Genomic DNA, 286,686 nt, shown 5'->3' with positions numbered 1-286,686 from the left:
AACTGTTTCAATTCTTCCCTTCAGGAAGCACAATAAGACATTGCATGCCAAAATAACTAGACACAGAGACAGTTTTTTTCCCTTGTGCCATCACTGGGCTGAACACCTAATTGTCACAGTTCTGTCTAATGTCTATGTATATTTATGTAGGTAGTGTGACTGCAGTATTATTATTATCCTTCTCACCTTCTCTGTTACCCCCTCTTATTGGTTTCATTACTCTGTTGCTTTGCATGTACACTGAGACCTTCTGCCCAGGAGACAAATTCCCTGTGTGTGTAATCATACTTGACCAAATAAAGTATTCCATTCCATTCAATATTATGTGCAATTCTGGCCCTCTGCACTTAAAAAATGATACAATAGAGTTAGAAAAGATTCAGAGGAGGAAGGCTAAGGTGATCAGAGGGCTGGAGCTGCTTCCCTATCAGGAATGGTTGCCACACTTGGAGGTGGGTTGTTGGGTTGTTGTTGTTGTTGTTTGCATAGAAATGTGATGTATGAAAGAGATCATTACTGAGGTTTACAAAATTATGTATGGTATTGATAAAATGGACAAAGAAAAGCTACTTTCCCCACCTCAAAGCATAAAAAAACGAGGGTCAGCCGATGACATTGAATCCTGAAAGAATCAGAATAGATAAAAGGAAGCATTTTTTCACACAGCATGTAATTAAATTTTGTACTTTGCTCCCAGAAGATGTGGTGCTTTGGCTGGCTTCAAAAAAAGATGTACAGTAAGCCAATTTAATCAAAGGTAAAATCAGGACCAAAAAGCATCATTTAGCAAACATTCTGTGACACAAGAGAATGATTGATGTCAAATATTTTTGCTATTTTTGCTATCTTCACCTGCAGCTATTTTAGTTCTTCTGATTAGATTCAGCAGGTTAAAATTTGGGCCAGCAGTTTCACTGGGGCTTGCTATCTTAGGACTAATTTCATAGGAACATCAGTTCCACCTATTTCATGGAATGCTCCTTTTCTTTAACTTTAGCCCCTGCCAAGGTCTCGGTGTGTGGATAGTTGCTTGCCTGGGTTTGTCAAGCTGGTTGATGAAGATAAACCAGTTTGCTGCTACAGTTGTATTCCTTGTGCAGAAGGGACCATCTCCACCCAGGAAGGTGGGTGATTCCAGAGAGAAAAGCTGTCCGTGTTTTACTAGTTTTGAATAACCACAATTAATTCTAATATTTCAATTTGTTTTATATCTATCCTGCATTTTTATTTCATTTCACAATCACAGAAATTTGGGGCTCAGTTGTGGTAAAAAGTCAAGGACTACCTATATTCTGGCAAGATTATGAAGACTGACTTGTGTTCTGTAGTAGAGATTGGGAACACAATCCAATAGATTGTCTTTTAAATTTATCATTTTCCTAATTATGCAATAGAATTTTCCAGTATTATTAAAAATGTACCATGTTTCCCCAAAAATAAGACCGGGTCTTAGGTTTTTTTTCCCCTCCAAAAGAGGCACCAGGTCTTATTTTGGGTGGACGTCTTTTATACTCTTTTATATACCGACAGCCCCACCCAGCCGAACCTTCTGTGGCCAAAGGAATAGCTGCATTATGCAGCTGCATTCTGGCCTGCATTTTGCAGTCAGGCCTTTCTGGAAGGCCTTGCAGCCGAGTACCGAGCAATGGATTCAATCCATAGCTCAGTTCTCGGCTGCAGAGGCCTTCCGGAAAGGCCTGTGGTTGAGAAATGCGAGTCTGGCTGCAGAAGACGCTGCAGAAGAAGTGGGTGGGTGAGGAGAGGCCTGGCTATGAGGTAAGTGGGTACAGGGCTGTGGGACAGATCCACAACCCCACCCCCACACTAGCTTGATTTTTAAATGGGGATTATTTTTGAGGCAGGGTTTATATTAAGCCCACCCCCAAAAATCAAGCTAGGGCTTATTTTCAGGGTAGGTCTTACTTTCGAGGAAACACGGTATATAGGGGAGTATCTGTATATATTGACTTAATGCATTCCCATATGCAAAATTACTTCTAAAATGTGCTTATTGACAATCTTGTGAACAAAAATCCTATAAACAGAAGAGAACATCAAGAGATTTTCAAACCACTGAAGTACATGAGTGTTGCATTTGTTCTTTGCAGATGCCAAACATTGTCTGAGATGCCCCAAGGACCGGCACCCCAACAAGGAACGGGATCAGTGTGTTCCTAAGGTGATCACTTTCCTATCCTATTCAGAAGATCTGGGAGTCATCCTTACTTCCTTCGCTTTACTTTTCTCTTTGAGCTCCGGCTTTGTTTTAAACATATTCATTAAGCACCTGGAAACCCCAGTAGTCAAAGCCAACAACCGGGACCTGTCCTACCTGCTCCTCATTGCCCTCCTGCTTTCCTTCCTGTCTTCCTTCCTCTTCATTGGCCAGCCAAGGAGAGCTACCTGCCTTCTGCGACAAGCTACCTTCAGCATCATATTCTCCATAGCCGTGTCTTCTCTTTTGGCCAAAACCATCACAGTGGTGCTGGCCTTTCTAGCCACCAAACCAGGAAATAGCATGAGAAAATGGCTGGGGAAGCCTTTGGGCAACTCCATTGTCCTTTGCTGCTCTTTTATCCAAGTTATAATCAGCACTATCTGGTTAGGTACTACTCCCCCATTCCCAGACTCAGATATGACTTCCCAGACCAGAGAGATTGTCCTGCAATGCAATGAAGGCTCTGTTGCAATGTTCTACACTGCTCTCTGCTACATGGGCTTCCTTGCAGCCATCTGCTTCACAGTAGCTTTCCTGGCCCGGAGGTTGCCTGGCGCCTTCAATGAAGCCAAGCTAATCACCTTCAGCATGCTGGTCTTCTGTAGTGTTTGGATCTCCTTTGTGCCTACCTACCTGAGCACCAAGGGGAAATACATGGTGGCTGTGCAGGTCTTTTCCATCTTGGCTTCCAGTGCTGGGCTGCTGGGTTGCATCTTTTTCCCCAAGTGCTACATTATTCTTTTTCGACCTGATTTGAATACAAAAGAGCAGCTTATTCTGAAAAGCAAAACAGAAATGTGATTTTAAACCTGCACAATTTAGCAAGCAGCATAGGACCAATTTGCTTATTAGTGTTCCCCAAGACAAATGTTTAGATCAATCATGATAATTAGGGAAGTTCATTTCATCTGTTTTATACTTTTACTCTAACATCCATTTGTTTAAAAAAGTTCTCTTCTTTTAAAGGTATGGTAGAATCATAGCTTCAATCTTTTTACCAAAAAAAGAGACTTCAAAATTAAGAAAGAATGAATGAAAGAAAAAAGATTACTGCTGATATCAAAGTCTCAATGTTTTGTGAGACATTGGCTGTTGTCATCTGTCTGGGTGTAGATCTGTGAAGTATCTGAAATTATCTGTGCTGTTACATTAGATCTTTTAGATTCTTCTGCACACAATACTTAATCCAATCAAGTAGCAAGATTTAACAATTCAAAGGGGGATTACAAAGGATTACAAGGGATTGTGTTTATTAAAAATAATCAACAAACTAAATTGATATTTATTGAACAGATCTATTAGTAGCAATTTCTTGGTGAATTCTCCCACTATGTTAACTCAAATCTGATTGATTACTTTAATTATATGGAATTAAATTACTATATACAAAAGTTTTATCTAGGCAATCAATCTGATAGTTACCATGTTTCAAGCATCACAGTTATAAAAGTATACAACAATTGTTTTCTCAAAGAGACCCTACTCCAATTGTGGAACCAGTTAGAGCTGAAGATGATCCCTGACGATTGGACTCAGCATTTCAATAAGCAAACATCTCAGCTGCTTCTGTCTGATGAAGCATTGCAATTTCACTCTACTACACTTAAAAGGACAGATTTTCTGCAAACTTCCACAGAATTTCACCAAACTGATTGTGTTACTCCAGTCTATGCTCTCCATTTAGATACTGAGGAAGAGAGAAAAATACAGGAGTAGGACCTATCCCTCTCAAGCCCTGCTTTGACATGGAAAATTTTTGAAGCCAAGAGTAAATTGATTAGGAAATTCAAATTATAAAAAGAGAACTCAGCTGAACATTCTATTCAGGACTCTATGTTCTTGAATAAAAAATATATAAAAACATCTATCACAAAACAAGAACAGAGAATTCAATAGGTCTTGTCTTCTTGGCAGTAGTTGATAATAAAAAGCCAGAAATCCCATTTTATTCTGGTGCCAGCTGACTTCCCACCCAATTGATAGGACCTTTTCACTTTCCCATCTGTTACTTGCATCTGTATGGGTGGACCACTTCAGAGCATTATATGTATAAGAAGAACATGACTTAATGTAACCTACTCCCTAATTGCACCCCAGTCTCAAGTGCTGAAATAGTTTGAAGCTTAGAAGACTAAACTTCTGGTCTCCATGATTGACTCAGATTGGAGCCTGAAATAAAGATTCTTCTACAGCAGGGATGTCAAACTGCCAGCCCATGGGCCGCATGCATCATAACGAAACTGCTCCTACCCCATCGCCAGCAATGGCAAAAAGTCGCAATACATTGCAAAACATCACGTGATGTTGCGAGTTTGACACCCCTGTTCTACAGCCTACACCAGAACATGGAATGGCAAACCCCAATTCTTGGGGGATGCTAGATACTTATAAAACAAATTAGTTCACTGGGTCAACCCAGAGTATATATTGGCACATGAACACACAGACTTCAGAGCTGGATGTTCTACTTATGGACATGCTGTAATACTCCAATGTTCGGACCAATTACTGATCTGAGAAAGATTTGAAATCAACTACAAGTAGTCCTTACTTACTGACAACCGCTGTATAAATTGATCTTTTTATGTTGTTTATTTTGTTTTTTTCTTTTCTTCAATCATTTCTTTAACTCTAAATATTCATTTCTGTAAGTTTTTTCTTTCTTTATGAAAATCCTTCAACAGTCTCCCACAGCAAGCTTTATTCAAAGCTTATTATGTTATATGAAAAGTCACATTAAATTACATAAAGCAATTTTTCCAATATCTCAAGTCTTATTCACTCACAAATTCAAAATCACTAACATTTATGTCCTGTATCAACAAAATTGCATGAAGTGTTCCTAGCACTTTATAAAAGTATTTCTTGTTTTAACTCTGATCAAACCGGTCAGTTTTAGATTCCTTTCTTTTGTTTCTAATATTCTTAATCTTTGCTTCATTAAGATATAACCTCTAACCCAAACTTCTTTCTTGGGAGTTTCTTCGTGGTTTTAACAGTCCCCTTTTGTAAAAGGGGTAAGTAGTAAGTCATTATCTGGTCATTTTTCATCTCATGGCTTATTGTTTGTATATTTCCACTTAGTTTTCATCTCTGTCATAATCCACAATTCTATTATATTTTCCTGTATTTCTACTTAGGATGGGGCTTGCTTTATGTTTTCATCATGTGGATCTGTAAATTTTTCCAAATTATTCTCCTTCTCATCTTTCATTTGTTCTATTAAATCTCTTTTAAATCATGCTGAGTTAGGATTACAATGGAATTGTAATGGAATTCATAGATGACTTTGAGGCGGGTGAAGAAAAAGTGCTGCCTGGAACATGATCAGAGAAGAGAGGGGGAACCTTCAGTGGCTTAATAGGCAGAGAGAAATACTTACAAAGGATCCACCTTTATGGATCAGTTAAAATGGCAGCAGGTAGTTAGTACTTTCAAACTTGCAAGGTTCTTTTAATAATAATAATAATAATAATAATAATAATAATAATAAGCCTTTGATTGTGTGGATCACAACAAATTGTGGCAAGTTCTTAAAGAGATGGGAATACCAGACCATCTTATTTGTCTGTTGAGAAACCTATATGCGGGTCAAGAAGCAACAGTGAGAACTGGACACGGAACCACTGATTGGTTCAAAATTGGAAAAGGAGTCCGGCAAGGCTGTATATTGTCTATTTAACTTATATGCAGAACACATCATGAGAAAGGCAGGGCTAGATGAATCAAAAGTTGGAATTAAGATTACCGGGAGAAATATCAACAACCTAAGATATGCAGATGATACCACTCTAATGTCAGAAAGTGAAGAGGAACTAAAGAGCCTCTTGATGCGGGTGAAGAAGGAGAGTGCAAAAGTTGGCTTGAAACTCAACATTAAGAAAACCAAAATCATGGCATCCGGCCCTCTCAATTCCTGGCAAATAGATGGGGAAGAAATGGAGGTAGTGACAGATTTTATTTTTCTGGGCTCCAAAATCACCTCAGGTGGGGACTGCAGCCAAAAATTAAAGACGCTTGCTCTCTGGGGAGGAAGCTATGGCAATCTAGAACATGCTACTAAAAGCAGAGACATCACCCTGCCAACAAAAGTGCGTATAGTCCAGGCCATGGTTTTCCCCGTTGCAATGTATGGCTGTGAAAGTTGGACCATAAGAAAGGCTGAGCGCAAAAGAATTGAGGCCTTTGAACTATGGTGCTGGAGAAGACTCCTGCGAGTCCCTTGGACTGCAAGGCGTTCAAACCGGTCAGTCCTAGAAGAGATCAACCCCGACTGCTCTTTAGAAGGCCAGATCCTGAAGTTGAAACTCAAGTACTTTGGCCACCTATGAGAAGGAAGCTCCTGGAAGGGCCTATGCTGGGAAAGATTGATGCATGAAGAAGGGGACGACAGAGAATGAGATGGCTGGATGGAGTCACTGAAGCAGTAGGTGTGAATTTAAATGGACTCCAGAAGATGGTAGAGGACAGGAAGATCTGGAGGAACGTTGTCCATGGGGTCGCGATGGGTCGGACACGACTTTGCAATTAACAACAACAAGCTTAATGAAGACTTCTTGCAGAGACAGACCAGAGACAAAACATGAGACTGGAAATCCAGCTCCTAACTCAATACTCTTTTTGCACAGACTCAGTAGCACTTTCTTCACATTGGCTGACTGAGTTACCACATGACTCTTCCTGTTCATGAATATTCCAACACTCCTCCCTTCATGACAGGAAGAGACATCAGACCTATTGACTTAACACATTCTCCATAGTGTAACACTACCCAATGGTTTAGTCATCATGTCTGCCAAATTATCCTCAGAAGAACAATGATGTAAACTAATCAATTTTCCTTTTACAGCTTCCCTGACATTACATTACTTAATGTCTACATGTTTACTTCTGTTCTTCATCCTGTCACCAGTTGCCATTTTTATACAGGCAGCATTGTCTTCAAATACCTTTACAGATTCTTTTACATTAATATTTAAATCTTGCAACAACTGTACATATCCATGTTACTTCAGAACACAATTCAGATAAAGCAATAAACTCTGCTTCCGCTGTTGAAATAGCAACAGTTGTTTGTTTTCTGGACTTCCATCCAATCAGAGTCCCTCCAAACAATATTATAATCCCAGAATTTGATTTCCTTGTGTTTATGTCATTTGCATAGTCACTATCGACGTAACACTTTAATTTCAATTCCTCAGTAATCTGTATTTGAAGACCCAAATTTATAGTTCTCCTTTAAATATCTGAGAACCCTTTTTACACCCATCCAATGTAACTTTGTAGGTGCAGCAGTAAAACGACTCAAAATGCTTACTGCGCAAGCTATGTCTGGTCTGGACCACTGTGATAGATATAACAAACTCCCTATTGCTGAGTGATACATCTCTTGATCACAGGTTTCACCTTTGTCCGCACTTAAACTATTATAAAAGTCTGCACTCATGGGTGTGGGAGCAGTATTGCAATCCTTCATATTATATTTCTCCAATAACTGCTCAATTTTTCTCCTTTGACTGAGAATATAACCACCTTTTTCATTTTTCTGTATCTCTACACCAAGATAATTTTTTATTTCTCCCAATTCTTTAATTCAAATTTCTTTCCTAATTTATCAGCAAATTCTTTGACTTGTGATGCATCCTTTGCGATGAAGCAAAGATCATCCACAAATGATAACAGTAGACAATTCCCTCCTTGTCAACTGTCCAGTATATATACAATTATCAGCTTTGCAACTTTTAAATCCAAGATCCTTTAAAGCAGTATCTAAACAGATATTCCAGTTTCTGGCTGACTGCTTCAGCCCATAAATAGCCTTGTTTAATTTATATACCATGTTAGGTTTTGCAATTTCATATCCTGGTGCTTGGATCATATAAATTTCTTCCTCTAACTCAGCATTGAGGAATGCAGTTGTGATATCAAAGTGCCAGATTTTATGCTTATATGCCGCTGCCAATGCCAGTGCTAATCTTATACTCTCACTTTTCACAGTTGGCGCAAATACTTCATCATCGTGCACATTCTTTAATTGTGAAAAACCTTGTGCCACTAACCTGGCCTTGTACTGTATATCATTATTTGGCAATACCTTTTTCTTATATACCCATTTACAACCCACAGCTTTGGTTCCCTGTGGCAAAGTCACTGATTTAAATACTTCATGGTCTCTCATGGATTTCATCTCTTTATCCATGGCCTCCTTCCATTTTTCTTGTTCAGCTTTTGGTAATGCCAACACCTCTTTATAACTTCTTGGCTCATACCACACATTGCAAACCTTTACCTTGCTGGCAGAATACCTGTCAGGCGGAATTCCTTTATTACATCGCTCTGACCTACGTGGTATTAACTGCTCCTGTGTCTCAATTCTTTCTGGCTTCATGTCTTGTTCAGCCTCTCCTCCCTGAACATTGACATCTTCTATAATCATTTTTTCATCATTAGATGAGTTATTGTCACTAAACAGATCGCCGTCATTAAGTGAGACATACCCAGAATTTGCCTTAATTCTGTCCCAATTTTGTTCTGCAAAATTAGCAGACCTTGAAATTATAATTCATTTACTTCCATCGCTAAAGCGATATCCTTTTGACCCTGGCTCATAGCCCACAAACCTAAGCTTTCTTTCCTTTTGCTGTCCCTTTCTTCTGATTGCTTTTGGAATATGTACCCATGCAGTACTTCCAAAAATTCTCAAATGTGCCAGTGATGGCTTTCTCCCATATAGAATGGCATATGGGGTATTATTAATAGAGGAACTCCACAGCCTGTTAACTATATAATTGGCAGTCAGTATGGCTTCTCCCCAATATGACCTGCTCATACCAGAATCCTCCAATAATGAATCTTTCATTGTTTGCAAAACACCATTCCTTCTTTCAGCTACACCGTTCTCTGCTGCTGTGTAAGGATTTGTACGTCTGTGTCTTATCCCCAACTGCTCCAACCATTGTTGGAATTTAGTTGACATAAATTCAGTACCTCTGTCAGTTTGCAACTGACACACTTGTTGTCTGTACCTTCTCTCTACAAAACTACCCACTGTTTGAATTGTTGTAGCACCTCTGTCTTTGCTCTAAGCAAATAGCAAAATGAATACCTGCTATAATCATCAACAATTACCAGTGCATATTTTGCTCCTCCCAAACTGGCTTGCATAGGTCCCACCAGATCTGCATGGACCAGCTCTAGAACTCTTTTTGTTTGTCTTGTGCTACATTTACTAACTGGGAATGCCTTTGACTTTGATGCTTTGCATACTGCACAGTCCAAATATGTTTTGCATCCCTTCAAATTTAGCCCTTCTGCAAAATCTTGCATTTGCTGCAAAACTTTAAAGCTTGCATGGCCAAGTCTTCTATGTAGAAGATGAACACATGAATCATGCTCTGCAACATTCTTAAATATATTGAACCTTTTGTCCCTGCAATACATATAGATTATCTTCCTTTATGCCATCTGCACAAATATTCCCATTTATTTTGATAAGACATTTCCCATTTACAAAAATGACCTCAAAACCTTGTTTGTCTAAATTAGACACACTTAACAAATTATGTTCCATCTCAGGTACACAAAGCACACTGGTAAACTTTGATTCCAAATATGGAATTTTTACATCGCCTTTTCCAATGACTTTTGCTTTCTGGCCACAGCTTCTTGTGCTATTGGAACAAACCTGCAAAATAATTCAGAGTCATTAACAATTGTTTGACTTGCCCCACTATCAATTAACCATTTGTCTCTGTTGTTGCTATTGCAAAACTTTGCAACACCAAAATGTTCCTTTTGCAAATTGTTCTTCTGCAAACAGTTCCTTTGCAAATGTGTGCTCGCTCCACAAATGTAGCAAGTCTTTACTGGTAAAACTCTCTTGCAAAATCTCTCCTTTGTTGCAATTTGGTCCGGTCTGATCTGCTTGTTTCTTCTCCTCTGGAGACTTGCAGTCTGGACTCCCTCCTCAGGAATTTCTCCTCCTCGTGGCTGCTTCTAAAATGGTGTTTTTCTTCTTCATTAAGCAAACATGCCTTTAAAGCTTCAAACTCTAAGTCTTGCTCTTCTTTGCACTCAAATATTGCAGAAACTGTGTCCCAGGTTTTATCTAAACTGTTCAACACCAATAAAACCTTCTGGGACTCAGGGAATTTAATCCCACGTTGTTCTAAGTCCAAAAATAAACTTTGCATTTTATTTAAATGCTGTTCCACAGATTCTCCTGGTTGCAAACAGGCTCTGTAAAGTTTTCTTGATAATTGAACTATGTTGCAAGCAGAAACATTCAGGTGCACAGCTCTCAACTTCAACCAAATCTCCTTTGCAGTCTTTAAATTTGCAACATTTAGAAATTGGTCATCGTCTAAATTCAAGATAAGATAAGCTAGGGCTCTATCATGGCTTTTCTGATCTGCAGCTGCAAATACTTGTGGATTTTCAATAATATACCACAGCTCTTTTGCTTTCAGCAAACATTCCATTTTTGCAGCCCACACAATGTAATTCTTCTGGCCCAAACGAGGCACACAGCTGTCTTTAAATTCCATTGCAGCCATTCTGCTAATTCTGCCTTGTTCTTATACTTTCTAAACACAGGCAATTTCTTCCAGCTTTAAATTACAATGCAGTCCTTAGTAAGCTCTGGGCCCATAACCTGTTAGAGGATTTTAATTTCTCTAATTGGTGAAAAATAAATCAGAAGCTCTCACAGTTGACTGCATTTAGCTGATTCAAATTAACTTCTTTATATCAAAATATTTACATTACCATACATTCTTCTTTACATCAACATAGCTTAATGAAGACTTCTTGCAGAGACAGACCAGAGACAAACATGAGACTGGAAATCCAGCTCCTAACTCAATACTCTTTTTGCACAGACTCAGTAGCACTTTCTTCCCATTGGCTGACTGAGTTACCACATGACTCTTCCTGTTCATGAATATTCCAACATATTTTAAAGAAAGAGGTAAATTTAGAAGAATGGCAGAAAGGTATTAATAAATTTATTTGGGCGGGGAAAAAACCAAGAGTAAAGCTTAAAATTATACAAGATGTTCGAGAGAGAGGCGGACTCAAGGTACCGAATTTGAAACTGTATTATGATGCGGTGGTTTTAACATTGATTAGTGATTGGATTAATTTAACAAATGTAAATATACTCCTTTTGGAGGGGTGGGATTTACTATATGGATGGCATGCCTATTTAATATATAATAAAAAGGTGGATAGGGTCTTTAAGTCTCATATTTTAAGAATTTCCTTATTGCGAGTTTGGAAGAAATATTACAAAATAGATTCCAGAATCCCATTGTGGGCAATTCCAGGGCATGCGATAGAAGGAATAAGAAAAGGAGTGAAGATGGATAGCATTTCTTATAAACAATTACTTAATTGGGATGGGAAAAATTGGCAATTAAAATCTATGAATGAATTATTACAAGAAAATATTAATTATTCTTGGTTTCAGTACAGACAATTATTAGAAAGGTGGAGGATAGATCAAAAAGTGGGTTTGATTAGGGAGGATGTGATTTTGTTGAAACAAATTAAAGACCAAAGTCAACTCATATAAAAAGAATTTATGGTGTTTTAGTGGAATTGGATTCAGAAACAGAATTAGTTAAAGAATGTATGGTTAAATTGGCTCAAAATTTTGATGAGCCGATCTTATTAGATACATGGGAGATAATTTACAAAATGTTTTATAGGTGGCACCTTAATCCACAGAAGATGTCTTGTATGTATCCAAATCTGCAGCCTAAATGTTGGAGATGTGGTTGTTTGGATGCAACGTATTATCATATTTGGTGGTCATGTAAAAATATAAAAGCTTTTTGGATTAAGATTTGGTGGAATATTCAAAAATTTTTTAATAGAAGGATAAAATTTACACCACAACTGTTTTTATTAGGCATTATTGTTGATTGTGATGATAAAGAAATTATTTTAATGTTGAATTTAATTACAGTGGCAAGGCTGCTGATAGGGCAATACTGGAAGAAGGAGTTTTTGCCTACTTTAGAGGAATGGTTTCTTAAAGTTTCTTATTTATCTGAAATGGCAAAAATTTCGGCTTATTTGAAAGATCAATCGCAAGAGAAATATTTTTTGGTGTGGAAAAGATGGGTGAATTTTATACAGCACAAATATGAGATTAAAAAGTATTATCTAGCTTTTGAATAATTTATGTTTAAGGAAACAATTAGAACTATTGTTTTGTTTTGTTTTTATATATTGGAGTTAAAGTATTTAAAATTTTGTTGTTTTTTTGAACGTATTTATAATTGTTTGATGTTTATTTAAGTTGTAAGGTTTTTTTTAGTTTTTATTAACCCTGTATTCAGCTCTGGGAAGAAGGGGGGAGGATGATGGGTGGGAGGGGGTGGGTGGGAGAGGGGGATTATTTTATTGTAAAACTGCAAAAATTTTCAATTAAAAAAAAAGTTGGATTCATAGCAGTCTAATTTCAGGGAGTTCTGTTTCATTCTAGATTGTTGGAGCATTACTCTTAACATCTTGGGTCAATAAAGTTCAACGCAGGGCTTTAATCCAGACAAATATGTAGTGTAGATTTCAATCACAATTAAACAACTTGTAAAACAGCATTGTATTTCAAACATAATTGTTAAAATAGACGTTTTAAAAAGTACAATTACAATTAATCCCCTAGATACAAGCATTTATTTAGCGATATTTCACAAAATGAGGTTATTCAGAAAGGGTACTTACATTAAAAATTCAAAATTGCGATCAAAAACAGGCCTGTGAAGCTATGTGACTTGGATTCAGTCTTAGCTGCTGTGGTGGCCATTTTAACTCTGTGACTTGCCTGGCCAGTTCGGGCCTATGAGAAGTCGGAAGTGAGCTTGCCTTCCTCTTCATGCACAAGAAGTTGGCGAAGGAGGAAGGCAAGCAGCAGCCCCAGTGGCAAGGGCCACTGAAAACAGCAGCATCTGTACCCACGCTTGGTATGTGCTTACTTGTCAGCTGTGCTCTCCGCACCTTGGATCAGCTGCAGCGCACCGTGGACAGCATAGCTGACTTGGGCAAGAAAGGCACACACACAAACTCCACTGTTTTTGCTGGCCCTTCTTGCTGCTGGGGCTGCCACTTGCCTTCCTCCTTTGCCAACTTCTCATGCTCAGGGAATCTGCACCACCCGCCTCCCCCCATGCCTTTGCTAAATCAATCAGCTGGCTAGAAATAAGGTTTAGCAGGCCGAGCATGCAGGCAGAGGCACAGGGGGAAGTGGGTGGCTAGGCACCAGGCTGGCTTTGGTGGTGCCAGTCGTGTCTAGGCTGCTGCTGCGGCGCTTGCGGCTTGGCTTTTTGTTGACTGGCAGAGGCCCTGAGTCACCCCAATTCCAAGTCCTCCGGGTCAAGGAATGTGCAGGCAAGCTGCTGCCAGGCTCCTCCTGGATTCAGGTTCCTGCAGAGCTGTGGTATGGGTGGAAGTGCCTCCTGTTGGTTGCCGCTTGCGCCAGTGCCGCCGCTTGCTGCAGGATGCCTTGAGGCTCATCATGCTGATGCCACCACTTGCTGCAGGAGGCTGCGAGGCTTGGTGCGTGATCGGTGCGATGATCCTCGCAGCCTCCTGCTGCGAGTGGTGGAACCAGCAACAATCCTCACAGTGTGACAGGTGAGCGCGTAGCAGGCGCGCACAGATTCTGCTGTTTTCGGTGGCACTTCTGTGCCTGGCCAGCTGCCTCAGATCAACTGAAGTGCGCCATGGAGAGCACGGCGGACACAGGGCAAGCATGAGGCACACAGACTCCGCTTTTTTCAAGTGCCATTTTAACAACCGGTTTGCTGAACTTGTGGGATTTAAAAACCCCAAATTTGATGCTCACAATTCGGAGACAAGTCTAGTTAACAAAAAAAAAGTTTATTAGAGAAAAACATGAAAATAACGAAAAGAAAAGCGGTTGCAAGCGTGGCCTCTCAGACCCTTCCCAAATGGATTGAATTCAAAGAGCGCAAAAAGCAGGTTTCAAGCTATACATTTTATACCCTTTTACAATGCATGTCATGCCTAAGAAGCCCTCCCAACTCCCAACTCCCCTTCCTCATCCTCTTTAGTTATTCTTTGAAGTTGTTTTACACTTAAAAGGGTCAATTTCCATCCATCTGCTGTTATCTTATCTTGTTTATTTGTAATTTTCACCTTGGGCCGATGTTCTCCTCATCCTGATAGTGATTTCTGCTCAAGGCGTAAGTTCCTGTCTCCTGAGGAACTTTTAGTAGGTCATAATTCATTGTCTTTGCTGATTACCATTTGTGGTCACTCTTGCACAGGAAGGAAACAGTAAACAGACAAGCTCATACATTGGCATTACATTGCTACATTCACACTACATTGATACATTTGTGCTTCATTGTTACATTGGAGCTTCATTGCCACATTGGGGCTTCACTGTTACATTTATAAAAGAATAACTTTTATTTATTTCCTTCAATTCCACCCTTTTTCTCTTCTACCTGAATTATTCTTTTATACTTTTAATAGTTCATAATTTCCTATATTCTCTTTAGGTTCCTGTGGAAGCAAGTTTTTATATTCTGAATCTTCTTCCCCTAACCTTTGTTTTCTTACCTTCATTATCAGCACTGTTTTTTTCCTCGCACTCTCTATCGAAGTTATTAAAGTCATGCTCTTCATTGTTCATTTTATTAACATTTGTATGAGGGGAATCAAACATGGTAAGAACATAATAGCCAAGAATCCTAATATTGCAAATTTTGCTAGTTCTTTCCAATTTGTAAACCATCCTCTGAACCAGTTATTTACCCATCTAAAGTCAATCCCTTCCAGGTTTGGACTGGGACATGAGCTATTTTTATCATCTTGTCTGTAATTTCCTTTACCTTACAACTCTCATCCACTTCAATGCAGTAATTACTCAAATTAAATTTTCCACACACACCTCCTTCTTGGGCTAATAAGTAGTCTAAGGATAAGCGATTTTGCATGATGTAGGTTCGAGACTTTATGCTTTCCTTAGCTAAATGTGTCAGGGTATTTACAGTGTCATTGGTAATTATTTCAAGCACTGCTTGCAGCCGAATTACCCTGTTTAAAATATAGATGGGCTCCCTGGCACCTAAGGTGCCATCTTCTGCCCAAGTAGCAGGTCCATAATATTTGATGATCTTCTCTGGAGTCCAATCATCATCCTTCCAAGTTCCAATTTTTATATCACTTGGTTGTATGGCTCTTTTTACTCGGACTTTATCTGATAAATCATCATATACAGTTAGTCCCAGCAATTGTTTCTGTTTGATGGGGAGGAGGAAAAAACTTGGCTTTATTATTCCTAAGATACAAGATCCAAACCACCCCTTGGGGCATATTTTCCACATATCGAATACATACCTTCCGGGGCTATCCAGACCAGGGTGTCGTTTTCAGGATCTTTTAAATAAGCCATCTCAGTTATTTCACTTAATGTCTCTTTCTTTGGTATTCCACTTCCTCCCCATTGTCATTGTTCCATACAGTCAAGCAAATCATGTCTCCTACCGCTACTCTATTCTTCCTTTTTCTTTCGTAACATACTTTCCCTACTAAATGTGTGGTTAGTGCCCAAGTTTCCTCTTTTCCCTTTGTGAATTTGTGAATTTTATTTTTCCACGTTTTCACCACAATGTCATGTTTCAATTCTTGAGCTTCCCATGGCCACTGTTCCCCCACATTTGTTCCTCTACACACAAAACAATTTCTTACTGTTAGAGTCTTAGCAATTTCTTCAGCCAATTGCACAAAGATATTTACTGCTTTCTTAGGAAATTCAGGTAATTCTAATTTCTCAAATTCCTGGTAATATGACCAAAATATACTTTTGCATATTGGTTTTACTTTAGTTGTTTCTAATTTCAATACTAGCCACCCCCACGGGTCTTTTCCGGTTCCATCTATTTCTATTCCAAATTCTTTATATTGGGTTCCTTTTTCCAGTGACTGATTTGTGTATATTCAAATGGGGTTACATTTTCCTTGAATGCAATCAGTCCTGGTATTACCCATACTGATGTTCATTTCCTTTGGTCCTATACTCCTTTCATTTGGGACTGTAGTAGTGTACCAGTAATCATAGCTTGGAGCAAAGGCAACATGCCCTGTACTTAATGTAGATGTTTTCTGAAATAAGTATTTCCTTTCCTTCATATAACTTCTTTCCCACTCTAAATTTTCACATTTCACCCCCAACGAGTTGTCAATCCTTGTCCGGTATTAATAGCTTGGCAGGCATCAAAACACACATCCATACTAGTTTCAACCCTAGTTTCATTATGAGCTATATAACCTTGTCTGATTTGGCTTAATGAGAACATTTGAAATGCATTTCCCCCTCCTTTATAAGCATATACCCACATTCTTGCGGTTACTGATCCTATTGCTTTTGGGTCATAACATTCTACCCCTATGCTGGTGTTGCAGCACTTGTATTGCGTTTCATTCTGAATGCAGTCTGTCAAACCAGTCTATAAACATTCAGGAATCATAGAGTGGTATATCATTGTGTTCTCGACCTTTCCCTCTCTGTCACTTTCATGCATTGCATACACGGATCTAGTGGTAGGGCAAGTTTTAATATAATAAGAATGCCCCCGCACACAAACCACCTCATAACGTTCCAATACATCTTCTACCTATCTCACACCCTGTGCATTGAACACAATCAATACAGTGAGAGCAGCAGCAACACCCACAAAGACACCCACAAAACCAGCACATCCGGGAGGTATTGGATTTGCTCAATCTTGGTTTTCTTTGGTGCTAGATAGAAAAAGAAATGCAAAGTTTAGTCCTTTTGCCTCTATTACCCCTCCTTCTGTCAGGAAGATTGACTATTAGTCTGTTAAGTCCTTCGGAACTTTAACTTTGGTGGATCTCCTTGGTGAGATTCCACCTTCCACTCTTCTGGGGCTGGCATGGGCCCTTTTACTCGAGAATAATGGGTCCAACCTTTTTCAGCCATCCAGATAGTGGTCTCAGTGGTTAACAGGACGATGTAAGGTCCTTCCCAAGTTGGAGTTAGTTTTTCGTCTCTCCAGGCTTTTATCAACACCCACTGTCCTGCTTTGTATTAGTGTACTACAAATTCCAAGGGTGGAGTTTGAGCAAAAATGCCTTTCTGTCACAAGAGAGAAAAACATCTGGACAGTTCGAGCACATATTTTCTAATTATTTTATCCTTTAATTCAATTCTTGATAATCCCTCCTTCTCCATATAAGGTATTCCAAACATGAGTTCAAATGATGACAATCCAATATCTTTACGTGGTTGTGTTCATATCCTTAATAAGGCCAAGGGGAGGCATTTATTCCAGGGTAAATTTGTTTCCTCCATTAATTTAATAAAAGTTTAATTTTTGATTTGAGAGTTCAACAATCCCAGAATTACTGGGGTGCCAAGTGGTGTGATAATCCTACTTAATTCCCACGGCCTCATTAATTTGACTACCCTTGCCATAAAATGCATCCCTGGTCACTATCTATTACTTTAGGAAGACCATACCTGGGTATTATGTTTTCTAGCAATATTCTGCCCGTGGTGCTAGCATTTGCATTCACACATGGAAATCTTCCACTTAAATGATCCAAAATGACCAACAAAAAATTCATTCTTCCTGCTTTTGGTAATTCAGTATAGTCAATTTAAATTCTTTGAAAAGGTCATATTGCCAACTCTCTTCCCCCCATTGGCTGTTTTCTTGTGCTGCTTTGTTTGTTTTCAGGCAGACCATGCATTTTCTAACCATTTGTAAGGCCAAACTATATATTCCTTTACATACATATTTTCTTTGTATCAAATCTATTAAAGCCTGTGCCCCCCAGTGTGTCCCTTCATGTAGCCTCTTGATCAAATTTCTCATGATTGGTTTATTTAACATCTTTCTCCCATCTGGCAATATCTATTCCCCATCTGTATTCTGAACTATCCCCTCCTTCATTGCTTCTTCCTCTTCCTTGGAGAACTTTGGTTTCCCTTGTTCTTCTATTTCAGGTATCATTATAAAAACTTTTTCTGTCTCCTTTCCATGAGTCCTGCTTCTTTAGCTTTTTCATCTGCTAAATTGTTGCCACAGATTTCAAATTTCTCTCCCTTTTGGTGTGCTTCTACGTGTATTATGGCTAATGCCTGAGATATAGTTATTAAATTTAAATTTTCAATGACCAGTTCTTCTTTTGCTAATCCTTTCCCTTTACTGTTCACCAACCCTTTCTTTCCATATTTTTCCAAAAGTGTGCGTTATTCCAAAGGCATACATAGAAGGGGCGTTGTCTTACCTGAACGCCTTTTCTCAGCATGATGATGTAGAATCCACCTGATGGGTTATTTCAGCCTTCCTGCTCAGAGAGACTAGGTCAGAACTTTGGCCACGCCTCCCTAAGGGTGTGTCTTCCCAGTTTTGATGAGGCGAAGCATCTCTGACGAAGTCCGGTGCAATGGCTCCAATTATCAGGACACCTACCTAGATTGCCTTATGGGAGGGTGTGGATTCTACACCATCATGCTGAGAAAAGGCGTTCAGGTAAGACAACACCCCTTCTCCAGCATGATGAGTGTAGAATCCAGCCGCTCATGTCCCTACGGGGGGGGAGTCTAGACGTGTCCCCTATGAAGAAACAACCTGTTGTAGGACCCGTCTGCCAAACGCGGCGTCCGCCGCTGCAAATCTATCTATCCTATAATGCCTGACAAATACTGAAGGGAAGGACCACGTAGCTGCCCTACAAATCTCCTCGACCGAAGGTTCAAACGGAGGAGAGATCAGAGCCTGCAACACCTTAGATAGGTCCCAAGTTGGATACCGATGTACCATGGGCGGTCTAGTGCTAACCGCCCCTTTAAGGAAAGCACTAACTGCCGGATGTTGCGACAAAGGAACCAAGTTGTCACAGGTAAGGACCGTTGACAGGGCCGCTACCTGCCTGCGGATGGTACTGGGTAATAAACCCTTGTTCATACCTTCCAGCAGATAATCCAAAATATTGGGAATTGTGATCGAAAGTGGCCTTAGATTTTGTTTATTGCACCATGTGCAGAAGTTTCTCCACATGGCGTCATAAATCCTATTAGTCGAGGGACACCTGGAGGCTTGAATCATCGAGATCATGCCGGACGAATAGAATTGCCTAGCTAAACTTTCCTGCTCAAGTGCCAGGCGGCTAACTGGAGCCACTGTGGGTCTGGATGTTGAAGGTTCCCTTGGCTGAGAGCCACTCGATCCAGAGGAATCCTCCACGGTGGTGAGAGTGAAAGATCCACAAGGTCGGCAAACCAAGGACGTCTTGGCCAATGTGGAGCAATCAAGATTACCTCCGCCCTTTCCTGAATCAGTTTGCGGATGGTTGCCTGTAACAACGGAAGGGGGGGGAATGCATACAGTAGTTCCCTCGGCCACTGGCACCAGACGGCGTCCGTTCCCTCCGCTCCCCATGTCGGGAACCTGGAGAAGAACCTGGGAAGTTGAGTGTTCGACGGGGAGGCAAAGAGATCCAGATGTGGATGACCGAACCTTATCAAGATGTCTCTGAACAATGCCGGGTCCAGTCGCCACTCTGAGTGGTCCACTGTGACCCTACTCAGGGAATCTGCTTGTCGATTCGCTTCCCCTGAAATGTGTTCCGTCCTGATGGACCCCAGGTTGGACTCTGCCCACAGACTTAGATCTAAGGCCTCCTGCATGAGCGACCAGGACTGGGTCCCTCCCTGCTTGTTGACGTGAACTTTGACTGCCAGGTTGTCCGTCAGGACCAGGACGTGCTGTCCCATCACTAGGTGGGAAAACTGTTGGAGTGCTAAGTATATGGCCCTGAGTTCGAGCCAATTTATATTGTGAGCTAGGTCCGACTGGGATCACTGTCCCTGGGCCAGGTGAGTTTGAATATGGGCACCCCAACTGAACAGACTGGCATCTGTGGTCAAGGTGAGCCTGAGGGGCTCTTTGAAAATGGTCCCCTTGCTCATTGCGGATGAAGCCCACCATAGGAGGGATACCAAGATGTGGTGGGGAACTCTGACTCTTTTGTTGGAGGAACTGAGGTTCTGTTTCTGAAAGGGAAGGAGGAACCATTGAAGACATCTTGAGTGAAACCTGGCCCACAGAACAATCCCCATGCAAGAAACCATCTTTCCTAAGAGTTGGGACAGCTGTACCAGGGGCACTACTTTGTCCCTCTGAACCAGTTTTTGTATGCTGACCTGACGTTCTGGTGAAAGATAGACCTTGCAAAGGTCCGAATCTATGATCGCCCCCAGATGTAGGAGGCGCTTTGTGGGGATCGTATGACTCTTCTTGAAGTTCACTGACAACCCGTGAGCCTGAAGTGTATGTATCATGACCTCGAGGTCTGACTGGGCCGACTGGAAGGAAATGGACTGAACCAGGATGTTGTCTAGATAGCATTGCACATGCACCGGCCTCAGCCTGAGGTGAGCCGCCAAGACTGCCAAAATTTTTGTGAAAACCCTTGGAGCTGAAGATAGACCAAAGGGAAGAGCTCTGTATTGGTAATGGCAGTGTGCATAATAAAACCAGAGGAACCCAACCAACAGAAGAAGGAGGTTAAGGAAGCTTCACAGCTATTGGTTCCTGAGCTTGTGGGAGAACCAGGACTCACAAATTTTTTGCAGCTACCTTTAAGGACAGATTTTAAAGCATTTTTTTCGAGGTTTATGGACAAGAGAGACTGATAAGGATTGTGTTTATAGTGGATGGAACTGGCTATTGGAGAGAAGATTATGGAGATCGAATGAATTTTAGATAACAAGTTTAAGTTTAAGTACTTAGTTTAAGTACTCAGAAGACTATTGAATTGTGGGAGAAGTAAGATTTACAAACTTTTTGGAATTACCTTTAAGAGATTTATGGATAAGAGAAGGAATGTGTTTATTGTGGAGGAATTTGTTATTGGTAAAGATTTAAACAGGTATAAGGGAATTTTAATGTCTTAAGTAATGTTTAAAGATGTGTTTTGGGGTAATAATATAAGTATGATATGAAAAGGTTTAGAGTATATTATAAAATGATGGATAATAATATAAGTATGATATGAAAAGGTTTAGAGTATACTATAGTTTGTTTAAAGATTGGTTTTTTTTTCTATTATTATTATTATTTTTAAGAGAAGTTAATTTGTTTAATTAAACGTATTTAGATTTGTTTAGGATTTATATGTTTTTTAAGTCCTTTTTTTGATAGGAGAGAAGATCATGGAGATTGAATGAAAATTTTAGATAAGAAGTTTAAATATAAGTATTTAGTTTAATTATTTAAATGGGTATCCAGTTTTGATGGTATAATGAATGTTTATATGCTTATTTTTGTGTTCTAGAGTAAAGAAAGAGGGAGATTAGATTTTATATTGTAGGTATAGATATTTAAAGAAAGTAATGTTTAAATTTGTGTTTCGGGGATTCTTTATAGAATGATGGATAATAATATAAGTACAATATTAGAAAAGGTTTAGAGTATATTATAATGTGTGTTTAATGTTTGCAATTATTATCTTTTAGAGAAGATATTTTGTTTAATTTAATGTATTTAGATTTGTTTAGGATTTATATGTGTTTTAAGTTTTTTTTATTTTTTATTTTCTTTGAAAAATTTTAATTAAGCCTGTACTCAGCTCTGGGAAGGTTGAGGGAGGGTATGGGAGGTTTGGGGAGATGGGGGAGGGTATGGGAGGGTGGGGAGTTTGGGGAAGGGATTTGCTTTGTAAAATTCAAAAACTTTCAATAAAAAAAAAAAACCAGAGGAACCTGCGGTGTTCTGGGAGTATCGGGATATGTAAGTACACCTCTGTTAGATCTATGGATGAGAGGAAATCCCCTTTCCTGATACTGGCGAGGATGGGACCTTAGGATCTGCATCTTGAACCTCCTGTAGGTTAAGAAGTAATTTAGACTCTTTAAGTCCAGTATCGCCCTCCATCCTCCTGAGGCTTTGGGGACCACAAACAGGATGGAGTAAAACCCCTTTCCTTTCTGATCCCATGGTACTGGTTCTATGGCCTTGATGTCTAATAGATGGAAGGTGGCCGTGGCTACCAATTTTGCTTTGGTTGCATTTCTTGACACTGGACACTGAATGAAGCGGTCTGGAGGAGGCAAGTAGAACTCTAGGGTGAGACCGTACTTGACGGTTTCCCTTACCCAAGAGTCTGTGGTGGTCATCTCCCAAATGTCGCTAAACACTGCCAGACAACCCCCGATGGGAGAGTCCTCCTTGGCGTCACTTGGACTGCCTATACGGGTGACCGCCTGATACCTGGAAGGGGCGTTTAGATTGGAATTGGCCCTTGGCTCCCATGTTCTGGCAGTTCTGCGGATGATCCTGTCTGGGGGGAAAGGATTGTGAGCCTCTTGACCAATCCCAGGACTGCCCTGCCCGAAAAGACTGTCTCCACTCCCAGGAACCGCTGGGACGGAAGGCCTGCCTACGGAACTCCTGTTGGGGCCACCTATCAGACCATTTGGAGGGGTGTGTCAGAATCTTACGTTTATCCTTGCCCTCAATAATATGCGGTTCAAGGATTGGCCCGAACAACTGTGTACCGCTATACTTGGACGTGGACAAGCGCCACTTTGACTTCAAATCCATTCTCCACTGTTTCAGCCATAGTAGCCTACGAGAGGCAACCGTAGCTGCAATGGATCTGGCAGAGTATTGGTCGAATGAAGAGAAGCGTCTGCCACGTACTCTGAAGCGGCCACTGGTTTCCCTAGAGTCTGATGTGTTTGAACCTGACCCGGTGGAACAAGTGTCTGAAGCTCGTGAAGCCACATGATCGATGCCCTGGCGAAGAAAGAGGATGAATCGGGGCCTTTATTGCCCATGCCGAAGCCTGGTGCACTCAGCGAAGAGAGAGTTCAAACTTCTTTTCCTCCCCTTTCAGGGCCTCAGCCATATCCCCTGGAATAGCAGATGTGGAAAACAAAGAAGTCATAGGAATATCAACTGAAGGTACCTCCAAGAGGGAAGCAAATGAAGAAGACACATTGAATAGTTTCTTCTCTGTACTATTAGGAGAAGGCAGAGTGGCCAGGGATGACCACTGTTTCTCCACTGTAGTACGGAAAACCTGTGGACAGGGAACCTGTTTATCCTCCACCACCTGTTCCACAAACAAATGGTTAGATTCCTGACTGGCGGAGGTAGAAGGTTTCTCCTCCTGTACCGAAGTGAGGTTAATGGTGGTAATGGCCTTTAACAGTAGAGACCTGAAAAGAGAATGGTCAAAAAGTTTTTGAATAATTTATATTTAAAGTTTAAGATTTTTTTTTCTTTTTTTTTCTCCTTTTTCTTGTTTCTTTTCTTTTTCTCTTTTTGTTTTCTAAATACGGGTGTTAAAGTATTTTATAATTTGTTTAATTATTGTAATCAAATTTGTATATGATTTATTTGTGTTTAAAACTTTTTCTTTTAAATTTTAATTAAGCCTGTATTCAGCTCTGGGAAGGTTGGGGGAGGGCTGGGGTGGGTTGGGAGGGTCTGGGGAAGGGAAATTTTTTTTTTGTAAAATTTTAAAAATTTTCAATTAAAAAAAAAAGAGAGAATGGTCAAAAAGCCCCAAAGTTGACACCTGTTCGGGCGCTGCCTCCTCATCCTCTGACATGGGCATGTCAGCTATCTCCAGGTCAACAGACCCCTCTTCCCCTAGCTGGAAAGAAGTCTCGGAAACCCCTGAACCGAGGACAGTGGTACACGCTGCCTGAGAAGGAGGTATAGAAGGAGATGGTGGTGGTTGAAAAGGCCGTTGTCCCATAGAAAACATGAATTGCATAAATGCATTGTGCATGAAGGACTGAAACTCAGCTGACCACCTATCTCGTTCCACATAACTAACACCACCCTCAGCTGGAATAAACGTGGCCTCAGGGCCATGATGAAAAGATGATGATGAGGAGCGAGGGGGACCAGCCTGCACAGTTTCCCCCTGAGGAGACCAAGCCCTTGGAACATCATGAGAAGGTGCAAATGGAGGCTCAGATGTAGGAATGTCCAATGGAGCGGGGGGAACCACTTCAGCTTCACTGGACCTGAGCCTTTGGGCTTTGGAGAATTCCCTTTTCAGTGCCAAATGTCTCCTCGAGCCTCTCGCTCGGCTGACTTTGAGGGCTCTTTGGTAGAGAGGTGTTTTGTTTCGGCCTTTTTCTTTCCCCACGTGTCCAAATCAGTAGATCTGCGCTTTGCTTATGCAGGAGGAATACCAGAGCCCTGTGATGCCTGGGGCGAGAAATTGTCTGCCATTGCAGTCTAGATAATCCGAGTAGGAGATATCCAGAAGTGGGGGGAACTCAAACACGCAGATCTAGTTGACAGAGATGGAAAACCGATCCTCTGCACAACAGCAATGGCAAGGACAGCCAGACAGCTCTCTAAAACTGCCTGTCTAGGCCTGTGACAAATGCCACACACTACTTGTAACAGGTGGATTTAAATAAATTCCCCTTCGCTCAACTCACCCCAGAAGATGAGGACATGTGCTAGAGCACAATGAGTAGTTAGAATAATAATACCCGATATAGCTCAGGAATCAACTCTGTGTCTGATGAACACTGAAAACCTGCCCCCCCCCAGTGAAAAGACTGACTGTGGCAATAAAAAAGCAGGCCTCAGTACTCTTGTGAGGAACACGAGGTCCCACAAAATGGCTACTGTGCTCAGAGACACACTCAAAATGGCGACTGTCTAAGAGACACACTCAAAATGGCAGCTGCCTAAGAGACACACTCAAAATAGTGACTGCCTAAGAGACACACTCAAAATGGCGGCCGTTGTTGATGGCCCATTCAATATGGCGACCGCCTGCAGAACACACGGTTAAAATGGCGGCTGCACCCGTATAGTGCCTCCCAAGGAAAAACAAGCACACAAAAGAGGGGAATAGAAGGGAATCGAAACCCCCTGCCAGAAACAGACTTTAAGCCAGTCAATCTAATCAAAAGCAATTTCCCCCTGAAAGCACTTGCTGTTAGGTGCGCTGCCTCCGCTGCAATGCAAATTCTGAAGCCCAGGAAAGCCTCGTGCCGACGAAGCCGAGAGGGAAGCCTCTGAATTGTCTGAGTCTCTGAAGACTCCGATCGCCGCAAGTCAGCTGGCCGGCTGGTCCGCTGGTCCACTGATTGCCGATTGGGAGCTGAAAAGCCCCTATTTGATAAATGGCCTGCAGCCTTCTCCACAGGAGCCTGTTGGGCTCGAGGCCAGAAGGCCTGATTCAAATTTCGACTTCAATTTTGTGAATTTAGTTCCGAATGAAAAACAACACAATTTAAATATAGCCTAATAATTTTAAAGTCAATTAAGTTCAATTAGAAAGCAAATTAACCTAGCCTAGCTAAGGAGCCGAAAAAACTGTGCCTGTCTGAGTCTGAGACTAAGTCAAAACTGGGAAGACACACCCTGAGGGAGGCATGGCCAAAGTTCTGACCTAGTCTCTCTGAGCAGGAAGGCTGAAATAACCCATCTGGTGGATTCTACACTCATCATGCTGGAGAATCTGTGTATATGTTACCACCTTCCTTTTCCAATTCCTTCAAAGCCATTTTTAATGCATATAGTTCACAAGTCTGAGCAGACCATTGACTTTGTAATCTTTCAGCTAGTAGAGTTTTTCATGATTCCCCTTCTATTATGGCACAGTCACTTCTTCACTCCCCCTCTATCACCCTTGAGCTCCCATCTATAAACAGAGTCCTTAGTCCTCCTATTCGAGTTTCTTTCAGATCATCCCTCACCTTGGTCTGATAGTCAATCGCTTCTAAGCCATCATGTTCTATTTCTTGTGAATCTCTTTCTCCACTTAGAAACTGAACTGGGTTTACATTAGCTTCAGTCACAATCACTAGGCTTGGATCTTCTAGTAAAATGCTTTCATATTTCATTAGTCTAGAGTTTGTCATCCACTTTTGAGCTTGCTGATTTAAAATACTCCTTACTTGGTATGGACTACTCACTACAATTGCCCCTCCAAAACTTATCTTCCGGCTTTCTTGAACCAGAAAAGCAGTGGCTGCAATGGCTTGTATACAGACCGGCCACCCTTTTATTACCGGATCCATTCATTTTGATAAAAATGCTACTGGTTTCTTCAATCCTCCCCATTTCTGGGCTAGAACCCCTTTGGCTACTCCATTTTCTACAGCGACAAAAAGATGAAATGCTTTTTCTAAGTCTGGTAATGATAGAACGGGGGTGCCTTTTCTAATTTTTCTTTTAGTTCCTGGAATTTCCCCTTTTCTTCCTCAGACCACTCGATTACCCATGGTTCGGAGTCTATCAGTTTTGAGTACAATGTTTTAGTTGTTTCTGCATAATTTACAATCCATTGTCTACAATATCCCACCAATCTTAAAAATTTTCTAAGGGCTTTTTCATCTTTTTGCAGCGGTTGTGTTATTATGCCCTCTATTCTGGAGGGAGTAATTCTTCTGCTGCCTTTACTTATCAAATGCCCTAGATATTTTACTTCCCTTTCTACATACTGGAGTTTATTCTTAGATATTCTCAGTCCTTGGGATGCTAAATAATTTAGCAAGTCATTAGTTCCTTTCACTACATCTTGTTTCTTTTCCCCCGAGAGTAACAAATCATCCACATATTGTATTAAAGATAATTTTGGATCTTTTTCAAATTTTTCCAGGATTTGTTCTAGGATTTGACCGAATAAGTTAGGACTTTCAGTATACCCTTGGGGCAATACTGTCCATCTGAATTGACTTTTTCTTCCTGTATCTGGGTCTTCCCACTCGAATGCAAACGCATCCCAAGATTCAGGATCGAGTGGACATGCCCCAAAAGCATCCTTTAAATCAATTACACTAAACAATTAATGCTCTGGTGGGATTCTACTCAATAATGTGTAGGGATTGGTGACTACAGGATGCCGAGATACAATTATCCTTTTGATTCTCCTCAAATCCTCTACTAGGCAGTAATTTCCATCAGGTTTTCGGACCACTAAGATAGGAGAATTATATGGGGACATGGCTGGTTCCAACAGTCCGTCTTGTATTAATTCTTCTATTACTGGTTTTAACCCTCTTCTACCTTCTAAACTAATCTCATGTTGCTTCTGCCTTATGGGCTCTGTGTCTTTGAGACTAATCTTTATAGGAGTTACTTGCAATCCTCCCCGGTTTCCTCTTGTGCCCCAAACTATCGGAGTTATTTCTTCCTCATTCTGTTCAGTTAATATTAACATGTTCTTTAAGTATTTGTATTCCCCACTCCCAGTGTTGGAGCACGTTTCTCCCTAACACATTTACTCCAGCCGCTGGGACATATAATGGTTGGATCTTAGTATCATAGTTTTTCCATTTAAGAGTTATTTCTTCTATTTGAGGGACTCCAAACGATTGTCTGGCTACCCCCGAAATTCTTTTTGTTATTATTGAGAAACTTTTATTGACAATTAACAAAAAAAATTTTTTTTAAACCCACAAGCCCACCCCCCACCCCCCACTTCCCAGAGCCGAGTACAGGGTTATTACAAACATATTAAACAAAATCTAATTAAATTTAACAAATTATACAATAACTAAATTCATACTTAACCCTTAACTCCCTTTAAACCTTAATATCATAATATTATAAACAAATTCATTTTAAACCAATTATTATAAAGAACCATAATAACAGTAAATAAACTAAATAATTTCCATTATAAAATGCTTACTAATAATTATTATTTAAAATTTAATCATAGAATAAATGGAACTTTTTAGTTCCATATTTAATCTGAATATAATCTATCCATCTTCTCCATACCATAATATATCTTTCTTGTGTATGATCCTTTAAATAAGCAGAAATTTTAGCCATTTCTGCTAAATTAGAAACCTTAAGTGTCCATTCTTCTAATGTAAGCAACGAATATTTCTTCCAATATTGACCTATCAATAACCTTGCTGCTGTAATTAAATTCAACATTAAAATAGTTTCTTTAACATCAAAATCCTCAAAACTCCCTAGTAAGAATAGTTGAGGAGTAAACTTTATCTTCCTTTTAAAAATCTTTTGAATGTTCCACCAAATCATAATCCAAAAAGCCTTAATATTTTTACAAGTCCACCAAACATGAAAATAAGTTGCGTCAGAACTACCGCATCTCCAACATTTAGGCTGTAAATTAGGATACATACAAAACAACTTTTTAGGATCCAAATGCCACCTATAAAACATTTTGTAAAAATTTTCCCTTAAATTTTGAGCCTGTGTAAATTTAACATTTCTAATCCAAATTATCTCCCATAAATCCAATGGAATCGGTTCCTGGATATTCTGAGCCCATTTAACCATACAATCTTTAACCAATTCCGTTTCCGAATCCAATTCTATTAACACATTGTAAATTCTTTTTATGTGAGCCTGACTCTAATCTTTAATCTGAATTACCAAATTTTCATCTCCTAATGTTATTCCTACTTTTTTATCTAAGATCCACCTATCCACTATTTGTAAATACTGAAACCATGACTGTAAAATATTTTCTTGCCTTAATATGTCTAAAGATTTTAATTGCCAGTCAGTACCCGACCAAATAAGTAATTCTTTATACGGAATTTTGTTCAAAATTCATCCCCTTAGAAATCCCCTCAATTGCATGTCCAGGAATCCCCCAAATAGGTATTTTGTAATTTAACCTGTAATAATACTTCTTCCAAACTCGAAGTAAGGCATCTCTTAAAATATGTGATTTAAAAGCTCGATCTACTTTCTTACTGAAAATTAAATATGCATGCCAACCATATAATAAATCCCATCCTTCAAGAAAAAGAATATTTTTATTTGTTAGATTAAGCCAATCGCTTAGCAAAGTTAATGTGGCTGCATCATAATATAATTTCAAATTAGGTGCCTTAAGCCCTCCTCTTTCTCGAACATCTTGCAAAATCTTAAACTTCACCCTTGGTTTCTTCCCAGCCCATATAAATTTATTAATACCCTTCTGCCACTCATCCAAATTAGCATCTTTTTTTAAAATGGGTATCATTTGAAACAAAAAAAGAAACGTTGGTAGAACATTCATTTTAACCGCTGAAATTCTCCCCAACAAAGACAATTGCAATTTTTTCCAATCGTTTAAATCCTTTTGTACTTTTGTCCATAATACTCCATAATTATTCTTATATAATTTTCCATTAGAAGCAGTTATAAACACTCCCAAATATTTAACCTTCTTCACTATCTGAAAACCTGTAAGTCTAACTAAAGTTTCATTATCCTTCTCAGTCATATTCTTAGATAATATCTTAGTGTTATTGTTATTAACTTTAAAACCAGAAACTTTTCCATATTGAGTTATAAGTTCCAATAGATAACTAACCGATTGAATCGGTTGTTGTAAAGTTAAAACCAAATCATCTGCAAAAGCTCTCAATCTATAATCATTATTATTTATTTTTATTCCCTCTCAGTCATTATTGTATTGTTTCAGATAGTGAAATACTTTTTTCTTTTCTGTGGTGAATTCAGGCCATTAATATTCCATGTCAGAAGCTTTGCCATTTCTGGCAGGTTGAAGCCTTTGAAGCATAACTTGAAGATCAGCTGTTGAAGATCTTTTTGGTCTTGCTCCTCCTACAGGCTCCGTAGCAATAGTTCCTTCTGTTATTTCACTAGCCTTCTGCTTCTGATCTTTCTCTCTATGTTTGTGCACAGCACGAGTCATCCTTTGTTCTTTTATCTCCAGAATCTGTGCAGCAGGTTCCACTTGTGATTCTCTAGCAATCAATGAAGTCACACCTCCAATTGATTGCTCTTCTACAGTTTTTCCAGCTTGTGGAGATAAGGGCAAACCTGCCTTCAGAACGGAAGAATAAAAATCTTTTGCCTTTGAAACTGTATTTAATCTATAACACATTCCTAGGTAATTCACCACAATCCCAGCTGGAATCTCCCATCTGAACTGAATTTGACGACGTTTAAGCTCCTCAGATAAAAAAGTAAATTCTTTTCTTTTTCTTAAAATTTTTGGAGGTATTTCTTTTAAAATTATGACGTCTTGATCTGCAATTTGAAACCTCTGTTTGTAGAAAGCTTGTACAATTTCATTACGGATTAATCTTCTGGAGAAATAAATTACCACATCTCTAGGCAGATTTCTTTGTCTGGCAATCCATGAGTTAACCCTAAAAATTTTTTCGATCCCATCCCAAATTTCCTCCGGTTTCCATCCCAAATTAAGAGCAATATCTTTAATCACTACCTCTTTTAAATCTTCTTGTGGATTTTCTTTCAAACCTCTGATACGCAGTGCAAATTCCATGTCCCTATACTGTGAAATAATTAATTCATCCTGTGTCATGTCTATCTTATTCTCAACCTCATCAACTCTGCTTTCCAATTTCGCTGCGTTTTCCATCACTTCATCCAATCTATCGTCCAGCCTCTCAATATGCACTGCAAGACTTTGAAATGCAAACATTATATCCTCTCTCATTTCTCTATTTTTTTCTTCCAATAATTCTGCCATTACAGCCCTCTCTGAAGTCAATTTATTATCCAAAAGATCAGCTACCTCCTCTTTAATATCTAAAGCAGTTTTTTTAAAGCTTCCTGTAAGTCTTTAAGTGAAAATGCAGGTGGAGGAGGAGAAGGAGGGGGTGTCTTTGGCTTAGGCTGAGAAACAGTCTGCATTATCGGAGAGGAAATAGAATCTTTAGGAACCGAAAAAAAAAACCTTTTGAAGCCATTTTTATAAATTCACAGTCTTATTTTATAAAATCAAAGAAAAAGAAAAAACAATTTCCCAACAACAAAGAAGAAAGTTCTTGCCTTGTATAAAGAACAGTCTGCTAACTTTGTTGCAAAACTTCAAACAAGAAAGCCGAGCGCCATCTTTAACTTCTGTCACTTTCCCTTTCTCTTCAAACAAAAAGAGGAAAAAAAATTGAAGAAGACACTTTTCAGGAGTTAAAGTCCCAGATGATCACAAATCTAATTTCTCCTGGTCAGCTCCGTCTGCTTTCACATACTCACAAGCTCACTTTAAGAGGCAGATGTGGAAGCAACGTCCAGCTTTGTTCCTAAATTTCGGAACAAAGACGACCTGGAATGCAGAATTAAACTCGGGCTCCAAGGGAACTCTTACCCTCCGACCTCCCTGAAGTTATGGGGGGTCCAGGGGAGCTCTACCTTTACCCAAGAAGCTCTCCTCTTCCTCTTCTCCCAAGGAAAGAGGTTTTAAGCTGTAGAACAGCTGGTTTTCGCTGTCTCTGCAGGCTTTTACGCGATCCCAGGGCAGGTGGCTAGAAAAAAGCTGCCATCGGCGCGGCAAACGCCACCGGAAGTCCCCCCCCCCCGAAATTCTTATTGTACTTTTAATTAAATGGCAGCATTGGGGTATATTTGTCAGAGACGTCCTAGAAGCTCCGGTGTCTATTAGAAACACTAATTCCTGTTTTTCAGGTCCCACTTGAATGTTTATCAAGGGCTGTTGGTGGAATCTTAATATCAAGGGCCCCTGACTCCCCTATTCTTCATCTTCATCTATTAGTCTATACACTTTCTATTCTCTCCCCCTTCCTCTCGCTAGCTGTGGACAATTCCTGCAAAATGCCCTTCCTTCCCACAATTAAAACACTGGTTCCTGCTACCTTGTCCCCTGCCTCTGCCTCTTCCTCTCCATTGCCCTTGATTTCCAAATTCTTTTCTCTGTCCCTTCTTATCTCCTAACTTTTTGTCTATCATTTCTCCCACTGCTGACAATAATACTTTCTTATCCTCTCTCCTTTCTTGTACATCACGATTCACAAATACTTTCTGAGCCTCTGTTAACAAATCCATTATACTCTTTTCTCCCCATCCCTCCATTTTCTGTATTTTTCTTTGTGTATCTCCATATGCTCCTATCACAAACTGACTCTTCAATAATTGTCTAAAACCTTCACTTTCTTCCTTCATTCCTCTGTATTTCCTCATCTGGTCTCTAAGTCTCTCTAAGTATTCCTCTGGTGACTCTTCCTTTTTCTGTTTTACATTAAAAGCCTTAGTGCAGACATGTGAAACACAAGGCCTCGGGGCCGGATGCGGCCCGCGAAGTGGTTTCATGTGGCCCGCAAAGCCATCCTGGAAACAGTGAGGGAATGGCCCCCGCTACCTTGGCCCTGGCCCAGGCCAGCCGGGAGCCAATATACAATTTTGTGGTGACCATCTATGCTGAAACACATTCAGTCATAGCTCCACAAGGAACCAGCCCCTGCTGTGTCACCCCCGCCCCCTGGGTGCATGCTGGGGAGGTGTCATCCTTTGTGAGGAATGAAGAAATGGACCATGCCTTGGGGCTTGCCCCAGTCCCATCATCTTCTGCCAGAGACCTCCGATCTGTCCCACTCCTGCCCAGGCCCCACAGGCAACCTTGATGCCAACAATGTAGCCTGGCCATGCTCACCCAGTAGGCCACACCCACTCCATCTACACCCACCCAGTAGGCCACACCCACCTGGCCCAAGGGCAACCGCAATGCTGATGCGGCCCTCAATGAAATTGAGTTTGACACCCCTCCTTAGTGATATTTTTACTTTGGGGCACAGAGTTCCGAATGCCCTCCATAATTATTTGTTTTAAATCATCCATTTGCTGTCTATGGGCAGGATCGTTATTGTCCCAATCTGGTCTTTGCAATGGATACTTTACCTCTGGAGCTGGATCATTTGCCCCTCAATGATGATCTTTCCAATATGCCATAGCAGCTTTTCGAATTAGATCCCTCTCTTCCAGGGTAAATAGAAAACCCAGAGAGTACTGGAGTTCATCCCAAGTGTATGTATTGGGCCCCAAAAAGGCAGAAAACTCCTCAGCTACTGCTTGGGGTTCCTCTTGAACCTTTTTCATTCTTTGTTTAAATTCCCTCAGTTCAGTAGCTGTGATATTTACTGCTACATACCCCATCACTGGTTGTCCATTTGCATTTATGCCTTGAGGGACTTGCTGCAATGGATATAATTTTTCCTCTTTTTCATCCTCTCTCTCTTTCTCTTTCCCTTTCTCTTCTTTGGGTTCTTTCGGCTATAGGTTGTTCTTCTATTCCCCCTATTGCTCCATAATCATCTTCTAAGACTGGAGTATTTGATATTAGTTGTGGAGGGGGAATAGGAGGAGGAGATGGGTGAGGGAGGCATTCTAAAGGATCCCATCCCAGTTTTTCCTCCTTCATTTTAAACATCCTATATTCCTCTGGTGGTACTGATCCTTCCCAATTCATAAAATACCATGGCTTTACATACGGTATTTCACTGCTTAGGGTAGGTCTTTTAAGAATATATTGCTCTAATTTCCCTATCCAATATTTATTTGGCTCTCCCAACCAGTCCCAATGATAATTGGGTGGACTAATTACATAATGAGGCCATTTCTTTAAACACAAAGTTATCATTCTGCTTTTTGTTATCTTACAAGTCCATGCTTCTAGATTCTCATCATTCCACTGACTTAACAATTGTCCTAACGGACTATCGGAAGGTATTTCTACCTCCCTGTTAGTTAGTTTTACAGTTATTCTTTTTTCTTTAGATTTACCACAACAACTACAACAACTGCCCATCTTTTTGAGAGTTTCCCTGATTATGGTTCCCTGAGGTTCTCAATTTGACAGCCACTCAAAATTCTTAACACCTTCAGGCTGGCCTTCCCCCTCGTGGGTTAAGGGATCGCAATCTTTCAGGTCCGCTCTCGCTCTGGACTTACCAGTGTTCCTAGAACACAGCCCATCATACACACACACAGACAGCCGTTATCGCAGAAACCTCCCACAATCGCTCTCCTGACCACCCAGGTATAATATTTGCGTGTTTCCCTTCTTTGGGGCAAACATTTCTTACCTGGGCCAGTGCACTGGGTTACCTGGTCCTGGGCCTCAGTTGTTGACTTTCTTCCTTTTTCCTGTTCGATTTTGTAGACCAGAGTTGTTAATTTAGTTTGGCTCGGAGCCTGCAAGGGGAAGCTAAATCTCACATAACTCCAGGCAGTTGAAATCAACAGGCATGCCCCTGGATTTCGCTGAGAAACTGCGCCCCCTAGAGGCCCTTGTGCCCCACATTGGGCACCAAGATTGTGAGATTTAAAACTCCCAAATGTGATGCTCACAATTCAGAGACAAATCTGGTTAACAAAAAAAAGTTTATTGGACAAAACATGAAAATAACAAAAAGAAAAGCGGTTGCAAGCGCGGCCTCTCAGACTCTTCCCAAATGGTTTGAGTTCAAAGAGCGCAAAAAGCAGATTTCAAGCTATACATTTTATACCCTTTTACAATGCACATGATGCCTAAGAAGCCTTCCCAACTCCCCTTCCTCATCCTCTTCAGTCATTCTTTGAAGTTGTTTTACACTTAAAAGGTCATCCTGACAATTTCCATCCATCCGCTGTTATCTTATCTTGTTTATTTATAATTTTCACCTTGGGCCGATGTTCCCCTCATCCTGATAGTGATTTCTGCTCAAGGCGTAAGTTCCTGTCTCCTGAGGAACTTTTAGTAGGTCATAATTCATTATCTTTGCTGATTACTTTTTGTGGTCACTCTTACATAGGCAGGAAACAGTAAACAGTCTCATACATTGGCATTACATTGCTACATTCATACTACATTTGATACATTTGCACTTCATTGTTACATTGGAGCTTCATTGCCACATTGGGGCTTCACTGTTACATTTATAAAAGAATAACTTTTATTTCCTTCAAACTGAAGATACAATAGATATCAGTTCTCCCGAACTGGTGCAAACCGGGATAGGTATCAGTTCTCCTTAACCAGTGCAAACTGGCTGAATCCCAACACTACATACAAGCACTCAAAGATTAGTACTCACAGCTCACTACTTCAGTCTTTCCCACTTCTACTACACCTCCTACTGCTCCTCCAACTACTTCTTATGAATGCTACTTCTGCCTCCTTTACAATTACACACGAACACCACAACACCCAGCTGTCTCTCTGCTCAGCTTTTATAACCATCAACTGCTGTGCTGATTAGGGCAAGGACTTAAAGGGACAGGACAACAGCAGCACAGGTGCTGGCTATTTTGTAGGCCATCTGTCCTCTCACATATTTTTAATTTTATGCAAAACTAATAGTGAAGGCTTCCTCCAATAAGGAAGTATGACTTTCTTAATAGGACCACAGAAGTATTTTTTTAAAAAATCTTGCCATAACTTGATAAATTTGCTTCTTCTAATTAGATATACATTTTATAGTCTCCATCAGTGGAGTATGTTCATTAGAGCTCACAATTAGCTAATTGTACAAAAGGATGCATCCTTACCTTAACTATGAAAAAATTTCATGTTACTTTCCTAGGTTGAGTTCTATGCAAGGAACCAATACTTGGAGTCATATGGCACATGAGTACAATGGAACTTTCTTTTCAGTAAATATATACATTGAACAGTAACTAAATCAAAAACAGGTAGTACTCAACTTATTACCACAATTGGGACTAGAAGTTCCATCATTAAGTGAGTCACTCTTAATTTTATGGCCTTTTTGCCAGAAATAAGTGAATCACTGAGGTCGTTAAGCAAATACATGATTGTTAAGTGAATCTGGCTTTCTCTATTGACTTTGCTTGTCAGAAACCGCCTAGAAGATTGCAAATGGTGATCATGTGACATTGGAATGCTGCACCATTGTAAAAACATGCAGATTCCTAAATGCCACAATTTTAATCATATAACTATGAGTTGAATATGCAATGTCTGGCTGTAAAATCACTTTCTTGAGCCCTGTCATAACTTTGAATGGTTGCTAAATGAATGGTCATAAATTGAGGACTATCTGTAAATTCATGGGGGCGTAGTGGTGGTGAAAAACCTAAGCATCAGCAGGGTAATGGAAATTGATGCTCTCTCTTCAGTATGATACTATGGATGGACTGTGATATTTCTTGCTTGTCAAGCCTAATCTGCAAGTAGTAGTGTGGGGGAAAAAGCACACGCAGCAAACTGCCATGCTTCCCCCCCCCAAACCTCATAACCTTTTGATACCCTTTGTCCCAAGGAAGCAGCCAAAAGGTCATCCCCTTTTGACTTAATACCTTACCTATCTAAATAAATAATATGCTTAAGTTCCCTCTTATCTCTTCCTGTCTTTCATCTCCCTGTATTTGTCTTTACCTGATCTCTGAACAGGTAATATGTTACTAGAAAATAGTTGCTTATATGAAGGAATTTTCCAATAAAGAAACTTTATGTCAGCATCTAAAGGTTAAACTTATGAATGTAAAATGTCAGCATTTAAAGTAAAAGCCTATGTATGTAAAAAGTATATAAGAAGCAATAAACTCAGAGTTTGTCCTGTGTCCTGCAGCTTCAAACCTCTACTCAAGAAATGCCTAAGTCTTTTTCTTAGCATCTTTACACAGTAGGTCTGTGACAAGCCATCTCAGTTCAAGAAGTTATAATTGCATATCTTTATACCTTCCAGTTATACAACTCTAAGCACACTTCCAAAAAGCCAGAACTCTGGACCCAATTATCTGATGCAAATTTTGCTCTGCTTTTAGTAATATAAGGTGAATACAGAATAAATCAATTTTCATTTTGACACATAATTAAAAGAATTTTAAAAACATCTACTGATAACTATCACAATATTACTTGTATTGTCTAGAATTCTTCCTTGGCAACTGTTATGGATTTTACAATAAAAAATGAAAACAAATGATCACTAAGGCAGGATTCTCTGTAATCAATATAGTTCGTAACATGTCCAGTGAATTCCTTCCAGATTGAAATGCTGATTATGTTAAAAACTATGGATACAATAAAAAACCAGCAACAATATTCTTTGAAGGAATTCATACATATTCTTCTGTAAGTCACCAGGAGACATCATGAGTGAGTTGGGTGGCCATGTAAATTTTCTTTAAAAATAAATAAATATAAAAGGAAGAAAGGCAGTGATTCTCAAAAAAACCTAAGATGGGCTCCAAAGTGTCTTGAAAATGTTGGAAGTCCAGTCTTTGGTCAAGGGTATTACAAATTTTTAAAAATGTTTTATCATAAATTTTCACTCTTGTTATAATATGTAACATATGTACATTATGTAATCACATAATTATGTACACTGTGTAATCACAGAATTAGTCTTTTAGTACTGTATTGTTTAGAACAGTGTTTTTTAAACTTGGAAACTTTAAGATGTGTGGACTTCAACTCTCAGATTCCCCTTGTCATCTGGTTTAGTAGTACTGTAATTTAATTGGATTTGTTAATTTTTGCTTGTCAGTTAAGTAAGGTATATAGGAAGCACATCACAATAGTAATGGGGGACTTTAATTACCCTGACATCAACTGGGAGACAAACTCTGTACCAAATGGAAGATCAAACAGATACTTGACAAACCTAGCAGACAACTTTGTCTCCCAAAAGGTAGAAAAGGGAACTAGGGGATTAGCTGTATTGGATCTAATTCTCACTAACAAAGACAAAATGATAGAAGGTGTTGAAGTCACAGGAACCTTGGGGGGGGGGTGATCATGAATATTGGAATTCAACATTATGGAAGCACAAGCAATAAAACACAGTCAAACTACAGTCTTGGACTTTAAGAGAGCTAATTTCAATAAATTTAGAGAGGGCTTGGGAAGGATTCCATGGATGAGAATCCTCAAGGGGAAAACAACTCAAGAAGCTTGGGAAATTTGAAAAGTGAGATAATAAAAGTCCAGTCTAGCACAATACCAACAAAAAAGAAAAATAACGGCTCTCAAAAGAAACCAGCATGGCTGCATAAAGAACTCTCTGATAAATTGAAAGATAAAAAAGACAAGTGTAAAAAGTGGAAAGAGAGGCACCTAACTAAAGCAGAATATCAGCAAATAGTCCGAGCCTGCAAAGATGAGGTGAGGAAAGCTAAGGCTCAAACTGAACTAAGGCTTGTGACCAAAGTCAAAAATAACAAAAAAAGCTTCCTTCAACATGTAGAAAGCAAGAAAAAGGTTAAGGAAATGATTAGTGGGAGAAAGTGGCAAGAAGGTGACAAGCAACAGGGAAAAAGCAAAACTATTTAACTCATTTTTTGCTTCTATCTTTTCACAAAGAGAAAAAACAATCCAATCTATCAAAAACAGTACTGTAAAAAACAGATTAGAAAGACAAGTTAAGATAGGCAAGAAAATGGTAAGTGAGCACCTGTCCAGCCTAGATGAGTTCAAATCAACAGGACCAGATGGATTACACCCCAAGGTTCTCAAGGAAGTGGCAGATGTGATCTCACAACCACTGAACTATATCTTTCAAAGATCCTGGAGCACTGGGGAACTACCAGAGGATTGGTAAAGAGCTGATGTAGTTCCCATCTTCAAAAAAGGGGGAAAAAATGGATCCAGGAAATTACAGACCTATCAGCCTGACCTCAATACCTGGGAAGATTCTAGAAAAGATAATCAAACAACGAATCAGCAAACACATAGAGGCAAACAAAGCCAACATGGGTTTGTCAAAAACAGATCATGCCAGACAAATCTTATTGCATTCTTTGACCAAGTGACAAAATTGATGGAATGCTGTGGATATAATTTCCTTGGACTTCAGTAAAGCATTTGATAAAGTAGACCACAACCTATTACTTGGCAAGATAGAAAAATGTGGGCTAGACAGCATCACCACCAGATGGATTCATAGCTGGCTAACTGGCCATACTCAGCATGTGGTCCTCAATGGAACTGCATCTACATGGGCCCAGTGCTCTTCAACATCTTCATCAATGATTTGGATGAGGGGATAGATAGGGAACTCATCAAATTTGCAGATGACACCAAGCTGGCAGGAATAGCCAACACTCCAGAAGATAGGCTTAAGATACAGAAGGATCTTGATAGACTCTAACATTGGGCGCTATCTAATAAAATGAAATAAATGGTGAAAAAAATAAGGTTCTACATTTAGGCAAGAAAAACCAAATGCACAGGTACAGTATAGGTGGTACCTTGCTCAATAGTAGTAATTGTGAAAGGGATCTCGGAGTCCTAGTGGACAATCACTAAATATGAGCCAGCAGTGTGCTGCAGCTGCCAAAAATGCCAACATAGTGCTAGGCTGCATTAACAGAGGGATAGAATCAAGATCACATGAAGTGTTAATACCACTTTATAACACCTTGGTAAGGCCACACTTGGAATACTGCATCCAGTTTTGGTCACCACGATGTAAAATAGATGTTGAGACTCTGGAAAGATTGCAGACAACAGCAACAAAGATGATTAGGGAACTGGAGGCTAAAACATATAAAGAACGGCTGCTGGAATTGGATATGTCTAGTTTAATGAAAAGAAGGACCAGGGGTGGCATGATAGCAGTGTTCCAATACCTCAGGGATTGCCACAAAGAAGTCAACCTATTCTCCAAAGCACTGAAGGCAGGACAAGAAGCAATGGATGGAAACTAATCAAAGAGAGAAGCAACCTAGAACTAAGGAGAAATTTCCTGACAGTTAGAACAATTAATCAGTGGAACAACCTGCCTCCAGAAGTTGTGAATGCTCCAACACTGGAAGTTTTAAAGAAGAGACTGGACAACCATTTGGTTTCCTGCCTGAGCAGAGGTGGGCAGTGGTGGGCAAGCCCGTGCAAATACATGCAGTTTCACTTGCATGCACAGCAGACAGGGAGCGCAGCTCCATTTGTGTGAGTGGCGTGCATGCCCGCTACTTTCACAAATGCATGCATGTGCTTGTTTACTCATACACAGAACCATCCCCTCTCCCCTCCCCCACGCCAGTCCGCAAAGCTGGAAATAATGAGCATGCTGTAGTAGTCCAGTCAAGAGGTAACTAGCACATGAATAATAATGAGCAGGACTTCTGGTCTAAGAACAGCTGCAACCAAATGCACAATTAGAAGTTGTGTATCCAAGGATACCCCCAGATTGTGCACTTTTTGTCAGAGGCAATGCAACCCCATTGGACAGCATTAGGAAACACTGACCTTAATTAGGAGCTTTACATTCTCATTAGATAAAACGTTATTTGCCAAGAAGCAGTTACTATGATCTACACAAAGGAAGAACTGTTGTACCTTTTAGCAATAGAAAACACTGCTGGCCACTGTTACTTCATTTTTATTAGCCTTTAGCTCTCCTATACTATTCATTATTTAATAGCTCACACTGCATGAAGTTTATCAATATTATGTCTACCACCAAAATGGCATTTGAGAACTTCTCTAATAGCACACATTTATTCTGTGAAACTGATGGGAATAAATGACCAGATAACAATAATTGGGTTGCAGCAGCTTTTTCTGCTCACAGTTGCTCTTTGAGGTAGAATAGCTCTTAAGTATGACTGGAGATAGAAATGGCAAATTTACAACATGGTTGAAAAATACCTTGCAATTGTATCTTATGGCAAACAGAATGAGTGAGCAGTAATAGTAATATTGCTGCTAAATAAAAAATAGGCATCAAAACAAACATAATATCCAAATCATGAGAAGTATGATCGGTGTTGACTATATTCTGTGTTGGTTATATTCTACCTCAGGGGTGTCAAACTCAATTTCATTGAGGGCCGCATCAGCATTGTGGTTGCCCTCAGGGGGCTGGGTGGGTGTGGCCAGGGTAGGTGTGGCCTACTGGGTGGGCATGCATTGAGTGGGTGTGGCCTACCAGGTGGGCATGGCCAGCTCTACATCGTTCGTGTCAAGGGTGCCTGTGGGGGCCAGGGCAGAAGTGGGATAGATCTGAGGGTCTCTGGCAGAAGGGGGTGGGACCAGGGCAAGTGCCGAGGCATGGTCCACTGGAGGAGCCTCACTGTTCCTCTCAGGCCATGCGGGGGGGCGGGGTGCTTTATGGAGCTAAGACTGAATGCGTTTCAGCATAGATGGCCACCACAAAATTGGCTCCCAGCTGGCCTGGGCCAGGGCCAAGGAAGAGGGGGCCGTTCCTTCACTGTTTCCAGGATGGCTTTGCAGGCCACATGAAACCACTTCGCGGGCCGCATCCAGCCCCTGGGCCTTGTGTTTGACATGTCTGTTTTACCTCAACATTGTGTCTACTTCTAAGCATAACAGAAAAATTTAGACAATAGATTAAGATATTGAATAGATTTAAGAGATGAGCAATAAGTGGATCTGAAAACCAGGTTCCATGAAAAGAGATTGAAGTAAGTAGAAATGTCTAGTCTTAATAGATAAAGCACTTTTCTAGTTTATGATAGGCTTTAACACAGAACACACCTGTTTTTGATTTTCCAAAAGAGAGATGAGAAATAATGGATTTAATCTATTAGAAGGTAGGTTATGATAAAACATTTGAAAAAAGCTTCCTTGTATTAGGAGCAATCTGGTAATGGAATTACTGGCAGATTTCTGTTTACTGGATGCATTCAAGCAGAAGCCATCAGTTACCAGTTAAGGCACTATTTAATTTGGGTGCTTGCACTGAACAGAAGACCAAACCCCATGAATACATGGCTTCTTCAACTTTATGATTCTCAGTCTACGAAGATGAGGCCTTAGTGATCAGAACAGGTATCCAGTGTGTAATGCTTGTTACATACTCTTTTCTTTTCCTAAAGCTTTAGTAATTTAAAAACTGGAACAATTCTTACCTAGCTTGTACAGCATTTACAATTCACACTTCCTTTCTCTCATCACCTAGTCCTCATTATCAGCTACTAAAGATTCTGATGTGTTCATGATTAATTTTCTGTTTAAATTTTTATAATAAAACCATATTTTGCATTTCCCTGCATCCAAAGCATGATTTTCTCTTTCCTTTACAATCCTAAAATAAAGGCTTGGTAGAGCTTCTCTTTGCAGACTTCTCAAAATTTTCCTTCTTTGTCAAGCTTTGTGTTGACCTTTTGGGCAGGTGCATCTTTCATTGGACTAAGGACAGGCGCTTGGTTCTGTGTGGGCTGTCAAAGACGGCACTCTAGGAATGAGCCCAAACTTGGGTATGGAGCTTTTATGGGTAAAATAGATGCTTTATGCATTTGCAGTAGTACTGTCTTTTTACATGCAAACTAACTTGAGATTCATATATGGTGAGGTCAACCGGTTAATAAATATAATAAAAGGGATAGCACAGGACCTAACATAAGAAAAACAAACAGATCAGATGTTCTGTATGCATCCCTTCCCTCCCCCAATCTTGAAGCACTGTAAGGACCCACCCCACTTTGCATCTTAAGAAGACAGAACTCTTGGAATAATTCTTCCAACAGGCATCCTTTATTAAGAGAAAATGGTTGCAGGTGTTCTAGACAGGACTTGGGGTCCAAGCACTCCCATTCAAGGTTTTAAGGGGTTCCCCAGTAGTCCCACCCAATCACCCCCCTCTTCCAACGACGGTTTCAGGCATTACAATTCCACCCCCTTTTCCTTTCTGCCGGCTGGATGGAGACTTCAAAGAAAAGTACTCCGTCCAGACAACAGTATTCCCATTGCTTTCTGGCAATTCCACTATAAAATCCATGGCTATTTCCCTCCAGGGGGCTGAGGGATTTGCCACTGGTTGTAATAGTCCTGGCAATTTCCCTTGCAACCTCTTTGCAGATGCACATTTTGGGCAGCTGGCAACATAACTTTCTATGTCCTTTTTTATTGATGGCCACCAAAATTGCCGTTTAATTAAGTGTAAAGTTTTTACAAATCCAAAATGCCCTGCTGATTTTGTGTCATGGCAAAGCTGCATGAAAGTGACTCTTTGCGTTGTTGGTATATATAACTTTTCCCCTACCCAAGGCAACCCATCTCTCATTGTGCACACATTTTTGTTTTTCTGGAACCATTCGTCTGTTTCCAAACTTTTCTGGAATTCAATTCCAGTTTGGCTGTCCAGTTGTGATTTTAATTTAGCTTGGGTTCTTGTAGTTACTGGTGCTGCCAGTTGTGACTCTGCCATTATTGGTTTAGAGTCTGTGGTTTGTGCGCTGTTATATTGGGCCATGCGAGACAGTGCATCTGCCAGGAAGTTCTTTCTCCCTGGTAAATGTTTGAGCTTATATTGGAACTGGCGAAAATGCTGGGACCAGCAGGCTTGTTTGGGATTGAGTTTCCTGGGCGTTTTCAGCGCTTCCAAATTTTTGTGATCAGTCCACACCTGGAGGGGGGTTTTGTTGCCTTCCAGGAACTGTCACCACGTGAGTAATGCCCAACGTATCCCGTATGCCTCCTTCTCCCATACGGGCCAGTGCTGTTCTGTTTCCGTGAGTTTTTTGGATGTATATGCACAGGGTTGCAATACTCCATCATCATTTTCTTGTAATAGAACAGCCCCCACTGCCACATCACTTGCATTTGCCTGTATTACGAAGGGCTTGTCCATGTCGGGGTGCCTTAGCACTGGTTCGGCAGAAAAAAGTCTCTTTAGTCTCTCAAACGCTGCTTGGCACTCCATTGTCCATGTTAGTGGCTGGCTAGGTTTTACTGAGGATGTTCCCTTCGTTTTTAGTAAGTTAGTGAGGGGCAAGGCTATCTGTGCAAATGAGGGGATGAATTGGCGGTAAAAATTTGCAAAGCCCAGGAAACTTTGTAGTTGCTTTCTTGTGCGGGGTGGTGCCCAATCTAATACTGCTCTGACCTTCTCTGGGTCCATTTCAATGCCCTGTGGGGATATGCGATAACCTAGGTAGTCTATCCTTTCCTGGTGGAATTCGCATTTTGAGAGTTTGGCATATAGGTGGGCGGCTCGCAGTTTCTTTAAAACCGCTCTGACTAGGTTGACATGTTCCTCTTTTGTTTCGGTGAAGATAAGAATGTCGTCCAAGTAAACAAGGACCCCCTTAAATAGGTGCTCCCTTAGAACGTCATTGATTAATTGCATAAAGACTGCAGGGCCCCCTTGTACTCCAAATGGCAAGACTTTGAATTGATAGCATCCCATGGGGCAGTTAAATGCGGTCTTCCATTCGTCCCCTTGCTTAATTCTCACGCGATAGTACGCTTCCCTTAGGTCTAGTTTAGAAAAAATTTTCCCTTTCAAGAGGTGTGACAGCATGTCTTTCATGAGGGGCAGAGGGTATAGGTTGCTTTCACTGATTGTATTCAGGGCTCTATAATCCACGCATAAGCGTAAAGAGCCATCCTTCTTCTCGCTAAAAAGGACCGGGGCAGCCACTTTAGGCTTGGCTGGCTCAATGAAACCCCTCTCTAGGTTTTTTTTAATGAATCTTTCCTTCTCCTTTGGGCTCATGGAGTATAATCTGGGCTTCGGGAGTTTTGCCCCAGGCTTGAATTCAATGGCACAGTCTGTGGGTCGGGGGGGGGGGGAGCTCATTCGGCCTCTCCTCACTGAAAACTTCAGCAAGGTCTCTGTATTCCTCTGGTATTTCTGTTAGTCCCTTTTCCTCTCCCATGGATGCTTTTTCTATTCTTGATTCTGGTAGCCCCCCCTTGGGGTTTTAAGTCCATAGGGTCCCCCTTCGGGAATTTGATTTCTGTTGTCCTCCAATTTACCCAGGGGTTCCATTTTTTCAACCATTCCATCCCTAAAATCATTGGGCAATCCATGCCTGGGGTCACCACAAACGTTATGCCCTCCTCATGTTTGCCCAGGGAGAGGTGTATTGGTAGAGTGTCTAGGGTAGCTGGCACCCCCCCTACTATGGATCCATCTAACTGGCCAAATAAGATTGATTGTTCCAGTCTACTCGATGGAATGCCCAGATTCCCCACTAGGGTCGGGCTAATGAGGCAGCGGGTGCAGCCAGAGTCTATTAAGGCTTTCACCTTCACGGCTTCGGGCATGGGGGGAATTAATATAGTCACTGTCTTGAGGATCGGTGTGATGTGTCCATTTACCAGGGGTTCGCTCTCCGAGCTGTCATCTGAGGCGTCCACCAGCCCTGCGGTGTAGGCTGGAGTTCTTTCCCCCTGATGAGCAGAAGTGGGGGGTTCCTCAATTTCCATCATTCTCATGGCAGTTTCTTTTGGCTTAGCTGAAGACTTTCCGGATTTGCTGATTGGGGATCTGTCTAGGTTGTGCTGGGGGGCTTTGGAGCGGCATTCTACAGCTCGATGTCCTTCTCTTTCGCACTTGAAACACCCCGTTTGCTTCTTGGCTGTAGCCGATGATTTCACCGGTTCGTGTGTCAACTCAGGCGGGGAGCGGCTCCATTGTTTTCCTCGGTGGTGTCTCTTCAATATGTCGATCTCTGCTTCCTCTGCCAAGATGTACCATTCCTCAAGTTGGTGTGGGTCCCCTCGGGGCAGGCAAGCATCATATAGGTCATAATTTAGTCCGTCTTTGAAATGGCTAAGGAGGATGTCTTCTGGCCAGTTCAGTTTGCTGGCAATGGCCTGGAATTCTTGTGTATATTCAGCCACCGGGCGTTTGCCTTGCCTCATAGTTTTTATCCTTTCGCTGGCTTTGCGATCAGCCAGGGGGCCTTCAAATCGTCTTCTCAGAGAGGACATGAAATGGTTGAAGTTGCTGAGTTCTGGGGCATTGGAGTCGTGCAAGTTCACCACCCAATCTGCAGCCGGTCCGTCCAGGGCAGATTGCACGATCCGGATGCGGGCTTTGTCACTGGGGATGTCCCGCCCGTATTCCTCCATGTAGCTGAGGACTTGGGTTAGGAAAAACCCCAAGCGTGTTGGCTCCCTTTTGAATTTCACCTCCAACGGTAGACGTCTTGGAATGGATCGGTGCCTCCGTTGTTGGTGGTAGTGTCTTCCGTCGAGATCACCATCTGTGGCTCGGTAAGGGGTGCGGACTACTGGATCAGCAGATGTCCCTGGGGTTGCAGGTTCCACTTCCCCCTCTGTGTCTTTCCCTTTGCAGCTCCAGGAGCTGAGGCGGCCGTAGGGCTCAGGATTCTCCTCTCCTAGGGAGCTGAGAGTTCTCTTCATCAGGTCAATAGCTTTCTCTAGGATCCAGTCTGAGTACGGTGCCCAGCTTTCCCCCTCTTCACTTGCGTGCAGGGATTTCTCCATCTACTGCTTCCATTCTGGTTGCTTGCCCCCCCCCCGTCTCAGGGTCACCTTTCTTGATTCCTTTCCCCACTCACTTTTCTTTCCAACGCCCATTGACCAGCGAGGCTTGTGGTCCTGTGTTTCCACCACTTCTTCTCCTGAGGAATCTGACCTCTCAGATCCCAACATCTGGCAAGTTTCCAGTTGGGGCAGCGGTTCTCTTTCCGGGGAGTTTTCCCCCTTTCTTGCTCCATTGTCTGACATGGTAATTTTTTGCAAAATCCCCCGGCAAGGGTCTCTTTTCCAGGTGGATTAATTTTTCAAGTCCTGTCAAATGTAAGGACCCACCCCACTTTGCATCTTAAGAAGATAGAACTCTTGGAATAATTCTTCCAACAGGCATCCTTTATTAAGAGAAAATGGTTGCAGGCGTCCTAGACAGGACTTGGGGTCCAAGTTCTCCCATTCAAGGTTTTAAGAGGTTCCCCAGTAGTCCCATCCAATCACCCCCCTCTTCCAGCGACGGTTTCAGGCATTACAATTCCACCCCCTTTTCCTTCTGCCAGCTGGATGGAGACTTCAAAGAAAACTACATGAAAGGTAACAGCTCCATTCTTATGGTTAGCTCTTTTGGCAATACACACAACCAGTTGCTTTGAAGTATACTGAAGGAAGTGAGGGCCATAAAGCCCCTTTGTTCACCCCCCTTCCCTTCATCGTATAACAGAATCCATAGAAGGCAGAAATGGGGTTTTTTTATAATTGATAACTAGAGATGAAATATAATAGGATTCTGACAAGCACTTTGCAATGAATGGATCAGGTCCCAGTAGGTGTAACCTGGGAGAACCACGCTGCCTGTAAAAGAAACCCTGCAAAACTAAATTCTTTAATCATAAAATCCGTTGTTTTTTTTTAAAAAAAAACTCATAAAGAATTCATCAAGGGACAGACGACACACAGAGTAAAAAGAGCACCAGTTACAAAAGTTTTTTTAAAAAAAATACTCCCAACTTGAAAATTGCCGTGCTCCTTAAAATATTTAAGCCTGAGGCTGCAACCTACACTCATCTCCAGGGAGTGATTCAATTTAAGCGGGCTACTTCCAAGCTGAGGTAGAAATGCGTGGCAACTTTCTACTCGGGGAAGACTAATATGGAGCCGCCGTTTGCCCTTAAGCCAATTCCCTTCTGCCTCCCCGCCCCCTCGGCTTTCCCTATTCGGACGAGAGGCGACGCTCCCTACCCACAATCAGGCCCATCACCGCCACAAGATTTCCGGGACTGCATCGCACTGGCGCCGAGCGCGCTGCCGCAGCTCAAGGAGCAGGAAGTTCCCGTGGCCGACCGAGCCGGGCAGGCTGTCGTCACGTGACGCAGCGCGTGGAGCCGCGCAAGCCACTCGGCTTGGGTCGACTTCGGGGATCGGTGACCGCCGCTGGTGTCATGGTAGCGCCACGGTGGCTGGCCGCCTCTCCTCCTCCCCGGCTGGGCGGTTTTCGCGGGTGATTTCCTTGCCATCCGTTCCATGCAGCCCTTCCGCGGTGGAAGCGTTTCTGCTTCAGGGACGACGGTAGCAGTGTGAGACCTGCCGTGCCGTAGCCTTGCGCGCTTGCCCGCTTTGGATGGCCCTGTGGATGCCGCGGACGGCGAGACTACTGTAATATGCTCACTCGGATGAAGTCTGCCATGGCCAATTTGGTGGGAGGCATCATGTCTGGTAGCTCGGGTTCGGAGCCCAGCGGGGGCTTGGATTTGCCTCCCCGTTTTCCTTACGGCAGACCCGAGTTCCTGGGGCTCTCTCAGGACGAGGTCGAGTGCTCCGCCGATCACATAGCCCGACCCATCCTCATTCTCAAAAAGGAGACCGAATGCTTGCCCTGGACCACGGGATACGCCGAGTGAGTAGCCGCTGGGGGTAGGCTAGGCTGGGGTTGTCTTGAAGGTAGAGACGCTCCCCTGGGCCCTCGGTTTGCTTAAGGGAGGCGCCCCGTGCACGCCGTCTTCCTGGAAGCAAGGACGCTGCAGCAGAAGAAGGGGGAAGAGGCGACGGGCCTGTCACCGGCTTGGTGGGAAGAGGGCTGGAAGAAAAGGGGGCGGGGCGCTACTTTTCTGAACTAAAGGCAATGCTTAACTTTTCAAATGAGAAGCGCTCAGGCCGGTTTGGGAAAAAAAAATCTTGCAAAAGATATTGCAAAAGATCTAGGAAAACATGCTTAACACCAAATCCATTTATCAGGTCCAGTTGAAACTTCCTCCCCCAACAAGTCATGGAGTAGCTGTTATATCTTTGTTTTTCTTCCATTTTTTTTTCCTTCAGTGAGTGTGAAGCATAGTTGTTAGATCAATCGCTGCAGTGCTCTGGCTTTGATTCATCTTTAGTTTGAGAAGCAAGTCCTTTACCTGCGTGTAGTTTTGCAACCTTGACAGCCAGTTCTGTATACTTGCATGGAAGCAAGCCTCATTCTTAAATTCTTAAGAAGCATATGTAATACATCAAAGTGCTTACTTTTGGAATGCGGTGGGTGGGTAATTGTTTTTGTACATGTGTCAAGCAAATGTACAATTTATAGTAATATTACTGGACTCTTTAAAGTCCAATAAAGTACAATAAAGGAAAAAAAATGAATCAAAAATAAAAAATCTTGCCATTAGACATTCATTTCTATAAAAGTCCATCATAGAGCTGTGCCCCCTCCCACCACTGTTTTGCCTTTGCTTATGTAGAATACTATTTAGTCCAGCAGTTGGTGTTTGTGCAAGCTCCTGAATTGTTATGGGTGGATAAGATGTCCTGAAAGTATGTGTGTGTTTGTACGATGATTTAGTATAGTTTTGTGATGACAAAATGGCATTTAGCTAAAACAAGCCTCCAATCCCTTTTTCAGGCCTGTGCTGTAGGATGATGTCTAGAATGTTTGCCATTGATCCCTTTAATTCTCAAAATTTTCCATCTTCCCTGCACTTGATCCATGTCACTGTGAAAGCTGTCCTCCAAAGGTGGAATGAAGGAGGCTACAGTCCTTTGCTGGTTTTCTTTTTCCCCATTCTTCACCTTTCTACTTACATGTGTTTTAAAATTATTGCTTCAACTGATTATAACATTTTCTTAAAATTCAAGTTGTAAGTTATTGCCAGTTTAATTGTTTTAATATAAGAAAGAGATGCAGCTTTTCAACTTGTAGCAAATGCCTTGAAAGTCCATATATTAGTTACATTTCTGGGGCTTTAGAGATTTCTGAAAGTTCAGTCAAGGAAAGATGATAAGGAAGAGACAGACTGTCTTGAATTTCATGGTTACCAAATCTGATCCATTTGGTATATTGTATGTGCGTGGTGTTTTTTGTTGAAAATTTGGAGTGCTACATTTCTCAGTGGCTGATATGAGTAACATAATTTGTTATAAAATATAATAACCAAATTTTCTCTAAATATAATAGTGCAGAATGAAAAGTTCAAGAACTTTTCAAGCACATTCTTTTAAACATGATTTCTTACATGTTGATATAGTTTTAGAGGCTTACCTTCAAAGATCACCAATGATAGATTAACTTGAGGCAGAGAGCTTCCTCTTATCACAGACAAAGCTGTTTAAGATGTTTGACAGAGAAAAAAAGTATTGGCTGATGTGAGGGTATTTTTATGAGGGGATCTAATTGTCCATTCAGTGGGAAAATTCCTTCATCCATATTATTGACATATATGCAAGGAATGGCTTTATATTACCCAGTGAATGAATAGAATAGAATAGAACAGAACAGAATAGAATAGAATATTTTTATTGTCATGTGTAACTCACAACGAAATTAAGTACCGGTAACTCTTGAAATTGTATGAATGTGGGTATTGGTCTTCTGAGTGATTTCTTCAGATATTTGCCTAAACAATTAGAACTAAGGAATAGGCATACTAATTTTGCCCTTTGCTCTTTCTTACTTGCATATTCAGGCATCAGAAAGCGTTCTGTACTTGTTGAGAATTTGAGGACAGAACTCCTTGTAATTATGTTTTATTAGAATCCCATATTGTGCAGGTTTATGTTCAGTGTGTGTTCCTTTGAACTTACAATTTCTTTGTATATTATGTTAGAGAATTTTAATTTCTCTATTGGTGAAAAAATAAATCAGAAGCTCTCACAGTTGACTGCATTTAGCTGATTCAAAATAACTTCTTTATATTCATATAAAAATATTTACAATACCATACATTCTTCTTTACAGCAACATAGCTCAATTGAAGACTTCTTACAGAGAGATACAGAGACAAACCCAAGACTGGAAATCCAGCTCCTAACTCAATACCTTTTTGCACAGACTCAGTAGCACTTTCTTCACATTGGCTGACTGAGTTACCACATGACTCTTCCTGCTCATGAATATTCCAACACTCCTCCCTTCATGACAGGAAGAGACATCAGACCTATTGACTTAATACATTTTCCATAGTGAACACCACCCAATGGTTTAGTCATCATGTCTGCCAAATTATTCTCAGAAGAACAATGATGTAAACTAATCAATTTTCCTTTTACAGCTTCCCTGACATTACAATACTTAATGTTTACATGTTTACTTCTGTTCTTCACCCTGTCACCAGTTGCCATTTTTATACAGGCAGCATTGTCTTCAAATACCTTTACAGATTCTTTTACATTAATATTTAAATCTTGCAACAATTGTGCATCATTATTTGGCCATACCTTTTTCTTATATACCCACTTACAACCCACAGCTTTGGTTCCCTGTGGCAAAGTCACTGATTTAAATACTTCATGGTCTCCCATGGATTTCATCTCTTTATCCGTGGTCTCCTTCCATCTTTCTTGTTCAGCTTTTGGTAATGCCAACACTTCTTTATAATTTCTTGGCTCATACCACACATTGCAAACCTTTACCTTGCTGGCAGAATACCTGTCAGGCGGAATTCCTGTATTACATCGCTCTGACCTATGTGGTATTAACTGCTCCTATGTCTCAAGTCTATCTGGCTTCATGTCTTGTTCAGCCTCTCCTCCCTGAACATTGACATCTTCAATAATGATTTTTCCATCATTAGATGAGTTACTGTCATTAAATAGATCACCATCATTAAGTGAGACATACCCAGAATTTGCCTTAATTCTTTCCCAATTTTGTTCTGCAAAATTAGCAGACCTTGAAATTATAATTCATTTACTTCCATCGCTAAAGCGATATCCTTTTGACCCTGGCTCATAGCCCACAAACCTGAGCTTTCTTTCCTTTTGCTATCCCTTTCTTCTGATTGCTTTTGGAATATGTACCCATGCAGTACTTCCAAAAATTCTCAAATGTGCCAGTGATGGCTTTCTCCCATATAGAATGGCATATGGGGTATTATTAATAGAGGAACTCCACAGCCTGTTAACTATATAATTGGCAGTCAGTATGGCTTCTCCCCAATATGACCTGCTCATACCAGAATCCTCCAATAATGAATCTTTCATTGTTTGCAAAACACCATTCCTTCTTTCAGCTATACGGTTCTCTGCTGCTTTGTAAGGATTTGTACATCTGTGTCTTATCCCTAACTGCTCCAACCATTGTTGGAATTTAGTTGACATAAATTCAGTACCTCTGTCAGTTTGCAACTGACACACTTGTTGTCTGTACCTTCTCTCTACAAAACTTAACCACTGTTTGAATTGTTGTAGCACTCTCTGTCTTTGCTCTAAGCAAGTAGCAAAAACTATACCTGCTATAATCATCAACAATTACCAGTGCATATTTTGCTCCTCCCAAACTGGCTTGCATAGGTCCCACCAGATCTGCATGGACCAGCTCTAGAACTCTTTTTGTTTGTCTTGTGCTACATTTACTAACTGGGAATGCCTTTGACTTCGATGCTTTGCATACTGCACAGTCCATATATGTTTTGCATCCCTTCAAATTTAGCCCTTCTGCAAAATTTTGCATTTGCTGTAAAACCTTAAAGCTTGCATGGCCAGGTCTTCTATGTAGAAGATGAACACACGAACCATGCTCTGCAACATTCTTAAATATATGGGAACATTGAACCTTTTGTCCCTGCAATACATATAGATTATCTTCCTTTATGCCTTCTGCACAAATATTCCCATTCCTTTTGATGAGACACTTCCCATTTACAAAAATGATCTCAAAACCTTGTTTGTCTAAATTAGACACACTTAACAAATTATGACTATGTGCTCTGCAGCCAAAGATGGAGAAGCTCTATACAGTCAGTAAAAACAAGACCAGGAGCTGACTGTGGCTCAGATCATGAGCTTCTCGTTGCAAAATTTAGGCTTAAATTGAAAAAAGTAGGGAAAAGCACTAGGCCACTCAGGTATGAACTAAATCATATTCCTGATGAATATACAGTAGAGGTGACAAATAGATTTAAGGAACTGGATCTGATAGACAGAGTGCCTGAAGAACTATGGATGGAAGTTCACAACATTGTACAAGAGGTAGCAACTAAAACCATCCCAAAGAAAAAGAAATGCAAGAAAGCAAAATGGCTGTCTGAGGAAGCTTTGCAAATAGCTGAGGAAAGAAGGGAAGCGAAAGGCAAAGGAGAAAGAGAAAGATACACCCAATTGAATGCAGAATTCCAGAGAGTAGCTAGAAGAGATAAGAATGCCTTCTTAAATGAACAGTGCAAAGAAATAGAAGAAAACAACAGAATAGGGAGGACCAGAGATCTCTTCAAGAAAATTGGAGATATGAAGGGAACATTTCATGCAAAGATGGGCATGATAAAGGACCAAAATGGCAGAGACCTAACAGAGGCAGAAGAGATTAAGAAGAGATGGCAAAACTACACAGAAGAACTATACAAGAATGAGCTTAACATCCCAGATAACCACAATGAGATGGTCACTGACCTCGAACCAGACATCCTAGAATGTGAAGTGAAATGGGCCTTAGAAAATCTGAGCAACAACAAAGCTAGTGGAGGTGACAGTATTCCAGCTGAGCTATTCAAAATCTTAAAAGACGATGCAGTAAAAGTGCTACACTCAATTTGCCAGCAAATTTGGAAAACTCAACAGTGGCCACAGGATTGGAAAAGGTCAGTTTACATTCCAATTCCAAAGAAAGGCAATGCCAAAGAATGTTCAAACTATCGCACCATTGCACTCATTTCACATGCTAGTAAAGTTATGCTTAAAATCCTACAAGCTAGACTCCAGCAGTATGTGGATCGAGAACTACCAGAAGTACAGGCAGGATTTCGAAGAGGCAGAGGAACTAGAGATCAAATTGCCAACATACGCTGGATCATGGAGAAAGCTAGGGAGTTCCAGAAAAACATCTACTTCTGCTTCATTGACTATGCAAAAGCCTTTGATTGTGTGGATCACAACAAATTGTGGCAAGTTCTTAAAGAGATGGGAGTACCAGACCATCTCATTTGTCTCTTTAGAAACCTATATGCGGGTCAAGAAGCAACAGTGAGAACCGAACACGGAACCACTGATTGGTTCAAAATTGGAAAAGGAGTCCGGCAAGGCTGTATACTGTCGCCCTGCCTATTTAACTTATATGCAGAGCACATCATGAGAAAGGCAGGGCTAGATGAATCAAAAGTTGGAATTAAGATTGCCGGGAGAAATATCAACAACCTAAGATATGCAGATGATACCACTCTAATGGCAGAAAGTGAAGAGGAACTAAAGAGCCTCTTGATGCGGGTGAAGAAGGAGAGTGCAAAAGTTGGCTTGAAACTCAACATTAAGAAAACCAAAATCATGGCATCCGGCCCTCTCAATTCCTGGCAAATAGATGGGGAAGAAATGGAGGTAGTGACAGATTTTATTTTTCTGGGCTCCAAGATCACCTCAGATGGGGACTGCAGCCAAGAAATTAAAAGACGCTTGCTCCTGGGGAGGAAAGCTATGGCAAATCTAGGCAGCATTCTAAAAAGCAGAGACATCACCCTGCCAACAAAAGTGCGTATAGTCCAGGCCATGGTTTTCCCAGTTGCAATGTATGGCTGTGAAAGTTGGACCATAAGAAAGGCTGAGCGCCAAAGAATTGAGGCCTTTGAACTATGGTGCTGGAGAAGACTCCTGCGAGTCCCTTGGACTGCAAGGCGTTCAAACCGGTCAGTCCTAGAAGAGATCAACCCCGACTGCTCTTTAGAAGGCCAGATCCTGAAGTTGAAACTCAAGTACTTTGGCCACCTAATGAGAAGGAAGGATTCACTGGAGAAGGGCCTAATGCTGGGAAAGATTGAGGGCAATAGAAGAAGGGGACGACAGAGAATGAGATGGCTGGATGGAGTCACTGAAGCAGTAGGTGTGAATTTAAATGGACTCCAGAAGATGGTAGAGGACAGGAAGACCTGGAGGAACGTTGTCCATGGGGTCGCGATGGGTCGGACACGACTTCGCAATTAACAACAACAACAAATTATGTTCCATTTCAGGTACACAAAGCACATTGATAAACTTTGATTCCAAATATGGAATTTTTACATCGCCTCTTCCGATTATTTTTGCTTTCTGGCCATTTGCCAAAGCCACAGTTTCTTGTGCTACTGGAACAAACCTGCAAAATAATTCAGAGTCATTAACAATTGTTTGACTTGCCCCACTATCTATTAGCCACTTGTCTCTGTTGTTGCTATAGCAAACTTTTGCAACACCAAAATGTTCCTTTTGCAAATCAGTCCTTTTTGGTTGCACAAATGTCCTTTGCTGCAAATTGTTCCTTTGCAAACAGTTCCTTTTCAGATGGTTGTTTGCTCCACAAATGTAGCAATTCTTTTCTTGCTTAGCTCTTTGCATGCAAAATGTTTCTTCTTCGGAGACTTGCAGTCTGAACCCCCTCCTCAGGAATTTCACCTCCTCGTGGCTGCTTCTAAAATGGCGCTTTTCTTGTTCATTAAGCAAACATGCCTTTAAAGCCTCAAACTTTAAGTCTTGCTCTTCTTTACACTCAAATATGGCAGAAACTGTGTCCCAGGTTTTATCTAAACTGTTCAACACCAATAAAACCTTCTGGGACGCAGGGAATTTAATCCCACGTTGTTCTAAGTCCAAAAATAAACTTTGCATTTTATTTAAATGCTGTTCCACAGATTCACCTGGTTGCAAACAGGCCCTGTAAAGTTTTCTTGACAATTGCACTATATTGCAGGCAGAAACATTCACGTGCACAGCTCTCAACTTCAACCAAATCTCCTTTGCAGTCTTTAAATTTGCAACATTTAGAAATTGTTCATCATCTAAATTCAAGATGAGATAAGCCATTGCTTGATCATGACTCTTCTGATCAGCAGCTGCAAATACTTGTGGTGGATTTTCTACAATATACCACAGCTCTTTCGCTTTCAGCAAACATTCCATTTTTGCAGCCCAGATAATGTGATTCTTCTGGCTCAAACGAGGCACACAGCTTTCCTTAAATTCCATTGCAGCCATTCTGCTTATTCTGCCTTGTTCTTATACTTTCTAAACATAGGCAATTTCTTCCAGCTTTAAATTACAATGCAGTCCTTAGTAAGCTCTGGGTCCATAACCTATTAGAGAATTTTAATTTCTCTATTGGTGGAAAAATAAATCAGAAGCTCTCACAGTTGACTGCATTTAGCTGATTCAAAATAACTTCTTTATATTCATATAAAAATATTTACAATACCATACATTCTTCTTTACAGCAACATAGCTCAATTGAAGACTTCTTACAGAGAGATACAGAGACAAACCCGAGACTGGAAATCCAGCTCCTAATTCAATACCTTTTTGCACAGACTCAGTAGCACTTTCTTCACATTGGCTGACTGAGTTACCACATGACTCTTCCTTCTCATGAATATTCCAACATATTATAACAGACTGCAGTAGAAATATGGAAAATGGAAAGGTTTCCTCTATATCAGTGGTTCTCAACCTTCCAAATGCCACGACCCTTTAATACAGTTCCTCATGTTGTGGTGACCCCCAACCATAAAATTATTTTCGTTGCTACTTCATAACTGTAATTTTGCTACTGTTATGAATCGTAATGTAAATATCTGATATGCAGGGTGTATTTTCATTGTTACGAATTGAACATAATTAAAGCATAGTGATTATCACAAAAAAATATATAGCAATGCTCGCTGGAGAAGCTTACTCTTCCTTACTCAAAAATATTGGGAGGGAGGGAAGGGGAAGGAAGATTGAAGGGGAAAGAAAGGAGATGGAGAAGAAAAGAGATTGAAGGGGAAAGGAAGGAAGGAAGGAAGGAAGGAAGGAAGGAAGGAAGGAAGGAAGGAAGGAAGGAAGGAAGGAGAGATTGAAGTGGAAGGGATGGAGATGGAAGGAAGGAAGGAAGATTGAAGAGGAAAGGAAGGAGATGGAGAAAGAAGGAGATTGAAGGGGGAAGGAAGGAAGGAGAGAGAGATTGAAGGGGAAGGGATGGAGATGGAAAGAAGGAAGGAAGATTGAAGGGGAAAGGAAGGAGATGGAGAAGGAAGGAGATTGAAGGGGAAAGGAAGGAAGGAAGGAGAGATTGAAGGGGAAGGGAAGGAAGGAAAGAAGGAAAGAAGGAAGGAAGGATTGATCATGTTTTTCCAGATGGTGATGAACTGCAACTCCCAGCATTCCCCACTCTTCCACAATGCTTTTCAGGGCTGCTGGGGATGGTAGTCCAGTAAGGTCTGGAGACACACACAGATGCCCTAGCAGGGAAAATTGGCTGGGTAATTGCTGCGGCTTTAATTGGAGGCATTCTGCAGCTCCTGAAAATTACTTTAACCAATTTTCCCTGATTCAGCAAAGGCAACAAGTAATAAAACAAGCATCAGGTACCAGTAATAAAATAGCCCAAATTGTCCTTTCCAGCGCAGATGAAAAGAACCAGGGAAAGTGAAATCGCATCTGCCTTTGACCAACGGGAGGAGAAGCAGTAGGAAAAGTGTGGCGTTTCGGCCTGGGCACACAGCCTTGCCCACAGGCGCTGCCAAGGATGCACAAGCAGCTCCGCACAATTGCCCGGGGAGGGGGGAGGCTCTGGCAGAGAGCCTGGCAGAGAGTCAAGCAGTGGCACCTCCGGGGCCTCAGAAGCCACGCGGAGCATCCGTGCGACTCAGAGCTGCCGCCCACCCTCTTGCGCCCACCAACCTGGAGCCCTCATCCTCATCCCGGTACCTCTTGCCCACTCCCAGCTGCCCCCCGGGACCTGCCCGCCCCTCCAGCCTCCTGAGCGCCATTGCAGTGGTGGGGTCACGGGAGCCCCTTTCCACGCCGCACAGCCCTTCACTGCCACGACCCTTCCCTGACTTGTTGCACGCGAGTGGAGCGCGGCTGGAGCGCCAGCTCCCACTCGGAAGGTGCTGCTTCTCCTGGCCCTGCTGGCTGGCCTCCAACGCACATGCGGGCATTGCCGCCACCTCGCCCTCTTGCCCGCCGCCTTGCCGCTTCCGAAGCCCAGAGCCCGGCGAGCTGGGAAGGTGCCGCTCCTGCCCGCTAGTCCCAGGGCTGCGCCTCCGATGGCGAGGGAGGCGGGCCAGGCAGCGCGGAGGGCAGCCAAGGGCAGAGCGTGGCCAGGCAACCAGGAGGCGTGGCGACTGGCTCGGCACCTCAGCTCAGCCAGCAGCGGCGGCAGCAGCGGAGCAACCCAGTGGCAGCGCCAGCAGCGGCCCAGACTCAGCTCGGCCTGGCCGCCCACACAGCTGAGCCGGCCCAGGGCGGTGTCGGGGGCGCGCGCAATGGCGCTGCGGTGGCGCTGCGGAGGAGAAGGGCACACTGGAGGCGGAGAAGTTGGCGGAGGAGGGGGAGGAGGGTGCCACTGGTGGCCGGATAGAGGAGCGGTGTCTCGGTTCCTAAGACCATCGGAAATATGTGTTTTCCAATGGTCTTAGGCAACTCCTGTGGAAGCGTCGTTCGAACCCCAAAAGGGTCGCGACCCACAGGTTGAGAACCACTGATCTAGAATGTCTATTGTCAGTCTCTGAGTTTCAGCTGCAGCTGAGTTACAACCCCTATTATTCACTGTATTGGTTGAGAGTGATAAGAACTGCATCCAACCATATCTGGAGAATGTGGTTTGGAATATGAAGCTCTTGTGCTGTTCTTATGTCATGTTTTCTCCATCATCAAATACATCTCATTTGTCTGCATTTCATTTTCTAAGCTGTAGAAGGCAGCTGGTTATTTGCTTTGCCATGGATAACAATAGAAAGGAATTGTTTAATCATGATGCTGACTTACTAGAAATGTGGACGTGACATGTTGTTGGGTAGCTCTTTTTTAAGTGCAGAAGATCTGACCATATTTTCCCCATATTTTCTGAGGTTGACAACTATATGATGTCATTGAAATTACAGGTAATTTATTTCTAGGGGAATTCACATGCAAGTGCACTCTGTTTCTGGGAGGTAATGGTTTGATTAGGAGTATTAAGATAGGGCTACTTTGCTTCACTTTCAAAAAGTCTTGTTGCGTTAAGCAGGAGAGCTAATACCTGCTCCCCTGTTCTTTGTTTTTGTTTTTGTTTCTAAACACTGATGTTTAAACTGGCTTTAACTATAACTTTGAAGTCTTCAAAGATTTGAAATACATTAAAAGCCCAATTAGAAGATTTATGCTCTGATTGGTTCAGGGCATGATTTTTGTTTACTTTAACAAAATATTAAAATCTACCCAAATTGTGTGTGTTTGTGTGTTTTTAAAGCTTTGTTTAGTAGTTCATTGAGGGGGATGAGGTATGCTTTGTACTGATCTGAACTGAACTGTGAGTTGGAGGAGGTTTTGTAAGTGCAGTTGATGAATTTGGTGCACTTGGAAGGGCTTTTAATTGACTGCTTTCTGAAATGCTAAGAAAACCAATTAATGCCACATCATAAGGATGCAGCTTCCTTAAAAGTATTGTATTTTAAGAATGAGCAGTAAGAGATTCAGTCATATAATGTAGTGTTTATAGAAAACTGATGCTTACAATGGGTGATTATTTGCTAAGAACCTGTTTGACAGAACAGCTTACTTAGTAAGGGTTCTTCCTGGGTTTGCTAACAAACGTTTGGCTTTAGAGAATGTTTACAATAATTAAGCAACAGACAGTTCAGAATAGCTTTTATTCTGTTGTACAGTTAATCCATTTTATGCACAGATCTGGGGAAAATATAGTATTCATGCACACTAAGTTGCTTGGGGAGTTAGCAACTAACCATGAGTAAACTATTAAACCATGGTTGATCTAAGGCTTGTATTCTCTTTATGTACTTGATCATATTGGTTTGGCTTCGTATCTTCCAAAGGATATGCAGTTTGTGAATAGATGCACTATAATTGTTGAAGTGCCATTTTAAATGTAATAATCAAAGAATTTGTCTATTTGAAGAAAGATTTTTGATACGAATATATGGATAATTTAGTTAACTGGATTTTTGAATTTTTTCTGGCTTTATTAGTTAAGGAATTCTTATAGGAGTTACATGATGCATTGCAATAAATAATTTTGAAGAATTTGGACATATATTAATGTCATATCTATGTCTTTGATAGTAGGAAACATATTTTTCTCCACTATGTAATCTACTTGGATATGATTTCCTGTATACCATTATTAAAACCCTCTGTATAAATACAGTAATTTAGTCAAGTTTGTTAAAAAAGACTAAATTCAGAATTTTTGGTGCATGGTTTTTGTTTGCCAATCATGATAGTTGTTAGATGGTCAAAGGAATTGCGTTTTTATTGTCTATTTCTTGTATTTCCTCCAAAAGCTCACTGTGACTTTTATGGAAATATTTATTTTATTTATTTTATGATCATAGCAACCAACCTCGTGTGTACGTTTCCCTAGATCAGTGGTTCTCAACCTGTGGGTCGGGACCCCATTTGGGGTCGAATGACCATTTCACGGGGGTCGCCAAACAATGCAGTCCGCCATTTTTTTCCCCTTTTCCTTAGCTGTGCTACTCCCTTTTATTCTTTTGGCTTTTGAAAGCCAATAGAATAGACTCTCTTGAATAGAGTCTAATTCTATTGGCTTTCAAAAGCCAATAGGAATTGTCCAGGCTGTCTCTGCCCTGCTGAGCCTGCCAAAAGTCCCATTCTGCAAACGGTGCTGCAAGTTGTCTGCAGCAAAGGCGAGCTGTCTGGAAGTTTCCACCCCTCCCTGCTGAGCAACAACTACAAATGTAAGTAAAAGAGGGCCAGGGGTGGGAGGCCGGCGGGCGCAGGGAGGGTTGCTGGCGCGCGTGGGGCCCGGCGGGTGCCTCACCTCCCATGGGCTGGGCCAGCTGGTGGCCCAGCCAATGGTCAGCCTGCGCCATCTCTGCTGCTCGCCAGCTACGCCTCGGCCGGCGCAGGGGGCGGCATCACGCATGCGCAGCACTCCTGGGCAGGGAAAGTCCTCGACTTACGACCAGTTGGGTAGTCCTCGACTTACGACCGGTTGGGTAGTCCTCGACTTACGACCAGTTGGGTAGTTCTCGACTTACGACCGGTTGGGGGTTGCGGCATTAAAAAGGTTGAGAACCACTGCCCTAGATGAATGTGGACTTATCCTGAGTCTCTATAGTTCTAATTCATCATCTTAACCACTACACTATCATGACCCCTTTCCAAGGAAAACTATGTATATTCAGGCTAATTTATAGTTTCCATCATTTTACTCTCACTTATTAATTACTGTATAAATGGAACTGTTTGTGAAAAACTTCAGCATGTATAATTTATATTTGACCACAACCTGGTTCTTTCCTAGCTATCATGTTTGTTTTACATACAAGACCTTTCTATATTTGAACTGTCCTTGAAGACTAAACAAAATTATGTTTATCTACTGGACACTTTCCTTACTATCTTAATTTTGCTGTAGGAGCTGCATTGACTATTGATATGTATAATTCAAAGTGTTGTTTATTATGTATAAAGTTCTATCTCACTCAATACCTTGATATCTATGAGACCATCTATCCAAGATAAGCTTTGCCTGTTGACTCTGAGTGAACAGAAAATGTCTGTTGAAGATCTCCTACCAAAAGATAAGAGGGTCATTTTCTGTGGTGGCTTCTCTTCTTTGAAACGGCTTGTTACCTGGAACAAAGATGGTCCCCATTTTCATGTCCTCCCAGGTATTTTATAAAAACCTTACTGTTCTAAAAAGTCCTTGGAATTTGACTTTCTGTTGGTGCCAGGTGTAAATGCTGCTGCTATTATAATAATAATTATTATATAAGGTTATTCTATGGTTTTGTTATATATACTGCATTGTTGCATTGGCTGTGTTGGTGTTATATGCTATCTAAAGTGTTTTAGGTTATGAATAATCAGTCTTTAAGAGATTTCCTCAATGTGGTTGATGATTAATTCTTATGATCTGTGAGTCCATGCTGGAGAAGGTTGGTCCTCTATAAGTGGTCAGATATGTTTCAGTCCAAGCCATTTTTTGTCTTTTTTCCCCATAATGCCTTTTTATTTTTGTTTTTAAATCTGTGAATTAAAAAAAATCAGAAACTTCTAGTGTAATGAATAATTTTTTCAGAATAATATTTATATGCATATTTAATATATTTAAATTGCCAGAAAAATGTCCTGAATCAAATTTTGTAAACATTCCTAAAGTTACATAAAAATAACAGATCACATTTTATTTATGTGTGCTTTGTGTTACAGAATTGTTTTTGTTAGGAGGGTGGTTCTTGGCAATTCCACAGTTGTGGAACGAGGCTTGGTATTGCATCTTGCACCAAATCTCTTAGTAAGGTTCTATTTATTAAGCTTTTTAGAATTCTGAAGACTGCTTTATCTTGATGTATAGTACAAGAAAGGAAATTTCTGCCTTACTTTCTTGTAATATTTTGCTTTCTGTCCCACTACTTTCTGTCAGCATGCTTTAACCTTTCTCTTCTTCCTGCCCAGTGATATTGCTTGTACTATATGCTCCAGTTGTCATTATAGATTCATAATTGTTTGATATCAGTTATTGCTACTTCACTGTGTTGCTAATGATGGCTGAGTAACATAATTTGATTTGTCACGATAAATAAAACTACGGCTAAATGAGACATTATTTTTTGAGAATGGCAGCTCCCCGTTCTCCATTCATGCTTTGATGTCAAAGGAAGAAGTAAAAGAAAATCTCACTTAAGATGTCTGTGAATTTAGCCATTTATATTTTGTTGATTATTGCTTTTCGTTGATCTGCATGCTAGTTAGTAAATAAATGCTCAAATACAGCTGAATAGATAGAAAGAAGCTCATGTATGTGGAAAGCATTGTTTCTCCAGCACTGGAGATGGATAATCCACTCAGTGAGTTGAGACTGTATTCCTGCCCAATCAGATCAGTCAGCCAAAGTTGCCACGCCTGTCCTGGACCACGACTTCCCACTCTTGACTGATCTTGCCCAGAAGATAGACGTCTCAACTTTGGCTCCTAGGCAGGTATAGTTTCTTTCCATTGGGGGATTATCTTCTAGTAGCTGAAATTGCTTAGTTTAAGAATTAATTGGAGATAATTTAATTCAATTTAATTGATTATTCTAAAATATCAAAAAAAAAAATTCCCTTTACTAAATTGTAAGACTCAGGAAGTCAGATTCCCTAGAGGGGAAACCACCCTCACTTAAAGAGGGGAATTCCCTAACTCCCCTCCCTCACCAAACCCCCAACACCCCTCCCTCCCACATCGGGCAGCCGGAGCAGCCGACAGCTTCCTTAAACGAACGGGGAAGCTCTTGCAACCCCGCGCGTTGTAAAAAAAAAAAAAAGAAGGAAAGGAAGGCAAGCGATTAGCGAGGGGAGCGGAGGACAAAGGGGAGGGAGATTGATTACGGGAAACAGCTGGCGAGCAAAGGAGCAGTCTCTTTCACTCACCAGGCTTCTCAGGGTCATTTAAACGAGGCGCCATTGCCTGGGCAGCTCGGCGCACACGCGGCTCTTTGTTACAACCGCACGTGGCACAGGCAAGAGGGGAGACTTTCTGTGCATGCCCGGCAGCCCTTTTTAGCACATGCGCAGTAGTCTCCTGCCTCTTTAGCACATGCGCAGTAGCCTCCTGGCCTTTTTAACACATGCGCAGTAGTCTCCTAGCAGCGGCGGCCATATTTTCGTGCAAACAAAGGGGACTCAACACTCCCTGAAAAGCCTTTTCTCAGCCGCTGGAGTAAAGTAAAAGGCAAACAATACTAAGGTACTAGAGCACCTACTATTCATTTAGAGACATTCAAATCAGACACATAGCTGCTTGCTCCAGGACTTGGTGCCTTCAATCCAAAATAAATAAGAGCCTTTTATAACTAACTGAATTCAGTTGCCTCTAGCTCCATCTGGACTTCGGGCCCCCCATCAGCAGCCCGTATCCTTCCGGATTTAGTGGTGGGTTCCAGGCATCCCCAGTCGCGTGCCTGTCCTTATCCACCACAGTCAAGCCGGATTCCAGGCATTCCCATTAGCGTGCCTGTCCTTATCCGTGCATAGTGACCAGCTCTGACCGTTTGCAGAGTCTGTTCCTGAGTTCCAGATGCCCCCTGTAGTGCGCCTGTCCTTACTCAGTGTTGGAACTCTCCTACTACCTGGGTCCCCCTATCGTGGCCTGGCGTTAGTGGAGAATGGAGGAAGCAATCATTCCCTCTACTGGAGCCTTACCTTCAACCTCTGGAGCACCCGCTTCAGAGGATTCGGAATCCTCTGCAGCCCCTAGGAAGGCTGCAAGGAAGTCATCAAAAAAGGCTGACAAACAGGCAATCAGAAGGCACCAAGCCCTAGAAAAAGAATTCAACAGAGCCCAGAAAAGGGCCAGAATTGAAAATAGGCAGAGCGGGGGGATAGCTCACGAACTACCGCTGGGACTCTCTTCATCCCCAAGGGCCGTTTGGTCTACAGGGAACTCATCCCAGTCCCAAGCAGAGGGCGGGATAGGCGAATCCTCATCGCTCTCCCGATCCCCCTCTCCACGGAGGATACAAGAAACTCCGGTGACCACGCTAACCGCAGCATCAGCAGGGTCGTAGGCAATAGTTACTCCTCCTGCATTGACGGGAAATCTACTAGCTACCCTAATAGCGCAGGCAGTAGACCAGGCATTTGAGGCCAGGGCTCAGACCTCCAAGGCCAAGCCTCTAGGGCTTAGAGCGAGGCTTCGGGAGGAAACAGAGGACCATCAGGACCTCTCTTCCCTCTCAGACTCGTCGGTCTCTGAGGAACCTTACCTGGACCAGCCAGGTACGTCACAGGAGATCCAAATGTCCGAGGAGGAGGACAACTCACCTCAGGTACCGTCCTTCAACGGCCTTTTTAACCCTGCTCTTTTTGTCACCATCTTGCGCAAGGCGGAGGCCACAGCCCATCTTGGGCATGGAACAACAGTGGAACCTATCACAGTCAATACAGAGGCGGAGCCAACGTTCGCCGAAAAGGTAACCACTCAACATCGCATACCATGTCCGACCATGTTCCTAAACACAATAAGGAAACAGTGGTCAGCACCTACCTCCCTACCTCTTCCCAGCAATGCTGAGAAGAAGCTGTTTAACGTAGCAAAGGAGCTGGAGGGAACCTTGGAGGTACCCATGGTGGACGAACCCATAGGACCCCTGATATCGGACACAGCCATATCAGGAGATTTTGCAGAGGTTCTTAAAGCCGAGGACCGAAAGGGTGAGTCCGACTACAGGAGAACACACCAGGCAATAGCATGGGCTACCAGGGCGGCTACCTCCGCATTCTTTTTCACCAGAGCCACACTCTGTTGGCTCCGAGAGTTACAAGGCCGGGTTCCCATGGAGGACATGTGTACTCACCAGGAACTCAGCAAAATGGTAGCGGCCACAGAATATGTATCGGACGCGACGCTCTTAGCGACCAAGTTTTCAGCCAAGGCAATGGCGGCAAACAACACGAGCAGGCGCTCTTCTGGCTAAAGAACTGGCAGGCTGATACCAAATCCAAGTGGAAATTGGCTTCGGCTCCGTACCAGGGGGAAAAGCTGTTTGGTGAGGCGCTAACGCCATACCTAACAGAGAACAAGGACAAGCGCAAGGTTCTCAAACACATGCTTAAAAGACAAGATAAGAGACCCAGTTCCTGGGGAAGGAAACAATCCTTTCGTATGGAATCCAGGGTCAACTACTTTCAAAATTCCCAATCCTTCCAAGCTAGGCAGGATAGGGAAAGACAGGGGGACAGGCAGAACACAAGACATAGGCAGACGCAGGGAAGACAGCCCTTTCGGGGGAACAACCACCCTTTCTGCCGTACCAGATGACTCCCACCCAGACCTTCCCATAGGGGGCAGACTAGCAGGGTTTGCTCCCCAGTGGGAGGAGACCACCACGGACGTATGGGTCAGAGACACCATACGTCACGGCCTATCCCTAGAATTTCTCTCAAAGCCCCCGCCCATGCCCCTGTCCCACAAACCCAACAAAGAGGAGGCTCATGAACAAGGCCGTTCAGCACCTCCTAAACATACGGGCCGTAGAACCAGTGCCTATGAACCAGAGAGACCAGGGGTTTTATTCTATCCTCTTTGTGGTCCCAAAACCCTCGGGGGGTTGGAGAGCCATTCTGGATCTAAAATGGCTAAATTTCTATCTAAAATACCGCAAATTCAAAATGCAGACACTACGCTCCATCCTTGGAAGCGTAAGGAAAGGGGATTTTCTGGCATCGATCGACCTCATGGAGGCATACTTGCACATCCCTATCTCTCTGGCTCACTGCCGCTTTCTACGGTTCGCCTACAGGGGGCAGCATTTCCAATACAGGGCACTTCCATTCGGCCTGTCATCAGCACCCAGGGTGTTCACCAAGATTCTGGCGGTTCTGGCAGCACACCTAAGGAACATCCCGGTCAGAGTCCAGTGTTATCTGGACGATATTCTAATCCAGTCATCATCCACCCAACAGTCTCAGGCGGACCTAAAGTTGGTGATAAAACTGCTGCAGGACCACGGCTTCTCGGTGAACTTTCCAAAAAGCCACCTAACCCCAACTACGAGAATACTCCATCTGGGAGCGGTCATAGACACAAAGGAGTGCAAGGTGTACCTATCACAGGAACGCCTCAGCAGCATAAGGAAAACTGTAAAACAAGTAAGCCGAGGCCAGTCAGTGACGCTGGTCGGCCTCTCCCAGCTGCTAGGGAAGATGATATCGACCATAGCAATAGTTCCTTGGGCAAGGCTGCACTCAAGGGAACTGCAGTGATTCATGCTTCAGTTTCAGAGACAGCAACTCAGTGCATCCCGGAGAAGGGTAGGAATACCTCTGGGAGTACGACACTCCCTCAGGTGGTGGCTATCTCCGGCCCTCCTCAGAGGGTCTCCCTTCAGGGAACCAGACAGAATAGTAGTCACGACAGATGCGAGCCTATTCGGCTGGGGAGCCCACTTGGGGGCCAAGTGGACACAGGGCCGCTGGTCGGCGGTGGACCTCCGACACAACGTAAACTGGCTCGAGCTACGAGCTATTCACCTAGCGTTAAGACATTTCCGGAATAGCATAAAAAGCAAGCACGTACTAGTCCTGACGGACAACGTGACAGCCAAGGCACACATAAACCGTCAGGGGGGCACACACTCTCGCTCGCTCTCAGCTGAGGTCCTCCTACTGGGGGCCTGGGCGGAACAAAATCTGGCTTCCATAAAGGCTGACCACATTTCAGGGGAGGCAAACATCCAGGCAGATCTGTTGAGCAGATCAACAATAGATCACTCGGAGTGGCAACTACACCCGAGGATCTTCAGGGAGATCTGTCACCGCTTCGGGCTTCCCCAAGTGGACCTATTTGCCTCTCCTTCCAATGCCCACCTGACTCGCTTCTTCTCCTGATTCCCATCCAGGGGAGCAGAGCAGTCAGATGCGTTACGGAGCCCATGGCCAAGGGAACTCCTGTACGCGTTCCCACCCTTACCTCTCCTTCCGGCAGTGGTACGCAAGATTCTGCGGGAAAGAGCCGAGGTAATCCTTGTGGCCCCTTATTGGCCAAGGAGACCTTGGTTCGCAGACCTGAGGAGTCTCTCCCGCACGAGTCCATGGCAGATTCCTCCGGAGAGGATCTCCCTCAAGCAGGGGGAGATCTCCCACCCAGAGCCACAATGGCTACAACTAGCCGTCTGGCACTTGAACGGTCAATTTTAACCAAGGGGGCTTGCTCACAGGGTGTAATTAGGGTCATACAGGCATCAAGGCGCCCCTCCACGAACCGTATCTACGAGGCCACGTGGAGAAGCTTCCAATCATGGTGCTCTAAACAGGAATTGTTACTCGAAAGGATCACAGTCCCCAAGATCCTAGAATTCCTACTAGATGGTTTAGAGAGGGACCTGTTGCCAAACACGCTGCGCAGGCAGATCGCCGCCCTCTCAACTATACTTTCAGCCAGCCCCGGTGAAACCTTGGGTAAGCATCCCTTAATACGATCCTTTCTCAAGGGGGCTGCGAACATCAGACCACCAACTGTGCAAAGGTATCCATCGTGGGAACTACCACGAGTACTACAGGCTCTTACCAGAGCGCCTTTCAAACCACTCAAAACATGTGACATTCGCTACCTGACCCATAAGGTAGCATTCTTGGTAGCTATCACGTCAGCTCGACGGATATCCGAGTTAGCTTCTCTCTCAACGAGGAAGGACCTGTGCCACTTTCACAGGGACAAGGTAGTCTTAAGAATAGACCCTTCCTTCATTCCAAAGTCAACTCCCTTTTTCACAGGGTGCAGGAAATAGTCCTACCAGACTTCTGTCCAAACCCAGCTCATGCCCTGGAGCGACAATGGCACACCTTGGATGTACGCAGGGCACTAAGATGTTACATTTCACACAGCGGAATTCCAACGCTCAGAAGCGCTTTTCATATCCTTCCGGCCCCTCCACTAGGGGCCGGAAGGTCTCGTCCTCTACCATTGGCAGGTGGATTAGGGCATGCATCTCTGGGGCATACCCGGCGGAGTCCTTGCAAGTCCCCAGGCATATCACGGCCCACTCTACAAGGAGCGCTGCCACCTCAGCAGCATGGGCCATGCAGGCTTCTATTGAAGAGGTATGCAGGGCAGCCACTTGGGCCTCGCTCTCTCCATTCATTCGCCATTACAAAATCGACAAGTACTTCTCTGCAGAGGCCTCCTTCGGTAGGAGAGTTCTCCAGCAGGTTCTAGACCAAAGTTACACACGGGACCAGTCTATTCCCCAACCCAAGGGACAATAGGCTTTGGTATGTCCCACTGAGTGGATTATCCATCTCCAGTGCTGGAGAAGGGGCGTTGACTTACCTGAACGCCTTTTCTAAGCACGGAGATGGATAATCCACACCCACCCTTATAGACAAGGATAATAGGGTATATTTAGTTTGAGCCAAAATGTCTTACTGTCAGTCAATGGCTTCGCTCGTGTCAAGACTGGGAAGTCGTGGTCCAGGACAGGCGTGGCAACTTTGGCTGACTGATCTGATTGGGCAGGAATACAGTCTCAACCCACTGAGTGGATTATCCATCTCCATGCTGAGAAAAGGCGTTCAGGTAAGTCAACGCCCCTTCTGGTACTGGAAGCAGAAATCTAGAAGTCTGCTAACTTTATTAATAGGTCTGGGGATGTTCAGTTTAGCCATTGTGTTGGTGTTTTTGATCAATTTATAATTGAGAAGCTAATTTATTGAAAAATGATACTCAGAAGCTAGATGCCTTTTCTAGGAAAAGCGATGGAAAATAGCACATTATTTTTTAAATTAAGCTGACATCTCTTTTTTCATACAATTCAATAGTATTTATTCAACAAATGTGTTGTCTGAGTTTATCATTCACTAATACAGTGGGGCAAAAAAGTATTTAGTCAGCCACCAATTGTGCAAGTTCTCCCACTTAAAAAGATGAGAGAGGCCTGTAATTGTCATCATAGGTAGACCTTAACTATGAGAGACAAAATGAGAAAACAAATCCAGACAATCACATTGTCTGATTTGGAAAGAATTTATTTGAAAATTATGGTGGAAAATAAGTATGTGGTCAATATCAAAAGTTCATCTCAATACTTTGTTATATATCCTCTGTTGGCAATGACAGAGGTCAAACGTTTTCTGTAAGTCTTCACAAGGTTGGCACACACTGTTGCTGGTATGTTGGCCCATTCCTCCATGCAGATCTCCTCTAGAGCAGTGATGTTTTGGGGCTGTCGCTGGGCAACATGGACTTTCAACTCCCTCCAAAGGTTTTCTATGGGGTTGCAATCTGGAGACTGGCTAGGCCACTCCAGGACCTTGAAATGCTTCTTACGAAGCCACTCCTTCGTTGCCCGGGCAGTGTGTTTGGGATCATTGTCATGCTGAAAGACCCAGCCATGTTTCATCTTCAATGCCCTTGCTAATGGAAGGAGGTCTGCATCAAAATCTCACAATACATGGCCCCATTCATTCTTTCCTGTACACGGATCAGTCGTCCTGGTCCCTTTGCAGAGAAACAGCCCCAAAGCATGATGTTGCCACCCCCATGCTTCACAGTAGGTATGGTGTTCTTTGGATGCAACTCAGCATTCTCTCTCCTCCAAACATGACGAGTTGTGTTTCTACCAAACAGTTCTACTTTGGTTTCATCTGACCATAGGACATTCTCCCAATCCTCTTCTGGATCATCCAAATGCTCTCTAGCAAACTTCAGACGGGCCCGGACATGTACTGGCTTAAGCAGGGGGACACGTCTGGCACTGCAGGATCTGAGTCCCTGGCGGTGTAGTGTGTTACTGATGGTTGCCTTTGTTACGTTGGTCCCAGCTCTCTGCAGATCATTCACTAGGTCCCCCATGTGGTTCTGGGATTTTTGCTTACCGTTCTTGTGATCATGTTGACCCCACGGGGTGAGATCTTGCGTGGAGCCCCAGATCGAGGGAGATTATCAGTGGTTTTGTATGTCTTCCATTTTCTAATTATTGCTCCCACAGTTGATTTCTTCACACCAAGCTGCTTGCCTATTGCAGATTCAGTCTTCCCAGCCTGGTGCAGGTCTGCAATTTTGTTTCTGGTGTCCTTCGACAGCTCTTTGGTCTTCACCATAGTGAAGTCTGGAGTGTGACTGTTTGAGGTTGTGTACAGGTGTCTTTTATACTGATAACAAGTTCAAACAGGTGCCATTAATACAGATAATGAGTGGAGGACAGAGGAGCCTCTTAAAGAAGAAGTTACAGGTCTGTGAGAGCCAGAAATCTTGCTTGTTTGTAGGTGACCAAATACTTATTTTCCACCATAATTTGCAAATAAATTCTTTCCAAATCAGACAATGTGATTGTCTGGATTTGTTCTCCAGCATGATGACTGAAGAATCCACCAATGGTTATTTCAGTCCTCCTGCCCAATCAGACCAAGTTGTCAAGTTGTCACGCCTCCTCATTATCTGGGATTTCCCAGTTTTCATCTTGGTCTTCTCCCATGAGGATGTGATTTCTTGACTCTCTGCCATTTGGAGCAGGTCAGACTAGATTTTACTGATTCATTGGTGGATTCTTACAGTTAGCAGAATTAGGAGAGTTTATTTCCTTTTCTGGAGGATTGGTCCCACCTCCCTCCAGGAATAGAATAGGACTCCTCTCCAGGATGGGGGGGGGTGGCCCTTTCCCTTCCCTGAATTCAGCAATTTGCTGAATCATCCTAGGAAGTTTCTGAAAGAAGTGGGGAGAGTTTCCCTCGTGGAGGTTACAGGGGGGTTGATTGCACCTTCCCAGCAGAGCGCGCATTGTTGTTTTGTCGGGGGGCTGCCATTTTGAAGCCTCGTGGCTTCTTCTATGACCGGGCTTGGTCAGGATTCCCTATAGCGGCCGCCATTTTGGATTAGCGAAAAGTCCTTTTTGACGAAGTTTTTTGCTTGCTGCGATATTATCAAGGGATTGCTAGAGCAAGCAATGGGGGAAATCCTGTTGTTGGCTTTCTGATTGCGGTGGCTGCCGCTGAAAAGGAAAGAGCCTCGCGGTGCTGCGGTGAGTGTTTTTGCGCCTAACAGCTGTTAGATGCGATTCACAGCAATTTTCCCTGAATCGCTTGAAAGCCTCAAATTAGCTTCATTTGTTTTCTAGTTACTTTGCACTGCACTAGGGGGCTCTATTTAGTCTCTCTTCCCTTCCCCCCCTTTGTTTCTCTATCACGGAACCTAGAAGGTCCGCCATTTTAGGAAACGCCCATTTCACCTAGGCTAGGACGCCATTTTGTGTGAGCGTTTAAAAAAAACAGAAAACAGAGACTTGTTGCAGTCAATTATATTGGGATTTAACATAATGTATTGAACTTCATTCATTGACATCATTATATTCATTTTATCTTGAGCCTTAGTGTTTCAGAAATTATCTTTCCTATTGAAGACACCTGTTATCATGAGAGTGTGGAATCAGCAGCAGCACCGGTCCTTCAGGCTTGATCGCTATATTGCCTGTCTGCCCTTCTGCATCTAGTGGCTGCTTCAACATCCTGACCATCGCCAATATTGTGGGACACGTGTGATTTCACCATCAACCATTGCAGAGTGACGAGGCTTCTGCGGCAAGCATGAATTCAGATTAGCCAGCGGGCCGACTCACGCCAATCCACGTGAAGTCAGTTCCCCCTTCATAGGGGTTTCTGACGTCCCTTGTAGACTGAGTCAATTTCAAAGTCACCTTTGGGTTGCATCTCGATGGAAATGGCAGAATCCACTGAGCCACATCCTTTGGCCACAGACATCACTCCCGTCCCAGCTGAGCCGGCACCCAAGGCACCTTCAGGTAAGGCCAAAACCAAATCTAAGCACGGCCGGAGGGTTGGCACGGCAAGCGACAGGCAGGCCGACCGTGTACATAGAGCCCTGGAGAAGCAATTCTCCTGAGCCCAATGCTTGTCTGCTGAACAAGGTCTTACACTGTCGACCTCCGCACCACCGGACACGGGAGTGCCTCAACTGTCCACATCGAGAGCGTGGTCGCCTGAGATGGTGTGTCAGCAGGTCCCGACTCAGACCCTTGGTCAGGTAGGACCACCTGTATTTGGGCAGGACCTTAATTTGCCCGGTCCGTCAGCAGCACCCACCGTTGCTATCACACCACCTGCTGCAGGGTTAAGGCCTCTGCTAGAGCAGTCTTTCTCCGACCAGCTCCAAGTGTTGATATCTCAGGCTGTGTTCCAAGCCATGGTGTCAGCGGGTCACCAACAGGCGTCTCCCATTCCGGGGCCTTCTTCTTCTGCACCAACAACCGCCACACATCCTTCACTGGATCGGTCAGGTATTGTCTCCCCATCCCATTCTCCTGATTCCGACTCTAATGATTCAGATTATGAGGGAGATAAGGAAGGTTGGTCGGATTGTGAGGAACCCACTTATGTATCCCAACCTATGCCAGAGCTGTTCAATGCTTCATTTTTTCCTACCTTGCTGCGCAGAGCCTGTGAAGCAAGTAAACTTTCCTCCCATCCGGTTCCAACCTCTCAATCTTCCTCTGATCAGGAAACTAATCCCTTGTTTGCTGTACCAGTAGACACACACCTACATATTCCCTGTCCCCCGTTATTTCTCAAAAATATCCAGGGACAGTGGGAGTCACCAGCTGCTCAACTGACTCAAGGTGTGACTGAGCGCAAAATAGTAGACATGACAAAGTCTTTAGCAGACCTATTAGAGCTTCCAAAGGTAGATGAATCTCTGGCACTACTATTTTCGGCTGCCAGTTTCCCGGCAGATATATTGGACGCCCTTAAGGTAGAAGATAAAAAATCCGAAACAGCCTTGCACAAGGCACATTTGGCATCTGCCTGGGCAGTTAAGGCAGCAACGGCCACTTTCTTCTTTGCAAGGATCTCTATTACCTGGTTGCGTCAGTTACAGGATAGAATCCCGCTGGAGGAAGCCAGGATCCATCAGGATTTGACCAAATTATTAGCCACCTCCAAGTATATGCCGGACGTCTCCCTGTATTCAACCAAACATTCAGCCCGAGCAATGGCCCCCAACATAGTCACTAGGAGGGTTCTGTGGCTAAAAAAACTGGAGAGCCGAAGGCAAACATAAGTGGCGCGTGGCCACAGCCCCCTTTACGGGTGGCAAATTATTTGGGGAGGCTCTAACGCCATATCTCGTTGAAAATAAGCAGAAACAAAAAGTTATTTCTCATGTAGCAAGGAGAACTACCAGATGGTTCACCCCTTACAATCGCCGACAGTCCTTTCGGACAGGGGCTACAACAGAGTCTGTGCAAACATACCGGCCACCAGCTTCCAAATCAGAGCGCTCCTTTGACAGGGCATCTTATAGAGACAGAACCAGGTACCAGCCACAAAACAAACATTCCTTTCGTGGCAGAGGGGGTCATCCCTTCCGCCGCGGGAAATGACTCAGGGAGCTCCTCCCATTGGCGGAAGACTCACCTTCATACGCCAATGGGAAAGCATGACCACAGACTCCTGGGTTCTACATACTATCAGAGAAGACCTGTCCCTGGAGTTCAAATCCATGCCATTAGATCACTTCGTGTCTTGCCCAGCCATGAGAAAACCCTGTAAAAAGAGGGCTCATGGAAGATGTCATCCAGCACCTTCTCACCATCAAGGCGATAGAGGAGGTTCCCCCAAGCCAGGTGGGACGGGGGTATTACTCCATCCTGTTTGTAGTCCCAAAGTCTTCTGGGGGATGGAGAGCAATCCTCGATCTCAAGGGACTGAACCTCCATCTTCAATACAAGAGGTTCAAAATGCAAACGTTACATTCCATCTTAACCAGTATCAGGCGGGGAGATCTATTGACCTCAATAGATCTAAAGGAGGCATACCTACACATTCCTATCCTCCCAGTGTTGTAGTTCCGGCTAATGAAACATTCCAAAGAACTTCCAGGCATTTATTTTCCTAAAAGTCTTTTATTGTTACAAAATGTTGGCACAGGCACAATGGAGGGTACTAACCACTATACGATCCCGGCCATATATTCTTGCTTTTAACACCCAGCTCATCGCAGATACCTCAGATTCTGCTACCTCAACCGCCACTTTCAATACAGAGCCCTTCCGTTCAGCCTTTCCTCAGCCCCCAGGGTCTTTACCAAAATCCTGGCAGTGTTGGCAGCTCACCTGAGGCTGGCTCCCGTAGGGGTCCAGTGTTATCTGGACGACATCCTGATCCAGTCTTAGCTGCCCAATTGGATTTGGCCCTCACCATAAGGACCCTGCAGAACCATGGCTTCCTGATCAATTTCAAAAAGAGCCAGATGTCTCCCTCTACCCGCCTACTTCATCTGGGAGCGGTGATAGACACGGAATCGTGTCACATGTACTTGTCAGAGGAGAGATGCAAAAGCATCAGAGACCTGGCATGCAGGGTGTGCAGAGACAGAGCTGTGTCATTGGTCGCGCTTTCTCAGCTCCTAGGCAAACTAATATCATGCATAGCAATAGTCCCGTTTGCCCGACTGCATACTCGGGAACTTCAGTGGTTCCTACTTCCATACCAGAGACAGCATACCAGCATGTCCAACAGGTTGGTTCGGGTTCCTCATCAGGTACGTTTATCACTGGTGGACTTCATCGGCCATTCACAAGGGGACCCTGTTCAAGGAGCCCAGTCGACTTCAGGTGACCACGGACGTGAGTCTCCCAGATAGCTCAGGGTCGATGGTCACAAACAGACCTCAAACACAACATAAACTGGTTAGAACTCAGAGGAATACATCTAGCTCTCCAAAAATTCCACACAGTAGTCAAGGGACAGCATGTACTGGTCCGAACAGACAACGTGGCCGCAAAAGTTCACCTGAATCAGCAACAGGGCACCTGGTCCAAATCCCTCATGACGGAGGCCCGAGCGTTGAGCTCCTGGGCAGAGAAACACCTGCTCTCCATCAGGGCCAAGCATATCTCGGGGGAGGCAAGTCGGCAGGCAGACTTCCTCAGCAGGTCGACAGTAGATCATTTGGAGTGGATGTGTTCTATCCCAGCCTATTGTCCTTGTTAACTTCACAAGGACAAAACCCCTGCTACTACAATAGGCTGGAGACTTGCAAACAAAAACAAAAACCTCTTTTAATTTTGTTGACAAACCTGTCAAATACAGCAACCTCAAGTCCAAAAGAACTCGATGAAAAGCAGACGCGAAGTCACAAGAGAAGTCACAGACCAAGATTCCAAAACGCAGTTTTCAAACGGTTGCCTTCAGCAACCAGCACCACCCACACCTCCTCCCTTTATTTAGCAGTCCCAAGACGGTGCCTCTCCTTGCCGTTTCTTCTTACTTTGGAGGTGCCTCATTGACCTTTGTTGACTTACTCTTGCTAATTGACGCCGTCTGCGTGCATCAGTTAGCAAGTCCGTCATATGGCAGGGTTAAGCGATAGGCGACCGGATTGATAACAGCCTCGATTGGGAACGGTCCGACATATCGGTGGTCTAATTTCTTGGTTGGCCGGGTTGATGGTAGATTCCTGGTGGACAGCCATACCCGATCTCCCACCGATAGTGGAGGCGTATCCCGCCTTGACCGATCAGCAAACCGTTTGTAGTCAGCCTTGGCTTTCTCCAGCTGTCGCTGCACCAATCGATGGATCGCCTGTAACTCTGCCAGGTAGTCGTTCGCTAGTGGTTCCGGTGCATCTAGTGGGGAAAGAGGGAAAAACTGAGGGTGATAGCCCACATTGGCTAAGAATGGTGTCATCTGTGTGGAAGTGTGCTGAGAGTTATTGAACGCAAACTCAGCCACTGCCAGATAGTCCACCCAATTGTTCTGCTGCTGATTGACATAGCAGCGCAGATATTGCTCCAGGATTCCAATGACCTTCGTGGTTCCTTCGTCAGTTTGGGGATGATGTGCGGATGAGAGGCAGATCTTGACATCCAATTCCTGCATCAACTCCTGCCAGAAACAGGGGCCCCTCTATCAGACACAACCCTATCAGGCAGACCATGTAGCCGGAACACCTGATGGATGAACATGCAACTGGAGGCATGGGCAGACGGCAAGCCACGGCATGGAATGAAATGCGCCATCTTGGTCAGCATGTCCACCACCACAAACACCATCGTGAATGCAGAAGACGGGGGTAAGTCCATCAGAAAGTCCATGGACACAACCCCCCAGGGTCTTTTGGGTGTCAGCAAGGTCTACAGTAGTACGGGTGGGGCCCCTGTCGTTGACTTGGCTTGCCTACAGGAAATACACGATAAGATGTAGGTCTGAACGTCGTGTTGGATTCGGGGCCACCAAAAGGTACAGGATACCAAATTCAGGGTCTTGAACAGGCCAAAATGCCGCACTGCTGAATTATCGTGACACTGGCTGAGGATGAGTCCTATGAACGGGCCTCCAGGCACATAGAGCCAATCACGATAGTGGAGGAGTCCATCCACGACTGTCCATGGTGAATTGGGCCCCACCACCTCCTTTCGCTGAGCCACCCACCCATCCTGCTGCTGGGCCTCCCGAATCCGAGCCCGTACATCTATTGGCTCCCTCACCACAGCAAAAGACTCAATAGGGAGCACTGTTCAGGGCAGAAGCTTGTCTTCTGCTCGGGAATATTCGGGCTTCCTGGACAGAGCATCCGCTCTTTGATTGTGACCACTCGGTATGTACGTAACCAGGAAATTGAAACTTGCAAAGAAGAGAGACCATCGGATCTGGCGTTGGTTCAATTTCCGAGCGGTCTGCAGGCTTTCTAAATTCTTATGGTCCGTCCGGACCTCAATTTGATGCCGCGCCCCTTCCAGATGATGCCTCCAGGTCTCGAACGCCACTTTAATGACCAAGAGCTCCTCCCAGATGGTATAGTTGCGCTCCGCCGGATTCAATTTCCGTGAATAGTACATGGAAGGGAAGAGGGCACCGCCGGGTGTCGTTGCCTGGAGTAACACCACCCCAATGGCAATGCTGGAGGCATCCGCCTCCACGACAAATGGCCATTGCGGGTCAGGATGCTTCAGGATGGGCTCCTTCATGAAGGCTTCCGTCAAAGCCTGGAAAGCCCGTTGTTCTGGAGCGTCCCACTGGAATCGAGTCTTTCTGCAGAAGCCGAGTAAGGGGAGCTGTCATGGTAGCAAACCCGGGGATGAAAGTCCGATAATAGTTGGTGAACCCAAGAAGTCGCTGGACATCCTTCAAACAACGTGGCGGTTGCCAACTCTGCAGAGACTCCACCTTACTTGGGTCCATGGCGATGCCCTCAGGAGCAATGCGGTGACCCAGGAACTCAATAGCCGTCTGGTACAACTGGCACTTCTCTAATTTAGCATATAGCCGATGTTCTCGGAGCCACTGCAAAACCTGATGGAGATGCTTATGGTGCACCTCTCGCGATGGGGAATAGATAAGGATGTCGTCCAGGTAGATCACAACGAATTGATCTAACAAATCCCAGAAAATATCGTTCATAAAGTGCTGGAACACAGCAGGGGCATTGGTCAGGCCAAAGGGCATCACTGTGTACTTGAAGTGCCCTACCGAGTACCAAATGCTGTCTTCCACTCATCATCCGACCGAACTCTGACAAGGTTGTAAGCTCCGCGCAAGTCCAGTTTTGTGAAAATTTTGGCCTCACGGAGCCGGTCCAAGAGCTCGAGGATGAGGGGCAGCGGGTATCGGTTGCGCACTGTGATGGCATTTAATTTCCGATAATCGCAGCAAAGCCGCAATTCACCGGACTTCTTCTTGACGAAGAGTACAGGTGCAGATACTGGCGAGGACGAGGGCCGGATAAAACCCCGAGCCAAATTCTTGTCCAAAAAGTCCCACAACGCGGCCAACTCGGGGTCCAACATGGAATACAGACGCCCCACTGGGAGAGGCGCATCGAATTAAGTCAATGGGCAGTCATAAGGCCTGTGCGGGGGTAATTGATCCGCCTCAGTCTCGCTGAACACATCAGCATACTCTGCCAATTGAAAGGCTAAGGAGACCCCCATGGGCCCCTCTACCTGACCAGCACAGATGTGACGGGTGTGGTCCACACACTGCAGGCTTGGAAAGGTGACCAAGTTCTGAGACCAATAGATCTGGGGGTCATGCCCCCGGAGCCACGCCATTCCCAAGACCACGGGAAAATGTAGGTCTGAGGTGATATAAAACTGAATGGCCTCCTCATGATTACTGATGGCCATACATAGCGGTTGCGTGGCGGCCTTAATTCGCCCAGACAGAAGCATTTGACCATCAATGGTCTCCAGTAACATCAGCGGATCCACCGGGCATTGGGGAATCGCCCATTTAGCCACAAATCCTGCGTCCATAAAATTCGTAGTGGCCCCAGAGTCAATCAACACATGGACAGGAATCTCCTTGGGCAATGTAGGAAGAAACAGGCACGCCTCCAAGATCAGATGTTTTGGGGGTCCGTGGGCAGCATCAGGAGGACATGATTCAGAGTTGTGGGACGCTTGACCCAAAAGGCCTTTTAGGTCGGGCGTGGCCCGTTTCCCGACAGGGAAGCTGAGGGCAGTCTCGGGACCGGCTCCGTCACAGATGCCCCTCGTCGCTTCTTGGGGCAGAAAGCAGCCAAATGTCCAGGGTCCCCTGACAAGCCATCCTGGAAAGCGTCCATGAGCTCAGCCTCATTCCAGGCTGAATCCTGGCTAAGCAGCCGAAATTCGCTGATATAGCCCTGCAGGGGCGTCGGCCTTGCCTCAGGGCTTTCAAACGCCGGGTAGTTGTCTGAGTCTTGATGAGGTCCTCATACATCAACCGCATGTGCTCACAAAACCCCTCAAAGTCGTCCAGCAATGGGCTATGTTGAGCTAACAAGGGTGTGCCCCAATGAGCTGCAGAACCAGAAAGCAGGCTTATCATAAACCCCACTTTATCCCGGTCAGTGGGGAAGTCATCTGCTTTCATATTAATGTACAAGTGGCATTGTCCCATGAAAACAGGAAACATGTCCGGGTTGCCATCAAATTTGTCCGGCCTCGCTACTTGGCATTTTCTCCTGGGTGGTAGTGGAGCAGCAGTAACCTGGGCAGATAGCTGAGCAACTTGGGCAGATAACAAAGCCAGCTGCTGAGCAAGCTGGGCGTTCTCAGCACGTAGCTGCTCCATGATAGTAGGGGGTGAGGCTGAAGGCAAACTGTTCTATCCCAGCCTATTGTCATCCTTGTTAACTTCACAAGGAGAAAACCCCTGCTACTACAATAGGCTGGAGACTTGCAAACAAAAACAAAAACCTCTTTTAATTTTGTTGACAACCTGTCAAATACAGCAACCTCAAGTCCAAAAGAACATGATGAAAAGCAGACGCGAAGTCACAAGAGAAGTCACAGACCAAGATTCCAAAACGCAGTTTTCAAATGGTTGCCTTCAGCAAGCAGCACCACCCACACCTCCTCCCTTTATTTAGCAGTCCCAAGGCGGTGCCTCTCCTTGCCGTTTCTTCTTACTTTGGAGTTGCCTCATTGACCTCTGTTGACTTACTCTTGCTAATTGACGCCGTCTGCGTGCGTCAATTAGCAAGTCCTGAGCCGAGGTGGCGCAGTTAGAGTGCAGTACTGCAGGCCACTTTAGCTGACTGTGTTCAGCAGGTCAGCGGTTCAAATCTCATCGGCTCAAGGTTGACTCAGCCTTCCATCCTTCCGGGGTAGGTAAAATGAGGACCCAGATTGTTGGGGGCAATGTAAATATATATATACATTGCTTACTGGTGTACACCGCTTAGAGAGTGCTTGTACTTAAAGCGGTATATAAGTCTCATAAATAAATAAATAAATAAATAAATAAGTCCGTCAGTTGTGATTCTTCCAAGTCTAACTCATGCTTCTCACACAGCTGAGCTTCATCAGAAACATGACTGGAGGGCCCAGGCTCTGCATCCAACTGAGAGTCCTGTACTTCATCAGCGCCTCCCTCTGGCTCTGATGGCCTTTCAAATGCCTCCTCCACCTCCTCCTCAGATTCCTCCGACTCAGCTGTTGGGAGCACATTCAGATATTTTCTGGGAGATATCGGTCAGGTTTGGTCGTCCGATTGTGGACCTGTTTGCCTCCCCAGAGAACGCTCAGCTGCCCAGATTCTTTTCTCGGTTCCCCTCCCAGGGAGCAGAGGGGACAGATGTGCTACGCAGCAGGTGGCCACAGGATCTGTTGCATGCCTTTCCCCCATTGCCTCTGCTTCCAGCTGTAATCAGGAAGATCCTGGAGGAGCATGCAGAAGTGGTCTTTGTCGCTCCTTACTGGCCCAGGAGACCATGGTACTTGTAAGTCTTTCATCCTCAGCCCCGTGGAGGATTCCCAACAGCCTAATACAGCTGACGCAGGGGGATCTCCAGCATCCAGACCCTCAATGGCTTCAATTGACCGTTTGGCACTTGAACACCGCAACCTAACTAGGGAATCTTATTCGGTGGAGGTGATTGATGTCATCCAGGTGGCCAGGAGACCGGCAACGAACCGCATTTAGGGCCATACATGGAGGAATTTGCTGGTGCGACAAGAAGCACGTAAGTCTATCACAGGTGAATATTCCCAGGGTACTGGAATATTTATTGGAGGGCATCAACAAAGGGCTGGCACACAACACCATACGCAGACAGTTATCAGCTCTGTCTTCCTTTTTTTCATGGAACCCCTCTGACTCTTTATCACAGCATCCCGCAATCCGGGCCTTCCTTAAGGGAGTCACAAATATTAGACCGCCTGTGATTCATAGGTATCCCTCCTGGGACTTATCTCGAGTCTTTCAGGCACTAACATATCTCCCTTTGAATCACTCAAAACGTGCTCATTGTGACACTTGTCGCTCAAGGTCTCCTTTCTGATTGCCATTACCTCGGCCAGGCACATTTCAAAATTAGCTGCCTTGTTGGTTAGGAAGGACCTGTGAATGTTTCATGAGGACAGGGTGGTTCTCAGGCTGCACCCTTCATTCATCTCAAAGGTTAATACAGTTTTCCATAGGGCACAGGAGGTCATCCTTCCAAACTTTTGCCCTCACCCGTCACACGAATTGGAACGGCACTGGCACACCCTGGATGTAAGCAGAGCCTTATGTTGCTATATCAAGCGCACGGCACCCTTCCGTAAGTCGGAAGCCCTATTTGTGTCTTTTCAGCCTTCTTCAATGGATCAAAAGGTATCGGCTTCCACCTTAGGTAGGTGGATCAGGGCCTGTATTTCCAGCGCTTATGTCTCACTTGCCTTGCCAGTTCCTCCTCATGTGACGGCTCACTCTACCCGCAGTGCTGCTACAACTGCAGCGTGGGCAACCCAGGCGTCCACTGAAGACATTTGCAGGGTGGCGACATGGTCATCGCCATCACCGTTCATTAGACATTATCGTTTAGATAAATTTGCATCGGCTGAGGCCACTTTCGGTAAACGTATCTTACAACAAGTAGTCACACCATCTGGGGGTCCGGCCCCAACTGACTCCCACCCTTAGGGACTCTGGAGGCTTTGGTACATCCCATTGGTAGATTCTTCAGTCATCATGCTAGAGAAGGAGCGTTGGCTTACCTGAACACCTTTTCTCAGCATGATGATGAAGAATCCATGCCCTCCCCTATTAGATGTCAGTCAGGTCCGGGTGGGATACTTGCTCTGTTAGTTTCTTTTAATACCTGCTTGAGAGTCATCACGTCGAACTGTTGTCATTGGCTACGTCCGTCAATGAAACTCGGAAGTCCCAGATAATGAGGAGGTGTGACAACTTGACAACTTGGTCTGATTGGGCAGGAGGACTGAAATAACTATTGGTGGATTCTTCATCATCATGCTGAGAAAAGGCATTCAGGTAAGCCAACGCTGCTTTTCTCATTTTGTCTCTCATAGTTGAGGTCTACCTATGATGACAATTACAGGCCTCTCTCATCTTTTTAAGTGGGAGAACTTGCACAATTGGTGGCTGACTAAATATTTTTTTGCCCCACTGTACAAATTTAATTCCTAATCCTTTATTCTTTTCTCCAGCCATTGATAAAATAAGTCCCAAGTTTGAAAGTATTCTGTTTCTTCTTTTTCTTTCAACCTCATAGTAAGTCTGACCATTTCTACACATTCTAGTATTTTTTTAATTATTTCTTCCTCTGGTGGTATGTCTTCATTTTTCCAATATTGTGTGAATATGATTCTTGCCAATGTTATCACATGTAAAATCAAGTATATACTTTGTTTATCAGTCTTTTCTGGCATTATACCTAGTAAAAAAATTCAGGTTTAAAATCTACATTTTCCCAAGATCTTTTCTAGCCAAATATGTATTTTTGTCCAGTACCTTTTTGCTTTAAAACATGTCCACCATACATGATAATAAGTACCTGACTTAAATGTTTACATTTCCAACATCTATCTGACATATTTTTAAACATTTTTGCTAATCTTGCTGGTGGAAAATGCCATCTATAAAACACTTTATATAGATTTTCTTTATAAGAAGTTGACATTGTCAATTTATAATTTCTTTCCCACAGGTTTTGCCATTTTTCTAAATCTATGTTATATCCAAAGTTTCTTGCCCATATTATCATTGTTTCTTTAACTTGTTCATTTTCCATTTTCAAATTCAATAAAAAGTTATAATTTTTTTTAATTAGTTTCTCATCAGAGGTTAATAATGTCTGATCACACAAGGTCTGCTCTTTATAAAATCCGTGGAGTTTAACATCTTTATCATATCTAACTTGCATTTGTAAGTATGCTCACCATGATAGATCCATATCCAGGTTTTCCATCTCTTGTTTAGATTTTAAATTCCCTCAGAATTTAGAATCTCTTTATATGTCCATATTTTCTCAAAATTGACTAAATTTGGATGTACAAATGGTTCCATCGTTGAAAGCCATCCTGGAATTTTCAAGTACATTTTACATTTTATTTTTTCCCATGTTAGTTGCAATGCATTTCTTATACAGTGGTTTTGAAAATACTTATTTTGTTTTTCCCATACCATAAGAAAGCATGCCAGCCAAGTTGTAAATCATGTCCCTCCAAATATAACAACCCTTTATTTTTTTATTTTTTTAATTTAATTTAAATTTTTATTGAGTAAACATTTAAAAACAGGTTGAACACAGTATGGCTTTTCTTGCCATACGTACTATACCATATACCATATATCTCCCTGTTCATTGATCTTTTATACCATTTACATATTGCATTTTATACTATTTACATATTTATATATTTACATACATATTTACGTCTATTTACATTACAGTGGTAGTCAACCTGGTCCCTACCGCCCACTAGTGTGCGTTCCAGCTTTCATGGTGGGCGGTAGGGGTTTTGTCCAATACTGAAACACTTTCCTTTTTTTTAATTTAATTGATTTTTTAAAAAAAATTCTTCTCGTAATGTATTGTTTTCATCAAAATAATGTACATATGCCATCAATAAAGCATTATTATTTGCAATGGTAGACTCGTCCAATTTCATGGAAAATGAAGAGTTTTGGAGAATACTTATCAGTTTGTTTTCAACATTAACTGCCATTTCTTCAATTCATTGCTTTACTATGCTATCGCTTAGGGGCAACGTTTTTAAAATTTCAGGTATATCCTGATGCATTACTGTTGAGATAAATTCTTTTATAGAGGGTATTATTACAGTTTCTCCAATATTATAGCTTTTACCACTTTTTGCAATTAATTGTGAAATGCGATAAGTGGCAATTAATCCATCTTCGTTCGCTGCATGTTGTTTCTTAAATGATGCAACGATTGTTGAACGATTTTGAAATTTTTTATATATTTCCTGAAAATATTCAATGGGCTTGTCCTTATCATTTGGATGCTTTGTAGAAAGATGTTCTTGCAATCGACTTGGCTTCATTGCCTCATTGGATAATGTTTTATGACACAATAAATACATTGGATGTTGTTTATTTACAACAGATTCTATGAAACCCATCTTTAGATACTCTGGCAAATAGCCACAAGTGTATTTCCTTTTTTGAGACATGGACTCACAATATTTTGTTTGAAGCTGTAGGCACATGCTCACTCTCACAAATCTAACTGTGTATTGACCAGTGTGACTGCAAACAAAAGAGCCTGCGCCGTGTATCGTCGTCTGCGCTTGCCTCTCGCGCATCGTGGATTGGGTTTGGGGGGGACGCCGGCTACCAGCTCTGCTTGTCTGTTACAGCTGGGTGGTATGGGGGGAGATGTGCAAGCTATTCTGAGACGCTCTTTTGTTTGCGGTCGCACTATAGCGCCATTTAGTTTCACTTACGTAACGTGAACTAAACTTATGCGTGGGCGATACAGATAGTATATTTTCAGAAATTTAAATTGTCACGGGGAATTTTATGAAAACCTAATGAAAATGTTTTTAAATAATGCTATGAAATTTTTATAAAAAGTCAATTAAATTAAAAAAAAGGAAAGTGTTTCAGTATCGGACAAAACCCCTACTGCCCACCAAGAAAGCTGGAACGCCCACTAGTGGGCAGTACGGACCAGGTTGACTACCACTGGGCCAGCAGACAGCGACGATCAGCTATTTTGCGGCTCGGAACTTTCTTCCCGGGCAAAGGGAAGAAAGTGAGCTTTTTTTCTGATAGAAGTTGAGCTCTTCTTGTCTCCCAGGGATTATTTTTGGGGAGACAAAGGGTGAGAGCTCCTTCGGAGTCTGGATCAACTCCGCATCCCAAGACGCCTTTGTTCTCTGAAGGAGAAAGAAGCCAGACGCTGCTTCCACATCTGCTACATAAAAAGAACTGTAAGTAAATTTTAAAGCAGACGGAGCTGTTCAGGAAGATCAGAACTGTGTTGAATTCCAACTTTAACTCATGAAGAAATATTGTCCAATCACTACTTTTGTGATTGGAGTGAAAGGAAAAATGGCGGAGGAATTTTGTTTCTTTGTTTGAAGACTTTCACTTTTACTGGGCAACAAAGTTTCAACAATTTAATAGACTTTGCTTATTTAAAGAGTTTCTTTTGGGGGGGAATTGTTTTTATTACCCCTTTATTTTATTTTACTATAAGAAGTGGCTTTTTTTTCTTTCTTCATCTCTTTTTTTTCTTGAAATGGCTTCAAAACGCCCTGGAATTTCTTCTCTGCCTGAAGCTGCAATTTCCTCTCCAGTAACACAGACTATAAAACAAACTAAGCCTAAGACTCCACCACCCTCCCCCCCACCTCCAGCACTCACACTTAAAGATATACAGAATGTGGTTCAGGATTCTTTGGAGAAAGTTGTACAAAAGATTAGGTTTGAGACAGCAGAGCTTCTGGAGCAGAAAAATCATCAGATGAGGGAAGATATTTTGCTGGCCCTTCAGGGGCTTGCAACCCATGTAGAAAGGCTGGATGATAGGGTGGATGAGGTGGTTGGAAATGTTGAAAGTTTGGAAGGAAGAGTGGAAAGAATTGAAAATAATGTGGATGTAGCACAGAATGAAATTATAATGTCACAATACAGAGATATGGAGTTTGCTTTGAGAATAAGAGGGTTGAAGGAGAATGTGAAAGAAGAAAGAAGATATTGCAGCAGAATTAGCAGCCATTTTGGGATGTGGAATTGAAGAAATGCTGAGAGATATTGAAAAAAATTTTAGATTAATTCATGGATTGCGAAGCAGAGAAATCTACCAAGAGATGTGGTTATTTACTTTTCTAGAAGATCACTTCGTAATGAAATTATACAGGCTTTTTACAAACAAAGATTTCAAATTGCAGCTCAAGATGTTATAATTTTAAAGGAAATACCCTCAAAAATTCTGAGAAGAAGAAAGGACTTTGCCTTTTTGGCTGAGGAGCTTAAGAAGTGTCAGATTCAATTTAGATGGGATGTACCTGTTGGCATAGTGGTGAATTATGTTGGAACATGTTATAGACTAAATACAATTTTAAAAGCAAGAGATTTTTACGTTTCTGTTCTGGTGCACCACCATCTCCAAGATCTAGAAGAAATGAAGGACAGTTGGCTGCAGGAGCAATGTCACCAACAGGTGAAGAGTTGTTGGTTGAATCAATGCAACGGTGTTTGGAGATAAGAGAAGATCCAAGAGAACAGAGAATGACTCGTGCAGCCCATAAACGTAGAGAAAAACAACAACAAAAGTTAGATGCTGGAGTTACAACACAGGCTCTGAGCCAGTGGGAGGAACAAGACCGAAGAGGTCATCAACTGCGGATTTAGATGCAGTTCCAAAGGCTTCAAGCCACGATAGATGGCAAAGTTCCTGACATGGAATGTTAATGGACTGAATTCACCACAGAAAAGAAAGTATTTTACTATTTGAAACAACATAAGAATGATGTCATATGTTTGCAAGAGACTCATATTGCTTTAAAGGATGAAAAATATTTGATTAACTCCCGGCTGGGAGCACATTTCACAGCTTCTGCTCCGCAGAAAAAAGCAGGAGTAGTTATTTGTGTGAGGAAAGACTAATTACCAAAGTTAATTGATTCTGATCCACAAGGAAGATATGTTATTATTGATTTATTATTAAATGGCAAGAGAAGCCTTGTCATTGTACTATATGCTCCTAATCAGCATCTTATATTTTTATAAGATGATACATCAGAAAATAACTCAATTGGATTATAAATCAGTAATTATGATGGGAGATTGGAATGGTGTTTTAGACTCAATTAAAGATAAGAAGGGTTCTTCTAAATCTCCTAATCATTCAAAATTACCTAAAGCCTTTTTTGATTTGATGGATGATTTCGAACTTAGAGACATTTGGCGTGAACGGAATGTGGAAGAAAGAGACTTTACTTTTTTCTCAGATAGGCATCAATCGTACTCCAGAATTGACTTTTTCTTAATTACTAATGATCTTTTTTCTAGGGTGAAGAATGCCAAGATATAACCAAGAATATTATCAGACCATAGTTCTGTATGGATGGAGTTATCTACTGAAGATGGGAATAGAAGGACTTGGAGATTGAATGAAAATTTATTTAGATATGAAGGGAATTTACAGAGATGTAGAGATTATTTAAAGGAATTTTTTCTTTTGAATATGCATAAGGGTACTTCGATGCCAGTGGTATGGGACGCCAGTAAAGCATATATGATAGGTGTTTTGATTTATATGAATGATACGCATAGACATAAACAGATGCAGAAACGTAAAGAGTTGGAAGTAGAGATTAAATCTAAGGAAAAGACTCTTACATTAAATCCATTGGACAATAACTTTAAAGGCTTCTATTAGTTTGCTTAAGGAGCAATTTAATATGTTGATAGCTGATCAGATTGCAATTAATTTGAGGTATATGCAACATAATACATTTCGTAATGCAAACAAACCTGGTAGGTGGTTGGCTTACCAACTATGAAAGAAACAGAAATCAAGGATTATAGAAAAAATAAATTACAAACGTAAAGAAGTTTATCAACAAAATTTGATTAAAAGGAGTTTTTTAGATTTTTATTCAAAGTTATATGCTAGTAAAAACATACAAGTTTCAGATATAGAAAAGTATTTACAGGAATCACATTTTCCTAAACTTACTAATGATCAAAGAGATGAGATTAATAGTTTAATTACTTCGGATGAGATTATTTGGGCTATTAAACAATTGAAAGTTGGTAAGGCTCCAGGTACAGATGGATTAACAGCAATTTATTATAAAATGTTATCTGAAGAAATGATAGAACCACTGAAGGAATTTTTTAATAATATTCTATTGGGAGCAGAGGTATCTCCATCATGGAGAAGGGCTTTTATATCATTGATTCCAAAGGAGGATCAAGATTTGACCCAGCCCCAAAATTATAGGCCTGTATCTCTTTTGAACACAGATTATAACATTTTTTCAAAAATATTGGCAAATAGATTAATGTGAGTTTTGAAGCAATTGGTTCATAGTGACCAATCTGGATTTATATCTGGAAGATATATGAAATATAATGTTAGACAAATTGTTAACCTAATTGAGTATTTGGATAAGAACAATCAAATCCCTGCTGCTTTGATTTTTTTAGATGCTGAAAAAGCTTTTGATCAATTAGATTGGCAATTTTTATTTAGAGTAGTAGAGGAAATGAATTTTGGGGACAAATTTTTAGTTGCTCTTAAGGCAATATATCAACAACAATCTGCACAAATCATAGTTAATGGGGGTTTAACAGAAGCATTTAAAATTGAAAAGGGTACAAGACAGGGATGTCCTTTATCCCCATTGTTATTTGTTTTAACAATGGAGATTTTACTTTTTAAAATTCGGGAGTCACCTAGAATAAAGGGAATAAAAATAAATAAGAATGATTATAGGTTGAGAGCTTTTGCTGATGATTTGGTTGTGACATTATCTCAACCGACAGACTCGGTTAGGGACTTGGTAAAAATTTTAACCCAGTATGAGAAGGTTTCTGGTTTTAAGGTAAATAATAATAAGACTAAAATATTATCGAAAAATATGTCTATGAAGGAAAAGGATGTTTTGATTAAATTAACAGGTTTTGAAATAGTGAGAAAGGTTAAATATTTAGGAGTATATATTACGGCTTCTAATGTTAAATTGCATAAAAATAATTATGAGACATTATGGGCAAAAGTGCAAAAGGACTTAAATGATTGGAAAAAATTACAATTATCTTTGTTGGGGAGAATTTCAGCAGTTAAAATGAATATACTTCCAAAGTTTCTTTTCTTGTTTCAAATGATACCTATTTTGAAGAAAGATGCTAATTTGGAGGAATGGCAGAAGGGGATTAATAAGTTCATTTGGGCAGGGAAAAAGCCAAGAGTTAAATTTAAGATTATACAAGTTATACGGGAAAGAGGAGGACTTAAGGCACCTAATCTAAAATTGTACTATGATGCGGTGGCCTTAACCTTGATTAGTGATTGGCTCAACTTAACAAATAAAAATACCCTTTCTCTTGAGGGATGGGATTTATTATATGGATGGCACACTTATTTAATTTATGATAAAAAAGTTGATCAGGGTTTTAAAACCCATATTTTGAGAAGTGCCTTGTTGCGTGTCTGGAAGAAATATTATTATAGGTTAAATTATAAAATCCCAGTTTGGGGGATTCCTGGACACGTGATAGACGGAGTATCTAGGGGAGTGAATTTGGATAAGGTTTCTTATAAAGAATTACTTAGTTTGGTTGGGCAAGATTGGCAATTAAAGTCTCTGATTGAGTTGAAGCAAGAAAATATTGTACACTCTTGGTTTCATTATAATCAATTGTTAGCGAGGTGGAGTTTAGATCAAAAGGTTGGTATTACTTTAGAGGATATGAATTTGGTAAAACAGATAAAGATCAAAGTCGAGCTCATATAAAAAGAATTTATAATGCTTTAATTGGATTCTGAAACAGAATTAGTTAAAGATTGTATGATCAAATGGGCGCAAAATATTCAAGAGCCAATTTTATTGGATACATGGGAGACAATTTGGGTTAGAAATGTAAAATTCACTCAAGTGCAAAATTTAAGAGAAAAGTTTTATAAAATGTTCTATAGATGGCATTTGGATCCCCAAAAGTTGTCCCGCATGTATCTGAATTTACAGCCCAAATGTTGGAGATGTGGAAATTTAGATGCAACTTATTTTCATATTTGGTGGACTTGTAGAGATATTAAAGCTTTTTGGATTAAGATTTGGTGGAATATTCAAAATATTTTTAAGAGAAAGATAAAGTTTACTCCGCAATTGTTTTTGTTGGGTATTATTATAAATTTTGATGTTAAAGAAACTAATTTGATGCTGAACCTTATAACAGCTGCAAGATTATTGGTGGGGCAATATTGGAAGAAAAACTTATTGCCTACTCTGGAAGAATGGATACTTAAAGTGTCTAATTTAGCAGAAATGACGAAAATCTCCGCCTATTTGAAGGATATATTATGGTTTGGAGAAGATGGATTGATTACATTCAGAAGAAATATGAGATTGAAAAGTATTATCTTGCTTTTGAGTAGGTCTTAGATAATTATTATTAGTTTTAATTATCTTATTATTTTTGACTTAATTTGTTAATATTTGTTTTGAGAAGGAGTTAAAGTGTGTTATGGTTTTGATTGATAGTATAGTTGGTTTATGTTAGTTAGATTATGTTTGTTTATTTTATTTTGTACCCTGTAATCAGCTCTGGGAAATGGGGGTGGGGGGAAGGGATGGGGAGGTTTATATTGTAATAAATTTATAAAACTTTTAAATAAAAAGAAAGAAAAAGTAATTTAGGTAAAATGTTCATCTTTACTGCTGAATTCTCCCCATGAAGGAGAGCTGTAAATTTTTTCATCTTCCTGAGTCTTTCTTTATCTGATTGTTTAAATTAACATAATTATCTTCTTTAATTGTAATACACCTTGCTGTTAGCTGTGCTCCCAAGTATTTAACTTTCTTCACTATTTGTATATTTACTTTCTCCACCAGGTCATTTTTCTGTGTACTAGTCATATTTTTAACTATCATTTGCGTTTTATCTTTGTTGATTTTCAGTCCAGCTACCTCTCCATATTCTTCTAACATTTCCACAAGTCTTGTACCCGAATGTAGCGGTTCCTCTAAGATAAATACGAGGTCAATCCACAAATGCTTGCAGTTTGTAGGTTTCTTTCTTAATATTTAAGCCTCTGATTTGGCTTTCCTTTCGGATCATTCTAGTCAGTACTTCGAGAGTTAGTATAAACATTAATGGCGAGAGACACCCTTGTCTTGTACCTTTCCCAATTTGGAAGCTTTGTGTTGCTTCTCCATTAATTATAACTCTCGCCTCTTGTTTATCGTATATAGCTATGAATATGTTTATAAAATTTCCACCAAAGTACAGATAGCCTAACTGCCTCAACATAAAATTCCAAATTTACATTGTCAAAGGCTTTTTGTGCATCCAAAAACACCAGAGCTGCTTGTTTTTCACTGTGGTTCTTGTAGTACTCCAAAATATTCAAAATCGTCCTCATATTGTTTCGAATTTGCCTTCGTGGTAGGAAACCATTTTGATCTACGTATATAAATTTGTTTAGGTATCTTTTTAGCCCTCCCGCAATTATTGCCATAAATATTTTATAATCTGAATTTAAAAGCGATATTGGCCTATAATTATTGATTTTTGTTAAGTCCGAATTTTCTTTTGGGATCAGCACAATGTTTGCTTCTATCCAGGATGCTGCCGTTTTTGCTTCCTTTAGAACTGCATTGAACGTCTCCAGTAATATTTTGCCAAATGAGTCTTGAAATTCTTTGTATATTTCTACTGGCAGTCCGTCTGGGCCTGGTCCTTTATTGCTTTTCTGTTTTTTCAATGCCTCAGTTAATTCAGTCATTGTTATCTCCACATTTAACATACACTTTGTTTCATCCAGAATTTTTGGTAGATCAGCTTTTTTAAAACATTGAAGTATTTTTTCATCCGTAGCCCACTTATTCTCATCGTATAGTTTCATATAGTAATTTTGAGTTATCTTTTTCTTCTCTTCGCTTTGATGTTGTATATTTCCCTCTTCGTCCTGTAATTTATTAATCCAGCTTCTTTCTCTCTGCTTCTTTAGCTTATACGATAGCCATCTCCCTGGCTTGTTCGCATTCTCAAAAGAAATTCTGGCCACTCCTTTTAATTTGTTGTGCTAGTTCTTCTTTCTCAAGAACGGACAACTTATTTTTTTTAATAAGTTTTTATTGAGTACAAAGAAAAAAAAAGGATTAAAAACATTGAACATGGTAAATCGTCTTTGACATCTCAGTCCATATTGTACATTAATTACATATAATATATCTATATACAAACTATACATTTCTGGTCTCTATCTTAACTTATCTCTTTATTTGTGACCTCCATTTTTTCCCCTCCATCTATAAAATTTATTCCATATTCGATAAAATTCTGTTTCTTCCTGATTTTTTAATCTTTTAGTTATCCTATCTAGTTCTGCGCAATACATAATTTTCTTTTTTAGTACTTCCTCACTCGGTATTTCCATTGCTTTCCACTTTTGAGCAAATAGTATCCTTGCCGCCATAACCACATGAATAATTAAATATGTGTCCTCTTTATTTATATTTTTCTCTAGTATTCCTAATAGTAATGCCTCAGGTTTGTATAGAATGTTTTGCCTAGTCATTTCTATTGCCCAAAGAATGGACAACCTATGTTTAATCACTTCCATTTGTTGTTTCAGGCTTTCATTTTGGGGGTTATGTTGTAGTTCTATTTCTAATCTTTGGAATTCCTCTTCTAGGTTTTTTCCCTTTTGTTTCTTCTTTTTGTTTTCTCTTGCCATATAAGCTATAGCCACTCCTCTCGCATATGCCTTCATTGTATCCCATAAATTTTGTATGTTCGTATCCTCTTTTTTATTTTCCTGGAAGAACAACTTTAGCTGTTCCTCCAGCTTTATTTTAAATTCTTTTTGTTTTATAATCGCTCTTTTTAGTGTCCAACTGCCTATTTTTTTCCCCTCTCCACCTGATTCTCACCGGGTTGTGGTCCACCCAAAGATTCATTTCTATTTCCACTTCCCCCATTTCCTGCAATAGTTCTGTCGATACCCAAACCATATCTATCCTGGACCACGTCTTATATCTACTCGAATAGTCTGTGTATTGGCTTCCCCCTTGGTTCCTTTCTCTCCAAATATCTTGCATCCCTAGTTCGTCCACCATCTTAAAGAAAGCTTTTGGCAATATTCTTCTAGGTCCCTTTCTTTCTTCCTTGCTTTTATAGTCTAGCTTCCTATCTATTATTGCGTTAAAGTCACCCATAATACAGATGTTCTCACAATCTATCGCCCGTAGTGTATTATATAGTTTCCTATAGAACTGTTCTTGCCCCCCATTTGGGGCATAGATTCCTACTAATGTTATCCATTTTTGGTTAATTGTCATCTCCACTACTAAAATCCTGCCTTCTGTATCTTTATAGATTTGCTTGGTAAGACTCTGATGTATATCACTACGCCTCTTTTTTGTGCTGTGATAAAGATGCAAACATCTTCCCCATTTTAGGGCATTCCAACACCTGTCTATGCTGTTCCTTAATGTGAGTCTCTTGAATAACTATAACATCTAAATTTCTTTTGATCAATTTATTAAAAGTTTTTTTTCCTTTTTTGAGGAGAGTTTAGGCCAGGGGTAGGCAACCCAAAACACTCAAAGAGCCACTTGGACCGGTTTCCCCCCAAAAACAAAACACCGGGAGCCGCAAAACCGTTTTGATATGTGTGTGTGTGTGTGTGTGTGTGTGTATATATATATATATATATACAGGAGTATACGAAATCCCATGCACCACTTGTCCCACCACATACATCGGACAAACCAACAGAAGAATAAGTGCACGCATTGAAGAACATAAGAACTCAGTCAAAAAAAAGAGGAACCAACATCTTCCCTGGTCCAACACCTTAAAGCTACAGGACATGAAATTGACTTTAAAAATACCAGAACCATTGCCAAAAGTGAACATTTTAATAACAGAATAATCAGAGAAGCCATCGAGATAGAAAAACGCCCATACAGCATGAACAAGCGAGATGATACCGCCCGCCTACCAGCCATTTGGAAACCCGCCCTCATTGACAAACGACTCCCTAACACAAAAAATGATACCAGACCCACACTCACAAAAACCACACAGGATGTCACCACCAAACATCCACGCAAAAAACAAACCCAAAGCCACACTGAATATGAGGCACGACCACAAACCAGAAGCCAGACCACAGCTGCATCATTAGCCACTTTAAACCCCCCCAATCCATACATGAAGCAAACTGACACCCTCCATGAAGAGGAAGCACGACCACGAACGCGAAGCCAAGGAATGGCAGGGCAGCCCAAAATCTTGAATCCCTCTGCAACTCAGACTAACCTGAGCACAACCAAACAGAACACTCCCCCAGCCAATCAGAGCACAGCCAACCCCCCAGCCAATCAGAGCACAGCCAACCCCCCAGCCAATCAGAGCACAGCCAAGCCCCTAACCAATCAGAACACACCTCCACCCAATCAGAACACAGCCAAGCTCCCACCCAATCAGTTCATACCTCCACTGGCAGTTAAAAGGAAGAAACAGCCAAGACCACACATTGCTGCTCGAGGCACGAAGCTGAAAGCACCAGCCTGAAGATGACGAATGGGACTTCGTCGAAACGTCGCCAAGACACTTCCAATTTTACGTGGGAGAAAACCCGAACAACCAAAGACCTACATACAAATACCCGCGAAAACCTCAGAAAACATATATATATATGTACCCATTAAAAATAAAAGTAAAAATATGACTCTTGGGAATATCCATACTATTAAAACAATGACCACCAAGAGAATGCTTTAAGAGAATAAAATTACATACACACAAAGGTAAAAAAAGGATATATGCAGTGTTATCTTCATTTTAGATGTCAAAAGGGTATCTCTCTGTGTGTGTCTCTCTCTCTCCCTCCCTCCCTCTCTATCTGCCCTTGGTCTGCCACTCCTCTTCCCCCACTCTTTCTCTCTCTCTTTCCTCTCTCTCTCTCTCTCCCTCCCTCTCTCTCTCTTTCTCCCCCCCTCCTATCTGCTGCTCACCTGGCAAGCTTCAAGCTGTTGTCCAACAAGCTCAAGGGTAGGCAACCTCGTCTCTTTTATGACTCATGGACTTCAACTCCCAGAATTCCTGAGTCAGCCTAGCTGGGCTAACTAGCTCTCTCCTGCCCTTCCTGCTTCCTGCTTCCTGCAGAGATGCAGCAAAGGGATGAGCTCCGCCCAGTAAGCTTTTCAGTTCCTCGGAGAACACTGTGAGTGCACTCTCTTTTTACACATACACGCACACACACAAAACACACACACAGAGAGAGAGAGAGAGAGAAGCAGGGAAGCGCAATTGCCTCTCTCTGTCTCTTTCTCTCTTTGCAAAGGCAGAGGAGGCTGGGAGCCACAGGGGAAGGCTCAAAGAGCCGCAGGTTGCCGACCTGTGGTTTAGGCCATTAATATTCAAAGATAGGGTTTGGAGTTCTCCCATTATGTTTCTACTTATATCTAGTTTTTATACCCCTCGTTATTCTAGTCTCCTTTGGCTCCTCTCTCAGCTCTTGTTCCCTTTCATAGTTTACTGTTTCCTCTCTCTTCTCTCTTCTCGTTTTCCCCTGTTGTCCCTCCTCTTCTACTCTAGCCAATCTTAACTCCCTCACTTCTTTAACATTTCTCTCTAGTTCTTCTTCACTGCTAAAGTTTTGCTTATAAAATTCCTCCGCCTTATCTGGAATATCTATTCTAATCTTCTTGTCCTGCCACAAAATCAGTATTCCCTCTGGAATCAACCATTGAAACTTAACATTATATCTAGTCACTTTCATTGTCAAGAAGTGGTAGGGTCTTCGTAGATCCCTAACTCTTTTCGGCACCTGCTTTAAGACAATCAGCTGTTTCCCCCTGCATTCTAATGGCTCATCTCTTGCTCTGTGGAGGATTTCATCCCTAATCGACTTTTTAACGAACCTAACATGAATCTCTTTAGGCAGGTTATGTCATCTTGCGTAGTTTGTGTGGATCCAATAGACTTCATCCAGTCAGCTTTTTCAGATTCTAGGGCGATAACTGTTGCTTCTAGTTCTTTATTCACTCTGGTTAGCTTCTCATTTATTTCTTCTACTCTTTTTTCTTCCTTTCCATCCTTTCCTCCATCTTTTATAATTTCTGTTCATTCTTTGCCATCTGCTGTTGGAACGATTCCAATCTTCCATCCATTACTTGCTTCTGTTCTTTGAGATCGCTTGTGTCGTTCCTCACCTCTCCAATCTCTTTCCTCAGCTCTTCATGATTTCTAGCCATGGCCTCCTGCATTGCTTGTAACATGGCCTGTAGGTCTTTAAATGAATTAGACCTTTTCTCTTTGCAGAAACTTATCAGTAGATTTTTGGCTCTATGGACTTGAGGTAGTTGAGCAATCTGTGCCCCCTGCTTCCCTATCCCTACCTTGGATAGGTTTGGAATACTTGTCATTTTGAATTCCACACTTCAATCAATAGAATAACCTACTTAGCTTAATTATACCTAAAATAGCAGTACTATTAACAGTACAAATAACAATATAAGATAGGTCAGTGGTGGCGAACCTATGGCATGGTGACAGAGGTGGCACTCAGAGCCCTCTCTGTGGGCATGCGCGCCGTCGCTTCAGTCCTAGGCCTTCAGCTGGGTTTTATAAAACCTTTTTGCTTTAGGCTCCACCGCCATGTGCAAAAAAAAAAAAAAAGGTTCAATCAGTCAATTTCAACTTCTTGCGGGGAAAAAATGATCTTGCAAAGTTAAATTGATTGATTGAACTTTTTAGTCCCACCCAGTCCGCCATTATCACCGCAGCTGTGCCCACCCAATGGGCCACACCCAGCCAATGGGCCACACCCACCCGCACTCAACGATGCATAAGTGGGTTTGGGGGTGCAGTTTGGGCACTCGGTCTCTAAAAGGTTCGCCATCACTGAGATAGGTAATAGCAGTAGATAAAATATTTATAATTTTAAATATTAATTTCTGGGCACAAATTCACTATTTCTTAATTATAATAGCAATAATATGTATAAGTACTTAGCCTAAACTATTTGAACCATGGCCACAATTAGATCTTATCTATTACTCCAAACAGTCCTTTGTATCCAAAGTCTATCGATAATCCCACAGAGAGGAAAAGAAAGATTTCCAAGAAGATGCATCCAATATCACTGAGTTCCAAGGAGAGGAAAAGAAAAAAGAAAAAAAAAAAGAAAAGGTTCCTATTTCAGCCACAAAATGTCTCTCTTGGCGTTTTTTTTTTTAACTTCAGCTCCACATAGAGAGTGCACTGTCACTTTCAAAATGTCCTTTCAAGATGTCAGCCCATCCTTCCAAATCACCTTCTTTTTCTCTCTTCCACTGCCAATTCAATCTCATATAGTCCTCAAAGCTCTCCGGTCTAGGTTCCATTCTCATTATTGCTGTTCTTTCCCTGCTAGCACGTCTCTATCTCATTCCAAGATTAATTTTGTGACTTTTTAAAAAAAATTTCCCAAACACGCCTTTCTCACCGCTTTCGCGGGGGGGGGATGAAAAAAGAAAACACTCCCTCCTTTTTTTCCTGTGATCCTCCTGACCTGTGCTACACGGGGAAAACTTCCAAAGGACTCTTCCTTTCCAGTTTCCTCCGGTTCCTCCATCAGAACCAATTCTCAGCCAGTTCCAGTCACCTGTTGTTCAGCTACTTCACCGCCTGCGTTGTCCCTCTGTCAAGCCTCTATGTCGGCCATTAAAGGCCGTCTTCTTCCCTGCTTGGTCTGCCAGGCTCTTCCCTGCCATCGTGCTCCAGTCGCCATCTGAATTGCACTGCAGGTCGTCCTTCATTCTCGGCTCCCCTCTGAGGAACCGCAGCTCCGAAAAACCAGCCCAAGCGGCTGGCAAAGTGGTTGTGTATTTCGGCTAACATTCCAACACAACTGGTCAGCTTGACAGCTGACCCCGCCCCCACAACATTTTATTTTTAAGAATTATCCATTCTTTTACCCATGTTAGTACAGATGCTTGATAATATAAAACCCACTCTGGCAAGTCAAAACTTCCATTTTCTTTCTTGTAGCATTTTCATTTAATTCTAGCTTTCTTTCCTTGCCAAATAAATTTCAAAATTAGTGAATTTAAATCTTCAAAAAATTTTATCTCTAATTTTATAGATATTGAAAGGTTCTGGAACAAAGATAAATTGTTTAGTTTAACTGTTGCTTTATTGCTTTTTGTAATCAGCTGTTGCACCAGGGAAATCTTATGCAAGTGTGGGGAAAGCTACACATAACTCTGCCAGCGTTTCAGATTGTTGGCCACCTAGTTGCTTAATTTGATCAAATAAAGTGCTGCTTGATCAAGAAGTCTCTGCTTGGGTTATCTGATTAAACTGATATGGTATCTCAAGTTTAAGTAAGGGGGCCAAGCAGGGTTGGGGGACATCCAGGGGGTCTCTGGCAGGTGGGATGGTAGGCAGGAGGCTCATCCTGCAGGGTGAGGCGAGACAAGGCAGGGGGCAGGGCAAGGGTGCCATTGCTGCAGGGCAAGGCAAGGCAAGGGCGGCTGCTGCCTGACACCATTGGCCCCTGCACACAGCGAGCGCATGGGGGCCAACTGTTCCATCAGCAGCCACAGCCTCCCAGCCCCTTGGTTTTGGTGCAACGTGGCTGTTTGCCTCCGTCCGCGGCCATTTGCCGCCTCGGGCATCGCATCCAATGTAGCTGCCATGAGGCTGCGGAACAAGCCAGGCAGAGGTAAGGAACCAGTATACTAGTTTCTTAATGCCACCCGACTTGTTCCGTGGCCTCGTGGCAGAGGCACTGGGCAGGAGGCGGCAAACAGTTGGTTTTGGTGTGATGTGGCTGTTTGCCTCCGGCCGTGGCCGCTTGCTGCCTTGCATGTCGCACCCAGTGCCATTGCAAATCTTTCCAGAAATTTACCACAAAGGATGCCCGGCATGAAGGACGCCAGCACAACTCCTAGGAGCCAGAGGGGCGCTTCATGGCAGCGGCACTGGGCAGTAGGCAGCAAACAGCTGGTTTCGGCGCAACGTGGCTGTTTGCCTCTGGCCACGCCCATTTGCCGCCTTGCGTGTCACACCCAATGCCGCTGCCATGAGGCTGCGGAACTCGCCGGGCGGAGGTAAGGAACCAGTATACCGGTTTCTTACTGAAGGAAACAGTTCAAGGGAAAAGGATGTTTTAAAAATAAACAGGAGGAGTGCACCAAAACCAACGAATAAACTGTGAATTTCTGCCGGAACAACAACATGCCCATATATGGTAGTATGTTGGTTGTTGAGGTAACCTGAGCAGACAAAGACAGAGGTAATGTATTCCGATTAGGCGCTTCTGATAGACTGTGACCTCTGCGGGCCTATCCAATGGGACCAAAGGGGAGGGGAATGGAGCATCGCAATAGGATGTATAAAAATGACTGCTCAACGTGGCTTGCGTGTGGTCCGTTGCTTGGGAACTTCCTGCGTGAAGTCTTGACTCGGATCCACCACACTTTGCAAACTGCTCTTTTCTTTGTCAGCAATAAATTTCGTTTTCTTTGAAACCCAATTAGTGGATTTAATTTGTTTTTGAATTCGTGCACAACAATTTTGGCGCCCAAAGGTGGGGCTCGAGGAGCACTCGGTTCCGGATCCCAGAGAACCTGGAGACGATAACGGAAGGCATTCCCCCATTGATGGTCTGATCTCGAACTCCAGGGACCGAGATCTGGAATCGATGCTCATCTTCCACGGACCCAAATAGAGGTTGCTAAGAAAATGAAGAAAGAGATCAGTGACAAATTACTGACCTCAGTGACTGGGCAACTTTGTGCACGAACCTAGGTGAGTTATCTGGGGTAAACCAGAGGAAATAACTGCCTAGGCAGTCGGTGGAGTACTGGGTAGGACTGTGTGAATCTGAGATCTGTGAGAGGAGTGCTTGAGATGTCCCAAGAACCGTAGGGTTGCAAGGCAAAGCGAGTGCGGACTCTTGAGTATCTGATTTCCATACCTCTGAGAGGAGATTGGTAGGGAAAAAGAGAAAGCGTCTTGGTGAAGCGAATTGTCTCATTAGATCAGTTAGGATAAGAGAACAGTATGGTAAACTAGTATGTGTCACAAGTTCCGACTAATGAAGCACTTCAAAGAACTTTCAGGCATGTTTCCTAAAGTCTTTATTTGCAGAGCTACAAATTATGCCGGTCACCATTGGACTAATTAATGCCAGAATCTGAACTTCCGGTCGCTGGCATCAAGCTTTCCTTGCTCAACCCCTCCCTTCTCATGCAGTCACAGGTCACATTATCCAATTAGTGAAAAGGTCAAACGTTTACTTCCTCTTTCTTTCCCGGGCTTTTTCCCCGCTCAGTCTAAGCTAAGTATTAACCCAATAAATGCCAGACAGTTTTGCATATTGTCAAAGCAAGAATATACAGTATTTGCAGCATTGACAGTATGGGTAATTCAGGAGGATCCCAAAAGAAGACATGTGTAAAGAAAATAAGAAAGAATCCCAAATTGAATGTTGATCCGGGAAGTCCGTTAGGAATCCTGCTAGCCAATTGGGGAAACCCCCCTATAATAAGATCATTATTAAGTTGAATTTGACCAAGTAAGATGTGGTAAATTTGTGTTGTTTTATTTGGTGGGAAGATGAGAGAATAGAATGGCCGCGTATGGGAACTACTCTTTTGCGTGCCAACACTTGTATGAATATGTTAAACAAAAATCATGCAAGTCCTTAGACAATGAACTGGGTTATGCCTTAAGTTGGACCCCTGATAAGTGGGTAGAACCAATGTATACTACAGTTTATTTGATCTAAGAGGAAGAAGAAGAGGACAAGGAAGATAGGCAACACCGATATTTTCCCCCTCCTTATAACCCTGGACTTGTTCTGGAAGTTCAAAACATCCCACAAGGTCCACCCCCTTTGGCAGAGACCAGACCCAAAACTCCCCCAATTACTAAAAAGAAGAATAAGAAGTATAAAAATCTCAGAAGGGAATTACAACAGTGTAAAAAAGATATTGAAAATTTGCCCTTCCCTAAAGACGAGGAAATGGAGGACCCAACTCTGTTCCCTTTAAGGGAGGTACTCAATGGAATTGATGCTCAGGGGGTGCCCATAATTAGTTTTGTACAGGAACCCCTTCGGGGTTCTGAGGTACGGGCCTTTAAGAAGGAACTTAAAAACCTGATAGAAGATCCTTTAGGAACAGCAGAACAGCTAGAGAATTTATTAGGGCCAAATATTTACACGTGGGACGAAATTATGGCCATTTTGAATACCTTGTTCTCTACTGAAGAAAGACAATTCATTCGTATGGCAGCAGTGAAGATATATGACAGGGAATATCCCCAGGGAGGGAATAATCCACTGCCTAACAGGAAAGCTAAATTTCCATTAATAAGACCAAATTGGAATAATAATAATCCAGTAGATAGACAGAATATGGAAGATCTAAGAATTATGATTATACGGGGAATGAGGGAAGCTGAAGGCACAGAATATGTCAAAGCATTACAAATAGAGCAAGAAAAAGAGGAATCCCCTGCTGCCTTTTTACAAAGAATTAAAGATGGCATGCGGAAGTGGTCCGGAATGGATCCAGATGAAGCTGCAAATGTGCCACTAGTTAGGGTACAATTTGTTACTAAATCTTGGCCAGACATCCGAAAGAAGTTACAGAAGTTAGATAACTGGACAGGGAGGTCAATTGATGATTTACTGAAAGAAGCACAGAAAATATATGTGGAGAGAGATAATGAAAAGGTGAAACAAAAAGAATGAATGATGGTTGCAGCAGTAAATGAACTCTTAAAGAAGCAACCTGAAAGATCTCAGATGGACCCTTACCTCGAGTCCCATATGACAGGGGAAGAGGAAGTAATGGAAACAGAAGAGGAGGACAGTATCGATATCTAAATGGAAGAGGTAGAGGAAGTTTTGGAATGGGATTCCGAGAGCATGTTTTGACTGTGGACAGAAAGGACACTTTAAGAAAGATTGTCCACAAGTGCAGAAGAATCAGCAAGTGTGTAAATTAATGGAGGAAGATGAAAGTCAATTTAGGGGTGTCAGGAGCAATTTAAGGTCCCACGATGAGCCCTTGATAAATTTAGAAGTGGGCCCCATTAGAGAAGAGATAGTGTTTTTAGTGGATACTGGAGCAGTGCGCACCTCTGTGTCTACCTTAAGCCCTCAAATACAACTAAGTGAACAAACAATCAGAGTGTCGGGGTAAAAGGGGAAGGCTTTCAAGTATGGAAATTAAAATCATTACAAATGAAATAAAAAAATAAGGAGTGGGGAATTGAAATAGAAATATTATATATACCAGAGGCAGGTGTGAATTTGTTAGGAAGAGATGCCTTAAATGCTCTCAGATTAAGTATAACATTTTGACAAGAGATTAAAATTAATGTGTTAACAGAGAAGGACGAAAAGAGAATACAACCCGAAGTATGGGTAAGAGAAGGAAACAGAGGAGGACTTAGAGTTCCCCCTTTGAAAATAGAACTTAAAACACCAGGAGAAGTAGTGCAACAAAAACAATACTCCATTTCAATGAAAGGGAGGAGAGGATTGCAACCCGTCATTGACCAATTGATTGAAGACGGACTTTTAGAACTAACAATGTCTCCCTTTAACACTCCCATTCTGCCAGTAAGAAAACCAGATGGAACTTTCAGAATGGTACAAGACCTTAGGCTCTTGAATAGAATTGTAAGGATTAGGCATCCAGTTGTCCCTAATCCATATACTTTAATGGGACATATTCCACCTAAACATAAGTGGTTCAGTGTGATAGATCTAAAAGATGCTTTGGGGGCATGTCCTCTGGATAAAGAGTCAAGGCCCCTTTTTGCCTTTGAATGGGAAAACCCATTTACTGGCAGAAAACAACAATATCAATGGACAGTGAATCTCCCAATTTATTCAGATAAATATTGGAACAAGTGCTGGAAAAATTTGAAATCCCAAGGGGGATTTATTTGATTCAATATGTGGATGATTTACTATTGTCCGGAGAGAAGCAACAGGAGGTAACACTGGCCACTGATAAACTGCTGAATTTCTTTTTTTATTTTTTAATTAAAAGTTTTTGAAGTTTTACAGAAGAAAAAAAAATTCCCCTCCCCAAACCCTCCCAACCCACCCCAACCCTCCCCCAACCTTCCCAGAGCTGAATATAGGCTTAATTAAAACTTAAAAAAAAATTTAAACACTGTAAACCATAAGCAATTAATTACAATAATTAAACAAATTATAAAATACTTTAAAGCCAATATATAAAAAACAAAACAAAACAAAAAATTATATCTAAAAATACACTACTTATCTAAAATTTTCATTCAATCTCCATAATATACTTATATTATATAAAATCTATCCCTCTTTCTTTGTCATCAAACTCAAAAATACACATATAAACTATATACCATAAACAATTAATTACAATAATTAAACAATTTATAAAATGCTTTAAGACCAATATATGAAAAGCAAAAAAAGAAAAGAAAAAAAATTATAATCACAATCATTAGACACATTATAAAATACTCTGAACATTTTCTAATGTCATACTTATATTATTCAAAATTTATCCATCATCCTTTATAAACACCCTCAAAAACACACATATAAACATTACTTATAACATTAAAATTCCCTTATACATATTAAAACAAAATATTCCTTTAAATACTCCTTAGATATCTAAACATACGCTACCTATCTAAAATTTTCATTCAAGCTCCATAATATCATACTTACATTATATAAAATCTAATCTCTCCCTCTTTCTTTATCATCAAACACAAAAATAGACATATAAGCGTTAGTTATACCATTAAAACATCTCTCCTCTTTACCAATAACCAAATCCTTTTATCAGTCTCTCTTATCCAAAAACCTCGAAAGAAGTGCTTGGAAATCTGCCCTCAAAGGTTGCTCCAAAAAGTTTATAGATCTTGCTTCTCACGCAGTCTCAGAAACAAATACTTGTGAGGCTTCCTTAAGCTCCTTCTTCTGTTGCTCCTTTTCTTTACGTTTATGTGTTGCACGAGTTGTCCTCTGCTCCTTCATCTCAACTTGTTGAGGCCCCTCGATCTGAGATTTCCCAGTTTTCATCAATATAGGCTCTTCAGACTGCAATTCTACCTTCCTCTCTTCCGAAGCGATAGGTGGCGATGAACATACCCCCAGGACCGAAGTGTAAAACTCTTTTGCTTTGAAAACAGTATTAAGTCTATAACGTATCCCCAGATAGTTCACCACCATTCCAGTCGGAACATCCCATCTGAACAACATTTGTCTCTTTTTAAGCTCATCTGCTAAGAAAGCAAACTCCTTTCTTCTTCTTAGAATTTTAGATGGGATCTCCTTTAAAATTATAACATCTTGTGAAGCAATCTGAAACTTCTTATTGTAAAAAGCTTGTATAATTTCATTGCGCAGGGATCTTTTCCCAAAATAAATCACCACATCTCTTGGCAGATTTCTTTGCTTTGCCACCACAGAGTTAACTCTAAATGTTTTTTCAATTGCACTAAATATTTCCTCTTTTTCTCTATCCAGTATCACAGCAAAGTCATTTGCAACCATCTCTCTCAGATCTCCTTGCAAAGACTCCCTCAGGCCTCTGATTCTTAAGGCATATTCCATCTCTCTGTATTGAAGCATAAGAATCTCATCTTGAAAATTTTCCATCTCTTTCCATACCTTCAAATTTTCCCTCCAACAGCTCCACTTTCTCTACTACCTCTTCTACACGAAAGTTCAACTTTTCAAGAACAGAGGCAACTCCTTTTAAAGCCAAAACTGTATTTTGCCTCAGAATCCTATTATTTTCCACTAAAATCTCTTTCACTTCTCCCCTAATTTGAGATATAGCATTTCCCATTATATCTTGCAACTCCTTTACCGTTAATAGCTGTGCCAAAGAAGAGGGTGAAGCTGTTAATTTAGATTGTTGCACTGATGATATCACCGAAGAAGAGGCCACCTTAGGAGCTATGGGAATTGCTGGACGCTTTGGAGCCATCTTAAAAAATCTTTACTCCTTCTTAAAAATTACCCGAAAAAAAGGGGGGGAGGGAAAAATAAAAATCAGCCTTTCAAACTAAAGTCCAAATAAAATCCAATAAGAAAGAAAAGAAAAGAGAGGAAAAAAAATAATAATAATTAAATAAAAAAAGTTCATTCCGTTTTTTTTTTAAAGTACAAAAAACAAAAAAAATCCTTCAAGAAATAAAAAAAGTTAAACAGAAAGGGAAAGTAATCCTCTTAAAATCCAAACCCAACATCATTATAAATAATCAAATCCATTCCATTCTGTTCCAGTCAAAAAAAGAAAAAAAACACCAAAAAGCCTGCCGATCGCCATTTTACTTTCCCTTTCAGCAAAAGAAAAAAAACAAAAAGAGGGAATAAAAGTAAATCTTTAAATTTAAAATCCAAATAAGATCAGAAAAAACAAAATCCTCTACTCAGCTCTGTCCGGTTTTTTCAGAAAACTCACCAGATCCCTTTAATCGCGGAGGTGGTTGCAGCGGCTTGTTTTGTCCCTAGAGACAAAAACAGCTGGGAAGCGGAGACAATCTGAACTCCGTGGGAGCACTCTTTTCACCCCCCAAAAGAAAACCTTGGGGGTGCATAAGAGGCTCTACCACTATTCGGATGATACTCTTCTCCCTCCCTTTGCCCGGGAGGGAGATTTTGAACCGCAGAACAGCTGATGTCTGCTGTTCATAGCGGTTCTTACACTTTCCCAGGAGGACGGCTACAAAGTAGCCGCCATCGCGTGCGCAGATCCACCGGAAGTCCAAACTGCTGAATTTCTTAGGAGAATGAAGGACTAAGAGTATCTGAGAAGAAATTGCAATATGTAGAAAAGGAAGTAAAGTATCTAGGACATTTAATTAGTGAAGGAAGTAGAAAAATAATGATGGAACAAATAGAAGGAATAGCTAAACAGCAGCTACTTAAAGATAAGAAGGGGAGCATTTATATCGACTCCAAATATGCTTTCGGTATAGTCCACAAGTTTGGAAAAATTTGGGAAGAAAAAGGGATGATAAATAGTAAAGGGGAAGAGTTAATACATGAAGAATTAATTAAACAGATACTTAAATTGTTGCTTGAACCCCACAGGATTGCTGTAATACATGTGAGTGGGCATCAGAAAGGGAACTCATTTGAAGCAATAGGTAATAGAATAGCAGATAAGGAAGCTAAAAGAGTAGTAGGAGGAGAAGAATAAGTAGCAATGGTTGGGACTATCCCAACCATTAAGGATAGTCCCAGTATTTTCTGAAGAACAAAAGATGAAGTTAAAAGAGATAGGAGGACAGGAGGACGAAGTAGGAAAATGGTATCTTCCAGATGGAAGGAAAATCCCGAATAAAGCCATTGCAAGGGGGCTGTTGGAAATTTTACATGAAGGTAGCCATTGGGGAACACAAGCGCTTTTTGAAGAACTATGCTTGTATGGGTATTTACACTATAGGACAACAAATAATGGAAAAATGCTTAATTTGTAAAAAAATAAATAGGCTTTGCGTAAAAAACCTCAAGGAGGAAGACCGCCTGCATATAGACCTTTCCAGTGTATCCAGGTAGACTTCACTGAATTACCCCGTAGTGGAATGTATAAGCATATTTTTGGTGATTATTAACCATCTGACAGGGTGGATTGAAGCATTCCCAGTGAATAGTGCAACTACTCGGATGGTTGTGAGGATATTATTAGACCAAATAATTCCCAGATATGGATTAGTAACTCAAGCAGATAGTGATTAAGGTAGTCATTTTACAGGGACAATAGTATAAGAGATAAGGAAACGCTTTGGGAATAGATTGGAAGTTTCACACCCCCTGGCATCAGTCCAGTGGGAAAGTGGAAAGGGCAAATTCAAAACTAAAGGAATCCATAAGTAAATTGTATTGGAAACAAGGATGCCTTAGACAAAATATTGGCATTTAGCCTTACTAAGATTACACACTCAGCCTAGAAAAGTTATTGGATTATTCCCTTATGAATTATTATTTAGTGTAGGATTCGCCCCAGGGAATATATGTATACACTCATTTAAAACTAAAGATAATGTACTAAGATAATATGTGCATAAACTGTCCCAGTATCTTGACCATTGCAGGAGGCAAGGATTGCTGGCTCAAACGCCGCCTCTGGAGTTTCCTGTACACAAATTCAAGATCGGAAATTGGTTCCTGATCTGGAGTTGGAAAGGGGAGAAATTGCAACCCAAGTGGAAAGGCCCGTTCCAGGTGTTGCTGACCTCTGAAACCGCTATCCGGACTGCTGAAAAAGGATGGACCCATTATATAAGAACTAAGGGACCAGTGACTGAACCTCTTGAGGACTAAACTGTTGTTACCTCTGACAATCCTTTGAAACTGGTCCTGAAAAGGAGATAAGAACATATGTTGCCAGTGGTCAAACCCTTCTGTATAGGGATAGGTTTAAACATTTTCCTTCTTCTCTTAGATATAGCCGTTGCTTACTAGGCAAGAGAGGAGTGGGTTCCTATCCTGTGTCCGAAAGGAAGGCAAACATTGGATGAAACAGAATTACAGAATTAACCTGATGTATTGGTATTGTAACTGCAAATGTATATTTGATTGTTGTTGTTGTCAGCATTGTGTAGACTGTGGACCATCTCACAGTTATTGCAAACAAGAGTGTGACATTGTAATCATTGAAAATTTGGTATCAGACTATTTCGAGGTTCCAAAAGAGAAGAAGTATATAAACTTAAAAACAGGAAAGAGGTTTAAAACATGGCAAGAATGGCAGGTCTCTATGCGCTCTGCCTTTCTTTGGTTACAACAATAGTTAGTATGAGAGTAGATCATTGGTGTGTATGGAATGAAAAAGGACAATGGGAATTTAATAATAAGATCCTAGGGTTTTATGATAGAAATGCAACAGTGGAATGTATAAAAGAAGATCAAATAACCCAAAATTGTCAGTTTGTAAAAGCTTATTAGAGTGGAGATAGGTACTCATTGTGATAAAGATAAAACAAGGAGCACACATATTTGTTAGACCCTTTATCACAATTGTTTAAAAATTAGACCAGAGAGAAATACTAGTAAGAAGCAAAGTATAAATAACTCTGATAATTGCAATGCTTCCATTAAAATCACCCAAATGGGAATAAGATAACCAAAACTCTGACATATCATACTCAGATACGCTGCCAGAAGTTGGTAGGAAAGTGTGTTCATAATACCACCCGATTTTCCCTGTGTAATGAAACAGGAAGGATTACATGCATTGACCCCTCTAGTCTGGAATATCAAACAACCATTCAGGTATTTGTCTCTAAAGATGGAAAAGGTAAAAAACATTATTAGGACAAAACACCAGTACCTCAGCTAATCACCAGAGTAGGATCTGCTTTGATGCCTGCTATGCCATGAAGTTTAGCCCTTGGACCACCTGTTGGGGCCTGAATTGGCAGCGGATTTTATCTCACACAAAGGATATATGTCTACAGCCAACAACAACAGACAGGAAGCGCCTACACAGCTTCCCAGAGAATTTGGTATTCCGATGTTAGGGGCCCACCTAGAGTGTGGACAGAGAAGAGCAGTTGGTTTAATTTAACCAAGGGGGTAGGGCAATCTGATTGCTTAGAAGACCATTGTACCCCCACATGCTTACATTTTCTGGATCCTGAAGAAGGATCACAAGAATATGGATTGGGAATTGAGGATACAGGAAAGGATCCGAACACCAACATCACCATTAAAGTAACCAGAAAAAATCTGTCCCCAATAGAAAAAAGATTATTCCACTCCTTTTATGAGGACCTTGAGAAGGCTAATCACCCTGATACCTTGGGACTCACCTTTCTCACTAAAAATCTCTTCATAGATCTAGCAGAAAGAATAGCCACACTGTGAGTAAAGAATTGCTATGTATGTGGTGGAACAGATATGGGGGAACAATGGCCTTGGGAAGCTAAAGAAATTGATATCCAAGACATTAACATTACGTCTACTTGGGCTACTAAATTAACAAGGAAAAGTCAAAAATGGGCTTTAACTACATCCATTGTAGGTCACTTCTACTTCCAGAGAAATTGCTCCCAAAACCAGGAAGATGTAGGAATCATGGTATGTGAGGGCCAGAGATCTTATGGGAATTCAAATATTTAGAATTGGGGAACTATCCATAGTATTGACCAAAATCCTTTTAATAACACGGTTTTACAAGGGTTATGGAACAATGCACCTCCAGAATGGCCCACTCCGCAAGGATGTTATTAGATCTGTGGAAAATTTGCATATACCAACGTACCTAACGATCGGTGTGGTTCATGTGTATTGGGGAATATAAAACTTAGTTTTTTCCTACTTCCCATTCCTCAAGGGGAAAAACTTGGAATAGCAGTATGCGAGGATAAGGGAGCTAGGAAAAAGTGATCATTGAAAATTGGGGATTGGAAGGATAATGAATGGCCACCTGAAAATACATAGAACTATCTACTTTGCAATTTCATATTGCACAAAGCTCAGCAGATTACAAATAGTACATTTGTATTGTGAAACAGCATAAAACTCAAATCACTTCTGTGGGGGCCTATTTTAGGTTTGTTCTAGCCTCATCTTGTTATATGAGGAGGGGGCTATATTTTCATCTCCCACAGTCCCCATTTCTTGTCCGTAAAGACAACACAAAACATAAGCAAAAAGATAAGATTAGAGGGATTCTGGGGTAAAGTGTCTACAATAATTTCAGAGGGGCATGTAAACAAAGTATTTTATTGGGAAACACATACAACCTCAATAGGTTTAATACTCATAATAAAAAAATACAAATGCCAATAAACAACAACACAACTACAGCCATACAGCAGGCATGAGGCATTTTCCTGATGCAAATCGTTTCTTCCATGCACCTCTGGACTTCCATTGCATTGGAAAAGGTGGTATGAAGTTTTTCAATTGTCTAAGGATGGCAAATCAGAGTCCACTTGGTGCTATCTAGGTTGGAGATTGCATGCTAGTGGGGAGCAGAGATTACTAGCACTTGCTCTCCTGTTGGGCAAAGCTTCAATCTATGCCTAGGTACAGTCAGGTGATTGGGGCTAGATGTCTTCCTCATCTGGGGCTGGTACTTTCTTGCAGTGCAAAACATGCATCCAGGAATCCAGATCTTGATACTTCACAGCAGTGTTGGCGGTCAACAGAATCTGGAACAGTCCCTTTCAACGAGCAAAGTAATTTTTTTGCCGAAATACTTTAGTCAGAACCTGATCACCAGTCTTCAAGGCATAACAAAGATCTAGTGGTTCCTTGGGTGGAGCAGTCCTCAGGATAGCTGAAATATCTCAAACAAAATATTTATAGGTGGGAAAAGGGAAAGGGGAAGATGGTGGAAGGACAGGAAGGGAAGGATATTGTAATAGGAGCAAGGTTGCTTGCAGCTGGTATGACTCGCACTGGACTCCTGTGAATGACAGTCTGTGACAGCAATGATGAAAATTTGGCAGTAGTCCAACATTGCATCCTTTGACACTTGGATGTCTTGTAGAGAAGTTGACAGTCTCATAACCTCACAGACACACACAAAATAGATTCAGAATAACAGATTTTTTTCCCTAACTTTACAAGTTTACTTCCCCTTTTTCTAAGTTTCTCCTCTGCCATATGTGAACCATGACCTAGTTTTGGTAGCATAGGACAAGCATTTAAACTTTATTTCTATACTTCCTCTACTTGCAGTTTTGGCTGATATTCAGCTGCTAGCTGCCTACCTAATATTAAAGCAGCTTGAAATTTTCCATTTAACATATATTAAGCTGTTACTTTAAAAGAACAAAAATTCCATGTTCTATTAAGTGTACTTAAAATTGTACTTTAGTCTGCAATGTAATAATTTTAGCACACTGATGTTCAATTTTCCAACTTGTACTGCAATGTTCAAATAGCACATTTCCCCCCTTTTCTTAGGAAAGCAATATAATATTTTAACCAAGCAAAAATTAAATTGAACAGAAACCATGCTCCCTTTTTCCTTCCTGCCTCCCCCTCACTTTTTCAAGGCAGAAAGTCCTCAAGCAAAAAAAGAAAAAGAAATAGCAACTAGCAAAGGAGACGGAAAATGTTGTAAAAATGTTTAAAAGATTACACGGAAATTTCCCCCCTATTTCCATTCAGCATTCTTCCAACTAAATAGGCATCTCTTTTCTTTTTCCTTCTCTTATGTAAATCACATACTTTTTTTCTTCTTCCTTTCATGAGCTCCTCTCCCACAGAACTTTTCCACAAAACCTTCTTCATTTCATTTTCTCATATCCTTGCAAACACATACTACTGCCTTCCTATTTACTTTATAACAATCTACAACTTACTGTTCCTTACATAGCCTGGGGTTGCATAACATTTACCCAAAAGACTGGGGAACTAGGGGTGCATAAAAGATAAAACAAAAGGCAAAATATAAAAAAACAATACTTGTGAACACATGAATGAACAGGGAATAATGACCCGCCCAATCAGGCTAACATGCTTGTGGTTACATGTTTATTTTTTCTTTCACCATGCATTAATCTATCAATTCAATCACTTTATCTGGTATACGTCGCTCCACACACATTCTAATCATGGTTGAGGGAAGGATCTCATTTATGTTTCTTTGTTCTTTTTTCCTCTCTCTGTTCTGTTCTTTTCTTTTACTTTTTTTTTCTTTAAATCTCTATTTGTTCTCTCCTCTAAGACAGTCTAGGAACCCAACCATCCAGGAGCAATAGAAGGGAGTTGAACCCCGCCAGCATAGGCAATCCTTATGTATTGAAGAGATGCATCCCCTCCTTGTCAGTAAAACTGACAACAGCAATAGAGAAATAACATGCTACCTCAGAAAAAAAAGCCAATTCTTATCTATGGGAAAGGTAGCAGGCACAAAAATTGATGGCAATCAAAAATGGAACATATCATCCCAGCAAACAAGCTGACCCTTTATCTACGGGGAAGGTAGCACCAATGTTAGTTACTAACAAACAACACTGTCCCAACAAAGAAGTTGGCTCTTATCTATGAAAAAGACAGTGTTCACCATTAACTAAAGGGCGGACACAGCTACAAAAACACAAAAAAATGCATAAAGGAATGTACATGTACAATTAAAAAAAACTTTAAGCAACAGTGGGTGTTGCTACGCCCAAAGACATAAAAAAATCAGGAAGCAAACAAATCTAATACAGGAAAAAATTCAATGACAGGTGCAAGATGAAAGAAACCACAAACCACCGAAATACAATTCTAAAAAAACAGTTTCATAACTTTCAAAAATACCCATAATAATGCACCAAACCAAAACTTTTATTCAAGTGCCCACAACAACTCTGTCATAATTTCTAGTCTTGAATAAAATAACACAACTACCAAATTTAACAAACAATTAAAACACTATCTCTTTTTTCATACACACAAAAATCCAATGCACAATATCAACTAGGGGTGAAAATAAAAAGGACATACCTTCATCTTCCACAGCTTAAATAAAAACCCAAAGTACAAACTTCGAAATGGCAATTTTAGAGCTCAATCTGCAAATCGCCAGCAACCGGAAAAATGACATAACCACATTTACTGCCAAGCGTCATTGAAGAAGGAGCAAAAAACTCCCATAAATGAGGCTGCAAGAGATAACACACAAGAGGTGTGACCTCACACAAGGGTGTGACCCTTCCACAATACAAGGAGCTGGCCAAGCCCTAGTAGATTGTGAGTGCTCGGAGAAAGTGGGCTGGTTACCTGTGGCCCAAAACTAGGAAACAGTCAGAAATCCCAGTTGGACAGCAAGTCTCTTCCAGCAACCGTCTCTTCCTGGCCAACGCACCAAAAACTGTCATGGAAAAACCCAATGAAAAAGACAAGATACAGCAACACAATAACAATAATTCTTACTCTAGGATTCAGAGGTTTATTTTGCTAATAATTTGGAACATAGCAAGCATAATAACACAACATCCCTTACATTAATAACCCATTGCAATGAGGACCATATGACATAGCAGAATCCAATAGGACAGCTATAGGCCAATGGCAAATCAATCAGGTCCAGTCCCAACCTTTATACCCTTTCTTGTTCTAAGATTGTAGTCAGATGGTCTGTTAACTTTTGTGGACTTCTGCTGACCTTTGCTGACTTTTTATTGACTTCCTTCTGACCTACTTTCCACATATACCCATGTACATTGGAACCCACATCCATCATCTGCTTTTCAATTCCCTATTTCTCCCACGGTTACAATACTCATGTTCCAAAAATATATAGAACTATCTACTTTGCAACTATATACTTTGTGCACAAAGCTCAGCAAATTACAAATAGTATGTTCATATTGTGAAACAGCATAAAACTCAAATCACTTCTGTGGGGGCCTATTTCAGGTTTGTTCTAGCCTCATCTTGTTATAGCCACATTACTAATGAAACAGCGTCAGCATTGAATAAGTTGGCTAAACAAAATACGCAGATGAGGACTGGAATTTATCAAAATAGGTTAGCATTGGATTATTTATTGGCAGAAGAAGGACGGTTTGTGGAAAATTTAACTTAACCAACTGTTGTCTGCAAATAGACGATGAAGGGAAGGCTGTTGAGATAACAAATAGAATGAGGAAAATAGCCATGTACTGGTCCAAACCTGGACTGGAATACTTGATGATGGGGTATTCCTGGGAGGAATGTTTAGGAATTGGAAACAAGTTTTATTTATGTTAACAGTAGGATTTCTAAGATTAATGTTATTACCCTGTCTAATTCCAATCATTAGAATGATTGTTGAAAGTACAATTGGAAGTATGAAATTGATTACTGAATCCATAGAAATGGAAAAAGGAAACCATGCTAATAGCAAAGGTGGATAAATCCTCAAAGAATCACACTTCAGGCTATGAAAACCTAAATTTTAAAAAGTAGAAAATTTAAACCTGATTGAAAGGACTAATATGGTGAAATGTGAATGAGAACAAGAAATACGGAACAGTCTCCAAAAGTTTCTTTAATTTTATTTTTAAAATGGTATAAAAAGAAAAGGAGGGAATTTGAGGGAAACAGTTCAAGGGAAAAGGATGTTTTAAAAATAAACAGGAGGAGTGCACCAAAACCAAAGAATAAACTGTGAATTTCTGCTGGAACAACATGTCCATATATGGTAGTATGTCGGTTGTTGAGGTAACCTGAGCAGACAAAGACAGAGATAATGTATTCCGGTTAGGCGCTTCTGATAGATTGTGACTTCTGCTGGCCTATTCAATGGGACCAAAGGGGAAGGAATGGAGCATCGTCATAGGATGTATAAAAATGACTGCTCAACATGACTTGCATGTGGTCCATTGCTTGGGAACTTCCTGCGTGAAGTCTTCACTCGGATCCACTGCGCTTTGCAAACCACTCTTTTCTTTGTTAGCAATAAATTTTGTTTTCTTTGAAATCCAATTAAGTTTTTGAATTCGTGTGCAACATTACCACCACCTGGCTTGTTCTGTGGCCTCATGGCAGCGGCACTGGCAGGAGGTGGGAGGCGGCAAATGGCCAGTTTTGGTGCAACGTGGCTGTTTGCCGCCAGCCGCGGCCATTTGCCGCCTTGTGCGTCGCACCCACCCCCATTGCAAATCTTTCCAGAAACTCACTGCAAAGGACGCCCAGCACGAAGGATGCCAGCACAATTCCTAGGAGTCAGAGGGGCACCTCATGGCAGCGGCATTGGGCAGGAGGTGGCTGGTTTCAGCGTGACACAGCTGTTTGCTGCTTCGCGTATTGTGCCCAATGCTGCTGCAATGCGGCTCAGCCGAAAGAGGCAGTGGAACAAGTGGGGTAGGTTTCCCCCTCACCTGCCCATTCAGCTACAGCTTTGGTGGCTCTGTAGGCAGAGCTGTGAAGTTGCCTACAGACCCACCAAAGCAGCAGGTGGAGCACTGGGGGCTCAGGGAGGGTGGGCGCTGAAGTGGGCAGTCAGACCATTGGCAAGAGCAACATGTCTGAGCGGAAAGTGGCCTGGGAACAAGTGGGACAGGTAAGGAAAGAAATCCTCACTTCCCCCAGAAATTGCCTTTCTTTCCTTACCTGTCTTCCAGCCTCATGCCATTTCTCCTTCGCAATCCTCCATTTTGTTCAAGGAAACGAAGATTTTTTATGGAAAAAAGATCAATCAACCAATTCCAACTTTGCGATCTTTCACAAGAAGTTGGAGTTGATTGATTGACCTTTCCCCCCCCCCAAAAAAACCTTCCTTTGTTTCATTGCATGCGGCAGTGGCGGATTGTGAAGGAGAAATGGCACGGGGCTGGAAGTCAGATAAGGAAAGAAAGGCAATTTCTGGGGGAAGCGAGGATTTATTTCCTTACCTGCCCCACTTGTTCCGAGGCCGCTTTCCGCTCAGACGCGTTGCTCTTGCTAATGGCCCGACCACCCACTTGAGCGCCTTCCCTCCCTGAGCCTCCGGTGCTCCACCTGCTGCTTTGGTTGGCCTGCCGGCCCCCACCTCAACATCCTACCTACCACCACCCAGCATGGCTACCCCGAGGCTGCACGGGCTGGCCTGGCATGGGAAGGGCACGCGTCCCACCCTCCTGCCATCATGCAGGGTAAGGTTGCCATGCCGGCCCAGATGCCCTCGCCTCCCCCAAGCATTTTTTATTAACCTGCCTTTCAGCTGCATTCCATTTCTCTGTTCACTTCTCAGCCTTTGCCGTGTGTTTGTGGGACTATCGGTTAAAAAAAAAGTTCCATCAGACTTCTAACTTCTTGAGATCTTGCAAGAAGTTAGAAAGTCTGATGGAACTTTTTTTTTTACCAATAGTCTCACAAACACACGGTGAAGGCTGAGAAGCAAATGGAGAAACGGAATGCAGCTGAAACGCAGTTTAGTAAAAAAAAAACGCTTGGGGAGGTGGGGGCAGACGCGGCAACCTTACCCTGCGCGGGTATTGATGCAGGTTGCTCATGGACAGAACTGAAGGCCTAAGACTGGGGTGACGGCATGCGTGCCCACAGAAAGGGCTCTGCGTGCCGCCTGTGGCATGCGTGCCATAGGTTCACCACCACAGGTATATCGTTTCAATCATATTTATAAAGTCTTGTTCAAAGTCCATTGTTTTATGTTGAGTCATAAATTGGAAACGTTATCGAACGCCTTTTGAGCATCTAAGAATACTAGTGCCAATTGTTTCCCTGGATGCATTTCACAATATTCCAATATGTCCATTATAACTCTTAAATTATTTTTAATTTGTTTCTTTGGTAAGAATCCATTTTGAACTGGATGTATAAATTCAGTTAAAAATCTTTTCAGTCTCTCCACTATTATTGAAGTAAAAAATTTATAATCCACATTTAGTAATGATATCGGTCTATAATTTTTTATCTGTGTCAAATCTGAGTCTTCTTTTGGTATTAAAGTAATGTTTGCTTCTGTCCACATATTTGGGAGTTTAGCCTCCAACAAAAGTTCATTACACACATCTTTCAATGGTATACTTTATATATCTTGTAGGCATTTATACAACTCTGCCAGTAGCCCACTGGTCCTGGTGTTTTTTCTTTTTTCTTTTTGTCTTCTTATAATCTCTATCAATTCCATCATTGTTATTTTTTCATTTAACATAGTTCTGAAATTTTTGATAAGTTATTTTTTTCTGTATATTGAACCATTTTCTTCCATGAAATTTCTTCTATATCATACAATTTCTCATACTATTCTTTAATTATCTTTTTTATTTCTTCATTTTTAAATTGTAAACAGCCTTTTTCATCTACTAGATTATTTATCAGTTTTTTCTCTTTCTATTTTTTAAGTTTATAGGCTAGCCATCTTCCTGGTTTATTTGCATTTTCAAAAAAGTTTTGTTTTGCTCTTTTAATTTGCTGGTTCAATTTTTCTGAATCCATTAAATTTAATTTGTTTAATTATTTCCATTTGTTTTTTTCAGTATTTTCTTTTGTGGATTTATTTGTAATTCTAATTCTAATTTTTTAAATCCCTCCCTTAACAGTATGTATTGTTGTCTTTTTTCTTTGTTTTTTTTCCACCATATATGTTATAGCTGCACCTCTAAAATATGCTTTGGCTGTATCCCATACATTTTATAATGTTGTATCTTCTTTTTTATTTTCTTTAAAGAAGATTTCTTGCTAGTTCTATAAAAATTTTCTTTTAATATGGATTTGTTCAAGGTCCATCTTAATTTTTTTTTGTATTCCTTTCCATGTCATCTTTAAAAGGTTATGATCTGCCCATGTACCTAATTCAATCTCAATCTCCTGCATATTGGTTCTTAATTCAGGCGTCATCCAAATCATGTCAATTCTGGACCAGGATTTATGGCTGTTTGAATAGACTGTGTATTGTAGTTTTGCTGGGTTAGTTTCTCTCCAGGCATCTTGTACCCCAATTTCCTCTATCATATTACAAAAAAGTCCTAGGTAATTTTTTTCTTCCACTTTTTCCTGTTTTGCCACTTTTATAGTCTAATGTCCCATCTACTATTGTATTAAAGTCTCCTACCAGACAAATATTTTCATATTCTGTTTCTGCTATTTTTATATGAAGATTTTGATAAAATTCTTCTTGTTTATTATTTGGTACATATATTACTACTACAAATATTTGTTTTTGATGTAAAATTATTTCTACTATCACAGTTCTTCCTTCTTCATCTGAATAAATCATTTTGGAGTCTATTGTCTCTTTAATGTATACAGCTACTACTCTCTTTTTTTGTGCTGATGAATAGTAAAGTGTCCCAATTTTTTGGTAATCCAAAAGTTTATAGTATTGTTTTTTTATATGTATCTCTTGCAAACAAATTATATCAATATTTAATATATGTAATTTTTTTAAAGATTTTGTTTCTTTTTGATGGAGAGTTCAGTCCATTTATGTTCACTGAAAAGATTCCGTTTTCTTTCTCCATTTTGTTTACTTATATTTATGTCTTGTCAATCTCGTGGTCTTCTGTTCTCTTACCATTCCCTCACCCTCTTGGTCTGGCTTCTCTTTCTTTCCTTCAATTTGTATAGCTGTTTCCTCTGTTGTTTGTTCTGTCTGCTTTTGTTCTTGTACTCTTTCATCCAGGAATGCTCTGTTTCTTTCATCAAAATCTTCTGCCTTCTAGTCGATACCTTGTATTGTTCCAATTAATTAGGATCCCTTCTGGCATTAACAATCTAAAATTTATTCCTTTGGCAATTAACTTTGTAGTCAAAAAGTGATATTGTCTTTGGGTGTCTCTTATTCTCTTGGGGATCTGTTTCAACACCACAATTTCTTTATTTTTACATTGTAATGGTTCATCTCTAACTCTTCTCAATATCTCATCTCTTATTGTTTTCTTTATAAATCTTACATGGACTTCACTGGGTAATTTATATTTCCTCACATAGCTTGAATTCATTTGGAATATTTCATCTATTTCCATTTGTATCTCTGCTCTTTCTATTTTTAGGGCCTCCGTCAATAAATTAATGATCACTTCTGCTATATCTTCCTCCTTGTCTTCAGGTATATTTTGGAATCTTAAGTAGTGTACAGCTTTCTCCATTTCCAAGGCTGCATTCTAAGCTTTGCTTGTTCTACTCTTTCATTATCTTGCAATAATGCCTCCATTTTATCAGTTTCTTCTGATTTATTTTCCATTTTCTGGATTCTTTGTTCATTTTTAGTAATCATTTGGTGATGGGAATCAAATTGTGCCTTTATATCCAGCATTTACTCATTTAGCTTATCAAGTTAGTTTTTGTTTCTTCATGATTTTTCTGTATTGATATTTGAATTAGGTGTAATGTGGCTTGCATCTCTCTCTGAGCATTATTTGTTTTTTCTCACTGCAACATGGTTTCAACAGATCCCTGGCTTGCTGGACTAGGTGTTCCCACAGAGGGTGCAGAAGAACTTTTTTTCATAAGTTTAGTGAGATTTGGCACACTCACTTTTCAATTGAGTGAGTTTTATAAATCCACAAGGTGAAAAAGCAAAAGAAAAAAAAAGCTAACTGCCTTAGGCTATAATCCAACTATAAAAGGAGTCAACTGCTTTAAGCTAATCCAAATGTTCCAGTTAGTTTAAAGATGTAAAAAGCCAGACTTCCAGTTTCGTCGGCCGACGAGTGAAAGAAGCCGGGGCTCCAGCTTCTCAGCCCAATTTTGCTTTGGCAAGCGACCCTAAAGGGTCAGAAAGTTGCCCTGGTTGAGCTCCTGATTGGGAAGAGCTAAAAAGTAAAGACCCTAGAAGGATTGAAGCTAAAGGCAGCGAGCAATTAGAAAAGGGGAAGATATTTAAGGAATACAAAAAAAAACTTCTAAAAATTGAACTCAGATTGATTCAAAGAAGGACTACTTAATCTACAAGAGGTGGGAAAATTTTCTAGATATAATTTTAAGGGTAAACAACCTATAAAGAACTTTAAAAGAAAAACTTTGTAAAAAAATTTCTAAAATCAAACATTGATAAAATAATGTATGAGGACTTCTAGTGGCAAAAGAAGAAATTACAGTATGATTAAATACTAAAAAAGTCTGGAAATATTTGACCTTAGGACAACACCTGGTGTAAACAAAGTGCCTTGGTGTGAGTCTCTATGGAAAAGACTTCTCATAACTATATTTGTTGACTCTGGATATAACTAAAACAGGAATTATTTGGACAGCGAATGCTTTACATCTGAGACCCGACTGGAGGAGTTGGATTTGGCCTAAAGTAATTGGCTCGTTCTGTTTGATTGTATTTTAGCCTAAGATAGTTGGCTTTTTCTTCCTTTTTTCTTTTTGCCTGCTCTATTCTGTTTTTTTTCCCTTGAGATACTGGATTTAGCCTAAAGTAGTTGGCTCCTTTTTACATTTTGGATTTTACCCTAAGACTGTTGGCTGAAAAAGAGTACATCAAACATCACCAGACTTATGAAGAAGACTTCCTCTGCACCCTCTGTTGGAACACCTAACCCAACAACTCAGGGAACTATTGAAACAATGTTACAGCATGAGAAAATAAGCACTGCCCAAAATGAAATGCAGACTACATTAAAATTGATTCAAGAGTCAATGCAAAAAATCACGAAGAGACAAAAAGCAATTTTGATAAATTAAGCAAAAAAAATTTGGATATAAAGGGACAATTTGAAGTTCATCATCAAATGATTGCCAAAAATGAACAAAAAATTCAGAAAATGGAAAATAAATCACATGATATTGATAAAAAATGAAAATACTATTACAAGAAAATGAAAAATTAGAACAAGCAAATCAAAATCTAGACGGGGCGATAGCAATCTTAGAAATGAAGAAGGTGGAACACTATTTGAGATTTCAAAATATCCCTGAAGACAGAAGAAAATATAGCAGTTGTGATCATTGAGCTTCTGGCAGAGGCTTTGAAAGCAGACTGAGCAGAGATGCAAATGGAGATAGATGAAATATTTTAAATGAATTCAAGCTATGCAAGGAAATATAAACTACCTAGAGAAATACATGTGGGATTCATAAAAAAACAAGAGATGAAGTACTGAGAAAAGTGAGAGATGAGCCATTACAATACAAAAATAAAGAAATTGTGGTCTTAAAGCAGATACCTAAGAGAGTAAGAGATACTCAAAGACATTGCCATTTTTTAACTACAAAGCTGATTGCAAAAGGCATAAATTTTAGATGGTTAATGCCAGAAGGGATTTTAATCAATTGGAATAATATAAGATATCGACCGGATTCAATCTGGCAGAAGATATTGAAGTAAGAAACTGAGCAGTCTTAGATGAAGGAGTGCAACATCAGCATGAGGAGAGTAAGGAACAGAAACAAACGGAAGAGACAATTGAAGAAATAACTACACAAACAGGAGAACAGAAAGAGAAATTTGAACAAGGGAATGAAGGAACTGCCAGAGAACAGAGGACCACAAGATTGACTAGATCTAAATATAAATAATGGAAATAGAGACAGAAAAGTGAATATAAATGGACTAAATTCCCCATCCAAAAGTAATAAAACTTTTAGGAAACTACAGAAATTAAATATAGACATAATTTGTTTGCAAGAGACACATATAAAAAAACAACATCATAAACTGTTGGAATACCCCAAAATTGGGACAGTTTATTATGCATCAGCTCATCAGAAAAAAAGAGGTGTTGCTGTATATATTAAAGAGACAATAGATTCTAAAATGGTTTACTCAGATAAAGAAGGAAGAATTGTGATGGTAGAAATATATTTACATCAAAAACAAACATTGTTAGCAGTAATCTATGCATCAAACAATAACCAGGAAGAATTTTACCAAAGCCTCCATAGAAAAATAATAGAAATGAAGTACCAAAATATTTGTTTAGTAGGAAACTTCAATGCGATAGTAGATGGGATAATTGACTATAAAAGCAGTAAAACAGAGAAAACTGGAAGAAGACTACCTAAGACATTTTTTAATATGATAGAAGAAATTGGAATACAAGATGTTTGGAGGGAAATTAATCCAGAAAAACTACAATATACTTTTTATTCAAATAGTCAAAAATCCTGGTCAAGAATTGACATGATTTGGATGACGTCTGAATTGAGGATGAATATACAGGAAATTGAGATAGAACTAGGCACATGGGCAGACCATAACCCCTTAAAAGTGACACGGAGAGGAATACAAAAAAGACAATGGACTTTAAATCAATCTATACTAAAAGAAAGAGAATTCATAGAATTAGCAAAAAAAGAAATGGAGTTTTTCTTTAGAGAAAACAAAAAAGATACAACATTACAAAATGTATGGGACACAGCCAAAGCATATTTTAGAGGTATAGCTATACCATACATGGCAAAGAAAAACAAACAGAGAAAACAGCAATATGTGCTACTAAAAGACAAATTTGGAAAGTTAGAATCAGAACTACAGAAAAACCCGCAGAAAAAGACTTCGAAAAGAGAAATGGAAACAATACAACACAAACTAAATCTGTTGGATTCAGAAAAATTGGCACAGCAAATAAAAAGAGCAAAACAATTTTTTTTGAAAATGCAAATAAACCAGGAAGATGGTTAGCTTATAAACTTAAAAAACAGAAGGAGAAGAAAATGATATACAACTTAGTAGATAAAAAAAGGCTGCCTACAATTTAAAAAAGAAGAAATAAAAAATAATTAAGGAATATTACAAGAAACTGTATGACATAGAAGAGATTCCAAGAGGGAGAATGATCCAATATCTAGAAGAAAATAATCTTCCAAAAATTCCAGAAACATTTAAGACTATGTTAGTGGAAAAAAATCACAATGATGGAAATAACAGAGGCCATAAGAAGGCAAAAAAATGAAAAAACACTGGGTCCAGATGGATTACCAGTAGAGCTATATAAAAACCTACAAGATACACTAAGTCAGTGATGGCGAACCTTTTAGAAACCGAGTGCCTAAAACCCGCTCCACCCCCTGGCCCACCCCCCACCTCCTGCTCCGCCCTCACTCTGCCGTGCCCCGCTTGCCGCAGGGCCATCCACCACCTCCATGGCCCACTGCAGATTGCTCAGGGGCCTAGCAGTGCCATGGCGGCCACACCCTTCGCCCATGCACCACAGCATCAACTGCGAATGATGGGACATGAGGGCAGAGTCTTGTCCCTGCTGCCCGGCTCCCATGTGCTTGGCTGCGCTGCTCCACGCCAGCCGCGTCTGGGAGCAACAGATTAAAAACAATTTAAGAATGATAATGGACATATTAGAATACTATGAACTACATCCAGGGAAACAACTGGCACTAATATTCCTAGATGCTCAAAAGGCATTTGATAATGTTTCCTGACAATTTATGACTCAGCAATTAAAAATAATGGACTTTGGACAGAACTTTATAAATATGATAAAAACAATATACAACAAGCAAACAGCGAAAATGATCGTGAATGGAGATTATACTGAGAACTTTAAGATAAGAAAAGGTACAAGGCAAGGATGTCCACTACCTCCATTGTTACTCATATTCACTCTGGAAATCTTAAATAGAAATATCAGACAAGATACAGAAATTAAAGGACTGGAAATAAAAGGCGAAACATATAAACTAGAAGCATTTGCTGATGATTTGGTATTTACCTTGGAAGAACCTTTGGAGATGATTCCTAAATTACTGGGAAAGGTAGAACAGTATGGAGAAATGGCAGGATTGAAAATAAAAAGAGAAAAAACTAAGGTAATAGCTAAAAAACTTACAGATAAACAAAAAACAAATGTTAGAAAAAACAAAATTACAGATAGTTAAAAAGGTTAAATATTTGCATATACATTTAACAGCAAGATGTTTAACAACAAAAGAAGATAATTACACAAAGTTATTGAATCAAATAAAACTGGATTTGGAAAAATGGAAAAATTTGCAATTGTCAATACTAGGAAGATTTGCTACAGTGAAAATGAATATATTGCCGAAAATCTTATTTTTATTTCAAACAATACCCATAAAACTTGAGAATTTTTTTTCAAGATTTAAATTCATTAATTTTGAAATTCGTTTGGCAAGGAAAGAAAGCTAGAATTAATATGAAAACATTACAAGATTCTAAGGAAAATGGAGGATTTGGTATTAACATCTGTATTAACATGGGTAAAAGAATGGATAACTCTTAGAAATCTGGATGGGCATGATTTACAATTGGGGTGGCACGCCTTTTTATGGTACGGGAAAAATAAAATTCATAAATATTTCCAAAACCATTATATAAGAAATGCATTGTTAACAGTATGGGAAAAAATAAAATGTAAAATACATTTGAAAATTCTAGGGTGGTTGTCAGCTGTGGAAGCATTTGTACACCCAAATTTGGTGGACTTTGAAAAAATCTGGACATATAGAGATATTCTAAATTCTGAAGGGAATCTAAAATCTAAACAAGAAATGGAAAATCAGGGTATCAGCTTGTCATGGTGGGCACATTTACAAATGCAAACTAGATATGAAAAAGATGTTAAACTGTATGGATTTTATAAAGAACAGATGACATTTGATAAGACTTTGTTAACTTCAGCTGGGAAATTAATTAAGAAAATGTATAATTTCTTATTAACTTTGAAAATGGAAAGCGAATAAGTTAAAGAAATGATAAGAGGGGAAAATTTTTTGGATATAATATAGAGTTAGAAAAATGGCAAAATTTATGAGAAAGAAATTATAAACTGACTGTCATGGTTCTGACAGATGAAACTCTTTAAAGAACTTGAGGCATTGTTTACCTTAAAGAATCTTTATTCAAGCAGCATAGCATTGGCACATACATAAGCGAAGCCAAAATCTGGATTCCCCTCCTCTAAGCACATAGTATCAAACACAATTCCTTCCTCTAATTAAGAGTCATAAATCATAAATTCAATTAGTTTGAAATGCAGGCTTTCCCTCCAGTCTTCCAACCTGCCATTTTTTATCATCTCTTATTTCAAAAGCCCTGAGTTCACACACTGTTACAATATTGTTATGTCTAACTAACTGTCTCTCGATTTGTTAGGGTGTTTCTTATAGAATAGTGGTGGCGAACCTATGGCATGGGTACCAGAGGCGGCACTCAGCGCCCTCTCTGTGGGCACACGTGCAGTCATCCCAGTCCTAGGCCTTCAGCTGGGTTTTATAAAACCTTTTCGCTTTAGGCCTCCGCCTCTGTGTACAAAAAAAAAGGTTCAATCGGTCAATTTCAACTTCTCACGGGAAAAAAAAATCTTGCAAAGTTGGAATTGATTGATTGAACTTTTTAGTCCCACTGCAGCTACGCCCACCCAATGGGCCACACCCACCCAGCACCCGACAATGCATAAGTGGGTTTTGGGTTGCAGTTTGGGCACTCGGTCTCTAAAAGGTTCGCCATCACTGTTATAGAACCATTTGATGAGTCTGTCGTCTTTCACATTGCTAGATTTCATCCAAGTGGCTTCAGATAGCAAGTATCCCTTCCATTGTACTAGGTACTGCAATTTCCTTTTAAAAATTCTAGAATCAGATTTATAATGGAAATGAAAATTGTTAGATTATAGTTTTTAAGTGTAATATCAAAATGGGTTTGTGACACTGAAAGATATTTTATTAGCAAATGAGGAGCTATCAGGATGAGAAATAGAATATATTTGTGAAATAAAGTAAGAATTTAATTCTCGGAATAATATCTGTATTCTAGACACGATAATTATTTGATGAAATGAGGGAAATTGGGGTTACCCAAAGTTCAATTATTACGGTTATTAATGGCCAAATTGGAACATGGTAATTGGAATTAAGTAAAACTTAAAAAACAGGATTTGGATATGTATAAGTAAAATTTTACTGATAAATGTACTGATTGATTGAGCTTTATCTAGAAATGTATTAATTTGAATATGATATAAAAATTAAGGGAAATAGAGAGGGAACTTTTAATGAGGTAACCTGAGATTTATATGAATGATTTTGTTATTGGATTTCTGATTACCCTATCACCACGCTGCTTCCTAATTACTTGGATGTAAAAATTGAAAAATTAATAAAACTTGTTTAAAATTTTTTTTCTAGATTCAAAAATATGCTTTACTTAACAGTGAGTTTGACCTGCCACAAGCTGCAATGGAAGACAGGGTGAATTCTGCCTAAAAGCCTAGGGAGTTTTAATTCTACTGTGACCAGGTTGATGATCCTTACAATGGGGAAAGGCTCCAAGAATTTCAGTCCTAATTTCTTACTGGGTAATTTAAGGCGTAAATATTTAGTTGACAGATAAACGTTTTCCCCAACTTGGAATGTTCTTTGAGGGGCTCTCTTTTTATCTGCCTGCTTTTTATAAGTCTCAGAAGTCTTTTTAAAAGCAGCTTTCGTGGTTTTCCAAATCTCATTCCACCCCCTCACCCATTGATCAAGTGTCTGAGAAGCAGAGGGTGTTTGAGGGTATTCAGGTATTGGGCTGAACTCTTTTCCTGTAGCTACTCTGAAAGGCGTGAAGCCAATGTTGCTGTAAACAGAGTTATTGTAAGTCACCTCTGCAAAAGGGAGGAGGCCAGTCCAGTTGGCTTGTTGGTAGGAAATATAACATCTGAGATATTGCTCCACCATCTTGTTAGCGGCTTTTGCAGCCCCATTAGTAGACGGGTGAAAAGCAGATGATAGACCTTGAGATGATCCAATTAATTTAAGAAAGCTCCTCCAAAACTTAGCTGTAAACTGCACCCCCTGTCTGAAATTATTCGTTTAGGGGCTCCATGCAGATGGTAGATGTGTTTCAAGAACAGTTTAGTCAGTCGTTGGGCAGACAGGAGTCCTTTACAGGCTATAAAGTGAGCCTGCTTTGAAAATAGGTCTATCACAGTCCAGAGGACTGTATTTCCTCTACTTTCAGGGAGGTCTACTATAAAGTCCATAGCGATTTCTTCCCATGATTGAGAAGGGTCTGCCACTGGCTGCAGTAACCCAGGGGGTTCCCTGGAATTCTTTTCATGGTGGCACATACAGTACAACTCCTGACATACTTTTTCCACATCCCATTTTAACCCTGGCCACCAGAACTGCCGGCGGATGAAATGTAGAGTTTTTAAATATCCAAAGTGTCCAGCCTGTTTTACATCATGGTTGTGTTTGAGAGCATTAAGATGGAGGGCTTCTGCCAAATATAATTTTCCCCCCTCATAAGCAAACCATCCCTGCATGTTAGGGAGGCCTAATTATCCTTGAACCATTGATCGGTGAGGAGCTCTTGTTTTATTTTCTTTCCCCAGGATCATCAGGATTAGGGGCCCTGTGAGGCATGAGTTGAGCAGCAGTTTGTGGATTGAAGATAATTGCCTCATTAATCTCTTCATGCTGGCTTTTGTACTGGGGCAGTCTGGATAGAGCATCAGCTAGGAAGTTTTTCTCCCCCAGAATGTACTTTAGAGTGAAGTTAAAATGATTAAAGTATTGTGCCCGGCGCACCTCTTTTGGAGACAATTTGCGGGGAGTTTTCAGTGCTTCTCGATTTTTGTGATCTGTCCATACTTCAAAAGGCACCTTGCTCCCTTCTAGTTATTGTCTCCAGTTTAATAGAGCCCATCTGATTGTGAAAGCCTCCTTTTCCCAGATCGCCCACCTCCTTTCACTCTCAGTAATTTTTTTCAAGGTGTAGGCGCAGGGTTGCAACGCTCCACTTTGGTTCTTTTGCAGAAATACAGCTCCGACGGCCACGTTGCTGGTGTCAGCTTGAATTACAAAGGGCTCCCCTAGGCAGGGGTGCTTTAGGACCGGCTCAACAGCAAATAGTCTTTTTAGATTCTCAAAAGCGGTTTGACAGCCCATAGTCCATGCTAGTGGTTGGCCTGGTCGTGGCTTCCCTCCTCGTTTGCCTATTTTGAATAGTTCTGTAAGGGGTAGGGCAATCTCAGCAAAGGAGGGGATAAATTGACGGTAGAAGTTGGCAAAACCTAGGAAGCTCTGGAGCTGTTTGCGAGTCTTGGGGGCTGCCATTCAATTACAGCTTTCACTTTGGCTGGGTCCACTTCAGTGCCATCATTGAAAATTCTATAGCTAAGATAATCTAATCAGGTCTGGTGAAAGTCACATTTTGACAGTTTGACATAAAGCTTGGCATTCAATAGTTTCTTTAACACTTCTCTCACCAGCATTATATGATCAGTCATATTCATGCTGTATATCAGGATGTCATCAAGATACACCAGAACTCCTTTGTATAAATGATCATGTAGGACCTCATTAATCAACTGCATGAATACGGCTGGGGCCCCCTGTAGTCTAAATGGCATGACTTTGAACTGATAGCTCCCCATGGGGCAGTTGAAGGCAGTTTTCCACTTGTCTCCCTCCTTTATTCTCACCTGGTAGTATGCCTCTCTCAGGTCTAATTTAGTGAAGACACTCCCCTTAGCCAGGTGGGTTAGTAAGTCCTTCAGGAGGGGGAGGGGGTATTTATTTTCCATGCTCACAGCGTTGAGACCCTTATAGTCTACACAGAGATGAAGAGACCCATCTTTTTTTTCTTTAAACAACACCGAGGCCCCCACCGCAGTCTTGGCCCATTCAATGAATCCCCTCGCTAGATTTTTATCCACGTATCGCTGCATCTCCTCTATTTCTAGGGGGGACATAGCGTACATTCTTGGTCGTGGGAGTTTGGCTCCTGGCAACAGTTCGATAGAGCAATCATTCGGTCAGTGAGGAGGCAGGGCATCGCATTCTTTCTCACTAAATGCCTCCGCTAGGTCCCGGTACTCACTGGGGATGAGTGACTCACCTGGTGGTGGTGAGGCTGCCATGTGCATTCGCTCATTAGATGGGCTAAAGCAGGGATGTCACTCAATTTCATTGAGGGCCGCATCAGCATTGTGGTTGCCTTGGGGGGGGGAGGTGGGTGTTGCCAGGGTGGGTGCCGCCTACTGGGTGGGCGTGGATAGAGTGGGTGTGGCCTACTGGGTGGGCATGGCCAGCTCTACATTATTTGCATCAAGGGTGCCTGTGGGGGCCTGGGCAGGAGTGGGACAGATCTGAGGGTCTCTGACAGAAGGAGGTGGGACCAGGGCAAGTGCCAAGGCATGGTCCACTGGAGGAGCCTCACTGTTCCACTCAAGCCAGGTGGGGGGAGGCTCGATGGTGGTATGGGCTGCTGGGAGTCCTGGACAGCAGAGGTTAAATGCCTAGCCTGGTCCTTGAGCACCCGCAGGAGCAAGCCCAGCCCCAGTTCCCCAAGGGGGCACCCAGCTACACTTACCTCCTTTTCAAGGCTGCTGCTGAGCTTGGTCTCCTTAGCCAGGTTGCTCATGAGGGCAAAATCAGAGGGAGGCCCATTCCTTCTCCATGGGAGGAGACCCAGCTTTATATCCAAAGCTTCCTTAGCAATAGAATGGGAGACTCCCAGGATAGGCCAGGAGGAGGGGCAGCAGTTCAGGACTAAGGCAGGACTTCCCTCAGACCCTCCCTCTCCTTCTTTTCTTCTTTCCTTCCTAAGTGGTGGGAAAATATTTGAGATAAGGAAGGGAGAAAAACAGGCAAGAAATGCAGCTGGGGAAGTGTCACCCTTCGTGAGGAATGAAGAAATGGATCATCACCTGGAAGTGGCCAGCACATGGCCCTCACCTACTTCATATATCTGGCTTGGTGGGCTCTCGGGGAGGGGATGCCACGACCAGCGTGAGAGTCAACATTACCTGCACAATGCCATCCAGCCCCCTGTCTGTCCGGTTTCAGCAGGCAGCAAGGCACTTTCCTCACAGCACTGAGATGCTGAGCCAGGCAGCTCGAATCTGAAAAGAAGCGTGATGCTGCCCAGCCCCCAGCCTGCCCGGTTTCGGCAGGCAAGGGGCACTTTCCTCACAGTGCCGAGAGGTTGAGCCAGGCAGTGCAAAGCTTGCCAGCTTTGCACCTTGCTGCCTGCTGAAACTGGGCAGGCTGGGGGCTAGGCAGCATTGCACTTCTCATCAGATTTGCGCCACCCGGCTCAGCTCTTGGTGCTGTGAGAAGAGCGCCCTGCTGCCTGCTGAAACCCCTCCCCCAGAACCCATTAAGCCGCATATGTGAAGTAGGCAACCACCATTTGTTGGCCAGTTCCAGGCAATGGTGCATTTCTTCATTCCTCACAAAGGGTGACACCTCCCCAGCATGCACCCAGGGGGTAGGGCTGATGCGGCAGAGGCTGGTTCCTTGCTGTTTCCAGAAGGCCTTGTGGAGCTAAGACTGAATGCATTTCAGCATAGATAACCACCACAAAATTATACATTGGCTCCCGGCCATCCTGGGGCAGGGCCAAGGCAGTGGGAGTCATTCCCTCACTGTTTCCAGGATGGCTTTGCGGGCCACATGAAACCACTTTGCGGGCCGCATCTGGCCCCCGGGCCTTGTGTTTGACATGTCTGGGCTAAAGTTTCCTGTAACGTCTGTTGAATCAATAAGTGGTTTAGGCCCTGTAGGTAGCCTCACAGTTCTCATTCCTTTCTCCCACCAGATAAATGGCTTCCATTTGTCCAATGAGGCTAATCCTAGGATCACAGCCTCAGTCATTTTTGGAGCTACCAGGAAGCAAATAAACTCCCAGTGCTCACCTATTTCTAGGCTCAGTTAATTGCGTGACTAAAGTCCCTCCCATTAGGGAGCCATCGGCTTGCTCAAACCTCATGGGTTTGGAGAGCAGTTTTGCTCATATGCCCATTTTCACGGCAAATGGCAAGCTAATGACGCATCAGGAGCATCCAGAATCAACTAGCACTTTTAAATCTACCTGTGCCCCCGACTTATGGATTATGAGTTTGGCAGGTAATGAGAAAGGTGGGATGTGTCGGCTCACCATTGGGTCGTTCTTTCCTTTGTCATCACTGTCGAAAGAGGGTAGAGCGGGGGCAGGTCCAACCTGAATCCTGGCGTCCTCCTGTGTGGGAGATGTGATTTGGGTTACAGATTCCTGTATGATCCAGTTGGATTTCTCTCTCGTTGGCTGCTGGTCCTGGTCTACTCTGCTGTTGGGGATAGGGGACTAGGCAATTCGCTGCTCGATGTCCCTGCTGTCTGCATCGGAAGCACTTGATCGGTGGGCCTGCAGGTGGCTTGGGTCTTTCAGCAGTCACAGCAGTTTGAGGTTTTTGGGGTGGTGGTTGCTGTTTTGGTTGCTCTGGCCTCTGCTCGGCTTCAGGTGGGGGAGGTTTCTTGTAGCCGGCAAGCTGAATGTCTAGTCTTACTGCTATCTGGTACCATTCTTGCAGTTGATCAGGTACTACTTGATAGATGCATGCCTGAGAGAAGTGATTGTCCAACCTTTCTTTGAAGTGGTGGACTAGAGACTGCTCAGGCCACCTCTCTATGCAACAAGCTATCTTGTGAAACTCTCGTACGTACTCCAGAACAGGCCTGCCAGCCTGTTTTATCTTGTGGATTTGTTCTTCTGCTTTGAGGGCAATGGATGGGTCCTCAAACCTTTTTCTCAGTCCTAGGAGGAAGAGGTGGGGGTCCTCCAATTCGGGGGCTTGCTCATTGTATAAATTATTCAGCCATTCGGATGCCTCTCCCTCTAAGCTGGACACAATCTCATCAACCATAGCGGCTGGGTCCAGGTAGAGATAGATACAGCGGTTCAAATGAGAGTGCACTTGGTTGAGAAAAAAAATCAGTTTCTCTGGGTTCCCATCGAAGGTTGTTCTAAAAGGTGGAGCAATCAATGGCTACTGATTCAATGGCTGCTGGGGCCCCCACTGTGGCTGTTGCACCCTCAGTTGCGGCTGGGGCCCCCACTCTGGCTGCTGCTGCATTCCCAGGGGTGGCACATTTGGGGGCTGTTGCCATTCCCCCTGCTGTTGGTCTGCCGGGAGCTGTGGCATCCTCAACTGTTGTAGGGCCCCCTGTGGCCTCGGAGGGGGTTGTTGCTGGATCTCTGTCATCTGTGGGCCCCTCAGTGGTTGCTGTATGTTAGGGGGCAGTGACCATCCCCCTTGCTGTGGCCATCCTCCCACCGGTTGCTGGTCGTCTGGCTTCTGCATCACCCCCAGTTGTTGCAAGGCCTCTATTAGCTGCTGCAGGCTCAGAGATTGCTGATCTCCTACCTGCAGAGGCTGTCATATTCCCCACTGCTGCAGGGGGCCCAGATTGGTTGATCGATATGCACACCGGTCTGGGGATTGGTTGTCCTGGCAACTGCCCAGGCCTCACATCATTGGTGGCAGTCGGGGCTTCTCAAGAATGGGGACTGGAGCTGTCTCTCTCTGTGGGGCTCGAGGCCCTGGGAGGGGGCTTTAGTGACAGGAAGGTTGCCTGATCTGTGAAGGAGGGACTGGGTGTTCCTCTCGGCAGGATTTGAAGGATGCCCATCGATCATCCTGATTACTGGCATGTGGGGAATGGGAAGGTTGATCTCCGCTTCTCATTTCTAGCCCAAATTTTTCCACCAGATTCTCCACTGATTGACTACTAGCTGCAGACAGGTATTTCCACTCCCCAAGTCCTCAGAGGCAGATGACCTGGTAGCTCTCTCCAGCTGGGAGGCTTGAAATAGCTCCTTTTCCACCTTTTCTTCCCCCCAGGGTAGCAGCTGCTGCCGGGGCATTTTCTCTTTGTCCATGATGAAATCTTCCCCAAATCTTTGTCAGCATATCCCTCAATTCTAGGGACAGCGACTGGGGCTCAGGACCCCTAGATAGTTAGGAAAGTTGGAGATTTTGGCTTAATATCATGGTTCTGACAGATGAAACTCTTCAAAGAACTTTGAAGCATTGTTTACCTTAAAGAATCTTTATTCGAGCAGCAGAGCATCGGCACATACATAAGCGAAGCCAAAATCTGGATTCCCCTCTCCTTAGCACATAGTATCAAACACAATTCCCTCCTCTAATTAACAGTCATAAATCACATTCTCCAATTAGTTTGAAATGCAGGCTTTCCCTCCAGTCCTCCAACCCGCCATTTTTATCATCTCTTATTTCAAAAGCCCTGAGTTCACACACTATTACAATATTGTTATGTCTAATTAACTCCCATCACATTCCTCCTCCTCCCCCAGTATCATCTAATTCTAAGAGAAAAGCATAAGAAAGAAAAAGGCTGCATCTCCATATGTTGTCAAAGCAAGAACATCCAATGTTACCAGCATTGACACTGACAATGTCAACTTCTTATAAAGAAAATTTATATATATTTTTTATAGATGGTACCTCCCACGAGCAAGATTAGCAAAAATGTTTAAAAATATGTCAGATAGATGTTGGAAATATAAACATAAGTCAGGCACCTATTATCATGTTTGGTGGACATGTGATAAGGTGAATAATTATTGGAAAAACTTACACATTTGGTTAGAAAAGATGTTGGGAGAACATGTAGATTTTAAACCTGAACTTTTTATTAGGTATAATGCCAGAAAAGATTAACAAACAAAGCCTATATTTGATTTTACATGTCACAACAGTGGCAAGAGTAATATTTGCACAATATTGGAAAAATGAAGGAATACCATCAGATGAAGAAATAATTAAAAAAATACTAGAATGCGTAGAGATGGACAGATTGACTATAAGACTGAAAGAAAAAGAAGAAACAGAATATTATCAAACTTGGGACTTATTTTACCGATGTTTAGAGGAAAGAATAAAGGATTAGGAATTAAATATGTATTAGCATATTTAAACTCAGACAGCACATTGATTGAAAAATTATTATTGTATGTATGAAAAAAATTAATAAAATCTTATATAAAAAAATAAAGATATAAAAAGCCTTCTGTTTCCAAATAGTTTCTGTTGTAGTTATATCCAGGATCAGAAGATATGATTGTAGTAAGTCTTTTCTGACATAGAGTCACATAAATTTATTTTGTTTACACCAGGTGTTGTTTCAAGGTCAAGAGCATCTCACGTTCTTTAAGTATTTTGGTATTGTTGTAATATCTCCTTTCACCACTAGATGTCCTTATTTACTGTATTGTCTGTATCCGAGTTTAAAAAGTTCTTTTTAAGTTGTTTTCTCTTAGAAATTAAATATAAAAAGATTTTCCACGCTGTTAGAGTTAACTAAATTTTCTTTAAATCAGTCCCAATTCCATTTTTATATATTTTTTAATATTCCTTAATTTCATTCCTCTGTTTATAATTCCTCACCACTTTTAACTCCCTTCTTCCCAAATCTTTCTGGGGTCTTTGCTTTGGAATTTTTTTCCCAATTGGGATCTCTATTTCCATGTCCATAAGAAAGAGGAATAAAAAAAAAAACAGTCTCACCCAGTTCTCAGCACGTTGTTGACAATTAGCTGTTTGGTGGCTTGCCACGGCTCGCTTTTTCCCCAGTTGTCGATGACTTGGGCTGCCTGTGCCTACAGGCAGCCTTTCTTCTGTCCTTTTGAAGAGGTTCCTTGGTTCGTTTGGACCAACCGCTGTCTGGTCAAAACTCTCAAAGCTTCCCTTCTTCGTTGCCTCTCCAGGGCAACTTTCCGACCCCTTGGGGTCTCCAGACAGAGCAAAATCGGTCTAAGAAGCCAGAGCTCCAGTTTCTTCCATCCATCTCATCGTGACATCCTTCGTGAATCCATAAGCTGACATCTTTTATTGAGGTGTCATTATCAAGCAAAACTTAGAGGGCTTCCTCATTCGTTTTATAAAGTTAAATCCATGCTGTTGAAAAGCTTAGCATTATGCTTCTTTTTTCACCCTAGAAGAGGATTGGAGAAAAAAAGAATAACAGCTGCTATTTTATCAAGCTAGGGATCTGGAAGCTAAATCTGCTTTTAAAGTCTACCCACTGGAGTCTTCAAAACAGCACCTGTTGTGTCCAAAGCCCTATTTAAGATGAAGATCTTATTTGCTTCTCTTCACTTAAAAATCTAAAGCATTATTCCAGTTAACATTTTTAACAGACACATTTGTTATGCAGGTGTACTATTAGAAATCAGGATTGCTGATAGTAGACAGAAAAGAGAGAAATCAAATAAAAAGAAACCATCCTAATCAAACTCCGGACCTAACTAAGTCACTAACCTGTTTCCATGGTGGTAAATAGGATGTTTATAGAGAGTGCAGGTGATGAATATAGTAGCCCTTACCATTGCATCTAATCATGAAGTTATCACATACAGTAGACTTTCTTGATGTTTTCCTCTGTGTATTTGTTGAATCCCCTTTAAGACAATTTGTTACTGTTACTGTAACTTGTGAGAATGATTTCCCTACTTTAATTACATCTGGGGAGGGTCATGGACCACAGTGAATTTCAGGGTAAGAAAAACCCATCCTAAATGCACAGTCGTTGAAATAAATACGGCTGGTCAAAATGATATTAGGCAACATGGCAGTTTACTTTTTATACAATAAATAGAATTCAAACTATTGCAAAGAAAAACCTCCCCAAAATTGTTTCCAGACAAAAATGTTATTTAGATATTTTATGTACACGTTAGGCAGGAATAGATTTCTTTAAAAATAAATTTGATTATTTTTGAGCTAGTTCAGACATATCCATGAATATATTTGCTGTCAATAAGAGAAAGCAGAACAAATTAAAAGAAGATGATTTCTGACCAGATAAGAGAACTAAGAGTTGCTGTTGTTTATCCAATATAATCTACAGAAGTTGAATCTGCTGATTCATTTGCAGTTCTGCAAAGATTAACCACTGCTTCAAGGTCAAAGAAAGGCTCTAGAGCAGAGTTCACCAACCTTTGTCGGTTGGCGGACCCAAGGAAAAGGGAGGTTTACACGCCTGCGTGCATGTGCACATGGGGCCGCGAGCACAGGCGTGCTGCAAATGGGATGGGGCTAGCAGCCCACGTGATACTAGCCCTACCCCACATTCTTGCGTGGCACAGCACCTTGTTTCTGCACCCTGTGGCACAGCAGAGGCCATTTTTACGTCTTGCGTGGCGGTGGCCCATTTTTATACCCTGTGATGCAGCGGTGACCCATTTCCACGCCCCATGGTGCAGCAGCATCTGTTTTTGCACCCTGCAGCATAGCGGCGGACCGTTTTTGTGCCCTGTGATGCAGCGGCACTCTTTCCATGCCCCAAGGCACAGTAGTGTCCCATTTTCATGCCCCAAGGCACAGCAGCAGCCTGTTTTTGTGCCCTGTGCACGGCATCCTGTTTTTGTGCCCCGCAGCTGTGGCGCTAGCACAAGTGAGGGGGTGTGCACACACATGTGCTTGCACTGGCCAGCCTACCCTGCAGCCCGATGGTCTGCCCACTACCGGGCGGCGGCCTACAGGTTGGGGACCCCTGCTCTACAGAGTGTAGCAGTGCTATTTAGATGCTTCTTAGCTAGCTTAATTTGGCACAATTTGGCACAATCTTATCCACTTAGAGCCTGAAGTTGATGGCAGTTGGCAACAATAATAGGTCATAATTCAGTTCACTTTATTTGAATTCAGTGTATTCATTGAAAGATATTTTCAATTGTCACAATAAATTAATACATTGTAGCACTTGCTACCCTAAAATAGATAATTGTGCTTCAAATCTATCCATCATTATGACAACATCTTGCAAATCAGAGTTTTTCTGAATCAAGAAAGAAACAGCAATTTGGATTGGATCCATTTAAAACATCAGATTTGTCTGTAAATTATTATTTTAAGTTCATGTTAACTTCTGTTGTTCATGTTAACTTCTGTTTTTGGAAGTATACTTTCTCTATGTTCAGCAAAAATCCAATGTTGAATTTTGGAGAACTTGAAAGATTTTCTCTCTCCCTCCCTCCTTCCCTTGCATTTTGATTAAATTTTGTTCTTCAGTAGTCTTTACATTATAAATTTTGTTGAAATTCCCCTCACAGTCACTGTTTTTGGCAGAGTTAATGAGGAAGCAACCTTGAACTCTGTAAGTAGTCCGATACCACTTTAGGTCCAGGAAGCCTTCATTAAAGTCATAGACAAAACAGAAAACAGAAGCCTTAATTTAAAATACCACATGTTTATGTACTTTTTTCCTTAAAATTAATTATTTTGAAACTGGAAATATTTATTTTGCAAAACTATTTGATAAAACATAGTTGTTAGCCCAAAGATTTCTAGATATTTTCTTTGAGCTGCTTTCCACTGTCATGTTCAGAAAAATTTCACTAGTTATTTATTGCCTCCATTTTTCAAAGTATTTCAACTTTGAATACTCTGTGGTGGATCTCTAGTGACTGTTGGAAAAGCAGGAATTCAAGGATAACCCTGAGTGAGAAATTGATGAACATCAAAAGTTTTCAGGCAATCTCAGGCAATCTCAACAAACCCAATAGTTTCTTAATACATTATAACTATTAATTGATAAGATACTAGTAATTTATCTCATATGTAACCTGCATGTGCATAACCACCCCTCCTTCTCTTCTTCCTCACCCTAACCCCAATGTAAACATCAGTCTTATATCAGTCATCACTTGTGCATCTGATGAAGCAAGTTGCATAGCTTATGTCTTTTAATAAAATTGATTAGTTGAAAGATGCTATCAAACCCCTCCTATTTTTTGTCAACATAGACTAACAGAGCTCTTCTCCAGCAACAATCTGGAAACTGCATACCAATCATAGACCTCTATTACATTTGCTATAATAAAAGTACTATACTTAACTTAAAGCAGTAGTCTATCTTGTTTTAGAATACCCTTGCCTTTATATTTATTGCAAAATTTGATTCATTGCTAATTTCATTCATGAGCAGTTTTATTAAAGTGTTAATTAATTTATTTATATCCTGCTTTTATTATTTTTATATAAATATATATAAATAGCTCAGGGTGGCAAACATCCTCCCTTCTCCTATTTCCTCCTCTACAACAACCATGTGAACTGAACTGGGCTGAAAGAGAGTAATTAGTCACCACCTGGCTTTCATGCCTAAGACTGGAATAGAACTCACAATCTCCTGATTTCTACTTGCTGCCTTAACCACTATACCGAACAAAATATACCAGTTTCTTCAATAATTTTGCCCCTAGTTTCTGTTCGCAGTTGAGTGAAACATGAACACACAAAGTAAGTTGACACACAAACAGCAAAGAAATCGGAAACAATTATATTTTTACAGATGTATGGTGATGAAACAATGAACATACCTTGTACTTCTCAGAAATTTTGTTTCCATGCTATTTAGTGCCCCATGATAGATTTGTCCAAAGTAAATAACCTATTTTATACAGGATTCTGGGCTCATGATTTGCAACTAACTGCAAGTTTAAGAAAATGTCCATCATTGTCACTCTTCTCATCATTTTTCCGTGTTCCTTCTAAGCAGTAATATAATATTATGTAATGTCTATATGAGCAGTCCTGGATTAACAACCATTTTATTCAGTGACCATTTGAAATTATGACTGCACTGATCCTTGGAATTGTGGTCAATGCAGCATGTGATCGCCGTTTGTGACCTTCCCTTCCAACAACCAAAGTCAATGGGGAAGCCAGCAGGAGATTGCAGATGGTGATCCCATGAGGTTGTACCCAATAACTGCAGGATTTAACTAACAATAACAACTGACAATTGGGACAGTTGGTACTGCTGTCATAGGATGCCATGGCCACATGACATCTGTTTTACAACTGTGTTGCTAAGTCACAAAATGTCCAGTTCCAATTACTATCCCTATGTCATGTGTTTGACTAATGAAACACTTCAAAGAATTTTCAGGCATGGTTTAACCTAAAAAAACCTTTATTAGTGTAGAGACGTGTCAGCATGGCATAATGGATGCCAAGATCTGAATTTTCCTTCTCTTTGCACATAACATTCCAGGCATTTCCCCTCCCCTATTTTGGGATCATGATTCACATCTTCCAATTAACTTGGAGGGCAAAGATTCACTTCCGTTCATTTTCCCGGGCTTTCCTTACTGATCTCCCTTTTCTCTGTCATCTGAATTAACTCTAAAAATACCAGACAGTTCTGCAAATTTTGTCAAAGCAATTCAATATTAGCAGCGTTGACATCCGGCTCCCCTTACAAAAAGGACAGATTCTGTAATGTAAACAAAAGCATATGTTAATGACTAGTTTTCGGTTTGTTGGGGTATTTTGATGAGCCTGTCAGCTTTCACTTCACTGGATTTCACCCAGGTGGCCTCAGACAACGGGTATCCTTTCCATTGTACTAGGTACTGCAATTTCCCTTTAAAAATTCTAGAGTCAAGAATACATTTCATTTCATAGTGGATCTGTCCCACAACTACGAGTGGCCCAGGTGCCTTCTTCGGGGGAGGTCTTAAAGTGGAGCCCCGATAAGGTTTCAACAAACTGCAATGGAAGACTAGGTGAATTCTCCCTAAAAGTCTAGGGAGTTTTAATTCTACGGTGACCGGATTGATGATCCTTACTATGGGGAAAGGCTCCAAGAATTTTGGTCCCAATTTCTTGCTGGGCAATTTGAGGTGTAAATATTTAGTTGACAAATAAACCTTTTCCCCAACTTGGAATGTTCTTTGGGGAGCCCTCTTTCTATCAGCCTGCTTTTTATAGGTTTCAAAAGTCTTTTTAAAGGCAGTTTTTGTATTTCTCCAAATTTCTTCCCACCCCCTCACCCATTGGTCAAGTGTCTGGGAAGTGGAGAGCACCTGAGGGTATTCAGGTATTGGGATGAACTCTTTCCTTTGGCCACTCTGAAAGGCATGTAGCCGGTGCTGCTGTGCACAGAATTATTATACGCCACCTCCGTGAAAGGGAGGAGGTCAGTCCAGTTCGTCTCCTGGTAAAAAACATAGCATCTAAGATATTGCTCCACCATTTTGTTAGCAGATTCTGCAGCCCATTGGTGGCCGGATGAAAAGCAGATGATAAACCTTGAGATGATCCAATTAATGTAAGGAAACTTCTCCAAAACTTCGCTGTGAACTGTATCCGCTGTCCGAAATTATTCGCTTAGGGACACCATGCAGCTGGTAGGAATAATTTGATCAGTTGTTGGGCAGATGGGAGTCCTTTGCAGGCGATGAAATGAGCCTGCTTCGAGAATAGGTCTATTACAGTCCAGATGACAGTATTTCCTCTACTTTCAGATAGGTCTACTGTAAAGTCCATAGCTATTTCTTCCCAGGGTTGAGAAGGGTCTGCCACCGGCTGCAGTAATCCGGGGGTTTTCCCTGGGATTCTTTTCATTGTGGCACATACAGTACAACTTTTTACATAGTTTTCCACATCCCGTTTCAGCCCCGGCCACCAAAATTGCCAACAGGTGAGGTGTAGGGTTTTCAAATATCCAAAGTGTCCAGCCTATTTTACATCATGGCTGTGTTTGAGAGCATTAAGATGGAGGGTTTCTGGCAAATATAGTTTCCCTCCTTTGTAAGCCAAGCCATCCCTGCATGTTAGGGAGGTTTGATTATCTTTGAACCATTGATCGGTGAGGAGCTCTCGTTTTATTTTCTTTACACCAGGGTCATCAGGATTGGGGACCTTGTGAGGTATAAGTTGAGCAGTAGTTTGTGGATTGGGGATAATTGCCTCATTAACCTCCTCCCGTTCACTTTTGTATTGGGGTAACTGGAATAGCGCATCAGCTAGGAAGTTCTTTCCTCCTGGTATGTACTTTAGAGTGAAGTTGAAGCAGTTAAAGTACTGTGCCCACCGCACTTTCTTTGGGGACAATTTGCAGGGAGTTTTCAGTGCTTCTAGATTTTTGTGATCTGTCCGTACTTCAAATGGCACCTTGCTCCCTTCTAGATAGTGTCGCCAGTTTAATAGCGCCCACCTAATCACGAAGGCCTCTTTTTCCCAGATTGCCAATCTCCACTCACTTTCAGTAAATTTCTTAGAGGTGTAGGCGCAGGGTTGTAGGACCTCACTTTTGTTCTTTTGTAGTAAGACTGCTCCACCTGCCACATTGCTGGCATCGGCTTGAATCACAAAGGGCTCCCCTGGGCAGGTGTGCTTTAGGACCGGTTCAGCAGCAAATAGTCTCTTTAAATTCTCAAAAGCTCTTTGACAGCCCATTGTCCATGCTAGTGGTTGGCTTGGTCGTGGCTTCTCCAGCATGATGACTGAAGAATCCACCAATGGGTTATTTCAGTTCTCCTGCCCAATCAGACTAAGTTGTCAAGTTGTCATGCCCATCTTTGTCTGGGACCTCCCAGTTTCATCTTAGTCTTTTGCCCGTGAGGACATGATAACCTGACTCTCAGTTTGTTGGATAGCAGGTCAGACTAGATATTATGACTCCATTGGTGGATTCTTCTTGAGATTGGGAGAATTAGTGGTGATTATTCCCTTCTCGGGGAAATCTGAATCCTTTTTCCCTTTCCCTTAAGGGCTAGAGTAACATTCCTCTCCTGGATAGGGGGGGGGGGTGTCTTTCCCTGAATTCAGCAATCTGCTGAGTTGTTCCCAAATCCTTGCTAAATAGGAGTAGGGGGAGTGTTCCCTTCGTTATAGTTAGAGGAGGATTGAGTATTCCCACTCCCCTGGCAAGCGCATGTGTTTTCTGGCTAGTGGACGCCATTTTGAAGCCACATGGCTTTTTTTCTGACTGGGCCCGGTTAATGATTCCCCATAACAGTCGCCATTTTGAATCTGTGGAGCTCAGCTTTCACCGAAGTTTTCTCCAGCCGAAGAGCAGCTGAGTTGATCATTTGGAGTGAACGACAAGGGGAATATTGCCCCCAAAAATTTCGGTTTCTCTCCGGCTGCCGCTGAAGAGGACGAAGCTTCGCTTTGCAGCGGTGAGCCATTCGTGCCTAACAGCTGTTAGGCGCGATTTGCTAAACTGATTTCTGCCTTTCGGAAAAGCCTTGAATTTTACCTTCTTAACTTCTGTGTACCTTTGACTGTTTTGAGAGTCTCATTTTCCCTCCCCCCTCCTTCCTCATCTGAGCTCAGGGCGTCCACCATTTTGAGGAACATTTCCACAGGGAAATGCCCATTTAACACCCAGGCCAGGACACCATTTTGGGAGCTTGTTCACATAACTTTCTGCAGTTATATTTTGCTCTGCATAGTTTTAACAAGTATAGTTACATATATTTCTACATATGCTCTTGCATTACCTATATTCACTTTATCATTGAGCTTAAGTGTTTCAGAACTTATTACTCCTATTGAAGACACCTCATCTCAACAAAAGTGTGGAATCATTGCTGCAGCAACGGTCCTTCAGGCCCTGCTCACCACATTGCCTATATCTGCCACTCTGCATCTAGTGGTTGCTTCAAGATCCTGACCATTGCCACTATTGTGGGACACGTGTGATTTCGTCACCAACTTGGCCTCAGGTCCACTACATTGCCCTGGTGGTGAGCGCTTCAAGCGCCAAGTGTGAGCCCAGGTTAGCCAGTGGGCCGGCTCATGCTTATCTACGTGCAGTCAGTCCCTCTTCAGGGGGGCCTCCTGACATCCCTTGCAGAGCAAATCGGTTCCAGAGACGCCTCTGGGGTGCATCTCGATCGATATGGCATAAACCACTGAGCCACAGCCTTTGGACACAGACAACACCTCCGTCCAAGCTGAGCCGGCATCCGAGGTGCCTAGAGGTAAGGCCAAAGCCAAATCAAAGTATGGCAGGAAGGCTGGCAAGGCAAGCAATAGGCAGGCCGACCGAACACACAGAGCCCTGGAAAAGTAATTCTCCCAGGCCCAACGCTTGACTGCTGAAAGACGTCATACACTGCCAACCTCCGCACCACCTGACACGGAGGCACATCTACCGTCCACATCAAGAGCTTGGTCACCTGAGAATGTGCATCAGCAGGTCTCAACTCAGACCTTTGGTCAGGGAGGACCACCTCTGTTCGGGGAGTACCTTGATCGCCCGGCCCATCAACGGCACCCACCGCTGCCATCACACCAACTGCTGTGGGGTCACGGCCTCTGCTAGAGCAGTCCTTCTCTGACCAGCTCCATGTGTAGATATCACAGGCTGTGTTCCAAGCCATGGCATCATCAGGTCACCATTAGGCATCTCCCATTCCAGGGCCTTCTTCTGCACCGGGCACCTTTGCACAACCTCCACTGGATCGCTCAGGTATGGTTTCCCCATCCCATTCTCCTGAATTCGACTCTTCCAACGTTTCGGATTATGAGGAAGGTATGGAAGGTATTATGAGGAAGGTATGATTGTGAGGAACCTACCCATGAATCTCAGCCCATGGCAGAGCTCTTTAATGCTTTGCTATTTCCTTCCTTGCTGTGCAGGGCTTGTGCAGTGGGTAAGCTTTCCTCCCATCCGGCTCCAACCCCGCAGCCTTCCTCTGATCAGGACACTAATCCCCTGTTTGCTGAGCCTGTAGACAAACACCTCCAAATTCCCTGTCCCCCATTATTCCTCAAAAATATTCAGGGACAGTGGGAGTCACCAGCAGCTCAGCCGACCCAGGGAGCGGCTGAGCGCAAGATAGTGGACATGGCAAAGAATTTGGCAGATTTATTGGAGGTGCTAAAAGTAGATGAATCACTGGCTCCGCTTTTTTTGACTGCCAGTCTCCCGGCAGATGTCTCGGATGCCCTTAAGGCGGAAGATAAAAAATTTGAAATGGCCTTACGCAAGGTCCATTTGGCATCTGCATGGGCAGCAAAGGTGGCAACTTCCACTTCTTTCTTTGCCAGGATTTCAATTACTTGGCTTCGACAGTTGCAGGATAGAATTCTGTTGGAAGAGGTCAGGATCCATCAGGATTTAACCAAACTAATAGCCACATCCGAGTATTTGGCGGATGAATCCCTGTACTCGGCCTAGCACTCAGCCCGAGCAATGGCTTCCAGCGTGGTCGCTAGGAGGCTTCTATGGCTCAAAAACTGGAGAGCTGAGAGCAAACATAAGTGGCATGCAGCCACTGCCCCCTTCACGGTGGCAGATTATTTGGAGAGGCCCTAACACCATATCTCATCGAAAACAAACAAAAACAAAAGGTTATTTCTCATTTGGCAAGGAGAACTAACAGACGTTTCCTCCCTTACAGTCACCGTTTCGGACTGGGGCCACGACGGAGCCTGGATAACCATACCGACCCCCAGCCCCTAAGACTGAGCGCTCCTTTGAGAGGGCAAGCTATAGGGACAGAACCTGGTACCAGCCCCAAAATAAACATTCTTTTCGTGGCAGTGGGGATCGCCCTTTCCATCGTGCCAAGTGACTCAGAGGAGACTCCTCCCATTGGCGGCAGACGTACTCTCTTTATCCACCAATGGGAAAAGACGACCACAGACTCCTGGGTTCTGTGCACCATAAGAGAAGGTCTGTCCCTGGAGTTCAAATCCATGCCAGTAGATCATTTTGTGTCTTGCCCAGCCATGAGAAACTCTGTAAAAAGGGGGCTCATGGAAGACGCCATCCAACACTTACTCACCATCAAGGCCATAGAGGAGATCCCCCTGAACCAGGCGGGACAGGGGTATTACTCCATTCTATTTGTAGTTCCAAAATCTTCAGGGGGATGGAGGGCAATCCTTGACCTCAAGGGGCTGAACCTTCACCTTCAATACCGGAGGTTCAAAATGCAGACGTTGCATTCCATATTAACCAGTATCAGGCGGGGGGATCTATTGACTTCAATAGATCTAAAGGAGGCATATCTGCACATTCCTATCCTCCCGGACCATCGCAGGTATCTGCGATTCTATTACCTCAACTGCCACTTTCAATACAGGGCTCTACCATTCGGCCTCTCCTCAGCCCCCAGGGTCTTTACCAAGATCCTGGCAGTGCTGGCAGCTCGTTTAAGGTTGGTCCCTGTACGGGTCCAGTGTTATCTGGACGACATTCTGATTCAGTCCCTGTCAGTCTCAGCCACCCATTCGGATTTGGCCCTCACAATAAGGACCCTACAGAACCACGGGTTCTTGATAAATTTCAGAAAGAGCCAGATGACTCCCTCCACCCGCCTGCTACATCTGGGCACGGTGATAGACACGAACTCCTGTCACGTGTACTTATCAGAGGAGCGGCACAGCAACATCAGAGACCTGGCACTCAGGGTGCGCAGAAGCAGGGCTGTGTCATTGGCCACACTTTCTCAACTCCTGAGGAAATTAATATTATGCATAGCAATAGTGCCGTGGGCCCGGTTACATGCGCGGGACCTTCAGTGGTTCCTGCTCCCGTACCAGAGACACACACCAGTACATCCAACCAGTTGGTGCGTGTTCCTCATCAGGTGTGTCTCTCCCTCGGCTGGTGGACTTCATCAGCCATTCACAAGGGGACTCTATTCAAAGAGCCCAGTCGAGTCAGGGTGACCACACATGCAAGTCTCTTCGGTTGGGGTGCACATCTCCAATCCCAAATGGCTCAGGGTCAGTGGTCTCAGACAGACCTGAGACACAGCATAAATTGGTTGGAGCTCAGAGCAATCCACTTAGCTCTCAAACAGTTTCACACAGTAATCGGGGCAACATGTGTTGGTCCTGACGGACAACATGGCTGCAAAAGCTCACGTGAATCAGCAAGGGGGTACCTGGTCCAAGTCCCTCATGACAGAGGCTCGAGCATTAAGCTCCTGGGCAGAGAAACACCTGCTCTCCATCAAGGCTGAGCATATCTCAGGAGAGGCAAATCGGCAGGCAGACTTCCTCAGCAGGTCGATAGTGGATCATTCGGAGTGGATGTTACATCCAGATATCTTCAGGGAGATCTCAGATAGATTTGGTCGTCCGATTGTGGATCTGTTCACCTCGCTGGGGAACACCAGCTGCCCAGATTCTTTTCTCGGTTCCCCTCCCGGGGAGCAGAGGGGGTGGATGCCCTGTGCAGCCGGTGGCCGCAAGGCCTGTTATATGCTTTTCCCCCGCTGCCTCTGCTTCCAGCAGTTATCAGGAAGATCCTGGAGGAGCAGGCGGAAGTGATCTTTATAGCTCCTCACTGGCCCAGGAGACCATGGTTCACAGACCTGGTGAGCCTTTCAGTCTCAGCCCCGTGGAGGATTCCTGATAACTGAGTACGGTTGACACAGGGGGATCTTCAGCATCCAGACCCCCAATGGCTTCAATTGACCGCCTGGCGTTTGAACGCTGCACCCTGATCGGGGAATCGTATTCGGTGGAGGTGATAGATATGATCCAGGCTGCCAGGAGACCGGCGACAAATCATATTTACGACCATACGTGGAGGAACTTCTGTCGCTGGTACGACAGGAATCACGTGAGTCTGTCACAGGTAACCATTCCCAGGGTGCTAGAATATTTAATGGAGGGCGTCAAAAAAGGGGTTGGCGCCCAACACTATCCGCAGACAGTTAGCGTCACTTTCCTCTGTTCTCTCATGGGACTCCTCAGACTCCTTATCAAGGCACCCCACCATCCGGTCCTTCCTCAAGGGAGTCACTAATAGTAAACCCCTGTGGTTCATAGGTATCCTTCTTGGAACTTACCTCGGGTTCTCCAGGCACTAACCTCATCGCCCTTTGAACCACTTAGAATATGTTCCTTACGGCACTTGTCACTCAAGGTCTCCTTCCTGATTGCAATTGCAGCCAGGCACATATCGGAATTGGCTGCCTTATCGATCAGAAAAGATCTGTACACGTTTCATGAGGACAGAATGGTTTTTAGGCTAGACCAGGGGTAGGCAACCCAAAACACTCAAAGAGCCACTTGGACCGGTTTCCCACCAAAAACAAAACACCGGGAGCCGCAAAACCGTTTTGATATCTAAAATGAAGATAACACTGCATATATCCTTTTTTACCTTTATTATAGGTGTGTGTGTGTGTGTGTTTGTGTGTGTATGTGTGTGTGTGTGTGTGTGTGTGTGTGTGTGTGTGTGTGTATGTATATGTACACATTAAAAATAAAAGTAAAAATATGACTCTTGGGAATATCCATACTATTAAAACAATGACCACCAAGAGAATGCTTTAAGAGAATAAAATTACATACACACAAAGGTAAAAAAAGGATATATGCAGTGTTATCTTCATTTTAGATGTCAAAAGGGTATCTCTCTGTGTGTGTCTCTCTCTCTCCCTCCCTCCCTCTCTATCTGCCCTTGGTCTGCCACTCCTCTTCCCCCACTCTTTCTCTCTCTCTTTCCTCTCTCTCTCTCTCTCCCTCCCTCTCTCTCTCTTTCTCCCCCCCTCCTATCTGCTGCTCACCTGGCAAGCTTCAAGCTGTTGTCCAACAAGCTCAAGGGTAGGCAACCTCGTCTCTTTTATGACTCATGGACTTCAACTCCCAGAATTCCTGAGTCAGCCTAGCTGGGCTAACTAGCTCTCTCCTGCCCTTCCTGCTTCCTGCTTCCTGCAGAGACGCAGCAAAGGGATGAGCTCCGCCCAGTAAGCTTTTCAGCTCCTCGGAGAACACTGTGAGTGCACTCTCTTTTTACACATACACACACACACACAAAACACACACACAGAGACAGAGAGAGAGAGAGAGAGAGAGAGAAGCAGGGAAGCGCAATTGTCTCTCTCTGTCTCTTTCTCTCTTTGCAAAGGCAGAGGAGGCTGGGAGCCACAGGGGAAGGCTCAAAGAGCCGCATGCGGCTCCGGAGCCGCAGGTTGCTGACCTGTGGGCTAGACCCTTCATTTATTCCAAAAATAAATACAGTATTCCATAGGGCGCAGGAGGTCATTCTTCTAGACTTCTGTCTTCACCCGTCGCGTGACTTGGAACGGCAATGGCACTCAATTGACATAAGGAGAGCCTTACATTGTTATATCAAGCACACGGCGCCTTTCCGTAAGTTGGAAGCCCTACCATAGGTAGGTGGATCAGGGCCTGTATCGCAAGTGCGTACAGCTCACTTGCCCTGCCCATTCCTACTCATATGATGGCTCACTCAACCCGCAGTGCTGCCACAACGGCAGCGTGGGCAACCCAGGCGTCCATTGAAGAAATTTGCAGGGCAGCGACATGGTCTTCGCCTTCCCCCTTCATTACCATCTGGACAAATTTGCGTCGGCTGAGGCCACTTTTGGTAGACGTATTTTACAACAAGTAGTCACACCATCAGGGGGACCGGCCCCAACTGAACCCCACCCATAGGGACTCGGGAAGCTTTGGTACGTCCCATTGGTGGATTCTTCAGTCATCATGCTGGAGAAGGAGCATTGGCTTACCTGAATGCCTTTTCTCAGCATGATGATGAAGAATCCACACCCTCCCATCTAGTAGTTAGTTAGGTCCGGGTTGGGGGCCTGTTCTTCTTCTTGATTTTTTTCTGGATACCTGCTTGAGAGTCATCACGTCGAACTTCACTTCGATGAAATTGGGATGTCAAAGACAAAGAGGGGCATGACACTTGACAACTTAGTCTGATTGGGCAGGAGGACTGAAATAACCCATTGGTGGATTATTCATCATCATGCTGAGAAAAGACGTTCAGGTAAGTCAACGCTCCTTCCCTCCTCCTTTGCCTGTTTTGAGTAGTTCTGTAAGGGGTAGGGCACTCTCGGCAAAAGAGGGGATGAATTGACAATAAAAGTTGGCAAAACCCAAAAAGCTCTGGAGCTGTTTGCAAGTCTTTGGGAGCTGCCATTTGATTATAGCTTTCCTCTTGGCTGGATCCATTTCAATGCCCTCATTGGAAATTCTGTAGATAATCTAATCGGGTCTGGTGAAATTCACATTTCGACAATTTGGCATAAAGCTTGGCATTCAATAGTTTCTTTAATACTTTTCTCACCAGCTTTATGTGATCAGTCATATTCATGCTGTATATCAGGATATCATCAAGATACACCAAAACCCCTTTGTACAAGTGATCATGTAGGACCTCATTAATCAACTGCATAAATACGGCTGGGGCCCCCTTTAGTCCAAATGGCATGACTTTGAACTGATAGCTCCCCATAGGACAGTTGAAGGCAGTTTTCCACTCGTCTCCCTCTTTTATTCTCACCCAGTAATATGCCTCTCTCAGGTCTAATTTAGTGAAGACACTACCCTTAGCCAGATGGGTTAGTAAGTCCTTCAGGAGGGGGAGGGGATATTTATTTTCCACACTCACAGCATTGAGAGACCCTTATAGTCTACTCAGAGATGAAGAGATCCATCTTTTTTCTCTTTGAACAACACAGGGGCTTCCACAGTAGATTTGGCCCGTTCAATGAACCCCCTCGCTAGGTTTTTATTCACGTATCGCTGCATCTCCTCCATTTTGAGGGGGGACATAGCATACATTCTCGGCCGTGGGAGTTTGGCTCCTGGCACCAGTTCGATAGAGCAGTCGTTGGATCTGTGAGGGGGTAGGGATCACATTCTTTTTCACTAAATGCCTCCGCCAGGTCCTGGTATTCATTGGGGATGAGTGGTTCACCTGGCGGTGGTGAGGCAGCCATGTGCGCTAGCTCATTGGGTGGCCTAAGATGTTCTGCAACATTGGTTGAATCAATGGGAGGTTTAAGCCCTATAGGTAGTCTCACATTCTCATTCCTTTATCCCACCAGATAAATGGCTCTCATTTGTCCAACCAGGCTAGCCCTAGGATCACAGTCTCAGTCATTTTTGGAGCCACTAGGAAGCGAATAAACTTCCAGTGCGCACCTATTTCTAGGCGTAAGGGCTCAGTTACTTGTGTGACAAGAGTGCCTCCCATCAGGGAGCCATTGGCTTGCTCAAACCTCACAGGTTTGGAAACCTGTTTTGCCCATATGCCCATTTTCATGGCAAACGGCAGACTAATAATGCAGCGGGTGCATCCAGAATCAATTAGCATGTTTAAGTCCATTTGTGCTCCAGACTTAGGGATTAGAAGTTTGGCAGCCAGTGAAAAAGGCGGGATTTGTTGACTCACCGTTGGGTCGTTCTCTCCTTCATTGTCACTGTCAAAGGAGGGTAGAGCAGGGGTGGGTCCACCCAGAGTCTCGGCGTTCTCGTGTGGAGGGGTGTAATCTGGGTAACAGGTTCCTACGTGACCCGGTTGGATTTCTCTCTCGTCAGCTGCTGGGCAGGTTTCCTTCTCGCCGCTGGTTCCGGTCTGCTCTGTAATCAGGGGTAGAGGACTGGACAGTTTGCTGCTCGATGTCCCTCCTGTCCACACCGGAAACACTTAATTGATGGGTCTGTAGGTGGCCTGGGTCTCTCAGCCATTGCAGTAGTTGAAGGCTTTCGTGGGAGTGATTGCTGTCCGGGTAGCTCTAGTTGCTGGTTGGATTCGTGTGGGGGAGGCTTCTTATAGTGGGCGAGCTGAACTGGTACTGGTACCATTCGTGCAGCTGATCAGGTACAGCTCGATAGATACATGCCTGAGAGAGGTGATCATCTAATCCCTCAATGAAGTGTTGGATTAGGGATTGTTCAGGCCACCCCTCTATTTGGCCTGCTATCTTGTGAAATTCCCGCACATACTCCAGGGCAGGCCTGCCAGCTTGTTTTATTTTGTGGATCTGTTCTCTTGCTTTAAGACTAATAGATGGGTCCTCAAATCTTTCCGTCAGCCCTAGGAGGAAGAGTTGGGGGTCTTCCAATTTGGGGGCTTGCTCGTTATATAAATAATTCAGCCATTCAGATGCTTCTCCCTCTAGGCTGGACGCAATCACATCGACCATGGCTCCCGGGTCCTGGTAGAGATAGGCCCAGCAACTCAAATGGGTGAGGAAAAAAACCAGCTTTTCTGGGTCCCCATCGAAAGTTGCTCTGAAAAGTGGTGCAATCAAAGGCTGTTGCTGCTGGCCACACCCTGGCTGCAGATTTATGCCCAGGGGTTGCACGTTCAGGGGCTGTGGCCAACCTCCCTGCTGTGGTCGGTCTCCCACCAGCTGCTGATCTCCTAGCTTCTGCACCACCCCAAGCTGTTGCAAGGCCTCTGTTAGCTGTGGCATGCTCAGCTGCTGCTGATCATCTACCTGTGGGGGGTGCCAATCTGCCCATTGCTGCAGAGGCCTCAGTCTGGGATTCCCTCTGTCTTCAGGACTGCAGTTCTTGGCCGGGGGAACCAGGTTCTGATCTCAAGGGAGGGGCTGTAGGCTTCTCTCTGCAGGAATCGATTTCTGCTTTTCACATCTAGAGTTTGAAATCTTTCCAGTGACTCACCCAAAGCTTGAGTAGCAGGCCATTTGTTAGCTGTGTACCATTCTGCTTTTGAAGTCTTTGCTCCCAGCTGGGAGATCTGCCAAAATTCTTTCTTCCTCAGCTGGCTGGCTGCCGCTCTGCTCCCTGGGGAAGCTGCTGCTGCTGAGGGGCTGGCCTCTCCTTCCATAATGAGATCTTCCCCGGATCTTTGTCATCTATCTCCTTTAAATTAGGAATAGTGACCGGGGTCTGGGACCTCATAATTGGTTTAAAAGATTTGTGGATCTTGGCATGATGTCATGTGTCTGAGTAATGAAACACTTCAAAAAATTTTCAGGCATGGTTTAACCTAAAAAAACCTTTATTAGTGTAGAGAAGTGTCAGCACAGCATAATGGATGCCAAGATCTGAATTTTCCTTCCCTTTGCACATAACATTCCAGGCATTTGCCCTCCCCTATTTTGGGATCATGATTCACATCTTCCAATTAACTTGGAGGGCAAAGATTCACTTCCGTTCATTTTCCCGGGCTTTCCTTACTGATCTCCCTATTCTCTGTCATCTGAATTAACTCTAAAAATACCAGACAGTTCTGCAAATTTTGTCAAAGCAAGGATATTCAATATTAGCAGCGTTGACACCCTAACTGAGGACTACCTCTATTCTAAGTTCTTTGTTTAATTAGTTAAATTGGGTTTGATGTCAGCTTCCTTTGCTTTTACTATTTGTGGACTGTTTTTCTAGTTAAGCAGCCTCAGGCTGAAAACTCGGTAGTAATTTTCAGTTATGGTGCCTCTTGTGAGTAATTGGAGATATTGAGAGTTGAAAATGCAGGTGTTCTACATTAATTAGCACATCAACACTTTCTGATCTGATTCTTTCCCAAATATTTGAAAGGTCCCACATCCAGACCTGCTTCAATATTTTTTTTTCTATTTTAACTATAGTTTGTAAAGTTGATATCACTGGACAGTGAATGCTTCTGAATTAGAAAATATATCTATTTAATCCTGCATATGGTATGCATTCTGTGTGATTTGGTCCTATCTGTATTTTTAACATAAAAAGCAGTAATCATATTCTTGCTTTTTGATATTTTACAGAAATACAAACCATATGTTCCAGGGTTTGCATAAATAGCTAAACTGTTTGCTTTTGATCATAAGCATTTTGCTCTCACAGGAAAAAGGAATTGTTCACTTTCTTGCTTGAAAGTGGACTTCTGTGTTCCATGCTGAATTTAATTCTTGGCTCAACCATCATTTTCTTTGTGTCTTTGGTGAGGCTTTTCTCTCTTTAAATTAAGTGGGGAATAAATTAAGAGGATAATAGCAAATAACATGGCATGAAAATATGAATCCTGTATCTGGCAATAAATTTAATTAAATCCCAAAGTAAGATATTCATGTAAATCTTGCCTATAGCTACCCAAAACCTTTTCATCTAAGCAACCAATAAAGTTGAAGCTTATATGTTTACTAAATCTACTCCAATAGAGATTGTAATTCTCGGGGGACATGTTTTTAGCAAGCTGGAATTCATGTTAAAGTTTGTCCTGATTTAGCATTGTGCTAAAATCTAGCTTTAATTTATTAGAGAGTATTGTTTTGAATGTTGATTGCATACCAAGCTAAGAAGTTCCAGATCAAGAAATGTAGTCCACATCCCCTGATCTCTCAGTTATGCAGAGATTACACAGCACTCTTCCAGTTGATTGATTAATTGATTGATGATATGCCATAGACTTTTCCTGTAAGAAAAAAAAACCCATGGAGATTTCTCTTCCAGTTAGTAAAAGAAAAAAGGTTTGATCATATTCTCCAGCACAGGAGATGGAGAATCCACCAATGGGTTTTCTCTGTCTGCCTGCTCTTGAGACCAAGTTAGCCAAACTTGACACACCCCCTGTTGCTAGGAGATCCCAGTCTTGACTTGGTCTCAAGCTGTTGAAGACGTGTCAGGTTTGGCTCTCAGGATTCAAGAGACTATAGTTTGACTTTTGCTTCAGCAGATAGTTTTCCCATTGCTGAATTCTCCTCTTCTCAACTTCTTTCCTCAGGTCTGTAGGTTTACCTTAAAGATTTCTTCCCTTTCCTCTTTACCTACTCTGGGATCAGAGCTGCCTCTGGGGGGCCCCGCCATTTTATGTTTCCTTCCCCAGGGATCTGGGTGGGAAAAGGGCATCCAGAATCCATCCTCCCATCTCAGTCCCCGCACAGTGCCCTGCGCTGCCAATTCTTAAATTCAACAAGCCTTAACTGGCCTCTCAAGGACTCAGATGGGCCGTTTTAATGGCCAGGGAGTCGCGGGTGCCATTTTGGTTGCCACCGAAGGCAACGAAGCCTGGACAGCGCCATTCAGAGCCGGAGGAATTTTAATTTCTTTTAAATTCCCTGCACAGTGTCCTGAGAGGCTGATCTCTCGGCTCTAACAGACATCCCAAAATTCCTCCACGATGGTTCTAATGGGTGTTTTTAATGGCCAGAAAGTTGCGGGCGCCATTTTAGTTGCTGAAAAAGGCAACGAAGGCCAAATGGAACCATTCGATTTGCAGGAGCATTTTCTTCCTTTCTGAACCCAGCCTTTAATGCAAAGTCAGCAGGTTCAGTAGCAAAGCTCCAGGGTCCACAGCGAGACTCCAGGCTTCTCCAGGGTCCCTCACGGCAGCGCGCGGCACCATTTTGGACCACGTAGTTACCTTTTCTCAAGCCAATCAATTCATACAGGACTAGAATCAGCTCCTGTTGCCGGAATTTCCGGTTTGGCAGAGAATGAGACAGATATGAGAGGCTAGAACTCCAGCCTCTCAGTCTGGTTTCGCTTTGCCCAGCATCTCTTAGAGGGACGGAAAGTTGCTGTGGAGGGGCAATGAAGAAAGAGGGATACTTCAGGAGATTGGATCTGGTGGCAACCGATCTGGGCAAACTGGAGCCCCCTCTAAAGGGGTGAAAGAAAGGCTGCCGGGGAGCCAAGGCAGTCCAAGTTGTCTACAGCCGGAAGGAAAGCTATGCAAAACAGCTAATCTTCAACAACGAGCTGAGTCTGGGTGAGCTGAAGTCCTTTCCTTCTCCTTGTGATTGAAAATGTTGAGACCCTGAAAGGGAGAACCTGAAAGAGTAAAGACCCCCAGAGAGACTATTTTTTTAAAGTGGCAGTTTATCATTAAGGAGAAGCAGTTCGTGAATATCAGAGTATTGGAGTATCAGAGTATTGGAGACTGCTAAATAAGCCGAGGAGGACATCTAGTGGTGAAAAACAAGAAATAAAAAGAAAAAGGTCTTATTACAAACGACCTTGAAGAATTTGAGAACAAAACAGTGCCTTGATTTGAGATTACAAGTGAAAAGACTATTTATAGCTATACTTGTTGGTGTTGGTTAAAACCAAATAAACGCTATCTGGGAAAAAAGAACATTGTGGACTTAAGACATGACTGGAGGAGGTAGATTTGCCTCACAACAGCTGATTTCTGTTTACACTTTGGATATAGGTTTAAGACTGTAAGCCACAAAATGAATACATCCAATATTTCCAGACTTGTAAAGAAAACTTCTTTGGCGCCCTTTGTTGGACAAGCTAGCCCAACAACTCAGAGTTCTGTTGGTACAATGCTACAACATGACAAAGCAAGCACTGCTCAATATGAAATGCAGGCCTCATTAAAACTAATTCAAGAAATGATGCAGAGAAATCATGAGGAGACACAAAGTAAACTGGAGAAAGTAAGTGAAGAAATTCTGTATATAAAGGCACAATTTGAAGCTCAAAATCAAAAGATCATTAAAAATGAACAGAAAATTCAGGAAATGGACATTGATAAAAAGGTGGAAATGTTATTGCAGAAGAATGAAGAATTAGAACAAACAAATCAAGAGCTGGAACGCGCCATGGCAATGGTAGAAATGGGAAAAGTGGAACATTATTTGAGATTCCAAAATATTCCTGAAGATAGTGAAGAAAATATAGAAATGGTGATTATTGAGTTATTGGCAGAACTCTTAAACATAGATAGAGCAGACATCCAAAACAAGACGGATCAGATATTCCGCATGAATTCAAGCTATGCAAGAAAAAATAGATTACCAAGAGAAGTACATGTGAGATTCATGAAGAAATCAACAAGAGATGAAGTATTGAGAAAAGTGTGAGAAAAACCATTACAATACAAAAATAAAGAAATTGTGGTCCTAAAGCAAATACCCAAGAGGGTAAGGGATACTCGGAGACACTCCCATTTTCTAACTACAAAGTTGATTGCTAAAGGAATAAATTTCAGATGGCTAATACCGGAAGGCATTCTAATAAACTGGAATAATACAAGATATCGACTGGATTCAATTTGGAAAGCAGAGGACTTCGAAGTAAGAAATAGAGCAACTATGGATGAAGGACTGTATCAACAACAAGGGGACAAGCAAACAGGAGAGACTGCCCAAAGAGCAACAGCACAAGCAGAACAACAGAAGGAGAAAGACGAACAAAAGGGTGAAGGGGAAGGAACTGCCAGAGAACAAAGGATTACAAGATCAACTAGACCAAAATATAAATAATGGAAAAGGAAATGGAAAAAAAAATTGAATTTTTTTCAGTAAACGTAAATGGACTAAATTCTCCATCAAAAAGAAATAAAATTTTTAGGAAACTACAGAAATTAAACACAGATATAATCTGTTTACAAGAGACACACATAAAAAAACAACATTATAAACTATTAGAATACCCAACACAACAACAAAAAAGAGGGGTTGCCGTATATGTTAAAGAGATAATAGACTCTAAATTAGTATGCTCAGATGAAGAAGGAAGAATTGTAATGGTTGAAATATATCTATATCAAAACCAAATACTGTTAGTGGCAATCTATGCCCCAAATAACAATCAAGAACAATTTTATCAAAGATTACACAGGAAACTAATAGAAATGGAATACCAAAATATTTATTTAATAGGGGACTTTAATGCGATAGTAGATAGAACAATGGATTATAAAAGTAACAAAACAGGAAAACCTGCAAGAAGAAGACAACCCAAGACATTCTTTGTTATGGCAGAGGAAATTGGAATACAAGATGTCTAGAGAGAAATTAATCCACAAAACCGACAATACACTTTTTACTCAAACAGCCATAAATCCTGGTCAAGAATTGATATGATTTGGATGACTTCTGAATTGAGGATGGATATACAGGAAATTGAGATAGAAATAGGTACATGGGCAGACCATAATCCTCTAAAAGTGACATGGAAAGGAACACAAAAAACCCAAGATGGGTTAAAAGACAAAGAATTCATAGAGTTAGCGAAAAGAGAAATGGAATTTTTCTTCAAAGAAAATAAAGAAAAAGATACATCACTACAAAATCTATGGGACACAGCCAAAGCGTATTTTAGAGGCATAGCTATAACGTATATGGCAAAGAAAAATAAACAGAGAAGACAGCAATATTCATCATTAAAAGCAAAATTTAGAAAACTAGAGATAGAATTATAAAAAAACCCACAGAAAAAGACCTTGAAAAGAGAAATGGAAATAATAAAACACAAGCTAAATTTGTTGGACTCAGAAAAATTGGCGGAACAGATAAAGAGAGCAAAAAAAAAAAAACTTCTTTGAAAATGACAATAAGCCAGGAAGATGGCTAGCCTATAAGCTTAAAAAACAGAAAGAGAAGAAAATAATACATAACTTAGTAGATGGGAAAGGTTGTTTACAATTCAAAAAGGAAGAAATAAAAAAGATAATTAAGGAATATTATAAGGAATTGTATGATAAAGAGGAGGCTGTAAGAGAGAGAACTGCTCAATACTTAGAAGAAAGTAAATTGCCAAAAATTCCAGAGACATTTAAAACTGTTAGAAGAAAGAATAACAATGATGGAGATATCAGAGGCCATAAAATGACAAAAAAATGGAAAAACACCGGGCCCAGATGGGCTCCTGGCGGAACTTTACAAAAATTTACAAGACATATTAAGCGAACTACTGAAAGATGTTTGTAATGGACTATTGTTAGAGGCCAAACTTCCAAACACATGGATAGAAGCAAATATTACTTCGATACCAAAAGAAGATTCAGACCTGAGGTATATTAAGAACTACAGATTGATTTCATTACTTAATGTGGATTATACAATTTTTACTTCAATAATGGCAGAGAGATTCAAAAAATACTTAGTTGAATTCGTACATCCAGATCAAAATGGTTTCTTACCAAAGAGACAAATCAAAAACAAGTTAAGGGTGATAATGGACGTATTAGAATACTATGAATTACATCCAGGGAAACAATTAGCATTAGTATTTTTAGACGCTCAAAAGGCATTTGATAGTGTTTCTTGGCAATTCATGATTCAGCAACTGCAAACAATGGATTTTGGAAAGAACTTTACAAATATGATAAAAACAATATATAGCAAGCAGACAGCAAAAGTGATAGTGAATGGAGATTATACTGCGAGTTTTGAGATAAGAAAAGGCACGAGGCAAGGGTGTCCACTATCTCCATTATTATTTATCTTTACTTTGGAAGTGTTAAATAGAAGGATTAGACAGGACATAGAAATTAAAGGATTGAAAATAAAAGATGAAACATATAAATTACAAGCATTTGCCGATGATCTAGTATTTATCTTGGAAGAACCTTTAGAGATGATTCCTAAGCTATGGGGAAAGATAGAAGAGTATGGAGAAATGCGGAATTAAAAATAAATAAAGAAAAAATTAAAGTAACAGTTAAGAACCTTACAGATAAATAGAAAAGGCAAATGCTAGAGAAAACAGGTACAGATAGTGAAAAAAGTTAAGTATCTAGGTATTCATCTTTCGGCTAAATGCTCGTCAATAAAAGAAGACAACTATACAAAATTATTGAAGCAAATAAAGCTAGACTTAGAAAGATGGAAAAATCTGCAGTTGTCAATATTAGGAAGAATTGCTACAGTAAAAATGAATGTATTGCTGAAGGTTTTATTTCTATTTCAAACAATTCCAATAAAACTTGAGAAAAATTTTTTTCAAGACTTAAATTCGTTGGTTTTGAACTTTATTTGGCAGGGGAAGAAAGCTAGAATTAAGATGAAAACATTACAAGATGCTAAGGAAAATGGAGGATTTGGGCTGCCGGAATGGATGATGTACTATCAAGCATCTGTTTTAACATGGGTGAAAGAATGGATAATGCTTAGAAATAAAAGGTTGTTGTATTTAGAGGGACATGATTTACAATTGGGGTGGCACGCTTTCTTATGGTATGGGAAAAACAGAGTCCATAAGTATTTTCAAAATCACTTTATAAGAAATGCCTTGTTAACAGTATGGGAAAAAATTAAAGCTAAAATATATCTAAAAATTCCAGGGTGGTTATCAATGATGGAAGCATTTGTACATCCGAACTTGGTAGATTTTGAAAAAATATGGGCATATAGAGATATTCTAAATACTGATGGGAATTTAAAATCTAAACAAGAACTGGAAAATCAGGGAATCAACTTGTCATGGTGGGCACATTTACAGATACAAAGTAGATATGAAAAAGATGTAAAAATGTATGGATTTTATAAGGATCAAACTGTGTTTGATAAGATTTTGTTAACCTCAGATGAGAAATTAATTAAGAAAATGTATAATTTTTTGTTAATTTTGGAAATGGAAAGCGAACAAGTGAAAGAAACAATGATAAGATGGGCAAAAATTTTTTGGCTATAATATAGAACTAGAAAAATGGCAAATGTTATGGGACAGAAACTACAAACTAACAATGTCAACTTCATATAAAGAAAACTTGTATAAAATGTTTTATAGATGGCACCTGCCACCAGCAAGATTAGCAAAAACGTTTAAAAACATGTCAGATAGATGATGGAAATGTAAACTTAATATAGGCACGTACTACCACATTTGGTGGACATGTGGCAAGGCTAAGGCGTATTGGAGAAAGATATATACGTGGTTAGAAAAAATATTGGATGAACAAGTTTATTTTAAAACTGAACTTTTTTTACTAGGTATAATATCTGAAAAGATTAATAAACAGAGTCTTTATTTAATCTTACACATCACCACAGCAGCGAGAATAATTTTCGCACAATACTGGAAGAATGAAGGATTACCATCAGAAGAAGAAATAATCAGGAAAAACTGGAATGTGCAGAGATGGACAGATTAACTATGAGACTGAAAGATAAAGAAGACACAGACTACTATCAAATTTGGGACTTATTTTATTGTTGGTTAGAGGAAAGAATGAAGGATTAGGAATTGAATATGTATTAGCATAGCTAATCCCAGACAAACCGTTGATTGGAAAAATTAACATATGTTTATGAAAAAACCCAATAAAATCTTTATATATACAGTATATAAAAAGAATCAGCTCGCGTTGCCTCTCAAGGCTACCAGGCATTCTATCATCATCGGGTGCTCAAACGGTTCACTACCAAGGCCACCAATTTGATCTTGTCAGCTACCCTTACCAGGCCTTTCTCCCAGGTCCTCTGCGCCCTTCATTGGGCTTCTTGGTGCACTTTGACTGTCCACCTAAGGCCTCCGGGCAGAGCCCATAGCGGGTCCCAACCGTGCCTTCGGCCTCTTTTCCACACCCATGACCAGCACCCCAGAGAAACTTGTTTACCTGGTCAGGGGGTCAGGGGAGCAGTCCATATTCTCTGCTCCAACTACTCTTCCCACCAACTGCTTGCCTGCCAGAGCTCCCCCTCAGTTTCCCTGAGATAGCTCTAACCAGGATGGAGGATTTCATGGTACCTCAACCAATGAGCACCGCCTCCCCATCCTCAAGTCACAGCCAGCACAAAACCTCCAAACATGAGGCAGCAGGCAAGCTCAAGAACAAGGCGAAGACCATCCTTAAAAAGCTTTCCAGGTTTGCGGAGAAGCAAGCCAGCCTCAGGCACCAGGCTCTGGAGAAGGAATTCTCCAGAGGACAAAGACAGGCCAGAGCAGAGACGGATCAGTTGGTGGCCCCTGACTTTGACCTCCCTCTAGGTCCCTCGACCTCTGCTCAGGGCGTGTGGTCTTTGCTGGAAGCCCCCACCACACATTGGTCCCTCCAGTGACAGCTCAGAACACAGGTACCAGCCCACCGACATTTTGAGGACAGGAAACCTCATGCTCAGTCCCTGAGGCCACCTTCACCCCAACAGCTGCCAGACCCGGGGCCAGAACTCGGAGACATTTTCTCCAATGACCGGTTCAAGGCCCTGCTTTCCAGAGTTGTGGACCGTGCACTCGCGGTACGGTCTCACCACCTGCCCAGACAGGAGGCTTCTACTTCTGCAATTCCTCCTTATGTTCCTCCAACGGGTTCCCATATATCAGGATCCCATGTCTCCTGCCCGTTCCTCAAATAGTGGCTACTCATCCCCGACGGGATGTGATCAGCCGGAATTCATTTTGTCGGAGGAGGAAGACCTCCCCCCAGACCCCTCTCCATCTGGAGGCCTATTCAACCTGGCTCTATTTCTTCCTTTGCTATGCAAGGCCACCACGACAGCCAACATCGGGTCCGACCAGTTCCCTCAGCCATAAGCCACATCCGATTCGAGCCACAATCCGGTGTTCTTTGAAACAGTGGCAGCCCAGCACCATGTCCCCTGCCCTTCCATCTTCCTTAAAGGGTTAAAAAACAATGGGTTTCCCCGTCTTCTTTCCCCTCCATGGGGGGAACAGACAAAAAGATATTTAATACCTCTCCAGACCTGACTGAGGCTCTGGAGGTGCCAAAAGTGGACGAAGGCTGGACCCCTCCGGGGACATGGCCGAGGCACTCAAGGCAGAGGACAGGAAATGGGACTTAACTTTCCGCAAGACCCATCAAAGGCCGCCTGGGCAATTAAAACGGCCATTTGCACGTCTTTCTTTTTTTGGACCACCCTCCTATGGCTTTGTCAGCTCTAGGCCAGACTTCCTCCTGAGAACATTCGGACCAATCAGGACCTAAGCAAAATGGTTGCAGTGACGGAGTATGCGTCGGACGCAACTCTACAGTCAGCCAACTTTTCTTCCAGCTCCTTGGCTTCCAATGTCACGGCTAGGAGGATGCTATGGCTCAAGCACTGGCAGGCTGATGGCAAGGCCAAATGGCGTCTTGCAATTGCCCCCTATCAGGGCGATCACCTTTTGGGAGAGGCCCTGAATCCATATCTTGTGGAAAACAAGGATAAGCGGAAGATCATGACTCATCTTACCAAAAGGTCTGACAAGCGTGCCACTCCTTATTCCCGTAAACAGACCTTTTGGCCAGCATTGGACTCAGGAACCAACCAATCATCCCGTCCTTTCATGCCTAGACAAGACTGTTTATATGACAGGACGAGCTTTAGGCCCAGACAGCAAAATCAGAGCAAACGGGCATTTCATGGGGCTGGACGCCCCTTGAGGAGGTCCAAGTGACTCTCGGGTCACTCCTCCCATAGGTGGCAAACTATCCCACTTCTTCCATCAGTGGGAGCTCACAACCATGGACACCTGGGTCTTACAGACCATTCAATTCGGTCTGTCCCTCGAATTTCTGTCCAGCCCCCCCAGGTCATTTCATTACCTGTCCAACATCTCAGGACCCAATCAAATGGGGTCTTGTGCAGGAGGCCATTCATCATCTTCTGGAAATACAGGCCATAGAACCGGTACCACTGGATCAAAAGGGAAGGGGATTCTACTCCATCCTCTTCGTGGTTCCCAAGACCTCCGACGGATGGAGGGCAGTTTTAGACCTCAAGGGTCTGAATTATCACATCGCTTACAAAAAATTCAAGATGCAATCGCTCCAGTCCATCCTGGGAAGAATCAGAAAGGGAAACTTCCTGGCATCCATAGACCTCATGGAAGCGTATCTCCACATCCCCATCCTTCCATATCACTGGCGGTTCCTCAGGTTCTGTTACTTGGGCCATCACTTCCAGTACAGGGCCCTCCCGTTCGCTTTGTCCTCAGCTCCCAGGGTGTTCACCAAGATCCTGGCTGTACTAGCCATGGATTTACGGAAGGTACTGGTGCACGTCCAGTGCTACCTGGATGACATCTTGATTCAAGTGTCCTCCTTTCGGGCAGGCCAGTCGGACCTGGACCTAATGATCCAGGTTCTCCAACAGTACGGATTCTCGGTGAACTTCCTGAAGAGCCAGACGGTCCCCTCATCCAGATTTCTGCACCTGGGAGCCATCATAGATACCACTGCATGGTCTATCTCTCCCAGGAGCGGCTAGACAGCATCAGGGAACTAGCTCGCTGAGTGTACAAGGACCGCATTGCCCCAGTGATCTTGCTCCCTCAACTACTAGGGAAAATGGTCTCCTGCATAGCGATCGTTCCCTGGGCCAGACTCCACTTGCGGAACCTCCAACGGTTCCTTCTACCGTTCCAGCGGTTGCATGCCAGCTCATCCAGCCAGCAGGTGAGGCTCCCGGTCCAAACCCTGAGGTCTCTTCGCTGGTGGTTCTCATAGGCGGTTGCGAGGGGGTCACTATTCAAGGAGCCCGACCATCTCACAATTACGACAGACACCAGCCTGTTTGGTTGGGGAGCCCACCTACAGTCTCAGTTTGCACAGGGCTATTGGTCCCGCGCAGACTTGAAACACAACATCAACTGGCTGGAACTCAGGGTTATTCACTTAGCTCTGCACCACTTCTGAAAACAAATTGGGGTGACACATATTAATCCTTACGGACAACGTGGCATCAAAGGCCCACTTGAACTGGCAGGGGGGCACCCAGTCCAGATCCCTCATGTCCGAGGCCCAACTGCTGGGATCCTGGGCAGAATCCAACGGCCTCCCTGAGGGCCGAGCACATCTCGGGGGAGAAGAACCAGCAGGAGGACTTTCTGAGTCACTCCACCTTAGACCCTTCGGAATGGGGCTTACACCCGGATCTCTTCTCCGAGATATCCCGAAGATTCAGCCAACCAGTCATCGAGCAATGCCCAACTCCCCAGATACTTCTCCCACTATTACTCCCCATGGGAGGAGGGGACGATTGCCTTGCGGACTCCGTGGCTGGAGGGCCTACTCTACGCCTTCCCTCCCCCCCCTCATGCTTATCCCAGCGACCATCCGCAAACTGCTCCAGGAGCAAGCGGAAGTGCTCCTTGTGGCCCCATACTGGTCTTGGAGACCATGATTCGCCAACCTGATGAATCTCTCCCGTTCTTCCCCATGGAAGATTCCCCCACACCGCGTGTCCCTGCACCAGGGAGCCCTCCAGCATCCAGACCCTCAGTGGTTACAGTTAGCCGCCTGGCACTTGAGCGCAGGATCATGACTCAGGAGTTGTTTTCACCACAGGCAATTACCATGATTCAGGCCTCTTGCAGACCGGCGACCAATCACATTTATGATTCCACCTGGAAAAGTTTTTGCCATTGGTGCGGAAGGCGGCAACTGGACATTTACAAATTAACAATCCCTCAGATCGTAGACTACCTCCTCGACGGTCTGGACAGAGGCCTAGCCCCTGCAACCATTCGTAGGCAGGTGGCAGCCCTATTGACATTGCTCATTTGCACCAATTCGATTCCTCTGGCTCACCATCCCAGGATACGCGCCTTCATCAAGGGCGCATGCAACACTAGACCTCCCATGGTTCACAGGTATCCCTCTTAGGAGCTGCCTCATGTACTTCGCACACTCACGAAACCACCCTTTGAGCCCATCACTATTATACCATTACGGGTCTTATCTCACAAGGTTGCCTTCCTGATCGCTATCACGTCAGCCAGACATATTTCTGAGCTGGCTGCTCTCTCGATCAGGAGCGATCTTTGTATCTTCCACCGGGACCAGGTGGTCCTTGGGTTGGATCCCACCTTCGTGCCCAAGGTCAACTCACTCTTACATAGGGCACAGGAAGTCATTTTACCTAATTTTTGTCCCGATCCTTCCCATGACTTGGAGCGGCAGTGGCACACTCTGGACGTTTGCAGGGCACTGCGGCATTACATCAAGCGCACGGCGCCTTTTCGCCAATCTGAGGCCCTCTTTGTTTCCTTCCTCCCGGCTTCTCTGGGGCAGAAGGTTTCCACTTCCACCATCGGCAGGTGGCTCAGAGCTTGTATTACGGAGGCGTACCAGTCGTCTTCCTTGTCAGCTCCAAGTCGTATCACAGCGCTGCGACCTCTGCAGCATGGGCCACTCAAACGTCCATTGAGGAGGTTTGCAGGGCTGCGACATGGTCTTTGCCCTCTCCGTTCATACGCCACTATAAGATCGACCGGTTTTGCCTCTGCGAAGCTTCATTTGGTCGGAGGGTTCTTCAACAGGTGGTTTCCAGAGACGGCATTCCGGCCTCGTGTGTTTCCCACCCTTTGGGACAGTGAGGCTTTGGTACGTCCCATTGGTGGATTCTCCATCTCCTGTGCTGGAGAAGGGGCGTTGTCTTACCTGAACGCCTTTTCTCAGCATGGAGATGGAGAATCCACACCCACCTTTAAGGTCAGTTAGGCCAGATTTAGGGGTCTGAGAGCCAACACCTAGTTCTATCATCAGCCACTTTCGCCCTCATCAAGACTGGGATCTCCTAGCAACAGGGGGTGTGTCAAGTTTGGCTAACTTGGTCTCAAGAGCAGGCAGACAGAGAAAACCATTGGTGGATTCTCCATCTCCGTGCTGAGAAAAGGCGTTCAGGTAAGACAACGCCCCTTTTCAACAGAGACAGAAGTATAGAAAAGCTAGAGAAAGAAGATAAGAAAGGATTGGGGATTCCAGATAACATTGGAATAACAAAAATGTATAGCAATTCAAGGAAGAAGAGCATCAGTTTGCTTCAGAAAGTATTCTATAGGCAAACTAAGAAATATTAGACAAGGTGTGATTTGTTTTGTGTGTTGGTTTAGATCTAATTCTCTGTATCTTTCTGTGCAAGTTAAACATTTGTTCTTATTCATACTCTGTTGTTGTTGTTGTTAATTGCGAAGTCGTGTCCGACCCATCGCGACCCCATGGACAACGTTCCTCCAGGTCTTCCTGTCCTCTACCATCTTCTGGAGTCCATATTCATACTCTATAAACTGTAATATTAATTTATCGAGTTCTTGGTGGCCTCTGAGCTTGGTTGTTTGCTTGCAGATAATTCATTATCCATCAGTGTAAGGAAGTATGGGATTTGCTGTCTATCTATCTATCTATCTATCTATCTATCTATCTATCTATCTATCTATCTATCTATCTATCTACAGTAGCTTGCATTCTCAATTTTGGTTAGGGTGTAGTTCCTTGATTATTGTTTCCTACTTGATTGTTTGTCTGGTCCTGATCCATGTTTATCTGGCTGTTGGCTGCTAGAGGGGATGTGTTCTAGTTGATTTGTTTCCTTCCTAGTTTTTTATTGTCTCTTTTGAATGGTGTATAAATGTGGTTTATCTCTATGTGTCTATTGATGACTAATTTGTCTGGCTTTGGCTTAGTCTAAGCACTAATAATTTCCCAGTTAAAACTGTGTTTGATGTCTGTCCAAATGTTGTTAGATTATTAATTAAAATTAATAACATTAACATGAGTATTCATATGATTTTGTAATACTATTTCATTTCATAATGGAGGAAACCAATGGTATGTTTTGGTCTGCTTGGAGTGATTTTCTTTAGATATTACCTATTTCGTTCAGTTGTCAATTTGAGAACTCTGTTCTCAGATCATGATATTGAGAATTCTACAATTTATCTTTTTCAGCATTTAATATTTGCAAGTTGAAGTTAAAAGAGAAGCTTTTATTTTATCTTTTATTTTTTAATGGTTTCATTTTGTTTATGTCTGTTGAGTTTGGCTTGTCTTCTGAGGAGAGAGGGAAAAGCTGAATGATTTAGTCACATTCCTGTATACTACAAGAGATTATATTATAAACATTATTTCACTGTTTGTATTTTTACCTTTCAACTACCAGAAAGGCAGCACATATTAATACAACCCTACCTCTCACATATACCAGTGTCAGGTGAATGCCAGATGAAGCACCCTCTGGAAGACAGATGTTGGCAGCAGAAACTATTAAATTACTACCTAACAAACAAGTGTTATATCCAAGGTTAAAGTCTCAGAGGACTTCTGGGACAGGAAGTTTGTCTGCTTCTCAGTTCTCAGTATCCCTGGTGCTACAGCTGAACACCAACATTAGAATAAGCATCTAAAAAAAATAATGCAGCACATATGATTTGCTGAATTGCCACCATGAAACAAAAATTCCTTTAAAAGGCACAAGATGACCCTTGATGACTGCAGAAAAACAGTAATTGATTGGGCCACATTCTTGCTCATCTTTAGACAAGGAAGGACAATTTATAAGTGATTATTGGATTCCTGTGAATACTGTAGATTTAAAAAAAACCTTAGGTATGTTTATTAGAGTTCTATTTTAACAATAAATAATTGAAAGTGCCCCCTCAAGCCCTGCTTTTTGTTTTTGTTTTATTGTGAGACCAGAAGACTTGGATGATGACAAGTTTGATTGTTTACAGATCCTAAAGAATAACATTTCTCTCTCTCTCTCTCTCTCTCTCTCTCTCTCTCTTAAGTTTTGTGGTATCTATTGTTACCATTGATCATGGCCATTTTCCTGCAATAAATGCAATCTTCATAAAAGTAAGTGGTAGGGTTTATTTTAAAAGTCCATGTGATAACCACCTCCCAAAGAGTTTAAGTCATTTGATTATTAATTTTTTATGATAATGGATATTTATAAATTCATCTCACTTTTATACAGTAAATGGATTTTATTTTATTTTATAAAAAATAACTTTTCTAATGAGTTTTCTCCCTAGATTTGATGTAATAGCCCTTCAAGAAACCTCGGTTAACCAAAGTGGATGAACCAGTACAACTGCCAGATTTTCAGGGATGGGCCTCCCCAGCCCAAAAAACAAAGAACAAAGGGAGACCCTCTGGTGGGCTATGCATTCTTATAAAGCAAGAGTTGCAATGGCAGGGGGAGAAACTATATAATGAAGATAAGTATTCGTACTTCCTAGCTGTTAAATTTGAATATGAAAAGTTTGAGTTAATACTGGTAAATGTGTATATCCCACCAATCACATCCCTGTATTATAACTCTGAATGTTGGATGGGCTTGGAAGTTATTCTAGAAGATATATCTGTATTGTACCCTCAGTCCATAGTGGTATTACTAGGAGATTTGAATGCTCGGCTGGGTCCTTCTTTGTATGAGCTTGCCCAGAAGAATGAAGTCCCAGGGGAATTTTTTGATAACTATCCTCAGTGGCTCTCAAGAGACTGCAAAAGTAATGCTGCTGGCCTGCTCCTAGTCTCCTTAATTTTTAAGGGTAATCTCCAAATTCTGGGAGATAAGGATAAGAATTACACATATCCTTACACATACCACTCGGCCAATTCAAGCAGTATACTGGATCTCTTTTGTGTGTCTAGAGATAAAATTGACCTCTTTTTGGAGGTCACAGTACACCTTAGCGACTATAGCGACCATCAGCCTGTAAGCGTGACACTGCGAGGCTGCTCAGATTTAAGACCATATATGGCTGATAGATGGCTCACCAAAAAGGTAGAGGTGACCCAAAAATAAAAGGTTAATTTGGGCCAAAGTTGATACTAAGGCAATACTAGAACGCCTTAAAACAGAGAATGCTATTAAGTGGGCTAGAACAATCCAGTCATCTACTACTGACTGGATGTCAGCCTTCAATGCATTCTCCAATCTCTGTAACATTCTGAAGAAACATCTAACAGTTAAACCTGCTACAAAAAGATCCCACTGGTTTGATCCTGAATGCCAGTGACTGAAAAAGAAATTGAAGGCAGCCATGAGGCTTGCCCAGAGGAATCCTACTGCCCATATACAAGCTAAGATGTTGCACACAAGAAGGGAATATAAAAAAACTATAAAATTAAAGAAAAAAAGCTTTGCTATTTAATTTTGGTCAGAACTCAAGTTGGCTGCCAGAAGTCATAACTCAGTAGTATTTTGGCATTCTGTAGCACTGTCAGAATCCAATTATATTTCATCTCTAGTTATCAACTATAGAAAACCGCATTTCTGCCTTCCCTGGATTCTGCCATACATTGAAGGGAAGGGGGTGAACAAAGGGGCTTTATGGCCCTCACTTCCTTCAGTACACTTCAAAGAGACTGAATGTGGATAATCGCCAAAAGGACTAACCATAAGAATGGGGCTATTACCTTTCATGTAGTTCTTTCTGAAGTCTCCATCCAACTAGCAGTAAGGAAAAGGGGGTGGGAGTGTAATGCCTGAGACTGTCGCTGGAAGTAGTTTCATGTCCTCTCCGAGAAGGCGATTTGAGGACCCCCTGGCTGATCACAAAGCCCGCGAAAGGATAAAAACGATGAGGCAAGACAAACACCCGGTGGCTGAATATACACAAGAATTCCGGGCCATTGCCAGCAAACTGAACTGGCCAGAAGACATCCTCCTTAGCCATTTCAAAGACAGATTAAATTATGACCTATATGACATTTGCCTGCCCCGAGGGGACCCACACCAACTTGAGGAATGGTACATCTTGGCAGAGGAAGCAGAGATCGACATATTGAAGAGACACCGCCGAGGAAAACAATGGAGCCGCTCCCCGCCTGAGTTGACACACGAACCAGTGAAACCATTAGCTACAGCCAAGAAGCAAATGGGGTGTTTCAAGTGCAGAAGAGAAGGGCATTGAGCTGTAGAATGCCATTCCAAAGCCCCCCAGCACAACCCAGACAGTTCCCCAATCAGCAAATCCAGAAAGTCTTCAGCTAAGCCAAAAGAAACTGCCATGAGAATGATGGAAATTGCGGAACCCCCCCACCTCTGCTCATCAGGGGGAAAGAACTCCAGCCTATACTGCAGCGTCTGTGGATGCCTCAGATGACAGCTCAGAGGGCAAAACCCTGGTAAGTGGACTCATCGCACCCATCCTCAAGACAGTGACTATATTAATTCCCCCCATGCCCGAAGCCGTGAAGGTGAAAGCCTTAATAGACTCTGGCTGCACCCGCTGCCTCATTAGCCCGACACTAGTGGGGAATCTGGGCATTCCGTCAAGGAGACTGGAACAATCAATCTCATTTGGCCAGTTAGATGGATCCATAGCAGGGGGGGTGCCAGCTACCCTAGCCGCTCTACCAATACACTCTCCCTGGACAAACATGAGGAGGACATAACGTTTTTGGTGACCCCAGGCATGGAATGCCCAATTATCCTAGGGATGGAATGGTTAAAAAAATGGAACTCCTGGGTGAATTGGAGGACATCAGAAATCAAATTCCCAAAGGGGGACCCTATGGACTTAAAATCCCAAGGGGGGCTACCAGAATCAAGAATAGAAAAAGCATCCATGGGAGAGGAAAAGGGACTAACAGAAATACCAGAGGAATACAGAGACCTTGCTGAAATTTTCAGTGAGGAGAGGGTGGATGAGCTCCCCCCCCCACTGACCCACAGACTGTGCCATTGAATTCAAGCCTGGGGCAAAACTCCCGAAGCCCAGATTATACTCCATGAGCCCAAAAGAGAAGGAGGAAATGGAAAGATTCATATAAAAAAAACCTAGAGAGAAGTTTCATTGAGCCACCCAAGCCTAAAGTGGCTGCCCTGGTCCTCTTTAGAGAGAAGAAGGATGGCTCTTTACGCTTATGCGTGGATTATAGGGCCCTGAATACAATCAGTGAAAGCAACCTATATCCTCTGCCCCTCATGAAAGACATGCTGTCACACCACTCGAAAGGGAAAATTTTTTCTAAACTAGACCTAAGGGAAGCTTACTATTGTGTGAGAATTAAGGAAGGGGACGAATGGAAGACCACATTTAACTGCCCCATGGGGTGCTATCAATTCAAAGTCTTGCCATTTGGAGTACAAGGGGGCCCTGCAGTCTTTATGCAATTAATCAATGATGTTCTAAGGGAGCACCTGTTTAAGGGAGTCCTTGTTTACTTGGACGACATTCTTATCTTCACCGAAACAAAAGAGGAACATGTCAACCTTGTCAGAGCGGTTTTAAAGAAACTGCAAGCCACTCACCTATATGCCAAACTCTCAAAATATGAATTCCACCAGGAAAGGATAGACTACCTAGGTTTTTGCATATCCCCCCCAGGACATTGAAATGGACCCAGAGAAGGTCAGAGCAGTATTAGATTGGGCACCACCCCACACAAGAAAGCAACTACAAAGTTTCCTGGGCTTTGCAAACTTTTACCACCAATTCATCCCCTCATTTGCCCAGATAGCCTTGCCCCACACTAACTTACTAAATACAAAGGGAGCATCCTCAGTAAAATCTAGCCAGCCACTAACATGGACAATGGAGTGCCAAGCAGCGTTTGAGAGACTAAAGAGACTTTTTTCTGCCGAACCAGTACTAAGGCACCCAGACATGGATAAGCCCTTTGTAATACAGGCAGATGCAAGTGATGTGGCAGTGGGGGCTGTTCTATTACAAGAAAACAATGATGGAGTATTGCAACCCTGTGCATATACATCCAAGAAACTCACGGAAACAGAACAACGCTGGCCCGTATGGGAGAAGGAGGCATACGGGAAATGTTGGGCATTACTCACATGGCAACAGTTCCTGGAAGGCAACAAAATCCCCTTCCTGGTGTGGACTGATCACAAAAATTTGGAAGCCCTGAAAGCATCCAGGAAACTCAATCCCAAACAAGCCCGCTGGTCCCAGCATTTTCACAGCACACGAGCCACAGACTCTAAACCATTGATGGCAGAGTCACAACTGGCAGCACCAGTAACCACAAGAACCCAAGCTAAATTAAAACCACAACTGGACAGCCAAACTGGAATTGAATTCCGGAAAAGTTTGGAAACAGATGAATGGTTCCAGAAAAACAAAAATGTGTGCATAATGAGAGACGGGTTGCCTTGGGTAGGGGAAATGTTATATATACCAACAACCCAAAGAGTCACTTTCATGCAGCTTTGGCATGACACAAAATCAGCAGGGCATTTTGGATTTGTAAAAACTTTACACTTAATTAAACAGCAATTTTGGTGGCCATCAATAAAAAAGGACATAGAAAGTTATGTAGCCAGCTGCCCAAAATGTGCTACTGCAGAGAAGCTGCAAGGGAAATCGCCAGGACTATTACAAACAGTGGCAAATCCCTCAGCCCCCTGGAGGGAAATAGCCATGGATTTTATAGTGGAATTGCCAGAAAGCAATGGGAATACTGTTGTCTGGACGGTCACGGACTTGTTTTCCAAACAGGTGCACTTTATCCCCTGCCAAAAGATTCCCACTGCAAAAGCCTTAGCAAAACTTTTCGTCCAGCTCATTTACAGATTGCACGGGGCACCCCAACGCATCATCTCTGATAGGGGAGTGCAATTTATGTCTGCATTTTGGAAGGAATTTTTATCCCTCTTAGGAACCACTCAGGGACTGACATCTAGCCATCATCCACAAGGGGATGGACAAACAGAACGTTCTCATTCAGTACTTGAGCAATATTTAAGATGTTTTATTAATTTTCAGCAAACAAATTGGACGGACCTACTCCCTTTCGCAGAAGTTACTTACAATAATGCAGTCCACTCCAGCACAGGTTACACTCCTTTTCAAATAACCACCGGTCAAAGTTTCAACCCCATGCCAGAATTAACCCCACAGAAACCGGCAATCCCATCACTGAAAGAATGGATGGAACAATTACAAAACACCTGGCCAATAGTTAGAAACGCACTAGATGAAGCTAGTGGTGTACTTAGAAATGGTGTACTTATCTACAAAATACCTAAAGTCCCTACAGCCCTGTAAAAAACTTGGACCAAAATATATAGGGCCTTTTCCAATTAAAAGAATCATAAACCCAGTAACAGTAGAATTAGAAAAATCTCAGGCAAATACACCCAATTTTTCATTGCAGCTTGCTGAAAAGAGAGCATCAGTCACCTTTACGGCCAAAAATCCCCCCCACCACCTCCAATCATGGTGGAGGGTGAACAACACATCGAAATAAAGGAAATCCTTGACTCTAGGAGATATCATGGAGCGACTCAGTACCTAGTTGCCTGGAAACACCTCCCTGCCTCACAAAACGAGTGGGTCCATAAACGTCATGTCAGAGCCCCGAAGCTATTAAAGAAGTTTCACACAGAGTACCCTAACAAGCCTGACTAACTTTTATACCTGTTTTGTTTTCTTTCAGGTGGATCTGTTTTTTTTAAGGGGGCAGGATGTCAGAATCCAATTATATTTCATCTCTAGTTATCTATAGAAAACCCCATTTCTGCCTTCCCTATATTCTGCCATACGGTGAAGGGAAGGGGGTGAACAAAGGGGCTTTATGGCCCTCACTTCCTTCAGTACACTTCAAAGAGACTGAATGTGGATATCGCCAAAAGGACTAACCATAAGAATGGGGCTATTACCTTTCATGTAGTTCTCTCTGAAGTCTCCCTCCAGCCGGCAGTAAGGAAAAGGGGGTGGGAGTGTAATGCCTGAGACTGTCGCTGGAAGAAGGGGGTGATTGGGTGGGGCTACTGGGGAACCCCTTAAAACCTTGAATGGGAGAGCTTGGACCCCAAGTCCTGTCTAGAATGCCTGCAACCATTTTCTCTTAATAAAGGATACCTGTTGGAAGAATTATTACAAGAGTTCTGTCTTCTTAAGGTGCAAATCCCATTTGGGGTCGACCGACCATTTCATGGGGGTCGCCAAACAACGCAGTCCGCCATTTTTTTCCCCTTTTCCTTAGCTGTGCTACTCCCTTTTATTCTATTGGCTTTTGAAAGCCAATAGAATAGACTCTCTTGAATAGAGTCTAATTCTATTGTCTTTCAAAAGCCAATAGGAATTGTCCAGGCTGTCTCTGCCCTGCTGAGCCCGCCAAAAGTCCCATTCTGCAAATGGTGCTGCACCAGTTGAGTAGTCCTCGACTTACGACCGATTGAGTAGTCCTCGATTTAGGACTGTTGGGGGTCGCGCATTAAAAAGGTTGAGAACCACTGCTATAGCAGGTGTCCTGAAGGAGCGGAGATTTGCGTTTGACATACCAATCTCTGCTGAGGACTAGGAGAATTATTATCAGTGTTTGTTTGGTTTGGAACTGGTAGAGAGCCTGTCTTTAAGCAGTGATTTAGTAAACCTTGGGCACCAGCCTCAGAAAAGGAGATAGAATCCATCATCAAAAGTTTAAAGAGCAATAAAGCCCCAGGTGAGGATTTTTTACCAGCAGAATTATTTAAGAAATTTCCCAGTTGATGGGGTCCTGAATTGGCAGGTCTTTTTACACACATAAATAATACCTGCCATATACCAGATGGGTGGAAGATGGCAATAGTTGTCCCCATATATAAAAAAGGGAATAATAAGGACCCTAGTAATTATAGGCCCATTAGCCTGATTGATATTGCAGCAAAAATATATGCTAGATACCTTTTGAACAGAATTGAAATCTGGGTAGAGGAAAACAATATCCTCACAGAAGAACAAGCAGGTTTTAGACAAAGCCGATTTACTATTGATAACTGCTTTGTCTTGAACCATATGATTGCCAAATATGCCTATAAGAGGAGACCCCTGTTTGTTGCTTTCATAGACCTTAGAGCAGCATTTGATATGGTAAATAGAGAAGTACTATGAAGTAAATTGACATCTCTTAAAATAGAACCCAGACTCCTGGCTTTGATTAAAGCCCTTTATACAAGTACCTGTTTGAGGGTGTGGTATGAGGTTAATGGGGCTCTGACTAACAGGATTCACACAAATAAAGGGATAAGGCAAGTGTGTATCCTGGCCCCATTATTATTTAGTTTATATATCAATGACTTGCCAGGGTTAATGAAGGATCCCATGGTACATATGCCAATGATCTTAAATACTTACTGTAACAGCTTGCTTTATGCCAATGATATGATTTTATTATCATATTCACAAGTAGGATTACTTAGGCTATTAAGAAGATTCAGTTCTTACTGTCAGGATAATTCCCTAATCATTAGTAAAACTAAATCAAAAATAATGGTGTTTGGAAGACACCATCATAAGTGGCAATTAGATGGTGAACCAATTGAACAGGTTAACACCTTTGTATATCTGGACGTAACTTTTTCCAAGACTGGATCTTGGGTTTGCCATCATCAACGAAGTACATTTAGAGCAAAAGCCCACCTGAATCTGCTCCTTAAACTAAAGAACCATAGTTACCCAGGGTCTTTAGCCCCATTAATTAAGGTATATAAAGCTAAGGTTACCACTATACTCTTGTATGGAGCAGAAGTTTGGGGTCTTTACTCAACCACAGTCTTAGAACAAACACAGAATTTGAGATGTATTCTGGGTGTAGATCCAAGAACATCTGCTGCAGCAGTTAGAGCTGAATTGGGAATTCATACAATTCATGCTCTATCCAAAATTAGAGCTTATAACTACTGGTGCAAAGTCAATGAAATGGAGACTGATAGACTCCCCAAGTTTTGTCTACTAGAGCAAATAAAATTATAATCACAAATCTCCTGGATCACCAAACTAACAAATTTTGTAAGGAGCTGTGGTCTTCCTGTCTCTTGTGTAACAGGAGAACAATTAAAAAAAAGAGCTGCCCAAAGAATTACAGAAGCACAAAATGATATAGCGATCCTTAGTAAGGTGGGTAACTTGAAATGGCTGAGTAAATATAAATGTACTTTTCAAATAGACAGCTATTTGAAGTTACAACTGCCAAAACACCTTAGGGAGATATTTACGTGAGCGAGATTCAAACAGCTTGACACAATGGTCAGATATGGGAGATTCCGTTCTATATCTTACAATGAGCGTCTCTGCATTTGCGGAGCTGCAGAGGTAGAAGACCTGGCTCACGTACTAGTAATATAATAGTAGTAAAGTTGGAAGGGACCTTGGAGGTCACCTAGTCCAACCCCCTGCTCAGGCAGGAAACCCTACACCATTTCGGACAAATGGCTGTCCAGTCTCTTCTTAAAAACTTCCAGTGTTGGAGCATTTACTGCTTCTGGAGGGAGGCTGTTCCACTGATTAATTGTTCTCACTGTCAGGAAGTTCTCCTTAGTTCTAGGTTGCTTCTCTCCTTGATTAGTTTCCACCCGTTGCTTCTTGTCCTGCCTTCAGGTGCTTTGGAAAATAGCTTAATTCCCTCTTCTTTATGGCAGCCCCTGAGATATTGGAATACTGCTATCATGTCTCCCCTTGTCCTTCTCTTCGTTAAACTAGACATACCCAATTCTAGCAACCGTTCCCTATATGTTTTAGCCTACAGTCCCCTAATCATCTTTGTTGCTCTTCTCTGTACTCTTTCTAGAGTCTCAATATCTTTTTTACATCATGGTGACCAAAACTGGATGCAGTATTCCAAGTGTGGCCTTACCAAGGCATTGAAGAGTGGTATTAATACTTCACGTGATCTTAATTCTATCCCTCTGTTAATGCAGCCTAGCACTGTGTTGGCCTTTTTGGCAGCTGCAGCACACTGCTGGCTCATATTTAGGTGATTGTCTACTAGGACTCCGAGGTCCCTCTCACAGTTACTACTATTGAGCATAGTGCCACCTATGCTGTACTTGTGCATTTGGTTTTTCTTGCCTAAATGTATAACCTTGCTTTTTTCACCATTGAATTTCATTTTGTTAGTTAGTGCCCAGTGTTCAAGTCTGTCCAGATCCTTCTGTATCTTAAGCCTGTCTTCTGGAGTGTTGGCTATTCCTGTCAGCTTGGTGTCGTCTGCAAATTTGATTGTTACCTGTACAAGAGGGTGAGAGACAGGTACCTTGGTGAATATACCAAACGAATGACTCATTGGGATCTCCATATCAAAATAACTTACCTTATGTGTGGCCAGAACTTGAAAATAACATTTAACGCAGCACAGTATTTAAACAAAATGGTTCAGTTGAGATCTGCATATGTGGGACTGATTGGGGTAGATTGCAAGGGTGACTCCAAGATATAATTTTATCATATTTTATCTATATTTTAAATTATTGTACTCTATTTTAATTTTATTTTAGACTGTATTTTATTCCAATTTCATTTTAAGTCGTATTTTACTCTAATTCCATTTTAAACTGTATTTTATCCAATTTTATTTTAAACTGCTTTTATCAAACTTTAGTAATAATTTGTTTCTGGAACTTTGCACTTTGATATGGCCCAAGGGCTAATCAATAAAGATTTATTATTAACTTTTCTAAGTCTTACTGCTAAATTGTAATTTTGAATAATCTACTGATGGCTTTTCTTTTTGTATAATTACTTTCATTCATTATACTTATTATAAAGTTAAGCTCAACATGCTTATTTCTTACAAACCTTCAATTTTAGTGCTTCAGTTTCAACAGTCACAGTATGTAGACTGAGGGGGGACAGCCTACAGCCTTGTGGCCAATGTAGACTTCTGCTTAATCTCAAAATTACATTCCTCCAGTAACAGTGGTTTTATGTTTACCAAGCAGCTGATCCCTTGATAAGGAATAAGAACATGAATACAAAAGAAGGAGTATGTTTGTTATATAAGTGAAACAAGGGTTATATGATCTACCTCTTTATTGTCCCTGTCCTTGTCCAATATTGTTTTTGCCATCTCTCCAGTGAAATTTCTGATAGATTACTTCTAAAGGAATGCAGCACATTTTTCCATGTTTGGTATAGATGGAGCCATTTACTTGAGGTTCATACGCAGCTTTCATCATGTATTTACATAAAGCATGAGAGGTTATTATTAATGAAATGCAAAGCTTCATAACCAGTAGTCCTGAATATATGATTACCTAGATATTAATCATTATCTTGCATGTTTAAATAATAAAATGAACAATTGGCAAAATCCATCCTGAAAACTAATATATAGATCAAATTGCTACAAAGCAGGTTGTCATCTGTTCATATTGTGTAAGAGAATATTATTTTCCTTGGATTGCATTCAATCATGTTGCATAATTTTCACCCAAACCCGCATCTAATCTTTCCATTTTCATAATTCACTGGTGTATAATATGCAATAATCTTAATTATTGATTCCTACTTTCATATAACCACAATATAACACCAATATATACTTTCATATATATATTTAGCCACTTTGTTTCTATTAAACCTATATGTTCACTTTTCTATCTATATTTATCAGTTCCATTACAGAAAACAAGACTATTTTCATACATATCTCTCACATTAGTCTAGTTCTCATAGCTTCACAGATATGAATTTGTTTTTTGTTCATTTCATTTGATCCATACTGCACCATTTACTCCTCTTTCATTTCAGTCATAATCTTCTATATACTATGGTTGTTACCAGAGGTTACCAGTCCACATACCACTTATAGAAACAATGGTGAACCTTTTGGGCTTGGCAGAAATTCAGAAAATGCATACCTTGACTTTGCTGGTATGTCACACACACTCTGCCCACTTTGAAGAAAAACTGTCTCTCTGATTTTCTCTCTGGACTGTCCTTTCCTGTCTTCCAGTCTCACCTCGCTGGAACCTCTGGAAGTCCTGTCAGAGATACTACTCTTGAGGGGACTCTGGAGCCCTAGAAAATAGTGTAAGAATGCTCTCATGTTTTTCAGATGCCACTGGTTGAGCAAGAGCAAGGCCTTCTCGTGCAACTTCCAGAGGCTGTAGAGGCCTGGTCTGTGCCCAAAATGGAATGTTGTGTCATAGGTTTGCCATCACTGACATACATTATTCATTGCTAAAATGAGCACAGTATAGGTCACTTTTGCATTGTTTGGTAACTGAAATCCAGTTTTATTCCTAACACGCTATCACTGTTCTTTGCAGAATTAGATCTCAGATCTAAAAAATGTCTTGCAAGCCATTGGTTTTTTTTTTTTAATAATTTTTATTTTTCCAAACTCTCCCCCATAGATATACCGTAATACTTATCAGATATTAACATACATACCCTCCACACTCACATACAGATACTTTTAACAAAATGAAATAAATACATACACATAACTTTTGGTGTTGCTCGCCCATTTCCCCTTTCACCGTACCCACACTCCTTCTTCTCTACCTTCTTTCTCCCTTTCTTCTCTTCCTACTTCCCTCTTCTTCCTCTCCTCTCCTTCACCACTCTCCTCCCCTTTCCTCTTCCTCCAACCTTCCTACTTCCTTCTCTCCTCCTTTACTCTTTTCTCTCTCCTCTCCTTCCTTCCCTCTCATCCCTCTTCAGATACAATTCAGGGGTAATGTCCGAGCAACTTCTCTCTCCAAATTTCCCTATCTGTATTATATACAATAAGATTAATACTTCTATTTATCTAACCTTCTCGGTATATACTTCTATAAACATGTATACAACCTCCAGTTATTCAATACTGTGTCGCCTGGGTCTCCCTCCTTATCTGCTCCTTCTTCTTCCATCTAAATTGACGTTAACTATCTTTTAAGCATATTCTCTTTTCAGCCAATCATAAAAAATTCCCCAAATTTCATAGTAGTCTGATTCTGTCTTATCTTTAATTGTCATTGTTAGTCTATTCATTTCTGCACATTCCAGTATTTTCCCAATCACCTCTCCCTCTGGGGGGGCTTTCAGTGCTTTCCAATTTTGTGCAAACACAATCCTGGCTGCCGTAATTACATGAATAATTAAATATGTTTTTTCTTTATTATATTTCTCTGGTAGAATACCCAACAGGAATATTTCTGGTCTTAGTTCTATACGTTGTTGTATCATCTTTTCTATCCATGTTCTAATTATATTCCAATAAGTTTTAGCTTCTGCACACGTCCATCACATATGGTAGAAGGAACCTGGTATCTGATGACATTTCCAACATTTCATAGACCTGTCCTTAAACATTTTAGCTAATCTTTCAGGAGACATGTGCCATCTGGAAAACATTTTGTACATATTTTCTTTATACGCAGTCGCCATTGTCAATTTATAGTTTCTTTCCCATAATTGTTGCCATCTATCTAATTCAATTGTGTATCCAAAATTCCTTGTCCATTTTATCATTGTCTCTTTCACTTGTTCCTTCTCTAACTCCATATGTAGCAGATAACTATACATTTTTAATCCATTTTTCTTCCGTTCCTGTGAGTATTTCATCTAACTCTGTTGTCCCCAAATTAACACCATCTATTTTAACATCTTTTTCATGTCTAGATTGTATTCATGTACCAATCCATCTTTATTCCTTGTTCCTCTAATTGTTGTTTGGTTTTCAACTCCCCCATATCTGTTAATAAGTCTTTATATCTTATAATGTTTCCCATGTTAAACATATTGGGGTGTATTAGCGCCTCCATAGTTGAGAGCCAATTTGGAATCTTCAAATAATGATTTCTCTTTACTTTCTCCCAGACCACAAATAAAGAATTCCTTATATAGTGTCTCTGGAAATAGTTATGTATAGAATTCCTTTTATAGTGTCTCTGGAAATAGTTATGTATTCTGTTTTTTCCATACCATATGAAAGCATGCCATCCCAACTGTAAATCATGTCCCTCTAATGTCAATAATCTTGTATTCCTCAGTAAGATCCATTCTCTCATCCATGATAATGCTGTCTTGCAAGCCATTGTTGTGCTCATCCCACTCACGTGGCAGTACATGCAGTGTATTGACATACCTCTAAAAAAAAAATAAGATAATGAACACACTGATTTAGAAATTTGTCCAGGATAAAAAAAAATTAGACATCATTATTTATAATGCATTAATGAAGTATACTAAGAATGCATTAATGCATAATGCATTAATGAAGTTACTATACAAGCTCAGCCCTTTTGTTCCATTTATAAATGTTCTTTCATAGCCTATTTAGTTTTCATGGTTTCATTGTTGCTCATCTCATTTGTTCTTGCATAACTACCAATGCCAGATCTTTTGTTATAAAGCAGGATTGTGCTGCAGGCAATTCACTAAGGAGATGGGAGCAGACTTTCAAAGCATTTAATGGAAAGCAGCAAGAATTCACAAATTGTATGTGGTTATGTAAATTGACAATAGAAAGTAGCACATATACTTACAGCTAAAGCAGACCATGGAATATGTGAGAAAGTCCTTCGAAGAATTAAAAGCCCAACTGAAAAACCACCCAGGGTTGGAGGAAGAAGAGCTAGCAGCGCTGGAGGTGGCGGCAGCACAGCAGCACTACAACAAAGGCATCCTTCCAAGGACCCAGAGAGGGGCCACCCCGGCCCACAGAGGTGAAACCGATCCCGTTGGGGGTGAGGTTTGACAGAAATCCCAAATGCTTGGGGTTCTTGCCCAGGTGTTCACCTACATGCAGATATATGGGAGAATGCTGCCCACGGATGGGGAGAAAGTTAGGGTGGTTACTCTGGCATTGGAAGATGCTGCTGCTAACTGGATGGTGACCTGACCCTGTACAACTGCAACATGCCAGAATTAAGAAATTTCAGCCTTTTCATTGCATCCGAGAGATGGCTAGCCCTTTAAATTGGCCAAAGGATATCCTGGTAAGGTGTTTCCAGGATGAACTGAACGAAGATCTGTACAATGCCTGTGTGGCCTGTGGAGCACCAGGGCGACTGTATGATTGGTGTTGGCCAAGGAGGTGGAAATAGATCAACGCAAGCACCTGCACTGCCCGGTGAGAACGAACTTCAAGCCACAACCTGAGATGAGAGGAGAAACCGCTTGCACATCCCTGGCAACACCCCACTGCTTGCTTCAAATGTGGAAAAGAGGGGCACCAAGCAATTGACTGCCTCAGCAAAGTGCCAGTGAAGAGGGGAGACCACCAATCTACTGGGAGACCCATGAAAGCCTCACCGCACCCAAGAGAATCATCAATGAGCTCTGAGGAGTTTGTAGAGCTTCCCCGACCCCACGGGGCAGAGGGTCAAGCTCTGACTCCACCGAATGAAGCGGTTGAAAGCGACTATGAGAATGACCCCTTGGTAAGTGGGCCACTTGAACCCATAACTGTGCCCCTAGAACTGTCCTGACCGGGCACCAGGAAAAGAGTAAAATTAGCAGTTTTGCTAGACATGGGGTGCACCCGCTGCTTCATCAGACCAAAACTGGTAGGGAGAATGGGAGTGCCCTTCAGGAGACTCAAGACTACAATCACTTTTTGCCAACGCAATAGGTCCGTCGCGGGGGGTTCCCACCAGTTTTGCCACCAGACCCCTGCATTTAACCATGGGAGCTCACTCAGACACTTTAGCGTTTGTTGTGGCTCCTGGCATGGAGTGGCCATTAATGCTGGGACTGACATGGTTAAAGAAATGGAAACCCATAGTTGATTGGAAGGAGGGATGCCTAAAATTCCTGAAGAGGAGGGCCTCTCTCCCATCCCAAAAAAGGGTGGGATGTGTGGTCTACATTGCAAATTAGCCTCCGCCCTCAGTGAGCTGGAATTACAGAACCTCCCACCGGAATAACAGGACCTAGCCGAAGTGTTCAGTGAGCAGAAATCGGATGAGGTTCCACCCCACCGACTCACAGATTGTGCCATTGATATTATCCCAGGGGCGAAGCTCCCAAAACCAAAGATGTACTCCATAGCTCCTAAGGAGTTCAACAAACTTCGCAAGTTCATTGAGAAAAATTTGGTGCAGAGGTTCATTCAACCTGCCAGACCCCTGGTGGCAGCCCCTGTGTTATTTAGAAAAAAGAAAGATGAGTCTCTTCATCTGTGCAAGGATTATAAGGGTCTCAATATGATATTCATGGAAAATGTGTACCCCCTTCCATTAATGAGAGACATGCTAGCGCACCTGTCAAAAGGAAAATTTTTCTCTAAACTAGAAAAGCTTATTATTAAATAAGAATAAAGAAGGGGGACAAATGGAAAACCGCTTTTAATTGTCCCCTGGACTGTTTTCAATTTAAAGTACTTCCTTTTGGATTACAAGGGGCTCCGGTTGTTTTTATGCAAATAATCAACAAGGTTCTGCATAAGGGGGTTTTGGTTTATCTTGATGATATCATGATCTACACTGAAACCAAGCTGGAGCATATGAAACTGGTGAGAGCAGTTCTAAATAAACTATGCTCTGCTAAGCTGTATGCTAAATATCAAAATGTGAATTCTACAAAGATCGCATTGATTACTTGGGCTATTGGATCTCTAACACGGGAGTGGAGATGGACCCAGAGAAAATGCGAGCTGATCTGGAATGGCACCAGAACAAAACTCTTAGGCTTTGCAAATTTTTACTGGCAATTTATCCCCTCCCTCACACAAATTGCACTCCCCATCACTAATCTGTTAAAAACCAGAGGTAGGGATAAACCAAAACCTAGCCAGCCATTGAAATGGACAGGGGAATGTCAAGCCGCTTTTGAGAAACTTAAGAGACTTCTCTGCGGAGCCGGTACTAAGCACTGGACCTGGAGGCTTTTGTTATTCCGGCCAATGCTAGTGATGTGGCTATAGGAGCAGTTTTCCTCCAAAGAAATAAGGAGGGCCAATTACAACACTGTGCCTACACCTCCAACAAGTTATCTGAAACTGAACAGAGATGGACGGCCAGGGAGAAGGAAGCCTATGCAGTATGATGGCCTCTCCTAATCTGGAGGCATTTCCTAGAGGGGAATAAAATACTGTTTCAAGTATGGCTGATCATAAGAACCCTGAAGCTATGAAAACCCCTAGGAAACTCTCCATTAAGCAAGCAAAGTGGTCTCAGCATTTCCACTGTCCAATTTTACCATCCATTACCTCCCTGGGGGAAAGTATTTTCTGGCAGATGCCCTGTCCAGAATGCCGCAATATAACAGTGTGAAATCTGAAGTAGTTAAGCCATTTCTAACTCTTAAACAGTTAGCAGCACCTGTCACTACCAGAGCACAAACCTGCTACAGTGCGAAAACAGCGGCCCAAGAGTTCAAGAAAGTACTGTAAACTGATGAGTGGTTTCAAACCCATAAGAATCTGTGTGTAATAAAAGATGATCTGGCTTAGGTAGAAGAGAACATTTATGTTCCAGCAGCTCTAAAACTGAGAGTGATGCAAGCAGGACACAATTCAAAGATTGCTGGGCACTTTGGCTTCATCAAAACCTTGCACCTCTTTAAGAGACAGTTCTGTTGGCACTCTTTGAAAAAGGACATAGAGAGCTATGTGGCCAGCTGCCCCACATGGACCATGGCTAAGCAGCGACAGGGAAAAACTCCAGAACTACTCCAGTGGGTAGCAACCCTTCAGCACCCTGGAGAGAGATCTCTATAGATTTTATTGTGGAGCTTCCTGAAAGTGCTGGAAATACAGTTATTTAGGTGGTTACGGACTTGTTCTCTAGGCAGGCCCATTTCATCCTGCGCTTGAAGATCCCAATGGCCAAAACTCTGGCTAAATTCTTTGTGCAAAACATATATCAGTTTCATGGAGCCCCATAATGAATAATCTCAGATGGGGGGTCCAGCTCACCTCCACATTCTGGAAGGCTTTTCTGGACCTTTTGAGTTCTAGTCAAGGATTGTCATCTGGTCATCATCCTCAAACAAATGGAGGGATAGAGAGACTAAGCTCAGTTCTAGAACAGTACCTTAGATGCTTTATCAACTATCAACAAGATAATTGGACTGATTTGTTGTCTTTTGCTGAGATTGCTTATAATAATGCTGTGAATTCGAGTACTGGTTTCACCCCTTTCCAGGTCGCAAATGGTCAGACATTTGTCCTCATGCCTGAATTACCCGCTAAAGAACCTGACATTCCCTCTTTGCAAAAGTGGATTAAACAGCTGCAAAATACCTGGCTGGTAGTGCAAAAGGCCTTATATAAGGCTAGAGAAGCCTATAAAGCTCAGTCAGACAAAAGGAGGGTGGAGCAAAAACTTTTTAAGGTTGGACACAAGGTGTATTTCTCTACCAAATACTTGCAATAATAATGATAATGATGATGATGATGATATAATAACAACAAACAACAACAAAAATAACAATAATAATAATAGTAATAATTGGAAGGGACCTTGTAGGTCCAACCCCTGCTCAGACAGGAAACCCTATACCATTTCAGACAAATGGCTGTCCAGTCTCTTCTTAAAAACTTCCAGTGTTGGAGCATTCACAGCTTCTGGAGGCAGGTTGTTCCACTGATTAATTGTTCTAATTGTCAGAAAATTTCTCCTTAGTTCTAGGTTCTTTCTTTGGTTAGTTTCCATCCATTGCTTCTTCTCTTGCCTTCAGGTGCTTTGGAGAATAGCTTGACTCACTCTTTCTTCTTTTCCTGAGATATTGGAACACTGCAATCATGTCACATCTTGTCTTTCTCTTTATTAAACTAGACATACCCAATTCCCGCAACCATTCCTTATATGTTTTAGCCTCCAGTCACCTAATCACCTTTGTTGCTCTTCTCTGTGCTCTTTCTAGAGTCTCAACATCTTTTTTAAATCGTGATGACCAAAACTTGATGCAGTATTCCAAGTGTGGCCTTACCAAGGCATTGTAAAGTGGTATTAACACTTCACATGATCTTGATTCTATCCTTCTGTTAATGCAGCCTAGCACTGTGTTGGCTTTTTTGGCAGCTGCAGCACACTACTGACTCATATTTAAGTGATTGTCCACTAGGACTCCAAGATCCCTCTCACAGTTATTACTATTGAGCAAGGTACTATCTATAAGTAAGGTTGTACATTTAGGCAAGAAAAACCAAATGCACATACCTGTGCATTTGGTTTTTCTTGCCTAAATGTACAATCTTACTTTTTTCACCATTGAATTTCATTTTGTTAGATAGCGCCCAATGTTCAAGGCTGTCAAGATCCTTCTGTATCTTAAGCCTATCTTCTGGAGTGTTGGCTATTCCTGCTAGCTTGATATCATCTTCAAATTTGATGAGTTCCCCATCTATCCCCTCATCCAAATCGTTGATGAAGATGTTGAAGAGCACTGGGCCCAGAACAGAGCCCTGGAGCACCCCACTACACACTTCCCTCCATGTACATGCAGTTCCATTGAGGACCACATGCTGAGTATGGCCAGTCAGCCAGCTACGAATCCATCTGGTGGTGATGCTGTCTAACCTACATTTTTCTATCTTATCAAGTAGTAGGTTTTGATCCACTTTATCAAATGCCTGAAGTCCAAATAAATTATATCAACAGTATTCCTCTCGTTCACTAATTTTGTCACTTGGTCAAAGAATGCAATAAGATTTGTCTGGCATGATTTGTTTTTGACAAACCCATGTGGCTTTTGGTTTGCCTCTAGGTGTTTGCTGATTCATTGTTCGATTATCTTTTCCAGAATCTTCCCAAGTATTGAGGTCAGGCTGATAGGTCTAGAGTTTCCTAGATCCATTTTTTCCTCTTTTTTGAAGATGGGAACTACATCAGCTCTTTTCCAGTCCTCTGGTTGTTCCCCTGTGCTCCAGGATCTTTGAAAGATATAGTTCAGTGGTTCTGAGATCACATCTGCCAGTTCCTTCAGAACCTTTGGGTGTAATCCATCTGGTCCTGGTGATTTGCACTCATCTAGGGTGGACAGGAGCTCACTTATCATTTTCTTGCCTATCTTAACTTGTCTTTCTAATCTGTTTTTTGCGGTAGTGTTTTTTCATAGGTTGGACTGTTTTTTCTTTTTGTGTAAAGACAGATATAAAAAATGAGTTAAATAGTTCTCCTTTCTCCCTGTTACTTGTCACCTCCTTGTCACTTTCTCCCACTAATGGACCAATGTTTTCCTTAACTTTTTTCTTGTTTTTTACATGTTGAAAGAAGCTTTTTTTGTTGTTATTTTTGACTTTTGTCACAAGCCTTAGTTCATTTTGAGCCTTAGCTTTCCTTACTTCATCTTTACAGGCTCGGGCTATTTGCTGATATTCTGCCTTAGTTATGCTCCCCTTTCCACTTTTTTTTACTTGTCCTTTTTTTCTTTCAATTTATCAGAGAATTCTTTATGCAGCCATGCTAGTTTCTTTTGAGAGCTGTTATTTTTCTTCTTTGTAGGTATTTTTTTTAATAATTTTTTTATTTTTCCAAACTCTCCCCCATACATATACCGTAATATTTATCAGATGTTAACATACATTCTTTTTACATTCATATATAAGATACTTTTAATAAAATGAAATAAATACATACACATGACTTTTGGTGTTGCTCACCCATTTCCCCTTTCACCGTAGAGGAGGAGAGGAAGAAGAGGGAAGTAGGGAAGAGAAGAAAGGGAGAAAGAAGGTTCTTTGTAGGTATTGTGCTAAACTGGGCTTTTATAATCTCACTTTTCAAAATTTCCCAAGCTTCTTGAGTTGTTTTCCCTTGAGGATTCTCATCCATGGAATTCTTCACAAGTTCTCTCTAAGTTTATTGAAATTAGCTCTCTTAAAGTCCAAGATTCTAGTTTGACTATGTTCTATTGCTTCTGCTTGCATAAAGTTGAATACCAACACTGCATGATTACTTTCCCCCAAGGTTCCTGTGGCTTCAACACCTTCTATCATTTCATCTCTGTTAGTGAGAATTAAGTCCAATATGGCAGACAACGTTGTCTGCTAGGTTTGTCAGGAATCTGTTTGATCTTCCACTTGGTGCAGAGTTTGTGTCCCAGTTGATATCAGGGTAATTAAAGTCCCCCATTACTATCGTAATGTGCTTACTATATACCTTAGTTAGCTGACTAGCAAAAAGTTCACCTATTTCCTCTGTTTGGTTGGGTGGCCTATAGTATACACCTATGGCAATGTCATTTTCCCCCTTTTATATTGACCCAAATGTATTCAAGACAGTTTTCATCATTGTTATGCTCTATTTATATAGAGATGTAGTTATTTCTTATATAGAGAGCAACTCCACCTCCTCTTTTATTTGGTCTGTTTCTTTTAAATAATTTAAATCCCTCTAGCTGTGTGTTCCATTTATGGGTTTCATTCCACCAAGTTTCCCTAATGGCAACAATATCATATCTCTACAACCTTCCAAAAAATTGGGTCTAAATTTGTAGGGCCCTTTCCTATTAAACGCATCATTAATCCAGTGACATCGAATTAGAGCTCCCAAAGAACCTACGATGTCCACCCTGTTTTCCATTGTAGTTTACTCAAATCTGAAATCACTTCTAAGCTTAGACCACCAGTATCTCTGGTGCCTACACCCATATTGGTCAAGGGTGAGCAACATTTTGAAGTATGAGACATTTTGGATTCACGCAAACATCATGTTTCCACACAATATTTGGTGGCTTGGATCTTCCATCCTCTCAAAATGAATGGGTATATAAAAAACATATTAGGGCACCTAGGTTACTTAAACGTTTTCATGCTAAGTATCCTGACAAACCTGATTAATGTGATTGTTTTGTTTGTTTCTCCCCCTCTCCCACTTTCTGTGTTCTGCAGGTGGACATGTCATTTTTCTAGGGGGGCTCTATGTCAGGTCCCCAAAGAAATAATCTGCTTGTGTAACCATTATTTGGAGCCTACCATTCTGTTGGGAGGGGGGATACCTTGCGGATGCTTTCCACTGTCTGACCACCATGCTCTTCTACCAGGAGAAAGAATGTATCTCCCTTATCTAGGAGACGGTTGGCATTTGGAGGCAGAAGGAAACAAAAGCGAAAGAGACCTTAGGAGTGTGCCAATGGAGCCAGTTACTAAAACACTATGCTACCTGTGGATTGGCTGGATTTCAAATGGACCCTGGGACCCTGGGGGGAGGAGTAATAATATTGTTTTTAATATACTACTTGCACGGGTTTTTCTCCAGATCTCGCCTTGTTTGCCCTGCTATCACTAACCTCTAATTAAAATTCCTTTTGAGACAATTTTCAAGAGTTCTGCTTTCTTGGATGGCTTGGTTGAGATAGGTCCTTATACCTGGACTTGATATAGCCTTAAAAAAAGTTTCACAATCTGACCCCGATCATTTCTGTTTCTTCATATGAATGATATCAAATTATCATTTGGGCACTTTAATGATCAACTGCAATATATATTAGTTTGTAAAGAAAAGTTTATTGATAGGTTTCCAGCTAAACATGTGCTTGTTTGGACTGATTGCAACTTATCTGGGAAATAAGTCTCACTGCAATTAATGGGCTTTGATTATATATAGATACACAATTGCACTGCATGGCTGATATTTTACTAACTGAACAACAGAATGTATTTTTATAATAATCATACATAAAATAAGGTACAAATGAATAAATCTCATATTGATTGAATATGAACTAGTGATGTCTAAAAAGGAACAAAAAGAGACCAAAATTGCGGAAGAGAACTTTCTGATTTGCAGATTTCATTAGTTCTGATGCATCCTGAATTTCTGGCTCCTCTTCTACATAGCCTGATTCCAGAATAGTGCAAATAAAACCAGGACACCTTTAGTTTTCCTAAGAAGTATGGCTTTCTGCATATGGGTATGTATGTATGTACTCTCATTTCACTGAGAATGGCAGAAGTGGCAGAAGTGTTTTAGTGCATGCACATGTGTGCATAAGTGGGACAACTTTCAGAGCAGTCATGTAAGCCTTCAGAAGGATCCTACTACTTTAATGTTTTTGAGAAACAATGCTTTATTCATACCAATAGCTTTGTGTAACATCTGTTCTAGAATAATTTGCAAAGCTGTATTGAGTAATACTGTCTAAGGCAGTGGTTCTCAACCTTTTTAATTCCGCGACCCCCAACCGGTCGTAAGTCGAGGACTACTCAACTGGTGCAGCACCATTTGCAGAATGGGACTTTTGGCGGGCTCAGCAGGGCAGAGACAGCCTGGACAATTCCTATTGGCTTTTGAAAGCCAATAGAATTAAACTCTATTTAAGAGAGTCTATTCTATTAGCTTTCAAAAGCCAATAGAATAAAAGGGAGTAGCACAGCTAAGGAAAAGGGGGAAAAAATGGCGGACTGCGTTGTTTGGCGACCCCCGTGAAATGGTCGTTCGACCCCAAATGGTTGAGAACCACTGGTCTAAGGACAAAGTTGCTTGGTGTATTTTGGAGCTTCCTTGAATGAGCAACTAAAAAAGAGGTCCCCCAAATATTTTACTCCCCCTCGATAGGTTTTTCAGGTAAGAGTTTTAGAACTGAATCTTTTGAAGTCTTTTAAACCATAGTATTCTACAGTGTTATAAAGTATATACTCACTTTGTCTCGAAGCAAATTGTATATTATATCTTAGTACTGTTTCAGGTTGTAGAAAATAATCTAGAAATTCCTATTATTAGTGCATGGGCATATTATTTAAATAACAAGGAATGAATGAGACAAAATAGTAGTAGAACAGAAATGTATATCTTTCTCCTGCCTCATGATGAACCCTGTTTTAACCGTGTTTCTTGCAAGTAAGTTGACCCAAGGCCCAAAGTTGGCCCAGTTGGGGAGATGTTAGAGGCCCAAAAGCTTAAGACACCAATTTTGCTCCTTAAAATTATGAATTGCCTCCAAAAAGTTAAAAAAGCCAGTTGTTGAGGCTTGGAAAAAGAAGTTCTGTCAGGCTGTCCATTTTGTATCCCTCATGTATAAATGAAAAATATTAAAGTTCCTTTAATATTTTAAACTCCAGTTGTATACAAACTAATCACATACCTGGTTTCTCAGTGGAAATATTCACTTCAGTTTGAAAAGAAATAAATCTTATTAAAATAAAGTATCTTTAAATCCAAAGAAAATATCTGAAAGAATACATCATTTGTTTAGGTGGGTAGAAGTAATGCTTCTTCATCAAAAAGTTTTTTAGAGGGGACAGAACTAGGCCAATGTCATGTAATCACTGTTATGATGCTTAATGAGTTCAGAGCAAACCTAAGCATAATTATTGTTAAGATAAAATATGAAACTAATGATTTGAATGTTTCTTATTTTAGGATCCTGAAATCTCTTAATATTTCTAGTTATTAATATTATTTGACATGGGTCCCTTTCATCAGTTGTGAGTTACTGTCAGAAAATATGGATTTTTTTGGATTAATGTTGCATTTAAAATGTAAATTCAAAGTCAATTCAAAAGTTATAGAAAATAATTAGATGCAATATAGAAATTTGAGTTTAGATAAATATTGGAAGGCATAAATATGGGATAAGGACACCATTATGTATATTTTGCAGGAAGTATTCCCTGGTGCATCTTATCTTGCACTGTATGAATACAGATACAGAGATACATGTTTAGTTGAGTGAGACAATTTCTGTGTCCTAGCTATTGCTTTATTCAACAGCTATCTCCCATCTGGCAACATCTATCTCCCACTTTCTTCTACTTTCCATTTTTCTCTCTTTCCATCACATGTTTGAGCTGACCACATTAATGGCAGTCTCCCTGCTTAATGCATACAATTCACAAGTCTGTGGCTTCTTCCTTCTATTATCCATTCCTTCACTTCCCTTCTGCCACTTTCTTTTCTTCTTCCACGAGTACATCTTCTATCAACTTTACATGAGCCAACTCTTTCCCCTTACTATTAATCAATCCTCTTCTTTATTCAAGACTCCATAAAGCATACTTGGAGTCAATGTATATGTTCCCCTTCTCCCTTCTAATAGGTTATTTATGAATTGTTATGAGTAAATGATGAATAGACAAACAAGAAAACACTTGGATAATTGAATGTATATCTTAAAAGATGTTATGAACATTTATTAAGAAAGTTTGTGGATTATCAAGCTTCATGTCTCAGGTTTTACTAAACAAAATACCTGAATCATAATCATATTTGAAATAGTAATTTTTGGACTGGGAACACATTTAAATTTTTGAGAAAATATTATGGGCCTAATATGGTAGTCTAAACATCTGACTGTGTGACCATAATAATGCAATTAAAAATATCAAATGGCCAAAATTAATTATCAAACATCACGAGAATTTGAAATCCTCAACTGAAATAAGATATTAGAAAGGAATCTTAATATTGCATAAAGTTTGGCAATTTTAAGAGTTTCTGGCATTTTAATTTTAGTGTTCATATCTGGGACTACAGGTATATTTTACAGTTGTAAAATGGTATCTCAAAGTATTCAAAGTTTTGGATGCATTTTCATTCTCTTCTTTAGACTTTCTGAATGGCTTGTTAATGTTTGAGGGAGTCACACTAAAGTAATCTTGCAAATCCGATTTCTCAAGCACTGGATGAAATTTCTATTTTAAAAAGAGCTTCTTATGAATGCCAAACTGCAAATCTAAGTTGCCTTGCCCAGGAATTACTGTAAATCCTAAAATGTTATTTTTTTTCATGTGTTATAAATTTTGTAAATTACAGAGTTTTGTTCAATGGGGCATTTAATTTCCAAGGAGTTGAATACATACAAACAAACTAATTAGGTTTTTTGAAAATACTCTTTTGATTGTTCCTTTTTCTTCATAGGGTGATCAATGCAGGGAAAAGTACACATAATGAAGACCAAGCAAGTTGTGAAGTGCTTATGGTGAAGAAGAAAATGGGGACAACTAATTCAACACCAAACAGAAATTCCTCAAGTAAGCGGAGATCGTCCTTGCCCAATGGGGAAGGATTGCAGTTGAAAGAGAATTCAGTAAGTCTGTTTGTCTTCTTGGTGATCCAGCAAGACAATTGGTTCACCTGTAAACATTTTTGTGCAAGAATACACATACACACACACACACACAACTAGTGTTTTCTTAACAAGTTTATTTTTTTTCCAAAAATGTGGGAAATACTGCTATGAAACATACTACCATAGGGCACTATTACTCTAGAAATAAAGCATTTTGTTTTTTAGTCCATACTACAATTCTGGAATGATGAAACTGAATAAATTAATCATAGCATAATTATTATTACACTAAAAGTGTAATAATGCATGATTACATGCTGCTGGAGGTGAGAGTTCCTCCACCCCAATGCATTTGTTTTATCTGTGTGGTAAGGATCTTCCTGTATGCTGTATTAACATGTAGCAATACAAGTGAGACATTCTAAGTGGGGTATTTAGAATTATTAGTGAAAAGTTCCCTAATAGCTTAATGAGTTTTTAAAGAAAAGCTACTCCTGGATTCTTTTTTTTATATATATAAACAAGTTTTATTAGTTTTTTAATTTTTACATCAGAGTGCTCAAGAAACACCGTGGTAATTTATTTATTTATTTATTTATTTATTTATTAGTAAAACTTATATGCCGCCCAATCCCTAGGGACTCAGGGAGGCGCACAAAATCAAAACAACAAGTACAACAATTAAAAATGAATACATTCACACAGCATGTCCCAATTGAATCCCGCCCCCCCCGGGGACATCAACCCCAGGCCTGCTAGAACAGGAGAGTTTTAATAGCTTTCTTGAAAGCCGGCAAGGTGGGAGTAGTTCGAATCTCGGGGGGAAATTGATTCCACCACGTCGGAGCCACCACAGAAAAGGCCCTTCCCCGAGGGCCCGCCAGCTGACATTGTCTGGCCGATGAGACCTGAAGGAGGCCCAATCTGTGGGATCTCACCGGTCTCTGGGAACTATGCGGCAGTATGCAGTCCTGTAAGTAACCTGGTCCTAAGCCATGAAGGGCTTTAAAGGTGACAACCAACACCTTGAATTGCGTCTGGAGACCCACAGGAAGCCAGTGCAGCTCGCGGAGGATAGGTGACACGTGGGTGTACCTTGGTGCACCCACAATCGCTCTCGCGGCTGCATTGTGAACCAACTGCAGCCTCTGAACGCTCTTCAAGGGTAGCCCCATGTAGAGCGCATTACAGTAATCCAGTTGAGGTGACAAGGGCGTGAGTAACCGTGAGTAGAGCCTCCTGGTCCAAATAAGGCCGCAGCTGGTGCACCAGACGAACCTGGGCAAAGGTCCCCCTGGCCACAGCTGATAGATGTTGTTCCAAATTTAGCTGTGAGTCCAGGAGGACACCCAAGTTGCGTGCCTGCACTGAGGGAGTTAAATTCCTCCCCCCAGGACTAATGATGGACCATCAGAATGACCCTTGGGGGGCAAGACCCAGAGCCACTCGGTCTTGTCGGGGTTGAGTCTAAGCCTGTTCACCCCCATCCAGACCCTCACATCTTCCAGGCACCGGCACATCACGTCGACTGCTTCACTGAAAGGACACGGGGTGGAAATATATAATTGGGTATCATCCGTATACTGATGATACCTCTCCCCGGGTCGCCGAATGATCTCACCCAGCGGTTTCATGTAGATGTTAAAAAGGAGGGGGGAACAGGACCGAGCCCCGAGGCACCCCATAATCGAGGGACCTAGGGGTCGATCTCTGTCCACCCGCCAACACCGACTGCAACCTGTCCAAGAGGTAGGAGGAGAACCACCGCAATACGGTGCCACCCACCCCCACCTCTCCGAGGATACCATGGTCGATGGTATCGAAAGCCGCTGAGAGGTCAAGAAGCACCAAGATAGAGGAATGACCCCTATCCCGGGCTTGCCAGAGGTCATCGGTCAGTGTGACCAAAGCAGTCTTAGTGCTGTAGCCGAGCCTGAAGCCAGATTGAAAAGGGTCCAGATAATTCGTTTCATCCAAGGATCGCAAGATCCTAATTTACAATTACCATAATCCAATTTAATCTTGAATAAACATATTATTAGCACTTCGGATATCCCTTCTACAATACACATAATATTCAGACAGTAACATTCTAATATTTCCAGATATATTCTATTTCTTAGTCTAATAGATCATTGATTAGTACCAATTCTTCTCTTATCACAAATCTCTCTTATTTCTTCTTCCACTACAAAATAGTTATCCTACTTAAAATAAAAATTTTACTCTACTCTATTTTAGATACATAATCTATCAGTCAATCTATTTCTATAAAAAAGAAATCATTTCAGTAAGATTTAAATCTCATCCAAATAATTATCATATCTAAAACAAGCATATTGTTACACAAAATATCATCTTGCTAACTTCACATGCTCAGTTAATTGTTAAATCAGTCCAGTCTCTAAAGCCTTTTTAACCCATTAAGTAAAATTTTAAATCACATTTTTAAATCTAACTCTAGCTTTCTTTCTGTGCCAGGCCGGTTTCCATAATACCGCATCAGTATCATCAAATCTCAGTATTTGAGTACGGGTATTTATCGACACCTCAATCTGGTCTAAGTTTTCTTCCCTTTCTTCCAGTATCATCTGGATAGTATAGTCAATTTTGTTCCATGTTGTAGTTACTAGTTGATTATCAAGGTTATCACAGCTTTGAATAGATCGCATCTGAAAGTCAATTCCTGTTGCTTTTAAGACTGCAAGTATTTCAGTTGAAGTCATTCTTTGATCATCAGAGTTCTCCATAATTTGTACATAGGTTTGTGAAATATCATCTTCTGTAGTGATTAGTTGACGTGGAATGATCAATTAGAGTCTCAGTTTGAGATTTTAAGTCAAGTATTTTTCTAGAGCTCAATTGATCAGTAGCTTCTTTCTCCATCTCTTTAAATTGTGTGTACTGTTGCATATAGGCCTCTTTAAAGCTAGTCTGTTCCTCTTTTATTGTTCCTTGGCCTATAGGTTGATCCATTAAAATTTGAAATTCAGTTTGTGGTTCTGCAAAATGATCTTTAATTTTTCTCCAAGATTTCATGTACTCTGTATTTTTTCCCAATATAAGCTCATAATCAAGCTGTGGGTGATATTCTTCCATTTCCATGATAAAATAGTCTTTTAGTAGAAGCTATATTTATTAGAAGTCAACAAATATCCACCTCCACAATTTCTAGTAAGCAAATTCAGCCCACAGCTTCTTCAAGGCCTTTATCTTTTTCCCTTTTATTATCATTTGAAGGTCAAATCCATCTTCAAACACCAAGAGAAAGTACAATTGCAGTAACACTTTTCACCACAAGATGTCCTCAGTAGGCTGTAAAATCTTTTTTTCCGAGTTAATTTTTTTTATCTCATTAGGAAAATAGAGAGAGAAAAAACAGAAATATCTCCAGCATAGTAGATAAAATAATAATAATGTTCTATGATAAGGATTTTTTCAAAATATAAAAAAAATTAAATATCCAATAAAAAATTACTGTTTTATAGTTTTGTTCAAAGCTTTTTTTCCCAAATAATCCAACGCCGCTCTCTTAAGGCAGGGAAGTCATTCAGAGGCTTTTTACAGGAAAATAGTTGGGGCTAAGAGAGGGAAGGAAAGGTCTCACCAGGATTTCTCCACGGTGGTTCTTCACGCTTAACTGTTCTTCTGACTTTCGGCTGGTGCAGCTGGGTGATCGGCCATTTTACTGGGTGATCTTTTCTCCGACGGCCTTCCGCAGTCAACAAGGGCCTCCTCGACGGTGGTCACTCCTCCAGGGCGACTTTTTGACCCGATTAAGGGTCTACCGGCGGAGGGAAAGCAGCCGGCAAACAGAGTTCTGCGCACGACTGCACAAGCCGTAATCTGGAACCAGAAGTCGCTACTCCTGGATTCTTGACAAACCTGTATTAATTGGATCTGAGCCAAATGCAATTGTTGATTCAACTTGAACAGATGAGTTGAGTTGATTTGATAGTTTAAGATTAAATCTCCAAATTATATATAGGCATATTCACATCTGTGCAAAATAAACTGCCCTTGTGGATAAGAATAACTTTGAATGTTTTTCAGAGTTTGTTCACAAAATGTTCTTGTACAAGCAGAAAACAAAGGAAGTAGATTGTAGAGCTAGATCAAGAATTATGTTGTGCTTAGATTTTCCCCATATATTCTCCTCCCTCAAAATTATCTCAATCATTTGGGGAAATATATGAACCTGCTTTTATTCTACTAATGGGAGTCACAATGAAATATATTTCCTAAAAAATGCTTCTTTCCTTAAACAGGAATTGGATAGCATCTCTTTTCATTACTGGTCGTTATTTGATGGCCATGCTGGATCTGGAGCAGCTGTGGTAGCCTCCAAATTGCTGCAGCATCATATTGTAGAGCAGTTGCAGGAGATTGTGGACATCCTGAAAAACTCTGCTGTTCCTCCCCCAACTTGCCTGGGGGAAGAACCAGAAAGCATGAATGCCAACAGCAGAATGCTAACCCGGGCAGCCTCATTGAGAGGAAGTGTTGGAGCTCCAGGTTCACCTGGCACTCCATCTACTCGCTTCTTTACAGAAAAGAAGATCTCGCAGGAATGCCTTGTTATTGGAGCTGTTGAAACTGCATTCAGGGAAATGGTAAGTATAATTTGATGGTTTGGGTATCTTCGGAATAACACTTACTTATAATAGTAAATATACCATATATGTAGTAAATGGCAATGGGAATGACTTTTAAATACATTGATAATCTAATACATTTTCAAAGGTTGAGCATATAATAAATGTTTGGCTCTACAATTGTAAACCAGATGATCATTGCCAAAACACATAAATGAATTATACATCTTCCTAAGGTGGGTGACATTGGATGTACCATTTGCCCTTTTTTCTAATGAAAGGCAAGATGTATAAAAGTAGGTGAATGGAGACAGTTAATGATACATTTGTTTAAAATTACTGGCTTTTTCCTCACTGAAAAAGTACGTTGTAAACATCACCTTGTGCTCCTAGAATAAAAATTAAAAAAAAATATTTACTGAGCTTGAGAGGATTTGCAAGGAAGAATTACAAAAATTCCCCCAATGCAGGTGTGCAAAGCTTATCGCTCTTACCTAGAAAGATTCAAGGCTGTAATTGCTGCCAAAGGTGCTTCAACAAAGTACTGAGTGAAGGGTCTAAATACTTATGCCAATGTGATATTTCCGTTTTTTTCTTTTTAATAAGTTTGCAGACATTTCTAAAATTCTGTTTTCACTTTGTCATCATGAGGTACTGAGTGTAAATTAATAAGAAAAGTTCAATTTCAACAACTGTAGAATCGCTGTAACATAACAAAATTAACAAAAGTGAAGGGAGTCTGAATACTTTCTGAATGTACTGTACATGTATAATAAGACTATGTCAGGTTTCTGAAAATTTGGTCCTTGATAGTTCATCCAATGCAAAAATGCAAAAAAGTGCACAGTTCACACATGAGTCAGGAGGTGGCCTCATTAATTAATGTAGCATTTGCCATCATAGAGCTATCATTGATTAAATGCTATTAAGCCATCTGTGCTGAATAGTGCTGAATCTTATTTTTGAGAAATGTTATTATCACTGCAACCCCTACCCTGTTTTAATCAGCTTTGAGAGTACTGCAAGGACCTAGTATAAGACTATAAAAAGACTGAATGGGCACCTTTTTACAGGTTTTCATACAAGTAAAAGTATTTGTACAAGGAGTGTATCTGTAGGAACTAGAAGCAGATGAAGCACGGCCCCTGTTTGACATTCAGCTTCTCTAAATACACATGCAAATACACACACCCATGCACAGACACGAGGGGGGGGGGATAATAGGCATGTCCCATGCTTCTCTCTCTTTAATCCCATTTGCATGGTTGTTGTTTACCCTGCATTTTCTGTATCTTGGAAAGAACATTTCTGTAATGGGGAATCTACTCTATTTGTAGATCCCCCATGTGATTTAAAACCCTGGGTTTCTGGATTTCAGATTAATAAATGAGTTTAACCAACGATATTCAACGTGTAGACCTAGGATTTATGTGAGTCACAACTTTGTTGTGTATCAGAATGGCAGAAAAACAAACATAAAAATAGTCTTTTAAAAAGCAATTCCTGTTCTTTGTCAGGATCCAGTTATATTTCCTTTCTATCTATCTTCTCTGATATAAAACCAATTCTTAACCCTCTCCTGAATCCTGCCATACTCTTAAGAGGGAGGGGGACTATGCATGAGGGTTTTATTACTTTCACTTTCTCCATTCACTACAAAGTAACCTTTTGTTTATTTGCCTTGGGTCTGCTAACCATCACAATGTAACCATTAGCCTTTTATCCTATGCCCCTCTGAACTTCTGCTCCTTACCGGCCAGCTAGGAAGGGGGGGGGGATGAAAAGATGCAGCCTCCGGAATCTGGTTTATTTATCCATCATCAAAATAAGGTGTGAGGAGCTGTTGAATGATCGTGTACAACAGAGCCAGATTGATGTTATTTTTCCTAGATTTAACACCTAGAAATCTGTCGGTCTGAATTGCCTGGAAGAACTGTGGGGTGGGGGCTGCTTAGGAACACTTTAAAACATCGATCTGTAAGGAAATCCCTCAGATCCTGTCTATCATGCCTGCTATCAATTTCTCTTAATAAAAGTTCCTGTTGGAAGAGACCGTTTCCACGAGTTCTGCTTTCTTAAGATGTGGATTGAAGTGGGTCCTTACTTGTTTGGTAAACTGAGATGATTTTCATTCGAGGCTGCTCAACTTGCTGCAAAACAGAAAGAACAGAAACAACAAGGAAACTGTATAAATAAGTATAAACCAATAAGTGAGTATAGGTAGTCCTCGACTTATAGCCATTCTTTTAGTGACTGTTCAAAATTACAATGGCACAAAAAAAGAGATTTATGATTATTTTTCACATTTACATCCTTTGCAGCATTCCCATGGTCAGTGACAAAATTCAGATGCTTGACAACTGGTTCATATTTATGATGGTTGCACAGTCCAGAGTTCATATGATCACCTTTTGCAATTTTCTGACAAGCAAAGTCACCTGGGAAGTCAGATTCACTTTACAGCTGTATTACTAACTTAATAACTGCAGTATTTCACTAACAACTGTGGCAAGAAAGGTCATAAAATGTGGCAAAACTCATTGAGCAACTGTCTCATTTAGCAACAGAAATTTTGGGCTCAATTGTGGCTCTAAGGTTTTTGTTCCAAGATAATATATTCCTGCATCTACCATTCTTTTCTGTTGTAGAGCTTATTTTTGGAATAGTCTTCTCCTAAGTTGTAGTTGGCTCTTGTTGTGTCCTGAGCCTGCAAAGGCAGGCTCGGGACATTGCAATAGTCCCGGGCAGTTGCAAGCTGCCCGGGACCAGACTGGCTGGCGCCAGCGCTCGCACGCATGTGCGAGGCGCGCCGCGCGCCTAAATGTTGCTTTTTGGCCTGGGGATCGTCTTTAAGAGAGGCTGAGAGGTTTGTTCTGCTCAGAGTTGTAACGGGGGCTACTGAAGACCAATAAAGAGTTCCTGAAACCACAGAAGGTCTCGCGCCGTCATTGCCATTAACCGAGGACTCAACAGCTCAAACTCTGATAGCCTTTAGAAAGGCTTTAAAATTAGAATTTCTTTTCCCCCATGGACATTATACCAAGATCATAGTGATATATTTATTGCTTTAATTGTAATTTGGGTTTTCTTCTAGTTTTATTGCTTACACCACCTACAAATGTGATCAGGAGAGTTGGGGATCAATATAACTCTTCCTAATTGATTGGTCAATCAGTATAGTCCATTTTACCACCGTGCTAAATGCTGCTATGTGTTTAGTTTGTATAATGTTATGTTGGAGGTGGGGGGGCAAGAGTTAACAACAGTTCTCTACTTCTGCTAGTGAAAATTGTTGAATCAAGATATGAACTAAGGTTAAAATAATTGTATTTGACCCCTTAGGTTTGGACATGCAAGAACCATTCTGTATCATGAAACTTAAATTATTACAGTCCATGCTGTTAGTCCTATTACATGGTATATGTTTCAAATAATTGTTTAATAGTAGTTTTTTTCTATCTTCCTTAATCAGTTGCTTTTTTCTGCTCAAGAGTTAAGCATTCATTAATTTTTATTGTCCTAGTGTGCCAAAGGCAGAAGAAAAAAACCAAGCATGATCTACTTTTCAATCTAAGTATCACTCAGATTTATTATGCATGTTGAAATTATTTTCTAAATTATGATGTAACTTTTTTTCTCCTCAGGATTTGCAGATAGAACGTGAAAGAACTGTCTTCAATATATCCGGTGGTTGTACAGCTCTTGTGGTAGTGTATTTACTGGGGAAACTCTATGTGGCAAATGCAGGTGACAGCAGGTAAGCCAAATTTGTCTTTGGCTGGAAAGTTGTAAGTAAAGTTTTTTATATTTACATTTGTGTGTGTTCAACTAAAACATAAGATGTATTTCTGTCCTCTTTCATGAATTCCAGTTTTCACAGAAATTAACTAGTTCTGAATGAGATGTCTCAGTTGTGTCCTTTGCCACTTTCTGATGCTAAATCTCTCAGTTCTGACATCTTTTTGGTTCCTTCTGCCAGTATCTTAGCTGACTTGAAGATTCTGGGACAATCTCTGAGATTTTTTTTCTCCTACCTTTGTTTATTTTAATGCTCTATCATTTCTTCTTACTGCATCACAAGTTAAATATGTTCCAGTGTTCGTCTTTTTTTTTTTGTCAGTTGAAGCAAATAGGCCAGCAATCCAGAGTGAATGCATCAATTTAAAGTATTGAAATAACTTGTAATTTATATTTTATGTGATTGGGTTTTTTGCCTTAAAAATAAAACGTTGATTCATTTAGTGAATTCATATATTAAAGTATCCTTAAAATGGGATCAAGTACTTGTGTGAAGGCCAGGCCAATTCTCCTGTCCCCACTTGAAAAATACTTCCATGCTTTTTTCTGTGTTGTGGTTTGTATACTCTAATTTTTAATGATTTTTTTTCCTTTTTTTAAGGCACGGATTTTAGCATTATTTGCACAAAGTTGCATTGCTGTTATGCAGCAGCATTTTTTATTAGTTTTGCTAATGTTTCAGCAGTACATTACAACATAAATATAACGCATGGTATAATGCATGTCAAGTACACTGGCTGCCAAAGTCTAAAACTATTCTTATAATGCAGAATTTACAGCAAAATTCTCAGCCAAAGATTTGTATTCTGGATCAATATATAAAATTTACTCGTCTGCATAATCAATAATTTTTATAAGAATTTTCTTAGAAGAATATAAGAATAACATTTGTTTGACTGAATTTCTTCATCTGAGCCTAACATACTAGACTATTATGAAAACAACATTATAAGTTGATTATAAGTTGAGAGCTTTTGCTGATGATTTGTGACATTATCTCAACCGACAGACTCAGCTAGGGATTTGGTTGAAATTTTAACTCAGTATGGGAAGGTTTCTGGTTTTAAGGTAAATAATAATAAGACTAAAATATTATCGAAAAATATGTCTATGAAGGAAAAAGATATTTTGGCTAAATTAACAGGTTTTGAAACAGTGAGAAAGGTTAAATATTTAGGAGTATATATTACACCTTCTAATGTTAAATTATATAAAAATAATTATGAGACATTATGGGCAAAAGTGCAAAAGGACTTAAAGGATTGGAAAAAACTACAATTGTCTTTGCTGGGGAGAATTTCAGCAGTTAAAATGAACATACTTCCAAAGTTTCTTTTCTTATTTCAAATGATACCTATTTTGAAAAAAGATGCTAATTTGGAGGAATGGCAGAAGGGGATTAATAAATTCATTTGGGCAGGGGAAAAGCCAAGAGTTAAATTTAAGATTATACAAGACATACAGGAAAGAGGAGGATTTAAGGCGCTTAATTTAAAATTGTACTATGATGCGGCAGCTTTAACGTTGATTAGTGATTGGCTCAACTTAACAAATAAAAATATCCTTTCTCTTGAGGGATGGGATTTATTATATGGATGGCACGTATATTTAATTTATGATAAAAAAGTTGATCAGGGTTTTAAAACCCATATCCTGAGAAGTGCCTTGTTGCGTGTCTAGAAGAAGTATTATTATAGGCTAAATTATAAAATTCCAATTTGGGGGATTCCTGGACACGTGATAGAGGGAATATCTAGGGGAGTGAATTTGGATAAGATTTCTTATAAGCAATTACTTAGTTTGGTTGGGCAAAATTGGCAATTAAATCTTTGACTGAGCTGAAGCAAGAAAATATTGTACACTCTTGGTTTCATTATAATCAATTGTTAGTGAGGTGGAGTTTAGATCAAAAGGTTGGTATCACTTTACAGGATGTGAATTTGGTAAAACAGATTAAAGATCAAAGTCGAGCTCATAGGAAGAGAATTTATAATGTTTTAATAGAATTGGATTCTGAAACGGAGTTAGTTAAAGATTGTATGGTTAAATGGACTCAAAATATTCAAGAGCCGATTTTATTGGATACATGGGAGACAATTTGGGTTAGAAATGTAAAATTTACTCAGGTGTAAAATTTAAGAGAAATTTTTTATAAAATGTTTTATAGATGGCATTTGATCCCCAAAAGTTGTCCCGCATGTATCCGAATTTACAGCCCAAATGTTGGAGATGTGGAAGTTTAGATGCAACTTATTTTAAAATTTGGTGGACCTGTAGAGATATAAAAGCTTTTTGGATTAAGATTTGGTGGAATATTCAAAAAAAATTTAAGAGAAAGATAAAGTGTACTCCGCAGTTATTTTTGTTGGGTATTATTGTAGATTTTGATGTTGAAGAAATCAATTTGATGTTGAATCTTATAACAGCTGCAAGATTATTAGTGGGGCAATATTGGAAGAAAAACTCTCTGCCTACTATGGAAGAATAGATACTTAAGGTGTCTAATTTAGCAGAAATGGCGAAAATCTCCACTTATTTAAAGGACCATTCACAAGAAAAATATGTTATGGTTTGGAGAAGATGGATTGGTTACATTCAAAAGAGATATGAAACTGAAAAGTATTATCTTGCATATGAGTAGATTTTAGATAATTATTAATAGTTTTAATTATATCATTATTTTAGTTTATAATTTGTTAACACTTGTTTTGAAAAGAAATTAGTGTGTTAGGGTTTTGATTGATAGTATAGTTGGTTAATGTTAGTTAGATTATGTTTGTTTATTTGTTACCCTGTAATCAGCTCTGGGAAGTGGGGGAGGGGGAAGGGGTGGGAGGGGTTTATATTGTATTAAATTTGTAAAACTTTTAATAAAAAAAGAAAGAAAAAAGAAAACAACAGACCTTCTACAACTGTGTAGGAAAATGCTTTCAGTAACTGCAATGTTAGAGCAATTCAGGTGGTAATTGGGAAGTGGCCTGGCGGAGCAGCAACAGTCAGTAAATTTGTTCTAAAGAAATCCAGAACAGAATTTCTCTAAGTGTACATATTATGACTGGTACTAGTCATATTATGATAGAAATGTACATATTTACTACAGTATAATTTTTAAGCCATTACTAGAAAATACTAACATTTATGTTTGCCTATTTATGCAAACAATAGATGCAGATCAAGAACTAGTGTATTTAATTGTAGGAATCAGTGGGGAAGAATCATATTTATAAAATTGAATCTCTTTTTCTCTCTTCCTTTCCTCCTCTTGCTGTTTTCTGATCCATATAATAAATATCTTCTTGCTGAGAATATAGTAAAGTCTTGTTTATTCATTGTATCTGTCCGGTCTCTGCCTTTATCACATTCAAAATACTTCTTCAAACAGGCATATGTTTCTGCCCCACCTGTGCAAAATTTCTAATGTCTGGGGCCTTTTGACAAAATGAGCAGATACTTCCTGTGGCTTCAAATTCCAAATAGTTATCAAAAGGGATTGGTAAATGATTTCTCTTTGTTACTTCTTAGCAGATTTTTGAATCTATTATAAAGATACTGCAGTTCATTACTGTATTTCAAATAATTTCTGGCTGAAAAGGTATGTAATAAAATCAGGGCATCCTATGAATACTTCTTCACAGCAGGAAGAGAGTGTTTTTCTTTTTTCTTTAGAGCATTCAAATGCCAGATGACCTTGTACAAATGAAATTATTCTTTCAACTTTGCAACTTGGTAGTATTTCCTCTGCAGCTTAAGCAGGATGGCTTTTTCCTGTAGTACAGTATTTGGATTTCAGCTTTCCCTCTTTACAAGAAGCTTGAAATCTAAGCTACATCACAGAGTTGTTAAAATGTGTTGAGTGTGTTAGTACCCTGCATGTAATCCTCCTGTTTGATGGTTTATGAACCAAGGTATGCTAGATTACAGATGTTTTCCTTACATAGAATCATGTGAAGATGACTTGGGAAAAATAGGATTTGGAGTATGGTTTTTGCATACTGGACAAAGTGTGATTTATTAACTTTTATCATCAGGGAATTCTGTATGTAGCCTGGATATGACTTAAGACCTCAAACTGAGTCTACTTCTGTGTTTTACTAAAAAGTATTATGTGATAGACTTGATTGATTAAAGTGGTGATGGAGATTAGTATCTGTAGGTCCATCTGGTGATAACCATATGGAAGATTGGGTTTAGTATTTTACAGGAGTTATGAAGAGTTTGATTTAACAAATGAAATTATAGAAAGAAAAATAGGCATGTTGAATCTAAGAAAAAAAAGAATATTACAAATCTGAAGAAAGGTAGAGTTCAATACATGCTGAGAAGTAAAATGTAGGTTTAATTATGAATGACATGGCTAAAAGGTCAGAAGAGATGTCATCTAGGTTGATATAAATGTATGGGAGCCTATAGTGATTACATACATTACATATATGCCTAATTAAAGATGGTAATAAAAGAATTAGATATGAAGCGTGGTCAGATTGCCCAACATTTTGAATACATGTGATCCAAGGAAAAAAAATAAAATTCTGTTAGCTACTGTGAATGGATTGAATTGTTGGGGAAGAAGATGATAAACTGGTTACAAAATGTACTGTCATTCCTTAAACATTATATACATGAAATAATTTTATTCTCCTTTATGAATAATAGAGTTGTTGGATACAAGATGGATGTCAAATAAATTTAACAATAAAAATTTCATAATAAATAAAGATTGAAATAGAGAAAAGTACCAAAAGGGTAGTGTCAAAAATTTGGGGTTTCTGGAAAGCAAACTCAACCCTTAGAACACTTGTGGGAATAAGAACATCATAAAAATGCCAGAGATAGAAAATGGAGTGCTTTATTAATCAGAACATCATCATATTATGACTTTAACTAAAGAATGGGTTCCTAATTGCATATACTATAGCAAGTTATCTTGCCACATTGCTCAACTCCTTTTGTTTCTTCAGTATCTTGGTCTCTTTTTTGAATAAGCCTTGTGTATCAAATTTATAGTACAAAAATAGGTAACATCTTAGGAATTGCTTTCCTACTGTTGCCATGACTCTCTGCACTTCAGCTTGTACACAAGATCTCTCTAACTCAGGCCTGCATTTTTCTTCAATTACTGGACCACATGGTGGCTGTGACTTCTCTTGTCTTTGAACGTGTTCCTTATGCTCCTTTTGCTTCTGTTTCATTTCTCCAGCAGGGATATAAGACAGCTCTTTCTCTCAGTTCTACCTTGAGTCAGAGGATTCCTCCATTGGTGACTAATTTCAGACAATCTCCCTTCAGATGCGGCATTTCAGAGAAGCAATTAAATTACAACAATAGGATAAACTATGAACTAAATCTCTAACATTTACACCATCATAACTTAAAGAAAATTGATACAAAATGTTTTACTGCTGCTACACAACTTCATCAATAATATGTAGGATGGTCAAATCATGCAATAATCTTGGAAATGCCACGACAGAGATGGCATGTTTCATCACATATGGTAGACATGTAGAAGAACTGAGATAATCTCACCTGGAAGTGTTCTCTTTGTGCCTCCCTCTCCAATATACTTTATCATCACTGGCACATTAATGCCTGATAGGGAGTTCACCTTTGTGCTCTCTGCATCTAAATGGCTGCTCCAGGCATGACAATTGCAAACAAAATTAAACTTGAACTAGTCAAAGTTTGGAAGCTATTGCAAACTTTCATAGGCCGCTCCGTGGGCAGCCCCAGAGCTGCAGTGCTCCAAGAAGTCTGAGCTTCAGAGTATCATGAATCCCCAGCCAACCTTACCTAGCCCAGTAGCCAAGCACAAAGCTGCAGCCACCCCTTCCCAGCTGAGCAGCATAGCTCAAAGCCCCAGCATAGATAGCCCTGTGATGCAACATCCCTGCCCCAGCCACGCTGGAGTCTAGGCTCCTGTCCTGTTGCATTCTGCTACCCATCTTCTGATCTTTGCCATGTTCTTGTTCCCGTGGTTGCTGAGGTCTGCCTGTCCTTTACAAGGCAGCTACTGGCCACACGAAACTTTGTTCTTGAGATCTTGCAAGGAAACTGTTGTGTGTGACCTCAAGAGGAAGGCCTGCATCTCCTTTCTAAAGGACCAAGTCTAGTGTGCTTCATCAACAGTGGCAGCCAGAAATTGGCAAAGGTCAGTTGGGGGTGGCAGAGCATAGAGGGTAGGGGCTTTGGAATGGAGAGGGCGAAGAGGGCGGAGAGGGGGAAAGATAGGCAGTGGAGGTGATTAAAGTGTGGTTGTAAATATTGTGGACTGCAAGTGCCTGAATTTTGATCACATGAGTGCACTCCAACTGCTATAACTCGAGGACTGGGCTTAAGTACCATTTGTTCAGTGTTAGTGTAACTTCAAACAATCATTGAACAAATAGATATTACACTGTAGTCATTGCCTAATGTAACACATAATTTATGATACATTACATAAATACATAAGTACATACATAAATTTATGATAATTTATGATATATATAGAAGGCAATTAACTACAAAGTAACCTTTTGTTGATTCTTTTCGAGAGTACTAACGATAACAATGTGGCCATCTGCCTTTCATCCTACACCCTCTGAATTTCTCTCCTTTATCGGCAGCGAGGGAAAAGGGGGAGGAAAATGCAACGCCTGGGATCTGGGAAAAGAGAGAATGAGTGATAGTGCCGATGGAGCAGACTGACGATACATTTTCTGGACTTACCACCTAGAAATCTGCCCAATTGAATCGCCCGGAAGAACTGTGGGGTGAGGGCTGCTTAGGAACACTTTAAAACATTGAATGGTGGGGGGATCCCTCAGATCCTGTCTAGCATGCCTGCAGTCAATTTCTCTTAATAAAAATTCCTGTTGGAAGAGACTTTCCAAGAGTTCTATTTTCTTAAGATATAGATTGAGGTGGGTCCTTACATTAGACAGGATCTGCAAAATTAGTCAACCTGGAAGGGAGAACCTTGCTGGGGGACTTTGCAAAAAATACCATGTCAGACGACCAAGCAGGGAAGGGAGAAAGCTCCCCGGAGAGGGTGCCGCTGCTCTGACTGAAAACCTGCCAAATGTCGGGATCTGAAAGGTCAGATTCCTCAGGAGAAGAGATGGTGGAGACACGTAACCACAAACCTCGGTGGTCAATGGGCATTGGAAAGAAAGGCGAGTGGGAAAAGAAATCAAGAAAAGTGACCCTGAGACGGGGGGCCAACCAACCAGGATGGAAGCAGGAGATGGAGAAATCCCTGCACACAAGCGAAGAGAAAGGAAACTGGGCACAGTACTCAAACTGGATCCTGGAGAAAGCTATCGACTTGATGAAGAGAACCCTCAGCTCCCTAGGAGAGGAGAATTCTGAGCGCTACGACCGCACCAGCTCCTGGAGCCACAACTGGAGAGACTCTGAGGGAGAATCGGAACCTGCAGCCAGGAACATATGCTGATCCAGTAATCCCCATTCCCTGCTGACCCGCAGATGGCGATCCGGATGGAACACAATACCACCAACGACAAAGGCACCAATCCATTCAAAGACTCACTACTGGATGCAAAATTCAAGGGGGAGCTGACATGCTTGGGGTTTTTCCTAACCCAAGTCCTCAGCTACATGGAGGAATATGGGCGGCACATCCCTAGTGACAAAGCCTGTATCCAGATCATGCAATCTGCTCTGGACGGGCTGGCCGCAGATTGGGTGGTGAACTTGCACGATTCCAATGCCCCAGAGCGAAACGACTTCAAATGTTTCATGTCCTCTCTGAGAAAGCGATTTGAGAATCCCCTGGCTGATCGCAAAGCCCACGAAAGGATCCAAACGATGAGGCAAGGCAGATGCCCAGTAGCCAAATATATGCAAGAACTCCAAGCCATTGCCAGCAAGCTGAACTGCCGGAAGATATCCACCTTAGCCATTTCAAAGACAGCCTAAATTATGATCTATATGACACTTGCCTGCCTTGGGGAGACCCACACCAACTCAACAAATGGTACGTCCTGGCAGAGGAAGCAGAGATTGACCGACTGAAGAGGAACTGCCGAGGAAAACAATGGAACTGTTCACCACCTGAGCCGACATGCGAACCAGTTAAGCCATCGGCTATGGCCAAGAAGCCAATGGGCTGTTTTAAATGCGGGAGAGAGGGGCATCGGGCTATAGAATGCCGCTCGAAAGCCCCCCAGCACAACCGAGGCAGATCACCAGCCAGCAAATCCGGGAAGTCCGCAGCTAAGCCAAAAGAATCTGCCATGAGTAATAGAGGCTGTGAAATCCTCTACCTCTGCCGATCATGGGGAAAGAACTCCAGCCTACACCGCAGGGTTGGTGGATGCCTCAGACAACAGCTCAGAGGGCGAACCCCTGGTAAGTGGACCCATCACACCCATCCTCAAGACAGTGACTATATTAATTCCCCTCATGCCCAAAGCTATCAAGGTGAAAGCCTTAATAGACTCTAGCTGCACCCACTACCTCATTAGCCTGACGCTAGTGGGGAATCTGGGCATTCCGTCAAGGAGGCTAGAACAACCAATCTCCTTTGGCCAGTTAGATGGGTCCATAGCAGAGGAGGAGCCAGCTACCCTAGCTACTTTACCAATCCACCTCTCCCTGGGTAACCATGAGGAAGACATAACGTTTGTAATGACCCCAGGCATGGAATGCCCGATGATCCTAGGGATGGAATGGTTAAAGAAATGTAACCCCTGGGTGAATTGGAGGATGGCAGAAATCAATTTCCCAAAAGGGGACCCTACGGACTTAAAACCCCAAGGGGATTAAGAATGGAAAAAGGGAGAAAAAAGGGGCTACCAGAAATACCAGAGGAATACAGCGATCTTGCTGAAGTTTTCAGTGAGGAGAGGGCGGATGAGCTTCACCCCCACCGACCCACGGATTGTGCCATAGAATTGAAGCCAGGGCAAAACTCCTGAAGCCCAGATTATACTCCATGAGCCCAAAGGAGAAGGAGGAAATGGAAAGATTCATAAAGAAAAACCTAGAAAGGGGGTTCATTGAACCAGCCAAGCCTAAAGTGGCCGCTCCGGTCCTCTTTAGAAAGAAGAAGGACGGCTCTTTACGCTTATGTGTGGATTATAGGCTTCTAAATACAATCAGTGAAAGCAATTTATACCCCCTACCCCTCTCGAAAGGAATTTTTTTTACTAAACTAGATCTAAGGGAAGTGTATTACCGCATGAGAATTAAGGAAGGGGATGAATGGAAAATCGCATTTAACTGCCCAATGGGTGCTACCAATTCAAAGTTTTGCCATTTGGATTATAGGGGGGGGGCGCGGTATTTATGCAATTAATCAACGAGGTACTAAGGGAGTACCTATTTAAGGGAGTCCTGGTTCATTTAGACGACATCCTTCTCTTCACCAAATCCAAAGAGGAACATGTCAACCTAATCAGAGCGGTTTTAAAGAAACTTCGAGCCATCCACCTATATGCCAAATTATCGAAATGCAAATTAAACCAGGAAAGAATAGACTACCTAGGTCAGGGCTTTTTAACCTTTTTACCTATTGTACCACTTTTAGGATATGACAATATTCGAGTACCACCTAGCAAGGTGCCAAAAACCTGATGACCAAAAAAAAAAGTTGCAATTGCACTGAAATGACTTATGACCACTGCAGCATGCCCAGGGTCATGTGATTTATATTTGGATGTTTGGCAACTGATTCATATTTATAATGGTCACAGTGTTCCAGGGTCATGTGATCCCCTTCTGTAACCTTTTGACAAGCAAAGTCAATGGCAGACCTGCTGGTAGCCAAGTGCTAAGGCGGGACTTCCTTTCTTCCCTCCCTTCCCTGCCTCCCTTTTTCTCATTCCCATCTCCTTCTGAAGGAAGAATTTGACACCCCCCCCAATATTTTCCCTCTTCCATATATTCATCAAACAAGGAAAGGCCTCCAGAGACAAAAAAGACAAGTTGCTGAGTGAACTAGCTTAAAAAGGCACATTCCCCTTTAAGAATTAGCTACTGGCTAGAACGGAAAGTAAGGAGTGCAACCGGCACTTGATTGGAAGAAAAAAAAATGTAAGTACTGGCTGCTGGCTAAAGCAATCTCCCCAAATGGCTCCAGTCATAAGTAAAGGAATGCTACAGGCAAAATCCATTCAGGAGAAAAATACTTCAAAATCCCTTGCAGCAAAACTTACAGCTAACAACAGCAGAACAATAGAAGCTAACAGGAAACATCAGCCATCAGCCAAATAGAAATTGCCAAACACTCCTTAAGAATGCAAAGCCCTCATTGCACAAATCTCAGAACTTCAAAGTCACAAAAGCACATAAGAATCCTTCCACTCTCCATCTCCTTCCCTCCTCCATGCCTCACCTCCAGCCATTGCTGCCTTTTTTCATTCCTCTTGGAGGGTGACCCCCCCGCTGCATTTCTTGTCTGTTTGCTGCTGCCAGCACAGCAGTTGTAGATCGGCTTATGGCCAGCCTGCTTGATCTCCTCTCCCCCACCCTCCCCCTCCCCCTCCCCCTCCTTCTTCCCCTTTGGTGCAGCTGACTCTTTCTCCTCCCAAGGCTGCTGCTTTTTTCTCTCTCCCTCTCCTGCCCAAACTGCCTCTTTTTAATAGGCTCTCCTGTCTCTGCCCCCCCCCTTTTGTCATGAGGGAGGGTGAGCCAGAAGTGAGCCTGGGGCCTTTGCAGCTCCAGAGGACTCTCTCACTGCAAGTCCTTGCCTGTGCTGGCTCTTTCCCTCCCCCACTACACTTGGCTAAGCAGGGCTGCATACCACCTGCCACTCATTAATGTACTACAAGTGGTACACGTACCACCAGTTGAAAAGCCTTGACCTAGGTTATCGCATATCCCCACAGGGCATTGATATGGACCCAGAGAAGGTCAGAGCAGTATTAGATTGGGCATCACCTCACACAAGAAAGCAACTGCAAAGTTTCCTGTATTTCGCAAACTTTTACCCCTCATTTGCCCAGATAGCCCTGCCCCTCACGAACTTATTAAAAATGAAGTGAGCATCCTCAGTGAAACCTAGCCAGCCACTAAAATGGACAATGGAATGCCAAGTGGCGTTTGAGAGATTAAAGAGACTCTTTTCTGCCGAACCAGTACTGAGGCACCCAGACATGGATAAGCCCTTCATAATATAGGCGGATGCAAGTGATGTGGCAGTGGGGGCTTTACTATTACAAGAAAACAATGAAGGGGTATTGCAACCCTGTGCGTATACATCCAAGAAACTCACCAAAAAGGAACAGCACTGCCCCGTGTGGGAGAAAGAGGCATACGGGATACGTTCATCATTACTTACATGGCGGCAGTTCCTTGAAGGAAATAAAATCCCTTTCCAGGTGTGGACAGACCATAAAAATTTGGAAAACTTGAAAACACCCAGGAAGCCCAACCCCAAGCAAGCCCGCTGGTCCCAGCATTTTCACCAATTCCACTTTACGCTCAAGCATTTGCCAGGGGGGAAAGAATTTTAGCTCGCAGGCCCCAATATAACAGCACGCGAGCTACTGACTCTAAACCGATTATGGTGGAATCATAACTGGCAGTTCCAGTAACTACCAGAGCCCAAGCTTAATTAAAACTGCAGCTGGGTAGCCAAACCGGAATTGAATTCCGGAAAAGTTTGGAAACAGATGAATGGTTCCAAAAAAATAAACCCGTGTGCACAATGAAAGACAGACTGCCTTGGGTGGGGGAAAAGTTATCTATACCAACTATCCAAAGGGTCACATTCATGCAGCTTTGCCACGACACAAAATCAGCAGGGCATTTTGGATTTGTAAAAACATTACACTTAATTAAACGGCAATTTTGGTGGCCATCCATAAAAAAGGACATAGAAAGTTATGTGGCCAGCTGCCCAAAGTGTGCAACTGCCAAAAGAGGTTGCAAGGGAAATCACCCAGACTGTTACAAACAGTGGCAAATCCCTCAGCCCCCTGGAGGGAAATAGCCATGGATTTTATAATGGAATTACCAGAAAGCAATGGGAATATTGTCATCTGGACGGTCACGGACTTGTTTTCCAAACAGGTGCACTTTATCCCTTGCCAAAAGATTCCCATTGCAAAAGCCTTAGCGAAACATTTCGTGCAGCCTATTTACAGATTGCATGGGGCACCCCAATGCATCAGATCTGATAGGGGAGTGGAATTTACGTCTGCATTTTGGAAGGAATTTTTATCCCTTTTAGGGACCACTCAGGTATTGACATCTAGCCATCATCTTCAAGGAAATGGTCAATCAGAAAAATCAAACTCAGTACTTGAGCAATATTTAAGATGCTTTCCTAATTTCCAGCAGTCAGATTGGACGGACCTACTCCCTTTCGCAGAAGTTGCCTACAATAATGCAGTCCACTCCAGCACAGGTTACACTCCTTTTCAAATAGCTACCGGTCAAAGTTTCAACCCCATGCCAGAACTAACCCCAAACGAACCGGCAATCCCATCACTGAAAGAATAGATGGAACAATTATAAAATACCTGGCCAATAGTTGAAAAGCCCTAGATGAAGCTAGGCAAGCATACAAACCACAAGCAGATAAAAAGGGTTGAGCCTACACCATTCATTATAGGAGAAATGGTGTACTTATCTACAAAATACCTAAAATTGCTACAACCCTGTAAAAAATTTGGACCAAAATATACAGAGCCTTTTCCAATTAAAAGAATCATAAACCCAGTAATAGTAGAATTAGAATTACCCAAAAATCTTAGGCAAATACACCCAATTTTCTAATGCAATTTGCTGAAAAGAGAACAACAATCACCCTTACAGCCAAAAATCCCCCCCCCCACCATCTCCAATCATGGTGGAAGGAGAACAACACTTCGAAATAAAGGAAATCCTAGACTCTAGGAGATATCATGGGACAACTCAATACGTTGCTCTGCGCCTGCGCTCTTCATGTGCCCCCTGCAGGGCACATTTGGTAGACTTTGTGCAGACTGCCACCAACCAGCATATTTTCCACAGACAAGTGAGGTGGAGCGGGGGGGGAGGGAGAGAAGGCGGTTGACAAGCCCTGCCTAAGACCATCGGAAATATGTATTATTTTGTTTCTGCTAAACATGCATTCATTTCTGCTAAAATAGGTATTTTCTTTTCTTTTTTAAAAAAACAAGTTTTATTAATTTTCCATTTTTATACAGCTTCAAGGAAGCAACATGGTGATTGGGTAATTCATAGTCCAATAACAAGCTTTTCCATACATATGTCAATTTACATCATCAAAAATTTCCTCTCTGTTTCCCTTAGTTATTATACCACATTCAAATTAATACATTGCTAGTTATAACTCAAGCATTTAAAACATTTATCAATCACTTTTGACTTATATATATCTAGATCCTGTTTTTAATTTTTATCTGATTTCAATTACATTATTCCAGTTAGCTTAATGTCCATAGTATTAGGTTTCGGATAGCCCACGGTTCCCTTAGTTCATTACAAAATAGTTATCATATCTAAAATACACTTATTATTTATTCAAATAAATTCTTAGTTTATTTCACAGTCATATTCTACTTCTCATTCCAATATTGTCACTTACTAATAAAATAACCTTTGTCATCTGAATCCATCTTCTATATTATAATTCAAAACTATTATTCTAGTAACTAATTTATTTCCCTTATAAGTCTAAATCCTGAATATTACATCAATTAATGTCTTTTAAAATCTCCTTAGCCCATTAAGTGAGATTTTAGGCTCTTCCATTAGAAGCTGCATAAAGAAAACCATTTTTTAAATCTCTGGCCTTCCTTTTGTGCCAAACAGGCTTCCATAGCAGAGCCTTTGAATCCTCGGGTGGATCTCCCTTCATTCCTGCATATGTCATTTGAATCAAGGGAGACCATCCAATTATCAACTTGTCAAGGAAGCTAGTCCCTTCATAGTCATTAAATTGTTGGCCTGATAGTTTGAGTCGCCATATTTGGCTTAATATATTTGTCGTGAGTTCAGGCTGATCTTCTTCTTCTTCTGGTTTCAGCTGGTTTAGGTACAAGTCATATTCAGTGTTATAGTTGTTATTTGGTCATCTGGGTTATCTGAATACTCAGTATACTGTGTATGTAAGTCTTCAGCACCTTCTGTCTTAGTGTTGCTTTCTTTAGTTTCTGTTGCTGTTGAAATTGCAGATTTATTAGATGAAATCAAGGTTTGGATATCAGAGTTCTGAATAGATTGTAGCTGGTATTCTTTAAAGTCAACTTTAGTGTTAATTCCTTCTTCTTCTGTTGCCTTTTGAGTTGTAAGTTCATCTGTTGAAGTCTGGGCTGTGTTTTGTAGCTTTAAGGTGGTGTGCATATCTTTCTGTCTGGAATTCATTAGCTCAGTAGCTTCTAAGATTTTTTCAAGTATAAGTTTGAAGTCAAGCTGGGTGGTATTCCTCCATTTCTGTGGTATTTACAGATAGTCCTTTAATGGAGGCTATTTTTAATAAAAATTAATAAGTGTCCACCATCACTATAGAGAATTATTTTCACCACCCAGCTGTTTCAAGTTCTTATCTTTTTTGATAATGTCAAGGACAAATTTTAGTCTCACAAGTCTCTCAGTCAAAAAAAAAATCACTTGCTGTACCAAATTTCGCCACAAGATGCCCCCAGTAACATGTAAAGTTAAGCTTTTATCCGGTTTAAAAAGGAGGAAAGAAATATTCTTTTTTCTTCAACTTAGCAAATAGGTAAAATGATCAGTCTCTATAAGAATAAAGAACCTTTTCGGAGCCCAGGTATCCAGAAATTACAAGTCCAGATATTTAGTTGTTTAGTTTAGTTTAGCTTTTTTTCCCTTAGCTTTATATTCCCAGAGTAGGCAGGAGCTTTTACAGGAAAGTAGTTGGGAAGCAAGAAAGGTAAGGTAAGGTCTCACCCAATTCCTCCACGTTGCTTTCATCGTGCTTAGTAGTGCTTTTGGCTGGAACAGCTTGGTGATCGGCCATGTTAATGGCTGATCTTTTCTTTGTCAGCCCAAAGGAGCTGCCTTGGCTCCAATGGAAGGGCTGCCGTCCTTCCGCGAGCAATCGAGGGTCCTCCTCAGCAGTGGTCGCCTCTCCAGGGCAACTTTCTACCCTTTCCAGGGTATTCCGATGGAGAGAAACCAGACGGCGAAGAGAGAGCGGTCTCCCCGTACGTCTGCCGATGCCACAATCGCAGACCAGAAGCCAAAATGGGTATTTTCTGAAATGACATGTGACTATTCAATTCTGAGTAAATAATCCATTTACATAAGTCATGTGGAGCCAGAGACTGAAGACCCCTGAATCCTTATATAAGATTCTAGCCTGCAGAGAGCTGTTCAGCAATGTAATTTGTGCTATAGGTTTCCTGTGGCATAGGCAAATGTGCTTCTTTTATTTTTTGATTCAATACACAGAATTTCAGTTTCTTAAAGAAAGCCATTTTTCTTTAGGGATTGTTCTCCACATTCTTACTATGTGTTTTGATTTTTCAGAGCCATAATAATTAGAAATGGAGAGGTCATTCCAATGTCTTCAGAATTCACACCAGAGACAGAGCGTCAGCGGCTCCAGTATCTGGTAAGAGGCATAAATCATTATATTAATAGGTGGTAAGAATGGATTTTCAAAACCAAGGTAAACAACGTCAAATTCCTCGATTGCAAACTGTCTCCAAAGTCCAGAATTGTTGCCAAATTATTGCTTTTTAATATATCTGGAGATGATTACAGCATTTCCCTGAAAATAAGACCCACCCAGAAAATAAGACCTAGCATTTTTAGCATGTGCCTAATATAAGCCCTACCCCCCCAAACAAGTCCTAGTAAAAGCCCGCCCACTCCATCCCACCGTCTGGTTGCTTACTGCTGCAGCGGGGCAGGAGGCGCACAGTGCACCGATGCCGCTGCCACAAGTTGAGGCGAAGCAGGTGAGGTGGAGCTGCCCCACATGCCCTGCACCTGCTTACCTCAGGGCCCCCACAGCCAGGCCACTCCCTGCTAGGCAAATTCCCCCCGCCTATTGAATGACCCAGCTACCTGCCCACCTCTTCCCTTTCACTCCCCTCCCAAGCCGGACTGCCATGCAATGGAGGATGGGTGGGGGAGGCTTGGTCACCTTACCTCGTCCCCTTCTGCTGTTTCGGAACCAGGGAGAGTGATGGTGAAAGGTCTCCACCACCGCTGTGCAACAACTGTGTTTGCCGCTGGAGGAGCTTTCTTTGATCCCTGCTGGCCCTCCCCCACAGATCACCTGCCTGGTGGCAGCCTCCTCCTCCTCCACCTGCCAAGCCTTCATTTTTCATCCTCCGTAGCATGGCAGTCCGGCTCAGGAGAGGAGTGAAAGGGAAGAGGCGGGTGGGCAACCAGGTCATTGAACGGGCAGGAGAAGGTCACCGAGTGGGGAGTGGTTTGACTGTGGGGGCCCTGAGGTAAGTGGGTGTGGGGCTCATGAAGTAGCTCCACCCCCCCTACCTGTCTTGCCTCACCTCTTGGTGGCAGCACCCGTGTGACGCTCTCCTACTCCGTTGCAACGTGAGCAATCAAACAGTGGGATGGAGTGAGCGGGTGGCTGCAAAGTCAGACATCCCCTGGAAATAAGTCCTAATGAGTCTTTTGGTTCCAAAAAAAATAGACCTGGTCTTATTTTCGGGGAAACACGGTAAATACGTGAAGACTGCATACTAACTGCAGAAGTTCCATGATTTTAGAAATATATCCAGTTCCCAAACAATATAATAATCCACACCTTCAGTGTAATGAAGAGCTGTGGCACAACATTAATTTATTATGTGCCATCAAATTGGTGTCTTCTCTTAGTGATCATACAGATAGACTTTCTCCATGACTATCTGTTCTAACCTGGTCTTTCAGATCTTTTAACAGTACCTCTCACACCACTTTAACTGCCACTGTCCATCCATCTTGCTGCTCTTCTTCCCATTCCTTCCACCTTTCCCAGTATTAGATCTAGTTCTTTGCATAATGTATCTGAAGTAGGATAATTTTAGCCTAATCATTTGTGCTTGGAGTGTAAACTCTGTGTTGATTTGTTTGATAATACATTTGTTTATTTTCTTGGTTGTTCATGATATTCTCAGGACTCTTCTCCAACATGGCAAAACTTACAAAGCAATCATCATCACTTGAACTCATTGCAATCCAGAGTTATTGCAGAACATACTGCAAAGCAATAGAGAATCTGTGACACTAAACACTAAGAGACCAGTATAATAAAATGTTCACGTACCATCCTTGCATTACACTAAATACTACTATATTTTTATTTGTCAAATTTAAAGTGGACAAAGAGTCTGGTATATTATTCCCTCTGTGCCTTTGCAGTTATAAGAATATTGATGGTGATCTCTGTCCTTCCTGTATCCATTTCTTAAAGCCAGGAGAGCTTTGTCAGGTTGAGAAATCTGCCAAGTGTGGCCTTTATATAAATAAAGGAATAGCTAACTCCTCAAGGAAATGCTATATACAGATCTGTTTCTCCCTCCCTTTCTCCCTTGTGTCCCTTGCTTTCTGTAATCTCTAGTGCATCATTATTTTAGTCACCTTTCCTCCCACTGAGGCTGATTGGGGCAGGTTTGGGAGACCAGATGGCTTTTCCTTTTTAGAAATGCTTGCTCTGTAGAACATAGGTAGGCTGGCTATAAAAGCAGGAATGAAGGACGTAGGGAGAGTGGACTGTTTTTTATAAGTGTCTTAAATGTTTTGGAAGACAGAACTACTCATGCAGGTTTACAACAACAAATACAAAGCAAATATAATGAATATTCATGCCTCTGTTATTTAAATATTTTGCGTGCCTTTAAAATCAAGGAAGTTCTGTGGTATTTTTAGAGTATCATCTTACCTAAAGGAAACAGAGTCAGAACATTACCTGTAAGGGTCTCTTCTTTTTTTCTGGTTGGACTTAAAAACACTTCTGCCATTTCCTAAAACTTACAGGTATGTATTTAGTTCAACTGTACATGTAGCAAATGTATAATAAAGGTGAAATTACATTAGAGAGAGTTTCAGAAGCAATGGAAGTTATACTGTACAGTATGTATGTAATGAAAATAAATGTTATATTATACAGTACTTAATTTTTTTCCTTTTGTTGTTCCCCAGTCTTATTGCTGCTTACCACAAGTTGTTGGGATGAGACATGTGCAGTTCCCCCCTCAAAAAAACAAAAACAAAACAGTTTTGTTTCTGTTTTAGGGATATTATCTACATGCTATCAAATTTATAATGAAGATCCACTGAAACCAGCCATCAGTCAGATTTCAGCATCAGTAGCATATATATATGCTTTTATTTTGCTCTTTTGTAAAAGAAAACATTTTGAAGACCAGAAAAATGTAACTGCTTTATCAGATTTGTGAGAGGAAAAACAACAGCATTTAGAAAGCAGAGGAAGATGAAAGTTTTGATACAGCAGCTTATGAGCAGCTCTCTCATTAATTTCTTTACAAATTTGTTTTAGGCAGGAATCTCTTGTCTGTTAAGTTTATGAATCTATGGATTTCCCGCTAACTAAGCAAATGATTTCTATACTTTTTAAATTGTTCATTCATTTTTATTAAAAAAAAGTTGGTATATTTGGGGTTGGCTGATACAGATTGTTTTGGCAATGAAACTCTTCTGTTTGGGCAGTCAAGTGAGACTGAGTCTAGATATCACTTTTCCCAATAGTTTCATCTTCCAAGAAAAGCTGAGGGTATTGGCAACCTATTAGTCTGGCAGGCTGCCAACAACTCTTATGTAAGATGAGAAAATACAAATTAATATTACTGAATTGTGACCCTCTGCCCTAGCTCAGTGTAGGATCAAATGTATAAGCAGTTCTCCCAATCATAAATTCTAGAAGAAAGTGCAGCAATTGTGCAAGTCCAACAATGAAAAGGTGTAACAGGGATTTTGGGATAGTTTGATGAGACAAGGGAGAAGTGTGAGTTCTAATTATGGATTTCTGGGATTATTGCCCAGTCAATGTCCTCTCTTAATTTACAGGCATATATGCAACCCCATTTGCTGGGAAATGAGTTTACACATTTGGAGTTTCCAAGGAGAGTTCAGCGAAAGGAAGTTGGGAAAAGAATGCTTTATCGAGATTTCAGCATGATTGGCTGGTAGGTGCATACCCCTTTTTGGAAAAATATGCTTTAAAAACCTTCCTACAGAAGTGATCATACATATGCAACATTTAGAAATATAAGGGTATGATAATATACATTTCAATTACAAAACTATTGGAACCCAGATGTGGAAAGCTGGTTGTGTCAAAATGTGGGAGAGGGTGAAAACAAAAGTTTACTTTGTAATTTTTTCTCCAGTGAAGGATGATTGGGGGAGGTTGATGGGGGGGACACTGCAGCATCTCTGGGGCCAGGCATAAGGGTGAAGGACCACAGGGGGTGCTGCAATGGCTGTAACTTTGGATCATAAGTAGATTTTGAGGGGTCCACTGTAACTTTAAAAAGCCACTAAGTGACAAATAAGCACTTTGTCTACATATACATCTACAGGAGAGTTCCCCAACCTTTCCGGGTTGGTGGCCTAAAGGGAAAGGGAGGAACAGAGAAATGTGTGTGTGCGCGCGCTCATGCACAAATCCGTGTGCATGTGCAAGTGGACTGTGCGCACCCATGGCAGCGCTGGTGACAGCGCTGGTGCTTGCACACCTGTGCAAGCAGGACTCTAGAACCCACAAACGCCACTAGCAAATGGATATCACTTTTCCCGGCCTGGATTTATCTTCAGACTATACAAGGAACTTTATTAGCTGCTGCTTTGTTTTATTAAGGGCCCCATAGTTTTATTAAGGGCAATGATCTTTCCTACTAGACTGGAAAGGGTGTCAGCTATAAAGATTACTGAGCGGTTGTCTGTGTTCTATTTTCACTTGTTGAGCTGCATGAGTGTGTATTAGACCAGTGTTTCTCAACCTCAGCAACTAAGATGCATAGATTTCAACTCTCAGAATTTCCCAGCCAGCAAACACTCTTAGAAGTCTGCAAAAGAGCAGTGATTGTCTCTTAATGGTGTATCTAAACCGTTCTTTTTAGTTATGCATACAATTTTATCCATGTACAACTAGTCCTCAAATTACAACAATTTAGTGAGCATTTGAAGTTACAGTGGCACAGAAAAAAGTGACCTATGACAGTTTTTCAGTTACAACCCTTGCAGTATCCACATAGTCACGTGATCAAAATTCAAACACTTGGCAACTAATTCCTATTTATGACGCTTGCCGTGTTCTGGGGTCACATGATTACCTTTTGCGACCTTCTGACAAGCAGAGTCAATGGGAAAGACAGATTCAGTTAACAACCATGTTATTAACGTAACAACTGCACTGATTTATTTAACAACTATGGCAAGAAGGATAATCAAATGGGGTAAAGCTCACTTAACAATTAACTTGCTTAGCAACAGAAATTTTGAGCTCAGTTGTGGTTGTAAGTTAAGAACTACCTGTAGTTCCCTTTTTTAAAATCTATTTAGGGGGATAGCTGAACTTTCCTATCAGACAAACATGTAACTGAGGATAACTTTTTTAATGTAATGGTAGCTACAGGGTCCACAAACTGGCAAGCAAACAGAGAAAAAAAACCCTAGAAATATTAGGTTATGTAGAGATATTTGGGCTCTAGGTCTTTTTTGGTTTCTGACTACATATGCAGGTGGCATAGAGTTTGATGGGTTTTTTTGGGGGGGGGAGCCTGGTTCAATGATGATAAATGGTTGTATACAACATGCATGTTCTGCATTTTGCTCAAGATTTGCAGCCGTGTCTCCAAAGATAGCAAGGAGAGGGATCTCACCTGTTGTGTATCATTTGGCAGTGACAAATGAGCTTGTTTTCTGTAATTACACATATGGCAGAGGAACAGAAACAGTGGCATTGGGGCAAGATGAGCTAGTGAAAAAACAGAAACCTCACAGATATCTCCCTAAATTGATGAGGAACGAGTTAATCATTTAAAATTTAGGGATCACCTTCACACCATCGTACTTCTACCCTGCTACAATCCAAGTTCCTGGTGGCTTAGAGACTACTTTTTTCCTCTCCTCTTTTACTGCTGAATATTTTAATTGATGTTTAGTAACACTGCTCTCCTAAAGACTTTACTTACACAATCTGATACTTATTTTAGAAGTGTAAATATTGATCTTAGTGATAAATTGCTTCCGAATCCTGTTTTTCCTTTCTAATAAATAAGTAAAAGCAAACATTTTGTGTGTGTGTGTGTGTGTGTGTGTGTGTGTGTGTGTGTGAGAGAGAGAGAGAGAGAGAGAGAGAGAGAGAGAGAGAAGAAAAAATAAAACAGAACTCCACCATTCTGGGATGAAAATAAAATGTCCAAATATTATCTGGGACATTGAGATACTGCTTAAATGTACACATGTGCCTTTTTGTGATAAAAATGTAATAAACCATTCTCCCTCTCCTGCATTCCAACCACCCCCTCCCTATTGTCAAACTGTGAGTGAAGGAGAAGTGTAGGTGAAAGTGCGAATTAGTCTTGGAAATACAATTATGCATTTAGCCATAATTAACACTGACAAGTCCACTGCTAAGTGAAGCAGTCATTACGGGGGAAATCATGTAACTGTGTCTCTGCTTCCTGCCCTGTTTCTTGCCATTTCCTTTAGAATGCTAAAGCGTCTGCTTACTGTCTTATACACATCAAAAGCTATGAGATTGCTTAGGCAACCTGGAGTTGGCAACCACAGGTATGCTAGACAAACAGCATACAGTAGTGTCTTGAAATCCTTTTCTCTCCAATATATTTGTTGGAAGCTAGGGAACAAGTGATTTCTCTTGACAATCTTTCCTTTACCTGATCCTTTCCACCCTCCCACAGAATGGAGAGATTGAAGAGAAAGAAATTTCAAGAGAGTTAGTGGCTTGCATAGCACATTGCAGGTCCCAACTGCAGGTTCCAAGCTGCCTTTGCAATTATATTGCTTTTGATATATAGAAGAAGAAACAATTTACTTTCTTGCAATCCCTTTCTCTGTAATCTCTCTGCTCTACAAAGTGGAGGGAAAGAAAATATTACATTTATATGATTACACTGGGAACCAGCACGTCAGTATCTACATTTATGAGACAGAAACTATTGAGGAATTTTGATGATCTCTTTAGAGAACAAAGGAGTAGTAGTATTCCCTCTTACATGTCCTATTTCAGAATAGAGTCTCGAGGACAAGATTAGAAACTGTTGGAGAAATGAGTGAGGGAAAATCCCATTGCAAAGGTAGAAAAATTTTGCAGTGGAGTCCATCTTCGCTCTCTGATCTTATTCTTAATATATTTTTGTTATAATGAGAATATAATGAGAATAGACTAGTTTCTAATCCTGTTTTAAAACATAAACTTCATAGCTCTTGAAAACACCAGGTTTGAGTTGCTTACAAGTAAAAGCATTACCTTCATGCTAATGAAAAATAGTGATGTGTTTCTCATTAAGCTGAACACCTTGGGATAGTTTGCCAATAGGTAAAAAAATGCCACTGAGGGATTAAATCAATCTCTCCTAAGAGGCCCTGCTGTCATCTTTTAAAAGAACCTTCTTGTGTTTATGTGACTTGCTAATGAGGTGATAGCAGAACTGTGGGTTTTTTATATATATATATATATATATATATATATATATATATATATATATATATATATATATATATTTTATTCATAATACAATTAAAACAAAAATGGACAAACATGACATTCTAGAATGAATTTAGCCATATCAGTTTATTTCTCATGGTACAAAAGCTTAATACATCGTTCTTAACCTCTATATAAGCCTCATCCTTCTATACAATACAATTATATATACAATTATATGTACAGTTATATATATCTTTTAATTCTACCATTAACTTGAAGTCCGAGCAGTTCTCCTTAATTCATACCAACGGTAAAATTTGTCCCAGATTTCGAAGTATTCGTGTTCTGTCTTGTTTTTCATAATCATTGTAAGCCTGTCCATCTCAGCACATGATAAAATTTTATGCAGGATCTCTTCTTCCGTTGGAATTCCCTTATTCCTCCAATTTTGAGCAAAAACCAGTCTGGAAGCCATTAAAATGTGTAGCATTAAATAAAGTACGCCTTTGTCATGCTTTTGCGTAGTTAAACCTAATAGAAAGAGTTCTGATTTTGGTTCTACCACTTGCTCTAATATTTCTTCCAACCATACTTTAATCCTGTTCCAAAAATCACGAGCTCGCGTGCATTCCCACCACATATGATAGTATGTTCCACTTGTCAAATTACATTTCCAACATTTAGGGGAGACATTGTTACACATTTTAGCCAATCTTGTGGGTGGGAGATGCCATCTATAAAACATTTTGTAGAGGTTCTCTTTGTAAGAGGTGGCCAAAGTAAGCTTCTTGTTTCTTGCCCATAGTTCTTGCCAGATGTGCAGATCAAAATTAAGACCAAAGTCCTTGCTCCAATTCAACATAGTCACTTTTACTTGTTCCTCATATATTGCCTGATCTAACAAATAGTGGTATAAATTTTTAATCATTTTATCCTCCGACCCCAATATTATTTTATCCAATTCTATTGGTTCTAGTTTAATGCCTAATTCTTTTTTGTCTTTCCGATATCTTGCCTGCAGTTGCAGGTATGCCCACCATTAATCACCGCAATTCTGCCCATAAGAGAGAGCTGTAGGTTAGTCCAAATATCAAAATCTTTTTGAATCTGTTCTATTAACTTATCATAGTTATCCCTTTTAAGTGTAGCACATTTGGCAGTCAATTGTATCCCTAAATATCTAATTTTATTTGTGATTTGAACACCTATTCTGTCAACCAATTCATTTTTCTGTATTTTAGTCATATTTAGTCATATTTAGTCATAGTTTTCTCTTTATTTATCTTTAAACCTGCTATTTCCCCGTATCTATTCAGTATTTTCATCAGTCTTGTCCCTGATTGTAGTGGTTCTTCAATTATAAAGACTAAATCATCTGCAAAGGCTTGTATTTTAAATGTCTCTTTCTTGATCTCTAAACCTTGGATCTGTTCATCTTGCCGGATTACTCTAGTTAATACCTCAAGAGATAATATAAACTTCACAAACACGCAATAACCAGGAACATAAAATCCCATTTTACATTGTGCATCAAGAAAAATTAAACACATTTGCTTTTCATTATGTACTTCATAATACTCCAATATGTCCAAGACAGTCCTAATATTGTTTCTTATATATCTTTTAGATAGAAAGCCGTTTTGATCAGTATGTATAAAATCCACTAAGAACCTTTCAAATCTTTGTGCCATTATTGCCATGAAAATCTTGTAATCCGAATACAAAAGAGAAATGCGTCTATAGTTTTAATTTGCACCAGGTCTATGTTTTCTTTAGGAATCAAAGTGAGGAAGGCTTCTTCCCATGAAGCTGGTATTTTAGCTTGGGTTAAAACCTCATTAAATAAATCCAACAGCATTGGGCTTAAAGATTCTTGTGCAATTTTATACATTTCTGCAGGTACACCATCTGGCCCAGCAATAGTAACTAGATCTAAACATAGATAAGGAGGGGAAAAAATGTGTTGAATCTATATCTATCAACGTCAATGGCCTCAATTCTCCAACAAAAAGGAAGAAGTTTTTCAATAGGCTTATAATTTAGATATAATAATGTTACAAGAAGTCCACATTAAAAAACAACATCAATATTTATTAAATTGTCCTAAACTGGGGAATATGTTTGCAGCACTTTCGCAATATAAGAAAGGAGGAGGGGGTAGTATATATTAAACAAGGAATTGTGGCTAAGCAAATTTATAAGGACGAAGATGGCAGAATCCTAATTGTGGAAGTAACTTTGAATAAAACCAAAATTCTTCTGGTTGGAATTTATGCCCCGAATGAGGGGCAAAAACGCTTCTATAAGAAACTCCATAACATTATTAGCCAGTTGGAACATGATAGCATTTGCATAATGAGTGACTATAAAGCAATTGTGGATAATAACCTAGATTATAAATGTGGAGAGAGTAGAAAAAGAATTAGAGAAACAATATCTGATATTTTTTTAAAAAATGGCAGATGAGTTTAATATACAGGATGCTTGGAGAGAAAGGAATCCTGGGAAAAAACAGTTTACCTTTTATTCTGGACGTCATCAATCATGGCCCAGAACTGATATGGTGTGGATGTCAGCTGACTTAAATTTAGAAGTAGAGGAGATTGTAATTGATACAAACACCTGGGCTGATCACAATCCAATTAGAATTAGATGGAAGGGGCAAAAAAACACGAGGAGATGGACTCTAAAAAGGGCAATCTTAAACCATAAAGAATTCAAATCAAAATTAGAAGAACAATTGGATCTGTTTTTTAAGTCAAACAAGAAGGAAGATACAAATTGCCAAAATCTATGGGATACAACCAAAGCGTACATGAGAGGCATTGTAATTTCTTATATGGCTAGGCAACACAAAATCAAAACACAACGCCAAAGACAACTAAAAGAAGAACTACGTAAAGTTGAGGAAAACCTGCAAAAGGAACCACAAAGATGTGATCTGAAACAACAGATAGATTTAATTAAATATAAGATGGATATTATTGTGAAGGAAGATCTAGGACAGCAGATAAAACGTACTAAACAAAATTTCTTCGAAAACGCCAATAAACCAGGGAGATGGTTGGCTTATAAAATCAAAAAACATAACAATAAGCAGAGGGTTACTAAACTTTATAACGCCAAAGGTGATATGGTATGCCAGAACGAAGGAAAGAAGCTAGTGGCATATGAGAATTTATACAAGGACGACGAAAAGAGAAATAACTATGACATAGTACAGTATTTACAATTAGCCGATTTACCCAAGGTGCCAGAAGAATTTAAAACTCTTCTGAATAAAGAGATAACACATTTAGAGCTCTCGATCGCAATTAAGAAACAGAACTGTGTTTTATAGAAAAGCTTGTACAGAGGATAGACAGACTGCACTATTGTGGTTTAAAATCTAAATATTATAGTTACATAGATCAAATATAGGAAGATCTATCTTCCTTTGGGTTACAGTACTATTGCCAGTGTGATCTACCAGATGATACTTATTCACAGCTTCTTTTGTTTTGCTTTTTTTATGGATTGAGGGTAACAGACACTCCCAGTTAAAACAATTGTAATTTGGAGGAAAATGTAACTGGTGACATCCTAAAATGGCTGCAAGGAATTTGTTGTCAGTGATAAACCTATCATTTCACCTATTTAGAAAGCCATACTGGAGGGGTGAAAGACAGATTCTACTTGCATCAGGAAGTTGGTAAAAAAATTGGTACTAGCTGCCCAAATGAGAACCACAGGATTATTTCTTGTTCTTTTTCTTAATCATATTCAGGAATACGTTACAAAGCCTGATTACACATTTAGCCAGTTTAATACATTTCTTTGCTTCTTGAACTCTCTCTTGCTTTTACCTTGCCTTCATTCTCCTCCTGTTTCTGCTTTTACTTCAATCTCCCTGCTCTTGCTAACTTGTTTCATCACCCTCTTTGATCTTCATCCTTCTATCCGTATATTCTGATTGGGAGCTGCTGGGCCAGCAGCTGGGATAATCAGGAAGGGATCTAGCTTAGTTTCCCATCTTTTATTATACCAAGGATTATATTTTTATTCGTAAAATTGATATCACACTCCTTATATTTACTCTTGTGCAAGTATTATAAATTGCTGGGGGAGCTCAAAAGAGGAAAGAAAAAAATGAGAATATGTTGCAAAGATGAAGCAAATAAATACGCAGAGAAAGAGAACAGGGAGAAAATTATGTTAAAGGACTGGATTGCTAATTGAGTCCAAGCTTTACAAAGTTCTTTTATTCCTTCCTCAGGGCATACAAAACCATTGAAGAGGATGACCTGAAATTTCCCCTTATATATGGAGAAGGCAAGAAGGTGGGAATAAGCTTTGTATCAAAGGAACTTGAGTGCTGCATCATATTTACTACTCAATTTAGCCCTAAGCTGTTTGGGGTTTTCTACTTTCTTCACTTTATTTTCTTTTTCTGACAATTTAAAAGAATATTGTGTTTCTAATAATCAGTTCCTAGGTTCCATGACAAACAAAAAGCCCATTTCAGAGAAAAGCAGTTTCATTACTTTTACTGCTGATCTTATTTTGCTTTTTGTTTGCTTTATGTAAGTATGCATTTGAAGGCAGTCAGGATAGAGAGATTTTGAAAAGAAAAAAGTTTGGCTAGGCAATGGACAGGATTTAATATTTATTTGTTATGTATATGTAAGGGTGTGGGTCTATATATATGTTGTATATAGTATGTTTAGGTGTGTGTCATGTATGTGTTTCACTTTGAGAACGGACAACTAAATTTCATTTTTGATGTTGCCGTTGTGCCCACAGTAAAAAAAAAATGACAATAAAGGGTATCTTATCCTACCTTGCCTTGCCTTATCTTGCCTTATCTTATCTTACTTATCTGCAGTTTGATTGTATAGTTACATGTGATCTTTTAAACAGGAGGAAAATAAAACTTTTTTTATTGGATTTGAGCAGTTTTGGAGAGTTGTGGAGATCAAATAAGTTTAGGGCAATAAGGATGCCTGCTGAATTTCTAGTTACTAGAAATTTTAGCTGCATTCACAGTTCATTCTTGGAATAAAATTTTCTTTCAGGGATGGGGATCAAAGAAAGAAATAATTCTGCCAAATGCAGAATTAGATAAATTATTAGTACTGATCCCTGCAATTCTGAAGGTGTAGATCTGTGATTAATGTGAGGACTCTGTGATCTCAATATTGTTTTTATTTGCTCATCACATTTATAAGCCCCTCTCCAATGGCTTGATTGCTTATTTCAATTGATCATACGAGTTTCTGTGTTGGTCTGGCTATTCTGGTCAGCTCTGATGTAACTTACCTGTATGTTTTGATGAGAATTTTGTTTTTTCAACAGTATTTCTGCATCTTTCTTTTCTCTGTGTATGTGTGTAACAGTTCTTCCCATTTGCTACATATTTTAGAAGAATTTAATATCTCTGAAAAACAAATTCTTCATAAGTAACCTGAAGAATTGGGGGAATTGGAGATTATAGTATCACAACAGTGATGCTAAAAAGTGACACTCTTTGAGAAAGAAGATCCAAATTCTGTTTTCTCTTTAGATTGCAAAAAAATAATATTGGTTTATATCGATGGTTCTCAAAAGTTTGGTCGGAGGATCCCTCGGATTCACAAGGTCAAATATTTTAAAACTTAGCTTTAATATCTAATACAGTAAATATTGATACATATAACCTGCATATAACCCTTTGGGGTCCTCAATCGTTTTTTAAAAAGGTAAAGGGCTCCTGAAGCCAAAATGTTTGAGAACCACTGGTTTATACTATGAATTTCTGATAGCTGATTTTGAGTCCTCCTAGTGGTGACAAACACCCTACTGCAAGGTGTGCATGAGGACATGGCCAAACATATGCTTATGATCTTTTCTAGTTCTGTCAGTTGACATCTAAGAACTAAACTTTGAATTAGATTAGCCCCTGGTCTGATTAAATATATAAGAGTGTAAAAGGATTCCTACAGTGAAGGAAAAATGTATTTGATCCCCTGATGATTTTGTACGTTTGCCCACTGACAAATGATCAGTCTATAATTTTAATGATAAGTTTATTTTAACAGTGAGAGACAGAATAACAACAAAAATATCCAGAAAATTTCAAAAGCTGTAAATTGATTTGCATTTTAATGAGTGAAATAAGTATTTGATCCCCTATCAATCAGCAAGATTTCTGGCTCCCAGCTGTCTTTTATACAGGTAACAAGCTGAGATTACGACCACTCTCTTAAAGGGAGTGCTCCCAATCTTAGCTTGTTACCTATATAAAAGACACCTGTCCACAGAAGCAATCAGTCAATCAGATTCCAAACTCTCCACCATGGCCAAGACCAAAGAGCTGTCCAAGGATGTCAGGGACAAGATTGTAGACCTACAACAGGCTGGAATGGGCTACAAGACTATTGCCAAGCAGCTTGGTGACAAGGTGACAACAGTTGGTGCGATTATTTGCAAATGGAAGAAACACAAAATAACTGTCAATCTCCCTCGGTCTGGGGCTCCATGCTATCATAGTTCCGACAGACAGAGACGAATAAAGCAGGACTCTGAGGCTTGAAAGTTTGTCAAATAATATGTTTATTAGTTACAAAGTATTGGCACGGTCAAAAGTGAAACCAAAGCTGAATACACAGGTAACAATTGCCCAGTTACAAAGTTAAAGATCCCACCCACAAAACTATGCAAGCAACTACGTTCCCCAATATACTTATTTTTATACAATGCCCAGTCCCTAGCCTCAGGAGCAACCGATGACCTTGGTTCCCACAGGACAGAAAATTATTTTGACTAATGAAACACCTGGGCAACCCCCCACCCCCATTTTATGTGGCAACCTAGAAAGAGAAGAAAAAATGGCTGCAGCCATGCTCATTGTAGAGTTGACACATGCAAGATCTCACCTCGTGGAGTTTCAATGATCATGAGAACGGTGAGGAATCAGCCCAGAACTACACAGGAAGATCTCAAGGCAGCTGGGATCATAGTCACCAAGAAAACAGTTGATAACACACTCCGCTGTGAAGAACTGAAATCCTGCAACGCCCGCAAGGTCCCCCTGCTCAAGAAAGCACATGTACAGGCCCATCTGAAGTTTGCCAAAGAACATCTGAATGATTCAGAGGTGACATGGGTGAAAGTGTTGTGGTCAGATGAGACCAACATTGATCTCTTTGGCATCAACTCATCTCGCCATGTTTGGAGGAGGAGGAGGAGGAGGAATGCTGCTTATGATTCCAAGAAAACCATCCCCACCATCAAACATGGAGGTGGAAACATTATGCTTTGAGGTGTTTTTCTGCTAAGGGGACAAGATAACTTCACTGCATCAAAGGGACAATGGACGGGGCCACGTACTGTCAAATCTTGGGTGAGAACCTCCTTCCCTCAGCCAGGGCATTGAAAATGGGTCGTGGATAGGTATTCCAGAATGGCAATGACACAAAACACACAGCCAAGGCAACAAAGGAGTGGCTCAAGAAGAAGCACATTAAAGTCCTGGAGGGGCCTAGCCAGTCTCCAGACATTCATCCCATAGAAAATTGGCAGGGGGAGCTGAAGGTTCAAGCTGCCAAACATCAGCCTCGAAACCTTAATCACTTGGGGAGGATCTGCAAAAAGGAGTGGGACAAAATCCCTCCTGAGATGTGTGCAAACTTGGTGGCCAACTACAAGAAACATCTGACCTCTGTGATTGCCAACAAGGGTTTTTGCCACAAGTACTAAGTCATGTTTTGCAAAGGGGTCAAATACTTATTTCAGTTATTAAAATGCAAATCAATTTATAACTTTTTTGAAATGTGTTTTTATGGATTTCTTTGTTATTCTGTCTCTCACTGTTAAAATAAATCTATCATTAAAATTATACACCCTTTGAGAGCTGTATGCAATGAAATTTCATTTTAATGTATGACCATTAGTGTACATTCAAAGTGGCAATAAAGTTATTATTCTGTTCTATATTTTATTCTATTTCTTTGTCAAAATCAGCAGAGGATCAAATACTTTTTCCCCTCAATGTAGCTCTTCAGAGCAAAATTCACCTAGTCTTAATTTGTGTCATAACAACTGTTAATCAAATATATATATATAGGACAGTCAGAAGTCAGATAGGAAGACAACAACTTTCTTCAGCTGTAGATATTTAAGGTATGCTACTAGTGTCAATTGATATCATAGAGCACTTAGGACAAATAGCTCCTTTGGAATCATTTAAATTGGTAGCCATTCAATAATATCTAATTGTATCATTTTATTATGTATTGTTAAGGTTTTTTTTCCTCCTCAGGAATCTTTCCTCTAGTCTTCTCTGGTATTCCCACACTTTTATGGTTTTTATCTCTTCCTAGGCTCGTGTCATGGCAACTATTGGGGTTACAAGAGGACTTGGAGATCATGACCTAAAAGTGCATGACTCAACCATATACATCAAACCTTTTTTATCTTCATCACCAGAGGTAGAACATTCATATATCTATTATGGGGGACTGTGAAATAAACCAATATTTTTTCTTAAAAAACAGTGAAACATGTATAAACTTCCTTTGTGTTATTATTTGTGCCTGTAAAAGATTTTAAAGTGAGTCCACATGAAAAATACTCAAATTAAGAAATATCATTACTTAAGGAACAGATGATCAAACCAAGCATTTAATGGGATTTATATAGGTTTTCTAACTTAAAACTATTAGAGCAAGTGGGCGTGCCGAATCTTTTTTTTATTGTAAATCTGCAGGCATAATCTGTCTTTTTTAAAAAAATATTTTATGATATTAGTATTGATTTTATTTGAAAACTTCTATGAGCCTTTCCAATTGAAAAAGAGGACATATGTGTAACTAAATAGATATGAAGTCATTTAGAAAGCCCTTTTTTTTAAAAAAAAAAAAAGTAGACATAAATGTCTTGAAAGGCTCTGACATACTGTACACATATTATAGAAGACATCATAGACATAGCTTTTTCTAGGAGTAGCAATTCCTTCTGGCTATTGACACTGATGTTTTAAGGTTGAAAGGGTAGGCATAAGATGAGGAAATTCTATTTTTATGAATTATTTTCTGCCAAGAGTGACCTAGTATCGGTGAAAGATTTGGAAACATATTACAATTTTTTGCCTATTAAGACACAATCTTCCAAATTGCCTACTAGGTGATCAAAAGCATGCCATCAGTGTAAGTGGTTTCTTCCTTCTCTTCACAACACGGAGTCAATTTAAGGCAGCTTTGTATGTGATCCTGTAATTATGTACAATATGATGTTTGGCTTTTAGTTAATGAAGTAAATGAAGCAAATATTGCCAATCACTTGTCTTAATAACTTTATAACTTGGTTGATGCTTTCACATGCCACAAATTCAGTAATTTATTTATTGCTTCTGGAAGACCTTGATTTTCCAGGCTAAGTCCTTCAGGAGAAAATATTAAATGTGGCGTTATTAACTATGGAAAACCCCATTCCTGCCTTCCCTGGATTCTGTCATACGATGAAGGGAAGGGGGTGAACAAAGTGGCTTTATGGCCCTCACTTCCTTCAGTACACTTCAAAGAGACTGGATGTGGATACCACCAAAAAGACTAACCATAACAATGGGGCTATTAGCTTTCATGTACTCCTCTCTGAAGTCTACCTCCTGTCGGCAGTGAGAGAAAGGGGGTGGGAATGTAATGTCTGGGACTGTCGCTGGAAGAAGGGGCTGATGGGGGGGCTACCCTTTAAAACCTTGATTGGGAGAACTTGGACCCCAAGTCCTGTCTAGAATGCCTGCAACCAGTTTCTCTTAATAAAGATGCCTGTTGGAAGAAAGATTCCAAGAGTTCTGTCTTCTTAAGATGCAAAGTGGGGTGGGTCCTTACATTAGACAGGACTTGCAAAATTAATCCACTTGGAAGGGAGACCCTTGCCGGGGAATTTTGCAAAAATTACCATGTCAGACAATGGAGCAAGGAAGGGAGAAAACTCTCCGGAAAGGGAGCCGCTGCCCCGACTGAAACCCTGCCAGATGTCGAGATCCGAGAGGTCAGATTCCTCAGGAGAAAAGATGGTGGAGACACAAGACCACAAGCCTCACTGGCCAATGGACGTTGGAAAGAAAGGCGAGTGGGGAAAGGAATCAAGAAAGGTGACCCTGAGACGGGGGGCCAAGCAATCAGAATGGAAGCAGGAGATGGAGAAATCCCTGCACACCAGCAAAGAGGAAGGGAGCTGGGCACCGTACTCAGACTGAATCCTAGAGAAAGCTATCGACCTGATGAAGAGAACTCTCAGCTCCCTAGGAGAGGAGAATCCTGAGCCCTACGGCCACCCCAGCTCCTGGAACCGCAAAGGGAGAGACACCGATGGGGAAGTGGAACCTGCAGCCCCGGGGACATCTGCTGATCCAGTAGTCCCCACCCCCTGCCAAACCACAGATGACGATCTGGATGGAAGACACTACCACCGACAATGGAGGTACCGATCCATTCCAAGACATCCACCGCTGGATGTGAAATTCAAGGGGGAGCCAACACGCTTAGGGTTTTTCCTAACCCATGTCCTCAGCTACATGGAGGAATACGGGCGGGACATTCCCAGCGACAAAGCCCGCATCCGGATCGTGCAATCTGCCCTGGGTGGACCGGCCGCAGATTGGGTGGTGAACTTACACGACTCCAATGCCCCAGAGCTCAACGTTCAACCGTTTCCTCTCCTCTCTGAGAAGGCGATTTGAGAACCCCCTGCCTGATTGCAAAGCCCACGAAAGGATAAAAACAATGAGGCAAGGCAAACGCCCGGTGGCCGAATATACACAAGAATTCCAGGCCATTGCCAGCAAACTAAACTGGCCAGAAGACATCCTCCTTAGCCATTTCAAAGACGAACTAAATTATGACCTATATGATGCATGCCTGCCCCAAGGGGACCCACACCAACTTGAGGAATGGTACGTCTTGGCAAAGGAAGCAGAGATCGACATATTGAAGAGGCACCGCCGAGGAAAACAATGGAGCCGCCCCGCGCCTGAGTTGACACACGAACCAGTGAAACCATTGGCCACAACCAAGAAGCAAATGGGGTGTTTCAAATGCGGAAGAGAAGGGCATCGAGCTGTAGAATGCCACTCAAAAGACCCCCAGCACAACTCAGACAGATCCCCAATCAGCAAATCCGGAAAGTCTCCAGCTAAGCCAAAAGAAACTGCCATGAGAATGATGGAGGGGTGGAACCCCCCACCTCCGCTCATCAGGGGGAAAGAACTCCAGCCTACACTGCAGGGCCGGTGGACGCCTCAGATGACAGCTCGGAGGGCGAACCCCTGGTAAGTGGACGCATCGCACCTATCCTCAAGACAGTAACTATATTAATTCCCCCCATGCCTGAAGCTATGAAGGTGAAAGCCTTAATAGACTCTGGCTGCACCCGCTGCCTCATTAGCCCGACACTAGTGGGGAATCTGGGCATTCCGTCGAGGAGACTGGAACAATCAATCTCATTTGGCCAGTTAGATGGATCCATAGCAAGGGAGATGCCAGCTACCCTAGCCACTTTACCAATACACCTCTCCCTGGGCAAACATGAGGAGGACATAACGTTTTTGGTGACCCCAGGCATGGAATGCCCAATGATCCTAGGGATGGAATGGTTAAAAAAATGGAACTCCTGAGTGAATTGGAGGACAGCAGAAATCAAATTCCCAAAGGGCGACCCTATGGACTTAAAACCCCAAGGGGGACTACAAGAACCAAGAACAGAAAAAGCATCCATGGGGGAGGAAAAGGGACCACCAAAAATACCAGAGGAATACAGAGACCTTGCTGAAGTTTTCAGTGAGGAGTGGGCGGCTGAACTTCCCCCCCCCCCGACCCACAGACTGTACCATTGAATTCAAGCCTGGGGCAAAACTCCCGAAGCCAGATTATACTCCATGAGCCCAAAGGAGAAGGAGGAAATGGAAAGATTCATAAAAAAAACATAGAAAGGGGGTTCATTGAGCCAGCCAAGCCTAAAGTGGCTGCCCCGGTCCTCTTTAGAGAGAAGAAGGACGGCTCTTTACACTTATGCGTGGACTATAGGGCCCTGAATACAATCAGTGAAAGCAACCTATACCCTCTGCCCCTCATGAAAGACATGCTGTCACACCTCTCGAAAGGGAAAAATTTTTCTAAACTAGACCTAAGGGAAGCTTATTATCGTTTGAGAATTAAGGAAGGGGATGAATGGAAGACCACATTTAACTGCCCAATGGGGTGCTACCAATTCAAAGTCTTGCCATTTGGATTACAAGGGGCCCCCGCAGTATTTATGCAATTAATCAGTGACCGTTCTAAGGGAGCACATGTTTAAGGGGGTCCTTGTTTACTTAGACAACATTCTTATCTTCACCGAAACAAAAGAGGAACATGTCAACCTAGTCAGAGCGGTTTTAAAGAAACTGCGAGCCGCCCACCTATATGCCAAACTCTCAAAATGCTAATTCCACCAGGAAAGGATAGACTACCTAGGTTATTGCATATCCCCCCAGGGCATTGAAATGGACCCAGAGAAGGTCAGAGCAGTATTAGATTGGGCACCACCCCGCACAAGAAAGCAACTACAAAGTTTCCTGGGCTTTGCAAACTTTTACCGCCAATTCATCCCCTCATTTGCCCAGATAGCCTTGCCCCTCACTAACTTATTAAAAACGAAGGGAGCATCCTCAGTAAAACCTAGCCAGCCAAGCAGCGTTTGAGAGACTAAAGAGACTTTTTTCTGCCGAACCAGTACTAAGGCACCCAGACATGGATAAGCCCTTCGTAATACAGGCAGATGCAAGTGATGTGGCAGTGGAGGCTGTTCTATTACAAGAAAACGATGATGGAGTATTGCAACCCTGTGCATATACATCCGAGAAACTCACGGAAACAGAACAGCGCTGGCCCGTATGGGAGAAGGAGGCATACGGGATACGTTGGGCATTACAGGTGCACTTCATCCCTTGCCAAAAGATTCCCACTGCAAAAGCCTTAGCAAAACTTTTCATCCAGCACATTTACAGATTGCATGGGGCACCCCAACGCATCATCTCTGATAGGGGAGTGCAATTTACGTCTGCATTTTGGAAGGAATTTTTATCCCTCTTAAGAACCACTCAGGGACTGACATCTAGCCATCATCCACAATCAAATGGGGGGGGGCTGAAAAAATGAACTCCGTACTTAAGCAATATTTAAGATGTTTTCTTAGTTTCCAGCAGACCGAGTGTGCGGACTTACTCCCTTTTGCAGAAGTTGCCTACAATAATGCAGTCCACTCCAGCACAGGTTACACTCCTTTTCAAATAGCCACCGGTCAAAGTTTCAACCCCATGCCAGAATTAATCCCAAACGAACCAACGATCCCATCACTGAAAGAATGGATGGAAAAACTACAAAACACCTGGCCAATAGTTAGAAAAGTACTAGATGAAGCTAGGCAGGCATACAAAGCACAAGCCGATAAAAAAAGGGTTGAGCCTACACCATTCATTATAGGTAAAATGGTGTACCTATCTACAAAATACCTAAAATCCCTACAACCCTGTAAAAAACTTGGACCAAAATATATAGGGCCTTTTCCAATTAAAAGAATCATAAACCCAGTAACAGTAGAATTAGAATTACCAAAAAATCTCAGGCAAATACACCCAATTTTTCATTGCAGCTTGCTGAAAAGAGAGCATCAGTCAGCTTTATGGCCAAAAATCCCCCACCACCACCTCCAATCATGGTGGAAGGTGAACAACACTTTGAAATAAAGGAAATTCTAGATTCTAGGAGATATCATGGAGCGACTCAGTACCTAGTTCCCTGGAAACACCTCCCTGCCTCACAAAACGAGTGGGTCCATAAACGTCATGTCAGAGCCCCGAAGTTTTTAAAGAAGTTTTACACAGAATATCCTAACAAGCCTGACTAACTTTTATACCTGTTTTGTTTTCTTTCAGGTGGATCTGTCTTATATTTGAGGGGGCAGGATTGTTGTTGTTGTTGTTAATTGCGAATTCGTGTCCGACCCATCGCGACCCCATGGACAACGTTCCTCCAGGTCTTCCTGTCCTCTACCATCTTCTGGAGTCCATTTAAGTTCACACCTACTGCTTCAGTGACTCCATCCAGCCATCTCATTCTCTGTTCTTCTATTGCCCTCAATCTTTCCCAGCATAAGGCCCTTCTCCAGTGGGTCCTTCCTTCTCACTAGGTGGCCAAAGTACTTGAGTTTCAACTTCAGGATCTGGCCTTCTAAAGAGCAGTCGGGGTTGATCTCTTCTAGGACTGACCAGTTTGAACGCCTTGCAGTCCAAGGGACTCGCAGGAGTCTTCTCCAGCACCATAGTTCAAAGGCCTCAATTCTTTGGCGCTCAGCCTTTCTTATGGTCCAACTTTCACAGCCATACATTGCAACTGGGAAAACCATGGCCTGGACTATACGCACTTTTGTTGGCAGGGTGATGTCTCTGCTTTTTAGTATGCTGTCTAGATTTGCCATAGCTTTCCTCCCCAGGAGCAAGCGTCTTTTAATTTCTTGGCTGCAGTCCCCATCTGAGGTGATCTTGGAGCCCAGAAAAATAAAATCTGTCACTACCTCCATTTCTTCCCCATCTATTTGCCAGGAATTGAGAGGGCCGGATGCCATGATTTTGGTTTTCTTAATGTTGAGTTTCAAGCCAACTTTTGCACTCTCCTTCTTCACCCGCATCAAGAGGCTCTTTAGTTCCTCTTCACTTTCTGCCATTAGAGTGGTATCATCTGCATATCTTAGGTTGTTGATATTTCTCCCGGCAATCTTAATTCCAACTTTTGATTCATCTAGCCCTGCCTTTCTCATGATGTGCTCTGCATATAAGTTAAATAGGCAGGGCGACAGTATACAGCCTTGCTGGACTCCTTTTCCAATTTTGAACCAATCAGTGGTTCTGTGTCCAGTTCTCACTGTTGCTTCTTGACCCGCATATAGGTTTCTCAGGGGGCAGGATGTCAGAATCCAATTATATTTCATCTCTAATTATCAACTATAAAAAACCCCATTTCTGCTTTCTCGGGATTCTGTCATACGATGAAGTGAAGGGGGTGAACAAAGGGGCTTTATGGCCCTCACTTCCTTCAGTACACTTCAAAGGAACTGAATGTGGATAGCACCAAAAGGCCTAATCATAACAAAGGGGACTATTACCTTTCATGTAGTTTTCTCTGAACTCTCCATCCAGCCGGCAGTAAGGAAAAGGGGGTGGGAGTGTAATGCCTGAGACTGTCGCTGGAAGTAGGGGATGATTGGGTGGGGCTACTGGGAAACCCTTTAAAACCTTGAATGGGAGAGCTTGGACCCCAAGTCCTGTCTAGAACGCCTGCAACCATTTTCTCTTAATAAAGGATGCCTGTTGGAAGAATTATTCCAAGAGTTCTGTCTTCTTAAGATGCAAAGTGGGGTGGGTCCTTACAGTGCAACTGCAAAGAGGTTGCAAGGGAAATCGCCAGGACTGTTACAAACAGTGGCAAGTCCCTCAGCCCCCTGGAGAGAAATAGCCATGGACTTTATAGTGGAATTGCCAGAAAGCAATGGGAATACTGTTGTCTGGACAGTCACGGACTTGTTTTCCAAACAGGTGCACTTTATCCCTTGCCAAAAGATTCCCACCTCAAAAGCCTTAGCAAAACTTTTCATCCAGCACATTTACAGATTGCATGGGGCACCCCAATGCATCATCTCTGATAGGGGAGTGCAATTTACGTCTGCATTTTGGAAGGAATTTTTATCCCTTTTAGGAACCACTCAGGACTGACATCTAGCCATCATCCACAAGGGAATGGGGGGGGCTGAAAAAATGAACTCAGTACTTGAGCAATATTTAAGATGTTTTCTTAATTTCCAACAGTCCGATTGGGCAGACTTACTCCCTTTTGCAGAAGTTGTGTACAATAATGCAGTCCACTCCAGCACAGGTTACACTCCTTTTCAAATAGCCACCGGTCAAAGTTTCAACCCCATGCCAGAATTAACTCCAAACGAACCAACAATCCCATTACTGAAAGAATGGATGGAAAAACTACAAAACACCTGGCCAATAGTTAGAAAAGCACTAGATGAAGCTAGGCAGGCATACAAAGCACAAGCTGATAAAAAAAGGGTTGAGCCTACACCATTCATTATAGGAGAAATGGTGTACTTATCTACAAAATACCTAAAGTCCCTACAACCCTGTAAAAAACTTGGACCAAAATATATAGGGCCTTTTCCAATTAAAAGAATCATAAACCCAGTAACAGTAGAATTAGAATTACCAAAAAATCTCAGGCAAATACACCCAATTTTTCATTGCAGCTTGCTGAAAAGAGACCGTCAGTCACCTTTATGGCCAAAAATCTCCCCCCCACCACCTCCATTCATGGTGGAGGGCGAACAACACTTCGAAATAAAGGAAATCCTTGACTCTAGGAGATATCAAGGAGTGACTCAGTACCTAGTTGCATGAAAACATCTCCCTGCCTCACAAAACGAATGGGTCCATAAACGTCATGTCAGAGCCCGAAGCTATTCACACAGAGTATCCTAACAAGCCTGACTAACTTTTATACCTGTTTTGTTTTCTTTCAGGTGGATCTATCTTATTTTTAAGGGGGCAGGATGTCAGAATCCAATTTTATTTCATCTCTAGTTATTAACTATGGAAAACCTCATTCCTGCCTTCCCTGAAGTCTATCATATGATGAAGGGAAGGGGGTGAACAAAGGGGCTTTATGGCCCTCACTTCCTTCAGTACACTTCAAAGAGACTGGATGTGGATACCACCAAAAGGACTAACCATAACAATGGGGCTCTTAGCTTTCATGTACTCCTCTCTGAAGTCTACGTCCTGTCGGCAGTGAGAGAAAGGGGGTGGGAATGTAATGTCTGGGACTGTCCCTGAAAGAAGGGGGTGATGGGGGGCTATTGGGGAACCCCTTAAACCTTGAATGGGAAAACCTGGACCCCAAGTCCTGTCTAGAATGCCTGCAACCAGTTTCTCTTAATAAAGATGCCTGTTGGAAGAAAGATTCCAAGAGTTCTGTCTTCTTAAGATGCAAAGTGGGGTGGGTCCTTACAGTTTGGCTTTTAGTTAATGAAGTAAATGGAGCAAATATTGCCAATCACTTGTCTTAATAACTTTATAACTTGCTTGATGTTTTCACATGCCACAAATTCAGTAATTTATTTATTGCTTCTGGAGGACCTTGATTTTCCAGGCTAAGTCCTTCAGGAGAAAATATTAAATGTGGCGTCCTGTCATTTTTTGATACGTATGTGATATCCATTTTGTCTCCCCCATTCAAATAATCTTTCATCAATGTTGTAATTCAAAAGTCAATTTATCAGTCAGTCAAAAGTACAGTTCAGTGTGTTAAGCCACTTTAAATCCTTCCTGTATATTCTCCTCTAAAAGATTAGCCAAAAGCCAATCTTTTATTTTCCATAAACAGTTCTTAGATTTAAGCAACAGTCCAGGTGTTTTTTTTCTTTCAGACACTTTTTAATCTTATAGCTGGCTCTTCCTTTCTTCCCAGCTGTCTTCAAGGTTATTTGCAATTCAAAGGGACAGCTTTTTCTTTGTTTCTTGGCATTCTGCCAATTTCTGAGTCCTTATTGTTAATGTTCTATTCTCTGATTCTCCACTAGATGTCAGCAGGATATAATTTAGGATATAATCTTGACAGTTTTTTAGTTCCTAGACTTGTCCAGACTGTAGTATTTTAAATCAAATTTTAGTATATCTCTTTCCTCCTTAATATTAATTTGCTGCTTCCATCTGTAAGGGAGTGTGGATATAGTCCCCTCCCTTCATTTCCAGAGGTTTTCTTGCTTTGGGGATTTTTCTCAAGGGTTCAATTAGTAGATAGAAGAAAGAAGATCAGTACCTCACCAATTCCAAGCATGCTGTTCACTGATGTTCAGGTTCATGCTCTGGGACTTTGGCTGCAAGTAGCTTGCGCTACACGCTGATCTCATACTAGCCTTTCTCCTGTCAGAGGGCTTCCCCTGGATCAAATGAAACGATTGCCTTTGCTTTGTGATCAACGGGGTGCCCCTCCTTCACAGTCACCTCTTCAGGGCGACTTTGGACCTATCTAGGGTCCTCCTGGCAGGACGAAACTAGCTGTGGAGAACGGAGATCCATTTTTGCGCAGCTATGCGCTACAGGTGCAGCCATGTGCTATGGGTGCCCCATGTGCTATGGGGCCAAATTCAGTAATTTGTGTAAATGAGTTGAATATTTGGTACTCATTTTGTGACCTCTTAATTCACGTCATATTGGTCCAAGAAATTAAATGACTCAATTTTGCCCTGCAGACTAGCATTTAGATACTGCATATATAATATTTGTGCCAGAAAGCTAAAAGCTGCAACATAGACTTCGGTTTGCCAGGCAGCCGCCATGGACAGCTGGGAGGCTTTTTCTCCCTCCCCTATTCAGTTTCACATCACTGGGGGGCTCTGAAAAGGGCTGAAAGTCACCCCGAAGAGGCGACCAGCAAGGAGGGGCTATTGCTGGAGCACGGGAGAGCATCAACTCTCCCGTTGGACCAGGCGATCCCTCCAAATCGGCGGATGAAAGGACTGGCCATAGAAATATGGCTCGTCCCTAGGCTGCAGACAGCTGAAGTGGCAACTTCAAAGCAGCATGGAAAGGACTGGGTGAGATCTACTTCTCTTAAATCCTAATTGCTTTTTTGTACCTATTCAAGCTGCTAATGTACTTTCCCCTCTGTGGAGAGGGAAGGGGGATTTTAACCCTCCCTCCAGAAACAACGGTGATTGAATACACGGGAACTTTTTTTTTTTTTTTGAAAATGTTGAAAAAATAATTGGATCCCAATTGGAACTTTATTTCCTAAAGCTTGTGGATTAAAAGATTTTGGATTATTTACTTTTTACATTTTATTTTCATTCGAAAGTCTGGGTTTTTCCTCTTAAAATAACCCCCCCTGAAAGGATTACAATAACTTTGAGATTTAAAGGAATTCCTTAAACAGTGGGGTGACATCTTGTGGCTAAACCTGAAATTGCAATTTATTATTCTTAAAGAAAAGAGACTTGGCTGACAATTTAGAAAAAAAGATAAGATTCATGTAGTAATCTTGAACACCAGTTGTGAAAGTTTTAACTCTGTTTCTTATTTACTGGGGGAAAAAACTGTGAAAGTTTTCAATTCAACCCATCACTATGGAAGACCAGGAACAGACCTTTCCTATGGAAGAAATGCAAAAACAAATTTTTGCTATGTTGAAAATAACTTACCAAACTCTTCTTAAAGCTAGCGATGAAATAAGAGCTTTTGGGAAAAAAACCCAGAAAGTGTCTTAGATATGCAAACTCAAAGTTTGACTATAACTAAAAACCTGTCTATACAGAATACAACAGAAAAAAATCAAACAATTAAATATTATGACAGAAGACCTAACTGCCTAACAAGTACAGACAATAGAAAATTCAGAAAAAAATCTGACAACATGAATGGAGGAAAAAACCTGCTATATAAATCAGAAGGAATTTGAAGATCAAGAAGAGAAACAGATGGAAGAAAAGATAACAGTTCAGGACAACTACGTCAAGAGGAGAAAATAAAGAGACGATCCTGTAGTCCTGCCAGACCCTTCAGCCTTCCAAAAATGGCAACAGAATGGTCATTTCAATATGACATAATATATATAATAATACAAGAAATCTTTGAGGATCCTGAAGCAAGGACATCGAAAATGTTTTGGCAAAGAAAAAAAGCCAGAATAAGACTGAAAAAGAATGGTGGACATATTTAGGAGGTTTAAAATAGAATATACTTAAGTAGACAAGACCCGTATTTTGAATGCAAGATATTGTTATGATGCGAAGATAAAGAAAAATGTTGGCTAATTAAAACCTAGATGCATAAATATCAACAGTTAAATTGAAATATTGAGTTGTTTATAAAGGTTAGATAAAGGTGATTAAGACATGTATATATTAAGAGTGATGTAACGTAATTAACATGTTTTGATGTAGTGATAAGAAAAATTATAAGCTTAAATATGAGAAAGTGGACATAAGGAAGAATGCTGAAATGGGAGAAATTTTGGTTATTGAATCTATGATATTTGGAAATTATAACAAAAATAAGAATATTATATTATATTGCTAATCTGTTGACGTAGAAGTGAGATAGATATATATCCGGAACACTAGATGTTGGGGGGAATTGTGACAAAGGGAATTGGAGTCATTTAAAAATTTGGAAATGATAAATATTAAACATTTAATTTAAATATCAACGCAAAATTAAAGCTGGGAAAATTCATAAGGTTATTGATGGTCCAAAAGATGGAATGTTAAAATAAATAAGACATATAAAATTATTGATAAATGTAAGAAAGCTATTAAGTAGCTGATGGGAAGAATAAGAAGTATACTAATTTAAACAAGAGACAGTATGTATTAAGGGAAAAAAGAGAGGAAATATTGGCTGTAATAGTTGGAGATTTGTATTAATAATACTTGTATGTAATGGAATTATTGTAACTCAGACACCACGTTGCTTTTCAAAGATATAATTGTAACATTGGAAAATTAATAAAAAGTTTAAAAATAAATAAATAAAAGCTACAACACAATTCTCCAAGATGTTGCAGCTTAATCACATTATTAGATGCCTTCACTTTCCTGGTTTGTGTTTTTTTATTTTCCTATGTGTCAAGCCTCATACATCCTTTAAATAAAGACTTGCAGAGGACTCCCGGTTTTGTGCCGTAGCGCCCGGTCGCGGGATCACGGACCTCCGCACCCCGCAGCTAGTTTGGCCCTGCCAGGGGACCCTAAATGGGTCTAAGTCACCCCAGAGAGGCGGCAAAGAAAGAAGGGTGCCCCGACATCTCTGGAACGATGGCGTTCTGGAACAATTTTGCATTAGTCAGCATGTTAGCACTATACTGTTACAAAGAGGCTAAAGCAAATATGCCCTCAGTGTGGTGTCTCTTAGGGTTCTAGGAAACTAAATAGATTCTGCAAGTTTGAAGGGAAGAAAAGATATGAGTTATGTGTGTTAGTAATGAGCTTGCCAACTTCTGGATTATAGTTCTACCATTTTGATATTTTTAATGAGGATTGAATAATTATATGTATGTTGAATAGTTTAATAGGTACCACTTTAGTGGAAGATAACAGCGTTCCATATGCCTTTGGCATATAGCCATGCTGGCCACATGACCATGGAAATTGTCTTCGGACAACAACGCTAGGTCCCTCAGCCAAGAAACAGAGTTGAGCACTGTGCCCTAGAGTCAGATACGACTGACAGGGAAACCTTTACCTTTAGTTCATCAGTGTTTAAATCCTTGGTTGATTCTTCAATTTCAGCAAATCAAATTAAAATGACACTTCTTTTAAACCAGTGGTTCTCAACCTTTTTAAAGCTGTGACCCCCAACCGGTCGTAAGTCGAGGACTACTCAACCAGTTGTAAGTCGAGGACTACTCAACTGGTGCAGCACCATTTGCAGAATGGGACTTTTGGCGGGCTCAGCAGGGCAGAGACAGCCTGGACAATTCCTATTGGCTTTTGAAAGCCAATAGAATTAGACTCTATTCAAGATAGTCTATTCTATTGGCTTTCAAAAGCCAATAGAATAAAAGGGAGTAGCACAGCAAAGGAAAAGGGGAAAAAAAGGGTGGACTGCGTTGTTTGGCGACCCCCGTGAAATGGTCGTTCGACCCCAAATGGGGTCCCGACCCACAGGTTGAGAACCACTGTTTTAAACTCTGTTTTGGGGTTAACAGGGAAAAAAAAGTAAGTATTGAGACCAAACTTCTTAAAGTGTTGAAGTTCTGTTTCTCTGTCCTAGATTTCAAACATGAATATAACACAAAATATGATGAATGGCTCTTTTCTCAAGCCATCAACTGTCAATTATAAGGTTAATGTAATATTACAGACCAGGTGCATGTTTTTCTAAATCCTGATCTAAATAGTAAATTCCTCTTACCTGTTGTGATAAGGTTACTTCACTTCTTTAAAAATAGTCAGTGATGAAATATTTAAAATCCTTGATAATTCAGTGATTTTTTTTAAATCAAGGAATCACGTGATTTGGCAGTGAAGGAATACATGTAGGCAGTTAAAAACTAGTATTTTACAAAACAGACAACTGAAAAACAAAGTATATAATCTGCATGTGAGAATAATTTTAAATGAGACTATTTTTTTCATTATGTGAGTATATGTAATCTAAACTTTGCAATATTCTCCTGATAAATTTATTTTCTAGGTGGAAGGTGTTTTGTTTTACAGATTCTGATCTCTGAATTCTTTCAAAGCAAAGAATAGCCTTTACAACTTGGTGTTTCCTTTTTTGATTTGAACTATTTTTCCCACCTCAAGTCAACTTGGTCATAGGCAGAAATTACAAGGATTAAATTACAAAACATCCAGAGGAAAGTAAATTGGAATAGACTGGGGAATCAGCTTAGAACTTGGGCAGAGAATTTTATGCCCAAATTTTGATTTATTGATAATGGAATAAAGCACCATTTCTAAAAACAAGTAGACATAATGGCCATTCCCTAAAAACTTTTCTCTTTTTCCTTTCCATGGGTTATTTTTCAGGTAAGAGTTTATGATCTTCTCCAGTATGAGCATGGATCAGATGATGTCCTCATCTTAGCTACCGATGGACTATGGGATGTACTATTAAATGAAGAAGTAGCGGAAGCCATCACTAATTTTCTGCCAAACTGTGACCCTGATGATCCACACAGGCATGTAACCTCTCTTCTGTAAAGCTGTCTTTGAAATTGTCTTGCTTTTTCCTGAGGATAACATTGAGGGTATTTTGTTATAAGATGATTAGCTTATCACATAGAACAAAAAGCATTTTCAGCAAAGTTTTCATACTATATTTCACAAGAGGCTAATTTTAGTTCTACAATTTTAAAGTGAATACAAATAGATACAAATAAAAAAATTGATTGTAAACAGAAATGTGATAGAAGCAGTTCAGTTTGCACCAAAGCAAATTTTTCTGATTTCTGAATTCTGAAAAGTTAGACAATGAAATAAAAGGTTTATTCCTGTCTGCACATGCTTACAATTAAGATATGCACTTTTATGAAATATAGATTTAGGAAGTTCAGCTATTGCTTATAAGCTAACCAAAGCTGTTCTATGCCCTGTAGGGAAGAAGATCAATTTTAAAACACATTTAAGCTGATATGTTTTCTCAGTGCTTTTTTTGTAAAAAAAAAAAAAAAGTGCCGGAACTCACACATGTCATACAACCCACCTTACCTACCCTACAAGGTTCCATCCAAAAAAGGTGCCAAAACTCCATTCTGAGCGTTTATGACAAAAAAAGCCCTGTGTTTTCTGTCTCTGATATTCACTCACTTTTTTTGTGCTATAAAGACAAAGATAAATGCTTCCATATAGCAGTGACTGATGGACTGATTGTATGGTCATATTCTGAAAAATGCAAGCAGACAGAAATCCTAGAATATTACCCAAGACTGAAGTTCCCTCCCCCAGATACAGAGTAACAAGTTGTAATTCCCATCCCAGACTGTCATAAATCACATTCACCAATTATTCCAAAACGCAGGCTCTCCCCCAACTTCTCAACCCGCCAAAACTTTATCTAACATGGACCTTGAGTTCATACACATCTGCAATTGTTATGGCTAACTGAAAACGCTTGAGCATTCCCCTCATCCCCCCTTCTACATCTAAATATCTCAAACAGCAGAAAAAGCACAATAAAAGCAAAAGGTAAAAAGATTACAGTTTCTTAATTGTCACAACGTTGACATCCGGCCTTCCTTAACAGAAAGCAGAGTCCTGCAAATCAAACAAAAGCACAGGTTAAGGATTTCTCCTCGGTTTGTTCGGATGTTTGTCATAAAATTTACAAATAAGTCTATCAGCTTTTATATCAGTACATTTAACCCAAGTAGCTTCTGATAAGGGGTAGCCTCTCCACTGCACCAAATATTGTAGTTTCCCCTTATATAATCTAGAATCGAGAATACGTTTCACTTCACTTCACTTCTTCTCAGCCACCACAAGGGGCCCAGGTGCTTTCTTGGGAGGAGGTCTTAAAGTTGATTCCCTGAAAGGTTTCAATAAGCTGCAGTGAAATACAGGGTGAATCTTCCCTAAAAGTTGAGGGAGTTTAGTTCTACAGTAACAGGGTTCAAAATTCGCACTATGGGGAAAGGACCCAGGTACTTTGGTCCCAATTTTTTACTAGGCAATTTGAGTCTTAAATACTTTGTGGACAGATAATCCTTTCCCCGAACATGAAATGATATCTAGGGAGTTCTTTTTTTATCAGCTTGTTTCTTATACCTTTCTGAGGCTTTCTTTAATGCTTTTTTGGTGTTGTCTCACACTTCCTTCCAAGCTGATACCCATTGATCTAAAGTTTGAGAAGCAGGGGGATCTTGGGGGTATTCAGGTATTGGAATGAATTCCTCCCCAGTAGTGATTTTAAAAGGCGTGAAACTAGTGCTACTGTGGACACTGGGTTTTTTTAATACAAGTTTTATTGAGTTTTTCAGTTTTTACAACAAGTGCTTAGGAAACAGCGTGGTGATGGGGTAATCAATTATCCAAAAACCAAGGCATTTGTATATAGCTCAGGTTAACTCGTTAAAAATTCCCTCTCTAATTCCCTCAAATAATATACCATATTCAGATTAATATATTTCTAGTGAAATTCAATCAATCAATAAAATTATCAATAACAATTTAACTATGCAAATCCCAATCCTGTATTTAAGCTTTACAAAATTCCAGTTACCATATTTCAATTTAGCTGTAAATGGACATATTATTTATACTTCGGGTATCCCTAATTTCCCTCTTTTCATAACATAATAATTATAATATCTAAAAATGAACATATTATTCCCAAAATTACATTCTTATATTTCCTAAACATATTCTATTCTTATTCTACTAGCTCCTCATTTACTAATACCATGTCTTCCATTTTCCTATTCTCATTCCATTACAAACTAATTATCATACATAAGATAAACATATGGGATAGTCGATTGAAGTCTGGAGGTCAGTTTGTAAATTTAGAGTAGGGTCTCTGATTTTTATTTCTGTAGTAATCTCTTTTATTTTGGCACATACTTGCTCAGTGGCTTCATGAATTGTTTCCAGTACAAGTTTATAGTTAAGTTGTAAATAGGGTTTCTCCATTTCAATAATAGTTAGAAGCAGTCCTTTTATCTTTTAATGGAGGCTATATTTAATAACAGTTAGCCAATGTCCACCCCCACAGTTTCTAGCAGCTGTTTCAACTTCTTTACCTTTTCCCTTTTATGATGATTTGAAGGTCAAAACCAACCTCAGCAAGAGAAAGCTTGTTGCAATTTTAAATTTCACCACAAGGTGTCCTCAGTAGATTATACAATCTTTTCCCAGACACCAATAAAATAACATTAAAAAAATAGGAAAAATAATATTCTCCACATATAGACTAGATCAGGTAGTAGAGTTCAGTAATAGGAGTTATTTAGGGACCCCAGAGTAGATACAAGTAAAAGTAGTCATTGAAGTTAGTTATTCTCTCCTTATATTCAAAGCTTCTCTTCCCACACAGACAGACGCCACTCTCTCAAAGCAGGGAAATAATTCCAGGGAGGCTTTTTACAGGAAAAAAAATAGGGTAAACAGAGGAAAGGAAGGGTCTCATCCAGATCATCCATGGTGGTTCTTTAAGCTTAGATGTTCTTGTGCCTTTCGACTGGTGCAGCTGTGTGATCGGCCATCTTACTGGCTGATCTTTGCTCAGTCGGCCCTAAGGAGTAACTCGAGCTGTGGGAGGAGCTACCACCCTCCTGGAGTCGACGAGAAGCTTCCTCATCGATGGTCGCCCTGGAGGGGCGACTTTCAACCCTTTTCAGGTCTACCGGCGAAGAAGAACCGGCCAGCGAAGAGACGACTCTCTTTGCATGACCATTAACGCCGTGAACCGGAAGTCTGTGGACTGTGTTGTTGTAAGCCACTTCAGTGAAAGGAAAGAGGTCAGTCCAGTTCATCTGTTAGTAATCTACATAGCATCTAAGATTTTGCTCCACCATCACGTTCGCTTTTTCAGCCGCCCCATTCATAGACGGATGAAAAGCCGATGAGAATCCTTGGGTCGAGCCAATTATTTTTAGAAAATTTCTCCAGAATTTGGCTGTAAATTGCACCCCCTTGTCAGAGATCACACGCTTTGGTGTGCTGTGTAGTCTGTAAATATGTTTAAGGAACATCTTAGCCAGGTTCTGGGCTGACAGGAAGCCAGACCAGGCGATGAAATGAACCTGCTTTGAAAAAAGATCAATCACAGTCCATATTATGGTATTTCCTCTGCTTTCAGGTAACTTGCCGATAAAGTCCATAGCGATCTCTTCCCACAGTTGGGAAGGGTCTGCAACAGGCTGTAATAGTCCTGGGGGCTTCCCTGGAATTCTCTTCATGGTGGCACATACAGCGCAGCTTTTGACATAGTTCTCCACATCTTTCTTCAAGCCTGGCCACCAAAATTGCCTCCGAATTAAATGCAGTGTTTTCAAGTAACCAAAGCGACCAGCCTGTTTGACATCATGGCTGCGCTGGAGCGCTTGGAGCCTGAGTGATTCAGGCAGATATAATTTTCCCCCTTTGTAAGCCAACCCATCTCTATGTGTAAGGATGGTTTGATTGCCCTTAACCTATTGATCATTAATCAGTTCTTGTTTCAACTTCTTTGTTGTAGGATCGCCAGGGTTAGGAATCTTAGCAGATTGGGGGTTTGTGGATTTATTTGAGAGATAACCTGTGGTGCGGACATAATAGAGTCTATGATTTGTTTCTGCTGGCTTTTGTACTGGGGCAATCTGGATAGGGCATCAGCCAGAAAATTCTTCCCACCTGGTATGTATTTTAGGGTAAAATTAAAATGATTAAAATATTGTGCCCAAAGTACTTGTTTGGGAGTTTCCAATGCTTCTAAGTTTTTGTGATCAGTCCATACTTCAATAAGCACCTTGCTCCCCTCTAGGTAATGATGCCACGTCAACAAAGCCCATTGAATAGCAAAGGCTTCTTTCTCCCAAACAGCCCATCTTCACTCAGTGTCAGTGTCAGTGAACTTTTTTGAAGTGTAAGCACAGGGTTGTAAAATCCCATCACAATTTCTCTGCAAAAGTACTGCTCCTACAGCCATATCGCTGGCATCGGCTTGAATAACAAATGGTTCCTCTGGGTAGGGGTGCTTTAAGACTAGTTCAACAGCAGATAGTGTTTTTAAATTCTGAAAAGTGGTTTGGCATTCCATAGTCCATTGTAGTGGCTGACCAGGTGGTGGTTTCCCCCCATTTTTGCCAGTTTTTAACAGTTCTGTCAGGGATAAAGCAATCTCAGCAAATGATGGGATGAATTGACAGTAGAAATTGGTAAACCCCAGGAAGCTTTGTAGCTGTTTTCGAGTTTTGGAAGGCTGCCATTCAATTACAGCTTTCACTTTAACTGGATCCATCTCAATGCCCTCATTGGAAATTCTATAGCCCAAATAATCCAAAAGTGTCTGATGAAATCCACACTTTGACAGTTTGATGTAGAGTTTAGCACTTAACAGATTTTTCAATACCTCTCGCATTAAACATACATGGTCTGCCATAGTCTCGGTATAGATTAAGATGTCATCAAGATACAGCAAAACACCTTTGTACAAATGATCGCGTAGCACCTGGTTGATCAGCTGCATGAACACAGCAGGAGCCCCTTATAATCCAAATGGCATAACTTTGAACTAATAGCTGCCCAAAGGGCTGTTAAAAGCAGTTTTCCATTCATCGCCTTTTCTTATTCTCACATAGTAATAGGACTCTCTCAGATCTAATTTGGTAAAAATTTGCCCCTTCACCAGATGGGTTAACAAATCCTTCAGTAGAGGGAGGGGGTACATATTTTCTACACCCATGCAGTTGAGCCCTTTATAATCAACGCAGAGGCGGAGTGACCCATCTTTCTTTTCTTTGAATAGTACTGGGGCTGCTACTTGGGATTTTGCTGGCTCAATAATCCTCTGGCCAAATTCTTGTCAATGTATTGCTGCAACTCCTCCACCTCGAGAGGGGTCATTATATACATTTTTGGCTTTGGTAAAATTGGCTCCTGGTAAAATTTCTTTTTTTTAAAAAAAAACCCAAGTTTTATTGGTTTTTTCATTTTACAGACAAGTACTTACGAAACAACGTGGTGGCAGGGCAATCAATTATCCACACAACAAAGTCATACTCATTAAATTCAGATTAAATCATTTAAAAAAAAACCTCTCTTTTCCCTCTAATAACATATTATATTCAAATTGATATATTTCAATACTAGATCAATCCTATCAATCCTCAATAACCTTTCATGTAAATAGATCCACAAATCCAGATCCTGTATGAAGTTTACTTATTTCAATTACTATATTCCATATTTCTAATCTAAATACATAGTTAACACTTCGGGAGTCTCCCCATTACCTTTTTCCTTAACATATTCAATAAACATTTATTAATATCATTTCTTATTTTTCCCTATTCTTCCATTACAAAGTAACTATCAGTTCTAATGTATATATAAAAAAGTATATTAGTTCATATCAGAAAAGAAAAAGAGCAAAGTAAAAAAAACAAAGAACAAAACAGAAAAAAGTGAAAAAAATACCTTTCTATTTCTATTATACTTTATAATCTAACAATCAATCCCTCAATATCAATATCACATTTCTTTAACCTCCTCAAAATTACTATATCCAAAACATATTAATACGTAGACAAACACCTTATTATTAAGTTCAGACCTTTAATTAATTTTTATTCAATCTAACATCTTATTTAACAGTCATAAGCCATAAATCAATACATATCTAATAAGCCTTTTAAAATCATTACATAAAACCTTCAATCAGATTCTTAAATCTTATTCTATGCCAAACAGGTTTCCATAACAACACCACTATATCAATAAGCAAGTCATTTTTTATGTCTTGTAGTGTCCTTTGAGTCAAACAGAGACGTCTTCTTTTCTGTTTTAGAAACCTAGCTCCTTTGTAAATAATCCCTTGTTGTTTGACAAAGTCCAATCTCCACGTTTGAAACTGTTGAGTGGCCAGCTCAATTACATCCAATTTTGTAGCTAATAGTTGTTTATCCAAGCTAGCATCGTTCTCAGTTCGTTGGGCTTGTCTGTCCATTTCTGTTAATTTTAGGGTTGTAAGTAGTTTAATTACAGTCCTTTTTAATTACTCAGAGATCTCATCAGCCTGCGTATGAAGTAAAATGGAATCTTCTTTACCTTTAGTTAATCCTGCTTCTGTTGTTTCTTGGTCCATAGAGTGCTCATACAAAGTCTGGGAGTCAGCTTGTAAATTCAAAGCAGGATTTCTATTTTTTATTTCCATCGTAAATTCTTTTATTTGCAAACGTATTTCATCAGTAGCTTCATACATTTTTTCCAGTATAAGTTTATAGTCAAGTTGAACCAAGGGTTGCTCCATTTCAAAGATAATCAAAATCAGTCTGTATCATTTAGTAGAGGCTGTGTTCAGAGAACATTTAATCAGTGTCCTCCCCCACCAGTACAGCTGTTAATTTTATTTCTATTTTCTCTTTTATGATAATCTGAAAGTCAAGGTCAGTCCAAGTCAGTGGTAAAATTTCAATGGCACAGTCATTCGGTCTGTGGGGTGGCAGGACATCACATTCCTTTTCACTGAACACTTCTGCCAAGTCTAGATATTCGCTGGGGATGAGTGGCTCTCCAGGCAGGGGGATGATGGTTATCTTTATTGTGTTGGCCAGCAGCTCCATCTCACTGCTAATGTCAAAGGAGGAACTGGGAGGGGATGGTCCTATGAGTAATCTTAGGGTTCTCATCCCCTTTTCCCACCAGATAAAAGGTTTCCATTTGTCTAACCAAGCTAGGCCTAGGATCACTGCTTCAGTCATTTTCAGAGCCACCACAAAATGGATAAGCTCCCAATGTTCACCTATTTCTAGCCACACTGGCTCAGTTAGGTGAGTGACTAGGATTCCTCCCATTAAAGACCCATCTGCCTGTTCAAACTTCATGGGTTTGGAGAGTAACCTTGCCCGAATGCCCAATTTGAGAGCAATTGGCAGGCTGATAATGCATTGTGTCTCTACCTGTACCCATAAGTCCTGTACCCTGACTCTACCAGTACCCATAAGTCTATTTGAGTTCCTGTCTTAGGAACTATAAGTTTGGCTGAAAGGGAAAAAGATGGACTAGGTCGACTTACCATTGGGTCATTCTCTCCCTCATCATCGCTGTCATAAGGAACCAACGCAGTGCCTGAATCAGCTGAGGTTTCAACTCTCTCTTGAGTGGGCGAGGTGACCTGGGCAACTGGTTCCTGCGTGACCCAATTTGACTTCTCCCTGGCAGATGGCTGGATTACTTTTCTTTTCTCTGGTGGGGCTGAATTGCCTCTCTGCTGCAGGAACAGGACAGGGCAAGCCGCTGCCCGGTGACCCGGCTGGCCACATCTAAAAATTTGATCGGTGGGGCCAAAGACGGTCTAGGAGGTTCCACCGCACCTGCCGCTGGGGGTTGTCTTGCTGGTTCTGGCCTCAGTCCTGGTGCGGGAGTCGTCGGCTTCTTGTAATGGGTCAGGTCGATGTCCATCTTTACTGTCCATCTATCGTGGGATTCCTGCAGTTGGTCAGGAATCCCACGATAGACACAGGCTTGGAACAGATTGGTGTCCAGGCTGTTCTTGAAATGGTGCACCAGGGATCATTGTGGCCACTGCTCAATATGCCCTGTGACCCTCCAGAATTCATGCACATATTCCTTCACTGGTCTACCTGCCTGTTTCACTTCATGAATGTCCTTCTCTGCCTGCAGAGCTATGGATTCGTCCTGAAACCTGGCTCTTAGGCCTTGGATGAATAGGTTGTAGTCCCACAGCTCCGGCGCTTGCTCGTTGTGCAAACTATTCAGCCACTCCAATGCCTCCCCCTCCAGGTTTGCCGCTATGACATCGACCATTGCGGCAGGGTCCGGATAGGCATTGGCATTTCGGTTCATGTAGGAACGCACTTGGTTCAAAAAGAAAGTTAACTTCTTAGGGTCTCTGACAAAAATGGGTTTAAAAGGTTGGGGTTCTTACAGGTTGTTCCCTGTCTAGCAAGGCACATTGAATGGCCCCTGCCTAATCAAACCTTGGCATGGGCCCAGGGTTGATGTAGCATTGGTGACAGTATTCAGGGCTGCGTTGCTGATGGCAAGGCTTGGGACTTCGACGGTGATAGTGACAGTCTGGGCTGTCCTGGTATCGGTGATGATCAGAACTCTCCCTGCACTGGTGATAGTCCGGGCTATGCTCAGGCTTGCATAGGGGCGCCGCTGCCGGTGCTAACATACCGCTCTTGATGCCTTGGGTTGTCACTTACATAGTTGAACCGAAGACTGAAGTTCCCTCCCCCAGATACAAAGTAATGTTGTAATTCCCACCCCGGAAAGACTGTCATAAATCACATTCACCATTTATTCCAAAACGCGGGCTCTCCTCCCAACTTCTCAACCCACCAAAACTTTATCTAACATTGAACTTGAGTTCACACACATCTGCAATTGTTATGGCTAACTGAAAACACTCGAGCGCATTCCCTCATCCCCCCTTCTACATCTAAATATCTCAAACAGCAGAAAAAGCACAGTAAAAGCAAAAGGTAAAATGATTGCAGTTTCTTAATTGTCACAACGTTGACAATAGCATTCTGAAATTTGAGCACATCTTTGGGTAAATATTTTTCTTAAATTGTCCTTAAGATCCACTCGTATATTATCACTTCTTAGTGACATTATAGGAGTAGATCTTAAGGAGAGTTCAAATGAGAGCTGTGTCTCATTTTTCTTTCTGCTCTTCCCTTATTATTGTTTGCACTAAGCATTTCTTTTTCAAGGGAGTAAATAAAAATGAATAGTTCAGATTGCTTGCCCAAAGTGCCTTCTGTTATCTTTGCAGTAGTTCCATGATCAATACATTTCAGGAGGAACCAAATGTATATTCTGAAGTGCTATACCAATTAGGTACTTCCTTAGGGATGACTGATTGCTTGAAAGCTACTTCAGCAATTTTGTAAAGTTGCTTTAAAAGTTGCATCTCAAATTCCCTACATTAGAGGAGAATTTTTTTATTAATATTAATCCTCAGATTACTTGGAGCATCTTCTTGCTCATGTATTGCCAAGAAAAAAAGCACTCTTCATTATTTACATGCTTTATCTATTTTCTATCAGATTTTTTAAACTTCCATTTACCTGCTTTATTTAATTTTAGTATTGTTTCTTCTGTAATATCTGTATATTTTTAACTATTGAGAATCTCTAATGTTAATGTTCCTTAATTTTTATTACACTTAAAACAACCATATTTAAAGGATGAAAGATTATAAGCCTTTTCTAGTTGTACTGTACTGGTTATACTTATTCTAGATCACAAGCAGGCAACTTGATTTGTTCCAGATGCTTTGAATTTGTTGGCTTCAACTATTTGGCTTCAAAAAAGGAAAAAAAAATGGATCCAGGAAATTACAGATCAGCCTGACCTCAATACATAGGAAGATTCTGGAAAAGATAATCAAACAACGAATCAGCCAACACCTAGAGGCAAACAAAGTCATTACGAAAATCCAACATGGGTTTGTCAAAAACAGATCATGCCAGACAAATCTTATTGCAAGTGACAAAATTAGTAGATCAGAGGAATGCTGTGGATATAATTTACTTAGACTTCAGTAAGGCATTTGATAAAGTAGATCACAATCTACTACTTGATAAGATAGAAAAATGTGGGTTAGACAGCATCACCACCAGATGGATTTGTAGCTGGCTGACTGGTGAAAAAAGTAAGATGCTACATTTAGGCAAGAAAAACCAAATGTACAGGTATAGTATAGGGGGTAACTTGCTCAATAGTAGTAACTGTGAGAGGGATCTCGGAGTCCTCGTGGACAATCACTTAAATATGAGCCAGCAGTGTGCTGCAGCTGCCAAAAAAACCAACACAGTGCTAGGCTGCATTAACAGAGGGATAGAATCAAGATCACATGAAATACCACTTTACAATGCCTTGGTAAGGCCATACTTGGAATACTGCATCACCACGATGTAAAAAAGATGTTGAGACTCTAGAAAGAGTACAGAGAAGAGCAAGAAAGATGATTAGGGGATTGGAGGCAAAAACATATAAGGAACAGTTGCTGGAATTGGATATGTCTAGTTTAATGAAGAGAAGGACAGGGGGGGGGGCATGATAGCAGTGTTTCAATATCTCAGGGGCTGCCACAAAGAAGAGGGAGTCAAGCTATTCTCCAAAACGCCTGAAGGCAGGACAAGAAGCAACAGACGGAAAACTAATCAAGGAGAGAAGCAACCTAGAACTAAGGAGAAACTTCCTGACAGTTAGAACAATTAACCAGTGGAACAACCTGCCTTCAGAAGCGGTGAATGCTCCAACACTGGAAGTTTTTAAGAAGAGACTGGACAGACATTTGTATGAAATGTATAGGGTTTCCTGCCTGAGCAGGGGGTTGGACTAGATGACCTCCAAGGTCCCTTCCAACTGTTTTTTATTATCATCATTATGGATCATTGCACAGTCAGCCAGATGTTCAGACTGGATTTGGCATTTTGTCTACCTATCGAGTTCTTACCCAGGACCTGGGATAGGCAGATGTGGATGTTTGATGGTATTACAGATATCGTCGCAGGATGGAAGCAGTTCCTAGTAAGGCCGCCTTTTGCAATTGACTAATAGCGAATTTGTCAATGCCAATGGTGTTCAAGTGGTGCTCCAGTTGTTTTGGGATTGCATCCAAGGAGTCTATTACTATTGGTACTACCCTTGCTTGCTTTTGCCACAGTCTTTCTATTTCTATTTGTAGGTCTTTGTATTTTGTTATCTTCTCCAGTTCTTTCTCGTCTATTCTGCTGTCTCCAGGCACTGCCACGTCCACTATACAGACTTTTTTTGTCTTTCTTATTGACAATTGTTAAGTCTGGGGTGTTATGTTGCAGGTGCTTGTCTGTTTGAATTCTGAAGTCCCAGAGCAGTTTAATTTTATCATTTTCTATGACTTTCTCTTTTTATTTCTAATCATTCTAGCCTAACGATGCTTTTAATTTTTGTGGAGTTTTAAAAATCAGTGCCTCAAAAGCTGGGGAAAAAGAATCCCCTGAAAGGCAGCCAGAGCCTGCATTTAACCCCTTTTTCTAAAAGATATTTTTTCTAAAAGGTATTTATTTCTAGGTGGCTTTAAAAGCATTTCCTCGAACGCAGGGGGAAAAACAAACAAGCCCAGCCCCTTTTAAAACCCACAGCTGGTTTTTACCATTGTAAAAAATCTAAAGACACATGTTTTGCCATTTGCATCCTGAATAAAATTTATTCTGCCCCCCTCCCCACTATAGCAAAAGACAAGGAATATTAACAGGAATTAAAATGCTCACAAGAGGCAAGCAGCCAACCAGGCTCACAAGAGGCAAGCAGCAAGCAGCCATGCATGTATCTGTCAGTCTGCTAGTAAAAAAAGGGGGGTTAGGCCTTGTTTGGGATGTGCCCGGGCATGTCATTCTCCCCGTGATCTGGGCATGCGCAATGCTCAAGGGCGTGTCATTGCAAGAGGGCAGGGGAGTTTGTGCGGGCAGGGACATGCCCGGGCATGTCATGCTCCCCGTGATCTGGGCATGCGCAATGCTCAAGGGTGTGTCATTGCAAGGGGCAGGGGAGTTTGTGTGGGCAGGCCTGAACAGCTAGCGATTTAACCCCAGCAGTCTTTTGAAGATGTCAACCTCTGATTCCAAAGCTGTTTTTACACCAACAGCAAAAGATAGCGTCGGACACTCTGATACAAGGCCCCAGCCAACAGAATGCAACAAAATCTGTTGCATGGGTTATGATAAAAAAATTTTTTTATTCAGACCTGTGTTGCATGGCTGTAGCATGGTGTGTTGTAACTTTAACGATGAGATGCAGAGTACTTATCGGAAAGCCTGTGAAATGGTGAATGATACTACATTATCTCCCAGCAATTGTAAGTAAATATGTTTTTATTTATGATAATGTAAATGGTGCTGGAGCGGATACACCGCTAACAGGATGTGCTTTATATTTTGCAGACTCTGAATTAGTAATACCTAGACAGCAAACACTTCAAGACACCCCGCTTTTAGATTCCTGTGGTAATCGCCGTGGTCAGAAAGCTTCTGCAGATTTTTCTGATCTAGACTATAACAGGGATTATGAGCTATCCCAGAGACCACGCTATCTACCTTGTGAGTTAAAGAGCTGCAATTTGTGTAAAGACTGGTTTGCTTGTGACTGCGGACGTGATTTGTGGGGCACAGGCGGGTCAGAGTATTATAAAATAGCGTGTTATTATCTTCTGATTCTGATAGTGGTGATGAGGGATATTTTTCTGATGGCGGAGCCGTGCACCCTCTGAATTCTGTATAACCAATAAAAGACTGTGTTAATGTCAACACTTGAACATTTGTCAGTGGTCTTTCAGTATAACGATGCATGAAAAGCTTTTAAGTCGTATTTATTATACTCCGGGGTGTGTAGGGAGTTATGGAGGTGTGAATGCCCTTTTTCAGGAAGCTAGAAAACATGATAAAAACCTGACCATGAAGCAAGTCAAGACGTGGCTGTCAGGGGAAGACGCTTATACGCTTCATAAGCCTGCAAGAATTAATTTTCCTAGAAATAAAACAGTAGTGTCTGGCTTAGATCATCAATGGCAGGCTGACCTCATAGATGTCTCCAAATTTTCTAAAGAGAATCATGGAAAAAAGTACATCTTAGCAGTTATCGATGTGTTATCTAAATATGCCTGGGCCTCCCCTTTATCTGATAAATCAGGGAGGGAAGTTACATCCGCTTTCCAGAATATCTTTCAAACAGGACGTGCACCCCGAAAATTACAGACAGATGCAGGTAAAGAGTTCTTGAATATTCCACTGAAGAAACTTTTAGCACGTTACGGCATTCATCATTTTGTCACTCATAGTGAAACTAAAGCAGCCATTATAGAGAGGTTTAATAGAATCCTAAAAAACAAACTCTGGAGATATTTCACAGCTAGAAATACCCACCGGTATGTGGACATTTTAGCAGATACTATTCAGGGGTACAATAGCGCTTACCATCGTAGCATCGGTACTGCTCCTAACACTGTAAATTTGTCTAACGAAAGGGGTGTGTGGATGAGACTTTATGGGGCAGCTTTAAAAAGAAAAAGAAAGGAAAAATGTCTTAAGATGGGAGATCATGTCAGGGTATCCAGACTGAAGGGTAAGTTTGAAAAGGGCTATCAGCAAACCTATACAGATGAGATATTCATCGTCAAAGAACTGCAGACGAGGGGGGAAAGAGCAGTGTATAGATTAAATGATTACACTGGTGACCCTGTAAAGGGGACTTTTTACTTTGAGGAGCTCCAAAAGGTTCCTGCTGACCAACAGCGCATATACAGAATAGATAAAATTATCCAAAAAAGAGGGCGGGGGAGACACAGAGAATTTCTAGTCAAATGGACTGGATGGCCAGAGAAGTTCAACAGTTGGGTTAAGGAGACTGAAGTACAGCATCTTTGATATGGCAGAGTTTTACATCACCCTTCCCAGCAATGCGTCAGCAGCAATTTTCCCCCAAAACAGAAATTCTAATTTTACTATACAATTAGCAAGATCGTTGGATCTTCCAGGGTCATGGGAAGTAGGGCTAGCAGAGATACAGTATCCGCATAGTTAGCACACATTAACTTCTCCTGGATATTTTGAAATTGCTAATGAGAGAAAGAGATGGCATTTTTCTTTGAGAAGCGGATACTATAGTAGCATCCGACAACTGTTAGAAAATATGAACAAGCTTATATCAAGTGCCAAGGACAGCCCTAAGACAACCCTACAGTATAATGCAGTGGGTCGAAAAATTAACCTTAAAGGTGATGAACCGCATACCATTCTAGTTAGCGGAGAACTTGGACATCTGTTAAGTACGTTCCCTGGATTCAACACCTTATATGTTTACACAGACATTGTAGAGCTCCAGATAGTGGGTGACTACTATGTGCCATTACTGCGCTGTGTGCCTGTGCAAGGGCAAGACGATTTCATCACAATAACCTATGACCGTCCACATTATGTACCAGTCAGCAAACATCACATCGATACCGTTACTATAGAAATCAAAACCGACCAGGACAAAAACGTGCGTTTTTATAACGGGAAGGTGATTGTCAAGCTTCATTTTAGGCCTCGGAAAAGTGAAGGATGGTTGTAATCAAGGAGCACGGGAACCCTCAAGACTACGTGGCTTACTACAGGGCACAAGCCGGTGGAGGCCTTCCAGGCTTCTGAGGAGCCCCCATTATGTACGGGACAGGGTTAGGGGGTCTTTCCGTGGGCTTTTTCGAAAAGCAATGCCTTTTTTGAGGCGTGGATTAGAAATCATTAAGCCGCAGGTGAAATCTGCTGCCAAAAACATTGTCAGAGATGTTGCGGGGAATCTTGTATCCCAAGTTGTTGAAAGGGGGCAGGATGGATCAGGGTTGTTCATAGCCAGGAAGAATTATGCATCGGGCCCGCCTAGTCCGTTTAAAAAGAGAAGACTTGTGAAAAAGGCCCGTCATACCAAGAGGAGACGTGAGCAGAAGAGGAAGCTCTGTGACAAGGAAGACATATTCTAATACAATATGTCATTTATTCATTCTGCTTCAGAGGAATGTGTTAAATCAGAACTGGATCTTTTTCAACTGGCGCCTACACAGACCAGTATTGAAAACAGTACCTATGTCGAGATCCCTCCTTTATCAGCGCTAACACCCAATGCTCCCCTGGAATTTTTTATCACGGGGCATGGCGAGCATTACACGGATTTAAACAACACCCTGCTGTATGTGAGTTGCAAGATTGCAAAAGCGGATGGGACGGATATTGATGATGGAGCAAGGGTGGGCCTGACCAACTACCCTATAGGATCACTATTTAACCAGCTGGATGTTACTTTGGGAGATCGGCTCATTACACAGAGCCATCATTGCTATTCTTATCGGGCCATGATTGAACTGATTTTGAACTTTGGTAGTGATGCACTGGGTACCCAATTTACAGCTGGGGTTTTTTACAAAGATGACTCAGAACTCATGGAGAGTACTCTGCTGACAGCTGCTGGGAACTCCGGTTTCAAAGCGAGAGCAAGACACACGGCCGGTAGTCGTAAATGGGATTTGCTAGGGCCTCTGCATAGCGATCTGTTTTTTCAAGACAGACTGCTGATTAATGGCGTTGATGTGAAAGTCAAACTCACAAGAAGCAGAAATGAATTTTGTGTGATGAAGGACGGCAATGAGAATTATAAAGTGCAACTCCTGGCAGCTTCTCTCTTTGTAAAACGTGTAAAAATAGCCCCGGGAGTGCGCCTTGGCCATGCAGAAGCTTTGCTCACCTCCAATGCCAAATACCCCATTGATCGAGTGGGGATGAAGGTTTACAGCATTCCTGCAGGGAGCCTTGTGTGTAATCAGGAAAATCTATTTCTGGGGCAGCTACCTAAACAATTAGTGATTGGGTTTGTGGACAATGCATCTTTTAGTGGGAATTATGAAAGAAACCCGTTCAATTTTCAATATTGCAATGTCAATTTTTGCGCCCTGTATTGTGATGGCGAGCAGATCCCTGCAAAGCCTCTTCAGCCTGATTATGAACACGGTCTTTTTGTGAGAGAGTACATGCAGATGGTGCAAGCCACAGGCAAAGGCATGAAAGACAGGCCACTGATAATCAGCCGGGAAGAGTTTAACCGAGGGTATACTTTGTATTGTTTTGACTTGAGTCCTGATCAGGGGTGTTCTGAGCACTATTCTTTGATCAAGAATGGTAACCTCAGAGCCGAAATTAGATTTGCACAACCCCTCCCCAACACCGTCAACATGATTCTCTATGCAATTTTTGAAAACCTTATTGAAATAAGTCACACAAGGAATGTGCTTTTTGATTATATGTGAGTATGGACACACTGCAGCTCCTCCAATTGTTCTCTGGAAATACTGCCTTTCTAGGGGTCTACCCTTGTGATCTGCTACCCCAGAGACATATCTCCAAAAGACCTTTTGGATTAATTGTAAATACTCACCCTCACACTCTGCCTGGTGAACACTGGCTGGCCCTCTACTTCCCATCTCCTGGATATGGTGAATTTTTTGATTCTTATGGAAGACCGCCGGATAGCCCTGACTTTCCTGGCTCTATAGTGATGTTTTTAGAGCAGCAAGCTGAGAAGTACACATTTCACCAACGTCAACTGCAACACCCCAGCGCTGTGACCTGTGGGCAACACTGTGCGTTTTTTCTACTGAACCGGACTAAAGGAGTGGACTATGAAAATATTTTAAAGATGTACTCCAATGCCGATATTAAAAATGATCAAATGGTAAAGCTGTTTGTAAAAACTATAAAGGTGGGAAGGGGGCTTGGAACCTGTAACCGTCACCAATGCATGCAGACATGCATGCCTTATTGTAAAATAAAGAAAAAGACTTAAACGTTTTTACTTGTTTCACTGTGTTTTTATTCATTTTACAAATTGAGCCAGTCACCAAACTTGAACCTACTTCTAGGATTTAATGTCCAAGGGCTAGAGGGGGTACCGGTAATCAGAGGCTTCTGAGTTCCAAAAGGGGGTGTCATAACAGAGACGGGGTTAGTAGCAGCTTCATCCTTAACAACCAGAGAATCTTTCAACTTTTCTATTTGCTCTTTAACAGTTGTAGATCCCAACACAGAGGTTGGAACATTCACCTCAGCCATAGCATTCATAAAGTCATCCCAGCCTGTAGGTTTCCGCTTCTCAGTAGGAGCTCGGTGTTGTGAGGCTCCTTTTACCAAGTCTAAAATATTAGTACCAGGAATAGGGACCCCTTTGTATAAAAAGGTACCACGATCATCCCAGGTTGAGACGTCCTGATGCTGCTTCATTTTGTTCAATAAAAGTTCTGCATTTTTCCTGTAATGGGTGCTCACACCCCTTAGGATTTGTGTCCTGTGGAGATGGCTGTGGCGGCTGTTCTGGTAAAGTTGGAAGTGGTCGAGGCTCTTCCGGTGGATAAATGAGATTCAGTCTGTCCTTTTCAGATTCATTTTGCCTGGTCAGTCTTAGATACCTCTGCAGTGCAGAATTGTAGAGCTTAATCTTGTCATCCTCAGACAAATCAGCTCTCTGAAGAATGGTACACATCTCATCATCCAACCGGTTAGTGGCTATAGCCCCCATAGTAGGTGGCCTACCCTGTAGTTGCTCCATCTGATGACGCGACACCAGGTACATTTTCTCGGCATGATCCATGGTTTATCCAGCTAACAGGCTAGTCAACAGCGGAATAGCTGTCCCTAGTAAGGGCCCGATAAAACCACCCGACTGAAGTATGATCTTCTTCTTCTTTTTGAGTGAGACCTTTCTATCACTCAACTTTTTAATGACACCTTTCTTTCTCTTTAGAGACCGGAATTGTGAAGGTTTCAGAGGAAGGTTTCCTTTTAGGGTGTTCAGAGATATTTCTGCTATTGCCCCCACCAGGTCATTGTTAGCATTGCATAAGATGGCTTTTCTCTGTCTTGGTCCAGCCTTTACTAAGATTTTTAAAAGCCCCCAATTTCTACGTACCCTCTCTGACATCTTAAATGAACTAGTGCTAGGGTAACTGAGCTACTGCTTTTTACACTTCTTTTTCATTGTGTAAACAGTAGGCCAATCAGGCGGGAAGAGGCCTGTTCTCAACCTGTAGGATTCTGGAGTGGTGGCTGCCAAATCTACCAAAAGGTACCCATGTGGTTTGTGAGTGGCATCTTGGAATACTTCTAAAAAATACTTTGTGTTAGTGGGATACATTTGCCTGGCCAGTGTGACAATTTGCATCTGATCACGGGGGCTGCTGAACAAAACCAAATATTTGGAATTCAGAGCTATTGTTCTCATTTTCTTACCTTGAAAGAACAGGTTTTGTAGTATGAGAATAATGCTCAGGTTTCTGTGATGGACGTACTGTGTAAAAGCCTTCTCTATTTGATCGCTGTCACCGGCCGATGCCATGAGATCATCTATCACAGCTAGAGTGATTTGTTTTGGCGGAAACAAATCATCATCTTCAAAAGAAGACGGAAGCCCCTCCATAAACTTAATATAAGGAACTTTATTAAGCAGTTCTTTGTACAGAGGTTGCCAACAACTATAAAACCATACAATATTTTGAGGCATTTGAGACAACACAACATCACCATGTTCTAACATTTGTTTGATAAAAAAAGATTTGCCAGAATTGGACGGGCCGCTTATAATACAGGAGAAAGGATGTACAAATTGTGCAATGTTTTCTGCCATCCTTAATAACCGTAAGGCAGCGTACAGTAATCCTCACTCTTTAATAACCTTTTATTATACACTACTTTTAGAGTTTTTCGGAGGACCCGCGTTTCTAGGGTCCAATTTTTCTTAACCCTAACAATCCCCAACTGCTCTACCCCGATCTCCTTTTTTCTCTCTGCACCAGACACACAATAATCATCTACCAAATCTTTCAAGCTGTCAAAATTAACCTTGTTGCTATTACCACAGTTTAGCGTGATCCCCTTCACTTTTAGCACCGTTTCCCCGTTGGACAAAGCATAAGCATACGTTTTGGGACCAGCTGCAACAAACTCTGTTATCGTAGTGTTTGGTGGAATCTCACTTGTCAGCTGTCCTAAATAATCAGCCAAAGGAGGTGTCCACGCCCCCTCTCTACTTACAAAAATGATTGAATCGGTGTCATGGTACAGACACCTATCGCCCAGCCCGTCCAGTAGTCTGTATAATTCCAGCCGGGCATAAGCAGTAGTAAAGCTGGCGATAAATACATTAGTGCATGTCGATTTGGTGGGGTGGTTCTTGGCTGTTTTCCATGTCACAACGACTGTCTCTGTATCCACAAACTCACATGAGGAAACATCATAATAGGGCACAAAAAGGTATTTGAATAAATCCTCAGGGTTTGTCACCATGGATGTGGTCAGGTGATTGGTGCTCTGACCAAACTTGCCCCACAGTGAATTTAAAAACAGCTTGGCAATCTGTCTTTTAGCAGGATTTTCTTCAATGTGGTCACGTCGTAAGCGGACACCTTCCATCTTTTCATAATCCTGAATATATTGCTCTTCATCCTGTTCTGTTTTGCACCAGTCAGGGTAACCACTGGCCTCCTGTTTCTGTCTGAGATGCGTGTTCATATAACCTGAAAATAGCTCATTTGATGTTCTTTCAAAATGCCAGATCTCATAGATTTCAACAATTCTGTAACCTTTTTCTAAAGCTACATTCAATTCAATGGTACACCATGTCCCAGTCAGAGCTCTTTCCTCATCACTGTGTTTACAGGGGGTGGTTTGCAGTTTTTCTGTGCAGGTTGCGCACAAACTAAACATTAATTTGCCCCCTGATTTGTGGGGTAGGATTGGGAAATAGAGATTCCTTGGTGGGTACACTTTGACTTTGGCCAACCCAAAATATTGCTTTATGTCCCCAAAGTTTTGGTAGATGATTTGCGGGTGGCCAATTAGGTACTCCTTGGTCTTATTCACAAACGGGTACAAACTGGTGAAATCATAGTATAAGATTTGTTCACCGGGTTTTGGTTTGTAGTACAGGCATGTAGCATTTGTTCTACCACCAAAAAAAGCATCTCGAGGATTCAAAGGAGTTGGGAGCTTATTCTCAACTAGAAACTGCTTCAAAGAGGTGTCATCCTCCACCATGGCCCTCCATTCATGTTCCCAGATGTAGCGCACAGCATACCCCTGGTCCCTGAGGTACTCTTCTTTAATCTTAGTACGGTTGTGCAGGCCTCCATATGTTGAATCAAGTAATTTGTTGAAGTCTTTTTCAGAGTAGCAGACAGGGCACCCATGAAAAAAACAACTGTGAAATTCAAAAGCTGTGGGAGTTCCATTTATGACAGCAAAACCATCCAAAAAATATTTGCTTACTTGCTTTTCACCCCCCTTCAAAGCATGCTGGATATTGAGATTCTCAGTGTGCTCTATATGCAACAACCATTGAATTGCCGGAGCTGAATACCTTTTCTGTGTCTTGTGATAATTGTCCAAAGGAGCTAATGCAATGGTATAGCTCTTCAAATACATGAACCGGTACTGGGCCATACAGACAGATGCCAGTGTGATATGTTAGAAGGGGTCAATGCATCGAATCGCTATCTCCTCAACAATATCCCCCCCGACCCTCCTGAAACACTCTCGCTCAGTCATTTCCATCACCTGTTCCCTAAATCGAATACAGGCCTCTCTTAATATATCTACATCTTGTCTGCAATAGTAAGCCAGAGCCTTCTTTAGTTTAAACACAGTACCTGTATTAGCAGAGTGCCATTTCATGAATTCTTCTCTCTCCCCGGGCATCATGGTTTCAGGGCTGTAATACTTGGTTTCAGGGAGTGGCCCCACGTAGTCTTGATTGGTCATTGTATTGAACAAGTGGGGGAAATATCCTTTGCAGCCTTGAAACCCCATAGCTTTGGGTAATTTGCTTAATTTAAGGGGCAAAAATGAGAGGCTATCAATAAACCGGATCTTATAATCTGGCAGGGTGATACACAAAAGTTCCCCCCCCCCGACTTATAAGCTGAACCCTAACCTTTTCACGGATCAACTGCTTCAGTACTAGGTACCCGTCATAACCTTTGGAGTTGTGAGCGATAAAAGTACATCCTTTAAACTTATGATTTATAAAATTCTTTACAAACTGCTCCAGGCACCTAACACCATAACAATCCCACCTCACAACATCTTTATCATCCTCATCCTTCAACATATCCCTGGGCAGGCATAATTAGGTATATGGATGCCTGTCTCTTGACAGCATTCAAAATCATAAATGATGTATCTTTTGCCGATTCGCGGCCAGTCCAACGAATTTAGAAAGCATAAATGCCCTTCCAAGCTTTCAACCTTCTCAAAGCACTGTCCACACTTGGTTTCCTTGCACTTTTTGTGGGGGCTAAAGACGTAAACCCCACACGTTTCACAATATTCTTTATTCTTACAGTCAACTTTTCCCTCCATAGCAAGCTGTGTGTGTCTTTCAAGACACACCTTAGACCGGCAAAACTCTTTGCACCTACAGCAGCGCGCCTTCTCTTCCACCACCTGCTGGCATTCTTGGGTGAGGCAGGCTCTGCAGATATATTGACAGCCATGACTAAATTTGTGGTGGTAGGGTGTGTGGCAGAATTTACAGAAATAGCGTTCACCCAGGAAGCCCTTGATATTTTTGATGCCATAATAATGCTTGTTGTGTAACAATATAAACACTATTTTTTCTTGCTGGGGGCTACCTGTGACAAAAAACCGCCAACCGTCCTGCATATAAAACAAGATCTTTATAGTGACCCTTAAAGCTTCTTCAAAGAGGTGTATCTGAGAAAAGTCAATTCTGTTTTCTGTGGAAACACCCAGTCTATTGTGAAGTTCCCTGGCCCTGGTAATAATTTCTTGATTTCTAACATCCCCGCCAATCAGCCAGAGCAAACAGCTAGCAAAACATAGAAATTCACCTCCCACATTGAAATCTACTAGGTGCTGTCTTTTTTTCTCCAGGACTCTGGTGAGCAGCACAGTGCTTAACTTCCTAAGACCTCCCCCCTCCTTTTTCTTCACGACGGTAACCACTAACTGCAAATTACCCCCCCACAATATCTCGGCCTTACTTTGCAGCAGATTTTCAATACCGGTCAGAAAATCCTCAGCATTTATTCCTCCTAAGAGAAAAGAGAGGATGATTTAACCCCTCTGCATCCAGCCGGAGTTGAACAAAATCGTTTGGACCTATGTCCCTAGCAACATTATTCAAAAGAGGCTGTATCACATTATGAATAGCCTCTATAGCATCTACAAAAGACTGGATTCGGTCAAGATTAATAAATCTATAGTGTTGATAATATTCCACAGCCCTGAAATTCCTGATAGGCTTCTCCCATTCCTGTACCATATCCAAATAAACATTGTTCATATTCTGAGAGTTTGCAGAGTTAGGGGCTTGTAGCTGTGGCGTAGAATGACATATCTCCCCTTCTGGTTAAGATGCTGGCATGGAATCACATTTATGACTGTCTGCTGGGGATGCGGGAAGTCCACCTCCATGCATTTTTGCAGGCCGGCTCTGGTTAAACAAACAAACAAAAGGCTATCACCAACATTCCTAATAATGTAATACCGCTCCCCTCCCTTTAGTTTCTAAAAAAATAATACTAATGATTTTGTAGTTGGATAAAATGCTAGATATTATACCTCCTAACAGCATTCGTGTTGTGTAGCTTGTGCATGGCTGGGTCTCTTGGGGCTCCTGGGGTAATGTAAGGTCTACATAGGGCTGGTCATCCTCCCATTCTGAAGGGAAAAAAGCCCCCCAATGTTCAGAATTGTTGCAGAAATGTTTACCAGAATCTAAAATGTTATGAAAATATGAAAGACAAATACCTTTATACGCCCTCAAACATTCTGAGTCTGTCAATTGGTTCTCTATAGCAATAGCAACATCAGTAAATAGCTGGTCATCCTCCCATTCTGAAGGAAAAGAGAAATCCTATGGTCAGATTTGTTGCAGAAATGTTTACCAGAATCTAAATGTGTGAAAGTATGAAAGACAAATACCTTCATAAGCCCTCAAACATTCTGAGTCTGTCAATTCATTCTAGTGAAATAAAACAATCAATCAGTCAAACAAGCAAGCAGACAAGAATATTCTAAAACTCCATTTTGCATCTAAGTGTTTCAAAAATTAGCCATAAAACTACTTACAATAGTGGCTTCCATTCTGAAAAGGGTCTTCTTAGCAGATCAAATGGCTCCGGAGGTACAGATATGCCAGAAACCAGCAAATGTGACTAGACCAGTATGGACCCTGCTTTTGTATACGCTGGTGATGTCACAACTTAATCACATCAGAGGAGGTGTGTTTTTCACAACTTTTGCAAATCTGGCCAGCCCCGCCTCATCAGGAAAACCCAATTGAATAATACCCCCTTGAGTTCTGATTAAATTGTGTTTAACATCTGCCAAAGTTAAACAGGGGTCAGCAAAAGAAAAACATAATACATATTTCATGTGATTTGTAAAGCCCATTTTATTATAAATTTCATAGCATTAAGAGATTCTTGTAATTAATTTCTGTTACATTTTGGCATATGAACCTCTTCAGAGACAATGGCAATTCAGATTCAATCTTTGACATTAATGACTGTGGTTTACGGCTCTTTTCGACACGCTGTATGAATGTCTTGACCTCATCAAGGGAACCCTGGGTGAAATATAAGTTATTCATTTTGTCAGAAATACCGATGATGATCCAGAGAACATGAGGCATAGAAAGTCTAAAGCATAAGCTTTTAATATGTTCTGTTTCACTGGTACCATCCACGTGGTCTTCATCTGATTGTAGACATCCCATTAAGCAGTGGTGTAATATTTTAATAATACACGCTTTCAGAATCTGAGGCATGCTGACATTTTGAGACTCCGCCATTTCTAAAGCAGGAAATAAGGCAACAAAGAATAAAGAGAGAATGGTATAGGTATTTCGAGTTCCTTTAACTCTCTTCAGCCAAACTTACTCTTTCTGAGATTCGAACCTGGGCTATCTGCATGTTAGGCAGTTGTTATAACCTCTAAGCCACAGGCTCTCCTCACTTTGTCAGCTGTATCAGGAGAGAGACAGGGGGAGGAGATTTTTACCTTGAATGAACAACCTGTCAGCCCAAATATGGGAGAAAGAAATCTTCTTTCTTTTCTTTTCTTTTGCCTGTATCAGCTCATATATATATTTACTTACCATTTGATGGTTTGCAGAATCTGCTATAACAAGGTTTTATAAGTTTGTTCTCTTCAATGAAACTGTATAACTCAGGTCCTTTTCTTATTCTGCGCCCATGCTTGGGTGGTTTGGGGGTCAAATTTACATCAAACAAATCTCCATCAGAGGCTGCCATCTTCAAAAGACTGCTGGGATTAAATCGCTAGCTGTTCAGGCCTGCCCACACAAACTCCCCTGCCCCTTGCAATGTCACACCCTTGAGCATTGCGCATGCCCAGATCATGGGGAGCATGACATGCCCGGGCATGTCCCTGCCCGCACAAACTCCCCTGCCCCCTTGCAATGACACACCCTTGAGCATTGCGCATGCCTAGATCACGGGGAGCAAACTCCCCTGCCCCTTGCAATGACACGCCCTTGAGCATTGCGCATGCCCAGATCACGGGGAGCATGACATGCCCGGGCACATCCCAAACAAGGCCTAACCCCCCCTTTTTTACTAGCAGACAGACAGACACATGCATGGCTGCTTGCTGCTTGCCTCTTGTGAGCCTGGTTGGCTGCTTGCCTTTTGTGAGCATTTTAATTCCTGCTAATATTCCTTGTCTTTTGCTATAGTGGGGAGGGGGGCAGAATAAATTTTATTCAGGATGCAAATGGCAAAATATGTGTCTTTAGATTTTTTACAATGGTAAAAACCAGCTGTGGGTTTTAAAAGGGGCTGGGTTTGTTTGTTTTTCCCCCTGCGTTCGAGGAAATGCTTTTAAAGCCACCTAGAAATAAATACCTTTTAGAAAAAAATATCTTTTAGAAAAAAGGGGTTAAATGCAGGCTCTGGCTGCCTTTCAGGGGATTCTTTTTCCCCAGCTTTTGAGGCACTGATTTTTAAAACTCCACAAAAATTAAAAGCATCGTTAGGCTAGAATGATTAGAAATAAAAAGCCTTTTTTATTTTTTATTTCACAGCTCCCCAAAGTAGGGCTTGTTTCCCAAAAACACAGGCCTCTGCTAATTATTCACTTAGCTCTTTTTGGTTTTGAACGTCCATAGAATTAGTCTAGGGTTAACCTAATCATGTACCCAGAGGATTGACTGCCAATCTTGATGGGATTAGGCCAAAACGTCACATCTGGAGGGTGGGGGCTGAGCACGTCACTTCCTTTTAGGGCCGTGCCCTGCTGACGTAATCAGCACGTGGGCTTGTTTACTTTGATGATGTCACTGATCAAAAGTGCTGATAATTTTCATTAAAAAAGGTATACACTACTTCTACTTGCGTGGATGAAGGGCATGATTCATTGTCATTATTTTTCTGGTCTGCCTATCCATTGCTTTTAGTTCTGCTTGAGTCCAGTCCACTGTGTATTCCAGCTGTGTACCTAATGACTGGAATTGCCCAGGTGTTGATTGCCTTTATGGTATTTCCTCCATTGAGTTTGGATTTTAAGATTTTCTTCACTCTCTTGATGTATTCACCTCTAATCTTTTTCTTGACTTCGGTGTGCTTGATGTTGTCAGCTTGAAGGATACCCAAGTATTTGTAGTACTCTTCCTCATCCAGACTCTTAATGTTATTTTCGTGGGGCATCTTGATTCCTTCAGTTTTCACTATTTTTCCTTGTTTGATAGTAAGTGTGGCACATTTGTCCAAGCCAAACTCCATTACAATATCTTGGCTATATATACGGACAGTGTTGAGCAGCGATTCTATTTCAGATGATGTTTTTCCATACAGCTTCAGATCATCCATGTAAAGGAGGTGGGATAGTCTGGCAGATGTTTCTGATGTTTGATAGCCATGTCCTGAGTTATTCAGTATTGTTGACAGAGGAAACAGTGCAATAACAAATAGTAATGGTGATAATGAATCTCCTTGAAATATTCCTCTCTTGATATTAACCTCTCCCAGCTCTCACCATTGATCTGCAACTGTGTCTTCCATTGTGCCATCGATCTTTGCACAAATTTTCTGATGTTTCTACTGACTCCTGTTATTTCTAGGCACTTGATTATCCAATCATGTGGCAGAGAGTCAAATGCCTTTTTGTAGTCAATCCATGCCACATTCAGGTTGGTCTTCCTTCTCTTGCAGTTTTCCAAGATCATTTTGTCTATTAGGAGTTGATCTTTTGTTCCTCTGCTATTGGGGCGGTTTCCTTTCTGCTCAGGTGGAAAGAGATTGTTTTCAACTAGATGCTGTTGTACTGCATCAGCTACCACACCAGTTAGTAATTTGAAAGTTGTTGGTAAGCAGGTAATTGGCCTGTAGTTGCCTGGTGTTGCCCCTTTTGCTGGATTTTTCATTATTAGGTAGGTTTTCCCAGTTGTTAGCCACTTTTCAATTTCTCCTCCTTGTATTATTATTATTATTATTATTATTACTACTACTATTATTATTATTATTAATAATTATAGTATGGGCAAGAGTAGAAACTGTGGGAAATAAAGCCAGAATATCTGAAACAGATGAATACTCTGCTATATACATCAGTATGTTGTTGCATATATATCTGTGGCTGTTATTGCAGATTAGTTACCTCTTGGCCCATATAAATTATTCTTTGTCTTCTGCTATATGATGCAGGATAAATGGTCTGTTCCTGCTCCTCTTGGAAAAAAAGTAAAGTTTAGAGACATTAGACAAACAATAGATATCTTGTATTTATAATACATGTATTATATAAAATCTTATATCTTACACATCTTATGATTGATGTTTTATTTCAGTCTGTTTTCCAAAATGGAGAAAAGATTTAATTCTCTTCTTTTGCAGCATTCAAGCCCTACTTCAGTTTGGATTCCTATAATATAGCAGGAAATGTAATAACATCTTTCAATATCTTTTCTAGTTTAATCTGGGGACTTCAGGTTTGCAGCTTTGCCTCATGTGATCATAATTACGTTTCCTAGTGCCTAGTCAGACTTGTCCTACCTTTCCCAAGATTCTAAGGGTAATAGCTTTGCAGGGTTTAGATTGGAACACTTTTTCCTTCCACACTGGAAATTGTGTGCAAACTATGTTCTTATCTATTGAGTTTATAGATTTTTTTCAAAATATTCAGAACATTTGGTACTGTCTGAAGACTATGAATGAGGTAGCTAAATCTGAATGTTGATAAAGCATATTTATGGTGATTAATATGGTCCATCTATCAAACAATAAAGATCCTTTTTAACAGCAGTTTTCAATATTGGCTTTTTCTTCTTTGCCCACAGGTACACACTAGCAGCTCAGGATTTGGTAATGCGAGCTAGGGGAGTGCTGAAGGACAGAGGCTGGAGGATATCCAATGACCGACTGGGCTCAGGAGATGACATTTCGGTCTACATCATTCCTTTAATATATGGAAATAAACTCTTGTAAAAGCAGTATCAGTGCTAGTGACAGGAAATGTTTGATTATTAACAAGGTCCTTTGGAAAAGACATTCCTCTGATAAATGAGAGTAGTAGTTCAAACATTCTTTTAAGCTTGAGTAACCTGAACTCTTTGTACCTGAAATCTAGGGCTAATTTGTACATAAGCTCAGCTTCCCTAAGCTTATATTATCGTTACATATCAGGACCAGAACTTCAATGCTGCTAGTATATTTAGTGCTTTCTTTTTAATATCCCTCCTGGTGAGGACACTGTTGTGATCTAACTGAATTTATTTTTCCCAGTTTAATGTAGCCTAGAATGCTAAATGAGAGGTGAATTGGGAAAACCATAACTGAAACTGGATAGGCAACCTTTTCCCAATTTCTGTGCTAGCTGACTTTAATTTAGAAGACATTTAATTTATAATTATTAAAATTACAAAACCTAATATCTATTTAGGTATTGTTTGCTGAAGGTAGTGATGTTTCAGTGGAGAGGTTCTGGAGTTTTGCTTATGCATATGAATTCAAGCTTTTTTTCCCTCTTCACTGTAATGAAAATGTATAGGTCTTTCTGTGTGCTTGGGTGGTGAAATTAGCTTTTTTTCTGGTTTCAGTCTTAACACCTGTCAATAAAATTGCCTAAGAGAATAGGGAAATATTGGGTGGTAAGTCTATTTTTGTGTATCTTTTTGTCAAGTGTGTAGTTATGATGTAGCAGACTGGGAGATTATTTTTACTTAATATTTATTTGTTAATCAGATTTTTCATGCATTAGATGCTTTGGCCTCCTCTTTCAATAGGATACTGTATTCCTATTGAAATAATTTTCTTAAAAATTCTGTTGATTTGGATTTACTGGATAAATGTTCGTCTTGTTTTTTCTTTAGCTATTTAATGGTAGTGAGTATTAGAACATTCCTTTAGAACAATAAGCTTCTCCCATTTTCCTACTGTACTCTTTGAACACTAATTTCTTTTACTGCTTATATTATATTCCATTGCCAGGATGCAGTTGTTAAAATGTAAATTATAAATCCATGTAGTATAGCAAGAACTTCTGAAGAACAAACTTCATTAGTTTATTTGTAATTGTCAGTATTAATGAAATATAAAAATAGGAACATATATTCCAGTAAGAAACTTACACAAGCAAAGTATTCATAATTATACATGCATACATAATACAAGCCACCTCTTCTGGAATAAGATGCTTGAGTTGGATTCCTCAGGTATTATCTTCTCAGTCGAGAAATCTAGTAACATATTCTATATCATTTAAAAAGTAAATGATATAGCTGGAAAATAAGAGATTAACTTTTGAGAGATCTCAAATATTTTAAATATTTTCTAAAAAAAAAATTTCAGTATAACAAGGAAATGGTTCTATATGTTTTCATGTCTTTTTTCTTTAACATTTCCCCTCTTCATATACTGTCTTTGCATCAATACAAACGTTTCTCTCAGTAGGGTAGTGCGACTGTAAATAAGTTTGAATCTATAACTGAATCGTTCAAAAGATAATCTATGACATTTCTAAATATGTATGCATACATAACCCTATATACCATGAAACTTACAAACAATGTTTCATGGTATATAGTCTTTTCAATTGTGTAAAGAAATCTGAAAGGGGGCGTTGTCTTACCTGAACGCCTTTTCTCAGCAGGATGGTGTAGAATCCACCGATGGGTAATTTCAGCCTTCCTGCTCAGTGAGACTAAGACAAAGCTTTAGCCACGACTCCCTCTGGGTGTGTCTTCCCAGTTTTTGTCGAGGCGAAGTATCCCTGATGAAGTCTTGGCGCAAGGCTCCAAATAAAAAGTAAATACATATGCCTAGACTACCTGAACAGGGTGTGTGTGGATTCTACACCATCCTGCTGAGAAAAGGCATTCAGGTAAGACAATGCCCCTTCTCCAGCAGAATGGATGTAGAATCCACCGATGGGACATACCAAAGCCGCTCATGTCCCTATAGGGAGGGGAAGTCTAGGCCTGTGTCCCCTGAGAAGTAACCATTTGCTGTAGGAGTCGCCTACCAAAAGCAGCCTCCACCGCTGCAAACTGATCAATCCTATAATGTTTAATGAAGGAAGAGGGAGAGGACCACGTCGCTGCCCTACAAATCTCCTCAATTGAAACCTGGGTAGACCAGGCCACTGAAGCCGCTGCACTATGCATTGAGTGAGCTGTGATGTTTGAAGGAACTGGAAGAGACTGAGAAAGGTAAGCCCTAGAAATGCAAACCCTAATCCATCTGCCAATAGTGGAAGAAGAAACTTTCCGACCCATTGCAGAGGGTTGAAAGGACACGAACAAAGCCTCCGACTTTCGAAAGGTTGAGGTTCTCTTAATGTAATGGCGCAGGGTCCTGTGCACGTCTAACTTATGCTACTGTCTTTCCAAACGATGTGAGGGATTAGGGCAGAAATTAGAGAGGACCAAGTCCTGGGACCTATGGAACCTTGTATTAACCTTTGGAATAAAGGAGGGATCCAACCTGAGGACCACCCTATCCTCATGGAAGGTACATAGGTCATCTCTGACCGATAGAGTGGCCAATTCTGAAATCCTCCTGGCTGACATGATGGCCACTAGGAAGACCACCTTCAAGGTAAGAAATTGAAGGGAGCAAGTGCTAAGAGGTTCAAATGGATGAGAAATTAAGACCTGCAACACCTTGGACAAATCCCAAGACGGGTAACGATGTACCGTAGATGGCCTAGCATTAGCCGCGCCCTTGAGAAAAGCACTGACTGCTGGGTGTTGCGACAAGGGAACTAGGTTGTCACAGGTGAGAACCGTTGATAATGCCGCCTACGTATGGTACTGGGTGACAAACCCTTATTTAACCCTTCCAGTAAATACTCCAATATGTCCGGAATGGTTACAGAGAGCAGCGAGAGTCGCTGCCTGTTGCACCACGAGCAGAAGTTTCTCCATGTGGCATCATAAATCTTATTAGTTGAGGGGCGCCTGGCGGCTTGGATCATCGAGATCACCCTGGAGGAATAAGATTGCCTAGTCAGACTTTCCCGCTCAAGTGCCAGGCGGCTAATTGAAGCCACTGTGGATCCGGATGTTGGAGATTCCCCTGGCTGAGGGCCACTTGGTCCAGGGGAATCCTCCACGGTGGTGAGAGCAACAGATCCACAAGGTCGGCAAACCACGGACGCCTTGGCCAGTATGAAGCAATTAAGATTATCTCCGCCTGCTCTTGAATCAGCTTGCGTATTGTCGCTTGCAGCAATGGGAGGGGAGGGAAGGCATAAAGCACGCCCTCCAGCCACCTGCACCGGAGGGCATCCATTCCCTCCTTGCTGGGAACCTGGTGAAGAATCTGGGGAGCTGTGCATTCCCCGGGGAGGCGAAGAGATCTAGACATGGATGGCCAAAACTGTATATTTCCCTGAACAGGTTCGGGTCCAGCCTCCACTCCGAGTGGTCCACTGTGGCTCTGCTCAGGGAGTCTGCCTTTTGATTTGCCTCCCCTGAAATGTGTTCCACTCTGATGGAGCTCAGAGTAGACTCTGCCCAAAGCCCTATGGTCATGGCTTCCTGCATGAGTGACCAGGAGCGGGTCCCTCCCTGCTTGTTGACGTGAGCCTTGGCTGCAATGTTGTCTGTCAGGATCAATACGTGTTTCCCTGATACAAAGGAGGAGAACTGTTGAAGAGCTAGGTGGATGGCCCTGAGCTCGAGCCAATTTATGTTGTGAGCCAGGAGGTTGGAGGCTGCTGATCTGGACCACTGACCCTGGGCCAGGTGGTTCTGAAGATGGGCCCCCCAACCTAACAGACTGGCGTCTGTGGTCAAGGTGATCCTGGGAGGCTCCTTGAAAATGGAGCCCTTGGTCATGGCGGACGAGGCCCACCATAGGAGTGATGACAGCGTGTGATGGGGAATCCTGACTTTCTTGTTGGACGCACTGATATTCCATTTCTGGAAGGGAAGAAGGAACCACTGAAGGTTCCTGGAGTGAAGCCTGACCCACGGAACGATGCCCATGCAAGAGACCATCTTTGTTGTGTGACTTTTTTTGAAGTTCACGGAGAACCCGTGATCCTGAAGTGTCTGAATCGTGACTTCCAAATCTGACTGAGCTGACTGGAAGGATCTGGACTGCACTAGTATGTCGTCCAGATAACACTGTACGCACACAGGCATCATCCTTAGATGGGCTGCCAGTATGGCCAAAATTTTTGTGAAGACCCTCGGGGCTGAAGAGAGGCCAAAGGGGAGGGCCTTGTACTGGCAATGCCATTGCGCATAACAGAACCGCAGGAACCTGCGGTGCTCTGGGAGAATCGGGATGTGAAGATAAGCCTCTGTCAGGTCAATGGAGAAAAGGAAGTCCCCCTTCCTGATGCTGGCCAAGATGGACTTTAGGGTCTGCATCTTGAACCTTCTGTAGGTTAAGAAATAATTTAGACCCTTTAAGTTTAGTATCGCCCTCCATCCTCCTGAGGCTTTGGGAACTACGAATAGGATGGAGTAGAACCCCTCTCCTATCTGATCCTGAGGTACCAGTTCTATGGCCCTGATGTCTAGTAAGTGGTCGATGGCTGTGGTGACTAATTGTGCTTTTGTCATATTTCTTGAAACCGGGCACTTGAAACGATCTGGGGGAGAAGATTGAAACTCTAGAGAAAGACCCTGTCTTATGGTTTCTCTGACCCAAGCGTCGGTGGTTGTGCCCTCCCAGATGTCGTAAAACAGTGCCAGGTGACCCCGTATGGGGTAGTCCTCCTTGGCGTCACTTGGAGCACCTGTAAGGATGACTGCCCGAATCCCTGAAGGGACGTTTGGCTTGGGATTGACCCCTGGCTCCACTATTCTGGCGGTCCTGTTGACGATCCTGCCTGGGGGGATAGGATCATGAGCCTCTGGGCCAATCCCAGGACTGCCCTGCCCGAAAGGGCTGCCTCCACTCCCAGGGTCCACTGGGACGGAATGGCTGTCTGCGGTATTCCTGTTGAGGCCGCCTATCTGATTTTTTAGAGGGGGTGCGCCAGGACCTTACGCTTGTCCTTGCCCTCAATTACATGTTGTTCTAGGACTGCACCGAATAAGTGTGTTCCAGTATATTTGGAGGTTGACAGGCGCTACTTTGACTTTAAGTCAGTTCGCCACTGTTTCAACCACAGCATCCTACGAGAGGCAACTGTGGCAGCAATAGATCTGGCCGAGCACCTGGCCGAATGAAGAGATGCATCAGCAATGTACTCTGAGGCTGCCACTAGCTTCCCCAGTGTCTGGTATGCCCTGACCTGGTCCAGCAGAATGAGCGCCTGAAGATCCTTGACCCACATTATTGATGATCTTGCAAAGAAAGAGGATGAGGTTGCCGCCTTGATCGCCCATGCCGAAGACTGGTGAGCTCTGCGAAGGGAGAACTTGAATTTTTTGTCCTCCACTTTCAGGAACTCAGCCATGTCCCTTGGGATAACAGTGGTGGAGAACAGAGAGGTTAAAGGGGTGTCCACGGTCGGCACCTCTAAGAGAGAGGCAAAGGAAGAAGAAACATTATAGAGTTTCTTTTCCATACTGCTTGGAGAAGGAGTGTGGCCAGGGATGACCACTGTTTCTCTACCATAGTCTGGAAAAACGAGCGGACAGGGAATTTGTTTCTCCTCTATGACCTTCTCTGCAAATAAGGGGTTGGACTCCTGGCTAGTGGAGGTGGATGGTTTGTCCTCCTGAGCCAAAGTCAGGTTGGCCGTGGAGCTGGCCTTTAAGAGAAGATACCTGAAAAGAGAAGGGTCAAAGAGACCCGAAGTAGTCACCTGCTCAGGTGCTGCCTCCTCATCCTCAGACAAGGATGTGTCAGCTATTTCCAGGTCTATTGAACCCTCCTCGTCTAATTGGAGGAGGTCTCAGAGACACCAGAACCGGGTCTCGTGTCGTGTTCCACCTGGGAAGGAGGAATAGGTGGGGGAGGAGGGAGATGTGAAGGCACTTGACTACTCCCAGAGGAGGACATAAATTGCTTAAAAGCATAATGTATGAATGCCTGGACTTGGCTTTGGGACCACATCTCTCCCTGTTCCCTAGAACTGGCCCCCAACCTCCGTTGGAGCTCCCTGTGGAGACCATGCCCGCAGGGCATCCTGTGAAGAGGCAAAAGGTGGCTCAAACGTGGGAGTGTCCAATGAGACGGGGGAAACAACTTCAGTCCCACTGGACCTGAGCCTTTGTGCCTTGGAGAATTCTTTCTTCAGCGCCAGATGTCTCCTCGAGGCCTCTCGCTCGGCTGCTTTAGAAGTCTCTTTGACTGATAAATGTTTTGTTTTGGTTTTTTTCTCCCCCCCCACTTCCAATTCATCTGATCTGCATTTTGTTTGCGCGGGGGGGACGACACCAGAACCTTGAGGTGCCTGGGGCGAGGAAGTGTCTGGCATTGCAGTCTAGATAATCCTGGTCAGGGATAACCAGAAGTGGGGGGAACCCAAGCACTCAGATCAAGTAGTCAGAGATGGAAAACTGATCCTCGCTCTAAACAATGGCAATGGCAAGAACAGCCAGACAGTCTTCTAATACTGCCTATCTAGGCCCTGTGGCTAAAGGCCACTGACTAATTGAAACAGGTGGTCAGAAAGATTACCTCCTCACTCCACTTACACAGGTCTTAAGGATTTGAGCCTGATCCTCAATAAGAAGTTAACACAATGATACACTTAAGGTGAGGCAAAGCCCCATGAATTGGGGAAAAAAAAACACCCTAGAGTTTTACCACACTTGCTGTGGGTGTAGGAGAATTATTTTACCCTCTGGTACGGGCCTGACTTTCAGACCAAGGCACTAAGGCAATAGATGTTGCTATGTAGCACAATAGGTCCCAACAAAATGGCGTCCGCCTTGTGGGCCTCTCAAAATGGCGGCCACGCTCCCTTCTGAGCCTCCCAAGAAGCTAAGAGCAAAGTTCTAGCAAGAAGGGGCAGTGAAAAAACCGGACACAACCACAAATCCAGCAATGAAACGGTTAAACAGGACGATCCCTGTTCCCCCGTTTGCGAAAATCACTTGTGGTTCGTTGCACAGCCTCCACTGCGATCCTGTTGTGGCTGCAGGAAAAAAGTCTCGTGGCTTCGACGTTCGCAGCAAAAGGAACCCTGGTGGCCGCTCTCAAGAAAGCTTCAGTTCTCCACTGACCAGCTGGTCATCTGAATCGCGGAGAGATTCGATCCGTCGGGATGGAAGCCCCCACCTGATTAAGGCCTGCAGCCTCCAACCTCCGAGCCCAGAAAGAGCTCCAAATGTTTGAAAGGACAGAGTCCTTGCCAAATACTTTCCAATTGAGCCAAATCCAATTAGTTGAAGTAATTTAAGAATTTAGAAGTTGAGAAAAATCCAGTCAAGTCTGAATAAGTCTAATCTAGCTATGGAGCCTAAAATTTTTGTGCCTTACTGAGCTGAGATTAAGACAAAAAACTGGGAAGACACACCCAAAGGGAGGCGTGGCTAAAGCTTTGTCTTAGTCTCACTGAGCAGGAAGGCTGAAATTACCCATCAGTGGATTCTACATCCATCCTGCTGGAGAATGGATATTACGCAGAATGCACTTCTGCATTCACAGTAAGTACTTTTCAGTTCAGGTAATTCTTAATTGTGGGTCATCGTTGATGTTCAGTTTCATTTTATGCACATATGAAATCAGTGTTTTCTAGGTAAAATACTGTCACTAGTTCATCATCACTTTCTAATGTAGCATGTGTATGGGAAAATGTGCTATTGTCTTATTTGTCTTTATTTTGCTTTTAATATATTCCTCACTTCCACCATTAAAACCCTCTCTGATGCAAATCATCCCACTAGGTAATTAAAAGTACAGATTTAATTTTTATGTTGCTCTACTACAGAGATCCCCAACCCCGGCCCATGGACTAGTATTGGTCCATGGCTCATTGAGAACTAGGCCATGTAAGTGGCAGGCGAGAGTGCAAAGTTTCATTTGTGCATGCACCAGAACTAGGTTATGCACGCGAAAGTATCCCCTCCCACCCTGCTGCCATTGCTGGTCCCTGGAGCTGGAAAGTTTGGGATCACTGCTCTATCACATGGACACGTTGTATTTTATTACAGTCCTATTAGACCCCTCGGCATAAAAATGGGTCAGAATAGTCAATAGCAGGAATTGTATGCATTCACCACTAATACATTATATGTGCAGTTACTTTTTTTTCTGTAATTGCTGGTTTTACAGTAATCTAATACTAGACAACACAGTTATAATTCCAATGTGGTGATTTTACGTTAGTTCTTTGCGATTGCTACTTAATTTGCATAAGTTATGAAAGCAACATCATGCCATTGTGCCACAAATGCCACCACTTTTGGATGTAGATGTGATCTTATGCTATATGTATAAAAGGGATAGGGTTTGCATCATGACAGTGCTATATTGCTTTTGTCAGTCTATCCTCACAATAATATATCCATTGGTAATATTTTCAAAAGTAGTCTTAGAATTGACTGCCTTGTGTTTTTCCAGTGGCAGTAGCAATGACGTATCAAAATAACATATGAAAGCCAATTATAAATATATTTTAATAGATTTGTCTTAAAAGCACTGTAACAGCTACCAAATACTTCCTGGAAATACTGAAAGTCTTAGTCAGGACAATTTTTAAAAATGTAGTCATGTCAATCTAATGCAAACGAAGCAACATTGACTCCCTTAACTAAATCCAGAAATTTAAGCTGACACGTTTCCCTCCATCTCTATTGCTGCAGAGCTTCTTCAAATTTTTGATCTTGTTCAAAAGATTGCTTTTGAGTCAACAATGATTGTCTGCCCCTCCCACAAAGAAGTGTATTTTATATATGTCTTTGAATAATATCCAGATGAACTTAAGTGGCAGCTACAGTGAGGAAAAAAATATTTGATCCCCTGCTGATTTTTTATGTTTGCCCACTGACAAAGAAATGATCACTCTATAATTTTAATGGTAGGTCTTTTTTAACAGTGAGAGACAGAATAACAATAAAAATCCAGAAAAACTGATTTCAAAAAAGGTGTAAATCACATAGCATTTTAATGAGTGAAATAAGTATTTGATCCCCTATCAATCAGCAAGATTTCTGGCTCCCTGGTGTCTTTTATACAGGTAATGAGCTGAGACTACGACCACTCTCTTAAAGGGAGTGCTCCTAATCTCAGCTTGTTATCTGTATAAAAGACACCGGTCCACAGAAGCTATCAGATTCCACTCTCCACCATGGCCAAGACCAAAGAGCTGTCCAAAGATGTCAGGGAGAAGATTGTAGACCTACACAAGGCTGGAATGGGCTATAAGATTATGGCCAAGCAGCTTGGTGGCAAGGTGACAACAGTTGGTGCAATTATTGGCAAATGAAAGAAACACAAAATAACTGTCAATCTCCCTCAGTCTGGGGCTCCATGCAAAATCTCACCTTGTGGAGTTTCACTGATCATGAGAATGGTGAGGAATCAGCCCAGAACTACATGAAGGACTGAAATCCTGCAGCGCCTGCAAGGTCCCCCTGTTCAAAAAAGCACAGGTATAGGTCTGTCTGAAGTTTGCCAATGAACATCTGAATGATGCAGAGGAGAACTGGGTGTGGTCAGATGAGACCAAAATTGAGTTCTTTGGCACAACTCAACTCGCCGTATTTGGAGGAGGAGGAATGCCCATCATCAAACATGGAGGTGGAAGAAACATTATGCTTTCGGGGTGTTTTTCTGCTAAGGGGACATGACAACTTCACCACATCAAAGGGACGATGGACGGAGTCATGTACTGTCAAATCTTAGGTGAGAACCTCGTTCCCTCAGCCAGGGCATTGAAAATGGGTCGTGGATGGGTATTCCAGCATGACAATGACCCAAAATACACAGCCAAGACAACAAAGGAGTGGCTCAAGAAGAAGCACATTAAGGTCCTGGAGTGGCCTAGCCAGTCTCCAGACCTTCATCCCATAGAAAATCTGTGGAGGGAGCTGAAGGTTCGAGCTGCCAAACATCAGTCTCGAAAACTTCATCACTTGGGGTTGTTGTTAATTGTGAAGTCGTGTCCGACCCGTCGCGACCCCATGGACAATGTTCCTCCAGGTCTTCCTGTCCATTTAAATTCACACCTACTGCTTCAGTGACTCCATCCAGCCATCTCATTCTCTGTCGTCCCCTTCTTCTATTGCCCTCAATCTTTCCCAACATTAGGCTCTTCTCCAGTGAATCCTTCCTTCTCATTAGGTGGCCAAAGTACTTGAGTTTCAACTTCAGGATCTGGCCTTCTAAAGAGCAGTCGGGGTTGATCTCTTCTAGGACTGACCGGTTTGAACGCCTTGCAGTCCAAGGGACTCGCAGGAGTCTTCTCCAGCACCATAGTTCAAAGGCCTCAATTCTTTTGCGCTCAGCCTTTCTTATGGTCCAACTTTCACAGCCATACATTGCAACTGGGAAAACCATGGCCTGGACTATACGCACTTTTGTTGGCAGGGTGATGTCTCTGCTTTTTAGAATGCTGTCTAGATTTGCCATAGCTTTCCTCCCCAGGAGCAAGCGTCTTTTAATTTCTTGGCTGCAGTCCCCATCTGAGGTGATCTTGGAGCCCAGAAAAATAAAATCTGTCACTACCTCCATTTCTTCCCCATCTATTTGCCAGGAATTGAGAGGGCCGGATGCCATGATTTTGGTTTTCTTAATGTTGAGTTTCAAGCCAACTTTTGCACTCTCCTTCTTCACCCGCATCAAGAGGCTCTTTAGTTCCTCTTCACTTTCTGCCATTAGAGTGGTATCATCTGCATATCTTAGGTTGTTGATATTTCTCCCGGCAATCTTAATTCCAACTTTTGATTCATCTAGCCCTGCCTTTCTCATGATGTGCTCTGCATATAAGTTAAATAGGCAGGGCGACAGTATACAGCCTTGCCGGACTCCTTTTCCAATTTTGAACCAATCAGTGGTTCCGTGTTCGGTTCTCACTGTTGCTTCTTGACCCGCATATAGGTTTCTCAAGAGACAAATGAGATGGTCTGGTACTCCCATCTCTTTAAGAACTTGCCACAATTTGTTGTGATCCACACAATCAAAGGCTTTTGCATAGTCAATGAAGCAGAAGTAGATGTTTTTCTGGAACTCCCTAGCTTTCTCCATGATCCAGCGTATGTTGGCAATTTGATCTCTAGTTCCTCTGCCTCTTCGAAATCCTGCCTGTACTTCTGGTAGTTCTCGATCCACATACTGCTGGAGTCTAGCTTGTAGGATTTTAAGCATAACTTTACTAGCATGTGAAATGAGTGCAATGGTGCGATAGTTTGAACATTCTTTGGCATTGCCTTTCTTTGGAATTGGAATGTAAACTGACCTTTTCCAATCCTGTGGCCACTGTTGAGTTTTCCAAATTTGCTGGCAAATTGAGTGTAGCACTTTTACTGCATCGTCTTTTAAGATTTTGAATAGCTCAGCTGGAATACTGTCACCTCCACTAGCTTTGTTGTTGCTCAGATTTTCTAAGGCCCATTTCACTTCACATTCTAGGATGTCTGGTTCGAGGTCAGTGACCATCTCATTGTGGTTATCTGGGATGTTAAGCTCATTCTTGTATAGTTCTTCTGTGTAGTTTTGCCATCTCTTCTTAATCTCTTCTGCCTCTGTTAGGTCTCTGCCATTTTGGTCCTTTATCATGCCCATCTTTGCATGAAACGTTCCCTTCATATCTCCAATTTTCTTGAAGAGATCTCTGGTCCTCCCTATTCTGTTGTTTTCTTCTATTTCTTTGCACTGTTCATTTAAGAAGGCATTCTTATCTCTTCTAGCTACTCTCTGGAATTCTGCATTCAATTGGGTGTATCTTTCTCTTTCTCCTTTGCCTTTCGCTTCCCTTCTTTCCTCAGCTATTTGCAAAGCTTCCTCAGACAGCCATTTTGCTTTCTTGCATTTCTTTTTCTTTGGGATGGTTTTAGTTGCTACCTCTTGTACAATGTTGCGAACTTCCATCCATAGTTCTTCAGGCACTCTGTCTATCAGATCTAATTCCTTAAATCTATTTGTCACCTCTACTGTATATTCATCAGGAATATGATTTAGTTCATACCTGAGTGGCCTAGTGCTTTTCCCTACTTTTTTCAATTTAAGCCTAAATTTTGCAACGAGAAGCTCATGATCTGAGCCACAGTCAGCTCCTGGTCTTGTTTTTACTGACTGTATAGAGCTTCTCCATCTTTGGCTGCAGAGCACATAGCAATCTGATTTCTATGTTGACTGTCTGGTGATGTCCATGTGTAGAGCCGTCTCTTGGGTTGTTGGAAAAGAGTGTTTGTTATGACCATCGTATTCTCTTGACAAATTCTATCAGCCTGTGCCCTGCTTCATTTTGTACTCCAAGGCCAAACTTGCCTGTTATTCTGGTTATCTTTTGGCTTCCTACCTTAGCATTCCAATCCCCCATGATGATAAGGACATCATTTTTTGGTGTTAATTCTATAAGGTGCTGTAGGGCTTCATAGAACCGGTCAATTTCATCCTCTTCAGCACCAGTGGTTGGGGCATAGATTTGGACTACTGTGATATTGAATGGTTTGCCTTGGATTCGAATTGAGATCATTCTGTCATTTTGGGGATTGTATCCCAGTATTGCTTTTCCTATTCTTTTATTGACTATGAAGGCTACTCCATTTCTTCTGAGGGATTCTTGCCCACAGTAGTATACCTGATGGTCATCTGAGTTAAATTCACCCATTCCTATCCATTTTAGTTCGCTGATTCCTAAGATGTCGATGTTCAGTCTTGTCATCTCTTTTTTGACTACGTCTAGCTTGCCTTGATTCATGGATCTTACATTCCAGGTTCCTATGGAGAAAAAATCTTTACAGCATGGGACTTTCCTTTCACCACCAGATATATCCACAGCTGAGCGTCCTTTCGGCTTTGGCCCAGTCGCTTCATTCTTTCTGGCGCTACTAGTACTAGCCCTCTGCTCTTCCCCAGTAGCATATTGGACACCTTCCGACCTGAGGGGCTCATCTTCCAGCGTCATATCTTTTTTCCTTTTAGTACTGTCCATGGGGTTTTCATGGCAAAGATACTGGAGTGGTTTGCCATTTCCTTCTCCAGTGGATGACATTTTGTCAGAACTCTCTGCTATAACCTGTCCGTCTTGGGTGGCCCTGCACGGCATAGCTTATAGCTTCATTGAGTTACGCAAGCCCCTTCGCCACGACAAGGCAGTAATCCATAAAGGGGTCATCACTTGGAGAGGATCTGCAAAAAGGAGTGGGACAAAATCCCTCTTGATCTGTGTACAAACCTAGTGTCCAAGTACAAGAAATGGCTGACCTCTGTGATTCACAACTACAGTTTTGCCACCAAGTACTAAGTTGTGTTTTGCAAAGAGGTCAAATACTTATTTTAGTTATTAAAATGCAAATCAATTTATAACTTTTTTGAAATGATTTTTCTGATTTTTTTTGTTGTTATTCTGTCTCTCACTGTTAAAATGAACCTATCATTAAAATTATACTGATCATTTTTTTTGTCAATGTGCAAATGTACAAAATCAGCAGGGGATCAAATATTTTCCCCCTCACTGTATTTATAAATGTTTGCAAAGTATTTGGTCTTCTAGAACAATGCACTATTGAAGGAATTATATCAATTCCTGCAGTTTCTGCATATGATAGTTGGAATGGATCTCATGCCTTGTTATTAGACTGCAAATGAAGTCTTGCCAAACTCATCAAATGGTATCTCTCTTTTTTATTTGAGAAGAGAAAGTTCCACTGTGTTAGCTTAGACATACATAACATCACTAATAGATGAATGCATGTGAAATAATACTCCAATAATTAATTGTATTGTAGAATTTACCATTTTTAAAGCAGGTTTCTTCAGATATACTAGACTATATTTTCCAAATTAGTATTTGGGTTACTTTGGGCTTTGGCCATTTGGGGCATTGGAAGAATTGTCCAGAACATATGGAGGAAAACAAGTTGAAGAAGACTATCTTAAAAATAATGCTATACACCAAAATATTGAAAATTAACTAGATTATAACTTCATTATTATATATTAAAGATTTTGAAGGAGTGTTGTTAAACAAAACCAAATACACAACCTCACTCTTCCACTCACTCCCAACTGAGGAAACGGGTTTTGTTTTTTTTTAATAATGACTGTCTCAGTTAAAGTCTAACTGAAAACATTTCTAGGAAAATATAAATTCAGGTAAAATACAGAAGAAATTTCTTGATAATAAAGCAATTTAAATTATCCATAATGTTCTTTGCCTGGTACTAACTCAACAACATGTATCTTTCAAAATTCCAAGAGATGTATTGTTAGGTTTAAGTTTGACAACTGAGTAGTCAAAACTTTCTTTTACTGAATTAAGCAGTATTTTGGGGTGATTCTTCTAATATCTTATTTCCAATTGTAGCTAACAATTGTAATTTTTAATGAAATATTCCAATTCAAATTATCTAAGTTCTTGTTTCATTATTCACTAATGCCCATGAAAAGGATTTATCTTAATTACAACCTAAAACTAGCAGCACATGATAAGTGATCTTGGACTTCAAGCAATATTGAAATGGTTTTGTATCAAGAATTGTCAAAGTGCTGAAAGTAAAATAGTCATTGTATGTATTTTCTCTGAGGTTTGATTCTTATTTTTCATAATGAAGCACTACAAGTCCAATTTAGTACTTTTGTCCTTTGTACATGCACTATTGCAATTTGCATTTTACAAGCATTTGCACATTCTCAATTTATTTTATTTTCTTTTAAAGAGAGATTGTTGTAGACAGTGGCCAATACCTCTACAATCATTCTACTAAATTACACCTGTATGTTACTTGAAAGAACCTTTTCCCTTCTAATCTTTGCTTTGTTCCACTGTATTTCATTTTAATTCAACAGCTGCCCATTATTTTAGTGATACAGTGATTGTATTTATGGAATATATTATTTTCTAGGCTCAGCATTCTAAATGATGAAAAGAATTTGATGGATAAAATGATTTAGATTAATGTACTTCAACATAGTGACTATGGAATGTCAAACTTTTTGTAATTTAAGAATAAAGAAATTTAGCAAAGGGATATATTTTGTGTGTTTTGAAAAAAAATCAGTGCAATGTAATTAAGAAGAAGGCTGAAAAATCAGAAACATGTATGCACAATGAAGCTTTAAAATGAAATTGTAAAAAAAATAAACAGCAAAACTCATTTTGGCTCTTTATATTGGTGGTGTTTCTGTGAGATTTATAGCTGATTGGTAAAAACATAGAAATTTGCTAGTGATGATATGAAATGAAATGAAGAAAGTTCCCAGTTAAGAACAATCTAAATTCAGTATCATACCTTATTGTGAAAATTAAATGAAAATATCCAGTCTGCAAAGTATGATTATACTATGCTTTTCTACTTGTATATGTTAGGATATATATAAGTTCAGCGTACAAGTCTTCTGCTTGGTGAAAAAGTGCT

General features: G+C 41.3%; 2 protein-coding genes across 3 annotated transcripts; both read left to right on the top strand.

Moving 5' to 3' along the window:
* Positions 1–997: 997 nt before the first annotated feature.
* On the top strand, positions 998–3,403 carry LOC120317274 (vomeronasal type-2 receptor 26-like; the record flags this gene model as incomplete). Its single annotated transcript, XM_039363715.1, has 3 exons — positions 998–1,124; positions 2,109–2,839; positions 3,332–3,403. Coding segments are annotated over 3 exons (930 nt in total), but the record flags the coding sequence as incomplete, so codon positions are not given.
* A 43,377-nt stretch (positions 3,404–46,780) lies between these two features.
* On the top strand, positions 46,781–272,509 carry PPM1H (protein phosphatase, Mg2+/Mn2+ dependent 1H). 2 transcript variants are annotated; one of them, XM_039363748.1, is made up of 10 exons: positions 46,781–47,993; positions 189,870–190,038; positions 194,289–194,633; positions 198,260–198,372; positions 213,861–213,945; positions 217,374–217,492; positions 225,239–225,302; positions 229,323–229,430; positions 243,571–243,722; positions 256,140–256,198. In XM_039363748.1, the coding sequence occupies exons 1-10, from the start codon at positions 47,758–47,760 to the stop codon at positions 256,144–256,146; spliced, it is 1,398 nt and encodes a 465-aa protein (XP_039219682.1). In that variant the 5' UTR covers positions 46,781–47,757; the 3' UTR covers positions 256,147–256,198. The 2 variants fall into 2 exon arrangements, with proteins under 2 accessions (XP_039219682.1, XP_039219681.1); XM_039363747.1 differs by lacking the exon at positions 256,140–256,198 and adding an exon at positions 271,093–272,509 and having other exon boundaries at positions 46,782–47,993.
* The last annotated feature ends 14,177 nt before the right edge of the window (positions 272,510–286,686 follow it).

Source organism: Crotalus tigris, unplaced genomic scaffold (assembly GCF_016545835.1).
Source record: "Crotalus tigris isolate CLP2741 ecotype Arizona unplaced genomic scaffold, ASM1654583v1 scf7180000019583.1695794, whole genome shotgun sequence".
Lineage (NCBI taxonomy): Eukaryota > Metazoa > Chordata > Lepidosauria > Squamata > Viperidae > Crotalus > Crotalus tigris.
The sequence above is the reverse complement of the archived record's forward strand: the minus strand, read 5'-3'. Positions and strand labels throughout refer to the sequence as shown.

What these genes read in the sequence shown, in the direction of transcription:
- PPM1H (XM_039363747.1), top strand. Translation starts at nt 47,758, where the DNA reads ATGCTCACTCGGATGAAGTCTGCCATGGCCAATTTGGTGGGAGGCATC. An exon ending in AAACTGCATTCAGGGAAATG is followed by an intron (nt 194,634 to 198,259) that starts GTAAGTATAATT and finishes TTTTCTCCTCAG; the next exon opens with GATTTGCAGATAGAACGTGA. An exon ending in GACCCTGATGATCCACACAG is followed by an intron (nt 243,723 to 271,092) that starts GCATGTAACCTC and finishes CTTTGCCCACAG; the next exon opens with GTACACACTAGCAGCTCAGG.